This window comes from Hyperolius riggenbachi, chromosome 2, assembly GCF_040937935.1.
Source record: "Hyperolius riggenbachi isolate aHypRig1 chromosome 2, aHypRig1.pri, whole genome shotgun sequence".
Lineage (NCBI taxonomy): Eukaryota > Metazoa > Chordata > Amphibia > Anura > Hyperoliidae > Hyperolius > Hyperolius riggenbachi.
In genome coordinates, this window is record NC_090647.1 from 34276998 (window position 1) to 34565355 (window position 288358).

Consider the following 288358-nt stretch of genomic DNA (forward strand, 5'->3'; position numbering starts at 1 on the left):
GGAGAGGTAAGGCTCTGGATTATATACCGGTAGAGACTCCAACGGTCGTCTCTCCATCCCTTCGTTCCACCGCTGTTGGCGTTATTCGATCATGTGGTGGAAAACACCTTCAGGAGTCCTGGTGAAGGCTGCGAAAGTACACGTGCCTCGGAGTAATTCCAAAGACGAGCGGGTCTGGGCTCGCACATGTGCAGTACGGGTGCACCCGGGAACGCAAGTGCTTCTGAGGACTCCCGAAGGCACTGGGGGAGGGAGAAAGAGGATGGAGAGAACACTGATCCAGAGCCTTTCCTCTTCATATGTATGTTACTTTTTGTTCCAGGGTCACTTAACCTCCTTAGTGGTAACCCCGTGTGTGACACGGGGGTAAGCTGCCGGAGGGTGCCGCTCAGGCCCTGCTGGGCCGATTTTCATAATTTTTTTTTGCTGGACGCAGCTAGCACTTTGCTAGCTGCGCCAGCACTCTGATCGCCGCCGGCCCCCGCCCGATCGCCGCTATCTGATGCGGCGCGCGGCCCCCCAGACCCCGTGCGCTGCCTGGCCAATCAGTGCCAGGCAGCGCCGAGGGGTTCTTCGGGACTCCCAATGACGTCGGTGACGTCATCCCGCCCCGCCGCCATGGTGACGGGGGAAGCCCTCCAGGAAATCCCGTTCTTTGAACGGGATTTCCTGATCGCCTATGGCCGGAGGCGATCGGCGGGGCTGGGGGGATGCCGCTGAGCAGCGGCTATCATGTAGCGAGCCCTGGGCTCGCTACATGATTTAAAAAAATAAATAAAAAAAACTGCTGCACTGCCCCCTGGCGGAATTTTTTATACCGCCAAGGGGGTTAAAGTGATACTGAAGTGGGACTAAGAAAATAAACTGATACTCACCCGAGGAGAAGAAAGGTTCTGGGTCCTATAGAGCCTTCCATTCTCCTCCCGGTTCCCTCGCAGGCTCCTCCGTTTGAATCTCCCGCCGCGGGAGACTTTAGAAGCATTCAGGCTCCTGAAGACCAGTGACTGTTACTGCGCATGCGAGAGTGCGTGAAGACTTCAAAATGATGGTACAACATCCAGAATAATATATAGTTCATCCAACTAAGAGAAAAAGAGGTTTCTAGGAGCAGCTCATCACAACAGTAAAACTCAACTTTTTAATAAGTTTTCTTAAAAAGTACTTCCATGCAGCAATAAAAATTGTAGATACAAACGCAGAGATACTTATACATGTAATCAAATAGAGGTGCAGAGGATGCACCTTGAAGTGCTTGATAAGTATCTCTGTGTTTGTATGTACAATTTTTATTGCTGCATGGAAGTACTTTTTAAGAAAACTTATTAATTAAAAGTTGAGTTTTACGGTTGTAGACTGCTAAGGGGGGAGCCTGCGGGAGAACTCGGAGACTGGGAGGTGAACGGTAAGTCTCTATAGGACCAGGAGCCTTTCCTCTCCTTAGGTAAGTATTTTTTTTTTTCATGCTTCAGACTCCCTTTAAGTATTGCTTTAAAGAGAACCTGAACTGAAAATAAAAAGTCAAAATAACCATACACAGGTCATACTTACCTCCCATGTAGTCTACTCCTCAATCTCTTTCTCCTCTCCTGCGTCCCATTTGTCCACTGTGATCAATGGAATTCTCCGTCCTCCATTTTAAAAATGGCCATTACCCCATAACGGCTTCCTGGTCAGCACACTGTTAAACTGTCAAATCACCCACTTGAGCCATAGGGAAACATGGACATTACCTTGCACATTCAGTTGTAACTGACAGCAGCTGATATATAACTGACAGCAACTGTATATTTTTGTTCTGACAAAATATTGTCAGAACTGTAAGGGATCACTGTAAGAAGAAAATGGTGAGCTTCTGAGAGGAACTGACGGTGAGGTTAGTATGTAATATTCATTTGCAGGTATTTGTGTTTTATTTTAAATAATTTATACTCGCTTCAGGTTCCCTTAAAGTGGATCCGAGATGAAAAACTAACTATAACAAGTAACTTGTCTGTGTATCTTATCTAAAGTTTAGATGGTTTACACAGCAAATCTAGCTGCAACCAGCTTTAATAGAATATGATTATTTATTCCTGTGATAGAATGACAGCAGCCATGTTGTTTGTAAACATTACACAGAGGCAGGCTTATCTGTATCTTGAACATTCAGCCTGTGAGAAAAAAACGAATCCCCCCTCCTCACCTCTGCCTCTGAAATCAATGGCTAGTAATACCTCCTCCTGCCCAGACTGAGCTCCCATGAACCCTTGCTACTGCCAAGGCTCTCTGAAAACCTGTGGGCGTGGTTTATTTAGTTTATAGGGAATTAGAGTATTAAAACAAAAAAGTATTTGGCTTGAGGAATGCCCTATAAACAATAGGAAAGGAACACAATTATGCAATGAGTAAAAGTTCACCTCGGATCCACTTTAAGTGTACCATACACTTAATTACGCTGAGTGCATGTCAGGAAGTTTTTCCCCAACATATCCAAACGATCAAAAGTATTAATTGATTTTTGGTCAAAACTGATTGAAATGCAAGAAGACAAACCAGAAGATTTGCATCAGTCGGGGTCAGGGCAGTAGCAGTGGGAGATCGTAGCGTTGCATTGAGCAGAGAAAAGCTGCGATTTGATCTTCAATAGCTTTCCTGCGGGAATCTGTTGAAACTGGATGTGCTGTGTACGGCAGGAGTTGATCTCTGCCTGGTCAGATGTGGAGCAGAGAGGAACAAATCATTTTGCAACTTTGTATGGCAATTACAAAAGTCTGAATTGTTAAAGGGAACCTGAGGTGAGAGGGAAATGGAGGCTGCCATATTTATTTCCTTATAAACCATGCCTGTTGGCTGGCAGACCCATTGATCTTCTGGTAATTAATTAAGTAGTGTCTGAGTCAAAACCCTGCAATAAGCACATGGCTAATCCAGTAAAACATGAGTGAGCTTACCTGTTCTGCTGCAAGCTTGTTCAGGGTCTAGTGCTAAAAGTATCAGAGACACAGGATCAGGAGGACTGCCAGGCAACTGGTATTGTTTACAAGGAAATACATTTGGCAGCCTCCACATCCCTTTCAGCTTGGGTTTCCTTTAATAGCTGATTGACAAACTCTACAGGTATCCTATACAAAGAACTCTGTGTTTCCTTTATATGGCCAGTAGAGGGCACTGCTGTACTGAAATTGTCTTTGGCCTGTCATCCAGTTCATGATATTTCAGAAACAGACTGCATGTTGGGTTGCTGTAGCTCTGTAAAATGTATACGCTATAGCAGTGATGGCTAACCTTGGCACTCCAGCTGTGGTGGAACTACAAGTCCCATGAGGCAGAGCAATACTCTGACAGCTCTAAGCATAACTCGGGGAGGCAGAGGCATGATGGGATTTGTAGTTTTGTCACAGCTGGAGTGCCAAGGTTAGCCATCACTGCGCTATAGGCTCACTATATACCAGCGGTTCTGGATGCAAGGCTGGCTTTCATAAAGAGATGATTTGCATATTTGTGAGTGATGCATCATGGGAAACCACAGTTACTCAGTTACAGCTGAATTATCGCAACTACATTTTGTTTAAGACAAAATTACATCAAAGGTTCAATATCTCGAAATGTAAAATTTTAAATGTATGTGCATGCATATCTATAAAATGTAAATTTTTTTCCAGAATAAGATGTACTATAAGTTACTTTTATTCCGATGTTTCCGTCGCTAACAGTAGGTAGTAAAAATCTAACATGTTTTGGACTAGATCATCTCCTCATGGGGGATTATCAAGGTTTTCTTTATTTGCAAAAGCACTTAGTAGCTAAGTCAAGCTCCAACAATAGTGTACAAATGATTAGGGAGACTGGCTAGCATCGTAGTATAGATCGATTCCAGAGTGTTTTGCAAAGAATAAATATACTAAGAATCAACCATGAAGAGATGGACTAGTCCAGGGGTCCCCAAACTTTTTTGGTCAAGGGCCGGGTCAACATACGCCAGACTGCTGGGGGGCCTGAGTATACATAATATGATGTAGAAAACATTACATTGAACCTAGGCAGGGTAAACTATTACCTGTTAACACGTGCAGCCCTTATATCTCCCATTTAACCAAAGCAGATAGTATCACCTCCACCTGTTAACAACTTTTCTCAGCAGTCTTAAAAACAGTCCCCCACACACAAAGCAATCAATGTTCAAAATACAAATTTTAAAAGCCCCCCCTCCCCCCCAAACTACCCCCTTTCCCCAATAATCGCATCCACTACAAGTTATACACACACTCACACTCCCAGCAGCAGCCATTCATTCACTGGGCACCTGAAAAGCTATTCTGTGAGTGGAAGGGGCCAGTAAAAAAAAGCCTCGGGGCCGCATTTGGCCCGCGGGCCTTAGTTTGAGGACCACTGGACTAGTCCAAAATCTGTCAGAATTTCACTGCCTACTGTAAGCAACAGTAACATAGGAGAAAAGTTGTTTATTCTGCTTTATACCCAGGGAGAAATGTACTTCATATCAATACATATTTGAAATTTTCCTCAATAGTGATCCATTAAAGGGACTCTGAGCTCAGGATTTAGCTGGGGCTTCCTCCAGCCCCCTGTAGCCCACAAGGTCCTCCGGCGTCCTCCTGGCTTTTCTCCTGGTCCCGCTGGCGGCTCCATCAATCGGCCGTGTAAGTTTAGCCAGTTGGGGCCAGTCGGCGCAGTGTGCCCCGACTGGCCAAGCTATTGGGGTATCCAATGGGATGAGGAGGCGGAGGAAGAGGGCGTGGGAGCGATCCAGGCGGATGAGGCTGGAGGAAACCCCAGGTATGTATAAAACTTTTATTATTACTCATCTTAGGGTCACTTTAAATGACATCCGAGGTGAAAATAATCTAACGAGATAAACAATTGTAACCATCCTCCTTTTCCTAAAAAATGACTTTTTGAGCTATCCCACAGTTTTATTTTGTATTTAAATCTTCTTTTTAAGTTTTTAAATTTTCATGGCCTCTTCTCATTTATTGAAGTATGCCAGAGCTAAAATCTATGAACTATTGGTCCTTTTTATCTCTTTCCTGCTCTGTGAAGCCATTTTCTGTCAGCAAAGTGTTTTATGGCGGTAATTCCTTATTAGTGAGCGTTACACTGTAGTCTGACCCGGTCCCAACCCAGACAGATTCTGTAACTTTCCATACCTGACTTGTAACTCTTTCAGGCAGAGAAAGAAAAAAAGGAACACAGCACAGTTATTTGTGCGCTTGGCACTGTACATACACATGTCTATGTCACATGTCACCTCGGTTGTCCTTTAAAGAGAACCTGTACTGAGTAAAATTATTTAAAATAAACACATGAGGTAACTTCAGATGAACATTACATAGTTACCTTGCTATTAGTTCCTCTCAGAAGCTCACCATTTTCTTCTGACAGTGATCGCTTCGAGTTCTGACAACATTTTGTCAGAATTGAAATATATCAGTTGCTGTCAGTTATTTATCAGTTGCTGTCAGTTATAGCTGAGAGGACAACTGATGTGCAAAGTAATGTCTATGTTTTCCTATGGCTCAAGTGGGCGATGTTACAGTTTAACAATGTGCTGACCAGAAAGCGGTTATGAGGTAATGACCATTTTCAAAATGGAGGACAGAGAATTCCAGTGATCACAGTGGACAAACAGGACGCAGGAGAGGAAAAAAAAGAGATTGAGGAGTAGACTACACGGGAGGTAAGTATGACTTGTGTATGTTTATTTTGACTTAATTTTCAGTACAGGTTTTCTTTAAGCATTATGCTGTGAAGTGTTTCGACTCCAACACACTCTACAAGTGGACAAGTGACAACACATTACCATGGTTGTTTTCTGCAGATGGTTTTTTGTTTGTGCTTTGCACCCTGTTCTTCACTCTGCTGCATTGAAGACAACGGCGTTCCCCACTTTCAATGTGTCAAGCGCTGACTGGCGCTCTGTTTGGTCCACGCTGAGCAGAGATGCCGGGAGGAAGCTGCTTCTGCCTCGGCTGGAAAGGATTCCACCAAAGCTGAGTGTGCAGACAGGAAGCTGTGAAGTCAGTGTTGGGGAACACATCATTAGTGGTCAGTGGAGTCATTCATTCTGTTTCCAGATGTTTGTGTAACCCGGGAAAGGTCCCCAGGAGGAGGAGGCATGGAAGGTCACCGGGTCATTTTACCTCTTTATGGGGGACCTTTCCTGACCTACTGTAAAATAAACAGGCCTATAATTAGCAGTATGTTGTTACAGTAGACAGGTGATTCCGCCACACTAACAGCTGGTGGAACCATGGAAAATAATCATGTCTCACTTCATTTTGCAATGCCCAAGCAGCTCGGGGTGACCCAATACCACTAGGAAAGTGTAGGGGACTAAAATAGACTGAAAAGCCCTCTTACTAAAAAGCAGTGCTTAGTGATGTTTGCCGTCTTAAAACAGAAGGTACTTGCGATAATTCCGCTTTAAGTGAACTTCTGTGGATACCCACAATGCACCACTACGGAATATGCAAATGATCTCTTTATGCTCCTGAAGCCAGGCTTACAGCCAGAGCCGCTGGTGAATAGCAAGCCTATAGCTTATAGAATTTACAGAGCCACAGCATCCCAATATGCAGTCATGCAGCCATCGTATTTCGGACTATTGGTCCTCCTAAGTGCATGGCAGGGATTGATATGGGATTTCAGATGTTATTCAGAGAACAGACCTGCTGCCTGCCCAACTCTGATAACTTCGGCTAAACTTTGGAGTCCATTTTCAGGCCATGGATGATGATGATTATTATTACTGTTAGTGCTTCTACAGAACTTTCTAGACTACATCGTCATGTCCCTGTGTAACTATAGCCCTAGGTCCTCCCGCCTCCTCTGCATTGCAGCCAACCAGCTTGCAGCAGCATTCCTCTGAATGTATGTCACGTGACATAAAGAGAATCCAAGGTGGGTTTCTGACAATACTATCTGCACACAGAGTCTGGTCTGCCTATACAGCCCAGCCTCTGTTGCTATCCCAATCCCCCCTAAGCCCCCCCTGCGCTCTGCTATCCCCCATAAATCACAGCCGGGCTGTGTTTAACTCTATAGTGTCAGTCTGCTGCTCCCTCCGCCCCCTGCATAGCTCCATTCCCCGCCCGCGTCCATTCCCTCCCCGCTGATTGGAGGGAAGGGACACGGGCGGGGACCGGAGCTATGCAGGAGGCGGAGGGAGCAGCAGACTGACAGTACAGATGTAAACACAGCCCGCACAGCACGGCTGTGATTTATGGGGGATAGCAAAGCGCAGGGGGAACTTAGGGGGGATCTGGATAGCAACAGTGGCTGGGCAGTATAGGCAGACCCAGCCTCTGTGTGCAAATAGCATTGTCAGAACCCCACCTTGGGTTCTCTTTAACCACCCTGGCGTTCTGATTAAATCGCCAGGGTGGCTGCGGGAGGGTTTTTTTTAAATAAAAAAAAAACTATTTCATGCAGCCAACTGAAAGTTGGCTGCATGAAAGCCCACTAGAGGGCGCTCCGGAGGCGATCTTCCGATCGCCTCCGGCGCCCAGAATAAACAAGGAAGGCCGCAATGAGCGGCCTTCCTTGTTTTGCTTATATCGTCGCCATAGCGACGAGCGGAGTGACGTCATCGACGTCAGCCGACGTCGTGACGTCAGCCGCCTCCGATCCAGCCCTTAGCGCTGGCCGGAACTTTTTGTTCCGGCTGCGCAGGGCTCAGGCGGCTAGGGGGGCCCTCTTTCGCCGCTGCTCGCGGCGAATCGCCGCAGAGCGGCGGCGATCAGGCAGCACACGCGGCTGGCAAAGTGCCGGCTGCGTGTGCTGCTTTTTATTTCATCAAAATCGGCCCAGCAGGGCCTGAGCGGCAGCCGCTGGCGGTGTTGGACGAGCTGAGCTCGTCCAGACCGCTCAGCTGGTTAAGGAGCCTTACAGAGGAACATTGCTTACCGCTGCAATCTAATCACTCACTACCATAGACTAATGTCCTACCATATTAATATTATGTATTTATATAGCACTGACATCTTCTGCAGCACTTTACAGAGTACATAGCCAATAGCCATGTCACTGACTGTCCTCAGATGAGCTCACAATCTAATCCTACTGTCACAGGAGCCCTAGTGGCTGACCGCACTTAGCCTTCTTAACGGTGCCAGCGCACGGATCGTGCGAACTCTGGTCGCAGTCAATGCGCAGGAACCGTTAAGAATTAGCCGCAGACAACTCAGAAGGGAGCCTGTGAGACACGGGTAATTACAACGTACACACGATTCCACGGTATCTGCCACCACCACTGGTATGGGCCAGTGGACCCGATTTACTGACTGACTAGTCCTGCGAATAAAACGGTTAAACACACGGTATTCTGTCTAGCCAACAACAAACAAACAGTAGCGTATCTTCAGAGACCCGGGATCAGTTCTGTGTGTGCTGATAAGCAGGGTAGCGGAACAGTGAATGACTTGGAGGAAGTCTTTTATTCACAGCAATATAAATAATTAATATATACAGACAATTATTAAAATCAACAATTATTAAAACAGTAATAGCCAGTATAAAAAATAAAAGAAGGGAGAAAAATACTTAGTTCCTGGAAAGATGTCCTTTTTGTGGGAAAAATCAGAGTTCTGGGTTTCAATCAAAGTTCAGAGTTCAGACCAGGTGGATGCCAGCATATCCTCAAGCTGGCACCGATGAGTTCAAGATGTTTTCAGGGTGGAGGACACTGAGTTTGGGTCCTCTGCCATTCTTATGCCCCTGATTCAGTAGGAGGGAGTGAGGGCGGGGAGCCACACACCCCCTTAGAAGATGAGATGAGCCCTCCCCTTGTCCTGGGGACCAGAAATCATATCTACCCATATATGGGCTCTATCTCACAGAACCGTACAGGTCAGGGCAGATTTATTAACATTTTCAGGTCTGTCTCGATTTACCCAGCGCCCTGATACCAGACATGAGGGGTGGGACCCCTGTGGTATCATCAGGGCACTTTCAAACTGCCTAACTGGCAGTCCTTACCGCAGAATGTTCTGAAACTTCCTCAGAACCAGCATCGGGACTCGTGCTACACTTCCCCCACGTTTGGCGAAGCTGCCATCTCAGGAACCCCAGAAATATGACAGATCTGGGAAGTTATGGATTATGCTATGAGACTCAGGTTATTCAGGATGTGTTCTAGCTGCTAACAGCTGACTTCCCTTTGATCTTTACCAGAGAGCAAGGTGTCAAGACCTCCCGAGGATTCGTAGCCTGCCTGGCTGCACCTAGGCATCCTGATCACCCTTTGGTTAATTAACATCTACATGAGATCAGCTAGGTGTCACCTGGTTCCCAGAACAGAAAGGGGAATTGTGCCTTCCACAGGAATATGTCCAAGCTAATTAACACCTCCCCCCCAGGCTTTCACTTCAGCTAAGACAGATCCCCCAGCTGTTCCTAGGCAGAGGGATACTACACATCAAATCTTGGTTCTATTGATCTAAAGCGCAATCGATGCAGGGAATCGAGTGCGATCGTTCTTTTCTTCACGGGCGGTTCCAGGACGCGCCTGCGGCCCCGCAACCGTCCGTGACACCTACCATAGTCATAGTCTAATGGCCTACCATATTACTATTATGTATTTATATAGCATTCATATATACAAATAAGTAGTATCTTTCTTCCAAAGTAAAATGTGCTATAAATTACTTTTTCTCCTATGTTGGTGTTGCTTACAGTCATTAGTAGAAATCTGATGGAACTGACAGGTTTTTGACTAGTCCATTTCATTATGGGGGATTCTCAATATTAAATTTATTATTTTCAAAAGCGCTCCCTGGAAAGGATTGATACAAAGACGCAGGCTGCCCCCCACCTATTTGCGCACTATTCGGGAAGTTGGACTGAGCAACTGCCATTCACTACATGCTATTGAAAATAAGGAAAACCCAAGACTCCCCCCATGAGAAGATGAGCTAATCCAAGACCTGTCAGTTCCGTAAGCCTTCTACTACCTACTGTAAGTGACAGCAACATAGGGGAAAAGGTATTTATAGCACGTTTTACTCTGGGGAAAATGTACTTTTTATTTGTGTTTTCATGTACAAAAATTTTTCACGATAGTGGAGATGATTTGTATGAAGAATGGCTGCAGTTGGGACATTAGAGTGTGAGCTCTGGTGGCTAGGCTGTAGCACACTCTGCACACTGCTATACCCCAGAGATGCAGGGAGAAGGGTCAGTGAGTGGCGAGGGAGCGGAGTACACAGAGCTGCACTGTGGACGAGGCTGGCCTGCTGGAAGTCAGATGTGGAGCAGAGCCAAGAACAGATATAGAGCAATTACAGCAGCGGCAGCTTCCTGCATACTGAGGGCTTTATACTGCGCTAACCTATATTCTGATATTACATACCGTACATAACCCCAATCCACACATACCTCCGACTGCCTCTGCCAGAAATACCTGCCAACTGCACAATCATCAATGCCCTATGTTCTCTCTGATTCGCCAGCAATCTCCCTTATAACAGCGTTAGTGTACTTATACAGAACTCATATCATCATCAAAAAATGCTTTTCCTCCTAAAACATTAAACACAGTAAAAAAAATGAATATTAAACACTATGAGGCTGCTCTGAAGTCTTTTGATTGCATGTTTACACATCACTGAAGCTGACCGGTATCATTGCAGGCTGCAGGACAAATGATCAGATGTACTCCTAGAGAAGTAATCAGTGAGTAAATAAACAATCAGTGAACAATCCCTATTGGCATATCTCTATTAGACGTTAGTATCAGCTTGTGTAAATACATACAGTACATCTCATGTAAATATATTTTTGCATGAGCTGATACTAATGTCTAATACAGGAGGGGGGTGTCCAAACTTTTCAGGCCGAAGGCCATATCGCTGTTCTTAAAGGAATATGTAGGGGAGTCGAGGGAAATGAGTTGAACTTACCTGCGGATTCTAATGGTCCCCCACAGACATCCTGTGCCCGCGCAGCCACTCACCGATGCTCCGGCCCCGCCTCCGGTTCACTTCTGGAATTATCATCTTTAAAGTCTGAAAACCACTGCGCCTGCGTTGCCGTGTCCTCGCTCCCGCTGATGTCACCAGGAGCGCACGGCGCAGGCACAGACCATACTGGGCCTTCACAATATGCTCCTGGTGACATCAGCGGGAGCGAGGACACAGCAACGCAGGTGCAGTGGTTTTCAGACTGTAAAGTCTGAAATTCCAGAAGTGAACTGGAGGCGGGGCCGGAGCATTGGGGAGTGGCTGCGCAGGCACAGGATGTCTGCGGGGGACCATTAGAAGCCCCAGGTAAGTTCAACTCATTTTCCCCGACCCCCCTACAGTATCCCTTTAAGTAAAACTTTATTTGGCTGCAAGGCCAAATTTTTCCTGCAGCTGAGGAAGTGTGCCTGGCAGGCTCGGCAAGGTATGGGTGGCTGCAGGGTGCTCTCATACATACCTGTCCGGGTGGCTGGATTGGCTTCTTCTTCCTGCAATGTGGCGGGGACGACATACTCCCAGCAGGTCTTCTCAGCTCCAATCACATGATATGGCGTTACAGCTCCACCTGGTGGTGGAAGAAGGGTGATGGAAGAATCTCTTCCATCACCCCTCTACCACCAACGGGTAGCACTGTAATGCTGACACGGTCTCCTGTATCCCGAACACGTCATATCATGTGATTGGAAGCCGTCCGGAACAGGTAAATTTATATATCGGCATTAGGCAACCAAACGAGATATGCTGACAAAGGCACACAGCACACAAGCAGCTTTCAAACGAACCATAGGTGGATCACCGGAGCCCTGAATTACCCTTACGTGGCCCGTGTACTAAAAGCATTACTGTTACGGCGGCTCCTAGTTTCGGCACTGAGCGCCGTGCACCGAAACCACCTGCTTCAGATGTTTTTGCAAATGTTTTTTTTAGAAAAACTTTTAAAACTTAATGACGAAACCAGGCTTGATTATAGCTTTACTTAAAGAGAAACTGTTGTGAAAATCTTAAAATTTAAACACATACAAATAAGAAGTACATTTCTCCCAGAGTAAAATGAGCCATAAATTACTTTTCTCCTGTGTTGCTGTCATTTACAGTAAGAAGTAGAAATCGGTCATTACCGACAGATTTTGGACTAGCCCATCTTCTCATAGGGGGGTTCTCATGGTTTTCTTTATTTTTAAAAGCACTTAGTGAATGGCAGTTGCTCCGTCCAACTACCAAAATAGTGTACAGTGAGCAGGGAGACTGGCTATTATCTTTGTATAAATCTTTTATTTATAAATTGATTGCTGATTGCCCGGGTATGTGTTTGGCTGGTGTTGGCTCCGCCCACTTTTTCTAACCCTAACGCACAATTACTCAATGACCAAGTTTGTAAGCTTTGCCGTCTTAGCCAATCAGATTTTTTCATTTCAATGCAAATTATTGATGCCAGTTTGTGGCTCTGCCCCTTTTCTGAATTTGAACCCCAGTCACCCAATGACTAACTGTACCAGGTTGCAAGAATGGTAGCAATTAAATATTCCCCTTGAAAAGCAATAGGTGAAGTTTGATTCACTTTTGTAGGCTCCACCCACTTTTCTGAATATTGATCCTAGTCACCCACCCAGTGACCAACTGTGCAAAGTTTGAGACCCTTGCCATTAACAGTGTAAGAAGGGCTGCAATTTACATTTTTCATTTAAAATGAATGGCTGAAATTTGATTGGCTGTTTTATGCTCCACCCACTTTTCCTGGATTTGTAACCTCGGTCACCAAGTGACCAACTGTGGCAAGTGTGGGGACTTGATTACTGAGAGAATGGCAGCCTTTTCCTTTTTTTCTATTGACATGAATGGGTGAAATCTGATCTGCTGTTTGTAGCTCCGCCCAGGTGTGCAGGGGGGACGCGAGACCCCCAGGTAGTAAGGGATCTGTATACCAAGTTTCGTCAAAATTGGTCAAGGCGTTTTCGAGTGATCACGGCACATACACACACACACACCTTCTTATTTGTATGTGTTTTAAATTTTAAGATTTTCGCGACAGTTCCTCTTTAGAGTCTGAAGCCAATCAAATTACCTCTTTTTCTTGTACAGTTAACTTAAGTTAAAGCTGATTTGCTGCATCCCCACAGCAGAACAATGTATTAATCCTCCCAAAATCCCCGGGGCTATTGCCGAATTTTGCTTCCTGGTAAAGGCAGAGCTGTGCGCAGTAGCTCTTCCTCCAGTCCAGTCAATCTCCGCCGATCTCCGCCTCTTCCCACCCCTCTCAGTCTTCTTTCACTGAGAGGAGCGGGGAGAGGCGGAGATTGACTGTACTGGAGGCAGAGCTACTGTGCAAAACTCTGCCTCCCCGGGCAGCAAAGTCTACAGCCTGAGACGTCGTGGAATTTTGCACCGGAATTTTGGGGGGATAAATACCTCGTTGTGCCGCGGGGATGCTGCAAATCAACTTTGATCTTATTAATGCTAAAGTTAACTGTACAAGAAATAGAGGTAATTTAATCGGCTTCAGATTCTCTTTAAAGCAGGAATCCTCTTGCAGTGGAAGCTGAGTAATATTCATGTCTCCTCTTGGGCATCAGGTGGTTAATGATCAGTAGATGGGCCTTCACATCAGCCCCAGCCCCCCACTGGAGCTAAAGCAGACCTGGCGGGTCAATGCGTGACCCCCTCCTGCATCAGAACCCTCCCCTCCTGCTGCTCTGTACGGCAAGGACCCCCAGGCATAGCTGGAGAGGGGCTCCGGTCCTCCCGGTATCCTATGGGGATTGGAAGGCATTCTTCTTCTCTTCTGCTGCCGATAGATCACTTTCCTCCGCTGGCTGGAAAAATAAAGGCAGTCTGGAGCGGTGTGAGTCTGGCTCCACTACACAGAGGGATGGAGGTTATTATTACAGCCTCTGACAGGTCACAGCTCACTAATATACCCACAATGTCAGGAGAGGAGGAGGTAACCCTTCAAGGGAAGGGGCCGGAGCAACATACGAGGGTTATGTGAAAGAATCTGTGGAATAGACCGTGAGCTGTGCCCAACAGCAACTCCTGGCATCGCCCCCCCAACAACTAATGGCATCACATAGATCTCTGCTATCAGCTGAACTCTGGTCCCCTGCCTCTCGTGTCCCTACCTCTCCCTCTAGATTGTAAGCCTTCGGGCAGGGTCCTCCTCCTTGTGTCTCCTACCTGTTCATACACCTCCATTACCGTACACCCTTCCTATGGATCTGAGTAAATTCTTAAGTGAACTCGACTTGCCTAATCTCCATGCTCCCATCCAGTGACTGACTAAGCATTACCTTATGGTCATACTGTGCTGTGTGATCTGGTTTGCATGTATTTCTATATTGTCTTATTGCTGTATGTCACCCCTAAATATTGTCTGTAACCTTAACTAATGTCTAGCGCTGCGTAATATGTTGGCGCATTAAAAATACAATCCTATATAATAATTTGCAAGTGTCTCTGCGTCCCTCCTGTGTCCCTGTGTCCGTGCTTCTGGACCTGACAGTTTGCTGTCTGTGAATCTCATTGCATTGTGGGAAATAACAGCTTTTTCCAACTGCCAAGCAAGCAAAATCTCCCTGTGTGTATATACTTTGGACAGCGATGGGGGATGGACAATCGGGACGAGTCTCTGCACGCATTTCGGGGGGGATACCGCCCGTTTTTTAAGGGGCGGGCCTTTTTACTAGTAAATAAATAAAAGAATGTTCAAAATGCCTGGTACACACCTTCAACCTTTCAGCCCCTTTTACACTTGCCTTGCAAACCTGCGTTGCATCACTCTGTTTTACCGCCGAGTAGCGCAATGACAAAGCAAGGCAATGTTGCGTTGCGCGCGGAAGCGCCCAATGAGCTGCCGCAAAGTCAACAGTGCGTTACCATTGTACTTCCACAACGAGGCAGCAGCGGCGGAAGTAATGCAAGTCATTACTTTTAAACATGTGGGCAGCGGCGGCGCGCATGAGCGGAACAACAGGAATGCGACAGGGAAACCCGGGAATCTCATTGACGTGTTTCCTGTCCAGCAGGGGTTATGTAACTGAGCAAGCACCGGCGAGGGGCGTGCAGGGGGTGGCGCCATGCATATTACCCTGTTGGCGCACTCTGCCGCAGAGTCATATGATTGAGATTTTATGAGTTGCGATGCGATGGGGAGGGGCATCGCACCACAAACGCACAGGTCAGGTGTAAAACAGGCCTTCAAGGTTTCAAGTGAAAAAGTGAGAGTTTTTCAAAACACAAACGCTGTGCAAAATGCTGGCCAAAACTCTGCAAGTGGGTCTCAGGCTGCATGATCATTGTCTACATTGCTGCTAGTCCCATCCACAGCTGTGTGTGGAATCCGTCTGCACCAATGCAGAGAGTACAGCCTGGTACACACTTTCAATTATGATTGGCCAATCACTGACCAAATTTACCACCTCCATGTAGTATAAGGGTCAACAGATATTGCATACTATGAGCAGATAGTGTAGATAAACCCTCATCCTACATGGAGGTGGTAAAATTGGTCAGTGATTGGCCAAGTATTCAGCAATAGTTAAAGAGAAAAGCTGTTGTTGTTACTGCAGCTTGTGGTTGTGGGAGGGGGGCTACTGCATCAATTCAGGGACAGCAAGCTCACAAATGGAAGTATGGCGTGTTTTGACCATTGAAGCTGATCATATTACCAGATGAAGTCAGTTGGGCAGGACAAAGATAGCCTGACAGCCGTTTCAGCCTCCATAGAAGCGCTGGCGGCGCGAAACGGCTGTCAGGCTATCTTTGCTCTGCATCCACCCACCCACTGACTACCCATCAGGAACGGTGTGTGCATTCTACTTTATTTACAATTTGAGCTCACGATTGTTATATACTACAAACCTCATCTTATAAACATGGAAGACTGCAGTGCTGACCTTCATTTTCTTTCTTCCATCTGGAACAATTGAAAGTGTGTACCAGGTTTAAAGCAAGTGAGTAAATGCAAAACAACTCAGAACTGAAACATTGCACACAATTCATTACAAATGCAAAATGTTTATTTAAAGATCAATTACCTCGTAAGTTTAAAAACTAAAAATCAAATCCAAAAAAAAAAAAATAAAAAAAAAATGTGTCCCTGAGAATGGTCTTAACCTTTTGGCACAGGACAAGATTTTACTATTGACACATCCTGCAGAGCCTGGTTACCAGTACCCTTTAAGAAGTACATTTAAAAAACGCCTGCTAGAATTGAATCTGGGTTGGACAGGTCCTCTTCTCCTCCTGAGTCATGGTGTGTACATGTAAGAGGTTGGTCATTTGCCCAGACCAGCCAATAAGGCTTCTTGTTTCAATGAAAATCCTACAGTCAAGGGCTTGTGCTGCTGGTTGTCATGAGTACAGTTATGTCATCAAGGAACATTACTAATGTCACAGGAACCGGACCAGCCAATAAAGTCAGATGAACTCCCAAGAGTAGTTCTCAGATTTCCTGTATACAGGCAAATGTATCAGGCTCAGTGCAGGGAGAATTGGAGCAGGTGATTAATGCAAATAGTCAAGTTTCAGCTGTTCAAGGAAACCAGGGTTTTGATTGGTAGCTCTGGGCAGCTTGCGCTTTTCTTGATAATTGAGGCTCACAGTTGCTCAGTCAGCGGGCCCAATCACAATTTTTGATCTAGGAATCTTCTTCTCTTTTGCCTCAATTTATCTTGACAGATTTGCCTCTAAGAATACTAAACTGGAGGGGGAGTAAGTTGCCCTCTGGGGCGGATCCCTTCAATTCTCAAGGCACACTGCTTATTTTATTTCACGATAATTTGCTTCTCAACAGTTCACAAGATCCAAGTTGTATCTCTGGAGAAACCTGTCATTGGCTTTATCTAGAAATCACGAGTTCTCTACACCAACAACGCAGTGCTTTTTTCACTACGTTTGTATTTTAAGGGACCAGCCCGAAATAATATGGAAGTTTATTTCACAAGGCCAACTGTGCCTTATTTTGTGGAGCGAATTCCAGTTTTAAAGCTGGAATGGAGCTTGCCCAAATTCTGGAATAATGTGAGTGTGGTTGTTAAACTAGAAGCTGACTTTCGATATGCCGCTTCATTATTTCTAACGTAAAGCAAGTATCAATCATCTCAAACATTACACTGCTTAAAAAAACCCTTCACACACTTCTGTAGGATGTACCAATGTCTACAGAGCATTCTACACCATGTAATGTGACTGTTGTGTCCTGTGTTCTGGAGACCCTCATACATAAACCATCCCTCCTTTATCTGAGCAGTTTTTCCTTCATCGTGATCCATGAGGAAGAGCTCTCTGCCATTTTCTCCGGGTTGAGCTTCTAGTGACCCAAATAAATCACTTACGAAGACATGCCTGCTCCCAGAATCCTCTACTCCTTGATCATGTATCAGCAGACATCTGTAGACTTCTTTTTTCTCCATGTTCTTCAGTCTTCAGGGTTCAGAGAACAGGGTTCAGAGAACAGGGTCTGTTGAATTCCTGGCCATAGGCATGAATCCATTTATTGGCCACTGGAATAAAAAAACAAAAAAATAATGAAAACATATACGTTATATATACGTTAACTGTGGAACAGAGTTTGTTGCCTGGCTGAAATCCAACCAACCATCAGAACGTGTTTCCTTATAACCTGTAATAGTAGCTTGTTAACCAGTTACAGATTCCTGCTCTGTGCTGCTTGACCCCGATGACTCTTAGTATACCCTCTAAATGGAACAAGTCAGAGGAACTTTAGTTTCATATCTGACTGCACTATGTCCTTGGGGTGTGTTTACATAATTAACTTCTGAACAGAACTGATGAAAAGAAGTTGTAAGGAATGAGAACGGGAGGGGAAGACGTGGTGTATTTTACAGAATGAGGGAAAGGAGTTTATCTGTTCGAAACTCCTTCAGAAATGTTTGTTTTTTAAATCACGAAACACAATTGCAAACGCAACGCGACTCTACAATGCAATCTTTATATGATTTTTCTGCAATTGAATTTACCATTTTCACTGGATGCTACAAACCCCAAGGAGAAATAAAGAAGAATTGCAACATGCAGGACACTGATCAGGCAAAATTCGATCTCAGTCGCATCGCAATAGTAGAAAAGGCTTCCCGAGATTTTCACCGCTAAAGATGGGTAGCAGGCCCTTTGGCATCCATTAGCAGCAGAAGATTGGGTGCTGCAATAGGTGCCCATTGAAATAGCAGGTGCTAGGCACCCAATTTACCCCTCAATGCCTCTACATCAAAATTATGGTTTTTGGATTGGCAGCGTGGGAACGGTTAAAGGTTAAGCGTGGGGTGTGTGGTTAAGGTTAGGTATGTGTGTGGGGGGGATGCTTAAGGTTAGGCATGGGGGGGGGGGGGGTGAGTAAGGGTTAGGTTGTGGGGGTGTGGTTAAAGTTAGGCCTGGGAGGGTGGTTAAAGTTAGGCGTCATGTAGGGCGTTTGTGAGCGGGGGAAGGACAATTAGGACAAGATGTCAAGTAAGGTGTTTGTGCGCAGGGGACAGTTAGGGTTAAGCGTCAGGTAGGGTGTTTGTGCGAGGGGGGCGGTTAGGGTTAAGCGTCAGGTAGGGTGTTTGTGCGAGGGGGCGGTTAGGGTTAAGCGTCAGGTAGGGTGTTTGTGCGAGGGGGCGGTTAGGGTTAAGCGTCAGGTAGGGTGTTTGTGCGAGGGGGCGGTTAGGGTTAAGCGTCAGGTAGGGTGTTTGTGCGAGGGGGCGGTTAGGGTTAAGCGTCAGGTAGGGTGTTTGTGCGAGGGGGGCGGTTAGGGTTAAGCGTCAGGTAGGGTGTTTGTGCGAGGGGGGCGGTTAGGGTTAGGCATCAGGTAGTATGTTTGTGCGAGGGGGACAGTTAGGGTTAGGCATCAGGTAGTATGTTTGTGCGAGGGGGCGGTTAGGGTTAGGCATCAGGTAGTATGTTTGTGCGAGGGGGACAGTTAGGGTTAGGCATCAGGTAGTATGTTTGTGCGGGGGCACCAGGGGGAGAGTTCTGTGTGAGGGTAGGATACTGATATTGTCTAATCCTTCTTTATACTTTAATAATAGAATATCTGCAACTTTACCAATATTCTACTATCAGCTTTCCCGGGCAACCAAGTTTTCAGGTGCCCTTTTATTACGTATGCCTGAAGATGCCCTTGCATTTCAGATCGCAAAATGGCATAAAGTATAAAATAGACCTAAAAAATATTAAAAAAAGACAAAAACAGACCAATCAAAATACGTGTGGCCACATCTATTCTGACACTTCAGAAGCGATGAGAATTTGCAGCTGATGAGTGAACAGCTACAGACTGACAGGGAACGTGCCCATATTCTCCTAATAACAAGCTCTGCTAATAGACTGAATATACAGAAAATATTCGGCCTTCAGGGGAAATCATACAGTTTGTGCACAGCTGTCTCCTTGTCTGTAATATGAGAAAAGAACACTTCACTTATCACGTTTCTACAAAAACAATCTATGAGGGGCAGGCGATTTTCCTCAGTAGTGATGAGCAGAAATTACGCCTGTGCATAACTACGCATTGTAATTCGCAATTACGCATTGTAATTGTAATGCTAAATTTTGGGGAAAATCGCAATTGCGTATGTAATTGTAATCATTCGTAATTTCACGTAATGTTCAACTACTTTTGTGCTGACTTTAGCGGTTAATAGCCAGGCGCCCCATACATTGTATCGCCACCACATTCCTACGTAGGTTAAAGAGACTCTGTAACAAATAAAAGTTCCCCTGGGGGCAGTGGCGGCTCCAGGAAATTTTTTTAGGGGGTGCTATGCAGGTGCTGGACCAATTTCCGGGGGAGCTGATGCGCGCCGCGGCAAAAAATTCGCGCGCCGCGGCGAAAAAATGGGCGTGGTCATGACCGGATGAGGGCGGGGCTAACTGTAATTTAAAGTGAACCCAGGGTGAGAGTGATATGGTGGCTGCCATATTTATTTCCTTTTAAACAATACTAGTTGCCTGGCAGCCCTGCTGATCTATTTGGCTGTAGTAGTGAACTGAATTACACCAGAAACAAGCCATGCAGCTAATCTTGTCAGTTCTGACAATATTGTCAGAAACCCCTGACCTGCTGCATGCTTGTTCAGGGTCTATGGTTGAAAGAATAAGAGGCAGAGGACCAGCACGGCAGCCAGGCAACTGGTATTGCTTAAAGGGAGATAAATATGGCAGCCTCAATATTATTCTCACCTCGGGTTCCCTTTAAAAGTGCAACGCAAAGACAGAGGGCCCAAGTTTTGGTGACCCTTTTCCCAGAAAATTCACATAATTGTGCAGGTTTTCTCAAGAAAATACACGTAATGTGAGCAGATTTTAACAAAAAACGTCCAATGACCCCAATATGCACAATCGTTATCAGATATGGCTCCAATATGCACAATCGGTAGCAGATATGACCCCAATATGCACAATCGGTAGCAGATATGACCCCAATATGCACAATCGGTAGCAGATATGACCCCAATATGCACAATCGGTAGCAGATATGGTCCCAATATGCACAATCGGTAGCAGATATGGTCCCAATATGCACAATCGGTAGCAGATATGGTCCCAATATGCACAATCGGTAGCAGATATGGTCCCAATATGCACAATCGGTAGCAGATATGGTCCCAATATGCACAATCGGTAGCAGATATGGTCCCAATATGCACAATCGGTAGCAGATATGGTCCCAATATGCACAATCGGTAGCAGATATGGTCCCAATATGCACAATCGGTAGCAGATATGGTCCCAATATGCACAATCGGTAGCAGATATGGTCCCAATATGCACAATCGGTAGCAGATATGGTCCCAATATGCACAATCAGTAGCAGATATGGTCCCAATATGCACAATCGGTAGCAGATATGGTCCCAATATGCACAATCGGTAGCAGATATGGTCCCAATATGCACAATCGGTAGCAGATATGGTCGGTAGCAGATATGGCCCCAATATGCACAATCGGTAGCAGATATGGCCCCAATATGCACAATCGGTAGCAGATATGGCCCCAATATGCACAATCGGTAGCAGATATGGCCCCAATATGCACAATCGGTAGCAGATATGGCCCCAATATGCACAATCGGTAGCAGATATGGCCCCAATATGCACAATCGGTAGCAGATATGGCCCCAATATGCACAATCGGTAGCAGATATGGCCCCAATATGCACAATCGGTAGCAGATATGACCCCAATATGCACAATCGGTAGCAGATATGACCCCAATATGCACAATCGGTAGCAGATATGACCCCAATATGCACAATCGGTAGCAGAAATGACCCCAATATGCACAATCGGTAGCAGAAATGACCCCAATATGCACAATCGGTAGCAGAAATGACCCCAATATGCACAATCGGTAGCAGAAATGACCCCAATATGCACAATCGGTAGCAGAAATGACCCCAATATGCACAATCGGTAGCAGAAATGACCCCAATATGCACAATCCGTAGCAGATATGACCCCAATATGCACAATCCGTAGCAGATATGACCCCAATATGCACAATCCGTAGCAGATATGACCCCAATATGCACAATCCGTAGCAGATATGACCCCAATATGCACAATCCGTAGCAGATATGACCCCAATATGCACAATCAGCATCACCTGAAAAAGAAAAGAAAAACCCATTTACTCACCTACAGCCAGAAGACCTTCTTTCCCGACCTCCTGTCCCGAGTCCCGACCTCATTGTGGCGCGCAGCGCCCGCGCGCCCACGATCCTCTTCCTTCCCGACGTCACGACGAGACTTCCTGCCTGCATGCAGAGAGCAGGGCTACGGGAAAATGGCCGCCCGAAGCCATGCACTGCAGACTCGAAGTCTGCAGAACAGGGCTCCGGGCGGCCATCTTACCGTAGCCCTGCTCTGCTGCTTCGGGCTGCCGCTGTGAACTGACTTGGCGTCTTTTAGACGCCTGAAGTCAGTTCACTCCAGGGGGTGCTTTGGGGGTGCTTGGACAATTCTAGGGGGTGCTCGAGCACCCCCTTGCACCCCCCTGGCGCCGCCCCTGCCTGGGGGGCACTCACCTCGGTAGGGGGAAGCCTCTGGGTCCCAATGAGGCTTCCCCCTCCCCTGTAGCTGCAGTCATTCCAGCGCTGGCTCCCCCGAAGTCTCCTGCAATCCTGGCTCGACAAGCCTGACAAGGCTTGCTATATTTACCTTTCCTGGCTCCATCGGGGGCGCTGTTGCGGCTCTCAGCATGGAGATAGACGAAAATAGCTGATCTCCGTTGGGTCCACTCTACTACGCAGGCACAGGAGACTTGTGCCTGCGCAGTAGAGCGGGCCGACGGCGATCGGCTATTTCCGCCTATCTCCGAGTGGAGAGCCGATACTGCGCCTGTGCTGGAGCCGGGAAGGTAAATATTTACATCCCCGCTGTTCGGAGGGCCAGAGCGAGACCGCCGTGGGACACAAGAGGACAGGGGAAGCCTCGATAGGATCCAGAGGCTTCCCCCACCCGAGGTGAGTACCCCCCAGGGGAACTTTTAGTCGTTATAGGTTTTCTTTAAGTAGTTTCTAAGTAGAGTAGTGGGTACAAGTCAAAAATTTTTTTTTTCAAAAAGACCTTGTAGTTTTTGACAAAATCAATTTTAAAAATGCAAAGAAAAATGGTTTTTAAACTGTCATTGTTTTGAGTTTAAAAAGCTATTTTCTTCGCATTTTTATAACTGAGTTTCTCAAAAACTACAAGGTCTTTTTGAAAAAAATCTCCTTAACATATGTAGCAATTTTGGTGCCAGTAGCATCTATGGGGGTTTTGCTATTCACCGCCAAATTCAGCACGGAATTATACTAAAATTACGCAAAAATTCATGCAAAAATGTACGAATGATTATACAATATCAATCGAATTTATTTGTAATTATGTATAGGTGTAATTGCGAAAATGTATTCAAAATTTCGCGTAGACGTCATTAGCTGATTATGATCCTCTGTTTCTCAGTACTAGATAAGGTGTATAAGATCATATTTTTTTCCAACTTGCATGCAGATTTAATGCAAACTGACTGGGAGATTTATCAGTCATTCTGCTTCACTGGCAACTTTCACAGAAAATGATTAAAGTGTGAAAAAAAAGAAAAAACTTAAGCAATGCAAAAACAGATATAAAAACCTGGGAAAGATTATACCACCCCCTCCCCCCATTCTACCTCAAATTAGGAAAAAGCATTTTTGTCTGGGGTGCCCATTTACGCTGGGGCATACTGAGGCACTAGTGCTCCCCTGAGTGCCCCCCTACCATACCATTAACTGTTTCCAGGCTCCAGCAACCTACAGTGTTGCTTCTTGTAGAGTCATCAGACACAGGCTGGGGGCTGGAATGATTTGTCTGTGATCTGGCCACACAGGAGCAGCTTGCTAGCCAGTAAGGATAAAAGCATGCAAGCCAACTAGCCAAGTACATCTGTAAGTAACTTTTCTTCCATTATAGCACCATCATTTGGACAATCTGCTCTGCTCAAAAGCCTCTGAGTTCTGCTTGTGATGTTTACATTTGGTTCCTATCATTGCTGAACTAATTAGCCTTAATTTTATCACCTGAGTAAGGCAAAAAAATATCTAAAGCTCACCTAAATCGGCCCCACCAGCCAGCCATCGTGCCCCCCAAAATTTGAAGCTAGAGCTGCCACTGCTGGGAGCACTTGAAATCAACAAAACATGTTCAGTAGATATGTTCCCTCCGTACAGTATACTAGGGAGGACCATTTCTACGGAGCGAACCTCAGTGCTGGTGAATTGGTGGTAGTACAAAACGCTGCAGTCTATTTTGGAAGCTAAGATCCTCCATTTTTGCAACCGAAGACAAATATAACTTTGCAACCAAGTTTTTTTTTTTATTGCTATTAAAGTTTCAGCTTGCTGCAAGTGTGTGCTGAGTGCAGAGGGCTAATGCCATGTCCACTTATGTCAAATACTGATAGAACTGCTGGTTTCTAGCGATGATTCAGCCAATTAAGATTATGCAACATTTCCCGTACATGTTTGCAATGATGCCCATACGTAATTACGATTTATAAATGCAATTGATTTTGTGTAATCATTCATCATTTTTGCAAAAATTTCGCGTAATTTTGTGCCGACTTTGGCGGTGATTGGCAAAGCCCCCATACATGCGATTGTCACATACAGTATGTTGTGGAGAATAGTGGTTTACAAGTCAAAAAATAATTTTTTTAAAACGACCTTGTAGTTTTTGAGAAAATTGATTTTAAAAATGCAAAGAAAAATGTTTTTTAAACTAACAGTTTAAATAAAAAAAAAAATGTCCTTTGCAATTTTAAAAGTTTTCTTAAAAAGACCCTGTACTTAAAAACAAAGTCCCCGGGGGGCACTTACCTGGGGGGGGGGGGGGGGGAAGGGGTTAAGCCTCAGGGTCCCAATGAGGCTTCCTTCATCCCTTCAGCAAAACCTGTCGGGTCAGCTCTGCTACGCAGGTGCAGAAGACTTGCGCCTGCATAGTAGAGCGGACTGTCAGCGATCGGCTAGTTCCGTCTGTTTCTGTGCTGAGAGCTGCAACAGCGCCACCCGCTGGAGCCGGGAAGGTAAATATATCAAGCCTTCTCAGGCTTGTCGAGCCCGTATTGCGGGACACTTCGGGGGAACCAGCGCTGGATTGCCTGCAGCTACAGGGATAGAGGCAGCCTCATTGGGACCCTGAGGCTTCCCCCTCCTGAGGTAAGTACCCCCCAGGGGACTTTTACTTTTTAGTACAGGGTCTCTTTAAGAAAACTGATTTCCGCCCATCTCTGAGCGAGCGATACTGCGCCTGCGCTGGAGCCGGTAAGGTAAATATTTACATCCCTGCTGTTCGGAGGGGTACAGCGAGACCGCCGTGAGACACAGGAGGACGGAGGAAGCCTCGATAGGATCCGGAGGCTTCCCTCACCCGAGGTGAGTACCCCCAGGGGAACTTATTTTTGTTACAGGTTTTCTTTAAAAACTACAAGGTCTTTTTGAAAACCACTAAAGTCGGCACAAAATTATGTGAAAATTACGTGACATTACGAATGATTACAATTACAGATAAAATTATGTTTTTTCACAAAATTTCACATTACGATTTTGCATCGTAACTGCAATGCGAAATTACATCTATATGAAATTTTGCTCATCATTACAGTGGTTTCTGAGGGATCGATACTAAAGCAAAATGGCCGTCTATTTCATCAACTTGTCTGTGGTAAGAATTAAAGGAATGAAAAGCTCAGCAGAAAATCATCTCAGTTCCCAGCTCTCTGACAGGACGCTTCACAACTGAGAGGTTCTAAATGACTTTACTGCGGAGTGACATCAAAACATGCTAAATATTCACTGAGAGGCTAAATTCCTGCTGCATCAAACGTCCGCCATGGCGGGCTCTGACAATATGGCTGCTCATATCACCTGTCCCACAGGCCTGCCACTCACTCAGCACTGACATCAAAACGGGCTTTCTCAAATTTCTATTTCATTAGGGAAAGTAACAAAAGGTTGAATCTCCCCCCAAGCCTGGTTAATGAATATTTGGCAGCAGCATTCAGGTAGTTTGCTTCCAGGTGACTGGGCTGAAATCCAAGGGATTTATTAAGAGTTAATTTTAAAGCGGATCTGAACTCAGAACTTCTTCATCAGCTCTAAAAGATAAGCAACAGCATAATAACATTAAAAGAAAAACAACCGATACAAATCCTGCAATACAGCTGCAGTTTATTTACTTCCTACTTTGATGGAAGCAACATATTCTTAACATCCTATGTTTACAAATGAGCTCTCTGCCGTGGCAGTCAGCTGACACAGCTAAGGGATCAAATTACAACTTGTGACTAGACACAAATGAAGGGGATGGGCGCGGCCGCGGCGGCAGCCCCAGGACCGCCTAACGCCGATCGGCGTAAAGTCATGGGGCTCTGTTTTGCAGGAGATCGCCCGCAGGCTGCGCACGCATCTCCTGCTTGGTGGGCGGAGCAGAGCTCCGCCTTCAGTCTCTGAGCGACGATTGCCGCTCAGGAGACTGTTAGGCTCGGTTCACATTGGCTTACGTTCCACTCAGATGAGCGGAATGCAGCAGCGGAAGCAATGGTTTCCCGAGGGGAAAGTTCACATTGCTACGTTCTGCTACGTTCCGCTCCCTGCTTTCCGTTTGTCGGAGCGGACGTTCCCCACCTGCATGATTCTTCCGTTCCGCTCCGCTTCACGGAGCGGAACGCAGTGCAGGAGCGGATGCGCTCCAATGTGAACCCAGCCTGAGATGGCGATACTGCCGTCTAAGTACTGGTACAGCGCTGCAATCTGCAGCAGTGCTGTACTGGGGACAGCCGAGTGACACGGCTGTCCCCTCCAGAGGCACAGGGGTGATCAGCTGGCATAGGCTGAAGCCTATGACAGCTGATCACAGGGATTGGCTAGCGGGGGGAGGGAAGGAGGGGAGAGTACAAAAAAGTAATAGAAAAAAAACACATTTTTTTTATAAACAAAAACACAAACAAAAATAAACAAATAAACAAACATCTGGGGGGGAGGGGGGGGGGGATAAGACCCCACCAACAGAGAGCTCTGTTGGTGGGGAGAAAAGGGGGGAATCACTTGTGAGCTGAGTTGTGCGGCCCTGCAGCTTGGCCTTAAAGCTGCAGTGGCCAATTTAATTAAAAATGCCCTGGTCTTTAGGGGGGTTTAACACTGCGGTCCTCAAGTGGTTAAGTACATGCATTGTGCATTTCCTATATGTTTTCCTTCTGTCCAGTGCAAGAGTTCAGGTCCACTTTTATTATTTCCTGAAATTCTGATCTGCAGATTGATAAATGAAGGTCCTCTTTTCTCCTGCCTGACACCATTTCCTGCCTTTGCAGAGGGGGGCGGCTACTGTCACCTCTGAGTGTTATTTCTTTGTTATATGCAGATTTTTCTGCTGCTCATCTGCTATGCCTGTGATAGGTCATAGATTTCAGCATGAAATCTATTGAAAATGTATTGAACCGCAGTGTTTCAATGCTCGATGCAGATCTTCGAATGTACTACTTGATTGAGATCTTCCGTCCAATGATTCTGATCATTTTGATTGATTTTCACTGAATCCAAATTACGATCAAGCTCTCATGTTGGGGCATAGCCAGGCCCGGTCCGCCCATAATGCCAAGTGAGGCGACTTCCTCAGGCGGCAGAAGTCTGGGGGCAGCACCAGGCAGAAACAGGAAGTGAAGAGAGTGCCCGGCCAACCTATACTGGAGGCAACAGTACCTGGCTACCAACACTGGGGGTGCCTATACCTGGCTACCTACCTATACTGAGGGTGTTTTTTGGAGGGCTCACCACAGCTATAACATACGGTGCAAATTGTCGGGTGCTTTGCAATCATTCCAATTTGGGAAGTTCCAACCTCACAAGTTTGCCTCAGGCAGCAAAAAGTCTAGGACCGGCCCTGGGCATAGCTTCATGGCAGATTCGATCACAGTGATTAAATCTGCTGATAGTCGACAAGAAAAAAAACAACAAGTGTGTGATCCTCCAGTCCAGAGAGTTCCTGTGTCCTGCTTGCCCCACCGTTACCAAGTGCGGACCCCCCGACACCTCTCTGACAAGAGATTGCTGGATATGTTATCATGGCTCTGCTCTCTGCCATGTACAATAACTCCCAACTGTTCCTTTTTCAGAAGGACAGTCCCTCTTTGAGAACCAAATCCCTCTTTCTTTCTCATTTGTCCCTGTTTCAGGACTCATGTACGAGATCTATGTAAATACAGTATATGTATTTTTATACTGAAACGTGTTTAACTGGTTCTCGTTCCCCGGTTTTTACACCTTAAATTTCCTGACATTTTTGAAACTTTAGCTGTGTCGTTTTGATACAGCAGTAACTTTTTAATTATCTATGCCAGCTTAGTGATACATATCTTGTTTTTTTCAGTACAATCTAGGCTTTTTGTGGGTAATATTTTTTCTCCCAAAACTATTTAGTTTTATTGTGAATTTATAGGAAAAAAATTAGGTGTAAATGCAGAAAACACATTTTTTTTCATTTTTTACCCTTCCTAATTTTCACATCACACGTCCCACAGTTATAAAATATTTACAAATAAATTATTTAGCCCTTCCCGATTAAAATGATACCCCATATGCCCCATTTTACTTCTAGCTGAGCATGTGGCGCACCGTTATCCACAGCCTCCGTGTTTGTGGCGATCTAATGCGTTCGCTAGAGCCACAGTTCAGGGGGCATAGAGCTGTACAGATGCATCACTAGGCAACGGCAGAGCATTACATCAGAAGAGCATTGGGGCCTGAAACTTTCGCCCTACTGATTGCATTCGATCACTACTGCCGGCAGTCATTAAACGTTTATAAACAGGTTTAGGTATTGTAGGAGTTAATAATGGGTTAATAGGTTTGGGTTAAAAATTAATGGAGAATAAAAAAAAATACTTTTTATTTTATTGGGACTATGTCACTTTAATTTTTTTTTTTACTTTTACAACTTTTTTTCTTCTAACTTTATTGAATGATTGCTGCTATCTAACAGCAACAATCATTCACTTGACCGTTCACGTGACTGTGCACGAGCGTTCATGGTCACGCACATGCGCGCGCACGCGGGGCGGCGGCAGACAGCGGCAATTAATGCAGGATGTAGATTCTACGTCCTAGAACTCACGACCTGAAACTTTAATCAGTTAACTGACTCTAAACTTTATTCCCATCTTTTAAATGTATCTATTTCTTATTTACAAATGTTAAAATAAAGGAAAAGTACTGATGATAGATGGGACCAGTATTGTTTGATTCTGAATTCTTTGTGATATGCACGACAAGGGGTGTGGTGGGGGCGTGGTGAGGGGTGTGGCAGGGGTGTGTCTTTAAGTGTTCCTGTTTCTAATTTCAAACTGTTGGGAAGTATGCGTGTATGAGCGCTGCTGTAACATAACTCCCAATTGTCCCTTTTTTGGAGGGACGGTCCCTCTTTGGAAATCAAATCCCACCATCCCTCTTTCTTCCTTATTCTTCCCTCTTTCAGGACTGGTGTACAGATCTATGTACACATACGTATATTTGTACTGAAAAATGCAGCGGCGTAGCTAAGGAGCTGTGGGCCCCGATGCAAGTTTTACAACGGGGCCCCCCAAGCACTCTATACATAACAATTGATACGGCGCACCAAAACCTGCCAAGGATTTCCACAGTGTCAGAGGTGCAAGAGGGGGATGGGGAACAGTTTGTTAATGATTACAACTATTTAAAGCATCTATAGAAGTGATTATTATGAGCAGAGGACCAATAGAGAGCTAATACTGTAGTTGACGGAGGGCCCCATCTGGCCCAAGGGCCCCGATGCGGTCGCAACCTCTGCAACCCCTACTGCTACGCCCCTGGAAAAATGGGTTTAATTGCCACCAAACTCTATTCGTATATTTCCTTATTTAAAATCTGAAGATTAGTGATGATAGAAAGGAACAGTTTGCTTATGAATTTTTAGCGGTATGCGTGGCTAGGGGAGTGGTTGGGGTGTGATTAACCACTTGAGGACCTAGGGCTTTACCCCCCTTAAGGACCGGCCACTTTTTTTCCATTCAGACCACTGCAGCTTTCACGGTTTATTGCTCGCTCATACAACCTACCACCTAAATGAATTTTGGCTCCTTTTCTTGTCACTAATAAAGCTTTCTTTTGGTGCTATTTAATTGCTCCTGCGATTTTTACTTTTTATTATATTCAGCAAAAAAGACATGAATTTTGGCAAAAAAATGATTTTTTTAACTTTCTGTGCTGACAGTTTTCAAATAAAGTAAAATTTCTGTATACATGCAGCGCGAAAAATGTGGACAAACATGTTTTTGATTAAAAAAAACCCATTCAGCGTATATTTATTGGTTTGGGTAAAAGTTATAGCGTTTACAAACTATGGTGCAAAAAGTGAATTTTCCCATTTTCAAGCATCTCTGACTTTTCTGACCCCCTGTCATGTTTCATGAGGGGCTAGAATTCCAGGATAGTATAAATACCCCCCAAATTACCCCATTTTGGAAAGAAGACATCCCAAAGTATTCACTGAGAGGCATAGTGAGTTCATAGAAGATATTAATTTTTGTCACAAGTAAGCGGAAAATGACACTTTGTGACACGAAAAAAAAAAAAAAAAAAGTTTCCATTTCTTCTAACTTGCACCAAAAAAAAATGAAATCTGCCACGGACTCACCATGCCCCTCTCTGAATACCTTGAAGGGTCTACTTTCCAAAATGGGGTCATTTGTGGGGTGTGTTTACTGTCCTGACATTTTGGGGGGTGCTAAATTGTAAGCACCCCTGTAAAGCCTAAAGGTGCTCATTGGACTTTGGACCCCTTAGCGCAGTTAGGCTGCAAAAAAGTGCCACATATGTGGTATTGCCGTACTCAGGAGAAGTAGTATAATGTGTTTTGGGGTGTATTTTTACACATACCCATGCTGGGTGGGAGAAATATCTCTGTAAATGACAATTTGTTAATTTTTTTTACACACAATTGTCCATTTACAGAGTTATTTCTCCCACCCAGCATGGGTATGTGTAAAAATACACCCCAAAACACATTGTACTACTTCTCCTGAGTACGGCGATACCACATGTGTGGCACTTTTTTGCACCCTAACTGCGCTAAAGGGCCCAAAGTCCAATGAGTACCTTTAGGATTTCACAGGTCATTTTGCGGAATTTGATTTCCAGACTACTCCTCACGGTTTAGGGCCCCTAAAATGCCAGGGCAGTATAGGAACCCCACAAATGACCCCATTTTAGAAAGAAGACACCCCAAGGTATTCCGTTAGGAGTATGGTGAGTTCATAGAAGATTTTATTTTTTGTCAAAAGTTAGCGGAAAATTGATTTGTATTGTTTTTTTCACAAAGTGTCATTTTCCGCTAACTTGTGACAAAAAATAAAATCTTCTATGAACTCACCATACTCCTAACGGAATACCTTGGGGTGTCTTCTTTCTAAAATGGGGTCATTTGTGGGGTTCCTATACTGCCCTGGCATTTTAGGGGCCCTAAACCGTGAGGAGTAGTCTGGAAATCAAATTCCGCAAAATGACCTGTGAAAGCCTAAAGGTGCTCATTGGACTTTGGGCCCTTTAGCGCAGTTAGGGTGCAAAAAAGTGCCACACATGTGGTATTGCCGTACTCGGGAGAAGTAGTACAATGTGTTTTGGGGTGTATTTTTACACATACCCATGCTGGGTGGGAGAAATATCTCTGTAAATGGACAATTGTGTGTAAAAAAATCAAAAGATTGTCATTTGCAGAGGTATTTCTCCCACCCAGCATGGGTATGTGTAAAAATACACCCCAAAACACATTGTACTACTTCTCCCGAGTACGGCAATACCACATGTGTGGCACTTTTTTGCACCCTAACTGCGCTAAAGGGCCCAAAGTCCAATGAGCACCTTTAGGCTTTCACAGGTCATTTTGCGGAATTTGATTTCCAGACTACTCCTCACGGTTTAGGGCCCCTAAAATGCCAGGGCAGTATAGGAACCCCACAAATGACCCCATTTTAGAAAGAAGACACCCCAAGGTATTCCGTTAGGAGTATGGTGAGTTCATAGAAGATTTTATTTTTTGTCACAAGTTAGCGGAAAATGACACTGTGAAAAAAACAATACAAATCAATTTTCCGCTAACTTTTGACAAAAAATAAAATCTTCTATGAACTCACCATACTCCTAACGGAATACCTTGGGGTGTCTTCTTTCTAAAATGGGGTCATTTGTGGGGTTCCTATACTGCCCTGGCATTTTAGGGGCCCTAAACCGTGAGGAGGAGTCTGGAAATCAAATTCCGCAAAATGACCTGTGAAATCCTAAAGGTACTCATTGGACTTTGGGCCCTTTAGCGCAGTTAGGGTGCAAAAAAGTGCCACACATGTGGTATCGCCGTACTCGGGAGAAGTAGTACAATGTGTTTTGGGGTGTATTTTTACACATACCCATGCTGGGTGGGAGAAATAACTCTGTAAATGGACAATTGTGTGTAAAAAAATCAAAAGATTGTCATTTACAGAGGTATTTCTCCCACCCAGCATGGGTATGTGTAAAAATACACCCCAAAACACATTGTACTACTTCTCCCGAGTACGGCGATACCACATGTGTGGCACCTTTTTGCACCCTAACTGCGCTAAGGGGTCCAGAGTCCAATGAGTACCTTTAGGCTTTACAGGGGTGCTCAAAATTTAGCACCCCGCCCACTTGCCAGGACAGTTAACAAACCCCACAAATGACTCCATTTTGGAAAGAATACACAACAAGGTATTCCATGAGGGGAATGGTGAGGTCATTGAAAATTTTATTTTTTGTCACAAGTTAACGGAAAATGACACTTTGTTAAAAAAAAATAAAAAAAAAATTCTGCTAACTTGTGACAAAAACTAAAATCTTTTATGAACTCACTGTGCACCTCACATAATACTTTAGGGTGTCCTCTTTCCAAAATGGGGTCATTTGTGGAGTCTGTCCTGGCATTTTAGGGTCTCTGCAATCATTACATGTATGGCCAGTATTAGGAGTTTCTGCTATACTCCTTATATTGGGTATACAAGTAATGCACTCTGGGCTGAAAGGAAAAATGAACGGCAAACATACCTTGCTCCACATCAATGGCAGATCTTCCTCCACATCAATGGCAGTGATAACCTCAGGAGAGAGACACCCCGTGCCACCCTGCACTCAGGGTGAGCCACCAACTTATGTGACTGGGCCTCAGAACTTTAGTATACAGCATTATGCCTGTAGGATACAGCAATATGCCTGCCAATAGAGATGACTCTGTGTGGCATTAAAGCATCATCATAGGCCCAAATCACATATAAACCGGGGGTGTCCACACTCAAGGGAAATTCAAACATGCCGTCTTATATCGCCAACCCAGGACAGATCAGCAATATCAAGCATGGAAACCGATCCTTCTTCCCATTTTTATGCTTACCCGTTTGGTCTTCAAGCTTACCTCTCCTCTCCCTGCGACAATGTGCGAAAGACCACTGAGTGTGTGCCTACTCCTGTGTCTGGAGTTCCCTAGGTTCTAATAGTGTACCTGCTCGTGGTACCTCTCAAAACACGGCCCTACGCATAGACCAGGCTGGTCAGGACAGCGGGGACAATAATAAACGGTGTCACTCCTTGTTCCAGCCCTGCTGCAGACACGGCAACGTTTTCTTCGGATGCGTTGACCTGGGGCACATGGAAGCTGATAGGCGTAATGCCTTCCATGCAGTCGGCTAGTTGCATCTGGGGGGGGGGGGGGGGCCTGGCACCTCCTGGATACAGGATGTCCATAATGATCTCTTCCTGAAATTGGAGGAAAGATCCAGTTCTCCCAGCCTTACTGTAGAGAACAAAGCTGTTGTAAACTGCCAATTGAATCAGATAAAAAGACACTTTCTTATACCAGCGTCTTGTTTTCCGGGTAACTAAATAGGGCGCTAACCTCTGGTCATTGAAGTCCACCCCTCCCATGTTGACATTATATTCGTGGACGACAAGGGGCTTTTCAATGACCGCAGTTGCCCGTTGAATTTGGACTGTCGTGTCTGTGTGAATGGTGGACAGAAAGTAAACGTCCCTCTTGTCCCTCCATTTCACCGCGAGCAGGTCTTCAGTACGCAAGGCGACCCTCTGCCCCCGTAAAAGTCTGGTGGTAACGAGCCGTTGGGGGAAGCCCTGGCGACTAGGCCGCGCAGTGCCACAGCATCGGATTCCTTCTAACTTTAAGTGCTGAAAGAGGGCCACACTTGTGTAATAATTGTCCACAAAAAGATGGTACCCCTTCTGGAACAAGGGTGACACCAAGTCCCACACAACCTTTCCACTGCTCCCCAGGTAGTCAGGGCATCCGACCGGCTCCAATTTTGAGTCTTTTCCCTCATAGACCCTAAAACGACATGTATAGCCTGTGGCCCTTTCACAGAGCTTATACAGTTTCACCCCATACCGGGCGCGCTTGCTTGGGATGTACTGTTTGATGCCAAGGCGCCCGGTAAAGCGTAAGAGGGACTCGTCTACGCAGATGTTCTGTTCAGGGATATAAGCATCTGCAAATGTTGATGACAGGTGGTCTATGAGGGGCCGAATTTTGTGGAGCCGGTCATAAGCAGGGTGGCCCTTTTCATGACAGGTTTTGTCGTCGTTGAAGTGCAGGAAGCGCAGGATGGACTCAAATCGTGTCCTGGACATGGCAGCAGGGTACAAGGGAACATGATTTACTGGGTTCGTAGACCAATACGACCGCAGTACATTCTGTTTCATTAGTCCCAAGTGAAGGATAAGGGCCAAAAAGATTTTAATGTCGGAAACTTGGACTGGTTTCCACCCGAAAGGCTGGGCATACATGCTCTCCGGGTGCTCGGTGATGAATTGTGTGGCTTTACGGTTGGTCTCAACCACAATTAAGTCCAAGAGAACCTGGGTGATGAACAGCTGCAAAAAGTCTAGGGCCGTTCCTAGATGAGCTGTCGCCACCTGGACTCCAGACTGGGCGGTGAAAGGGGGCACTACGGGTGCAGCGGAATCAGGGGATTGCCAATCTGGTTGTGCCAGCACCTCTGGGAGTCTATGGGTACTACGGGCCCGTCTTCTTGTTGGTGGCTGCGACGGGGGTACTACTGCACTTGCCACCGTACCAGTTTCAACTTCCATGCTGACGCTCACCACTTCGCCAGGGTCTACGGAAGCACTGGCACTAAGTCCAGGAGATGCTGCGCTGCTGGTGCCTGCCTCACCAAGAAAACTATCAACAGCGCTAGCACCACCCTGCTGCCCTTGAGGCGGATCCTGCGCCACCTGCGGTCTAACGACTTGGGGTCTGGTACGCCTGGCTCTAGCCGGGACCATAGCCTCGTCATCAGTATCGGTCAGGGAACCACTGCTTTCTACAGGTTCAAAATCGGACCCGGAAGATTCGACGGATGATTCTTCCCAAAAGAACTCATCCGACTGGTCCATGTACCTGTATACCTCGTCATCGGAAAGCCCCCTTCTTGCCATTTTGGATTGCTAAATTTATGGGGTTTTCCTCCGAGACTACCCAGAAAAAAAGAGCACCTACCTAGCAAAAAGGGAGTATTTGAGAGGTATTGGGGTTGGTGGGAAGTGGGGTCTCAGAGGCAATCAAACAATCACGGGACAATCAAATCCAATTACAGCACAATCGACTCCAATCACAGCACAAGCAGATCTGATGCACTCGGAAGGTGATGGGGGGAGGGTGGGATTGGGTGTGGCGGGAAGTGGGGTCTCAGGCAATCAAACAATCACGGGGCAATCGAAGCCGATCACGGGACAATCAAATACAATTACAGCACAATCGACTCCAATCACAGCACAAGCAAATCTGATGCACTCGGAAGGTGGTGGTTGGAGGTGGTGGGGGGTGGGGGGGTGGGGTTGGGTGTGGTGGGGGGGAGGGTGGGGTTGGGTGTGGCGGGAAGTGGGGTCTCAGGCAATCAAACAATCACGGGGCAATCGAAGCCGATCACGGGACAATCAAATACAATTACAGCACAATCGACTCCAATCACAGCCCAATCAAATCTGATGCACTCGGAAGGTGATGGGGGAGGGTGGGATTGGGTGTGGCGGGAAGTGGGGTCTCAGGCAATCAAACAATCACGGGGCAATCGAAGTCGATCACGGGACAATCAAATACAATTACAGCACAATCGACTCCAATCACAGCCCAATCAAATCTGATGCACTCGGAAGGTGATGGGGGAGGGTGGGATTGGGTGTGGCGGGAAGTGGGGTCTCAGGCAATCAAACAATCACGGGGCAATCGAAGCCGATCACGGGACAATCAAATACAATTACAGCACAATCGACTCCAATCACAGCCCAATCAAATCTGATGCACTCGGAAGGTGATGGGGGAGGGTGGGATTGGGTGTGGCGGGAAGTGGGGTCTCAGGCAATCAAACAATCACGGGGCAATCGAAGTCGATCACGGGACAATCAAATACAATTACAGCACAATCGACTCCAATCACAGCACAAGCAAATCTGATGCACTCGGAAGGTGGTGGTTGGAGGTGGTGGTGGGGGGGGGGGGGGGGGGGGGTTGGGTGTGGTGGGGGGGGAGGGTGGGGTTGGGTGTGGCGGGAAGTGGGGTCTCAGGCAATCAAACAATCACGGGGCAATCGAAGCCGATCACGGGACAATCAAATACAATTACACCACAATTGAATACAAGCGCAGCACAATCGAATACAAGCGCAGCACAGTCAAATACAATGCACTTGGACGGTGATTAGGGGGGGGGTCTGAGGGCGATTTGAGGGGATGGGGGGTTGATCAGGAGCCTGCACGGGGCAGACTGAGTCCTGATCTGATGAGAGGCAGACACAGGGGGTTACTGATCAAAGATCAGTTAGTGATTGCTGGGGAGGACAGATGTAAACAAACAGCAGGGGATGTAATCAGAAGGGGGGTACGAGGGCAATCGAGGGCCTGGGCAGGTGATCGGTTACCCCCGCGGGGCAGTTAGGGTCTGCTCTGATGGGTGGGGGTGCTGAGGGCTGATGGACAGGTGATAGACAGGTGATCAGAGGGGGATCAGAGGGGGATCAGAGGGTAATGTAGCTGTATACAAATGTATACAGTATACAGGGGGGTAGTCTGGGATGGGGTGTGGGGGTGATCTAAAGGTAGGGAGGGGGGATCAGGGGTGACTAGGAGGCAGTTAGGGACCTAAACTAAGGGGCAGCGTCGCTAGTTAGTGGCAGGTGGGGGGGGGTGGGGGTTTTGCAGGGGTGCAAGGGTGCTGGGCAGGGGTCTGCTGGGGTGATCAGGGGGGGTATGAGGCCTGGGGTGGGTGATCAGGGAGGCTGTGGGCAAAATCAAGCTGCGTGCAGTGAGACTTACAAGTGCTTCCTCCTCGCTGGTGGTCTCTGGAACAATGAGACCACGAGGCGAGGAGGAAGCACGTATAAGGCACTTTGTTTACCTAACAAAGTGCCTTATACTCAGGGATTGGCTGATCCTGCGGATTCCTCCGCTCGCCGGCTCTGCTAAGTGGCCGGCGAGCGGAGACAAAATGCCCGTGCTTCGATCCCGGGCGGAGGATCGCGTCACGGATGACGCGATCGCTCCGCCCATGCCCTTAAATGGACTGCCGCCTCTGTGGGTGAGGCCGTCCTGCAGGGCTCCACTTCCCCGCCGCCCCTGTGTAGTGGGCGGTCGGGAAGTGGTTAAGGCATGTGGCAGGGATAAGTCCTAAAGTGTCAACTCAAAAAGTTGGGCGGTTTGGCTGTACTGCGCCTGTGTGAGTACGGCCACGCCTATGCAGTAACCCGGAGCCACGCCATGCTACTGTGTAGGTGTGGCCGTACTCACGCGGGTGCAGCATGGCTATGCTTGTCAGCGAGGAGCGCAGGTGCAAACTCCAAGAGCGTCTCTGGGCGGTGGTCTAAAGGAGTACATGGGAAGCCTTTAGAGGATCCAGAGGCTTACTTCTTCCTAGGTAACTATACGTTTTTGTATTTTACAATCTACCTCAGGTTTTCTTTAATAAAAGGATCTACTCACCCCATTTATTTCCCACCAGCACCGGACACCCAGCGTGGAGCGTGTCCTCATTGCCCTCACCATTCCTGTGCAGATTCCACCAAAATATCGCCGCATTCTGAGAAGAGACCAAGGAAACCGTGAGGGGAGATCTTCCAAGCAGTTCTGTGCCAGGCATGGAAAGACAACAGCAATCCCCTCACATCAAATCACTACATCCCTCAGCAATTCACCATAAACAGATCTGGATCACGTTTTTTGAAGGTCATCTCCAGGAAAATGTATTGCAGTATTACATAGTATGAGGAGTTAGAATTGTGTTCCTATCTACAAGAATTGTTATCACTTCCTGTCCAGGCAGGAAGTGCAGAAATGTATCCGAGAGTGACAGGCATAACACAAAAAAAAGAGGGAGGAGTTAGAATCCCTGAACTAGGTTTTGTTGCTGCTGTTCATTTCCCGGACTGCAAATATTTACTGTATATACAAACTTATTACTTATTTCACCCTATTCAGTCTGGTTTCCACTCCATCACTCTTCTGGCTCACTAAAGTCACCAATGACCTCCTGGTAACAAAATCCAGCAGGTCTCCATATTCACACTTCTTGACCTTTCTTCAAGCTTTGATATGGACAATCATGTTCTGCTTCTCCAGACTCTCTTGTCAACAGGAAGCAAGGGTCTACTGCATTCTTAAAACTCCTCTAACTTGTCTGGACATTCTTTAAACTAATTCCTTCCCGTTCTAGCCTTCTGTTGGTGTGCCACAAGGTTATTTTCCTGGACCCCTTCTCTTTTCCATGTACACTCAAGCTTATTGTGGTGGGTAAAACGATTTTCTCTTTCTGCTCCCCATACTTATTATAAAAACTATAACGATACATAACACCCCAATAACTCCAATGCTTAATGTTTTTTTGAATGGGGGTTTTATATTAATTCAACTCTGGGCTCTCATTTAAACCTCATATTACCGAATGAACTGCTTCCTGCCACTATATACTATATACAGCCCTGTGTGTGCTGCATTGGTCCTGTGAGGGTGTTAGAGACTCACCTAACACTATAAACTTACCTGAACCACAGGGGTGCTGAAGTTGGCATAGATGAATGCAGTTGATCCTCCCACCTCAACGGGACTGAGCTGAGAAAAGGCAGAAATGATCAATGAGAGACTCTGTAGGCAAGAATACTTCTAAAAGGCTCCCAATGGAATAAAGTATTGAAATTAAGTAATGAAAGCTCTTGAAAATGTATCGAATCGCAGAGTTTCTCTGTTTGGCCTCTTTCACATTAGACAACGCGTGCAGGAGCCGGTTCCTGCACGCGGTGAAAAGGCTACGGCGTGTCTCCGGGAATCTGCGATGCGACACTGAGTAGCGGCGGCGGTAGTAATTAATTAACCTGATGGGAAAATGACGATAAAATACTCCCGGGTGTGTCGTACCGCAAAGCATCGAAACGCAGCATCGGGTGTGAAAGGTAAAATGAAAGTCAATGGACTTTCATTTTACCTTGGTCAACGCAAAGTTTTGACTTTACGTTGAAACGCTGAAAAAGGGCTCCAGTGTGAAAGAGTCCATAGTAACAGTGCAAGACTAGGAGCCGTCGATCTACTGCCTGGTTCGATTGTAATTTCGAACAATTTTTAGGGAAAAAGGTCTTAAACGGAACCTGAGGAGATAGAAATATGGAGGCTGACATATTTCTGATTTGTGATTCAGACACTACTGATGCCAGAAAGATCAGCAGGGCTGCCAGGCAACGGGTATTGTTTAAAGGACCACTACTGAGAAAAAAAGTAGGCAGTTAAAATATGACAGAACCGACAGGTTTTGGGCCAGTCCATCTCCTCATGGGGGATTCTCAGGGTTTTCTTTGTTTTCAACAGCATTTCCTGAACAACAGTTTTACTGCCAAAATAGTAAGATACCAGCCGGCCTCCCTAACAGGGGTGTAACAATAGGGGTTGCAGAGGTTGCGATCTCATCTGGGCTCTTGGGCCAGAGGGGCCCCAAAGGGCCCTCCCTCAACTACAGTATTAGCTCTCTATTAGTCCTGTGCTTGTAATAATCACTTCTATAGATACTTTGAATAGTGGTAATCATTAACAAACTGTTCCCCATCCCCTTCTTGCACCTCTGACACTGTAGTTGCCATTGACGCCGTATCAATTGCTATGTATAGAGCGCTTGGGGGGTCCCATTGTAAAACTTGCATCGGGACTTATAGCTCCTTAGCTACGCCACTGCTCCCTACTCACTTGTGCACTATTTTGTCAGTTAGACTTTGCAACTTGCTGTTTAGGAAATGCTGTTGAATACAGAAAACCCTGAATATCCCCCATGAGGAGATGGATTGGCCCAAAACCAGTTGGTTCTATCAGATTTTAACTGCCTACTTTTTTCACGATAGTGGCCCTTTAAAAGGAAATACATAAAGCAGCTTCTGTGTGTCTCTCACTTCATGTTCCCTTTACATTCAGTGATTCAGAAATCTAGATTCAGTGAAGCCAGAGAGTTAGTATTCTCGGTATAGGATCAGGACTTACATAGATCATGAAGGTGGCCAGGCGGTTCCCGGTGTTGGTCCGGTATAAGGGGCTCTTCAGGGACTGAAACACAACAGACAGAATTACTAGGAATAATGTGCAGAGATGACAGCTTCCTACAGATGATTTTCAGGCAATAAGTCCAGTACTTGCCAAAATAAGTTTATAGGTGGCCATACATTTGCAGACGGGGCAGCAGATTCAATCATCAGATAAATCTCACTGCGGATCTGATCAGAGAGGGATCCCAAACCGGGACAAGGTCCTCCAGCACCCAAGGCTGCGCCCCTCCATCCCTCCCACCCCAGCTGTCACACACTAAATTGCTATTAGACTAAGAGGTGCCCCAGGGCCCCCAACACCTTAATCTCTAGTTATCTGGCTTGCAGTCACTGCCATGTATCCCCTTTTCTTATTTCTCTCTGCTTCAAACACAATAGGGGAATGATAGCTGAGTGAGTTGTGCACCCCCTCCTACACTGCACCCTGAGGCTGGAGCCTCTCTCGCCTCTGCCCGGCCCTGGAGGGATATACTGTATCTCTGTCACACATCTGCACACAATTTCCAATACATTTCAGCATCTGTATCTGCTTGCCTTCCTCCTCTCCCTACCCTCTATCCCCCCCCCCATGTGCGGATGTAATAACATGGCGCCCAGGAAAGCCGTTAGTAAAATATCAGTAAATTCACAGATCTTCTACTATTAAAGTGTAAAGAAGGATTGTGAAACATCAATATTGAGTACCGATATTTTACTGTAGCTAAACCTAACCCTAGTCACACACAGAACGCTCCCCATGATGCCCCCTGCACAAACACACTTCCTGATGTCTAGCCCTAAACATCCCACCCCCGCACAAATACCCCTCCTGGTGCCTAACCCTAACCACCCTCCCACCCACACACACACAAACACTCTACCTGACGCCTAACCCTTAACCGCCCCCCCCCCTGCACAAACTACCTGGCTGGTGGTCTGTCAGACATATCCAGCGTCGTTACCGTCGCACACCAGATTGAGCACTTTCAAGCGAGATCTTTCCAACATGTTTCGATCAATTTCCGCCAGAAATCAACCAAAATGACGATCGGGTACCACATTACAGCATTGAGCTCGATCATTATGATCAAATCCACCGGATATCGTCGACATAAATCAAGTAATGTATGGAATATTTATTTTGCCAAATGTCTGCTCATGGGTCATGTGCAGATCAACCTGATTCAGTTTCAACAACAGCTCAGAGCAAAGGAAAAGGTAAGCAATGTTTAGACATGCATGATTACATTTTAGCTTAAAAAAACGATGAAATATACATTTGTGAAAGGCATAAGACATCTACGTGAGACGATATTCCTCTGATTTACTGTACTCACCGTAGCGTGATCAAAGTGCGGTTCGTAATGCCCTCCAATGCCATAATTCACCACTTGGAGGTGCTCTGCGTACGGAGGCTGGACATTCAGCCCGGTGGCTGCAGCAATGCGCACGTCCAGCAGGGCCCTTTTACACTAGCATGGAAAATCTGCGTTGTGTTACCCTATTTTGCTGCAAGGGGCCACAAAAGCAATGGAAGTCTACTTTCACACTTATTGCCGTCCGTTGCAGTGCACCGGAAGTATCTGAGCCAATGCGGCGTTAGTTAGGTACTTTGTGTGAGTGGGGGGTTAGTTTTAGGGTTCAAGTAGGTAGTTTGTGTGGTGGTGATGGGGGGTTAGTTTTAGGCACTAGGTACTGTAGGTAGTTTGTGCGGGTGGGGTAGTTCTAGGCATGGGGGGGTGTTTAGGGTTAGGCCGGGTGGGGGGGGGGGGGGAGAGGTGAAGGGTTCTCTGTGGGAGTAGGGTTAGGTTTAGCAATAGTAAAATATCTCAATTTAATATCAATATTTTACGTTATTATAGTAAAATATCAGTATGTAGTAACAATATTTTACTAACAACGTTATTGTGCACCCTTATTTCCCCGTGCCTTTATGTGATTTACTTGTGTAAGGGAGTCTTGCCCAAGGACTTTTTACTGAATAGGTACTGGCTTACTGAATAGTACCAAGATCTGAAATAACCTCTGGTTTACCTATGAATGAATTATACAGTACTTAGCATAGACTTTTCAGTAAAGGAGTTTTTTTGGTTTTGGTTGATTTTGGCCAGCCACACAATTCTTACTTGGATCTCCATGAATTATCTTGCTATAGTGTTGATTGTAATGAATTGAATTCTACTTTTATGACATTTCACGTAATTTTCACAATTTTGCATGTAATCTCGACTTTGCATAACTAACAAAATTACACAAAATGATCTTCACGGAATTCGCTGATGTGTTTTGAACATATGTTTGCATAGATTATGGGCATGCATGCGAAAATGCATTTTCATCGAATGCATTGAAGTGAATTCAATTCAATTCACTTTATTGTCATTGTGTAACACAACGAAATTACTTTTCAGGACAACCCCACGGTGCATATAGGGAACATAGTAATAGTAACAAGGAAGAGAAGAAATTATACAAGTATACCTTTCCAGTTTCCTAACCCTAACCACCCCCCCCCCCCCCCCACACACACACACACACACTCAAACACTCTTCCTGCCACCTAACCATCCCCTCTGTACAGACACCCTAACTGATGCCTAACCCTAACTGCCTTCCCCCCATACCCTACCTACCTAGACATGGGGAGAACATACAAACTCCTTGCAGATGTTGACCTGGCTGGAATTCGACCCGGGGACCCAGCGATGCAAGGTGAGAGCGCTAATCACTACGCCACCGTGCTGCCCACCGGGTTGCCAGTACCCTTCACATGTACGAGATGCCAGTGCATGCGGCAGGAACATGGCGGCTGGCAAGACACAGGAGGAGAACACCACCAAAACTACACTGCACACTCAGCACAGGTTCAGGGAATACACATTAAATATGAAGGGGGGGGGGAGGACTGGCTGGTGGTCTGTCAGACATATCCAGCGTCGTTACCGTCGCACACCAGATTGAGCACTTTCAAGCGAGATCTTTCCAACATGTTTCGATCAATTTCCGCCAGAAATCAACCAAAATGACGATCGGGTACCACATTACAGCATTGAGCTCGATCATTATGATCAAATCCACCGGATATCGTCGACATAAATCAAGTAATGTATGGAATATTTATTTTGCCAAATGTCTGCTCATGGGTCATGTGCAGATCAACCTGATTCAGTTTCAACAACAGCTCAGAGCAAAGGAAAAGGTAAGCAATGTTTAGACATGCATGATTACATTTTAGCTTAAAAAAACGATGAAATATACATTTGTGAAAGGCATAAGACATCTACGTGAGACGATATTCCTCTGATTTACTGTACTCACCGTAGCGTGATCAAAGTGCGGTTCGTAATGCCCTCCAATGCCATAATTCACCACTTGGAGGTGCTCTGCGTACGGAGGCTGGACATTCAGCCCGGTGGCTGCAGCAATGCGCACGTCCATGCTTCTGATGACCGGATCCACCGTGTCTCTCAGCCAAGCGCTGAAACACATCATATGTGCAGAAATGACACAATCTGCCATCATATAGATATGATGCTACATGACAGGATATATCCCAGCATGCATCAGTGAACCTGACACCTCCTTCACCAACACAAATCAAAGCACTCCTAGGGTAAGTATCTAACTGTGGCCTTCACAAATCTCACAGGTTTCCTTTAGGGCCCTTTTACACTAGCATGGAAAATCTGCGTTGTGTTACCCTATTTTGCTGCAAGGGGCCACAAAAGCAATGGAAGTCTACTTTCACACTTATTGCCGTCCGTTGCAGTGCACCGGAAGTATCTGAGCCAATGCGGCGTTAGTTAGGTACTTTGTGTGAGTGGGGGGTTAGTTTTAGGGTTCAAGTAGGTAGTTTGTGTGGTGGTGATGGGGGGTTAGTTTTAGGCACTAGGTACTGTAGGTAGTTTGTGCGGGTGGGGTAGTTCTAGGCATGGGGGGGTGTTTAGGGTTAGGCCGGGTGGGGGGGGGGGGGGAGAGGTGAAGGGTTCTCTGTGGGAGTAGGGTTAGGTTTAGCAATAGTAAAATATCTCAATTTAATATCAATATTTTACGTTATTATAGTAAAATATCAGTATGTAGTAACAATATTTTACTAACAACGTTATTGTGCACCCTTATTTCCCCGTGCCTTTATGTGATTTACTTGTGTAAGGGAGTCTTGCCCAAGGACTTTTTACTGAATAGGTACTGGCTTACTGAATAGTACCAAGATCTGAAATAACCTCTGGTTTACCTATGAATGAATTATACAGTACTTAGCATAGACTTTTCAGTAAAGGAGTTTTTTTGGTTTTGGTTGATTTTGGCCAGCCACACAATTCTTACTTGGATCTCCATGAATTATCTTGCTATAGTGTTGATTGTAATGAATTGAATTCTACTTTTATGACATTTCACGTAATTTTCACAATTTTGCATGTAATCTCGACTTTGCATAACTAACAAAATTACACAAAATGATCTTCACGGAATTCGCTGATGTGTTTTGAACATATGTTTGCATAGATTATGGGCATGCATGCGAAAATGCATTTTCATCGAATGCATTGAAGTGAATTCAATTCAATTCACTTTATTGTCATTGTGTAACACAACGAAATTACTTTTCAGGACAACCCCACGGTGCATATAGGGAACATAGTAATAGTAACAAGGAAGAGAAGAAATTATACAAGTATACCAGGTATTACAGATGTTTAAACAATTTGTACACAGTGTTAATTATTTCAGAGAGGATTCAGAGTTTATGGCGGATAGGAAAAAGCTGTCTTTCAGTCTGTTTGTGTGTGTGCGGATCGATCTAAAACGTTTACCTGATGGAAGGAGCTCAAACAGGGCATTTCCAGGGTGAGTGTTGTCCTTGATAATGTTTTTGGCCCTTCTCAAGCTGCGAGTATTATACAAAAGTTCCAGTGATGGTAGTTCAGTGCCAATAATGGCTTCTGCTGTTTTAACAACTCGCTGCAGGGCTTCTCTAGTAGCCTTCGTGCAGCTGTTGTACCAGGCCGTCATGCAATTGGTCAGAATGCTTTCTATAGTGCATCTGTAGAAATTAACCAGCAGCTTCTGTGGGAGGTTAGCGCTCCTTAGTTTTCTCAGAAAGTAGAGGCGTCAGGGCCGGGCCGAGGCATAGGCTGGAGAGGCTCCAGCCTCAGGGCGCAGTGTAGGAGAGGGCACAGAATTCATTCAGCTGTCATTCCTAATTGTGTTTGAAGCAGAAAGAAATAATAAAAGGGGATACATGGCAGTGACTGCAAGCCAGATAACTAGATATTAAGGTGTTGGGGAGGTTGTGGGCCCCGTGGCGCCTCTTAGTCTAACAGCAATCAGTGTGTGACGGCTGGGGAGGCAGGGATGGAGGGGCGCACTTTGCTGTCTCAGCCTTGGGTGCTGGAGGACCTTGTCCCGGCTCTGAGAGGCGTTGTTGTGCTTTGCCAGTTAGAGCTAAAGCATTGTCAGCCCAGGACAGGTTCTCTGCGATGGTGACTCCCAAAAATTTGAAGCTGGAAACTCTCTCCACAGCCTCTGCATTGATCATTAGCGGTAGGTGAGTAGTCTTTTTAGTGGTCCTAAAGTCCAGAATAATTTCTTTGGTCTTCTTTGTATTTATTAACAGGTTGTTAATGTCGCACCATGCAGTCAGGTTCCCAGGGCCGGGCCGAGGCATAGGCTGGAGAGGCTCCAGCCTCAGGGCGCAGTGTAGGAGGGGGCGCAGAATTCATTCAGCTGTCATTCCTAATTGTGTTTGAAGCAGAAAGAAATAAGAAAAGGGGATACATAGCAGTGACTGCAAGCCAGATAACTAGATATTAAGGTGTTGGGGAGGTTGTGGGCCCTGTGGCGCCTCTTAATCTAATAGCAATCTGTGTGTGACGACTGGGGTGGGAGGGATAGAGGGGCGCACTTTGGTGTCTCAGCCTTGGGTGCTGGAGGACCTTGTCCCGGCTCTGCAGGTTCCTAACTTCTTCTCTGTATGCAGCTTCCTCATTGTCTGATATAAGCGCAATGACAGTCGTATCATCTGCAAACTTAACAATTACGTTTGAGGTATGGATAGGCTGGCAGTCATGGGTGAAACGTGCATAGAGGAGAGGGCTTAATACACAGCCCTGTGGCACGCCAGTGCTCAGGGTAAGGGTGGAGGATGTCTGTTTTCCTAGTCTGACAGTTTGAGGGCGATTAGTAAGGAAGTCCAATAACCAAGTACAAAAGGAGGGAGCCAGACCTAGTGCATGGAGTTTGTTGGTCAGCTGGCTAGGTACAATGGTGTTAAATGCTGAGCTGTAGTCAACAAAGAGCATCCTAACATAGGAGTTGGGCTTTTCCAGGTGTGAGAGGGCAGCATGGAGAGCTACACAGATGGCATCCTCAGTCGATCTATTTGTTCGGTAAGCAAACTGGTGTTTGGCCTTTATTACATAGGTGAATATTTTGTGAAATTACAAGTCAATGTGAAATGATGCATTTTAATTAGGTTATGTGTGAAATAAATTTTGCAATAGTTTGAAATTTCTTATGATTTTGCATGGTAAGGACTCAGATACACTATAAGGCCTGGCACTCACTACAAATCGCTAGCGTTTTTATTAGTGTTCAGTAAGCGATTTCATGAGCGTTTTCCGTCGATTTTGGTAGCGATTTTAAAAAGTGGAAGCTTTTTGTGATTAGCGATTTTAATTCTGATTGGTCCTTTCTAATTTATTATAATTTTTTTTACAGTTCGCAGTAATTTAAAATCGCACATAAATCGCTATGTGTAGCGATTCATGAGCGATTTGCCAGCACTTATATACTTTACATTGAAGCTCAAACGTTCCCAAAATACTGCATGTCCTGCGATTGCGATTTTGCTAATCGCATTTGCTACTGTGCAATTTGTTACATTGATTTACATTGGCAGAGCGTTCTGGGAATTCGCTAGTGATTTAAAGCGCTCCCTAAACGCTCAAAAAAGCTCTCTAGTGGGTTCCAGGCCTAACCGCTTTTCTGAGCGTTTTTTAGCTCAGAGCTTTCTGGGAGCTTTTTTAAAAAATTGATTTTACCGCGATTTTAATGTAAGTCAATGGGAGCTCTCAGAAAGCTCTGATGGCTAAAAAGCACTCAGAAAAGAGCTTGTAGTGTGTCTGAGCCCTAACTGTGAATTTCACTACAAAATTACCACCAAGTGGAATTCGACCTCAGTACTAATTTACTGCTAGTGCAATGTGGGGGGTGTGGCTTATACTGGCTGGGGTGAGCTCTAGAATCAGATCCATTTTTATTTCACCATTTAGAAAAGTCCTCATTCAGCGTATTAAAGAGAATCTGTATTGTTAAAATCGCACAAAAGTAAACATACCAGTGCGTTAGGGGACATCTCCTATTACCTTCTGTCACAATTTCGCCGCTCCCCGCCGCATTAAAAGTAGTCAAAAACAGTTTTAAAAAGTTTGTTTATAAACAAACAAAATGGCCACCAAAACAGGAAGTAGATTGATGTACAGTATGTCCACACATAGAAAATACATTCATACACAAGCAGGCTGTATACAGCCTTCCTTTTGAATCTCAAAAGATCATTTGTGTGTTTACCTTCTGTCCCCTTCTTCTCTCATGCACTGAACATTACAGGCTTCCTGCAGACAGCTCTGCCTGTGCCTGTGTTTGTAATTCCTCAGTATGTGTCAGCCAGCTACTTTCACAGCCTAACAGAGGAGGATTTTTATCCAGCTCTCTTCTATCACTGATAAGATAGCAGAGAAGCTGCTGGCTTATGTAAATAAAACACACACTGGAGTGTGCATAGAGGAACAGACCAGCACGGAAGAGTTGGCAGCCTTCCAGACACAGGCCGACAAGTCTGACAGGGGAAAGATACATTGATTTATTACAGAGACCATGATAGTACAAAGTGCTGCAGTGAGCCAGAACAGATTAGAATAGGTTTAGGTACTTGTAGGATGGTAGAAAAAACGTTGTAATTTTTGTTACAGAGTCACTTTAAGGGCTTGTGCGCTATATTGAAGCCATATGTTACTTTTCTATGTTTTTGTCATGATTTCTCTTTCTCACTCGCAGCATTTTCTATATTAGGGTTATGAGGAGACCCCGGAGTGTTGTGTTCTCAGCCCAGAGAGCGGCCGCGGCTGGAAAAAGGTTCAGCGCTGCCAGAATGTGTCCTAATACAGAGCAGACCCCCAGCGCCATATGGAACGCATTACTGTACCTTTTACTAATCCGATACTCCACCTCCGTCTGCTTCCCTCCAGAGGCCACCACTGACCGCTGCAACTGCAGGGAAAGGGACACAGTGACTATACAGTGACACATCCATCCATCCCATCCATCCATCCATTCCCCAACTGACCGCTGCAACTGCAGGGAAAGGGACACAGTGACTATACAGTGACACATCCATCCATCCCATCCATCCCCCAACTGACCGCTGCAACTGCGGGGGAAGGGACACAGTGACTATTTAGTGACACATCCATCCCATCCATCCCCCAACTGACCGCTGCAACTGCGGGGGAAGGGACACAGTGACAATACAGTGGCACATAGATTGATCCGTCCATCCATCCATTCCCCCTCCCACACCTTATGAAAATATATCACACCTTATCAAAGATATCACACCTTATCAAAGTTAACACGCCTTATCAGAGTAGCATAGTGAGCGCTACGAACCCGCAGGGGCTCAGGGCAGGATGAGTGCCATTGCTAATTAGCAGGCATAAGTTCGTAGCGCTCACTATGCTACTCTGATAAGGCGTGTTAACTTTGATAATGTGTGATATCTCTGATAAGGTGTGATATCTTTTCATAAGGTGTGATTTTGAGTTATCACGGTTTAGTGAATCAAGCCCTAGGAGCGCTTTGAGATTTTTTAAGTGCTGGCGATTTTAAAAAGTGCTTTAAAAGCGCTTGAGCAATGTATTTTAATGTGAGTGTTCTCACATGAGCGATGAGCTTTCTTTCCAATCCCAAACGCGGCTCCTACACCATTGTCAGAGCGTTTGCGCTTCATTGGAAGGTATTGGAAAATCGCTAAGCACTTTAAAAAGCACTTTGTATAAGCGATTTTGTGAGCGCTTTTCAACACAAAATACATTAACCCTCCTGGCAGTCTATTAAAAACCACCAGGGGGAAGCGCAGCAATTTTTTTTTTATTTTTATTTTTTTAAATCATGTAGCGAGCCTCTTCGATTGCCTCCGGCGATCAAGCCCGTCCGGAAATCCCGTTCTGAACGGGATTTCCATTAGGGTTTCCCCCGTCGCCATGGTGACGGGCGGGATGACGTCACCGACGTCGTGACGTCAAAGAGAGGCCCGATCCACCACTCAGCGCTGCCTGGCACTGGCAGGCGGGTAGCGGCGAATCGGCGGGTAGCGGCGGCGATCTGTTTGCACACGCAGCTAGCAAAGTGCTAGCTGCGTGTGGCATAAAAAAAAAATTATGCAAATCGGCCCAGCAGGGCCTGAGAAATCCTCCTGCGCGGCTTGGTTAAAGAGATTCAGTTCCAGGTCAAAGAGTTCACTTCCTGATTATCTAAAGGAAAAAAAAAAGCGCTAATTGCCAAACAAAATCTCTTACAAAAGCTATTTTTAAAAATCGCTAATCGATCAAAAAACGGCTGGAAAATCGCTTTAAAAAGTACTCAGCGCTTGCATTTGCGATCTATAATGTGAATTAGGCCTGAGTGAGATCTCTGTGTTTATGAGGATGTCACATTTCAGCGGGGCTGCTGAGCGGACTGATCTTGGCCAGCTGGGAAGACGTGCTGAGAACTTGGCGTTTTTTCTCCAGCACACGGTATTCCGCTCCCACTCTGGACGAGTCATCCGCCAGGAAAGGAACCAGACAATAAAAGCCAGCAGAAAAACCTGCCTCATTACCGCTGGCCGAGACTCAGCCTCCCGACTTCTAGGAACGGAGAGCTGAGACATTTACGATGGGATTTCAAACTCCATAAAAACGTTTTCGTGCTCCAGCTGGCGACACGTTTCTGCAGTTAGAGCTGCACCTGGGATAGGTGGGGGGCCTCCTGACCAATCGCATCATTGCAGGTATACTTCAAGCGCACAGAGACCATGTAACAGAAGCTAGTTGGAAGAGGACGAGAGAAAACAGTACACTCCCACATATGGCCTCAATTCACTAAGCAGTTTAGACTACTCTGCAGATGGTTTTTAGTTTACTGATGGTGTGGTGTAATGTTTTAGACCTGTTTTTAGACCTGGTCTAACATTCAGTAATTACACAATTCACAAAGGCAAACAAGGAGTAACCACGCCCACTTTTTCTGACAGAGATTAGACCAGCTGATCTCTGTCAGTAAAGTAATTCTGTGAGATATTTTAGATGTGAGGATAGAACCGTTTGAATTAATTATGCCGGGGTCTAATTGTATCCAGAGAACTCATCAAAGGAGAAGGAAGTCAGTCATAGCTACATGTTGGTGAATTGCATCTTTAGATCATTTTTCGCTGCTTCACCAACCTAATTACCAAATGTTTTAGACCAGGTCTAAAAACAGGTCTAAAGCATTTGGTAATAGTGAATTCCCCATTGGTGCAACTGACCAAACCATCAGTAGTCTAGAAACCATCTGTAGACTGCTTAGTGAATTGAGGCCATAGCAGTTTTCTGAATTCTGCTTGTATTGCTTGTATTGTTTTTCCTCCATGCGCAGATCATGTCCTCTAGTCCTTTGAGAAGGCCTAGGGACAAAAAGCTCATCCGCCAAGCTATTATATTGCCCTCTGATGTATTTATACATGTTAATTAGATCTCCTCTAAGGCGTCTTTTCTCTAGACTAAATAAACCCAGTTTATCTAACCTTTCTTGGTAAGTGAGACCTTCCCACGTATCAATTTTGTTGCTCGTCTCTGCACCTGCTCTAAAACTGCAATATCCACATTACAAAAAAGATATTGCAGTTTTAGAGCAGGTGCAGAGACGAGCAACAAAATTGATACGTGGGATGGAAGGTCTCACTTACCAAGAAAGGTTAGATAAACTGGGTTTATTTAGTCTAGAGAAAAGACGCCTTAGAGGAGATCTAATTAACATGTATAAATACATCAGAGGGCAATATAATAGCTTGGCGGATGAGCTTTTTGTCCCTAGGCCTTCTCAAAGGACTAGAGGACATGATCTGCGCATGGAGGAAAAACGTTTTAGCCATTTATTTAGGAAAGGGTTCTTTACAGTAAGAGTGATTAAGATGTGGAATGCATTGCCACAGGAAGTCGTTATGGCAAACTCTATACCTGCATTTAAAGGGGGCTTAGATGCTTTCCTTGAGTTGAATGACATCCATGGCTACAATTACTAGGTAAGGCAGAATGATGTTGATCCAGGGATTTTATCTGATTGCCATCTGGAGTCGGGAAGGAATTTTTCCCTTTTGGGGCTAATTGGACCGTGCCTTGTAAGGTTTTTTCGCCTTCCTCTGGATCACCAGGGATATGTGAGGGAGCAGGCTGGTGTTGTACTTTGTACTGGTTGATTTCGATGGACGTATGTCTTTTTTCAACCAAAATAACTATGTAACTATGTGCAACTGGGCATTTGGGGCACCTAAAAAAAGAGTTTAGATGAGACTTTTGAACTTCAGGTATACTATGGTATCTTCATGCAATGCTTTAAGTGATGTTTGCCTTCTTAAAACAGAAGAACTTTGTGATAATTCAGCTTCAAGCAGGGCCGGCGCCACCATAGAGGCAAAGGGGGAAATTACCGCAGGGCCCCAGAGCCTGTAGGGGCCCCCAAGGTGTTTCCCAACCAACTTAACAGTGCTCCCCTGACACATCTTTGGCAGAGTAGCATTTCACCTGTCCTAGCGGGCGTGGGTGACAGAGAGAGGAGCGTGCCCGCTGGGGCAGGTGAGTTGCTACTCTTTCGAAGACATTTTGGGGCCCTGAGGATCACAGTTAAGTTGGGGTGAGGAGGGAGGGGGCGCAGCCACTTCAGTGGCCCTGTGGGGATATATGGCTGCAACAAAGGGGCCCTAATGCTGCTTTATGGTCGGAAGGAAGGGTGGCGTCTGTCAGGGGGGCCCCTGGGTTCACTTTTCCCAGGGGCCCCATTGTTACAAGAACCGGCCCTGGCTTTAAGTGAACATCTGTGGTTACCCACAATTAGTGTTGGGCGAACAGTGTTCGCCACTGTTCGGGTTCTGCAGAACATCACCCTGTTCGGGTGATGTTCGAGTTCGGCCGAACACCTCATGGTGTTCGGCCTTTTAAGTTCGGGTTCGCCCCGAACTTCTGTATGCCCCCGAACAGGGCCGAACAGGGCCCCTGTTCGGGCGAACAGGGCCCTGTTCGGCCGAACAGGCCGCAATACGGCCCCCCTATGGGGTCGCAGGCATAAGGGGGGAGCATGCCCCGATCGCGGGGGGGGTCGGAAATTCCCCCCACCCCCTCCGCTAGCGCTCCCCCCTCTGCCCGCTTCCCCATTCAAAAGTTTCAAGAAGTACCTGTATAGCGGATGGCCTGGCAGTGGGCGGCACTGTGGAGTGAGGAGGAGGAGGAGTCCGGAGAGTGACGAGTTGAGGGAGGCCGGGCAGCGGGCGTGAGGTCAGAGAAAGGGCGGAAGTTCCGCCCTTTCTCTGACCTCACGCCCGCTGCCCGGCCTCCCTCAACTCGTCACTCTCCGGACTCCTCCTCCTCCTCACTCCACAGTGCTGCCCACTGCCAGGCCATCCGCTATACAGGTACTTCTTGAAACTTTTGAATGGGGAAGCGGGCAGAGGGGGGAGCGCTAGCGGAGGGGGTGGGGGGAATTTCCGACCCCCCCCGCGATCGGGGCATGCTCCCCCCTTATGCCTGCGACCCCATAGGGCCCCCAAAATAGGGATGTTCGGGAAGTTCGGGGTTCGGCCCGAACATGCCGAACATCTCGGCCATGTTCGGCGAACTTTCCCGAACCCGAACATCCAGGTGTTCGCCCATCACTACCCACAATGCACCACTACTGAATATGCAAATAATCTCTTTATGTCCCTGAAGCCAGGCTTACAGCCAGAGCCGCTGGTATCTAGCAAATCTATAGCTTTAAATTTTACAGAGCCACATTAACCCCACAAGGATCTGGGTCACCCGAGCTGCATGGTTACTGTGTATGTTAATGCAGTTAGGGAGGCAGACAGAAGTTTAGAGGCTCATACACACCAGACCACAGTCTTTGGAAAATGAAAGATCAGAGACCAATTTTACCCCCTTCCATGTAGTATGAGAGCCATACCTACACAGTCTACTCTATGGAGCTAAACTCCCCATCAGAAAAAAATCTTTGCAAGATGCTGCACACACAGATGCTGTACAGACATAAAAGATCAGTATCTGCAAAAGATCCGTTCCTGCCAAAGATCCGTCCCTGCAAAATGCATTCATAGTCTATGATATCTGCAGATCCTCATACACACCTTGTTTAACAGACATTCATCTGCAGATCAGATCCACCAGGATGGATTTTCAGATCTGCAGATGATTGTCAGATATGCAGATGAATGTCTGTTAAACAAGGTGTGTATGATGATGTGCAGATCTCATAAACTATGAATGCAATTTGCAGGAACGGATCTTTGGCAGGAACAGATCTTTTGCAGATACTGATCTTTTGTGTCTGTACAGCATCTGTGTGTGCAGCATCTTGCAAAGATTTTTATCTGATGTGGAGTTCAGCTCCATAGAATAGACTGTGTAGAGTATGGCTCTAATGCGGAAGCAGGAAATTTGGGCGCATGAGGCAGGTGGACAAAAAGGGCGCCGCCATTCACTCCCATAATAAATATCGTTTAAATCGGCGCCCAACAGGAAAAAAGGGCGCCGGAGAAAAATAACGTTTTAAAAGCGGCGCCCGGAGACTTTTCATGTTTTATAACTGTTTCTCATGATTACACATTATTTAATGATTTATAATTTTTAAAACATTATTTTTAAACGAAAAACAGTACAATATTTTTTAAAACATTACTTTTAAACGAAAAACCGTACAATATTTTTTTTTTTTTTTTCATTTTTAAACGAAAAACCGCACCATATTTTTTTAAAACGTTATTAATGCTTATCACAGGGGGGGTCTTAGGTTTAGGCACCACCAGGGGGGTCTTAGGTTTAGGCACCAACAGGGGGGTCTTAGGGTTAGGCACCAACAGGGGGGTCTTAGGGTTAGGCACCAACAGGGGGTCTTAGGGTTAGGCACCAACAGGGGGGTCTTAGGGTTAGGCACCACCAGGGGGGTCTTAGGGTTAGGCACCAACAGGGGGGTCTTAGGGTTAGGCACCAACAGGGGGGTCTTAGGTTTAGGCACCACCAGGGGGATCTTAGGGTTAGGCACCAACAGGGGGGTCTTAGGGTTAGGCACCAACAGGGGGGTCTAGGGGTTAGGGATAGGTACAGGGAGGGTTCTGTGTGAGAGTAGGGTTAGGTATAGCTTTAGTAAAATTCTTATTAATGTTTTATAAAACGTTATTATAAATTTCAATTTTTAAACAGGGAAGATTAACGTTTTTAAAATTGCCGATTTTATACACATTATTTAATGATTTATAACTTTATAAAACATTATTTTTAAACGAAATATAACAATTTTTTTTAAACGTTATTCATGATTATCTTTTAAAACCCTGCGCCCTTTTTTCCCGGCGCCCTTTTTTAACGTACGCCTCTCATACTACATGAAGGGTGGGAAGATTGGTCTGTGATCTTTCATTTTCCAAAGACTATAGTCTGATGTGTGTATGAGCCTTTAGAATCTACTCTTAGGCCTCGTTCACATTGCGTTTCGATCGCGTTGACGTTCGCGTTGGACGTTTTTTGAAGCAATTTTTTTTCCCTTCCCAGTGACTTCTGTTCGTCGGGCGTTTTTAGTAAGCGTTTTTGTAAGCGCTTTTGCAGAGCGATTACGTTTTTCCACTTCTTGACGTCAGTCAGGAAGTGAACTTTTAGATCCCGAAAAGAATAAATACAATGTATTTATTATTAAAAACGCAAACGCAATCGCTGCACAAAACCATTTTGTGAGCGTTTTGCGTTTTTTTCCCATACCTTCCAATGGGCTCTAATCACAATCACACATGCGGTAACAGTTTTTTTACCGCTATATTACCGTCAGTGATAATTTCCGCATTTTTTCCACATTCACTAAAAATGTTCCGCATGTTTCCCGCACGCGGGAACAATGCGTAAAAAAATTGGGAAACATGCTTAATTACATAGTAAACCATGTGTAAAAAAAGTGGCATAAAAAAACTTGTCCAAAAAATTAAAATAAAGTCCAGCAAACACAGCACTCAAGGCTCCAGACTCCATGTAAGTCAATGGGAAGCGAAATAGATCACCAAGTACTAGTAGGTGATAAAAAAATCGGTAGTTAAGTCAGAAATAAGGCGCCCCTTTTTTTGTGAATTTTGATTTTTTTTGCGGGAACTACCGACTTTTGCGGACTTTTACCACATTTTTACACATGCGGTTAAACAATGCGTACAATTTTACGCATGCGGTAAATAATCGTGTAAAAATTTGTGAATGTGAAGATGGTCTTTTTTTCAGTCAGGAATTTACCGCAAGTGCATTCCCACATGCGGAAAATGATTGTGAATAGAGCCCATTGAAGTAAAATCAGCCTGAAAATGGTCAATGCAGCGCTTCCCGGAGCGGAGAGCGGACGGATCACCCCTATCTGAACTAGCGCATAGGATAGCATGGTGTAAGCGCTTCTAGGGCGATTTTGAAAAATCGCAGGCACTTAAAAAATACCAAAAGCACGTCCAGTGTGAACGAGCCCTTACACTTTAAAGATTTTGGCTGGGGTCAGTAGCACTCACCCATGGACTGGCGATGTCCTTGATCCTCTGTGCCTCGTAGCTGCTGACAAAGTCATGGTAGAGAACCACATAAGGGAACAGACTTAGCACCTCTTTCTTCAAGGGCTGCAGGAGGAGGTGGGGGCTGTTGTTGGTCTCCAGGGAGCAGTGCATGCTGGGATCTTCATACAGCCATGGCTAAAAGGGGAAAAGAACCCATGGAATCACACAGGACGTTGGCAAACTGTAGTAGCCCCAGCGTGGAGAAGTTTAATGGACACCGGAACTGAGAGGGATATGGAGACTGCCATATTTATTTCCTTTTAAACTATACCAGTTGCCTGGCAGTCCTGCTGATCTATTTGGCTGCAGTAGTGTCTGAATCACACAGCAGAAACAAGCATGTAGCTAATCTTGTCAGTTCTGACAATAATGTCAGAAACGCCTGATCTGCTGCATGCTTGTTCAGGTTTTATGGCTAAAAGTATTAGAGGCAGAACATCAGCAACATAGCCAGGCAACTGGTATTTCTTAAAAGGAAATAAATATGGCAGCCTCCATCTCCCTCTCACTTCAGTTGCCCTTTAAAGGAATTCTGTAGGGGGGTCGGGAGAAAATGAGTTGAACTTACCCGGAGCTTCTAATGGTCCCCCGCAGACATCCTGTGCCCGCGCAGCCACTCACCGATGCTCCGCCCCCCGCAGACATCCTGTGCCCGCGCAGCCACTCACCGATGCTCCGGCCCCGCCTCCAGTTCACTTCTGGAATTTCTGACTTTAAAGTCTAAAAACCACTTTGCCTGCGTTGCCGAGCCCTTGCTCCCGCTGATGTCACCAGGAGCATACTGTGCAGGCCCAGACTGTACTGGGCTGCGGGAGCGAGGACACAGCAACGCGGGCGCAGTGGTTTTCAGACTTTAAAGGGAAGGTTCAGGGAGGGTGGGGAAAAAATAAAAATCAATTTCCACTTACCTGGGGCTTCCTCCAGCCCGTGGCAGGCAGGAGGTGCCCTCGCCGCCGCTCCGCAGGCTCCCGGTGGTCTCCGGTGGCCGACTCGACCTGGCCAGGCCGGCTGCCAGGTCGGGCTCTTCTGCGCTCCAAGTCCTTGTACTTCTGCGTCCCACGCCGGCGCTCTGACGTCATCGGACGTCCTCCGGGCTCTACTGCGCATGCGCAGAACTACTGCGCATGCGCAGTACAGCCCGGCGGACGTCCGATGACGTCAGAGCGCCGGCGTGGGACGCAGAAGTACAAGGACTTGGAGCGCAGAAGAGCCCGACCTGGCAGCTGGCCTGGCCAGGTCGGGTCGGCCACCGGAGACCACCGGGAGCCTGCGGAGCGGCGGCGAGGGCACCTCCTGCCTGCCACGGGCTGGAGGAAGCCCCAGGTAAGTGGAAATTGATTTTTATTTTTTCCCCACCCTCCCTGAACCTTCCCTTTAAAGTCTGAAATTCAAGAAGTGAACCGGAGGCGGGGCCGGAGCATCGGTGAGTGGCTGCGCGGGCACAGGATGTCTGTGGGGGACCATTAGAAGACCTGGGTAAGTCCAACTCATTTTCCCCCGACCCCCCCTACAGTATTCCTTTAAGGTGAAGTCTGATTACCTGTGATGGGTTACTGCACTTAGCATTGACTTCTTTCGTAAGCTTGCTGGGCTGACTGTACCCCATGACCTGGTCCGATGTACCTGGCGTCAGAATATGAGACTGGGTCATGGGGTACAGACGCCCCTGGTGATGGAGAGAAGACACGAGAGGAGGCGCGGCGGATAGAAGAGCTGCTTCCATGCTCATCATGGGCCCGGGGGGGAAGGAGGGGGGGGGGGGGGGCATTACATAGGGGGAGATCGGCCATGGGCCCTTCGGTCTATCGATCGTCAGAATATCAAATGCCCTCATTGGCCAAGCCCAGTTGAGTGAGATCTGTCCAGCTTACTGGATCGATCATTTTAATCGATTTGGCTGGAAATCAATCAAAATGATTGATTGGGCAGCTATGTTGTGGCAGTATAGTCATAGCTCCCAACTGTCCCTCTTTCGGAGGGACAGTCCCTCTTTGGGAGCCTCTTTCTTCCTCATTTGTCCCTCTTTCAGGACTTTGTCCCTTTTTCTATGTAAATATATATATTTCTCTAGTAAAAAATGTGTTTGTTTGATTCTAAACTTTATTTCCATCCTTTAAATTGATAGATTACTATTTGTAAAATGTTACTATGAAGGAAAATGAGCCAGGATAGAAAGGACCAGTGTGGTTAGAATTATAACACAACATGTTTTTCTTATGAAATCTTTATGGTATGTGTGGCTAGGGGTGTGCCGGGGTGTGGTCAGGGGCGTGGCAGGGCGTGGCTTAAGTGTCCCTCTTTCTCATTTTAAAAAGTTGGGAGGTATGGTATAGTTATTAGATCGAACGGATGTCAATGCCGCAGATCGAGTAACCTCACCCTCAACCCCCTTCCCCCAATTGCTCTCTGTGTGACCTGCAAGCCCAGCGTCTGGCAGAGACCCTCGTACAGGTCTCGGGTCCTCAGGTGGGTGACGTTGGGTCTCTGCAGGTGCTGATCCTCAGCTTCTCCTGCCTCCGGAGTGTCGTCCAGGATCTTCTCATACTTTGCCACGTTACGGGCCAGCCGTCTGTTGTCTGGATCTATGAAGAGTAAATTAGGAAAGATATGAGATATATTGTGCACAATTACATTTCAAGCTAAGAATCAAAACGTCTGATTCATCAAGACTAGAGACATGCTGATCATTCCGGTTTGTATGGAAATTCAATTCAATGCAGACTGCGTGCAACTTGAACTCTGGCAAATCAAATGCCCCTCCAAACTGCATACACTTTGCATTACATAGGCATACAACATAATATAGGGAACAGGTTAAGGTGGACGTGAACTCAGAACATCCCCTCTGCTCTGAAAGATAAGCAACAGCATAATACCCTTTAAGGAAAAACATTTCTTTGTTACAGCTGATACAAATTCTGCAATAAATCTGCATTGTGTCTACTTCCTACTTTCATGGAAGCAGACTTAGGCCACATACACACATCAGACCATAGTCTTTTGAAAATGAAAGATCACAGACCAATCTTACCACCCTTCATGTAGTATAAGAGCCATACTCTACACAGTCTTTTCTATGGAGCTGAACTCCCCATCAGACAGAAATCTTTGCAGGAAGCTGCACACACAGATGCTGTACAGACACAAAAGATCAGTATCTGCAAAAGATCTGTTCCTGCCAAAAATCCATTCCTGCAAATTGCAATGATAGTCTATGAGATCTGCAGATCATCATACACACATGATTTACCTGACATTCATCTGCAGATCAAGCAATCATCCGCAGATCTGAAAATCCATCCTGGTGGATCTGATCTGCAGATGAATGCCAGGTAAATCATGTGTGTATGATGATCTGCAGATCTCATAGACTATCATTGCAATTTGCAGGACTGGATTTTTGGCAGGAGCAGATCTTTTGCAGATACTGATCTTTTGTGTCTGTACAGCATCTGTGTGTGCAGCATCTTGCAAAGATGTCTGTCTGATGGGGAGTTCAGCTCCATAGAAAAGACTGTGTAGAGTATGGCTCTTATACTACATGAAGGGTGGTAAGATTGGTCTGTGATCTTTCATTTTCAAAAGACTATGGTCTGATGTGTGTATGAGCCTATAGGGTTGACATCCTGTGTACACAAATTAGCTCCTCTGCCAAGGCAGCCAGCTGATACAGCTGAGATATCAAATTACAGTTGTGATTAGTCACAGATAAGGGGGTATTAGAGAGGCGTATCTCTATAAACACATACAGGGTGCATTTCTCTGTTTTCCTTCTGTCCTGTGCAAGAGTTCAGGTCACTTTAAAGTCATCCTGGGTGCTCCGAGCATCAGGGGCCGAAATAAATCAGCTAAAGAATCTAAATCATTTCTGGTTATTCAAAAACAAATTTGCCCAGATGTGGATAATTAATGTAAAAAAAATCCATTAGGATATAAATTCCTATAACTCTGATTTCATTGCAGCCGAACCATGATCCTTCATTGGTTGCACTTTATGTACAGATTGTTTTTTTATTGGCACTAGTGCATGCATGTAAGTTTTTGGCTCAGGTTTTTTTCGGATGGAGCAGAGTGCTCTGTATACGCAGATAGGCACCCAGTATAACAAGTTAGAACTATGCAGGGATAAATCATACACAACCATCAAATAACGCAGCTTATTTAGACCAGAGAGGAACACAGGAAATAACAATGCCATAGAGATCATCATCACATTTTACAGACAGTGACATCTTGTGGTTGCTTTACTATGCTGCAGTTTAACTAATAATGTTGCCACTACCAATATTTTCAACTTGGATGTTTTGATATATGTTATGGACTACTGAGCAATTTATGAATATTCACTGCTTTATTATCACGATACACTTTACTATGCACTATCCTAGGGACATTAACATGAAGATTAACAATGATCGATTTATTGCATATCAGCCAGCGCACTGATTTTTATCAGTCTAAAGGTGGCCACACACCATACAATGTTTTAAATATCTGTTCAATTCAAGAATTGCAATCAATTTTTCTGACTGATTATAACATTTCAAAAATATGACCAATGTACCACACACCTATGTTCAATTTTTCCCCAATTATGATAAAAATGTTCGGAAACTCTGGGAAAATTGCTAGGGTGTGTACATTAATACATTGGCAATCTAATACACACCATACAATCTTAAGAAAGATTGAAAAAAAATTCCAGCATTCCGGATCGATAAAAATAGAAAAAAACGGGAAGTCCGATCACATTTTTAATTTTTGAATGAAAAAAAGCATTTGATTTTTTTCGGCAGATCCGATCATATTTATCGAATTGCTGTAAAATCGGATAATATTATTATATCTTTATTTGTTTTCTGCGTTTCTCCTTAATAAAATGTGTTACACTGTATTGATATCTTAATGGATTTTTTTTTTTACATTTATTATCCACATCTGGGCAACTTTGTTTTGAACAGCCCCACAGGAGGGATGCAGATTGAGATCGGTTTTATACCTGGCCAGAGCGTTGCGGTGTGATTCTTCACCCCCTCGTATCGCAACGGCAAAAAAAGAGTCATATGACCCTCCTGCAGAGTGCCGTTGCACGCTCCGCGCACAGGGCCGGGCCGAGGAATAGGCTGGAGAGGCTCCAGCCTCAGGGCGCAGTGTAGGAGGGGGAGCACAATTCATTCAGCTGTCATTCCCAATTGTGTTTGAAGCAGAAAGAAATAAGAAAAGGGGACACATGACAGTGACTGCAAGCCAGATAACTAGAGATTAAGGTGTTGGGGGCCTTGGGGCACCTATTAGTCTAATAGCAATTAGTGTGTGATGGCTGGGGTGGCAGGGATGAAGGGGCGCACTTTGGTGTCTCAGCCTTGGGTGCTGGAAGACCTTGTCCCGGCTTTGTCCGCGCATGCCCTTCGCCCGGTGATGTGCTTCCTGCTGGACTGGGAGCATGTTACTGGAAACAGTCCCATCCACTTGTATTGCCCATGGGAATTCGCATTCGGAATGCGCATGGGAATTCGCGATAGTGGAAACGAGCCCTTATAGTTGGAATTTCTTATCAGTGAGGGCCGCACTGTAGTCACTTCCTGTCCGAGTCAGGACTGAGTCAGCCACTTACATAACTAATATTTAACTCTTTCAGGCAGAGTAAGAAAAAAAAAAGAACACAACACAGTTATTTGTGTGGTAGGCACTGTATATACCCATGTCTATCTCATCATGTCACATGTCACCTCGGGTATCCTTTAAATTCAGAGTATTCCCAGCTATCTCATGAGTTGTCGGTCCACGCAGTACGGCAATAGTAGAGGCTGAAGTAATGTTTCTCTTGGTTACTTACCGTAAAGCAGACACTCTCTGGAGCGATCCAGGGCCTGAGATATATTCCCTGCCTAGAAAATAAATACATAGATATGAAGAACATGAGCTCAGGAGTGATGAGAGAAATGCATTGCCCACACACGGATAAATAAACCTGTCCTGAACTGCTAGAGCAGAGGAGTCAAATTCTAATACAAAGCGGGGCAAAATTGAACACTGGGACCATGTCGTGAGCCAACCTCAATGTCTAGTGGTCCTCACCTCCCTTCCTGGTGTTCCAGTTTTCTGGCCTCTAGGTGCCCTCCTCCCTCCCCTATACAGTTCCCTGGTGTCTTGTGGTCCTCACTCCCCTATACAGTTCCCTGGTGTCTAGTGGCTCCCTACTCCCTATACAGTTCTCTGGTGTTTAATGCTTCTTCTCTCTCCTATACAGTTTCCTGGTGTCTAGTGGCCCCCTCCCTCTCCTATACAGTTCCCTGGTGTCTAATGGTCCCCCCTCTCCTATACAGTTCCCTGGTGTCTAATGGTTACATAGTTACATAGTTATTTTGGTTGAAAAAAGACATACGTCCATCGAGTTCAACCAGTATAAAGTACAACACCAGCCTGCTCCCTCACATATCCCTGTTGATCCAGAGGAAGGCGAAAAAACCCTTACAAGGCATGGTCCAATTAGCCCCTAAAGGGAAAAATTCCTTCCCGACTCCAGATGGCAATCAGATAAAATCCCTGGATCAACATCATTAGGCATTACCTAGTAATTGTAGCCATGGATGTCTTTCAACGCAAGGAAAGCATCTAAGCCCCCTTTAAATGCAGGTATAGAGTTTGCCATAACGACTTCCTGTGGCAATGCATTCCACATCTTAATCACTCTTACTGTAAAGAACCCTTTCCTAAATAAATGGTTAAAACGTTTTTCCTCCATGCGCAGATCATGTCCTCTAGTCCTTTGAGAAGGCCTAGGGACAAAAAGCTCATCCGCCAAGGTATTATATTGCCCTCTGATGTATTTATACATGTTAATTAGATCCCCTCTAAGGCGTCTTTTCTCTAGACTAAATAAACCCAGTTTATCTAACCTTTCTCGATAAGTGAGACCTTCCATCCCACGCATCAATTTTGTTGCTCGTCTCTGCACCTGCTCTAAAACTGCAATATCTTTTTTGTAATGTGGTGCCCAGAACTGAATTCCATATTCCAGATGTGGCCTTACTAGAGAGTTAAACAGGGGCAATATTATGCTAGCATCTCGAGTTTTTATTTCCCTTTTAATGCATCCCAAAATTTTGTTAGCTTTATCTGCAGCTGCTTGGCATTGAGTACGATTATTTAACTTGTTGTCAATGAGTACTCCTAAGTCCTTCTCCAAGTTTGATGTCCCCAACTGTATCCCATTTATTTTGTATGGTGCTAGACCATTAGTACGTCCAAAATGCATGACCTTACATTTGTCAACATTGAATTTCATCTGCCATGTATGTGCCCATATAGCCATCCTATCCAGATCCTGTTGCAATATGACACTATCTTCCTGAGAGTTGATGATTCTGCACAATTTTGTATCATCTGCAAAAATAGCAACATTGCTCACTACTGCATCTACTAGGTCATTAATAAATAAATTGAAGAGCACTGGACCCAGAACAGACCCCTGTGGGACCCCACTGCTAACAGTCACCCATTTTGAGTACGATCCATTGACCACAACTCTTTGTTTTCTGTCCATTAGCCAGTTCCCTATCCATGAACACAGACTCTTCCCCAGTCCTTGCATCCTCAACTTTTGCACCAGACTTTTGTGGGGAACAGTGTCGAAGGCCTTTGCAAAGTCCAAGTATATCACATCTACAGCATTCCCACAGTTCCATGGTTTCTAGTGCTCCTCCCTCCCACATATGGCTTCCGTGGTGATATAGGGCTTCACCTACCTCATAGCTTCTCTGGTAGTCTAGAGTGGGCCAAATATTCTGCAAAGTGCTAGCTAGAGCATCAATGTTTATGCATTGTCATTGATAAGGGAAAACTGGCCTTTTATAAATTAACAGAAAAAGTTCTTAGAGTGAATATGGTCGTGTGACAAAACACACACACACACACACACACACACACACACACGCACGCACGCACGCACGCACGCACGCACGTGCACGCACACACACACACGCACACACACGCACACTTTTCCACAAATGCACAGTGGCCGATGCTGCGTTTTAAAGCCCAATTGTACAAGGTAAACTCTGAAAGCAATCGAGACAAGTAAATTGTAATTATTACCCTTGGACCTGAGGGGTTCAAAAATAGACTGTGACGCCGTGCACCTTTCCAGACAGGCTTATAAGGACACCTGAAGTGAGAGATATATGGAGGCTGACATATTCATTTCCTTTTAAACAATACAGATTGCCTGGCTGTCCTGCTGAGCCTCTGTCTCTAATACTCTTAAGGTGGTCATACATCTGTCAATTTGGCAGCTGATCGACCATCAGATTCGATAATAATTTTTGAACTTGATTAACCACTTTACCTCCCTTGCTACACTTATCTACTCCCCACAGAACTTTACCTGGGGCTCAGGGGAGTAGATAGGCGTACTTGTGGTAAACAGTGTGCTGTATGCCCAATAAGCTATCTGATTATGTATATAGGGTATAATTTTAACCGTGACAAGTGAGAGAATAGATTTTGTGTTGTTTGACTACTGAGGGCTAAGTCATGTGATTTTTTTTTTACCAGAAAACTGAATGAAAAGCAATAAAACTGATATTTTCATGTACTCTATACTCCTAAATAAATACTTGTAAAAAAACCCAAAAGTGACAGCATTGAAAAGAGAATACATAGTTACCCTAGGGACTTAGCTTTAAAAAAAGGGATGTCATGAGAGTGTATTACTGTTAATCATGAAGATAAGGGCTTTTAATTACTGATAGAGTACAATGAGAAAACAAAAAACACAAACCAGAAACTAATATATTATCGCCATACATTGTACTAGGAACATTATTTAAATGTTGAGATAACCAGGACAAATTAGCAAATACAATGTGTGGGTTTTACCTATGGTAACATTGTTTATTTGAAAAATATAGTGCATGGAAATGGAGAAATAGTGTATTTTTTCTTTTTTTTTCTCTTTTTTCCCTTTAAAATGCACAGATAATAACATAATTACTAAAAGCAAATATCACCCTCACAAAGCATAATTTGTGGCAAAAAAAACAAGATATAGATCATTTACATCTGATGAGTAGCAATAAAGTTATTGGTGAATGAATGGGAGGAGCGCTGAAATGTGAAAATTGCTCTGGTTTTTAAGCAAAAAACCCTGTGGTGCTGAAGTGGTTAAAATCAGTATTACCAAGAGAATGCACGATCAACAATTCGTCCAATTTTGAGTCGAAATTGATCACATGTATTGACTGGACATGCTAAAAGATCTCGGGCTGACATGCTCGATTGGGGGGTGTAACAGTACCGGCGTGTGATAATCTAACAACGATGTTATGGAAACCCCTGGCCGCTGCCTCCACCCATGTTTTATGTCCCCCCCCCCAGTGCCCATGCATTGATACTTTACCTGTCCGGGGTCAGCTGCCGTGTCTGTGACCTATTTACGCATTCGGCCCCATGTGACTTCGAGGATATAGCATGTGCGACGAATGCAGAAGTACGAGGACAATCAGCGCGTAAGTCTGCAGGTAAAGTATCGGAAATTGACCTGCGGTTTATGGCGGCCAACAGATCTCTCTACGATCAGGTTCGGTCAGAGAGAGATCTGCCTCTTGGTCGATCGGCCGCTATTATCACTATATTATATTAGCTATAGACCCTGAATAAGGATGCAGATCAGATGTTTGACTGAAGTCTGACTGGATTTTCCCCAGAAATCCTCAGTCCATCTGATTACTCTACCAGAAGCCCCCATGTGGCCCCTCCTCCTTCTCTCCCGCTGATACTGTAACTCACCACCAGCCCCCGTCCAGTTCTTATTCCTCAGCCGCTATTAAGCTGTCAGGAAGCGGAAAGCTCCGCAGTTTAATATGAGAGGTGTGAGAGATTGGAAGATACTCTCGGGACATTCCTGATGTATTGAATGATGACTTTTGCTTTTTCTTCTTGTAACCCGAGAAAAAGAACTGAGCTGTGAAAAGCGAGTCTCCGTCCAGAGCAGAGAGTGAAATGTATTCAGGACTGTACAATCCCTGCTTATGACCAGTATATACTGTGTGTGTCAAGGGGCCCCTCAACAAAGCTTTCATGGGGCCCCACAATGTTCCCACCCCTTCCTTTGCCTCCCTGTGGTGACCCTCACAGCCTGGGGGCCCCATCTTGCAAAGGTCATAAGGACAAGTGACCATCGTGATCTTCACCCCCATAAGAAGTGTGGCCACACCTGATCTGGAGGATGGACAGGGGTGTAACTAGAAGGGGGCAGTCCCAGCATTGAAGAACTCTTTGAATATTGACTGCAGAACCAAATCATCAAAGAGTTTCTGCAAGTGAACAGCTTTTGCCTTGATCAAAGCCAACCAAAAAAAAAAATGCTTTTTGGACAGATCTGGCATCAAGGATGAAATTTGGTTGCATCACTTCCATCCAGAGAGTAAACAAGAAAGCACACAGTGGACCTTAACAAATCAACCCCACCCTTAAAGTTCAAGTCATAACTGCATCAAAGGGAACAGTTATTTATTGTATTTATAAAGCGCCAACATATTACGCAGTGCTGGACATTAATTTAGGTTACAGACAATATTTAGGGGTGACATACAGCAATATGACAATACAGGAATACAAGAAAAACCAGATCCTGCAGAGCAGTATGAGTACCAGGTAATGCTTAGTCAGTCACTGGATGGGAGCAGGGGAGCCTCTAGGCATAGGCAGTAAAGGCCATTGCCTGGAGTGCCATTGGTCCAGGGGGCGCCATGTTGCTAGATTAAGCCACGCCCCTGGCTAAGCCCCACCCCCACAGGTGTTCTACTACTTGCTTCTAATGCATCTGCTTAGTGTAAGTTGCAGTCAGCTTCCACTGTGTCCCTCTGTGCCTTGTACATCTTCCCCCCCCCCCCCCTTTGTGCCTCCTTCTGTCTCCTCGTGCCTCCTTCAGTCCCACTGTGCCACCTCTGCCTCCTTCTGTCCCCTTGTGCCTTTCATTGTCCCCCTGTGCTACCTCTGCCCCCTATTCCTCCTTCAGTCCCACTCTGCCGCCTTCTGTCCTCATGTGCCTCCTTCTGTCTCCCTTTGTGCCTCATTCTGTCTCCATGTGCCTCTTCAGTCCCCATGTGCCACCTCTGTCCCCTGCGCCTTCCTCTGTACCTCCTTCTGTGCCCCTTTGTGTCTTCTTCTGTCTCCCTGTGGCTCTGTCTGTCCCCCTCTGCCTCCTTCTGTCTCCCTGTGCCTCCTTACATCCCCCTTTGCCTTCTTCTGTCACCCGCATTGTGTATTTTCTGGTGAAACGCTGCTGTATTGTGTATTTTCTGGTGAAATGCTGTCCGCATTGTGTATTTTCTGGTGAAACGCTGCTGCATTGTGTATTTTCTGGTGAACCGCTGCCAGCATTGTGTATTTTCTGGTGAAACGTCGCCGCAATGTGTATTTTCTGGTGAACCGCTGCCAGCATTGTGTATTTTCTGGTGAATTGCTGCCACAATAAGTGTAATTTCTGGTGAAACGGTGCCGCATTACGGTTATTTTCTTATGAAACGCTTCCGCAATACGTGTATTTTCTGGTGAAACGCTGCCGCATCACGATTATTTTCATGGGGTGGGGCCACAGGTTTTCTCGCCTGGAGTGACAAAATGGCTAGAGGCGCCCCTGGATGGGAGCATGGAGATTAGGCAAGTTAGGTTCACTCAAATGCATAGCATGGGTGCACAGTAATGAAGGTGCATGATCAGGTAGGACACAAAAGGAGGAGGACCCTGCCCAAAGGCTTACAATCTAGAGGGAGAAGTAAGGACACGAAAGGTAGGGGTCCAGAGTTCAGCTGCGGGTTTAGAGCACTTGTGTGTGTGTGTGTGTGTGTGGGGGGGGGGGGGGGTAGGCCAGAGTGAAAAGGTGAGTTTTGAGGGCCTTCTTGAAGATGTTGAAGGAGAGGGCTGCCCTAATGGGTGGAGGTAGGAAGTTCCATAGTGTTGGAGCAACTCTTGAGAAGTCCTGGAGGCGTGCATGGGACTGGGTGATGCGGGGGGCAGTCAGGTGAAGTTCATTGGAGGAGCGGACTAGTGACCTAATTACGATTTCGCGAAATTTCGCGTAATTAGTGTAATTACGATCATGGCCGTAAGTACATAATCGTAATGAAGAAGGATTTCGCGAAATTTCGCGTAAGCGTAATTTTCGCGTAATTTTCGCATTGCAGTGGGTTCATGCCGTAATTTCGCATTAAACGCTACCGTAATTTCGCGTTAAACCGTAACGCTCCGTATAATATAAAAAAGCCACCGACTTTAAGGGTTAATAGCAAAGCCCCCTTAAGTGCTAAGAGCCTCAAATTTGGAGAATATATTAAGGAGATCAGGAGGAATAAGAGGAAAATTTTTTTTTTCAAAAAGACCTTATAGTTTTTGAGAAAATCGATGTTAAAGTTTCAAAGGAAAAATGTAAACATTTAAAAACCCGCCGACTTTAACGGTTAATAGCAAAGCCTGCTTAAAGTTTAGGAACACCAAATTCCCAGGGTATATTAGGGGGATCAGTGGGAATAAGAGGAAACATTTTTTTTTCAAAAAGACCTTATAGTTTTTGAGAAAATCGATTTTTAAGTTTCAAGGGCGAAAATGTCTTTTAAATTCGGAAAATGTCAGTTTTTTTTGCACAGGTAACAATAGTGTATTATTTTCATAGATTCCCCCAAGTGGGAAGAGTTTTACTTACTTCGTTCTGAGTGTGGGAAATATAAAAAAAAAACGACGTGGGGTCCCCCCTCCCAGACCTCTTTAACCCCTTGTCCCCCATGCAGGCTGGGATAGCCAGAATGCGGAGCACCGGCCGCGTGGGGCTCCGCACCCTGACTATACCAGCCCGCATGGTCCATGGATTGGGGGGTCTCGGAAGTGGAGGGGCAGCCAAGCTTTCCCCTCCCCCTCCGAGCCCTTGTCCAATCCAAGGACAAGGGGCTCTTCTCCACCTCCGATGGGCGGTGGAGGTGGAGGCCGCGATTTCCTGGGGGGGGGGGGGGTTCATGGTGGAATCTGGGAGTCCCCTTTAAAAAGGGGTCCCCCAGATGCCCACCCCCCCCTCCCAGGAGAAATGAGTATAGAGGTACTTGTACCCCTTACCCATTTCCTTTAAGAGTTAAAAGTAAATAAACACACAGACACTTAGAAAAAGTATTTTAATTGAACAAAAAACATAACCACGAAAAAAGTCCTTTAATATTCTTAATTAACCATTAATACTTACCTGTCCCTTTAAAAGCCAGTTCCCACGCAATATCCTCGGAAATATACTAATCAGTTACAATATAACAAAGTTATTACAATGTAACAACTTTGTTACATTGTAACTACGCCGCACCCGACGCCACTCGCCGCTCAGCCGCCGCACCCGCACGCACCCGACAGAGCTCTGAGCTATATAGCTCAGAGCTCTGTAAGCATCTTTGTATTTGGGCTCCAAGGAGCTTCTGATTTAAAGGAACCCCATTGGTCTGCTAAGGACCAATGGGGCTCCTTGGAGCCCAAATACAAAGATGCTTACGGAGCTCTGAGCTATATAGCTCAGAGCTCTGTCGGGTGCGTGCGGGTGCGGCGGCTGAGCGGCGAGTGGCGTCGGGTGCGGCATAGTTACAATGTAACGAAGTTGTTACATTGTAATAACTTTGTTATATTGTAACTGATTAGTATATTTCCGAGGATATTGCGTGGGAACTGGCTTTTAAAGGGACAGGTAAGTATTAATGGTTAATTAAGAATATTAAAGGACTTTTTTCGTGGTTATGTTTTTTGTTCAATTAAAATACTTTTTCTAAGTGTCTGTGTGTTTATTTACTTTTAACTCTTAAAGGAAATGGGTAAGGGGTACAAGTACCTCTATACTCATTTCTCCTGGGAGGGGGGGTGGGCATCTGGGGGACCCCTTTTTAAAGGGGACTCCCAGATTCCACCATGAACCCCCCCCCCCCCAGGAAATCGCGGCCTCCACCTCCACCGCCCATCGGAGGTGGAGAAGAGCCCCTTGTCCTTGGATTGGACAAGGGCTCGGAGGGGGAGGGGAAAGCTTGGCTGCCCCTCCCCTTCCGAGACCCCCCAATCCATGGACCATGCGGGCTGGTATAGTCAGGGTGCGGAGCCCCACGCGGCCGGTGCTCCGCATTCTGGCTATCCCAGCCTGCATGGGGGACAAGGGGTTAAAGAGGTCTGGGAGGGGGGACCCCACGTCGTTTTTTTTTTATATTTCCCACACTCAGAACGAAGTAAGTAAAACTCTTCCCACTTGGGGGAATCTATGAAAATAATACACTATTGTTACCTGTGCAAAAAAAACTGACATTTTCCGAATTTAAAAGACATTTTCGCCCTTGAAACTTAAAAATCGATTTTCTCAAAAACTATAAGGTCTTTTTGAAAAATTTTTTTTTGCTCTTATTCCCACTGATCCCCCTAATATACCCTGGGAATTTGGTGTTCCTAAACTTTAAGCAGGCTTTGCTATTAACCGTTAAAGTCGGCGGGTTTTTAAATGTTTACATTTTTCCTTTGAAACTTTAACATCGATTTTCTCAAAAACTATAAGGTCTTTTTGAAAAAAAAAATTTTCCTCTTATTCCTCCTGATCTCCTTAATATATTCTCCAAATTTGAGGCTCTTAGCACTTAAGGGGGCTTTGCTATTAACCCTTAAAGTCGGCGGCTTTTTTATATTATACGGAGCGTTACGGTTTAACGCGAAATTACGGTAGCGTTTAATGCGAAATTACGGCATGAACGAAACGCGAAATTTCGCATTGAAAATTACGCTTACGGTATTTTCAATTACGATTTTAATGGCAATTACGCTACCGCAATTTCGCATCGTAATCGCGAATTTCGCATGCGTAATTATAGTAATGCGAAATTTCGAAAATTTCAGCTCAACTCTAGCGGCTAGGTATGTACCTCTGAGTGAGATGGGAAATGTAGGTTGGACAAGTTTTGTGGACAGATTTGTAGGTCAGACACCGTATCTTGAATCTGATTCTGGACTGTATAGGAAGCCAGTGAGGGGATTCACAGAGGGGGGCCGCCGTGGTGGAGCGATGGGAGCAGTGGATAATTCTGGCTGCCGCATTCATGATGGACTGCAATGGGGCTGTTCGGGTCATAGGGAGACCAGACAGAAGGGCATTGCAGTAGTCATGGCAGGAAATTATGTGGGCATGGATGAGGAGTTTGGTGGTGGCAGAGGTCAGGAAAGGGCGGATCTTGCAGATGTTATCTAGGTGGAAGTTGTAGGACTGTGTGAGATTTTGGATGTGGGGAGTGAAGAAGAATGCGGAGTCCAGGGTGACACCCAGACAGCGGGCTTGAGAGGTATGGCGAATGGTAGTGTGGTTAACAGTTACATGCACATCTGGGAGGTTCAGGGATGGCTGGGGTGGGAAGATCATAAATTCCTTTTTGTGTAGATTTAGTTTCAGGAACCTAGCGAACATCCAGGAGGAGATGGCTCATAGGCAGGAGGAGACCTTGTCCATGGTAGTGGTGGATATGTGAGGGGTGTGGAGGTAGATCTGGGTGTCATCTGCATACAGATGATAGTTAAAACCCATGCAGGAGATAACCTTGCCAATGGAGGATGTGTATAGGGAGAACAGTAGGGGGCCAAGGACCGAGCCTTGGGGAACTCCCACCGAGAGGTGGTTGGGGGTGGATGAGGACTTATTGAAGGAGGTCATGAAGGAGCGGTTGGAGAGGTAGGATGAAAGCCAGGTCAGGGTGAGGTCATGAATGCCCATGGACTGGAGGGACTGGAGGGACTGGAGGAGTAGGGGATGGTCTACTGTGTCAAAATTGCATCAGTTGTTTTGTCATGGTAACTGGATATTGATGTTGGATGATCTCTAGTATGGTTACACAACTGTAGGCACATATTATGCTGCTCTAATTCCAAAACTGAGGGAAACAGAAGGGCATGCAATAATACTAAAATATGTCCGCTAGACTAGTATTCTCTTTGTGGACCACTCACCCCACTCCACAGACCCAGTTCTCTGTAATAATTGTTTTTGACTTTTTAGTACATCTTCTCCCGTCAGTCAGTTGATTTTCTTAACAAAAAGCTCCTTCTCAATGCCCAATGATAACTTCAATCTTAACCTATCCCTGACACTTAACCCCGGCCTCACAAACAAAACACAAGACAGTAAGGCTGTGTTCTCACTAGACCGGAGAATGGACATATTTTGTATGTTCTCCTCTCATTGCTAAGCGGACAGTGAACTCCTATCTTATAAAAAGGAGCTGTTCACACTTGTCATGCTGCAGTGGATCCTTTGCGGTAAGTGGGTCGCACTTCTGTGCAGTCTGCGTTTATCCCGGGCCAGGCGGATGCATTCCCCATAAAGCCTATAGGAAAGCACATCTGCCCTGTGCTCCAGCGGGATAACTACAGTCCATCAGAGCGGACATTATTCTGTCCGCTCCTGCTGGCTGCAAGTGATTTGAAAACAAGTGGGAACACAATCTCAGATAATTTAACATCCTCTGTGTGCAAAAAAATACCTGCTTGAAGATTGAGATGGGGGAGGAGTTTGGACACCTGAGACACTACTGTTGTGCCAGCAAAATGGCATCTGTCTATGGCACAGGAAGGTGGTTTTCCAAACCCATTCAGCCAGGTCATATAACAACACTGAAATGTTTATGTGCAATATAAAAAAATGTTGCCTCCTTCAGTCATGATGAGATGGGTAATTTGTTGTCGGCAGAACATACCCAATTTGTGATACTCCCAGCCAAGCATAACCGCCCCCCCCCCCGCCCATTAGAGTGTGTCAGATAAAATAATTGAGGGCATCCCACAACTGCCTCAGGAGGGCGTACGACAACTGCCTCAGAAGTGTGTCCGACAACTTCCTCATGAGGGCATCCTATAACTTCCTCAGGAGGGCGCCTGACAACTTCCTCAGGAGGGTGGCTGATAACTGCCTTAGGAAGCCGTCCTACAACTTCCTCAGGAATGCATCCTATAACTTCCTCATGAGGGCATCCTATAACTTCCTCAGGACAGGAGGGCATTTGAAAACTTCCTCAGGAGGGCGTGTGACAATTGCCTCAGGGGGGCGCCTGACAACTGCCTCAGGAGGGTGTCTGACAACTTCCTCAGGAGGGAGTCCGCCAACTTCCTCAGGAGGGCGTCCGACAACTGCCTCAGGGGGGTGCCTGACAACTGCCTCAGGAGGGTATCCTACAACTTCCTCAGGAGAGCGTCTGACAACTTCCTCAGTAGGGCGTCCGACAACTGCCTCAGGAGGGAGAAGTTTTCCGAAGGTATGCCCAATCCATTGCTACTTTAAGAAGTTTACGTTTTACTATTCCACGTTTCCATTCGGAATGCTTTTGTAATGTAATACATCGTTTATTATCTGCATTGGCTGGTATGATAGTTCTCCCGCAAAGACAAAAAATATCTGAAAAATGTGATTCTTCTGCTGACAAAATAGAGGTTTTTTTTTTTGCAGCCAACATTCTTCTTGTGGCCTTTGTTTAATATCTAACATATGGCTGCCAGACCCCCGGCATTATGGGTAATTTCGATTTCTCCTCAATGATACAGACCCCTCTTCTGTGAATCCTGGGCCTGTACCATTGTCCATTGTGCAGAATAGGAACCCCAACCCCCCGAAATACAGAACTCTTGTCTAATGCTACGTACACACATGCGACAACGATCGTTCGTTAAGAACGACGAACGAACTTTTAATTGATGAAAGAACGACCTAAGTAAAGATAGTTTTAAAATGTGTGTAACGATCTGATCGTTAGAACGAACGTTACATCACAGAAAGCAACTATTGCGCCTGCGCATAAAAATGAGAAGTTCCATGGAGAAATAGTGAAATGCGCATGTCAAGCCTAGTACGAACGATCGTTTCCAACGATGTACTACTTTTGCAAACGATCGTCGTTGGTTAAAATCCGCCGAGACAGAACTTTCTTTTGTAGCGATTTGGCTCGTTCGTCGTTTGCCTTAATAGTCGGTGGTTCGTTTTTTGTAACGATCGTCGTTGGTAAAAAACGGGGAACGATCGTTACAAACGACTATAGTCGCATGTGTGTACGCACCTTAAGATAAGGAATAGATGAATGAAAGATACTCACTTTTTAAATGTGTGGATTTTTTTGAACTTTTTTTTGTGTGTGTAAAAAATGGCTTTAATATGAAAATCAACTAATTTAGGCAAACCCTTATTAAAGTGGACCTGGATTCTTGCACAGGACAGAAGGAAAACAGAACTGCACCCTGCATGTATTTAGAGAATTTAGTCTAATTCCCCCTCATCTGTGACTAATCACAAGTGTAATTTGATCTGCCAGCTGTGTCAGCTCATGAATCTCGGCAACCTTGGCAGAGCAGCTAATTTGTAAACACAGGATGTTAACCTTATGTCTGCTTCCATGAAAGCAGGAAGTAGACACTGCAGATTTATTGCAGGATTTGTATCAGCTGTAACAAAGAAATGTTTTTTTCTTGAAAGCTTATTATGCTGTTGCTTATCTTTTAGAGCAGAGAGGAAGTTCTGAGCAGAGAGTCCAGGTCCGCTTTAAAAGCAGGATAAGTAGTGAGGAGTTTGAAATTCGCTTAGTAATATTTTGCAGTACAATTCACAATTAGGAGGCAAAATCGTAACATGAAATTCTTTTAAAAAAATTTTTTCCACCTAATTGTAATTATGATGTGAAATTTCAAAAAGATTCCTCATTTCGTGAAATCGCAAAATTTGCATGGCAAGAACCGCCTCTTTGCTTCAGGGGCTGGGCTCAGATTTGGGGGTCAGATTCCGTTTTGATGCACACCTTCTCTCCTTTGGAAACTCTAGAAGCCATCTTTTAGACATTCTACTGTTGCTTGCCGAAATGCTTCACACTCGTCTTCTCACATTCTGCAGCGCTTTAGCGTAATCCAATCAGAATTTTAACGCTCACATCCCTCAAGTAAAAGTATGCTCAGTAGACAAGCTGCACATTTACCGCATATGTACTTTCTCAAGTAAGACTGTCACATGACTGCAGAACGCCAGTAACTGTTTGTCCAGCGGCATTAACATTAAGCCCCACCCCCTAAGTTCCTTCAACTCATATATAGGTGACGAGAGTGGCACTACTGCAACAAAGGGATTAATGACCTTGTAAAAACATTTTAAATAAAGGAGGTGATTATGTGAAGATACAGCGATCCAATTATTTATTTCTTCTAAGTTTTCCCTTTAAATAACATTAACAGTAAATAACATTTTTAAGCCACCAGTAAGAAAGTAAATACTCAGAATAATTTTTACAGTACTTTTTCACTTTCTTGTTGGTACTTTTTTAATTGCAAAAGTTATCTTAAAGGAATCATCAGGCAGTATTAAAGAAAATAAGTGCTACTTACCGGGGGCTTCCTCCAGCCCCAAGCTCCCAGCATGTCCCTCGCCACAGCTCTCCCCGCAGCTGTTCGCCACAGCTCCGTTCCGGTCCCCGGCGATGGCGTCAGAGGCAGAGCGACCTCCAGGTCGGCCTGTACTGCGCCTGCGCGAGCAGCGCTGTCAATCACCACCATGTTGGCTGGAGCGTACTGCACAGGCACGGCGAGGGACATGCTGGGAGCTTGGGGCTGGAGGAAGCCCCCGGTAAGTAGCACTTATTTTCTTTAATACTGCCTGATGACTCCTTTAAGGTTGTATAAAACTCGCAGTTCTTCTTTGCTGTAAAAAATTCTTTACAGCATAAAACCTACTACTAGAAAGAAAATTGGTAGCAGAATAGCATTCGGGGCTCGTTCCCACTAGAGCCGTTTTCGGTCTTTTTTCAGGCGCAGGCTATTTTAAAAATTGCCCCCAAAATGCTTGTGCAATGAATGTCTATGAGAAGGTTCATATCAGCGTGGTCCGTACGTTGTGCGTTCAGCAAAGCCTTGCCTTGAGCATTTTTGGGGCGATTTTGCTATAATGGAAGGTATAGAAAGAGCGTTAAACGCTCACAAAATCACTTTGCTGGGTGATTGCGGTCGAGTTTTAAAGAATAAATACATTGTATTTATTATTTTCCGGGTCAAAGAGTTCACTTCCTGACTTGCATCAGGGAGTGAATTAAAAAAAATGCTCGGGAAAAGCGCTTAGGAAAGCCCTTTTCACAAAAAAAACCGGAACGCCCACCGAAGCGCCCAGAATCGAAAAATTGCGACAAACACAATGTGAACGAGCCCTCAAACAGTTAAACACAGCACTTTCTTCTTCAGTGGAAAGCTTAGCAACGATGCTGATGCTGAAAAAGTACCATCAAAATTATTTTAAGTATTTTCTTGCTCACTGGAGGTTTAAAAGGCATTTTATGAAAAGGTGTGAAAGTAACAACAAGGACAAAAAGTGAATTGTATACGGGCCTATGAATAGAACACCGGGGCTTCGACATCTCAAAAAGTTTTCTCAGGCCTCTTTCTCAGTAGGACGTTGCGGTTTGATGCAAAAACCGCAACGTCAAAGTCGCAACGCAAATTACAACGCCACGCCCCCAAAAAGTCGCAACGCAACTTCATGCCCCGGTATCGTCGCATACAGTAGAGCATACAGGCAATGAAAAGTATGCGTCCAAGTCATTACTGAGCATGTGCAAACAGTCCAACGTACCTAATAACGTGTATAATGCACACAGGGCCGGATTTAGGGCTAGGCCCCCTAGGCCATGGCCTAGGGCACTGCAGGAGCAAGGGCATCAAAGGAGCAGGCTGAACTTATGCAGCATTTGCACACTTGCAAATGCTGCAATGCAGGGAGACCAGGCACGTGCTTGACTGCGGTACTCTGCAGTGAAAAGCCTGTGCCACGACCACCTTGCTCTTTGTGCACATTTGCATTGTGGCAGGCGGCTATGGACTTGGGCAGCATTGGAGAGAGAGGGGAAGAGGAAACTTCGGCACTGGAGATGAGCTGAGAAAGGAGTGACACTGATGGCTGCTGCGGTGTGAAGGTGAGCTGGCTACCTATACTAAAAGGTGGGGGTGTGGGAAAAGGAGGGAATAAGAGAGTCATCTGGCTACCTATACTGGGGGGAAAGGGGGAGGGGTCATCTGACTACCTATACTGGGGGGGTTATCAGGCTACCTATACTAGAGGGAAAAGGGGAGGAGTTATCTGGCTACCTATACTGGGGGGGGTATCAGGTTACCTATACTAGAGGGAAGGGGGAGAGGTCATCTGACTACCTATACTGGGGGGTCATCAGGCTACCTATACTAGAGGGAAAAGAGGAGGAGTTATCTGGCTACCTATACTGGGGGGGGGATATTAGGTTACCTATACTAGAGGGAAGGGGGAGGGGTCATCTGGCTACCTATACTGGGGGGGGGGGGATATTAGGTTACCTATACTAGAGGGAAGGGGGAGGGGTAATCTGGCTACCTATACTGAAGGAGGGCAGCTGGTGACAGCGGCCTTGGGTGGTAAAGAGTACAAATCCGTCCCTGAACGCACAGCATGCAGCACTCTCTAATAACGTTACATGTTACACACAAATGCAACGTGTGCACTGTGAATGTTGCACAGACTTACTATTGCGGTGCGTTAGTCTGCGTTGAAACATTGAAACATTTTCTAACGTGCGACTTTAACATTGAAAAAGGCCTAAAAGGTAAGAAAAAAAAAGGGAGGGGACACACAATGTGGAATCTGTATATAAACAGCCTGGTGGATTGCTGTGGAGAGTCATTATAGCACGTCCGCTGGTGTCTCCTCCCTGAGTCAGGCTGTGGGAGCGTTTGGGATCGGCTTTCTGGCAGGATAATCAGAAGAGCTGATGACTTATCCAAGGCAATTCCCAAGTCACCAATTACTTTTCAAACGTTCTAAACTTGTAAAGCAGAATTTGTTTTTCCAGGAAACAACGACAATATATTTTCAGCACGAGTATTGATCTAACTGCCTTTTACAGCAAGCCTGAACTGGAAATACACTCAAAGAGGTTCCGTATGTCTAGTAGCAATGTATGTCTCATATTCATATTGTAAGGAGATACATTGTGACTGTGGAATGTGCTCAGCAGCCATGTCAGTGTGACTAAAACCTGCTTCACTCAGCTCCCACCAAAAAGAAATAATTCCATTGGAGCCTGATAGTGCTCTTGCTATGTTTGTTCAGCAAGGTGAAAGAGATTTGTCCCTTTTCACTTTTTTAGGAGAGAATTTGACTTGCAGTTCGGCCGCCTCATTTGCATACAAAAAGTGAGGGTTTTTTTTTAACCCTTGCAATGCAAATACGATCTCTGCAGGGGAGAAAAGTCAGTAATGTGTTTTGAGCTCACTTATCTTCATCTCACCTTATAGTAGGAAAAGGCCAAATAATCCAGGGCATCTTCAAGGGACCCCTCATCTTCTGTGAACCAGCTGCCGTAGGACCCCCGAAACATGCTGACCGCTTCCTCCAGCCACGGTATAGAGTGGTAATAATCCTCCATCTCATAGGCCACCTAGGAAGCAGAGGATTCTGGGATTAACAGGATTCAACCAATCCAGGCGAACACCTACTTACTAGTGGAGGTAATATAACTGATGAAAGAAAAAGTTCAAAGCCCCATCTTTTTGACTCGTATTTGTACTTAATAGAAATATTGTTTTACATGAATATATGCAAAAAATGTATATTGATATGAGGTTGATGATATGAAATGCCATAACTCAGAGCGGGATCATTCACCAGGCAAGCCTAGGCAGGTGCTTGGGGCCTAGTGGGTGTAAAGGGGCCCGCCTGCCACCTTCTCTGACCTCTCTCCACTTCAGCTTACCAAAAGGACCACTAGGGGGCATCCAATTCTACTACCTTGCCTAGAGTCCCGTTACATCTTAATCCATCTCTGCCATAACTCTCTCTCAGCTTAGACCAGGCATGGGCAAACTTAGCCCTCCAGCTGTGGAGGAACTACAAGTCCTACAATGCATTGTAGGAGTCTGACAGCCACAGTCATGACTCATAAAGGCAAATGCATTGTGGGATTTGTAGTTCCGTATCAGCTGGAGGGCCAAGTTTGCCCATGCCTGGCCTAGACAAATATTGCATCCAATCTGCTTAAAGCTAAAACTTGTGAACCAAGAATTTACTCTGAACTTTAGTTCCAATTGTGTGAGGATTGAGTAAACAAGGGGTCTTATCTATTAGTCATAAATCAGCTAACATCCTCTCAAGACCCCATTTAGATGTTCTGTTTCATTTAAAGGACAGTAGAGAGTAGAATATGGATGCTGCCATATTTATTTCCTTTTAAACAATACCAGTTGCCTGGCAGCCAAGTGATATGTAGCCTACTCTGTTTAGCTATGTAGAATCCTCCTTCCAGAGCATTCTGGGACACCAGGCATTAGTTTCACTGGATTCTAGATTAGAACACTCAGAAAGAAAATATTCAGCAGAGCTGGACCTGACAGGATTAAAGATGTCATCACCACCTGTAAATAATTTCAGAATGTAAATCAGGAAGAGGAAGGATTTTACAATGGGCAAACACTGACTAAATAGTTTATACCTAAAAATTGTAAAAGAAAAGAAGCAATTGTATTCATTATGTTATTTTTTCACTGCAGTTCTTTAACCCGTTAGCAGTTTCAGACAAAATATTTAGTTTGAAACTGCTGTGCACTGTAAACCTGTGCCAGAAAATCTCGTTCAGCTGCCTAGTGCAGGGAGCAGTGCAGGGTGGCAGGCAGGGCCGGATTTGTACTTCTTACCGCCCAAGGCCAACTATACCGTCTGTATGGTTATCTCTGTGTGTCCCAATGAGAATTCTCCTTACTCTCCATCATTGGATGCCACAGACAATAACTGTTTTAGTAATATGCGTATAGATAAGTTATGTTTTCCTTAATAACTTTTATGTTATGTTTTCCATCTCTTTAATGATGGACCCATTGTGTCACCATGAGAGTTAGGCTGATGTGTACCTGCAGGACAGAGCTTACAGGTCTTGCAGGGACGACACAAGTACAGGACAGAGGGTTCAAAGGTTAAAGCTGTCCTTGTAGATAGGGATGGCTCCATAGAACAGCTTTACTGCCCCTCACTGAGCCGCCCCTAAATTTCTGGTGCCCTAGGCCATGGCCTAGGTGGCCTTGCCAGAAATCCGGCCCTGGTGGCAGGGAGCAGTGCAGGGTGGCAGGGAGCAGTGCAGGGTGGCAGGGAGCAGTGCAGGGAGCAGTGCAGGGTGGCAGGGAGCAGTTATAGTTACCTGTTTCGGACAGATTCTTCTCTTCCTCCACCAGCAGCTCTGAGTGTCTGGCAGGTCTTCTGGGTCACGATCACATCCGATCACATGATATGACGTGTGATCGGGATCCAGGAGACCGTGTCAGTGTTACAGCACCACCCGGTAGTGGAAGACGGTGATGGAAGAAATAGATGATACTCTTCTATCGCCCCTCTTCGACCACTGAGCAGGGCTGTAAGTAACGCTGACATGGTCTCCTGGATCCCGATCACATGTCATATCATGTGATCAGAACCTATAAGACATGCGGCTTACATCGCCGTCATAGTTACATGGCCACCATGGTGGAGAAAGAAGAAGCTGATCCAACTGTCCGGAAAGGTAACTATAAAAGCTCCCTGTCGCCCACTTTGTATAACCTGCTGAGCCTGCCAGGCACACTTCCCTAGTGGCAGGAAAAATTTGGCCCTGCTGCCAAATAAACTTTTACTTTATTTGGCTGCTAAAAGGTTAAGGGAGTGGAGTTGAGAAACGTTGGGAATGTGTCCATACCCTGTAACTGAAACCATAACAGAGGAATTGCATAGCATTAAACATCTCTTTTTTATCATCGTCTAACTGGTCCATAAATTCCGCCGCAGGAAGCTCTTATTTATATTGGTGTTCTGTGGCTGGACACGGCACAGTAAATGTCAGAACGTCCTTCTTCTTCTCACCGCCTGCGTTTAGTCTGCGATTCTATCTGCAGTTACCACAATTGGCGTAGCAGCAGAATTTTCTACCTCATAAACACCATCTGTAAACATCTGACATAGGAAACAATGTGAGATTCTGTCGCCCCCCCCCACAAGGAAAGACAGCGGGGACATGTGTTCTGTGTTCAGTAAGAGTACGATGAATGAGCTGCAGATACGGCTACTGAACATGTGTTCACATTTACTCCCAGATGCAAATTACGAGACCATCCTGAAGGTCATGGTGATAATTAAAGCAAATGTGAAACGACCTGCAAAAACACAAAAACGTTCGATGCTCAGCTATGGGATCCAGAACCTTCCCTCTCCATAGCACCTTCCCAGTCATCCCTCCATGCTCTTGGCCCACCCCTGTCTCCTGTTGAAATTCCGCAATGGGCGAGGGCATGAGACACTCTTCTTCTGAAGCACTCGAGGACACAAGTGCTTCCAAAGCCTTCTGAGGACTCCCGAAGGCGGTAACCCATTAGCAGCTTCAATAGAGTTATCTCGTTTGACATAAGTATACTGCTTTCGACCTCAATCAGTAGAACTCGTGATGCTGTAAATTCTTGGAATGCTTTGTTCTCACTCTGCTAGCAGAACATATAGAAACTGAAAACAGAAGTCCTCTGTTGTTGCCTCACACTTCCACCTAGTGACAGTGGCCATTAGGGATGCTCGTTCGGATTTAGCGGAAATGCATTTTCCACATCTCCGATCGGTAATTGAATTTCTGCATCCGAAGTTGGAAATCGGTAATACAAGTGCAGTAGACGGATTTTCGTGGAAATCATGGAAATTTTCGTGGAAATTTCCACCGCCTTTAACCACTTCACCACTGAGGGGTTTTACCCCCTGAGCACCAGAGCAATTTTCACCTTTCAGCGCTCCTTCCATTCATTCGTCTATAACTTTATTATTACTTATCGCAATGAAATGAACTATATCTTGTTTTTTTCGCCACCAATTAGGCTTTCTTTAGGTGGGACATTATGCCAAGAATTATTTTTTTCTAAATGTGTTTTAATGGGAAAATAGGAAAAATGTGGGGAAAAAAATAATTATTTTTCAGTTTTCGGCCATTATAGTTTTTAAATAATGCATGCTACTGTAATTAAAACCCATGAAACGTATTTGCCCTTTTGTCCCGGTTATAAAACCATTTAAATTATGTCCCTATCACAATGTTTGGCGCCAATATTTTATTTGGAAATAAAGGTGCATTTTTTTCAGTTTTGCGTCCATCCCTAATTACAAGCCCATAGTTTATAAAGTAACAGTGTTATATCCTCTTGACATAAATATTTAAAAAGTTCAGTCCCTAAGGTAACTATTTATGTATTTTTTTTTATTGTAAATTTTTTAATTTTTTTTTAATTACAAAAAAAAAAAAATGGGGAGTGTGGGAGGTAATGAGTTAATTTTATGTGTAAAAGTCATTTATTTGTATGTGAAAAATGTGTAGGGTGTAGTTTACTATTTGGCCACAAGATGGCCACAGTAACTTTTTGTTTTAATGCGACCTCCAAGCTTCCTTCCGGAAGCTTGGAGGAAGAATAAGGAGGCTGGACACGTGAGTTTTTTCTCACAATGATCGCGCTGCCCATAGGAGAGCAGCTGATCATTGCGGGGCTTAGATCAAAGAACGGGAATGGATTTTCCCGTTCATTGATCTCTGGGCGAGCGGGCGGCGGCGGTTTTACTAGTGGCGGGCGGCGTGTTTACGAGCGGGAGCGCGGGCAGCGTCGGGAACGCGGAAAGTATGTGTTTCTCCGTCCCTGGTTTTTAAAGGATGGAAAAAGGGGCGGAGAAATACGTACGCGCGGGGGTAAAGTGGTTAACATTGATTTTCTCAAAATGTACAAGGTCTTTTTGAAGGATTTTTTTCCTCTTGTTCCAACTCTTCTGTTTAACAAACCATGAACATTTGGTGTTTGTAGCACCTACGGGAGCTTTGCTATTAACTGCTAAAGTCGGCGGCCATTAACTGTGATGTAAAATGCAGAAAATCCGCATTACCGATATGTGGTATGCCAACGAATTTAGAGATTAATAGCAAAGCCCCTGTAGGTGCTAGAAACACCACATTTTCAGGGTATGATAAGCAGAGAACATCTTCAAATCCCTGGGGCTCTTACTCAGGGCCGGATTTCGGGCAAGGCCACATAGGCCATTGCCTAGGGCACCAGAAGTTTAGGGGTGGCTCAGTGAGTGGCAGTAATGCTGTTCTATGCAGCCATCCCTATCTACAAGGACAGCTTTAACATTTGAACTCTCTGTCCTGTACTTGTGCTGTCCCTGCAAGATATGTAAGCTCTATCCTGCAGGTACACATCAGCCTAACTCTCATGGTGACACATTGGGTGCATCGTCAACGAGATGGCAAGCATACCATAAAAGTTCAAAACATAACATATAATTTATACGCATATTACTAAAATAGTTATTGTCTGTGACACCAATGATGGAAAGTAAGTTGAATTCTCATTGGGGCACACAGACATAACAACCATACAGACGATATAGTTGGCCTTGGGCGGTAAAAAGTACAAATCCGGCCCTGCTCTTACTACTTCCGGGTCGCACTGACCTGGAGTAGTACGCCTGCGCTGCCCGGCGGAGCGCGTTCTAGAACGCGCTCCTGTTGCCGGGCACTTTCTGCGCGTGTGCGTGACATCATGAATGACGTCACGCTCATGCGCAGAGTGTGCCCGGCAGCAGGAGCGCGATCTAGGAGGCGCTCAGCCGGGCAGCGCAGGCATACTACTCCGGGTAGAGCAGGGACAAGGTCCTCCAGCACCCAAGGCTGAGACACCAAAGTGCGCCCCTCCATCCCTCCCACTCCATCCGTCACACACTGATTGCTACTAGACTAAGAGGGCCACAGGGCCCACAACCTCCCCAACACCTTAAAATCTAGTTATCTGGCTTGCAGTCACTGCTATGTATCCCCTTTTCTTATTTCTTTCTGCTTCATACACAATTAGGAATGACAGCTGAATGAATTGTGCGCCCCCTCCTACACTGCGCCCTGAGGCTGGAGCCTCTCCAGCCTATGCCTCGGCCCGGCCCTGACTCCGGGTCAGTGCGACCCGGAAGTAGTAAGAGCTCCAGAGATGTTCGCCGGGCGAACAGTTCGCCACATCTCTAATGATAAGCAGAAAAGTGGAAACAAGAGGAAAAAAATCTTTCCAAAAGACTTTGTAATTTTTGAGAAAATCAATGTTAAAGTCGGAAATGTAAAATGCAGAAATTCGCATTACAGATATGCGGTATGCTGCCGACTTTAGAGATTAAGTGGTCAGCGGTGGACAGAGAGCATGAAGAAAGGATCGGGAAAGTTCTATGGGATCCACAGTCTTCTTTCTTCATAGGTGAGTATCTAATTTTTTTTTTTTTTTTCAAAATGCTTCAGTTTTACTTTAACGAAAACCTATAACGACAAAAAGTTGCCGGGGGGTGCTCACCTTGATAGGGGGAAACCTCCGGATCCTATTGAGGCTGCCCCCGTCCTCCTGTGTCCCACGGCGGTTTCGCTCTGGCCCTCCGAACGGTAAATATTTACCTTCCCGGCTCCAGCGCAGGAGCAGTATCGGCTCTCTGCTCGGAGATAGGCAGAAATAGCCGATCGGTGTCGGGCTGCACTACTGCGCAGGCGCAAGTCTCCTGCGCCTGCATAGTAGAGCGGACCCGACGGAGATCGGCTATTTCTGCCTATCTCTGTGCTGAGAGCCGCAACAGCGCCACCCACTGGAGCCGGGAAGGTAAATAAATGTAGCTTGTCAGGCTTGTCAAGCCTGGATTGCCGGAGACTTCGGGGGAGCCAGCGCTGGATTGCCTGCATCTACAGGGGAGGGGGAAGCCTCATTGGGACCCTGAGGCTACCCCCTTCTGAGGTGAGTACCCCCCAGGGGAACTTTTTTTTTTGTTACAGGTCATCTTTAAGGGGCCTTGTGCAGGGCCGGCCCGCTCATGAGGCGGGGTGAAACATTTGCCTCAGGCGGCAGATCTGGGGGGGCGGCACCCGCCTGTCCTTGGATGCTGGGGGCCGCCCGCCCAGCTGGAGGGGTAGCTGGCAGAAAGGTGGTATTGGGCCTAGTGGTGGGGAGGGGGGTCGGACCCCCCCTCACTCGCCTGGGTCCCCCGATCTGCGCTGCTCCTCCAGCGTTAAACCAGCGTGCATATCATTAAGAGGCAACGGGTGGGGGAATCACTCACCTCTTCCGCGCTCCATCGTGTGCTCCACTGACGTCACTTCCGGCAACGCCGCCTACTGTATTGTAAGTGGACAGCCTTGCCGGAAGTGACGTCAGTGGAACGCACGATGGAACGCGGAAGAGGTGAGTGATTCCCCCGCCCGTTGCCTCTTAATGATATGCACGCTGGTTTAACGCTGGAGGAGCAGCGCAGATCGGGAGACCCAGCCGACCCCCCTCCCCACTGCTAGGCCAATACCAACTTTCTGCCCGCTACCCCTCCAACTCGGAGGGGGGGGGGGGGGCGGCGATTTTTTCTAATTTTGCCTCAGGCGGCATAAAGTCTAGGGCCGGCCCTGGCCTTGTGACTGACAGAGAAAACACGCAGTTAAACCTGATAGACAGGGTGTTTATTGGGCACACACTGTACATAAACTGGCCAGAAAGTATTAACTCAGCACACTAGTTACTGCGGATTAAGCAGCAGTTAGGATTAGTCTTTAGGAAAGTTTTGATTTGATTATTATTTGGAATGGTTAGGGTTAGGCATCAGGAAGGGTATAACATAAAGAGGGGGTTATGATTAGGAGGATAATGAGGTGGGAGGATGTTAGAGTTCTGCATCAGGTAGGGGTTCACAGAAAAAGAGGGCGGGAAAGGGGGGGAATAGGGTGAGATGCCAGGAAGGGGTTAATGTGAAAGCAATTAGAGTCTGGAATATGTAAGCGATTCGTATGGGGGTGAGGTGGGGTGGTGATGTTTTAGGGATAGGTGCCAGGAATAAATATGAGTGTGTGTGTGTGTTGGAGATGGCCCAAACGGTTCGCGATTGAACGCAAACTTTATGCAAGTTCGACCCGCCCCCTATACTTACTCATTAGGGTCAACTTTGACCCTCTACATCACAGTCAACAGGCACATTGTAGCCAATCAGGCTACACTCCCTCCTGGAGCCCCCCCCCCTTATAAAACACAGGCAGCGTCAGCCATTTCACTCACTCGTAAGGCTGCAGTAATTAGAGAAGGGAGAGAACCTGCTGCTGACATAGGGAAAGCTTAGTTAGGCTCTTGTGTTAGGCTAGTTAGGTTGCTCTTTCTTGCTGATCTTATTGCTAAAAAGCACTCCTCATCCTCAAGTTCAACATCTCTTTTGAGAATTAATGTTGTTCTTGTGATCTATTTTTTGTGTGTGTGTGTGTGTGTGCATATACAGCCTTGGTAATTCCTACTGTGCCACTGCAAGGCCCAGCACATTCAGTGACTACCTTTGTATGTGACAGGCAGCTGCACATTTGTAATACCAATTACTGCATACCCACCTGTTGTTCAGTGCACCTACCTACCTACGTGACCGCACGCAGTGTCACTGCACCTGTTCACGGTACCTGTGTGTGTGTGACAGCTGCACATTTGTAGTACTAGTCACTGCATACCTGTTCACTGCACTTGTGTGACCGCACACTGTTTTATATACCAATAGATGTACAGAGGCGCCAACAGGATAAAAGAATTACTAAAATGTTTAAAACATTCGGGTGGTGGCGGTGGACCAGCCACTCAAAAATGGGCTTGATGCTGTCACTTGAGAAACAAACAATTTATTCACATACTCCACGAACAATATCGCAACGCGTTTCACGGGCACAATCCCGCTTCATCAGGCATTCAACAATGGGAGTATTACACTAGAAATGACAGAGATATAGATATATCAGAGCGCTGCACAAGTGTGATAGTGTCCATGTAAACATTTCATAATAATATATATTATATTAAAGAATTAATCATAAAATGTTTTATATACCAGTCCGTGCATACGTGTTAACTGCACCTGTGTAACCTCACATTGTTGTACCAGCAGTAACTGCAACCTTTTCACTGCACCTGTGTAACCGTACATTGTATTAGTCAAGTCAGTGCATACCTTTCACTTCATCCCCCCAATATGGACAAAACAAAAGGCAGAGCCAGAGGCAGGCCACCTGGCAGGTCTGTTCAAGGTCACGCTGTCGTGATTTCATGCGGCCCTCGACCAAAGTACAGTGTTCAGAAGAAGGCACGTGCCATCAACCCCCAATATTGTCAAGACTATTTAACACAAAACACCTCATCTTCCTCAGCTTCCGCACAGAAGCGTGACATATCTTCCTCCTCCTGCTCTGATTCTGGCACCCCACTTAACACTCCGTCGGCAGCCATCACCAAAGTGCCATCATCACAGGGCTCAGCAGTGTGGAAATGTTTTTGTGTGTCTGCCTCAAATGAGAGCAATGCCATCTGTACTCTCTGCCACCGAAAATTGAGCCTTGGAAAGACCAAGACCCGCGTAGGGACAACTACCTTATGAAGGCACATGATTACAAAGCACAAACTGCAATGGGATGACCACCTGAGGAAAAGCAGCACACACAAGCAAAGCCACACACCGCAGTGGAAGATACCAGGCCGCAATTATTTCTCAAAAAAGGCGATACACCCAGATAATAAGGTTGTTGCTTCATTGTGGACAGACCAAATTTGATCAGCTGGACAGTCACTGTTATTCTGTTATTGAGCTACCTCAGCCCGGCGACCATATAGGCTTCAAAACCGCCATGGCCTGCACTCTCGCCAAGGTGCGCACCAGTCCAGCACGGCCGTCACTACACAAACAGCTGTTTGCGGTGCGTTACACAGTGAGTTTGTCTGTCAGTGTGAAGCAGTACTCTAATTTAGTGGTGCTCAAATACCCCTTTTTAAAATTCGAGTTTGGTCGAATTCGAATAGTAAATTATTCGAGGTCAGTCGAATATTCGAGTCGAATAATTTTTACTATTCGATTCGACCTCGGACTTCGAGCTGACTATTCGAGTCGGTATTCGAGCTCATTATTCGAGCTGACTATTCGAATTGGCCTTAAATAGCTTCCAACACTTGTTTTGAGGGTGAATGATGCAAGAAACGTCTTTTTTTCCAAGTAACAACAGCAAGTGATTATGTGGGGATGTTCCTTTAAAAAAAAAAAAGGTGGAAAGAGAAGTTGTGTCCAGAATTTTGTTCAGTACTGTATATACTTCTTCTTCTTCTTCTTCTTCTTCTTCTTCTTTATCTTCTATATCTTCTTCTTCTATGTCTTCTTCTATATCTTCTTCTTCTTCTTCTATATTGTCTTCTTCTTTTTCTTCTTCTTCATCTTCTTCTTCTTCATCTTCTAATCTTCATCTTCTTCTTCTTCTTCATCTTCTTCATCTTCTTCTTCATCTTCTTCATCTTCTTCTTCTTCTTCATCTTCTTCATCGTCTTCTTTATCTTCTTCTTCTTCTTCTTCATCTTCTTCATCTTCTTCTTCTTCTTCTTCATCTTCATCTTCTTCATCTTCTTCATCTTCTTCATCTTCTTCTTCTTCATCTTCTTCATCTTCTTCATCTTCTTCATCTTCTTCTTCTTCATCTTCTTCTTCTTCATCTTCTTCATCTTCTTCTTCTTCATCTTCTTCATCTTCTTCTTCTTCATCATCTTCTTCTTCTTCATCTTCTTCTTCATCTTCTTCTTCTTCTTCTTCTTCTTCTTCTTCTTCTTCTTCTTCATCTTCTTCTTCTTCATCTTCTTCTTCTTCATCATCTTCTTCTTCTTCTTCTTCTTCATCTTCTTCTTCATCTTCTTCTTCATCTTCTTCTTCATCTTCTTCTTCATCTTCATCTTCATCTTCTTCTTCATCTTCTTCTTCATCTTCTTCTTCATCTTCTTCTTCATCTTCTTCTTCATCTTCTTCTTCATCTTCTTCATCTTCTTCTCCTTCTCCTTTTTCTATATCGTCTTCTTCTTCTTCACTTATTTCTCTTTCCATTTTTTTTTTAAAGAAATGCAGCTATTTTTGAGCGTAACAAATAGCTGGTGGGCGCACGCATGTTGGAAGCGCCATTGTATGTGCTCCCTGGCAGTGGAAACACACAGACAGCAGGAGGTAAATTCAGCAGCAGGAGAAGGAGGATGAGTGTGTGGCAGCAGGCAGTCAATGAGGCAGGCAGCGTGACATAATAGCCCTGGTACCTAGCGGTGATACCAGGGCTGTAAATAAACACAACAGGAGGTCCCAGACAGCGGTCGTGCAGCCCACATCGTGTCCAATACACAACTGGGACAACACAGTTTTCAACCCGGGCACCTCAGAAAAATTAAACCTTTTTTTTTTAATGGTTTTTTGGTTTTGGTTTTACAACCAATTACACAGATATAGCTTAGCTATTATTTGACGTAATAGCTGGTGGCAGAGTGGCAGCAGAAGGTAATTCTGTGTACCCTGGCAGTGGGAAACACAGACAGACAGCAGCAGCAGCAGGAGGAATGGAGGAGTAATTATGTGAGCAGCTATTGTTTGACGTAATAGCTGGTGGCATAGTGGCAGCAGAAGGTAATTCTGTGTACCCTGGCAGTGGGAAACACAGACAGACAGCAGCAGCAGCAGGAGGAGGAATGGAGGAGGAGGAGCAGTGTGAGTGTGGCAGCAGGTAGGCAGCGTGACATGATAGCCCTGGTACCTAGCGGTGATACCAGGGCTGTAAATAAACACAACAGGAGGTCCCAGACAGTGGTCGTGCAGCCCACATCGTGTCCAATACACAACTGGGACAACACAGTTTTCAACCCGGGCACCTCAGAAAAATTAAACCTTTTTTTTTTTAATGGTTTTTTGGTTTTGGTTTTACAACCAGTTACACAGATATAGCTATTGTTTGACGTAATAGCTGGTGGCAGAGTGGCAGCAGAAGGTAAATCTGTGTACCCTGGCAGTGGGAAACACAGACAGACAGCAGCAGCAGCAGGAGGAATGGAGGAGTAATTATGTGAGCAGCTATTGTTTGACGTAATAGCTGGTGGCATAGTGGCAGCAGAAGGTAATTCTGTGTACCCTGGCAGTGGGAAACACAGACAGACAGCAGCAGCAGCAGGAGGAGGAATGGAGGAGGAGCAGTGTGAGTGTGGCAGCAGGTAGGCAGCGTGACATAATAGCCCTGGTACCTAGCGGTGATACCAGGGCTGTAAATAAACACAACAGGAGGTCCCAGACAGCGGTCGTGCAGCCCACATCGTGTCCAATACACAACTGGGACAACACAGTTTTCAACCCGGGCACCTCAGAAAAATTAAACCTTTTTTTTTTTAATGGTTTTTTGGTTTTGGTTTTACAACCAATTACACAGATATAGCTATTATTTGACGTAATAGCTGGTGGCAGAGTGGCAGCAGAAGGTAATTCTGTGTACCCTGGCAGTGGGAAACACAGACAGACAGCAGCAGCAGCAGGAGGAATGGAGGAGTAATTATGTGAGCAGCTATTGTTTGACGTAATAGCTGGTGGCATAGTGGCAGCAGAAGGTAATTCTGTGTACCCTGGCAGTGGGAAACACAGACAGACAGCAGCAGCAGCAGGAGGAGGAATGGAGGAGGAGCAGTGTGAGTGTGGCAGCAGGTAGGCAGCGTGACATAATAGCCCTGGTACCTAGCGGTGATACCAGGGCTGTAAATAAACACAACAGGAGGTCCCAGACAGCGGTCGTGCAGCCCACATCGTGTCCAATACACAACTGGGACAACACAGTTTTCAACCCGGGCACCTCAGAAAAATTAAACCTTTTTTTTTTTTAATGGTTTTTTTAGTTTTGGTTTTACAACCAATATAGCTATTGTTTGACGTAATAGCTGGTGGCAGAGTCGCAGCAGAAGGTAATTCTGTGTACCCTGGCAGTGGGAAACACAGACAGACAGCAGAAGGGCAGTACACAGCAGCCCACTGTAGGTGTAAAATGTGTGGCTGCAGGCGACGTAATAGTCAAAGTGAACCAGGCTGGCTTAGTGAGCAGGAGCCAGGAGGTGGTAAAGGGTGGTAAGGCACATTAACGATGGTTCTAAGTTCCGGCAGCCAGTTCATGTCCCCCTCTCGCCGACAACAGGGGCCAGGAACTCGCCTTCCACCCACGCCTGGTTCATCTTGAGAAACGTCAGTCTGTCCACAGACTTGTGAGACAGACGTGAGCGTTTCTCGGTGACCACGCCACCAGCTGCACTGAAGCAGCGCTCGGACAGCACGCTGGAAGGGGGGCAGGACAGCACTTCCAGGGCGTACTGCGCCAGCTCGCTTCCAGATCTCCAGGCGCTTGACCCAATACTCCATGGGATCAACAGGGGCATCGCTGTCAAGCCCGCTGTAGGACCCCATGTAGTCAGCCACCATGCGGGTCAGGCGCTGGCTGTGACCGGAGGAGGATGCTGCTGCATGCACCTCCTCTCTAGTCACTGCTGCCGGAGCCTCTACAGTCCTGTAGAGCTCGTGGCTGAGAGATAGCAGGTCTGTGGGGCGCTTGCTGCTGGATGCAGGCACCTGCTGCTGCCTCTGTGCTGGCTGCTGGACAGTGGGGGTGGAAGGCTGGGGGAAGGCTTCCTCCAAGCGCTCAACAAGGGCCTGCTGCAAGCTCCTTATTTGTTGCGCTGGGTCTCCTCCTGCAGGCGGCAGGAACTGGCTCAACTTCCCCTTGAGGCGTGGGTCCAACATCATGCTGATCCAGATGTCCTCCCTCTGCTTCATCTGGATCACCCTGGGGTCCCTGCGCAGGCACCTCAGCATGTGCGCTGCCATTGGGAAGAGGCGGGCCACGTCTGCTGGCACATCGACGGCAGTGCTGCTGTCCTCATCCTCCTCCTCCTCCTCTGCCTCGTCAGCCTCATCCTCTCTCCACCCCCGCACCAACTCAGCTGCACTGTGCTGCTCCCCCTCATCAGCAGCAAGGTCAGGGACCTCCACCAAGTCCTCCTCCTCCTCCTCCCCCTCAGAGGTGGACTGTGCAGCTGCTTGCCGCTCCTGCTGGTCCAAGGCTGCCGCTCCCTGTTCCAGCAAAGCATCGAGGGCCCTGTTCAGCAGACAAACCAGGGGCACCCACTCGCAGACCATAGCATGGTCCCTGCTCACCATGTTAGTGGCCTGCAGAAAGGGAGCCAGCACTAAGCACACCTGCTGCATGTGCCTCCAGTCATCATCGGGGACGATGGACGGGATGTTGCTGGTCTTGTCCCTTCTCTGAGCGGCGGAAACAGTGGCCAGGGCAAGGTACTGGTTGACAGCGTGCTTCTGTTCAACCAGACGCTCCAACATCGCCAGGGTGGAGTTCCAGCGAGTCGGAACGTCAAGGATCAGCCGATGGCGTGGCAGCTCCAGCTCCTTTTGCACGTCTTCCAGGCTCGCACAGGCTGCAGCCGAGCGCCGGAAGTGACGCACAATGTTCCTTGCCGTTTCCAGCAGTTCGCCCATCCCCTGGTAGGTGCGCAAGAACTTTTGCACCACCAGGTTCAGCACGTGGGCAAGACAGGGGATGTGGGTCAGGTTTCCCCTGTCTATTGTGGCAACCAGATTGGCCCCATTGTCGGCCACCACCTCTCCGACTCTGAGGCCTCTGGGGGTCAGCCAAATCCTCTCCTGCTCCTGGAGTTTGGCCAACACATGGGTTGCCGTCAGCTTGGTCTTCCCAAGGCTGACCAAGTGCAGCAGCGCTTGGCAGTGGCGGGCCTTCACGCTGCTGCTGAGGCGGGGGGTTTGGCCAGGTGTGCCGGAGGATTGCAGAGGATCGGAGGAACCTGCTGCAGTTCCCCTGACCCTGCGGGGTGGCACCACCCACTGTGTTGCTGCTGCTGCTGTGCCCGCTGCTGCTCTCCCATCCTCACCCCCTTCCACCAAGCTGACCCAGTGGACAGTGAAGGACAGGTAGCGGCCTGTCCCGAAGCGGCTGCTCCAGGAGTCCATGGTGACGTGGACCCTTTCACCAACCGCATGCTCCAGCCCTCACTCCACATTGGCCATCACAAAGCGGTGCAGTGCAGGAATGGCCTTGCGGGAGAAAAAGTGTCTGCTGGGGAGCTGCCAGTCTGGGGCTGCGCAAGCAAGCAGCGCACGAATGTCGCTCCCCTCCTGCACGAGCGTGTACGGCAGGAGTTGGGAGCACATGGCCCGTGCCAGAAAGCCGTTCAGCTGCCGCACGCGACGGCTGCTGGGAGGCAGAGCCCTAACCACCCCCTGGAAGGACTCGCTCAAAAGGCTCTGGCGTGGCCTTTTGCTGGCACGGGAATCAGCAGACACAGCGGAGGAGGCCACTGAGGACTGGCTGCCAGAACAGGCCTCAGTGTCGGCGGCAGGAGTTGCAGAGGGGGGAGGAGCAGTGCGTTTCTGCACTCCTGCTGGTGCTGCTGGAGGAGCAGGAGGGCGGGTGGCTGCTGTTGCTGCTGCTGCTGCTGCTGAAGGCTGTGCAGTGATGGGTGTGGTGCCACTGCCAGCACCAGATGCCTTCAGCCTCTGGAACTCCTCATGCTGGTGGAAATGTTTCGCAGCAAGGTGGTTGATGAGCGAGCTGGTGCTGAACTTTAAGGGGTCTGCACCTCTGCTCAACTTCCGCTGACAGTGGTTGCAAGTGGCGTACTTGCTGTACACAGTGGGCATGGTGAAATATCGCCAGATTGGTGACAGAAACATCCCCCTACGGCATGGAAGCGCTGCTGCCTGTCTCCCTGTGGTGGTTGGGGGGGGGGCTTGGGTGCGGCTGGTGGTGGTACTGGCAGATGCTGCTGCTGCTGCTGCTGAGCCTGAGACACCAGCAGGCTGTGGGACCTGCCTACTGCTGCCAATGCTTGCAATGATGCGCCTCCTTGCAAGGCCCACAAGAGCATCCTCCTCCTCCTCCTCAGAGCTGCTGAGGACGACATCCCCTGGAGGTGGTGGCACCCAGTCTCTGTCTGTCACCGGGTCATCATCATCCTCCCCCTCCTGAAACATGTCCTGCTGGGATGATGACCCCCCAAACTCCTCTCCTGATGCATGGATGGGCTGCTTGACTGTCGCCACAGTCTTGCTGTCCAATCCCTCATCCCCCAAAGTGCCCATCAGCATCTCCTCCTCAAAATCGCCAACAACAGCAGACAATACCCTGATGGTGCCTGGGGTAAAAAGACTGCTGAGTGACAGGTCGGCGACTGACGGTGAACTGGCCTCCTCCCCAGGCCCTGCTGGGCGGCTGCTGCGAACAGGGGTGGTGGTGGTGGTGGTGGTGAGGGTGGAGGCCTCGGATGCAGAGCTGATGGCGCGCTGCTCATCCTCCGTCATCAGTTGCACCACAGTGTCTGCATGCTTTTCCTCAATGGGACGTTTCCGACCCGGCTGGAGGAAAATCGGAGCAGGTGCTACACGCTGCTGCTGCTGTGTCTCTGCAGCGTGAGTTGCAGATGCTCCTGCTGGGCGGCGCCCAAGGCGTCCACGGCCAGCGGCTATGGGAGGAATGTTAGCCACTGACGCTGCTGCTGCGGAACTGTGCATGGTGGCGCGGCCGCGGCCTGCCACAATGCTGCTCCCTCTCCTCCTGATTCCCTTGCTGCCCTTCCCCTTGCCCAAACCGCGCTGGCTGCCACTTCCAGACATCTTCGATGTTTTGGGCGTATAGACAAAAGTTTTTTAAAAGGGCGGGTGAAAAGTGGGGTACTTTAATGGAGTGGGTTGGTGGGTGAGGTGACTGAGTGAGTGTCCCTAGTACAGTAAGTAAGTAGTAACAGTCAGGAAGTACAACTAGCAGTTACAATAATCAGTAGTAATCACAAGTAAATTTAGTGTGTGTACACTACAGACAGTGAGTGCACGCACGCGCAAACACGCGCAGGAGCTAGCCTATGAACAGTGACTGAGTGAGTGTCCCTAGTACAGTAAGTAAGTAGTAACAGTCAGTAAGTACAACTAACTAATTACAATAATCAATCAGTTATCAGAAGGAAATAGAGTGTGTGTAGTGTGTGTACACAGACAGTGAGTGCACACACGCAGGAGCTAGTAGCCTATGAACAGTGACTGAGTGTCCTAGACTCCTAGTACAGTAAGAGTAAGTAGTAACAGTAAGTACAACTAACTAATTACAATAATCAATCAGTTATCAGAAGGAAATAGAGTGTGTGTAGTGTGTGTACACAGACAGTGAGTGCACACACGCAGGAGCTAGTAGCCTATGAACAGTGACTGAGTGTCCTAGACTCCTAGTACAGTAAGAGTAAGTAGTAACAGTAAGTACAACTAACTAATTACAATAAGCAATCAGTTATCAGAAGGAAATAGAGTGTGTGTAGTGTGTGTACACAGACAGTGAGTGCACACACGCAGGAGCTAGTAGCCTATGAACAGTGACTGAGTGTCCTAGACTCCTAGTACAGTAAGAGTAAGTAGTAACAGTAAGTACAACTAACTAATTACAATAATCAATCAGTTATCAGAAGGAAATAGAGTGTGTGTAGTGTGTGTACACAGACAGTGAGTGCACACACGCAGGAGCTAGTAGCCTATGAACAGTGACTGAGTGTCCTAGACTCCTAGTACAGTAAGAGTAAGTAGTAACAGTAAGTACAACTAACTAATTACAATAAGCAATCAGTTATCAGAAGGAAATAGAGTGTGTGTAGTGTGTGTACACAGACAGTGAGTGCACACACGCAGGAGCTAGTAGCCTATGAACAGTGACTGAGTGTCCTAGACTCCTAGTACAGTAAGAGTAAGTAGTAACAGTAAGTACAACTAACTAATTACAATAAGCAATCAGTTATCAGAAGGAAATAGAGTGTGTGTAGTGTGTGTACACACTACACAGACAGTGAGTGCACACACGCAGGAGCTAGTAGCCTATGAACAGTGACTGAGTGTCCTAGACTCCTAGTACAGTAAGTAGTAACAGTAAGTACAACTAACTAATTACAATAAGCAATCAGTTATCAGAAGGAAATAGAGTGTGTGTAGTGTGTACACACTACACAGACAGTGAGTACACACACGCAGGAGCAGCTAGTAGCCTATGAACAGTGACAGTGAGTGTCCTAGTACAGTTACAGCAGTATATAACTACAATACTAATACAATCAGTAGTAAAGGACAGCAGAAATACTGGTATAGATGAGAGAAATAAACAGAGGACAGGAGAGAACAGCTGCCCACACAGGCAGGCCCTGAGGCCTAAAGCTGTAAGCGTGCAGCAGCTGTCTGAGTCTCTCTCTATGTAACACAAAAGCTACTAACTAAAATACAATGTCTAACTAACTAACAACAATATAGGTGTGTATAGGAGGTGTATGTGAGCAAAAACGCTAGGTAAATGACCACAATAGAGCTCTTGCTAAGCCAAAGCACAAAGGAGCAACTCTCTCTCTGTACAAGTCTCAGGCAAGCACGGAGAAACCTAACATGGCGGCCGCTATTTATAGGGTAGGGGCTGGCCAGGGTCCCCCTCTGTGATTGGCTGCCGTCAGAGGGCCTGGGAGCCCTCTGATTGGCTCTAAGGACATCAATCTGGGCTATGACGCTATTCGAGCTCGGTACCGAGCTCGAATAGCGCCGGTTTGCTCGAATAGCTCGAATAGTGAATGGGCTATTCGAGTGTACTCGAATAGCCCATTCGAATAGCTACAGCTATTCGGAGCTCGAATACCGAGCTCGAATAGCTGAAAAAGAGCTCGAATATTCGAGCTACTCGAATATTCGAGCTCTGCTGAGCACCACTGCTCTAATTACACTACCTGATTGATGTATACACATGCAAGATGTTTTAAAGCACTTTAGGCCTCCAATTTAGCATGCAATGTGATTTCTGCCCTTAAAACGCTGCTTTGCGTCAAATCCAGATTTTTACCTGGGACTTTTGGCGTGTATCCCACTCCTCCATGCAAAAACTCAGATGTTAGACTCCTTGAAACATCTTTTCCATCACTTTTCTGGCCAGCATAAATGTTTCTAGTTTTCAAAGTTTGCCTCCCTATTGAAGTCTATTGCGGTTCACGAAAGTTTGCGCGAACCGAACTTTTGGCGAAGGTTCACGTTCGAAGTTTGTGAACTGAAAATCGGAGGTTTGATCCATCTCTAGTGTGTGTGTGGTATGTGTGTGGGGGAAGTAGGCATCAGAAAAGGAGGAAAGGGGGGGTGGGGGGTTTGATGGTTAGGTGTAAAAAAAACAAAATGGAATATTGGGGGGGTTAAGTGTCAGTAAGGGAAAGTTAGAGTTAAGCCTAGTACACTACAATTTTTTATTGGCAAACAGTATGCCTCCATCATGTAGTGTGAGAGCTTGCCAGAAGGATCAGCACACTCAGTGATATGTTGCTAAACTTTACGTTTTTTTTAATACAAAAAAGTTTCCATAAATGCAAGGAGTGCACATTTATCAGCTTGAAGATGGGCTGCTGCCCGAAACAGCATTAGGCCAGTGTCTGTCGCCATGCTTCGAGACACATTTTTTTCTGGGAAGTGTGCATCTTGGACTCTATTCCCTCACAGGCTCTTCATACAAGTTGGCCAGCAGGCATTTGATGGACTTTAGGTGTCTTTGGCGCCTATCTACTGCAAGTTGCTGGTCCTTGTTGTACATAAAGTATATTTATGGAAACTTTTTTGATTTAAAAGAGCTTAAAGTTGTGCATCATATTACTGAATGTGCTGATCCTTCTGCTATACAAATTGTCGATTGCCACCTAGTGCTCTGGTGGCTGGATCCTTGCACCTTACATACGACTAGGGGAGTGCGGCCAGATACCACTACTTTACTGTGTGACAGCTTGCCTACACAATGGCCTCCATTCACTAAGCTTATCTCCTGTCTTTAATAACTCTTCTAGAGTTGTTACCATGGTGATAAGGCATGTGGTATTCAGGAAACATTTTACCTCAGGCAAACCTAAAGTTAACTCTTCTGTCTTTAAGTGAACTCTTTAATCCTTAAAATAACTCCAGAGTTAAAGACAGGCTGCTCATTAACTGCGTGTGAAAATAACTACAGAGGAGGTAACTTAACTACAGAGGAGGTAAATTAACTACAGAAGAGGTAATGTAAGGAATGAAGAGATAAGATAACTCTCTTAGGCCTCAATTCACTAAGATCATGCTGGAGATAATAAGGAAAGAGAAAACTTACCTCCACATAAGAGAGAGTTATCTTATCTCTTCATTCCTTAAGTTACCTCCTCTCTGTAGTTATTTTACCTCCTCTGTAGTTAATTTACCTCCTCTGTAGTTATTTTCACATGCAGTTAATGAGCAGCCTGTCTTTAACTCTGGAGTTATTTTAAGGATTGGAGAGTTAACTTAAAGACAGAAGAGTTAACTTTAGGTTTGCCTGAGGTAAAATGTTTCCAGAATACTACATGCCTTATCACCATGGTAACAACTCTAGAAGAGTTATTAAAGACAGGAGATAAGCTTAGTGAATTGAGGCCTTACTGTGTGGAGGTAAGTTTTCTCTTGCCTTATTATCTCCAGTGAATTGAGGCCAATCTGTTCATAGTACCCAAAGCGAGTCAGCCTTCACACTACTTGGAGGTGGTAAAACTGGTCAGTGACTTGCCAATCAAAATTGGATGTTTGGATGCACCTTTAGGCATCAGGAAGAAATAAATCACTATAATATTCTCAAAAAACGTATATGTGTTAACATGCTAAAATGGGGAGTGTAATGGATGGCGGAGACACCGCCGCGCGGTCTGACAGCGAGGCGGCTGAGGCCGCGTTCAGACCGGCGGTTTCTCCGCAGCAGCAGCGTGCGCCTGATTTGTCTGAGCCTAGTAGTGCACACAGATGGAGAGCTACGTGTGCGCGCGCTGGGAGGCAGGACCTTTATGCCAATAGGAGGGGGATCAGCTGATCTGGACGATCAGCTGATCCCAGCGCAGCAGGCGATTGGTTGAATGGGACTGGGCGGCGCTGAGGAGCGCTTTGCTATATATACTTCTTCCCTGTCAGTGATTACTGTGTTATTATTGTGTTATTCTACAGACTAGTTCCAGGGTGTTGAGACCACGGACCTCACACCCAAGACTAGGGATACTGTGTTATTATTGTGTTATTCTCCAGACTAGTTCCAGGGTGTTGAGACCACGGACCTCACACCCAAGACTAGGAATACTGTGTTATTATTGTGTTATAGTTCAGACTAGTTCCAGGGTGTTGAGACCACGGACCTCACACCCAAGACTAGGGATACTGTGTTATTATTGTGTTATAGTTCAGACTAGTTCCAGGGTGTTGAGACCACGGACCTCACACCCAAGACTAGGAATACTGAGTCATTACTGAGTTATTCTTAGACCAGTTCCTGGGTGTTGAGAACACGGACCTCACACTCTAGACTAGGCGTATGCTTGATATCTGTTATGACCTATTGCTATCCTGACTTTCCTTCTGCTCTCTGATTCGGTACTTATGCACATCTGATTACTTGTTGCCAACGCTGCCTGTCCCTGGTTACTGTATCAGCCTTCTGTCTCTGTACCTAATCTGCTCGTGTGTTGCCGACCCGACCTGGCCGACTTCTCTTACTGTCTGCAGAGACTCCCTGTCTCTTAAAGGGACCTCTGTGCAATCCAGGTGTCCTTTGACTGCCGTAGAGTCTGATTCCCAGCAGTCAGGGAATCACTGGCTCATATACTGTTACATCAAACACTTACACTTTGTCAGGTGTCCAGAGGTTAGTTATACTTGTATTATTGGTGATTCTGCAGATCATCAATAATCAGGTATACATCTGTATTGTTGGTGATACTGCAGATCATCAATAATCAGATTCTCTCTATGTGCCGACACCGCTCGTTACAGGGAGACTGATTAATATTTTCCTGAAATTCAACAAAAGTCAATATTTTTCTATCACATTTGAAACAAGTAAAATAATAAAGGCGAGCCCCACTGTTAGGTCACCACTAGAATAAGCAGTTTCCCTGCATGTGGCTCTGGTTCATGTCCTGTGGGCACAGCAGTAGCAGCAGGCACGGTGGGCGGGACCAGTGAAGGAGCAGGTGAGATTTGTGGGGCTCGGTATGTCCCTGCTCGTTTTTTTTTACAGATCAGGACTGCAACGTGAGCCCCGGGCTGCAGCAGCACGCCTTATATCTCATTATACTCTTTGGAATCAATTTGTCACAGGAAATACTTTGCTGAGAGGCGCGCTGTGTGAGCGTCACACCATCCTTATAAAGACATTATTAATGACTTTCGTAAAAGTATAAAAGTACATTAGAGTTCTGGGAAGCAGCTGTTATCATTTTCCTGGAGAATTTATAAAAAAAAATCCATTTAAAAAAAAACAAAAGACAAAAAACAAAACAAGAAAACTAAACCCCCAAAGCAAACAAAATAAAAAAGCCAAAAACCAACCAAAACAACTATTTAGTTCAGCTTTATATTTCTTTTGGGGGAACCTCCTCCCATTATACTTTCCTAACTGACTCCTAACTGGCTCTAAAGTCCCCCCTCCAGTGGCATAGCGATAGGAGATGCAGAGGTTGTGACCGCACTGGGGACAGCCCTCCTTCATCCATCTTATTAGCTTTGTATTGGGTCTATGCTGGCAACGAACACCTCTATATGTGCATTGCATAGTAATAGTCCTTAAAGTGGATGCGAGATAAACTTTTACTCATTGCATAGTTGTGTTCCTTTCATATAGTTTATAAGGCATTCCTCAAGCCAAATACTTTTTTGTTTTTGTTTTAATACTGTAATTCCCTATAAACTAAACAAGCCTCACCCACAGCTCCTTTTGTGCCTTGGCACTCTAAGAGCAATGTAGCAAGGGCTTATGGGAGCTCAGTCTGGGCAGGAGGAGGAGGTGTTACTAGCCATAGATTTCAGAGGCAGAGGGGAGGAGGGAGGTGGAGAGGGGAGTAAGCTGAGGGCTGGAGATGCTATCAGTGTGCCTGTGTAATGTGACATGCAGAACATGGCTGCTGTCATTGTATCACAGGAAGAAATAATCACATACAGTTGAAGCTGTTTGCAGCTAGATTTGCTGTGCAAACAATCTACATTTTAGATAAGATATATAGACAAGTTACTTGTTATAGTAGTTAGTTTTTCACCTCGGATCCGCTTTAAAGAGAAACCGTGACCAAGAATTGACCTTCATCCCAATCAGTAGCTGATACCCCCTTTTACATGAGAAATCTTTTCCTTTTCTCAAACGGATCATCGGGGGCTCTTTATGGCTGATATTGTGGTGAAACCCCTCCCACAGTGTGATGTCAGGACCATGATCCTGGCAGTTTCCTGTCTGTGAACCTTGTTGCATTGTGGGGAATAACAGCTGTTTACAGCTGTTTTCAACTGCCAAAAAAGCAAGCAGCAGCTACATCACCTGCCAGCAGTAAAAATGTCACCATGTGATAAATGTCAGAATGTAAATCAGGGAAAGGAAAGCTTTTACAATGAGCAAACACTGACTAAATTATCCTCTATAAAACCCAAGTGTCTCTGCATCCCATGTCCCTGTGTGTGTGTTTTGTTGTACTGCGCATCTGCAGGGAGGGACGCAGAGACAATGAAGGGGAGGAAGGGGCGGGCGCGAGTGTAGGCGAGTGCACTCGTGCGGCAGGCAGGTGTGCGCATGTGCACGGCAAGCGCGCGGTGACAGACCTAGCCCGTTTTTAAATGGGCTAAGGTCACTAGTTTATGCATAATTATTGTAAAAATGAAGTACTTTTTTATTACATTATTTTCATTATTTTTTTTTTAACAAACTGTTACCTTACTCTGATTACCCCTCTTTGATACTGCATTAGTAGAATGTAAAACTTACACCAGGGCCCCAAGCTCCTTAGTTACGCCACTGCCCCCCCTCAGTACTCCCGTCACACCTCAGATACCACAATGATTTATGCTAGGCGTACTGTCCAGAACTGCGCTGAGAGTTGGTGTTTCATCGAGTGTCACCACGACAAGGGCACTATGATTAGAGTGTAAGATTGGGGTCTCTGGGATGCACACAGGGGATTGTTGAGCGGGGGAGAAGCTGAAGCAGCGCCAATCAGAGATGATGCAATGATGTCGTTTTAAAGGGAACCTGAATATAGTAAAAAAAAAAAAAAAAAAAAAAATATTCACTTACCTGGTGCTTCTGTCAGCCCCCTGCAGCCGCCCTGCTGTGCCCACGCCGGTCCTCAACAATCCTCCTGCTGTGGCTCAGTTTCGCTTTCTCCAATCGCCGTCTACTGCTCCTGCACGGCCCTAGCCGCGCGCATCCTCGTTAGCGCTCCCGTCACCGAGATCGTCCTGCACAGGCACAGTAAAAATGTTCTCCTACTGCATCTGAATAGGACAGGCGCAGGTACCGGGAGTGTGAACGAGGACGCAGTGGCCGTTGACTTGCAAATCTGCGATACCGAAACTGCGCCATGGCAGGGGTCGGAGGATCGTTGAGGACCGGTGTAGGCACAGGGCGGCTGCAGGGGGCTGGCGGAAGCACCAGGTAAGTGAAACTCTTTTTTTTTTTTTTTACTACTTCAGGTTCCCTTAAATCATTGTTCAGACAGGTGGAGAGGTCACATGACCCGAAGATTAAATTTCTTTATGGTATGTGAGGACAAAGGTGGTAGTGATAAGAGGGAAGGAAAAGACAGGCCAATATGTGCCCGGGATATGTGTGTATGGTGCTGGTTACAGAAGTGAATGGCCAGTATGTGCGGGGTTAAGGGAGGGTAGAGGGATAACTGTCCACTACATGCGGGGGATGGGTAAAGAGGCGTACGTAATAAAAGGGCGCGCGGAAATTTGAGCGCCAAAGAAAGCCAATAGTAGAATATCTGTAAGTTTACAGATATTCTACAATTAAAGTGTAAAGAAATAATATAAAATATTGGTATTTTTCACAATATTTTACTATAGCTAAACCTAACCCTACTCCCACACAGAACACTCCCCCCGAAACCTAACCACCACCCCCACAAACACCCTACCTGACACCTAACCCTCCCCCCCGCACAAATACCTTTCCTGACACCTAACCAACCCCTCCCCCGCACAAATATCCTTATTGACATCTGAGCCTGACCACTCCCCCTCAAACACCCTACCTGATGCCTAACCACCAGCCAAACTCCTAGCCTTGACCGCCAAACCACCAATCGCCACCCCTCCACCGCCAATAGCCACTCCAGAAATCATAATGTTTCAGGTACTGCATATTGAAATAGCAGCATTGAGGGCTAATAAGGGCTCTCGCTATTTATATGGGGCGCCCACATTTTCTCTCATTACCGCTATTTCAATGGGAGCCTATGGTGATGCCAAAATTTACACCGATAGTGAGCGCCCAAATTGCCTGCTCTGGATAAAGAGATGACAATTCAACATGGAGCCAGTTATCCCAAATCCCACTTCATCCATCCATTCTGATCACCTTGCCTATATGGAAGCAGTCGTCAGCTGACATGGCACAGCCCTGGTTTGGCCTGTATTGGAAGCTGCGGTGAGACCGGGGTCCGCTCTGGAAGACGCCTCTGGCCAGATCCTTCACGTTCAGGGAATAGACATCCTGCAGCCTCATCAGAGCCTTGGCTGCCCCTTCCACGTCTTCAAATATGGGCAGGTGCTTCTCCACCTTGTCATAGCCGTCCTTCAAGGCTGGAAAGACAACAGAGGGATCAGCACTGCCTGGTGGCAGCATGTGACACTGACAACACAGAGATCAGCACTGCCTGGTGACAGCATGTGACACTGACAACACAGAGATCAGCACTGCCTGGAAAGACAACACAGAGATCAGCACTGCCTGGAAAGACAACACAGAGATCAGCACTGCCTGGAAAGACAACACAGAGATCAGCACTGCCTGGAAAGACAATACAGAGGTCAGCAGCACTACCTGGTGGCAGCATGTGACACTGACAACACAGAGATCAGCACTGCCTGGTGGCAGCATGTGACACTGACAGCAGAGACACTGGCAGTGTTGGACTGGGAGATGGTGAAGCTGAGGAAATCCACTTGCTGGCCAAGCAGCAGTAATCAGGTGTTGCTGCTCATAGTAAAGACTTGCTGCAGGTTTCTATTAGGAGTGATAACACAGGGTTACTGCTGCTTGGCCAGCAGGTGGATTTCCTCAGCCTTTTCACCTCCCAGTCCGACACTGGACACTGGCAACTAGCAACCTATACTAAGCGGAGAATCATGTGTACTTTGTAGGCACACACTGCATATAATGTGTATTTTTTAGGCAAATACTGCACATGCACAGTAGCGTACAGCTTAGCAAAAGAGACCTTTCAGAAATCCCCCCCTTGAAAATCATATTTCCCTAGCTTTGGCCATATAGAGTATGACCTCCCCCTGTAATTAGTGATGCTCTCCGGATCAAATACCGGATGAAATCCAAGTGGGTTTCATTTGGATTTCATTGTAATAATTAGTGTGCCTGAGTGTGTGTCAGGGGGGTTAAACTTGGTAACAGTAAAAAAGGGCGCAGGAGGCTAGTGGACAAATCGGGGCCATTCACTCCCATAATAAATATTGTTTAATGGGCGCCTGATAGGAAAAAAGGGCGCCGGAGAAAAATAACGTTTTAAAAGCGGCGCCCGGAGACTTAATGTTTTATTACTGCTTCTCATGATTACACATTATTTAATGATTTATACATTTTTTAATATTATTTTTAAACGAAAAACAGTACAATATTTTTTTCAAACATTATTTTTAAACGAAAAACAGTACAAATTTTTTTTTTACATTATTTTTAAACGAAAAAAACCGCACAATATGTTTTTGAAACGTTATTAATGCTTATCACAGGGGGGTCTTAGGTTTAGGCACCAACAGGGGGGTCTTAGGTTTAGGCACCAACAGGGGGGTCTTAGGTTTAGGCACCAACAGGGGGGTCTTAGGTTTAGGCACCAACAGGGGGGTCTTAGGTTTAGGCACCACCAGGGGGGTCTTAGGTTTAGGCACCAACAGGGGGTCTTAGGTTTAGGCACCAACAGGGGGGTCTTAGGTTTAGGCACCAACAGGGGGTCTTAGGTTTAGGCACCAACAGGGGGGTCTTAGGTTTAGGCACCAACAGGGGGTCTTAGGTTTAGGCACCAACAGGGGGGTCTTAGGTTTAGGCACTAACAGGGGGGTCTAGGGGTTAGGGGTAGGTACAGGGAGGGTTACTTAGGCACCAACAGGGGGGGTCTTAGGTTTAGGCATCAACAGGGGGGTCTAGGGGTTAGGGGTAGGTACAGGGAGGGTTACTTAGTAATTTTTTTTTAAACGTTATTATACGTTTCACTATTTAAACGAAAGATTAACGTTTTTACAATTGCCGATTTAATGCACATTATTTAATGATTTATAACTTTATAAAACATTAATTTTAAACGAAATACAGTACAATACATTTTTTAACGTTATCCATGCTTATCGTTTAAAACCCCGCGCCCTTTTTTCCCAGCGCCCCTTTTTAACGTACGCTTTAAACTTACCCAGAAGCCGTCTTCTTTAACCTGTCCCACACTGCATTCCAAGCCGCGTCACGTGACTACAACGTTTCCTCCTACAAACCAGAAGGAGGAAGCGTAGTAGTCACATGACGTGGCTTAAAACGCAGCGTGGGACACGTTAAAGAAGACGGCTTCTGGGTAAGTTTAACGCCCCTGACACACACACACACTCAGGTGCACTAATTATCCGGATGAAATCCAAATGAAACCCACTTGGACTTCACCTGGTGCTCATCACTGCCTGTAATGTCCAAATCATATGGCCACTGTGAACCCTCCGGTAGAAGCCTGGCCTCTCCTCCTCACCTCTGATGTTGTCGCTGGCCTCCAGACTGCTCACCACGTTCATCCATTCAGACTGCAGCCGCTTCAGCAAGGTGTAGGCAGAGATAGGATCTGACACTGGAGCATGAGCCTTTTCGTGGAATTCCCTCACTTTATCATGGAACCTAAAAAATGTAATAGCACAATGGGTTACACCACACATCCCATCATTTCAGAACACTTGTGCAGGCGTGGCTTTTCACTGCAACTGTGTAACAACAGTTCTATGAGAAACAACAGGTCACTTCCCCTGGCTGGTTTAACAGCAAAGAGGCCCTGCAGTCAATTATTCTGGATACCCACTTTTACGGTAATCGTCCTGGTTTCAGCATCAGAAACACTTCCTATACCTATATATTGCTGTGTATTGGTATGTAGGCCCGCCCTCCCAGTGATGTCACCGCCTAGGCTGATTAGCTATGTGGAATTCTCCTCCCAGAGCAGATTATTATTATTATTGATTTATAAAGCGCCAACATATTCCATGGCGCTGTACAAAGTAAGAAACAAACATGGGGTACATAATAATACAGACAATGGTGTACACCAATATACAAGATACATAATTAGTGACAAAATACAAAGAATGATACAAAATACAAATTATAGAATTGGTAATGTCAGTGATAAAATTAACATTATGAATAAAATGTATAATGGTTATCAAGACACAAAAGGGGGAGAGAACCCTGCCCTTGCGAGCTTACAATCTAAAGGAAATGGGGGGGGTGGGGGGGTGGGCAGGAGGAGGGTTAGTATGCAGCAAATATATAGAGGCTGTGTGTTTTAGGATACCTAGTATGAGTGCAATTTGGTCTTAGTACAAAGGGAAGTGGCCTAAGGTAGCGCATATGCTTGTCGGAACAAGTGTGTTTTTAGAGAGCGTTTAAAGGCAACAAAGGTTGGCGAGTGACGGATGTGTTGTAGGAGGGCATTCCAGAGGAGGGGTGAAGCGCGTGCGAAGTCTTGTAAACGTGAATGTGAGGAGTTGATTCTAGAGGAGGACAACAGAAGATCATGTGCCGATCTGAGATTGCGATTGGGTTTGTATCTGGAGATTAATGAGGATATGTACCGGGGGGAGAGATTGTGGAGAGCTTTGCAGGTTAGGGTTAGGAGTTTGAACTGGATCCTCTGGTTAATTGGCAGCCAGTGAAGAGCTTGACAAAGAGGGTCGGCAGAGAAAGATCGAGAAGAAAGATGAATGAGACGAGCAGCTGAGTTCAGTAGCGACTGGAGCGGGGCCAGTTTGTTAGAAGGTAGTCCACAGAGTAGTATGTTGCAGTAGTCCAGACGAGAAATTATAAGAGCATGTATTAACATTTTGGTTGTGTCTTGAGTGAGAAAAGGACGGATGCGAGATATGTTTTTGAGTTGGAGATGGCAGGAGCTGGTTATGGAGTGAACATGAGGAATAAAAGAGAGAGATGAGTCGAATATCACCCCCAAGCACCGAGCTTTGGGAACTGAAGTTATGGGAGTGTTATTAACATTTATTGTTACTTCAGGCAGGGAGGTGGAGAGAGACGGTGGAAAAATTATTAGTTCCGTTTTACTCATATTAAGTTTTAGGAAGCGAGAGGACATGACGGAGGATATAGCAGACAAGCAGTCAGGAACACGTTTAAGGAGGGAGTTAAGGTCTGGGGCAGAGAGGTACAGTTGTGTATCGTCTGCATAGAGGTGGTATTGAAACCCGAATGACTTGATTAAATCATCAAGACCATCCATGTAGATGGAAAAGAGGAGAGGACCAAGGACAGAGCCTTGGGGAACCCCGACAGACAAAGCATGAGGAGAAGAGATCTGATCTGAGTAGGAGACTGTGAAGGACCTTCCAGAGAGGTAGGAAGATAACCATGTGAGAGTAAGGCCCTTTATTCCGACATTTGAAAGTATTTGTAGGAGTAAGGTGTGGTCGACAGTATCAAATGCTGATGACAGGTCAAGAAGGATGAGTATGGAAAATTGACCTTTGGATCAGTGGCGTAGCTACAAACCTCTGGGCCCCGATGCGGAATCTGGATGTGGCCCCCCCCCCCACGGCAACAACAGCCCCCCCTCCCCCGGCAACACCCGACGCACACACATATCCGAATCCCTATAGCCAGCTATAGGTCCCCCCAGTATAGGTAGCCAGGCATAGGTACGCCAGTATAGTTGCCCCCGGTATAGGTTAGCCAGGTAGGTGCCTCCAGCATAGGTAGCCAGTATAGTTGCCCCCAGTATAGGTTAGATAGGCAGGCGCCGCCAGTACAGGTTAGCTAGGTGGGTGCCTCTAATATAGGTAGCCAGAATAGTTGCCCCCAGCATAGGTTAGATAGGTAGGTGCCCCCAGTATAGGTTAGTTAGGTAGGTGCCTCCAATATAGGTAGCCAGTATAGTTGCCACCTGTATAGGCTAGCTAGGTGCCCCGAATACAGGTTAGACAATTAAGTGCCCCCAGGTTAGATAGGTAGCTGCCCCCCAGTATAGGTTAGATGAGGTAGGTGCCCCCCAGGATAGGTTAGGTAGCTGCCCCCCAGGATAGATTAGGTAGCTTTCCCCCAGGATAGGTTAGAGTAGGTAGCTGCCCCCCGGATAGGTTAGAGTAGGTAGCTGCCCCCCAGGATAGGTTAGGTAGGTAGCTGGCCCCCCAGGATAGGTTAGGTAGGTAGCTGGCCCCCCCAGGATAGGTTAGGTAGGTAGCTGGCCCCCCAGGATAGGTTAAGTAGGTAGCTGCCCCCCCAGGATAGGTTAGGTAGCTGCCCCCCCAGGATAGGTTAGGTAGCTGCCCCCCCAGGATAGCTTAGGTAGGTAGCTGCCCCCCAGGATAGGTTAGGTAGGTAGCTGGCCCCCCAGGATAGGTTAGGTAGGTAGCTGGCCCCCCAGGATAGGTTAGGTAGGTAGCTGGCCCCCCAGGATAGGTTAGGTAGGTAGCTGGCCCCCCAGGATAGGTTAGGTAGGTAGCTGGCCCCCCAGGATAGGTTAGGTAGGTAGCTGGCCCCCCAGGATAGGTTAGGTAGGTAGCTGGCCCCCAGGATAGGTTAGGTAGGTAGCTGGCCCCCAGGATAGGTTAGGTAGGTAGCTGGCCCCCCAGGATAGGTTAGGTAGGTAGCTGGCCCCCCAGGATAGGTTAGGTAGGTAGCTGGCCCCCCAGGATAGGTTAGGTAGGTAGCTGGCCCCCCAGGATAGGTTAGGTAGGTAGCTGCCCCCCAGGATAGGTTAGGTAGGTAGCTGGCCCCCCAGGATAGGTTAGGTAGGTAGCTGGCCCCCCAGGATAGGTTAGGTAGGTAGCTGGCCCCCCAGGATAGGTTAGGTAGGTAGCTGGCCCCCCAGGATAGTTTAGGTAGGTAGCTGGCCCCCAGGATAGGTTAGGTAGGTAGCTGGCCCCCCAGGATAGGTTAGGTAGGTAGCTGGCCCCCCAGGATAGGTTAGGTAGGTAGCTGGCCCCCCAGGATAGGTTAGGTAGGTAGCTGGCCCCCAGGATAGGTTAGGTAGGTAGCTGGCCCCCCAGGATAGGTTAGGTAGGTAGCTGGCCCCCCAGGATAGGTTAGGTAGGTAGCTGGCCCCCCAGGATAGGTTAGGTAGGTAGCTGGCCCCCAGGATAGGTTAGGTAGGTAGCTGGCCCTCAGGATAGGTTAGGTAGGTAGCTGGCCCCCCAGGATAGGTTAGGTAGGTAGCTGGCCCCCCAGGATAGGTTAGGTAGGTAGCTGGCCCCCCAGGATAGGTTAGGTAGGTAGCTGGCCCCCCAGGATAGGTTAGGTAGGTAGCTGGCCCCCCAGGATAGGTTAGGTAGGTAGCTGGCCCCCAGGATAGGTTAGGTAGGTAGCTGGCCCCCCAGGATAGGTTAGGTAGGTAGCTGGCCCCCCAGGATAGGTTAGGTAGGTAGCTGGCCCCCCAGGATAGGTTAGGTAGGTAGCTGGCCCCCCAGGATAGGTTAGGTAGGTAGCTGGCCCCCCAGGATAGGTTAGGTAGGTAGCTGGCCCCCCAGGGTAGGTTAGGTAGGTAGCTGGCCCCCCAGGATAGGTTAGGTAGGTAGCTGGCCCCCCAGGATAGGTTAGGTAGGTAGCTGGCCCCCCAGGGTAGGTTAGGTAGGTAGGTAGGTCGCTAGCTGCCCTCTCCCTCCCTTCCTCTCCCCCTCAGATGCAGAGTGCGCAGCGCACGGAAGCGCTGTAGGCGGAACTCACCTCCGTCCCTGCGCTGCTGGTCTCCTCCCGCTCTGTATAGATGTTGTTACACACTGCTTCCTGTTTAGCCGGAAGCAGTGTGTAACAGCAGATCTATGCAGAGCGAGTGGAGACCAGCGGCGCTTGGAACGCAGGCAGGTGAGTTCTGCCTACAGCGCTTCCGTGCGCCGCGCACTCTGCATCTGAGGGGGGGGGGCCCGGGGAGAGGTCGGGCTGCCCTCCGCACGGCTGCAGCTCCCCCCTCCCAATAACGCACGCAGGGATCTCCGAGTCCAAACGGACATGGGCCCCCCGGGCCCCTCCCCCGCCTCTTCAGGAGACGGGCCCGGTCGCCGAGGCGACCGTTGCGACCACAGGCCCTACGCCCCTGCTTTGGATTTAGCTGTAAGAAGGTCATTGGCCACTTTAGTAAGGGCTATTTCCGTGGAGTGGTTAGAGCGAAAGCCAGACTGGAACTGATCAAGTAGGGAGTTAGCAGATAAATAATGGCTTAATTCTGCATGTATATGGCGTTCAAGTAGTTTGGATGCAAATGGGAGAAGTGACACTGGGCGGTAGTTGGCAAGTGTGGTAGGATCTAGAGAAGGTTTTTTAAGTAGTGGTGTCACAACAGCTTTTTTGAGTGGGGACGGAAAGATGCCAGTAGAGAGGGACAGGTTAAATAGCGTTGTTAGTGCAGGAAAGAGAGATGAGGATAGCTGCGGAATGAAATGGGAGGGAATAGGATCCAAAGAACAAGTGGTTAGATTAGCTTTGGCAATTACAGAGGAGAGAGAGTGTTCAGAGAGTGGAGAGAAGGCAGTTAGATTACAGTCAATGAGAGGTGTGGAGGTGGGATTTGAGGGCTGCGTGGAGAATTCACTTCTGATTTTGTCAATTTTATCAGTGAAGTATGTTGCAAATTCTTCAGCTGATAAGCAAGATGAAGGAGGAGGAGGAGGGGGATGGAGAACGGAGTTGAAGGTGCTGAACAAGCGTTTTGGATTGTGTAAATGGGCGGATATTAGGGAAGAAAAATAGGACTTTTTTGCCACAGAGAGTGCATTTCTGAAGTTGTTCAAGGCAATTTTATATGAGATGAAGTCCTCACTTGTTTTACTTTTGCTCCAACGCCGTTCAGCTACTCTAGAGCATCTTTTTAACTGTTTAGTGGTTTTGGTCATCCAGGGTTGGCGACAGACACGGTGAGGGCGGGCATTGACGAGGGGGGCGAAGTCATCCATGACTTTTGTAATGGAGCTGTTGTAGTGTATAGCAGCCGAGTCTGGGTCAGTGAAGGATTGTGTGAGGAGAGGTGCCAGGGCATCAGAGACAGATTGCATGTCTAGATTGCGATAGTTTCTGTGAATATGTGAGCGTGTTTGTGCCAGGGTGGTAGGAAAAGAGGAGGAGAGAGAGAAGCTAAGTGGGTTATGGTCAGAGATTCAGGGCTGATGCATACCAAGAGCGCTTCTGAGCGCCTTTAAAAACGCTAGCGCTTAGAAAAGCCCTTGGCTAGTGTATTTGAATGGAATGGATCACACCAGAGCGATGTGATTTTGAGGCGATTCAGCCTAAATGTTAAGTATAGGAAAAGTGGAAAACCGCTCTAAAAATGCTATAGCAGAGCGATTTTCCATTTTGCAAAAGCTGCACAAAAAATAAAAAATCTCCAAGCCCAAATGCTCCAAAAATCGCTAGGCATAACTAGAAAATTACTAGGCACATGCCTGGAATCGCTTAGAAAAATCACTTCTAAAAACACTTAGCATTTGGGATTACGCTAGCGATTGTTGGTGTGCACTGGCCCTCAGGTTGCAGAGCTGGGACAAGGTCCTCCAGTACCCAAGGCTGAGACACCAAAGTGCGCCCCTCCATCCATCCCACCCCATCCGTCACACACTGATTGCTACTAGACTGTTAGTTATCTGGCTTGTAGTCACTGCCATGTATCCCTTTTCTTATTTATCTCTGCTTCAAACACAATAGGGGAATGATAGCTGAGTGAGTTGTGCGCCCCCTACTACACTGCGCCCGGAGGTTGGAGCCTCTCTCGCCTCTGCCTTGGTCAGGTTGTGATTACTCCTGCATACCAATGTAGTCAATTTACATGAAATTGTATGTAAGTAACTTATAAATTGCATGCAGTTTTTTTTTTTTTTTGCAAACAAAAATGAAATTTCTGTGCATTTACACTGACTTAGATTAAATGCAGTTCACACGTGCAGCATGATTAAAAAACGCAGAGAAACCGGACCGGAAAATAAAGTAAATAATTAAATTACCAAAAAAATTTGCACAACAATGTACGTCAAATGCGGTGCCATTGACTTGCATTAGATGGGCTGGGGGAGATCGTTCCAAAGGAGAGGTGCTGCTTTTGAGAAGTCCTGATTTCGGGAGTAAGAGGAGGTGACTAAGCTAGAGGACAAGAGGATCTCCTGGGAGGAGCGAAGGCTCTGAGTGGGATTGGGAGATAAATGAGGAAACGTAAGGAGGTGACAACGTACGTAGAGCTTTGTATGATACGGTGAGATGTTTGAACTGGATGCTTTGGGTAATTGGTAACCAATGGTGAGATTGGCAGAGAGGGGCAGCATCAGAGGAGTGGGAGGAGAGGTGGATGATGCGGGCAGCAGAGTTCAGTACGGACTAGAGAGGTACTCCCCATTGGCAGCCTCATCTTCCTATACATGAATTCTTCCTCCATATCCTACCACCCCCCTAGACAGTAGCCGCCCAAGGCCCGAGCCTGTGTGCCCTTTGCAGAAATCTGACCCTTATTACAGTCATATCAGTGCAAAGCAGCTTGTTAAACTACTTGGGCTTCTATGGGTGAGCAAAGATACAGCTGAAATCTCAGGCTAAGCTGAAAATACATTTTGCATCATTATCATGAATGCAGGAATGATCTTCGAGGCGTTCCCTGTAAATTGCTTGCAGTTGTGATTCTTAGCTGATAGATGTTTTCTCATTCTTGGCCTCCCTGACATCAGATATGTGGAATCTGAGACTTTGGGGGTGACTCATTGCTGCCTGCCTGATCTGCGGCGTGAATAATAAGCTGCTCAGCAGATGGACTCGCATGCGGCTCCGAACCGAGTTGTGACTAATGATGATGACGCATCTGTAGTCCGCAAACCGTCTAGCGTTTTACTTTTGAAGGATCCCAGAGCTGCAGAAGGTGCTGCGATACTTGTCAGGACTCTGCGGATCACAACCGCCCACGTGTACCGCTGGAGAGTGGTCCCTAGGGATGGTCAGTAGTGCCCATTTCTGATTCCCTGGAGATTCCAATCTCCACCAATGGCACTTTCCACTTTCCGTTTTTCTGATTTTGCAATTTTTCAATTTCCAAGAGTATTTTATTTGTCTTTTTTTTTGCAGCAGAGAATGAAAAAATGGCAAAAAATAAATAAAAAAATTAAAAAATGAGAATCTTATGATTGGTCTAAAAGTGCTGCGGTACTCCGATCTTGCAGAAAAAAAAAATCAGCATTCTCTGATTGGTTTCGAATGCTTCCGAGTTCTGTGATTTGGCTAAAATCACCAAGTTGCGGTAAATTGGATTTCTGTGGAATAACGATTTCCGAAATGCAGATATTCGATTCCGCAGAATTTGAATGAGCATCCCAACATGTAATCCATACATGTAAAATGTAACCCATACATGTAAAATGTAACCCATACATGTAACATGTAACCCGTACATGTAGCATGTAACCCGTACATGTAGCATGTAACCCGTACATGTAACATGTAACCCGTACATGTAGCATGTAACCCGTACATGTAGCATGTAACCCATACATGTAACATGTAACCCGTACATGTAGCATGTAACCCGTACATGTAGAATGTAACCCGTACATGTAATATGTAACCCGTACATGTAGCATGTAACCCGTACATGTAATATGTAACCCGTACATGTAACATGTAACCCGTACATGTAGCATGTAACCCGTACATGTAATATGTAACCCGTACATGTAGCATGTAACCCGTACATGTAATATGTAACCCGTACATGTAACATGTAACCCGTACATGTAGCATGTAACCCGTACATGTAGCATGTAACCCGTACAAAACAACTGGGTTCAATCGTAGTGAGATATCACAATTCATTTGTACTCTTCTTTTATATTATATACGTCTTAGATTAAATGCAGTTCACACGTGCAGCATGATTAAAAAACGCAGAGAAACCGGACCGGAAAATAAAGTAAATAATTAAATTACCAAAAAAATTTGCACAACAATGTACGTCAAATGCGGTGCCATTGACTTGCATTAGATGGGCTGGGGGAGATCGTTCCAAAGGAGAGGTGCTGCTTTTGAGAAGTCCTGATTTCGGGAGTAAGAGGAGGTGACTAAGCTAGAGGACAAGAGGATCTCCTGGGAGGAGCGAAGGCTCTGAGTGGGATTGGGAGATAAATGAGGAAACGTAAGGAGGTGACAACGTACGTAGAGCTTTGTATGATACGGTGAGATGTTTGAACTGGATGCTTTGGGTAATTGGTAACCAATGGTGAGATTGGCAGAGAGGGGCAGCATCAGAGGAGTGGGAGGAGAGGTGGATGATGCGGGCAGCAGAGTTCAGTACGGACTAGAGAGGTACTCCCCATTGGCAGCCTCATCTTCCTATACATGAATTCTTCCTCCATATCCTACCACCCCCCTAGACAGTAGCCGCCCAAGGCCCGAGCCTGTGTGCCCTTTGCAGAAATCTGACCCTTATTACAGTCATATCAGTGCAAAGCAGCTTGTTAAACTACTTGGGCTTCTATGGGTGAGCAAAGATACAGCTGAAATCTCAGGCTAAGCTGAAAATACATTTTGCATCATTATCATGAATGCAGGAATGATCTTCGAGGCGTTCCCTGTAAATTGCTTGCAGTTGTGATTCTTAGCTGATAGATGTTTTCTCATTCTTGGCCTCCCTGACATCAGATATGTGGAATCTGAGACTTTGGGGGTGACTCATTGCTGCCTGCCTGATCTGCGGCGTGAATAATAAGCTGCTCAGCAGATGGACTCGCATGCGGCTCCGAACCGAGTTGTGACTAATGATGATGACGCATCTGTAGTCCGCAAACCGTCTAGCGTTTTACTTTTGAAGGATCCCAGAGCTGCAGAAGGTGCTGCGATACTTGTCAGGACTCTGCGGATCACAACCGCCCACGTGTACCGCTGGAGAGTGGTCCCTAGGGATGGTCAGTAGTGCCCATTTCTGATTCCCTGGAGATTCCAATCTCCACCAATGGCACTTTCCGCTTTCCGTTTTTCTGATTTTGCAATTTTTCAATTTCCAAGAGTATTTTATTTGTCTTTTTTTTTGCAGCAGAGAATGAAAAAATGGCAAAAAATAAATAAAAAAATTAAAAAATGAGAATCTTATGATTGGTCTAAAAGTGCTGCGGTACTCCGATCTTGCAGAAAAAAAAAATCAGCATTCTCTGATTGGTTTCGAATGCTTCCGAGTTCTGTGATTTGGCTAAAATCACCAAGTTGCGGTAAATTGGATTTCTGTGGAATAACGATTTCCGAAATGCAGATATTCGATTCCGCAGAATTTGAATGAGCATCCCAACATGTAACCCATACATGTAACATGTAACCCATACATGTAAAATGTAACCCATACATGTAGCATGTAACCCATACATGTAACATGTAACCCATACATGTAACATGTAACCCATACATGTAACGTGTAACCCATACATGTAACGTGTAACCCATACATGTAAAATGTAACCCATACATGTAGCATGTAACCCATACATGTAACATGTAACCCATACATGTAACATGTAACCCGTACATGTAACATGTAACCCGTACATGTAACATGTAACCTGTACATGTAACATGTAACCCGTACATGTAGCATGTAACCCGTACATGTAACATGTAACCCGTACATGTAACATGTAACCCGTACATGTAACATGTAACCCGTACATGTAAAATGTAACCCGTACATGTAGCATGTAACCCATACATGTAACATGTAACCCGTACATGTAACATGTAACCCGTACATGTAGCATGTAACCCGTACATGTAACATGTAATCCGTACATGTAGCATGTAACCCGTACATGTAGCATGTAACCCATACATGTAACATGTAACCCGTACATGTAGCATGTAACCCGTACATGTAGCATGTAACCCGTACATGTAGCATGTAACCCGTACATGTAATATGTAACCCGTACATGTAGCATGTAACCCGTACATGTAATATGTAACCCGTACATGTAACATGTAACCCGTACATGTAGCATGTAACCCGTACATGTAATATGTAACCCGTACATGTAGCATGTAACCCGTACATGTAACATGTAACCCGTACATGTAGCATGTAACCCGTACATGTAGCATGTAACCCGTACATGTAACATGTAACCCGTACATGTAGCATGTAACCCTTACATGTAACATGTAACCCGTACAAAACAACTGGGTTCAATAGTAGTGAGATATCACAATTCATTTGTACTCTTCTTTTATATTATATACGTCTTATATTAGCAATAAATGTAAATACATTTAGGTATACAGATCAGGTCAGGATTAGCCCTCCAATATGAGGATAGATTGGTTTCGAATGCTTCCGAGTTCTGTGATTTGGCTAAAATCACCAAGTTGCGGTAAATTGGATTTCTGTGGAATAACGATTTCCGAAATGCAGATATTCGATTCCGCAGAATTTGAATGAGCATCCCAACATGTAATCCATACATGTAAAATGTAACCCATACATGTAAAATGTAACCCATACATGTAACATGTAACCCGTACATGTAGCATGTAACCCGTACATGTAGCATGTAACCCGTACATGTAATATGTAACCCGTACATGTAGCATGTAACCCGTACATGTAGCATGTAACCCATACATGTAACATGTAACCCGTACATGTAGCATGTAACCCGTACATGTAGCATGTAACCCATACATGTAATATGTAACCCGTACATGTAGCATGTAACCCGTACATGTAATATGTAACCCGTACATGTAACATGTAACCCGTACATGTAGCATGTAACCCGTACATGTAATATGTAACCCGTACATGTAGCATGTAACCCGTACATGTAATATGTAACCCGTACATGTAACATGTAACCCGTACATGTAGCATGTAACCCGTACATGTAGCATGTAACCCGTACATGTAGCATGTAACCCGTACATGTAACATGTAACCCGTACATGTAACATGTAACCCGTACATGTAGCATGTAACCCGTACATGTAGCATGTAACCCGTACATGTAATATATAACCCGTACATGTAGCATGTAACCCGTACATGTAATATGTAACCCGTACATGTAGCATGTAACCCGTACATGTAACATGTAACCCGTACATGTAGCATGTAACCCGTACATGTAACCCGTACATGTAGCATGTAACCCGTACATGTAGCATGTAACCCGTACATGTAGCATGTAACCCGTACATGTAACATGTAACCCGTACATGTAGCATGTAACCCTTACATGTAACATGTAACCCGTACAAAACAACTGGGTTCAATAGTAGTGAGATATCACAATTCATTTGTACTCTTCTTTTATATTATATACGTCTTATATTAGCAATAAATGTAAATACATTTAGGTATACAGATCAGGTCAGGATTAGCCCTCCAATATGAGGATAGTTATGAGCTATGTGATTTCTCCTGCATGCAGCAAGCTAGGAGTCTGTGGGCAGTCTGTGCTCCAAACAGAGGCCTGTTTCCATGGCTGCAGAGAAGCGCAACAGTAAACATTTTTTTTATAGCATTCATTTACAAAACGACTTTTTTTTTTGCAGCCCCCATCTGTGTTTGTAGCAATTGTATGAAGGAATGTGAATTTTTCCTTTCAGCAGCCAATATCTCAAAGACAGACCTGGCAGCCACATGGAGGGGATCGCACAGAAGCTCCACAAGTCAATATTTGCCTCCCCTCGGCCCCTCGCAGACACCTGTCATCATCTCTCAAATCTCCGATGGGATCTGCAGAGTTTGGGAATGGGGGAGGGGTGACATTCCCACATCTATACTACTTAAAGGGCCTCATCTTCCAAAGCCTTCCGCCATATCTCCCAAGTTCTTCAAATGCCAAAGAGGGACACATTTTAGGGGAAAATATTTAGGAAAAGTTCTGAATCATATCCGACTCGACTACGAATCCCATGAAGAATTAATTAGCAAAAGTCAATTTTTCAGAGCAGCAGAAAACACCCCGCACTTTACATGCAGACTTTGAGGGCTCAGTCACATTAGGGGCATTTTTCAGCCTCTTTTCAAGCACAGGCGATTTTCAAAATCGCTCACAAAAATGCCTGTGCAATAAATCTCTATGAGAAGGTTTATATCAGCGCGTTTCATCCACTTTGGGCTTCGCAAAGCGGTGCCTGGACCATTTTTGGGGAGGATTTTGGTCTAATGGAAGGTATAGGAAGAGTGCTAAACACTCACAAAATCGCTTTGTGCGGCGTTTAAGTTTGCAATTTTAAGAATAAATACATTGTATTTATTATTTTCCAGGTCAAGGAGTTCACTTCCTGACTTGCGTCAGGCAGTGAATTAAAAAAATGCAGCGCGCAGGCAAGCGCTGGGAGGCGCTAAAATAAAAACACGCACAAAACCGCAAAACGCTTGTTTTTTTTATGTAAACAATGCCTTAGGCTGGGTGCACACATAAAATAACATGAAAGGTCGCGTTTTAAGTCATGTGCGTTTTTTGTGTGTGCGTTTTTGCTGCGTTTTACTGCATTTTTGAGGTTAGTGGTTTTTTTTTTTTTTTACCACAGATGCGTTTTTCAAGCATTTTGTGTGCATTTTAATGCGTTTGCGCACATACAAATTTTATGCAAATAACTAGGAAAACAACAGGAAGTGGAAATACATCACAATACATTTTTTCGCATGGAAAACGCATACCATTGCGTTTCCATTGACTTTCACTATGTGCGTTTTTGATGCGTTTTTGCATATTAGAAAACACATATGCGTTTTTTATATGCTTTTTTTTTTCATGCGGCAAAAATGCAGCGGTTTCCGCAACGCTCACGTTTCTGCTTTGTGTGCACCCGGCCTCAAGAGCAACTGTAGTGAAATAACATAATGAATAACATTTTTTTTTAACATTATTCATTTTTAAATGATTTAGGGCCTGTTTCCACTACACGCAGATTCTGCATGCAGAAAACTGACTCCAATGAATGCATATGGGAAATCTGCATCAGAAAAATCGCGTTCAGTGGAAACAGGCTCATAGGCATTCATTGGAGTCAGTTTTCTGCATGCAGAATCTGCGTGTAGTGGAAACAGGCCCTAAGTCAGTGTTTGCCCACTGCAAAATCTTTCCTCTCCCTGATTTACATTCTGACATTTATCACAAGTGGCAAAATTTTTAGTCCTGTCAGGGGCATCTCTGCGGAATGTGTGTTTACTGATAGTTCTGAAGCCAGTGAAAATAATGCCTGGCCTCCCAGAATGCTTTGGGAGGAGAATTCCACATAGCTAACCACCTAGGATAAAAATCACTGGGAGGCCGGGGCTACAGGTCACTTTACAGCAATATACAGTACAGATATAGGAAGTGTTTCTGATGCTGGAACCAGGATAATTACTGTCAAAGTATCCAGAATGTAAGTACTGGCTAAATGTATAAATGAATATTGTAAAAAAAGAAAAAAAAAACAGTTTAATCTGTCTTATCTGTGTGGAGATTCCTGAACTGACACAGCGGAGAGATCAAATTACAGTGGTGATTAGTCACAGATGAGGGGGAATTAGACAGTCTAAACTCTCTAAATACATACAGGGTGCATTTCTCTGTTTTCCTTCTGTCCTGTGCAAAAGTTCAGGTCCATTTTCTAGAAGGAGTTAACAGGCAGGCAAACTAATGTTAACTAGCATGATTCATGATGGATCATCTGCAGAAGATAAATCATATTACTACACCCCCTCCCTCCTCCCCAAAAAATGGTTCTGCCCAAATTTGGCCAGAGCTGTCAATGCCTGTGGGATGGATTGGAACGCTGTGATGGAATAATGGATGGAATAATGGAATAGACTCACAAGCTGTACCGCACAGAGCGGTTTTGCAAGAGCGGCTTGGCACTGCCTGTCTTTGCATGAAAACGTTTTGACTTTCGAAGCAATTATTTTATTTGGAAAAAAAAAATCTCTAATCCCAGAATTTGAAGCCATTTTCTTGTTGGCAGTTAATACAAAATGCTGACTACATATTGTTTTTTGGTTTTGGATAGAGTGAGGAAAGATGACAGCATCTCTCGGATTACTGCAGCGGGTTGTGGAGAAATCCCAAGCTTCTCATTCTAGAAACACAACTGCAGCCCAGAGGAACTATTCCCAAATATTCTCAGAGGTATTCCCATCCCTGACAGCTGTCTCTAAGCATACGTTACTAAGGGCGCGAGGAAAGAAGGGCGCGGGTGAAGCTGAAATCTCAAAATATTGGCTAAATGAATGAATATTGTAACAAAAAAAAGGCTGTTTAATCTGTGTTATGGGGGCTTTTAGGACCATTGTAGTTCCTTACACACTCCAATGAGTTCTGGGTCACCATGAGCTTGCTGGTTAGTCTGTACCTCTCGGTGTTACAAGCCCTACTGCATACAGCCAAATTAATCCATGCCATGCACTGATGAGGATCAAACAATCCGAAACAGTCTGTATGCATGTTGGATTATTATGGTTCTGTACAAATTAACAAGCTGACACATCATTGCAATCCAGCGGTTCTGGAGGTGTGTTTAGCTTCTAAGGGTACAATGGTTAATTTGCATATATTCAGCAGTGGTGCATTGTGGGAGATATCTCAAGCTCACTCCAACCTGAATTATCACAAATGCTTTCTGTTTTAGGAAAGCAAACTTTTGTTTATTTTGACAACAGTTCCCCTTTAACCACTTGCCGACCGCCTACTTCATATTGGCGGCGGCAAAGTGGCAGCCCCAGGACCACGTAACGCAGATTGGCGTCAGGTCCTGGGGCACTCTCTGGCCGGGGATCGCGCGCTGGGATGCGCGCGCATCCACCGGCAATAGGCTCCGCCCACCCGCGACGTCAACCCGCCGGCCAATCGGAAGCGCCGGCGGGTTGTTAACCCCGTGATCGCCGCTACAAAGTGTATAATACACTTTGTAATGTATACAAAGTGTATTATACAGGCTGCCTCCTGCCCTGGTGGTCCCAGTGTCCGAGGGACCACCAGGGCAGGCTGCAGCCACCCTAGTCTGCACCCAAACACACTGATCTGCCCCCCCTGCCCCCTGATCGCCCACAGTACCCCTCAGACCCCCCCCTGCCCACCCCCCAGACCACCATTTGCACACAATCACCCCCCTAATCACCCATCAATCACTCCCTGTCACTATCTGTCAACGCTATTTTTTTTTTAGTCCCTAAACTGCCCCCTGCTCCCTCCTGATCACCCCCCCACCCCTCAGATTCTCCCCAGACCCCCCCAGACCCTCCCCCCCCCTGCGTACTGTATGCATCTATCCCCCCTGATCAACTGTCAATCACCTGTCAATCACCTGTCAATCACCCGTCAATCACCCCCTGTCACTGCCACCCATCAATCAGCCCCTAACCTGCCCCTTGCGGGCAATCTGATCACCCACCCACACCAATAGATCGCCCGCAGATCCGACATCAGATCACCTCCCAAATCCATCGTTTACATCTATTCTCTCCTCTAAACACCCACTAATTACCCATCAATCACCCATCAATCACCCCCTATCACCACCTGTCACTGTTACCCATCAGATTAGACCCTTGCGGGCACCCAATCGCCCGCCCACACACTCAGATTGCCCTCAACCCCCCCCCCTTATCGATTCGCCAGTGCATTATTTACATCCGTTCTTCCCTGTAATAACCCACTGATCACCTGTCAATCACCCCCTGTCACTGCCACCCATCAATCACCCCCTGTCACTGCCACCCATCAATCAGCCCCTAACCTGCCCCTTGCGGGCAATCTGATCACCCACCCACACCAATAGATCGCCCGCAGATCCGACATCAGATCACCTCCCAAATCCATCGTTTACATCTATTCTCTCCTCTAAACACCCACTAATTACCCATCAATCACCCATCAATCACCCCCTATCACCACCTGTCACTGTTACCCATCAGATTAGACCCTTGCGGGCACCCAATCGCCCGCCCACACACTCAGATTGCCCTCAACCCCCCCCCCCCTTATCGATTCGCCAGTGCATTATTTACATCCGTTCTTCCCTGTAATAACCCACTGATCACCTGTCAATCACCCCCTGTCACTGCCACCCATCAATCACCCCCTGTCACTTCCACCCATCAATCAGCCCCTAACCTGCCCTTTGCGGGCAATCTGATCACCCACCCACACCAATAGATCGCCCGCAGATCCGACATCAGATCACCTCCCAAATCCATCGTTTACATCTATTCTCTCCTCTAAACACCCACTAATTACCCATCAATCACCCCCTATCACCACCTGTCACTGTTACCCATCAGATTAGACCCTAATCTGCCCCTTGCGGGCACCCAATCACCCGCCCACACGCTCAGATTGCCCTCAGACCCCCCCTTATCAATTCGCCAGTGCAATATTTACATCTGTTATTCCCTGTAATAACCCACTGATCACCTGTCAATCACCCATCAATCACCCCCTGTCACTGCCACCCATCAATCACCCCCTGTCACTGCCACCCATCAATCAGCCCCTAACCTGCCCCTTGCGGGCAATCTGATCACCCACCCACACCAATAGATCGCCCGCAGATCCGACATCAGATCACCTCCCAAGTGCAGTGTTTACATCTCTTCTCTCCTCTAAACACCCACTAATTACCCATCAATCACCCCCTATCACCACCTGTCACTGTTACCCATCAGATTAGACCCTAATCTGCCCCTTGCGGGCACCCAATCACCCGCCCACACCTCAGAACGCCCTCAGACCCCAGCCCTGATCACCTCGCTAGTGCATTGCTTGCATCTATTTCCCCCCTCTAATCACACCTTGAGACACCCATAAATCACCTCCTGTCACCCCCTAGCACACCTACCCATCAGATCAGGCCCTAATTTGCCCCGTGTGGGCTCCTGATCACTCGGCCAAACCCTCAGATCCCCCTCAGACCCCCTTCCGATCACCTCCCCAGTGCATTGATTGCATCTATTTTCCCCTCTAACCGCCCCCTGAGACACCCATCAATCACCTCCTGTCACCCCCCTAGCACTCCTATCCATCAGATCAGGCCCAATACATCCTGTCATCTAAGAGGCCACCCTGCTTATGACCGTTTCCACAAAATTTGCCCTCTCATAGACCACCTGTCATCAAAATTTGCAGATGCTTATACCCCTGAACAGTCATTTTGAGAAATTTGGTTTCCAGACTACTCACAGTTTTGGGCCTGTAAAATGCCAGGGCAGTATAGGAACCCCACAAGTGACCCCATTTTAGAAAGAAGACACCCCAAGGTATTCTGTTAGGTGTATGATGAGTTCATAGAAGATTTTATTTTTTGTCAAAAGTTAGCGGAAATTGGATTTTTATTGTTTTTTTTCACAAAGTGTCATTTTTCACTAACTTGTGACAAAAAATAAAATCTTCTATGAACTCACCATACCCCTAACGGAATACCTTGGGGTGTCGTCTTTCTAAAATGGGGTCACTTGTGGGGTTCCTATACTGCCCTGGCATTTTAGGGGCCCTAAACCGTGGGGAGTAGTCTAGAAAACAAATGCCTCAAAATGACCTGTGAATAGGACGTTGGGCCCCTTAGCGCACCTAGGCTGCAAAAAAGTGTCACACATGTAGTATCGCCATACTCAGGAGAAGTAGTATAATGTGTTTTGTGGTGTATTTTTACACATACCCATGCTGGGTGGGAGAAATCTCTCTGTAAATGGACAATTGTGTGTAAAAAAAAATCAAAAATGTGTCATTTACAGAGATATTTCTCCCACCCAGCATGGTTATATGTAAAAATACACCACAAAACCCATTATACTACTTCTTCTGAGTACGGCGATACCACATGTGTGACACTTTTTTGCAGCCTAACTGTGCTAAGGGGCCCAAAGTCCAATGAGTACCTTTAGGATTTCACAGGTCATTTTGAGACATTTGGGTTCAAGACGACTACTCACGGTTTAGGGCCCCTAAAATGCCAGGGCAGTATTGGAACCCCACAAATGACCCCATTCTACAAAGAAGACACCCCAAGGTATTCCGTTAGGAGTATGGTGAGTTCATAGAAGATTTTATTTTTTGTCACAAGTTAGCGGAAATTGATATGTATTGTTTTTTTTTTCACAAAGTGTCATTTTCCGCTAACTTGTGACAAAAAAAAAATCTTCTATGAACTCACCATACCCCTAACGGAATACCTTGGGGTGTCTTCATTCTAAAATGGGGTCACTTGTGGGGTTCCTATACTGCCCTGGCATTTTAGGGGCCCTAAACCGTGAGGAGTAGTCTAGAATCCAAATGCCTCAAAATGACCTGTGAATAGGACGTTAGGCCCCTTAGCGCACCTAGGTTGCAAAAAAGTGTCACACATGTGGTATCGCCGTACTCAGAAGAAGTAGTATAATGTGTTTTGAGGTGTATTTTTATACATACCCATGCTGGGTGGGAGAAATCTCTCTGTAAATGGACAATTGTGTGTAAAAAAAATCAAATAATTGTCATTTACAGAGATATTTCTCCCACCTAGCATCTGTATGTGTAAAAATACACCCCAAAACACATTATACTACTTCTCCTGAGTACGGCGGTACCACATGTGTGGCACTTTCTTGCACCCTAAGTGCGCTAAGGGGCCCAAAGTCCAATGAGTACCTTTAGGATTTCACAGGTCATTTTGCGACATTTGGTTTCAAGACTACTCCTCACGGTTTAGGGCCCCTAAAATGCCAGGGCAGTATAGGAACCCCACAAATGACCCCATTTTAGAAAGAAGACACCCCAAGGTATTCCGTTAGGAGTATGGTGAGTTCATAGAAGATTTTATTTTTGTCACAAGTTAGCAGAAAATGACACTTTGTGAAAAAAAACAATTAAAATCAATTTCCGCTAACTTGTGACAAAAAAAAAAAATCTTCTATGAACTCACCATCCTCCTAATGGAATACCTTGGGGTGTCTTCCTTCTAAAATGGGGTAATTTGTGGGATTCCTATACTGTCCTGGCATTTTAGGGGCCCTAAACCGTGAGGAGCAGTCTTGAAACGAAATTTCTCAAAATGACCTGTGAAATCCTAAAGGTACTCATTGGACTTTGGGCCCCTTAGCGCAGTTAGGGTGCAAAAAAGTGCCACACATGTGGTATCGCCGTACTCAGGAGAAGTAGTATAATGTGTTTTGGGGTGTATTTTTCCACATACCCATGCTGAGTGGGAGAAATATCTCTATAAATTGACAATTGTGTGTTAAAAAAAGAAAACAATTGTCATTTACGGAGATATTTCTCCCACCCAGCATGGGTATGTGTAAAAATACACCCCAAAACACATTATACTACTTCTCCTGAGTACGGCAATACCACATGTGTGGCACTTTTTTGCAGCCTAACTGTGCTAAGGGGCCCAAAGTCCAATGAGCATCTTTAGGCTTTACAGGGGTGCTTACAATTAGGCACCCCCCAAAATGCCAGGACAGTGAACACACCCCACAAATGACCCCATTTTGGAAAGTAGACACTTCAAGGTATTCAGAGAGGAACATAGTGAGTCCGTGGCAGATTTCATTTTTTTTTGTCGCAAGTTAGAAGAAATGGAAACTTTTTTTTTTTTTTTTTTGTTACAAAGTGTCATTTTCCGCTAACTTGTGACAAAAAATAAAATCTTCTATGAACTCACCATGCCTCTCACTGAATACTTTGGGATGTCTTCTTTCCAAAATGGGGTCATTTGGGGGGTATTTGTACTATCCTGGAATTTTAGCCCCTCATGAAACCTGACAGGTGCGCAGAAAAGTCAGAGATGCTTGAAAATGGGAAAATTCACTTTTTGCACCATAGTTTGTAAACGCTATAACTTTTACCCAATCCAATAAATATACACTGAATGGGTTTTTTTTTATCAAAGACATGTAGCAGAATAACTTTCGCGCTCAAATGTATAGGAAATTTTACTTTATTTGAAAACTGTCAGCACAGAAAGTTAAAAAAGTCATTTTTTTGACAAAATTCATGTCTTTTTTGATGAATATAATAAAAACTAAAACTCGCAGCAGCAATCAAATAGCACCGAAAGAAAGCTGTATTAGTGACAAGAAAAGGAGGTAGAATTCATTTAGGTGGTAGGTTGTATGACTGAGCAATAAACCGTGAAAGCTGCAGTGGTCCGAATGGAAAAAAAGGCTCTGGTCCTTAAGGGGTTTTATGACTGCAGTCCTTAAGTGGTTAAAGAGGAACTGTCGCGTAAATCTTAAAATGTAAGTTTTTCCGTCAGGACCCGACAGGCTGGGGACGCGAGTGATTCTTCACGTTCCCAGCCACAATAGCTCCCTCTATGCTGCTATAGCAGCCTTCCTTGCCGCAATAGCAGTATAGGGGGCGATATTGTGACTGGGAACGCGAAGAAGAATCACTCGCGTTCCCAGCCTGTCGGCTCCTGACGGCGAAACCGGAAGTAGCCGCCGGCGGGGATGGCAGGATCGGAGAGACACGGCGAGGGCACCGATCAGCTACAGGGGGCTGAGGGAAGCCCCAGGTAAGTAAAACTCTTTTTTTTTTTTGGTGACTTAAGTGCCTCTTTAAAGCGGACCTGAACTCAGAACTTCCTCTCTGCTCTAAAAGATAAGCAACATCATAATAACCTTTGAAGAAAAACATTTCTGTGTTGCAGCTGATACAAATCCTGCAATAATTCTGCAGTGTGTCTACTTCCTGCTTTCATGGAAGCAGACATATTGTTAACATCGTGGCCCATATGCAATTCACTTTTTCTGGAGTTTTCTTCTAGGAGATAATTTTTTATCTTCGATTTAAAATAACTTTTCAGCAATTGCCATGAAAAAAGTACCAGAAGTGCAGCCAAAGTTATTGTGAGTGTTTGTTTGCTTGTTGGTGGTTTAAAAACCATTTAATCGACCAGTTGTAAAAATATCGCCTAGGAGAAAACTCAGGAGAAAAAGTGAATTGCATATGGGCCCTTGTGTTTACAAATTAGCTGCTCTGCCGAGGCAGAGGAGAGACGATGCCTGAGCTGACACAGCTGAGAGATCAAATTACAGTTGTGATTAGTCACAGATGAGGGGGAATTAGACAGGCTTAACTCTCTAAATACAGTATATACAGGGTGTATTTCTCTGTGTTTTCCTTCTGTCCTGTGCGAGAGTTCCACTTTAAACTTTCTAGGAGTTAACAGTCAGGCAAACTAATGTTTAACCCTCTGGGCGATACAATTATATCGCCCAGGAGGTGGCGCAGCACTATTTTTTACATTTTTTTATTTTTTAAATCATGTAGCGAGCCCAGGGCCTTCGGCGATCAGAGTAAGCAGGAAATCCCGTTCAGAACGAGATTTCCTGCTGGGCTTCCCTGGTCGCCATGGCGACGGGGCGGGATGACGTCACCGACGTCATGGACGTCGTGACGTCATAGGGAGTTCCGATCCACCCCTCAGCGCTGCCTGGCACTGATTGGCCAGGCTGCGCAAGGGGTTGGGGAGGGGGGGGGCTGCGCGGAACGGCGGGTAGCGGCGGATCGGCGGCGAGCGGCGGCGATTGGAAGTTACATGCAGCTAGCAAAGTGCTAGCTGCGTGTAACAAAAAAAAATTATGCAAATCGGCCCAGCGGGGCCTGAGAAATCCTCCTGCGCGACATACCCCGAGCTCAGCTCGGGATTATCGCTCAGGAGGTTAACTAGCATGATTCATGATAGCTGGATCATCTGCAGAAGAGAAATCATTCTACTACACCCCCCCCCCCTTCCCCCTCCAAAAAAATAGTTCTGCCCAAATTTGGCCAGAGCTACCAATGCCTGTGGGATGGATTGGAACGCTGTGATGGAATAATGGATGGAATAATGAAATATACCCACGCTGTACCGCACAGAGCGGTTTTGTAAGAGCGGCTTGGTTGGCACTGTCTGTCTTTGCATGAAAATGTTTTGACTATTGAAACAATTATTTTATTTGGGAAAAAAAATCTCTAATCCCAGAATTTGAAGCCATTTTCTTGTTTGCAGATAGGCCACATACACACATCAGAGCATAGTCTTTTGAAAATGAAAGATATCAGACCAATTTTACCCCCTTCATGTAGTATGAGAGTTATACCTACACAGTCTGTTCTATGGAGCTGAACTCCCCATCAGACAGAAATCTTTGCAAGATGCTGCACACACAGATGCTGTACAGACACAAAAGATCAGTATCTGCAAAAGATCTGTTCCTGCAAAATGCATTCATAGTCTATGATATCTGCAGATCATCATACACACCTTGTTTAACAGACATTCATCTGCAGATCAGATCCACCAGGATGGATTTTCAGATCTGCAGATGATCGTCTGATCTGCAGATGAATGTCTGTTAACCTCCCTGGCGGTTTATTTATTTTGCCAGGGAGGCTGAAATGGGGTTTTTTTTAAATTAAAAAAAAAATATTTCATGCAGCCAACTGAAAGTTGGCTGCATGAAAGCCCACTAGAGGGCGCTCCGGAAGCGTACTTTCGATCGCCTCCGGCAATCGAAAGTAACAAGATAGGCCGCAATGAGCGGCCTATCTTGTTTCGCTTTCCTCGTCGCCATGGCGACGAGCGGAGTGACGTCATGGACGTCAGTCGACGTCCTGACGTCAGAGCCGCCCGATCCAGCCCCTAGCGCCGGCCGGAACTGTTTGTTCCGGCTGCGCTGGGCTCGGGCGGCTGGGGGGACCCTCTTTCGCCGCTGCACGCGGCGGCGATCGGGCAGCACACGCGGCTGGCAAAGTGCCGGCTGCGTGTGCTGCTTTTTTCAGATTGCAAATCGGCCCAGCAGGGCCTGAGCGGCGACCTCCGGCGACATACCCCGAGCTCAGCTCGGGATTACCGCCAAGGAGGTTAAACACGGTGTGTATGATGATCTGCAGATATCATAGACTATGAATGCAATTTGCAGGAACGGATCTTTGGCAGGAACAGATCTTTTGCAGATACTGATCTTTTGTGTCTGTACAGCATCTGTGTGTGCAGCATCTTGCAAAAATTTTAGCTGATGGGGAGTTCAGCTCCATAGAAAAGACTGTGAAGGTATGGCTCTCATACTACATGAAGGGTGGTAAGATTGGTCTGTGATCTTTCATTTTCCAAAGACTATGGTCTGATGTGTGTATGAGCCTTTAGAGTGCTGACTACTTTTTTTTTTTGAGGAGGGGAGGGGGTATGGATAGAGTGAGGAAAGACGACAGCATCTCTCGGATTACTGCAGCGGGTTGTGGAAAAATCCCAAGCTTCTCATTCTAGAAACACAATTGCAGCCCAGAGGAACTATTCCCAAATATTCTCAAAGGTATTCCCATCCCTGACAGCTGTCTCTAGGCCTTGTCGGACTGGGAGGTGGAACAACTGAGGAAATCCACCTGCTGGCCAAGCAGCAGAAAAAATATATTTAAAACATGGTATTAAAAGGGCACGCGGTGAAGCTGAAATTTCGAAATATCATATAGCAATGTTTTTTTCATGAATATCTCTGTGAGACTAATAAATCTGGTAAAATAACGGTATTAAAGGGCACATTTTACTACAACTAAACCTAACACTAACTCTCACACAGAATCCTTTCCCCTTTAATGCCTAACCCTAAACCCCCCTTCTTCCTGCCGCCTAACCCCAAGACCCCTTTTCCCCTTCTCTCACTAGTACAGCAGCACACAGAGTGAGAAAATGGCCAACACTGCTGCTTTATATAAGTGAGGGGGGGAGGGGGGGGGCTCCAGGAGGGAGTGCAGCCTGATTGGCTGCCATGTGTCTACTGACTGTGATGTAGAGGGTCAAAGTTTAGCCCAATGAAGTAGTATAGGGGGCGGGTCGAACTCGCATAAAGTTTGCATTTCGACGCGAACGCAAACCTGCTTTGTTCGTGCGAACAAGTTTGCATGCGAACCGTTCGGGCCATCTCTAACAAATAATAATAATAATAACCCCCCTTCCTGATGCAGAATTTTGTGGAATTTTTACTGCACCCCGCTGCCAGGCAATGAAATTCTATGGAGACTTTCATACTGCCACGGTACGGCGCGCTGCGACAGAAGTGACATTTTCGATGCATCCCTGACGCTAGGACAAAACTACATTAACGCGCGTATTTGCGTCGCTCTGCGTCAGACCGGAAGTCATGTCACTCTATGGCGATGTGGGGATTTAAAAAATTGTGGCGTTGCAACGTTGCGGCGCACATGCGCGGAAATGTATTTTAACAATACCTTTCCGTGCACTGCCACATTCCTGAAGCAGGAAGTGACCGCAAGCATGCGTCACTTCCTGCTTGGCCAGATGCCAGATGGGAAATACCGTGTAGTAACGCGACATTCCCCGGAGGCCTGATTTTGGCGGTGCGGTGCGCCAGGCGCACTGCTCTGCTGAAGGCTGTTTGCAGCGTGAAACCTGCCTTAAGCTACGTACACACACTAGATAAATATCAGTGTATTACTTTATTAAAACGACTGATTAACGAGCTTTTGACCAATTGTTGGTAATTAATTGTCGTGATCCATTGGATTTTATCTACCGATGGTCATTCATCTAAGGGAGTGTGTACAGTTATTTAAATAACGTATGATGACCTCATTGGTATTGTGTACAGCGCACGTGCCACAGTCGTTCATAATCGCTCATGTTTGTACAGATATCAATTGTTTCAATTAATTGCAACTCAGACGTCACTTCTGCATTATCTTCCAATTTCTTCTTTCATGGATCGTTCATCTGTGTATACAGGTCAGTTGTTTAAAAACGTTAACCTTCGCCGATCAATCATTGGTCAATTTATTTAGACCAATTTTTGTCTGAAATGTGTATGTACCTTAAGGCTAAGGTCACACTTGTCTATGCAGAAAACTATCAGTTTTCTGCCATGGGCGTTTGTGGAGTTTTTTTTTCCTGCGTTTGCGTTTTTCTATGTGCGTTTTTATGCGTTTCTGTTTGCATCTTTCCATTAATATTCATATTTAACAAGTTAAAATAAATAATTTAAAAATTAGTTTATACTTTATTTGTGCAAAAAACACACCAAAGAAACCACATGTAAAACTGATGCGTTTTTTATTTTTCCCCATAGGAAAGCATTTCATGCAGAACACATGCGTTCTGCATACAGTATGCAGAAAGAATGAACTTGTTGAGCGTTTTAAAATCGTATCTAAAAACGCATAAAAAAACGCAAACCAATGCGGACATAGATTATCATTTTGGCTAGGGTTATAGAAAACGCATGAAAAAACGCACATAATGATAGTCTACGGGCTGCACAAAAAATGCATTGGTTTGCGTTTTTTAAATGCGTTTTAGATGTATTCACTCACTACAGGCAAAGGGGGGTGTTAGCTTCAGTAATTTTCAGATTAATTTGCAAAGTTAATTTTCAGGTTAATTTGCGGAGAACATAAAATATTTTAAATGTGTTGCTATTGTTTTCAGGACAGGCATACACACAGATTGACTCCCAATGTAGATCACAATCGACTGGAATTTGCATGAAATAGATTGATAATTGATTGAACGGCAATGTTGTGCTGCTCGATGAACTGAGTTTTTCTGTCCATTCCAATTGATCTTTTTGATCAATTTTAGCCGGAAATTAATGAAAATCACTATTGTTCAGGTTCCCTGCACACTGCAAATCTGATTTGCGATTCCGATTTTGATTCCAATTTTCCCTGAATGCTATCAACAGAAAAATACAGAAAAAGCGCAGTACGCAGTAACGCTAAAAAATCGGAATCGCATGTAAAAAACGATTACAAATCGGAATCGCATGCAGTGTGCAGGGAGCCTTAGGGCCCGTTTCCACTGCTGCGGGGCGATTTCGTTGCAAAAATCGCGCTAACGAATCCGCATATGGTTGCGGTTTCTTTAGCGTTTGTATGCACTTTTTTATGGGGAATCGATTGCGGTTTTTAAATGAAAACGCATGTGAAAACGCACGGAAAACCGCAAGACTAAAAAGCTTGCGGTTTTCCTATTTAGTTACATTACCAACGAATCGCGTGCGGGTGTGCGGCATGCGAATTCTGATGGGTCTGCCGCACAGAATCCCGCACAAGTGGAAACAGCCCCATCCACTTCTATTGCTTGTGCGAATCTGCATGCAGGAAACGCATGCAGATTCGCTGTAGTGGAAACGGGCTCTTAAACATGTTGTTCAGTAGATTTCTGGCAGATTCGCTGATTGAATCTGCCAGGCATCGGACAGGAAAATCGATGGCCTGCTTTAAAGTGAATGTTTACCGGATTAAAAAAGAAAAAGTCAGATACTCGCCTAAGGAGAGGGAAGGCTCGGTCCTAATGAGCCTTCCCTCTCCTCTCCCGGTGCCCGGTCCCGCGCAGGATCCCCCGTGGCAGTATTCGACCAGTTCGGTCAAATACTGCCACTTCCGCATGCCTTCGGGAGCTTTCGTAAGCCTTCAGGAGCACTCGGGCTCCCGATGACGCGGCCGCTCCATACTACGCATGCGCAAGCGCCCTCTATGACGCACTCGCGCGTACGTAGTATGGAGCGGCCCGTCTTCGGAAGCCTGAGTGCTCCCGAAGACCTCCGAAGTCCCTGCGGCGGCGGACGCGAACGGGGGAGCCAGCGCAGCACCGAGGACATCGGGAGAGGAGAGGGAAGGCTCATTAGGACCGAGCCTTCCCTCTCCTTAGCTGAGTATCTGACTTTTTCTTTTTTAATCCGGTACCCATTGGCTTTAAGTTTTCTTCCTCCACCTTCCGTTTCAGGATGCCCCATGTTGTCTCATGAAAAGATACAACAATTTTGCAAAAATGTGAAATTAATTATCTGTCCCTCTATCTGTTCTCTCCATCCACCACCCTCCTCTGTATATTAGCCTCCCCTCTCCCTGTCTCATCCGTCTGGTGTAGGTTATACTTGCAGTGAATAAATATATCAGCACAGATCGGACTACATGCCGGGATACAGACAATCGCTCTCTTCTCCCGTCCTGTAGAGCCCTCCAGGGATTGGGGGTCTGCTCTGCTTCACTTTATAAATGAAGTGTTTGTGCTTGTCTAGTTTATAGCCCAAATCCTCACTTTCTGCCAAAAGCTACTGTACTGACAGCTCGCTATCCGCGCCGTGCGTGTGCGCTACCGTGCATATATTATCACAGCTCCACAACATCCGCACACATCTCCTGCCCATTTATAATGATATACAAGGACCACAGAGCAGGCTTCCGCTAATCTCCTCTGCATCCTGACACCAGAAATATCAACCAGAGAGTCTAAACATCCAACTTAAAGTGGACCCACATTAAGAATACAGAAGTAAAATCTATTTTCTAAATTATAATAACTAGCCGACCCGCGTCGTAGCATACGCCGCATCTTCAATCTATCTAATAGAGTACGTGCCTCAACCTTGAAGCAAGAAGAATAAAGGTGGGTACACACATCAGATAAAAGTCCTGCCCGCCGGTATCGAGCGCAGAATCGATCCGGCAGGGTATCGGACACGGCTCGATTACATGGTAAAAAACATACCGTGTATGCCCAGCATGAGATCTGTAGATATCATAGACTATAAATGCATTTTGCAGAAACTGATTTTTTTGCAGGAACAGATCTTTTGCAGATACTGATCTGTTGAATGTGTACAGCATCTGTGTGTGCAGCATCTTGCAAAGATTTCTATCTGATGGGGAGTTCAGCTCCATAGAAAAGACTGTGTAGAGTATGGCTCTCATACTACATGGAAGGGGATAACATTGGTCTGTGATCTTTCATTTTCCAAAGACTTTTATCTGATGTGTGTACCCACCTTTAGGCTTTCCATTAGAAAATGTATGCGTGCTCAAACACCAAGTTTAACCCTAGCAAGTCTGGCTTTCCAAATCTGGCCTAATTGGCTGTTCATGAGGCAATGCTCATGCAAATATGCATTTGCTTTCGCATGCCAAACTATGCAGGGTCAAAAAACTAATACCACAAAGCGGTCCCCCTGCGGGAATTAATTCATGCTACATTAGCACTATCCAGGAGCGCCCTGGGAGGCTTTCCAATGCCCCCTTTTTATACAACCCGGGGGAACCACGGCGTCCCAGGCTCTCTCACTGCCTGACAACCACAGCGGCATCCCCCGGAGGGGAAGGCTAGGTGCCGCAGGCGCCCCCCCCCCCAAGCATGGCCAGTGCCGGGGAGAGCCGTCCGCACCCACCTCCCAATATTAAAAACAGGCACTTACTTTAATGTCCATTGCATTCTGCTTCATGCACACTAACTTGGGCCCCCCTCATGAGAAAGGAGTGAAGCATGGGTCACCCCGAGCTTTAGAGCTCAGGGCTGGCTCACGTACAACACTCCAGGGGGGGGGGGGGGGGGGACAGGCGCAGACAACTCACTGCAGGGCTCACACCACCGGAGCAAGCCATTCACAACCTGCCTCCAAAGGATACAACTGCAAAAATGCTTCACTCCTTTCTCATGTGGTGCCCCCAAGTTAATGCGCATGTAGCAGGATGCAATGGACGTTAAGGTAAGTGCCTGTTTTTAATATTGGGAGGTGGGTGCGGACGGCTCTCCCCGGCGCTGACCACGCTTGGGGGGGGGGGGGGGGTTCGCCTGCGCCACCCAGCTTCCCCCTCCGGGGTGCTGCTGTGGTTCCCAGGCAGTGAGAGGGTTGTATAAAAAGGGGGAATCCTCCCTGTGGCGCTCCTGGATAGTGCTAATGTAGCATGTAGCAATGTTGCTTGCGAATTTTCACCTAAGTCATTTTCGCATCGAAAATTCTGTTTTCGTTTTTGGCGAATTTTCACGCAAATCTTCAGAAATGTTTTCGAAAATTCATTGTATGCGGATGCTTATGCCCTTGTGCAGAAAAATGTCCACAATAATCCGCATGGAAATTCAGTCTATGCGGACGTTTATACGGAAAAATGTCCGCAATAATGCGCAAGAAACTTCTCTGAATGCAGACGCTAATGCCCTTATGCGGAAAATGTCCGCAATAATACGCAAGTAACGCGAAAATGACTGGCATTAGGCGAAAATTAACGCGAAAAAATTAGATGGAAAATTTGCCTGTCAAAACGAAATTAGGCGAAAATTCTGTAAAAATTTTTGCTCATCACTGGCATGCAGCAGGGCGACCGCTTTATTGTTTTTTTGACCCTGCATAGTTTGGCATGCAAAAGCAAATTTGCGTGAGCATTGCCTCATGAATAGCCAATTAGGCCAGATTTGCAAAGCCAGACTTGCTAGGGTAGGCCTCTTTTCCACGGACAGTTGATAGGCAGTAAAATGCCTCTCAAACTCTTACAACTGCTTGCTGCTGCCTGGTAACTGCTTGCTGCTGCCTGGTAACTGCTTGCTGCTGCCTGGTAACTGCTTGCTGCTGCCTGGTAACTGCTTGCTGCTGCCTGGTAACTGCTTGCTGCTGCCTAGTAACTGCTTACTGCTGCCTGGTAACTGCTTGTTCAGCACACAGCTCAACAGTCCGTGGAAAAGAGGCCTTAAACTTGGTGTTTGAGCACGCATAAATTTTCTCATGCAAAGTACTTCTTCTTCTTGCTCGAAGGTTGAGGCACTTACTCTATTATATATATAGATAAATAGCAGCCTTTTTTCAGCTGCATGATGTCAAATATAAAATATTTTACATTTATTGGAGGAACCACTCCCTTCCTTTCATATTGGAGGGACAGAACCCGGCAGACTGGTGGAGGAGATTAAAAACAAAAACAAAACACAGAGGCGCTCCGTGTGGTTTTGATGCTGATAAGCTGTATGCTCCTTTTTGATTGGCATGATGAAGCGGGATTGAGCCCGTGAAACGCGTTGCCTATTTTTACTGTGGAGTATAAATAAATTGTTGTTTGACTGTTGATGCCACAGTTCTTCCTTTGTTTGCTTTGTCTACATGGATGGGATAGGCCCACCACTGCCCCATCGGTTTTAAGCTCGTTTAAGTGACTTTTATTCTATTGGTGCCTCTGGAAAGCTTCTACATAAAAACAAAACACCGGCTGCTACTGATGATGTCACAGGGGAGGTGATCTCAGCTTGTGTGAGATTTCACATAGACGACGCCCCTGTGAGGGAGGGTAGCTGATGACAAACACACCCATGATCTAAAACCTCCTACTAAGCTCAGAAGTAATGGCTGCCACCTGTATAACCCTAGTTATGAAAAGAGAAAAGTGAAAAGCTGGCACTGAAATGCTCATAGGCTTGAAGGAGTGTTACTTTGATCTTTGTATGTGTCAGAGTCAGGGGCGTAGCAATTGGGGGTGCAGAGGTAGCGACCGCATCAGGGCCCTTGGGCCACAGGGGCCCTGAAGGGCCCTCCCTCAACTACAGTATTAGCTCTCTATTGGTCCTGTGCTCATAATTATCACTTCTATAGATACTTTGAATAGTGGTAATCATTAACAAACTGTTTCCCATCCCCTTCTTGCCCCTCTGACACTGTAGTTGCCATTGGCAGGATTTGGTGCGCTGTATCAATTGTTATGTATAGAGTGGTTGGGGGGCCCCATTGTAAAACTTGCATCAGGGCCCACAGCTCTTTAGCTACGCCACTGAGGTGCAACTAAATATTTTGAATTAAAAAAAAATGTTTAGTTTGTGGCCGCTTTAACAGATCAGCCAAATGCTCTTGCTATGCAATGCAAAAGTTTGCCTTCTTAACAAACTTCTGTTTTGCATAGCATTTCAGCAAAGAGGCTTTTTGATCTCTTTCAGCCCCTTACACACACCTAGGAATTCAGGTATCACCATGAGCTTGCTGAGCAATCTATTATTTTAACATGTGATCTCTTATCTCTCAGCCCGCCCTTCTGCTTCCACCGCCCAAGGCCATAGCCTTTGTGGCCATCCTAAAAACCCAGCCCTTTGTGTACAGAGTATATACTCTTGTCACTTAAAGGACATCTGAGGTGACATGTGACATGATGAGATAGACATTTGTATGTACAGTGCCTAGCACACAAATAACTAGACTGTGTTCCTTTTTTAATTTTTCTGCCTGAAAGAGTTAAAAATCAGGAATGCAAGTGACAATTTCTGTCTGTGTCGGGACTGGGTTGGGCTATTGTGTAACCCTCAGTTAAACGGAATTGCAGCAATAAAACACTTTCTTGCAGCTTAAAGTGAACCAAGCATCATTTTTAACACCCAGGCCAGCTCTATAGCAAATTAAAAATGCATTCTAAAAATGTGGTTTATTATTTTTACCTCATGTTTCTACATCTAAGGGTTAAAATAGCCACTTTGTCCGTGTCCATAAAGGACCTGCGGTCCCTGAGCAGGAGATGGTGGAAGGCAGATAAGAAATCACCTCATTAGACTTAATTGACCACAAACAAACCCCCATTGTACTTCAAACAGAAAACATCAGTTACAATTGAAGAATTTCACACCTAGCCTGGATAATGCCAGTTGTAAAATAGCAGGGGGTTGAGCTTCTGAACAATGGCAGCCCTTGCAGCTATTTGAAGCCAGGAGCTGCTTAGTTCCCTTTAAAGCGGATCTCCAACCTAAAGTAAAAATCTAGCAGGCTACATGTAAAAGAAAGTTATAGTTGCCTGCACAAAGCCATCCCGAAGACCCTGCATCACCCGAGATCCGGTGTGTGGCCCCGCCTCCCCTCTCACCCCTCTCACCTTACTAAGTACTCACAAAACACTGATCAAATCAAGCGTGTAAAAAACAAGGATGTCTCCTCCAGTGCGCATCCACTGGTTGCTTCCTGGCCATTTTTTACACCCTTGATTTTATTGGTGTTTTGTGATTAGTACTACCAACTTTACTATAATAAAGTGGTCCGTTTCACACTGTGGCAGTTTGATTTTAGTTAGGCAGATAGGAGTTGGAATAGTCCGCTCACCAAAAAAAGAGTTTTTGGAAGGCGGCTGGAAGGTGGAAATCCCTATCAGGGAGGCTGGGTTCACACATGGCCTTCGTGAAAGGCTGCGTTTCATGTCAAATTATATGTTAATGTTGTGCTTGTTTTGTGTGTTTTTACTGCTTTTTTGGTGCGTTTGCGATGCGTTTTTTCATGCCTTTTAATGCGTTTGCAGTTGGCATATACAAAATGCATATGCATTTTGTTTGCGGTTTTCATGCGTTTTTATATTTCCATTTATGCAAATCACTTGGAAGACAACAGGAAGCGTAAATACAGCAAAAAAAAAAAAATATTTGGGGGAAAAACCGCATGGAGAACGCATGAAAAATGCATACCATTGCGTTCCCATTGACTTTCATTATGTGCATTTTGTCAGTGTTCCTGCATAATATACAACAAAAACGCATGTTTGAAAACACATAGAAAATGCATATGCGTTTTTTATATGCGTTTTTTCCTGTGGCCCATAGAATTCCATTAGCAGCAAAGACGCAGCGTTTTCCGCAACGCTAGCGTTTCTGCTATGTGGGCACCCAGCCGGAGAGAGCTGCTTGTGTTTATGGTGCTGTCTGTTGGTCGGGACAGCTACCAAACAAGATGAGTGCCTTTCCTGTTGGTGATGGGCACAGGAAAGTGGTGTTTCTGGTTTCTGCAAACAAAGCACGGGGATGGTGAAGGGGTCTGTGTCTGACCAGTGGTGGGAGCTTCGGAATCGTAAGAAGCAGCCTACACATTGAGAATTTGTTCCTTTTTTTCATGGTTGGGAGGGGTATACAGTCAGGACCATGCAGAAGAACTGCTGGGAGCAGAGTGCCAGTGGGATCCGAAATATATTTGTGGTGCTGTTCGTGGGTCTGGGCAGCTACCACGTAAGATGGGCACATTTCCTGTTGGTGGCGGCTCACAGTCTGATCAATGTGGAGACCCCATCAATACAGGGGCGTAGCAATAGGGGGTGCAGAGGTTGCTACTGCATCGGGGCCATTGGGGCCCCGAGGGACCTTCCCTCAACTACAGTATTAGCTCTCTATTGGTCCTGCGCTCATAATAATCACTTCTATAGATACTTTGAATAGTGGTAATCATTAACAAACTGTTCCCAATTACCTTCTTGCACCTCTGGCACTGTAGTAGGTTTTGGTGCGTCATATCAATTGTTATATATAGAGTGCTTGGGGGGCCCCAATGTAAAACTTGAATCGGGAGCCCACAGCTCCTTAGCTACGCCACTGCATAAACAACACAGGAATTTTTGTCCATTGCGGTGGTGTACCCTGGATTATGCTCATACAGTCTAAGCTATGATGGTTTCTTTTTTTTCCCCTTGAGGTGATATACAGCTGGCGGCACAATCTGGAAGATCAGATGCAGTTGTCCAACTTGGTTTGGAGAACTGTTGCCTGATTTTATCAGGACAAATTGGCTTGGCCTATACAAAGTATTTTGTGGCAGAGTTTTTTTTTAGTTTGGCGTTGCACTTTTAGGCCTTCTTCACATTATAAATCACCAGCGCTATCGCAAGTGCTGAGCGATTTATGGAGCGATTTTGAAAGCGCTTTTCTAAGCACTTTCAGAGCGTTTTTCTTTTTTTTGCTTTCCTAAGCGCTTTTGTGTAGTGTCAGTCAGGAAGTGAACTCTTTGCCCCGGAAATGATTAAATACAATGTATTTATTCATTAAAGTGCTCAGGAAATTGCTTTTCAAGCGTTTAGCAATTTCCCTATTCTTTTTATTGAATCGCAAATGCTTTGAAAATTTTGCAAGAGCCGCGTTTGTGATTGGATAGAAAGCTCATCGCTCACATAAGCTCACCGCTCACACACTCGCATTAGCTAACATTGCACAAGCACTTTTAAGGCGATTTTTAAAATCGCCAGCACTGAAAAAAAAAAAAAAACGAAATTGCCCCTCATGTGAACAAGCCCTTAATCCTGTTGAATTGATGTGAATTTGGGATATCATGTGACGCTTACAAAGGTGCAGCAAGCCCACACCTGTTGTGTTAGCTAATAGAGGGAGGATTGGGGAGCGCACCAACACACCAAAGTACCGGTAATATTTTATAATCTGACTAGTAGACCTAAGCCCGTTTAAAAACGGCTCTAGGTGTATCTCACCAGCGCCACTGCCACATGTCAGCGTGTGCACGCGCGCACCCGTCCGTCCGCCCGCCCCTCCCCCGGCCCCATCCTCCTCCTGTCCCAACGGCTACACCTGCGCAGTAGTCAAAACACACAGACACAGCGACAGGAGGATGACAGGAGGATGACGCAGGGACAGGTAGGATTTTATTATATAGGATAGTGTTGCCCTGACTTCCCTGTAAAACTTCATCTGACAGACATGAGCAGAGCCGGGACAAGGTCCTTCAGCACCCAAGGCTGAGACACCAAAGTGCGCCCCTCCATCCCTCCCACCCCAGCCGTCACACACTGATTGCTATTAGACTAAGAGGCCCCTCCTCCATCCCTCCCACCCCAGCCGTCACACACTGATTGCTATTAGACTAAGAGGCCCCTCCCCCATCCCTCCCACCCCAGCCGTCACACACTGATTGCTATTAGACTAGGAGGGCCACAGGGCCCACAACCTCCCCAACACCTCAATCTCTAGTTATCTGGCTTGCAGTCACTGCTATGTATCCCCTTTTCTTATTTCTTTCTGCTTCATACACAATTAGGAATGACAGCTGAATGAATTGTGCGCCCCCTCCTACACTGCGCCCTGAGGCTGGAGCCTCTCCAGCCTATGCCTCGGCCCGGCCCTGGACATGAGTGAGATGTCGCCCGGGTGATCCAGTCCTGGGAAGTTTGTGCCTATGTACTGTATGGCCTAGTGCACACCAAAAACCGCTAGCAGATCCGCAAAACGCTAGCGGTTTTTGAAGCGTTTTTTCTTATTATTATGAAGCGTTTTGCTAGCGTTTTGCGTGGCGTTTTTTTTACTTAAAGTGAAGCGTTTTTGGTAGCGTTTTTGTGTAGCAGATTAGATATTGTTACAGTAAAGCTGTTACTGAACAGCTACTGTAACAAAAATGCCTTGAAAACCACTCTGATCTGGCGTTTTATCAAGCGTCTTGCGCGTTTCCTATACTTAACATTGGAGGCAGAAACGCCTCAGAAATCCAAAAAATGCTGCAGCCCGGGAGTTTGCGTTTCAGCTAAAACCGACCCGCTCTGGTGTGCACCAGCCCATTGAAATACATTACCCAAGCTATCCTCAGCTGCAAGCGTTCCTAAAAACGCAACCGAACCGCTCTGGTGGGCACTAGGCCTATGTCATTATATATTGCTCTGTGCTGGGAGTGCTGGAGGCTGTTAGGTAAATGCTCAGTTATTGGCACTCAGTGCAGAGTTTCGTGGACTGGCTCATATTACTGTGAACACACAAAGCCTTCTGCTGTGCAGATCCTGTGTTATAAAATGTTTACTTTCAGAGGAAGGCTCCCCTTACATCAAAATCAGCCCGTGAATCGGAAGAATCTAAAGGATTCCTGATGTATTCCTTAAAGTGCCCCTGAAAGTGGACCTGAACTCTTGCACAGGACAGAAGCAATACATAGAGAAATGCACCCTGTATGTATTTAGAGAGTTTAGCCTGTCTAATTCTCCCTCATCTATGACTAATCACCTGTGTAATTTGATCTCTCCGCAGTGTCACCTGACTGCCATGGCAGAACTGCTAATTTGTAAACACAGGATGTTAACCCTATGTCTGCTTCAATGAAAGCAGAAAGTAGACACACGCAGATTTATTGCAGGGTTTGTATCAGCTGTAATAACAAAGCAACATGTTTTTCTGTAAAGGACATTATGCTGTTGCTTATCTTATAGAGCAGACAGGAAGTTCTGAGTTAAAAAGAAAGGTTTTGATTAAAGTTCCGCTTTAACTGATACACGTAGCACACATCTACACTAAGCAATTTTTTTTTAAACAAAATTGGAATTTGACTTCAAGGGGAAAAAAAGTTCCAATTCGCTTTGAAGATGTTGCAGTTGTCATATCTGAGGAGGGGGATATTTTGCAATAGGCAGAAGCATTCTTTCCCTGCAAGGATTCAATAAGCACAAGAAGCCACACCGGAGGGTTGTTTAAGTTTAAAGTAATATGAGACAATCCACAGATGAGTGCCAAAAGCTCAGCGAGTCCCCACCAGCCCCCCTCCCCTCCTCCGCAGCACTTCCATGCTATAGAATGTCACTGACCTCCGACTCTGTATCTTCTGCATCTTCTATCAACTGATCTATGGTCCTCATAACACATTCATGGGACAACATGTGCAGAAATATTTTTTTTAATTACCAAAAGATCAAATATCACAGTCTAAAAAAAATGCGATCTTCCATTGTAAATAGAAAAAGGATTTAAGTCCATGCTAGAATACCTTCCCCTAAACACTGCCCCTGCGCACACCGCCCCTGCAAACACCGCCCCTGCACACACCGCCCCTGCACACACCGCCCCTGCAAACACCGCCCCTGCGCACACCGCCCCTGCGCACACCGCCCCTGCGCACACCGCCCCTGCGCACACCGCCCCTGCAAACACCGCCCCTGCAAACACCGCCCCTGCACACACCGCCCCTGCAAACACCGCCCCTGCACACACCGCCCCTGCAAACACCGCCCCTGCACACACCGCCCCTGCACACACCGCCCCTGCAAACACCGCCCCTGCACACACCGCCCCTGCAAACACCGCCCCTGCACACACCGCCCCTGCACACACCGCCCCTGCAAACACCGCCCCTGCGCACACCGCCCCTGCGCACACCGCCCCTGCACACACCGCCCCTGCAAACACCGCCCCTGCAAACACCGCCCCTGCACACACCGCCCCTGCAAACACCGCCCCTGCACACACCGCCCCTGCAAACACCGCCCCTGCACACACCGCCCCTGCACACACCGCCCCTGCAAACACCGCCCCTGCACACACCGCCCCTGCAAACACCGCCCCTGCACACACCGCCCCTGCACACACCGCCCCTGCACACACCGCCCCTGCACACACCGCCCCTGCAAACACCGCCCCTGCACACACCGCCCCTGCAAACACCGCCCCTGCAAACACCGCCCCTGCGCACACCGCCCCTGCGCACACCGCCCCTGCGCACACCGCCCCTGCACACACCGCCCCTGCACACACCGCCCCTGCACACACCGCCACTGCAAACACCGCCCCTGCAAACACCGCCCCTGCACACACCGCCCCTGCACACACCGCCCCTGCACACACCGCCCCTGCACACACCGCCCCTGCAAACACCGCCCCTGCAAACACCGCCCCTGCACACACCGCCCCTGCACACACCGCCCCTGCACACACCGCCCCTGCACACACCGCCCCTGCAAACACCGCCCCTGCAAACACCGCCCCTGCACACACCGCCCCTGCACACACCGCCCCTGCACACACCGCCCCTGCACACACCGCCCCTGCACACACCGCCCTTGCAAACACCGCCCCTGCAAACACCGCCCCTGCGCACACCGCCCCTGCGCACACCGCCCCTGCGCACACCGCCCCTGCGCACACCGCCCCTGCGCACACCGCCCCTGCAAACACCGCCCCTGCACACACCGCCCCTGCACACACCGCCCCTGCAAACACCGCCCCTGCAAACACCGCCCCTGCACACACCGCCCCTGCAAACACCGCCCCTGCACACACCGCCCCTGCACACACCGCCACTGCAAACACCGCCCCTGCAAACACCGCCCCTGCACACACCGCCCCTGCACACACCGCCCCTGCAAACACCGCCCCTGCAAACACCGCCCCTGCACACACCGCCCCTGCACACACCGCCCCTGCAAACACCGCCCCTGCAAACACCGCCCCTGCACACACCGCCCCTGCATACACCGCCCCTGCACACACCGCCTCTGCACACACCGCCCCTACACCCACCTCCCCTGCAAACACCGCCCCTGCACACACCGCCCCTGCACACACCGCCCCTGCACACACGCGCCCACGTTTTGGCGGCAACCACGTGGAGCCCGTGGATGAAGGCACATCCGGCAGCAGACACGGACAGGTAAAGTATACTGCGCTGGGCACCGGGGGGGGTGTCACATTTTAAATTGGGGGTTGGGGGGACAGGGACGGAGGTTCCGTCACATTCGTCGCTCATTCCGATATCGCATGCCGTTCCCGCTGTGCTGATCGAGCGAGACAGCCCTACATCTTGCAGCATGTCCGACCAATACCTGCAACCAATTTTAGCCCGAAATCGGTCGCATTGTTGATTGGGCATGCTTTTTTTCATCTGATTCAATAATAGTTGTCGAATTGGATAGTGGTTTGGCCGCTAAGTCACCTGATGTATGGCCACCGTTAATCCTCTTCCGTTCCTAATCCAACAGCACTTCACGGAGTTCTGCCTTAATGTGCACCAGTATAGAGGATGCATAGACCTCAAGTAAGTACAAGATATTGTCCCCAAAATGGAAGGGCTGTTGTGGTAATGATGTCATCACAAGGCGACCCTGTGTACTCCTTCTACCACCACATATGGTGACAAAAAAGGGGAGCTAGACTTGGATTTTAAAGGAAAAAGCAGGTGCTGAGGGGAGTTGTCAACTAACATACAATCATTGAAGGGACCCCGAGCAGTAAAAATAAACAAAATCGGTACTTTTGGAAGCTAAAGTCCTATTTCTGCAACTGAATACAATTTGCAACCCACAGTAGTTCTTGTTGCTGGCTGCTGGTGTTCCAGCTTGCTGTGAATGCCTGGAGTGGAGAGTCTTAAAGGGACCCTGAGTAGTAAAAATAAACAAAATTGGTACTTACCTGGGGCTTTCTCCAGCCCACCATAGGTCGGGAGGTCCCCCGGCGTCCTCCTGGCTCCTCTCCGTTGGGCTGACACTACCTTATCGGTGATGCTACGCGTCATCACGGTGGCTGGAGTGACAGTACTGCGCATGCGTGGTTTAGAGTTAGAAAACTGTCACGCCGGCCGCTGTGATGACGCAGCAACAAGAACTACTGTGGGTTGCAAATTGTATTCAGTTGCAGAATAGCACAGTAGCTTCCAAAATGGTATGCATGCAAAAGCATTCTGTACTAGAACCCTCTTAACAGCATTGATATTTCCTCTTGTGGAAAGGGTCCGTACTCTATACCAGTCTGCAAGCAAGCAGGGCCCCTTTCTAGAAGAGGAAACCTCAACGCTGGTGAAAGGGGCTAGTACAGAATTCTTTTGCATGCAATCCTTTTTGGAAGGAGTTTTTATGGCTTCTAGTGTTCCGGTGTGCTGTGAGTATCTTGAGTGCAGAGGGTTAAAGATTGTTTGTATATATGGGGCAAGTGGGGGAATCCCTGCCTATCCTTTACACAGGCAAATTAATATCCCTCTGAGAAGTGATCACCAAATGGATAACAATAGCGATTTTAATTTTCATTATTCCAGACTGTCAAATCGTGTTTAGATACCATAGGCAAGTACCTTCAGATAGGGACGGATAGGATTTCTGGACAGGCCACAAAGGCCCGGCCATGGATGGCTTCAGGCCAAGGGGCACCGGGACATGAAAGAGGAGATGCTACATATGAAAGAAAAGGCTGAAAATGGGGAGCAATACATGAAAAAGGAATCTGATGCTCAAGGGAGCTGGTCATGAAAGATAGGGGCTGCGGTACATGGATGTTATACATGGAAGAGGGGGCTGCACATGGAATGGGAGGGGCTGCTGTACATGGATGTTACACATGGGAGAGGGGGCTGCACACAGAATGGGAGGGGCTGCTGTACATGGATAATATACATTGGAGAGGGGGCTGCACATGGAATAGGAGGAGCTGCTGTACATGGATGATACACATGGAAGAGGGGGCTGCACATGGAATGGGAGGGGGAAGAAGGTGTTGAGCATGGAATGGGAGGGGCTGCTGTACATGGATATTACGCATGGAAGAGGGGGCTGCACATGGAATAGAAGGGGCTGCTGTACATGGATGATACACATGGAAGGGGGGGCTGCACATGGAATGGGAGGGGCTGTTGTACATGAATATTACGCATGGAAGAGGGGGCTGCACATGGAATAGAAGGGGCTGCTGTACATGGATGATACACATGGAAGGGGGGGCTGCACATGGAATAGAAGGGGCTGCTGTACATGGATGATACACATGGAAGAGGGGGCTGCACATGGAATGGGAGGGGCTGCTGTACATGGATAATACACATGGAAGAGGGGGCTGCACATGGAATAGAAGGGGCTGCTGTTCATGGATGATACACACGGAAGAGGGGGCTGCACATGGAATGGGAGAGGCTGCTGTACATGGATGATACACATGGAAGAGGGGGCTGCACATGGAATGGGAGGGAGCTGCTGTACATGGATGATACACATGGAAGAGGAGGCTGCACCTGGAATGGGAGGGGCTGCTGTACATGGATAATACACATGGAAGAGGGGGCTGCACATGGAATGGGAGGGGCTGCTGTACATGGATGATACACATGGAAGAGGGGGCTGCACATGGAATGGGAGGGACTGCTGTACATGGATGATACACATGGAAGAGGGGGATGCACATGGAATGGGAGGGGCTGCTGTACATGGATGATACACATGGAAGAGGGGGCTGCATATGGAATGGGCGGGGGCTGCTGCACAAGAAAGGGGAGCCGCAACATACTTGGCCTAGGGGCACAAAAAGTATAAGTCTGGCCTTGCCTAAAGACCCCACTGCATGCAAGTGATGGTAAGGAGGGAGGAGGAGGCGAAAGGTAGAAACACAGGCACTGGTGTCGCACAAATTCTGTATGTGTGGGGGGAGTGACACTTATTGGGGGGTGATAGGTGGTCCATTGTACAGAACCAGTCCTGTTGCTTTGATCACCTGTAGTAAAGTGGTGAATAGTGATTTGCACTTCCAGTCACATGTACTGATCCTCAGGATGCATTTGGCCAATGGTCATTCCTTCGCCAATGAAAAAAGTTCACACTGACTTTACTGCAGCCCTAGATTGCCTCTTTGTAAAGTGGGGATCTGGGGGGAAATGGCAAAAGGGGTGTTTGAGAAAGACACACTGAAGAAGACAGCCTGCTCCGAGAATGTATCGTGAATGTATCTGACAATTTATAAAGCAGCAATCACACGCTGGTCTCCCTTTAACCACTTCACCACTAAGGGGTTTTTCCCCATATAGACCAGAGCATTTTTCACCATTCAGCACTCCTCCCTCTCATTCACCAATAACTTTATTACTACTTATCACAACAAAATTATCTATATCTTGTTTTTTTGCCACCGATAAGGCTTTCTTTGGGTGGTACATTCTGCTAAAAATTATTTATTGTAAATGCATTTTAAACGTGAATAATAAGACAAAAAAATTGAAAAAAAATATTTCTCCGTTTTTGACCATTATAATTTTAAAATAAAATGTGTTGCTGTGGATAAAACCCACACATTTTATTTTCCAATTCATCCTGGTTATTACGACATTTAAAATATGTCCCTAGTACAATGTATGGCGACAATATTTTATTTGGGAATAAAGGTTTATTTTTTCAGTTTTGCATCTGTCACTAATTGCAAGCGACTTATTTGCAAAAATAACAGTAATATACCCTCATGTCATACATATTAAAAAAGTTGAGTCCCTAATGTTAACTATTTATGTATTTTTTCTAAATGTCATTTTTTTCATATACAAATATTTTAACTATGAGAGGGGGGGGGAGGTAAGGGGTTAATTTTAAGGGAGTATTTTTTATTTTATTTAATTTAATGTAATAGGGTGTATTTTTACTATTTGGCCACTAGATGTCCCCCCACTTTTTGTTCCTGTGTACTGTGAATAGTGCACAGGAAACAGTGTGTGTGTGTTTTCACTTTAATTTTCTCAGTGACCACTGACATCTCATTGATGCTGGTGATCTTTGATCACAGGCACTTTGATTGGTGAATGGGATGTGTGCGCACGGCGGGCAATTGCAGTGAGGTACGTATTTCTACACTCTTGGAGCCATTATTATCCACCAATGGGACATAGATATACTGCTTCTGTTGAGGTAACTGGTTAAAAATATGGCAATCATCACCTACTACTGATAATAATCAGCCAAATTGAAGATCACGGGAAACTGCCGTATCTGCCCGACGGAGTACCTAATATTAATCGGCGCTAGTCTAGTTTTGGGGACCCAGCAGGAAACCTCATAGGGAAATTCTACTAATGTGATTGGGTGGACACAACACCCTCTCGTACTGCTAGGTTTCAGATAGGTTGTAATAAAATACACTCACACTATTTGACCAATCACTACACTCCGTGCTGTGGAGGGTGCTGTGATTGGAGAATTGTTTCCTATGTGGTTTCCTACTGGGTCCCCTAAACCCTAGGCTCTCAACGTGTGGTACGCTTACCCCAGGGGGTACTGCTGATGGTTCCAGGGGGTACTCGGGCTTGATATACTTAACCAAGAATAACAAATTTACAGTTTTAGAAATTGATAAATCTTATTTAAACTAAGTCAAATTATTATTTTAGCTAATTAAAAGCAATAGTAAATGCTTGGAAATGGTTTACAGGCATGGGCAAACTTGGCCCTCCAGCTGTTAAAGGGAAGGTTCAGGGAGGGGATTAAAAAAATAAAAATAAATTTCCACTTACCTGGGGCTTCCTCCAGCCCGTGGCAGGCAGGAGGTGCCCTCGCCGCCGCTCCGCAGGCTCCCGGTGGTCTCCGGTGCCCGACCCGACCTGGCCAGGCCGGCTGCCAGGTCGGGCTCTTCTGCGCTCCATTTCCTGGGACTTCTGCGTCCCACGCCGGCGCGCTGACGTCATCGGCCGTCCGCCGCGCTGTACTGCGCATGCGCAGTAGTTCTGCGCATGCGCAGTAGAGCCCGGAGGACGTCCGATGACGTCAGAGCGCCGGCGTGGGACGCAGAAGTTCCAGGAAATGGAGCGCAGAAGAGCCCGACCTGGCAGCCGGCCTGGCCAGGTCGGGTCGGGCACCGGAGACCACCGGGAGCCTGCGGAGCGGCGGCGAGGGCACCTCCTGCCTGCCACGGGCTGGAGGAAGCCCCAGGTAAGTGGAAATTTATTTTTATTTTTTTAATCCCCTCCCTGAACCTTCCCTTTAAAGAACTACAAGTCCCACAATGCATTGCAGGAGTCTGACAGCCACAGTCATGACTCATAAAGGCAAATGCATTGTGGGACTTGTAGTTTCGTAACAGCTGGAGGGCCGAGTTTGCCCATGCCTGGTTTAGAATCAATTATCATGTAAAACAATTAAATATATATTTGTCAAGGGGTATTTGTGATAATATTTACTATGCTAGGGGGTACTTGGTGAGTACAGGGTTTCCAAAGGGGTACACACCAATAAAATGTTGAGAAACACTGCCCTAAACTAGACCAGCACCCATTCACCAGTATATATAGTACTGTGTTAGTTGAGGTCGAGATAATTCTGTAGGGGGAAAACAATATATTAAAAATTATAACTTTTCATGGATACCTGAAATAAACTTTCATTATTGCAATGTTTCTAGCAGCTAGATACCTTCTTCAGGCATACGTTCACATGAAAGTTCAAAAAACGCCTGAAAGTTTGCATTAAAAAAACTTTTTTTTTTTCTATGACTATGGTAGGGATTAGATTGTGAGTTCCTCTGATGACAGTCAGTGACATGCCTATGTACTCTGTAAAGTGCTGCAGATGTCAGTGCTATAGTAATATAGCAGAACATTAGAATATGACCATGGCTATGGTAGGATTAGATTGTGGGAGAGGGGGGAATAGTAAAATAAAAAAAGGGGGGGGGGACATGGGCAGCCAGTACCAGCCCCCCCCCCCCCCCCTTGACTACGGGCCCCATAGCAGCTGCTATTGCTGCTACAGTGATCCCTTTGCCACTGTTTTTTCCGTATTTCGCTTATCCTACCTACAGCTGCACTACGAAGCCTAAAGCACAATAACACAGATGCAGCAATGACCACACGGTTGGTTGCCCCAGTGCATCCCGCCCCCATCTTACCTGCGCAGGTCATTGAGTCGGTGGGTCTCCTCCTCTAGGTAGGTCCCCAGATGCTGTATTAATATCTTCTCCGTGTCCAGAGCTTGCTGGATGTTCATCATAGAACTGTACATATCCGCTGAAGCACAATGCAGGACCCCCCAGCACAGAATCCACACCAAAATCCCCCATCCATGGTGACAGATCCTGGTGATGAGAGAGTTGCAGGTCTCCATCCCTGGCCAGCAGGTAGCAATGTCCTTCAGAGGACAGGCTGGCCCCAGAAGTTTTACAAGAAGTTCCCAGCAGGTAGCGAATGTCCTTCAGAGGACAGGCTGACCCCAGAAGTTCTCAGCAGGTAGTGATGTCCTTCAGAGGACAGGCTGGCCCCAGAAGTTCTCTCAGAAGTTTCTCTGCAGGTAGCGATGTCCTTCAGAGGACAGGCTGGACCCAGAAGATCTATCAGAAGTTCCCAGCAGGTAGCAATGTCCTTCAGAGGGCAGGCTGGACCCAGAAGTTCTCCCAGAAGTTCCCAGCAGGTAGGGATGTCCTTCAGAGGACAGGCTGGACCCAGAAGTTCTCCCAGAAGTTCTCAGCAGGTAGCGATGTCCTTCAGAGGACAGGCTGGACCCAGAAGTTCTATCAGAAGTTCCCAGCAGGTAGCAGTGTCCTTCAGAGGACAGGCTGGACCCAGAAGTTCTCCCAGAAGTTCCCAGCAGGTAGCGATGTCCTTCAGAGGACAGGCTGGACCCAGAAGTTCTCTTAGAAGTTCTCCTGCTGCCTTGCAGCAGAGTGTGAGCAGCTCAGTGACTGGGAGAGGCTCTGCATGTGCTGGATGGAGGTGTCAGCACTCAGCAGGCTATGGCTAGGCTGAGCGCTGGCTTAGTGACTCTATGTGTGAGCAGCTCAGTGATGGGAGAAAGGAGGCTCTGCATGTGCTGGATGGAGGTGTCAGCAGGCTATGGCTAGGCTGTGTGCTGGCTTAGTGACTCTATGTGTGAGCAGCTCAGTGATGGGAGAAAGGAGGCTCTGCATGTGCTGGATGGAGGTGTCAGCTGGCTATGGCTAGGCTGTCTGCTGACAGGCTGACTCTATCTGCACTCTCAGATTTGGCAGCCTGTCTGTGCTGCGGTCTAATAATTGTGGGATTGCCCAGAATGAGAGTTTGGGGGAGTTGCTGATTGAGAATGGAGCATTCTTATTGCAGACAAATGTTCTCTCCATTCATCCCCCTTCCTCCTCTGTCAGTCACTCTCACTCCAGCAATGACAAAAAGTCCTTTGAGCCTCTGAAATGTCTCTGACTTCTTTATAGCCTCCCAGGGGTCAGGGGTCACTCATTGAGGAATAGAGATGAGCAAGAAATTCTTCTAAAGCTACATACTCACTTTGCGGCCCAGGAAGAAGGATCCCAGCGATGTCTCGCGATGAGCACATCTTCCTGCCAACAGGTATACGCGAAAGCAAATGACGCACGCAAACGGGAGTTCAATCGATGACTGTACTCTGCGCAGTGGTCATCGGGTATCTAAAGTGGCCCATTCACTGTACAATTTTTTCACTAAATGCGATCTTTCACTACAATTTTAATGATCGAATGGATGATGATGATGATGATGATGATAATGATCGCTGTTTGTTTTTGAAGGCAATCAATAAGGAACAATTCTTTAGTCGATTGCTAAATAGGATAAAATTGATCTGAAAACTGGATTTTATGATCGAATTTGAAGAAAGAATCGTTCAGTAAATGTGAACAAGCGATAATTGCCTTCCAATTAGTTACGATCGTTCAAATTGCATCGAAAGATCATATCTGATGAAAATTTTTACTGTTAATGAGCACCTTTAAAGATCCAATCCGCTGTGATGGTAGTTATCGGCCAGCATTGCTAAGCATCGTTCGCATAATCACGCGTCTGTACCCACGTTGGAAGATTGCGGAAAGGATTGCTCGTCATTCAAAAAAATCGCAGATCGTCTGAAAATTAATGTAGTGAGTACGGGCCTTAACCACCCTGGCGTTCTGATTAAATCGCCAGGGTGGCTGCGGGAGGGTTTTTTTTAAATAAAAAAAAAACTATTTCATGCAGCCAACTGAAAGTTGGCTGCATGAAAGCCCACTAGAGGGCGCTCCGGAGGCGTTCTTCCGATCGCCTCCGGCGGCCAGAAGTAACACGGAAGGCCGCAATAAGCGGCCTTCCGTGTTTCGCTTACCTCGTCGCCATGGCGACGAGCGGAGTGACGTCATGGACGTCAGCCGACGTCCTGACGTCAGCCGCCTCCGATCCAGCCCTTAGTGCTGGCCGGAACTGTTTGTTCCGGCTACGCTGGGCTCGGGCGGCTGGGGGGACCCTCTTTCGCCGCTGCACGCGGCGGATCGCCGCGCTGCAGTGGCGATCAGGCAGCACACGCGGCTGGCAAAGTGCCGGCTGCGTGTGCTGCTTTTTATTTCATTAAAATCGGCCCAGCAGGGCCTGAGCGGAAGGCTCTGGCGGTGTTGGACGAGCTGAGCTCGTCCAGACCGCTCAGCGGGTTAAAGGGACTCCAAGTGCTAAAAAAATGAAACTGGTACTTTACCTTGGGCTTCCTCCAGCCCACCATAGGCCGAGAGGTCCCCTGGCGTCCTCCTGCCTCCTCTCCCGTTCCCGCTGGCGCCTCCGTTACCGGCGACTTTTGGGACGGTTCTCCACGTCATCGCACCGGCCGGCATGACAGCATGCATGGTTCAGAGTTATAAAACGGTGTGGTCTGTTTCCATGGCAACCAATGATGAGCGTACAGAGCAGAGGCGTATCTAGAGGGGTGCAGGCATGGCTTGTGTCACGGGCGCCACAGCACCATGGGCGCCATGCCTGCCCCTGTACTGCACCAGCCTGCCTTCCTCCATGCCTCCCTGTCATTTAGACCTCAGATCAGATTAATGCTGTTATCTGGGGAACATGGCTACTTAACTTATGCATGTAGCGCGCACTTGGCTTAGTGTAAGAACAGAGGACCGAGAGTGAACAACAAGAGCTATTTCCAAAAAAGTAACCTCAGCAATATCCTGAGCCAAAACACAAAAGCAACCATAACACATGTACACGAGAAATGATGCTATTTTTAGAGGGGAAGGGGGCTCTGACTGTGGAGGGGGGCGCAATGTCATTGTTTGCTATAGGCACTATATTACCCAGATACGCCCCTGGTACAGAGAATGGAGCATCTGTACGCCAGGTTGATCGCAGGGTAAGGCGCTCGGAGGTCATGGGGAGCTGCTGTACACATGTTAAATTCTCGTAAATAGCTGCATCACCTGAGTGTTAACGAACGCGCGTGTACTCGGCTTTATATATTTATGTATCAATGAGGCGTTAAGACGTTTCATAAAAATTAGTCAATTAGTAACTTGGACATTACACTCTGGCACCTAGTGGGTTAACTCATCAGGGAAAATGGCCTACAAATCTATACGCCTGCCTGATGTACATCTCTGACTTGGTCAGCAGATACACACCTGGCCGCCCACTTCGCTCCTCCAGCAACCTTCTCCTAACCACCCTACGCATCTCAAACTCCCTTGCACGAGTACAGGACTTCACTAGAGCTGCCCTCATCCTGTGGAACTTTCTCCCACTGCCCATCAGGCTTGCCCCCTCCTTCGAAACCTTTAAAAAAGCACTCAAAACTCACCTCCTCAAAGAGGCTTACCTCACCTTGACGCTGCCTAACTCTCTCTGCTGAGAACCTCCTGATGCACTCCCCTCCTTTCGTGTCACTATCCCTCCCTCTAGATCAGGCATGGGCAAACTTGGCCCTCCAGCTGTTAAGGAACTACAAGTCCCACAATGCATTTGCCTTTATGAGTCATGACTGTGGTTGTAAGACTCCTGCAATGCATTGTGGGACTTGTAGTTCCTTAACAGTTGGAGGGCCAAGTTTGCCCATGCCTGCTCTAGATTGTAAGCCTTTAGCAGGGCCCTCTCCCCTTGTGTATCATACTTGATTGTACACCCTACCCAAAATAAGTGAACTTGTATCATCAGCACTACCACTCCAACGTATGATCTGGCATTGTATTACTACCTGTATGGAGTTTTGTATCTTATTGCTTATTACTTGTATTGTTGTATCTATTGCCTATTACCTGTATTGTGCTGTCACCCCTGTTATCATTGTCTGCAATTCTATGTATTATACAGCATTGCGTAATATGTTGGTGCTAGATAAATCTAATAAATCCTACCTAATAAAAGCAAGTGTCCCTGCGTCCTTTCCCTGTGTCAGTGCTTTTGCACTACTGCGCATGTCCTGCACTGACAGCCGTTGGGACAGGATGCAGGACGGACCAGGGGGCGGACCGGCCGGCCGGCCAGGCGGGCGAGTGCACGCGTGTGCACGGACCTAGAGGCTGTTTTTAAACGGGCTTAGGTCACTGGTAATAATAATGAAATGAGCAGGAGACCCTTTTCCCAGCCTGTCCTAAAAAAAAGAATCATTTTGTTTGCCTTGTAAGCTGTGACCTGGAGCTGGACATGACCTCTTCATAGGCGCTCAGGAAAGGTCACACACAGAATCTTTCCACACCTATTGCTCTTGAGCCAGGAGAGGAATGAGGAAAGAGCATTACCACCACCTGCTGGACAAATACAGTAATGCCAGTGTAGTTTTAATGCAGTACTATTTATTGCTAGTTATGTTAGGAGATTGTGCAGTCAACGTATTTTCTATTCCTGAGTACCTCTCTTAGGCCTTGTTCACATTGCGTTCCGATCACGTTACCGTTCGCGGTTGGCTTTTTTTGACGCAACTTTTTTTGCGATTCCCAGCACTTGGGTGGGCGGTGCGTTTTTGTTAAAAGCGCTTTACTGAGCGCTTTTCCAGAGCGGTTTTTTAATTCACTCCCTGACGCAAGTCAGGAGGTTAACTATTTGACCCGGAAAAAGAATAAATACAATGTATTTATTCTTAAAAGCACGAACGCAATCGCTGCACAAAACGATTTTGTGGGCGTTTTGCGTTTTTCCTATACTTTCCATTGGAATCACCTCAAAAAAGGTACAGGCAGCGCTTTGCTGAGTGGATCGGAAATGAACCGCTCAGATGTGAACTCTCTCATAGGGAATCATTGCACAAGCGCTTTTTAGAATGATTTTGAAAATCGCCTGCGCGTGAAAAAGGGCAAAAACACCCCTAGTGTAAACGAGCCCTCACTGACACTCACCTCATTATCCTCTCTGAGTTCTCTGTTCTGCCCTTCTCTACATGGTACAACTTTTCATTTTTTTTTTTCAATTTTTATAAAGATTTTTCCAGCATGTCCGATCTGATTTTTCTCTAAAAAACCGGGATAATCGTTCGAATTTCTTGATCGGAAAAAAAAATATTTTCAACTTTTATTCGATTCGATCATTTAGATAGAATAAACGGGAAAATCGAACGTTTTTATTGTATCGTGTATAGGCACCATTAGGGCCTGTTCAGACTATGCACGTTCCTAGCCGTTTTCAGGGAACACGTACGGGTACCAAAAACGCATAGAAACGCCTCCTAATGCTTTTGAATGGGCTAGTTCACATGTAGGCGTATGAGACGCATACGTTTCTTATTCGCATTGCTGCATGCAGTTCTGTATCAAAAACGCGTACTATTGCGTTTTTAGCGTACGTTTTCCTCTGCGGTTCCCATAATTCTTTTTTTTCCCCTGGATCACGTGTATGTGCAAAACACAATAGAATACGCATTAGAACGCAAGAAAAACGCATGCGTTTTTCAACTTGCGTTTCTTTGATTTTATACGCGTTCTTTATACGCAGACAGTCTGAACAGGCCCTAAGGGTGGCCACACACCATACAATTTTTTAAATATCTGTTCAATTCAAGAATAGCGATCAATTTTTCTGACCGATTATAACAATTCAAAAATCTGACCAACGTACCACACACCTATGTTCAATTTTTCCCCAATCATGAATAAAATAATTGAAGGCTTAGAAACAATGGATTGAATCTGATTGAATCTGTACATCAAGTGATTGACAATCCATCACACGCCATACAATTCTTGATAAAGTCGGTCTGAAATTTCCAACATGCCCAACCTCCCCCCAAAAAAATCGAAACCCAAAAATCCCGGGAAATTTGATTGGATTTATCAACCGAAAACAAAGAAAACTGTCGATTTTTTGGGGGACAACCGGGGCAAGATAAACATAAAAAGAAAAAATCCTCACAGAACCGCGCCACACTTCAAATGTCCAAGAATAATCAATGAGTTTTATTAACCCTTTCAGGACTGGCCGCCTAACTCCCCTTAAGGATCAGACACTTTTTCATTGTGGGGGGCATGCATTTGGGGGGTCAGGCAGCCGGATCCTGTTAGGGCTTGCTGGTGTGTGCCCCCCCTGTGTGGCCAGGTGTCCCCCCTTTCAGCAGCAGCCATCACCCACCTTCCAGGCTCCAGCGATGAGCCACTGCGGACACCACCATTCTCTCCGACATCCCCACTCGTTCTGACGCTAAGTCCTCGGCCGCGGCTTGACGACGTCATCAAGCCGCGGCCGAGAACTTACGTCACAACGAGCAGAGATGCCGGCCAGAGCGGTGGAGAGCGCTGATCGTCGCAGGAATGGCAGGGAGGTGAGTGGATCCTCTTCTTTCCCTCCTGCCGCCGCAGCTGTCAAAGTGATCACTACGATCCGCCGGCGATCAAAGTGATCACGTGATCAGCAGCCATACGCGATGGCTGCTGATCACTCAGGGGAGATGTCAGCTGTCAAATGACAAATTAGTCTCCCCCTCCGGGTGCGCACGATCACGTCGGGAGCGGAAACGGCGGGCCGGCGTAGATTCAGGCTAGAACAGCCACAAGTGCGGCGTAGAATCTAATGCATGCGGTCCTCTCGGGCCGGCCGCTCATGAGGCGGGGTGAAACTTTTGCCTCAGGCGGCAAAGTTCTAGGGGCGGCATCCGCCCGTCCGTGAGTGCTGGGGGGCCGGCTGCCGAGCTGGAGGGGTAGCTGGCAGGACAGGGGTATTGGGCCTAGCGGTGGGGAGGGGGGTCGGACCCCCCCTCCCTCACCTGAGTCCCCCGATCTGCGCTCCCCTCCAGCTTTAAATGTAGCGTAAGCAGCCGACAGTAAGAGGCAACGGGCGGGGAGGACTCACCTCTTCCTCGTTCCAGCGTGCGCTCCACTGACGTCACTTCCTGCAACGCCGGCCACTGTATTGTACGTGGCCGGCGTTGCAGGAAGTGACGTCAGTGGAGCGCACGTTGGAACGAGGAAGGTGAGTGATCCCCCGCCCGTGCCTCTTACTGTCTGTCGGCTGCTTACGCTACATTTAAAGCTGGAGGGGAGTGCAGATCGGGGGACCCAGGCGAGGGAGGGGGGGGTCCGACCCCCCTCCCCACCGCTAGGCCCAATACCCCCATCCTGCCAGCTACCCCTCTAGCTCAGGCGGCAAAAAGTCTAGGGCCGCCAGGTTAAAGTTTAGTTTCTCCTCTGCCTCCCTCGTCTTCGGTCCTTTTGGATCCTTTCCACCCTCCACTTACCCCATCTGGGGAATCACTTGTTGCACTTCCATTGTGGTTTCACCTTCCATCTACTTTTTGCACTATATGCACTTTATGTTTGTCACCTTACATTGGCCTGTCCTGGTATAGGATTGCTATACACTGTGATCAGCACTTGTCACTTTACTCATCCCACGCTCCTCTATATGTCATATAGCCTTGGAGTAGAGGGAAGGGTTTGAGCTTATAAATCAGTATTTATTCATTGCATTATTTATTATATATATATATATGTGTGTGTTACCTGGAACCTTTGGTTTTAATTGTTTTTATACATTCTTGTGCAATCATAAACTTTAATAAAACGCATTGATTATTCTTGGACATTTGAAGTGTGGTGCGGTTCTGTGAGGATTTTTTTCTTTTTTTGTTTATCTTGCCTAGGATTTAGATCCTTTTCTGCACACACTGTCCTGTTTATTATTTATTATTGATAACTATATAAGTTTGATTGATTCATGTGTGACTGGTGCTGCCCCTTTCTTTGGCCTGGGGCACACCAGAGGAGTTTTTCTGAGCGTTTTGAGTTTTTGAAACCTCCTGCTAATGTTATCCTATGTGTCTGTGCACACTGGAGCGATGAGGTTTTGTAAAAAAAAAAAAACCATAGCATTACATTGGGAAGAGCTTTTGAAACCTCGAGTGTTTGAGGAGCTTTTCTGGTGTGTCTCAGCCCTTTGTGTTTACTTTTTGGGACAACCGGTCGAAATTATCGAATTGTTGAAAAATTGGATCTCTTAATTGTATGGTTTGTGGCCACCTTAAAAGGGACACTTAAGTCAAAAAAAAAAATGAGTTTTACTCACCTAGGGCTTCCAATAGCCCCCTGCAGCTGTCCGGTGCCCTCGCCGTCTCCCTCCGATCCTCCTGGCCCCGCCGGCAGCCACTTCCTGTTTCGGTGACATGAGCTGACAGGCTGGGGACGCGAGTGATTCTTCGCGTTCCCAGACACATTAGCACCCTCTATGCTGCTATATGGTATATGATATATGCTATAGCAGCATAGATGGCGCTATTGTGGCCAGGAACGCGAAGAATTACTCACGTCCCCAGCCTGTCAGCTCCTGTCACCGAAACAGGAAGTGGCTGCCGGTGGGGCCAGGAGGATCGGAGGGAGACGGCGAGGGCACCGGACAGCTGCAGGGGGCTATTGGAAGCCCCAGGTGAGTAAAACTCATTTTTTTTTTTTTACTTAAGTGTCCCTTTAAGGCCTGGAACCCACTAGCAGCCTTTTCTAAGCACCAGTGATTTGAAAAGCTCTTGCTATAGCAATGCTATAGCAAGAGCTTTTCAAATCACTGGTGCTTAGAAAAGGCTGCTAGTGGGTTCCAGGCCTTAAAGGGACACTTAAGTAAAAAAAAAAAAATGAGTTTTACTCACCTGGGGCTTCCAATAGCCCCCTGCAGCTGTCCGGTGCCCTCGCCGTCTCCCTCCGATCCTCCTGGCCCCGCCGGCAGCCACTTCCTGTTTCGGTGACATGAGCTGACAGGCTGGGGACGCGAGTGATTCTTCGCGTTCCCAGACACATTAGCACCCTCTATGCTGCTATATGGTATATGATATATGCTATAGCAGCATAGATGGCGCTATTGTGGCCAGGAACGCGAAGAATTACTCACGTCCCCAGCCTGTCAGCTCCTGTCACCGAAACAGGAAGTGGCTGCCGGTGGGGCCAGGAGGATCGGAGGGAGACGGCGAGGGCACCGGACAGCTGCAGGGGGCTATTGGAAGCCCCAGGTGAGTAAAACTCATTTTTTTTTTTTTACTTAAGTGTCCCTTTAAGGCCTGGAACCCACTAGCAGCCTTTTCTAAGCACCAGTGATTTGAAAAGCTCTTGCTATAGCAATGCTATGGAGGATTTTTTTTTAAATCACATCCCTGAAGTGGGATCACACCCATAGCAATACATTAGCAAGAGCTTTTCTAATCACAAGCACGCAGAAAAGGCTCAAAAAAGTGCTGCTAGTGGGTTCCAGGCCTAACAAACATATGGAGAGAGGCGAGCTATTACAATGTAGCCAAACATTGTGCAGGGGCCCTGGGGTGCAGACAAGGAGAGTTGGGAAGGGAGGGAGGCAGTAACATGCCTGGGTGGGAATAATCAAAACAAACACACAAATAAGCGAACGAACAACTCATAAACTTTACTGAATTTGCTTTTTATACTTGAACTTTATCACTTGCTTCATATACGAGCTTAGAGCTTCATCTCGTAACCCAAAGATGAAGGGACTCAGGAACCGAGGCAAACACATGAAGAAGATGAAATTGGCCAACCTTATATAGCCTTCAAAATCACTATTGGCTTCTGTGGCGGAAGACAGAAATGACATCATGCAAAGCAAGAACTGAAATGCGTGAAGAACAACGGTTTTAACTGCCTTGGAGGCTACAGTATTGGCAGATCCAATCTTTCGAGCAACCAACAATACCTTGACATAGGTAAATATGATGATGAGTCCCACCAGACTAAAGTTTATAATGAGGAATGCCGTTTTTATCATATTTTGAAGTTTGTTGATCAAGTTTGCTCCACGATTGCAAACCACCGGAGCCGATCGGTTTTTCAGGTAGTCTTTTATGACGGCTAGTTCAGCAAAGTTGGGAAGAATCCCGATCACCCACATTGCCCCAATCGAAATCTTAATTCTTCTGGAGGTACAAAGCATGGCGTATCTCAGAGGGAAGCACACGGCTACATAGCGCTCCAAGGACATGATGCCCAAGTTGTATGGAGTGATACGGAAGGTGACCACGCCCAACATCTGTAGGGCATAACACAGTATCATAGGCATGTACAAGAAATAAAGGGTAACTATGTACAACAAGAAGGCAATGAGAAGGTACATGGTGTCGTTGATCAGCATGTGGGTAAACAGGATATATCGAGCTGTGTCCTGGACCCGAGAGGTAGAGAAGAAGATCTTCAGGATGATGATCATGAAGTAGACAAAGAAGCAGAACAAGATGAAGACCACAGTCAAGATCGTTGTCATGGTTATCACTGCTCCCTGGCTCCAGATGACAGAATTCGGAATTACAGTGACTCCTGGAGATGACGCATTGTCCATGGTGAATTATTGCAAAACGCTTAGCTAAAACATTCACCAGCTGGAAGTAAAACACAGACAGAAGTATGAATTAAGGCCATACTGTACATCTAGCGATTTTGCCACCCCATCAACCATCCGATCAGTAATTTTATTGTGTCGGATGAAAATGGAAGACCCAACATGTCCTGACTCTCGCCTACAAAGCTCTCCACAACATAGCTCCTTCCTATCTAAATCAACTTATTTCCCGATACCATCCTACACACAATCTCCATTTTGCTAACAAAACGTCTTCTTCCCTGGTCACCTCTTATCACTCCCACTTACAAGACTTCTCTCAATCCTCTCCCCTCCTCTAGAACACTCTTCCTCAACACATCTGCCACTCACCCACACTTACTCTTTTTAGGTGGAATCTGAAAACTCACCTCTTCAGGCAAGCATACTCTCCTACCTAGGACACCAGAGCCAGGACAAGGTCCTCCAGCACCCAAGGCTGGGACACCAAAGTGCGCCCCCCCCCCATCCTCTCTAACCCCTGCTGTCACACATTGATTGCTATTAGACTAAAAGGCACCCCAGGGCCCCAACAACTTAATCTCTAGTTACAGTGGGATGCAAAGGTTTGGGCAACCTTGTTAATTGAATGGTTAATCGCACAGGCATACACCGCCTCTGCCAGACTAAAAAATGCATGCCCTGCATCCAAGACAAGTGCTAACATTTATTAAACTAGGAGGAACTTTAGCTTCCAATATGGTTTCCATGCAAAGTATATTATACTAGACACTTGCGCCACGGTGAGGCAAACCTCCGGGCAAGTGACCTAACCTAAATTTAAAACCTTGGGAGCAGCTAAGCAAAACAAATGTGTAACTTACATTTGGTTGAACAGCGAGGAGAACGCCAGCGCATACCGCTAAGGCTGCATCTGAAATGACCACCAGCTTAGTGTGCAGCACCTAAATAGATTTTCTGCACACTTTACATTCAATTCAGATGCAAATCATATGCAAATCTGCTACTACTTGTTATGCAAACAGGAAACTCAGTTTGCATAACAAGTAGTAGCAGATTTGCATATGATTTGCATCTGAATTGAATGCAAAGTGTGCAGAAAATCTATTTAGGTGCTGCACACTGAGCTGGTGGTCATTTCAGATGCAGCCTTAGCGGTATGCGCTGGCGTTCTCCTCGCTGTTCAACCAAATGTAAGTTACACATTTTTTTTTGCTTAGCTGCTCCCAAGGTTTTAAATTTAGATTAGGTCACTTGCCCGGAGGTTTGCCTCACCGTGGCGCAAGTGTCTAGTATAATATACTTTGCATGCAAACCTTATTGGAAGCTAAAGTTCCTCCTAGTTTAATAAATGTTAGCACTTGTCTTGGATGCAGGGCATGCATTTTTCAGTCTGGCAGAGGCGGTGTAGGCCTGTGCGATTAACCATTCAATTGCAACATGTGTTTAGGGATGCGCAGCCTTTCCCCCCACCTTTCCTTAACTTTGTAACTATGTAACTGTCAGGTTAGCTGCTCCCAGCCCCTCCTCCTGAGTTTCCTGTTTGCATAACAAGTAGTAGCAGATTTGCATATGATTTGCATCTGAATTGAATGCGAAGTGTGCAGAAAATCTATTTAGGTGCTGCACACTGAGCTGGTGGTCATTTCAGATGCAGCCTTAGCGGTATGCGCTGGCGTTCTCCTCGCTGTTCAACCAAATGTTAGTTACACATTTTTTTTGCTTAGCTACTCCCAAGGTTTTAAATTTAGGTTAGGTCACTTGCCCGGAGGTTTGCCTCACCGTGGCGCAAGTGTCTAGTATAATATACTTTGCATGCAAACCATATTGGAAGCTAAAGTTCCTCCTAGTTTAATAAATGTTAGCACTTGTCTTGGATGCAGGGCATGCATTTTTCAGTCTGGCAGAGGCGGTGTATGCCTGTGCGATTAACCATTCAATTGCAACATGTTTTTAGGGATGCGCAGCCTTTCCCCCCACCTTTCCTTAACCTTGTTAATTGCTATGATTTTCCTGTATAAATCGTTGGCTGTTATGATAAAAAATGTCAGTTAAATATCATATAGGAGACACACACAGTGATATTTGAGAAGCGATATGAAGATTTACAGAAAGTTTGCGATAATTGTTTAACTACCTCACGACCACCCCACGCCAATGGGCGTGGCCGCAGTGGCAGCCCCAGGACCACCTAACGGCAATTGGCGTCAAGTCCTGGGGCTCTAATTTGCATGCGAACGCGTGCACGCTGCGTGCGCATCTCATGCTTGGGGGTGGAGCTCCGCACCCTCTTCAGTCTCCGAGCGGCTATTGCCGCTCGGGAGACTGTTAGCGAGATCGCCGTCTATTTACATGTACAGAACTGCGATCAGCAGCAGCGCTGCACTGGGGACAGCCGTGTGACACGGCTGTCCCCCTGGGGGATAAGAGAGCGATCGGCAGTGATAGGCTGAAGCTGAAGCCTATCACAGCCAATCGCTGTGATAGGCTGGCTGGGGGAGGCTGGCTGGGGGAGTCAGAGGAAAGGGTTTTCTTTTTTAAAAAGAGCGAACATAAATATTTAAAAAAAATAAACAACTGGGGGGCGATCAGACACCACCAACAGAGAGCTCTGTTGGTGGGGGGAAAAGGGGGGGGGGGGGAAATCACTCGTGTTCTGTGTTGTGCGGCTCTGCAGCTGTGCCTTAAAGCTGCAGTGGCCATTTTAGCTAAAATGTACCTGGTCTTTAGGGGGGTTTACCACTGTGGTCCTCAAGTGGTTAAAGGGAATGAAAACTGTACTCACCCGGGGCTTTCTCCAGCCCAATGGGACCTCCCGACCAGCACTGGGCTGGAGAAAGCCCCGGGTGAGTACAATTTTCATTTTTAAGATGAGCTCGGAGTTCCTTTAAACAAAATTAGGCAGGGGCAATTGATTGCAAAAGAAATGAAATCAATATTTAGTAGATCCTCCTTTTGCAGAAATTACAGCCTCTAAACGCTTCCTGTAGGTTCCAATGAGAGTATGGTGTAACAATCTATAATATGGCGGCTGCGGAGGTGCGGAGTGTAGCCGCAGCCGCCTTTGTTTCCTGTTCCCTGTCCTCATCCGTTCCGTCGGCGTCTAGCACGCCGGGAACGATATTGTCATCTGCTCATAGGGTCGCTGTCTCGCGCGGGCGCGCACGGTGACAGGACCTTTATGCTGGGAGAAGGCGCGTCAGCTGACCGGCCGGTCGGCTGACGTCAGGGGTGACTCTCGCCGCTCGGATTGGCTGTTCCGAGATGGGCGCGGCTGAGAGTCTTCCTTGGCTTCATAAAACCTTCGTTCACCATTCGCAAACTGTCTGCTGTTGTGAATACTTTGTGTTAGTGCTCAGACCTTAGACTAGTTCCAAGATGTTGAAACCAAGGACTTCACACCAGACTAGGAATTGTGATATTGTTATTGATTACTTGTGTATGATTCTGGCTATACTCTGACCTCACATTTGCTTACTGATTCTGTACTTCCGCCTATCTGATCCCTGTTGCTGAACTTCTGCCTGATTACCTACTATTCTCTTGCCTATCGCTCTGTACTGATATTACCTCTCTGTTGCCAAACCTTGCCTGTCTGACCACTCCTCCCACCAGTGGGCCCTTGCCACTGGTGAGGTGTTTATATAGTTCCTTGCCAGCTTCTCTGGTAAGGGTTTGTTAACCTATACAGTTACCATGTCGAATAGGACTTTGCCAGCTCCTCTGGTAAAGTCTTGTTAACCAGCCTGGCGGTATGGAAGAGCTCAGCTCGTCCATTACCGCCGGAGGCTGCCGCTCAGGCCCTGCTGGGCCGATTTTTATCAAATAAAAAGGTGCACACGCAGCCGGCACTTTGTCAGCCGCGTGTGCTACCTGATCGCCGCCGCAGAGCAGCGATCCGCTGCGTGCAGCGGTGAAAGAGGGTCCCCCCAGCCGCCCGAGCCCAGCGCAGCCGGACCAAACAGTTCCGGCCAGCGCTAAGGGCAGGTTCGGAGGCGGCTGACGTCCATGACGCGGCTCATCGCGGCCTTTCTTGTTACTTCTGATCGCCAGAGGCGATCAGAAGTACGCGACAGGAGCGCCCTCTAGTGGGCTTTCATGCAGCCAACTTTTAGTTGGCTGCATGCGATAGTTTTTTTTTTAATAAAAAAAAAAAAACGTATGGCCGCCAGCCTGGCGATCTTAATAGAACGCCAGGCTGGTTAATTAATACTGTCTTATCACTGATAGTACCTTGCCAGCTCCACTGGTAAGGTGTTGCCAAACTATCTCGTTCTGTTGTAGCTAGTACCCACTAGCTACTCTGGTGAGGTTCAGAGTTAGTAGATAGCTCCAGTGACTGATAGTACCTTGCCAGCTCCTCTGGTAAGGGCTGGATAAACTACTCAGTCACTTGTGCTGTTAGTACCTTACCAGCTCCTCTGGTAAGGTTTAGCCAAACTGCTTTGACTCTCTCTTCTGCTTATACTTTACCAGCTCCTCTGGTAAAGGTCAATTGCTGGAGAAGTCTATACTGTTGCACCAAACACCACACCTTACTCTCTGCTAGCTATACTTGTATTATTAGTGATACTGCAGATCACCACATAATCAGGTATAGCGTCTGTATTATTTGTGGTTCTGCAGAGCACAAATAATCAGACGTCTGAGTTGCAGCACCCAATCGTTACATATGGATTCTGGTTGAATGTACTTTGGACTATTCCTCTTTACAAAACATCTCTAGTTAGTTCATTCAGGTTTGATGGCTTCCGAGCACGGACAGCACTCTTTAACTTACACCACTAGAGTAGGGCCGAACCTCCGATTTTAGGTTCGCGAACTTCCGCGGAAGGTTCGGTTCGCGTTAAAGTTCGCGAACCGCAAAAGACTTCAATGGGGATGCGAACTTTGGAAAAAAAAATTATGCTGGCCACAAAAGTGATGGAAAAGATGTTTCAAGGGGTCTAACACCTGGAGGGGGGCATGGCGGAGTGGGATACACGCCAAAAGTCCTGGGGAAAAATCTGGATTTGACGCAAAGCAGCGTTTTAAGGGCAGAAATAACATTGAATGCTAAATGACAGGCCTAAAGTGCTTTAAAACATCTTGCATGTGTATACATCAATCAGGTAGTGTAATTAAGGTACTGCTTCACACTGACACACCAAACTCACCGTGTAACGCACCGCAAACAGCTGTTTGTGTAGTGACGGCAGTGGCGGGTTCACTGAACAGGAATACAGTGGCGGGTTCACTGAACAGAACAGGTATGCAGTGGTGGGTTCACAGAACAGGTATGCAGTGGCAGGTTCACTGAACAGGTATACAGTGGTGGGTTCACTGAACAGAACAGGTATACAGTGGTGGGTTCACTGAACAGAACAGGTATACAGTGGCGGGTTCACTGAACAGAACAGGTATACAGTGGTGGGTTCACTGAACAGAACAGGTATACAGTGGTGGGTTCACTGAACAGAACAGGTATGCAGTGGCGGGTTCACTGAACAGAACAGGTATGCAGTGGCGGGTTCAATGAACAGAACAGGTATGCAGTGGCGGGTTCACTGAACAGAACAGGTATGCAGTGGCGGGTTCACTGAACAGAACAGGTATGCAGTGGCGGGTTCACTGAACTGTACAGGTATGCAGTGGCGGGTTCACTGAACAGGTATGCAGTGGTGGGTTCACTGAACAGGTATGCAGTGGTGGGTTCACTGAACAGGTATGCAGTGGTGGGTTCACAGAACAGGTATGCAGTGGTGGGTGCACAGTACAGGTATGCAGTGGTGGGTTCACTGAACAGGTATGCAGTGGTGGGTTCACTGAACAGGTATGCAGTGGTGGGTTCACTGAACAGGTATGCAGTGGTGGGTTCACTGAACAGGTATGCAGTGGTGGGTTCACAGAACAGGTATGCAGTGGTGGGTTCACTGAACAGGTATGCAGTGGTGGGTTCACTGAACAGGTATGCAGTGGTGGGTTCACAGAACAGGTATGCAGTGGTGGGTTCACTGAACAGGTATGCAGTGGTGGGTTCACTGAACAGGTATGCAGTGGTGGGTTCACTGAACAGGTATGCAGTGGTGGGTTCACAGAACAGGTATGCAGTGGTGGGTTCACTGAACAGGTATGCAGTGGGGGGTTCACTGAACAGGTATGCAGTGGTGGGTTCACTGAACAGGTATGCAGTGGTGGGTTCACAGAACAGGTATGCAGTGGTGGGTTCACTGAACAGGTATGCAGTGGTGCGTTCACTGAACAGGTATGCAGTGGTGGGTTCACAGAACAGGTATGCAGTGGTGGGTTCACAGTACAGGTATGCAGTGGTGGGTTCACTGAACAGGTATGCAGTGGTGGGTTCACTGAACAGGTATGCAGTGGTGGGTTCACAGTACAGGTATGCAGTGGTGGGTTCACTGAACAGGTATGCAGTGGCAGGTTCACTGAATAGGTATGCAGGTATGGTGGGCTCACTGAACAGAACAGGTATGCAGCCAGGAACAAGCTAAGCCTAACTAATCTTTCCCTATGAGAGACAGTATGCAGCAGCTCGCCCTACTCTCACTAACGCAGGCACACGAGTGAGCGTAATGGCCGCCGCTGCCTCCCTTGTATTAGGGGGGGAGTGGCTCCAGGGGCTAGTGTAGCCTAATTGGCTACACTGGGCCTGCTGACTGTGATGTAGAGGGTCAAAGTTGACCCTCATGGTGCATTATGGGGCGAACCGAACTTCAGCAAAAGTTCGCCTGCGGGACGCGAACGCGAACCACTGAAGTTCGCATGGAACCGTTCGCAGGCGAACCGTTCGGCCCAACTCTATACACCACAGATTTTCAATTATATTCAGGTCTGGGGATTGAGATGGCCATTCCAGAACATTGTACTTGTTACTCTGTATGAATGCCTTAGTGGATTTTGAGCAGTGTTTAGGGTAGTTGTCTTGTTGAAAGATCCAGCCCCAGTGCAGCTTCAGCTTTGTCACTGATTCCTGGACATTAGTCTCCAGAATGCTGATACTGAGTGGAATCCATGTGTCCCTCAACTTTGACAAGATTCCCAGTCCCTGCACTGGTCACTCAGCCCCACAGCATGATGGAACCACCACCATATTTTACTGTAGGTAGCAGGTATTTTTCTTGTAATGCTGTGTTCTTTTTCCTCCATGCATAATGCCCCTTGTTATGCCCAAATATCTAAATTTTAGTTTCATCAGTCCACAGCACCTTATTCCAAAATGAAGCAGGCTTGTCCAAATGTGCTTTAGCATACCTCAGGTGGCTCTGTTTGTCCTGTGGGCGGAGAAAAGGCTTCCTCTGCATCACTCTCGCATACAGCATCTCCTTGTGTAAAGTGCGCCGAATGGTTGAACGATTCACAGTGACTCCTTCTACAGCAAGATGATGTAGGTCTTTGGTGCTGGTCTGTGGATTGACTCTGACTGTCATCACCATTCATCACTTCTGTTTATAGGAGATTTTTCTTGGTCTGCCACTTCGAGCCTTAAAGAGGAACTTCAGCCTAAACAAACATACTGTCATTAAGTTACATTAGTTATGTTAATTAAAATAGATAGGTAAGATAATCTCTTACCCACCCTTTTTAAAAGAACAGGCAAATGTTTGATTTCATGGGGGCAGACATCTTTTTCATGGGGCAGACATCTTTTTGGTTGAAAGGAGATGGCAGGGAGCATGAGACACAGTTTAAACTGTCCTGTGTCCTGATCACCCCTCCCAACTGTACGCTCTAGGCTTCAAATCTCAAATTAAAAAAAAAAACAAAAAACAAATTTGCGGCAAAACAGCAGAACAAGAACAACATCAGAAATCCCATCATGCTTTGCACAGCATCAGGGGAAAAATGCCCGGGCAGTTTTCTTCTGTGCGGCTTAAAATGAGGCTTGGGTAAGAAAAACAAAGTTCCGATGCTGTGAAACTGTTAAAGAAACACCAAGCCTTTTCAGTGCTGCTGAGTAGATTTTTAGTCTGGAGGTTGACTTTAACTTGAACTGAACCTGTGGTCTTCCATTTCCTCAATATGTTCCTAACTGTGGAAAAAGACAGCTGAAATCTCTGAAACAGCTTTCTGTATCCTTCCCCTATACCATGATGGTGAACAATCTTTGTCTTCAGGTCATTTGAGAGTTGTTTTGAGACCCCCATGTTGCTACTTTTCAGAGAAAATTAAAAGAGGAGGGAAATTTACAATTGACCCCCTTAAATACTCTTTCTTATAATTGGATTCACCTGTGTATGTAGGTCAGTCACTGGGCTTACTAAGCCAATTTGAGTTCCAGTAATTAGTTCTAAAGGTTTTGACCCCAGTGGCCAACTGTGCAAAGTTTAAGAGCCCTGCCACTAACAGTGTAAGAATGGCTGCAGTTTAAATTTTCCAGTGAAATTTGTATTTGTCTCCACCCACTGATGACCCGGCGTTGCCTGTGTAGGTATTTGACTGGTGTTGGCTTCACCCACTGTTTCTAACCCTAACACACAAACACTCAATGACCAAGTTTGTGAGCTTTGGGGTCCTTGGCATCAATAATTTGCATATTCCCATAGAAATTAAACAAATCAGGTTGTTTGTGGCCGCAGCCCTCTCCAGCATTTGAACTCCAGTCACCCAATGACCAACTGTAGCAGGTTTGGGGGATCTGCTATTAACAGTGTAAAAATGGCAACAATTTAAATATTCCCCTTGAAAATCAACAGGTGAGTTTTGATAGGCTATTATAGGCTCCACCCACCTTCCTGAATATTAATCTCAGTCACCCAGTGACCATCTGGGCAAAGTTTGGGAACCCTGCCATTAACAGTGTAAGAATGGCTGCAGTGTTCCTAGTGAAATTTGTTTTAGGCTCCGCCCACTTTTTGTAACCTGGACACACAGTCACTCAATGACCAAGTTTGTGAGCTTTGGGGTCCTTGGCAACAATAATTTGTATTTTCCCATGAAATGAAACAAATCTGATTCACTGTTTGCGGCTCTGTCCCCTTTTCTGAATTTAACCCAGTTACCCAATTACCAACTGTACCAGGTTCGAGGCTTGTGCCATTAATGGTGCAATAATGGCAGCAATTTTAATATTCTCCTTGAAAAGCGACATGTGATTTTTGATTGACATTTTTAGGCTCCACCCACTTTCCTGAATATTAATCCCAGTCACCCAGTAACCAGCTGTGCAAAGTGTGAGAACCCTGTCATTAACAGTGAAGAAAGGCTGCAGTTTACAATTTCCCAGAAAAATCTGTTTTTAACTCCACCCACTTTTTGTAACCTGGTCACACAGTCACTCAATGACCAAGTTTGTGAGCTTTTGGGTTCCTGGCATCAAAATTGTGCTAATGGAAGCAGTTTATCCAGCAAAGAAATCTGGCTGTTTTTGGCTCCGCCCCTTTACTGAATTTGAACCCCAGACACTTAAAGTGAACCTCCGGACTAAAAATCTACTCAGCAGAACTGAAAAGGCTTGGTGTTTCTTTAACAGTTTCACAGCATCAGAACTTTGTTTTTCTTACCAAAGCATCATTTTTAGCTGCATTTTTAGCTAAGCTCCAGTCACCAAAGAAAACTGCCTGGGCTTTTTTTCCCTGATGCTGTGCAAAGCATGATGGGATTTCCTATGTTGTTATTCACGTTGCCTAGCAACTGGGAGGGGTGATCAGCACACAAGACAGTTGGAACTGTGTCTCATGCTCCCTGTCACCTCCGTTCAACCAAAAAGATGGCTGCCCTCATGAAATCAAACATTTGCGTGCTCTTTTAAAACAGGGTGGGTAAGAGATTATATTACCTATTTATTTTAATTAACATTAGTTATGTAACTTAATGACAGTATGTTTGTTTAGGCTGAAGTTCCTCCGACTGTAGCAGGTTTGAGGCCTCTGCCGTTAACAGTGTGAGAATGGCTGCAGTTTATATTTTCCCAGTGAAATTTCTTTTTGGCTCCGCCCACTTATTGTAACCTTGACACACAGTTACTCAATGACCAAGTTTGTGAGCTTTCACTTTCCTGGCATCAAAAATGTGTGAATGGAAGCAGTTTAGCCACCAAGTAAATCTGATTGGCTGTTTTTGGCCCCACCCTTTAGTGAATTTGGACCCCAGTCACCCAATGACCGACTGTAGCAAGTCTGAAGCCTCTGCAGTGTAAGAATAGCAGCAGTTTAAATATTCACCTTGAAAATGAATAGGTGAATTTTTATTGGCTATTGTAGGCTCCACCCACTTTCTTGAATCTTAATCACATTCACCCAGTGACCAAGTGTGCCAAGTTTGAGAACCCTGCGATTAACAGTCTAAGAATGGCTGCAGTTTACATTATCCCATTTAAAATGAATGGCTGAAATTTGATTGGCTGTTTTATGCTACACACACACACACACACACACACACACACACACGCACGCGCACACACACACACACTTTTATATATATATATATATAGATGTGATGTATGCGCAGTCACCCATCAATTCCTGCTCCCTTCGCTGCAGTTTACCAGAAAGCCTCAGACCCTGAGGGAATCCTGAAGGCAGTCAGCACTGCAGGCAAAGTAACCTTTTGGATTGGTTGGTGAGTCCACACACAGTCCAATTTCGAATTGTATATACAATCGATACAATCTGTGCTCTCATATAGAGGCCAGGTCGCTGCCACCAATCCGCAATAAAGCGTGCAAATGCGCTAATTCTAACTCTAGCTAGATCCTGTAGAAAAAAGGGTTAATTTGACAACCTTTCTAGAGATAGAAAAATAACAATATTAATATTAACACTGTTATGGTAACGAGTCTCTCTTTGACAATGTGAATTCTTTTTGCAGAGGTTTTTTAGAACAGCACTTAGACAAACGATTTTTAATCGTTTATTTAAAGAAATAATGCAGCACTAAATATAGCCATCGAGACAAATCGATACAGAAATAATAAGGGTTAAATAAGAAAATAATACAGTCTGAGCAGTTTGTCAAGTTACCATGTCCTTTGCGATAAAAGGTCCAACAAAAGATATGAAGTCCAATTCTGGAAAGTTCTGTGGAATGGATACAAGTCCTTTGATAGAATGTAATGCCAATCCTTTTGATGATATATGGATGGCTGGACAACAGACTCTCTCCTGTGTCCAGCAGTGTTTTTTTTAACTCTTCCTCTGCCAGAGGGCAAAGTTGTAAAAGGAGATGGGTGGTGTATGCCTTCTCCCGCCCTTTGTCACGACAAGCAGAAAGAATATGCAATAACTGGAATGGTCATAGCTAGTGTTGGGCGAACAGTGTTCGCCACTGTTCGGGTTCTGCAGAACATCACCCTGTTCGGGTGATGTTCGAGTTCGGCCGAACACCTGACGGTGCTCGGCCAAACCGTTCGGCCATATGGCCGAACTAAGAGCGCATGGCCGAACGTTCCCCGAACGTTCGGCTAGCGCTGTGATTGGCCGAACGGGTCACGTGGTTCGGACCCGAACGCGCTCTGATTGGCCGAACGGTCACGTGGTTCGGGTAAATAAATACCCGAACCACGTCATATCTCCGCCATTTGTCTGTGGGTTTAGCTTTGGGTAGGCAGGCAGGGTAGTTCGCGCTCCAGCCACGCTAGCCAGGGTCCCCCCTGTCATTGTGTCACTGCTGGGAACAGTAGTACACCGCTTGCTCAGCCACACTATATAGCATTCTGTTTACTGCCACTCTGTGTACCTCGCTCAGCCACACTATATAGCATTCTGTTTACTGCCACTCTGTGTCTGCTGGGAATAGTAGTACACCGCTTGCTCAGCCACACTATATAGCATTCTGTTTACTGCCACTCTGTGTACCTCGCTCAGCCACACTATATAGCATTCTGTTTACTGCCACTCTGTGTCTGCTGGGAATAGTGGTACACCGCTCGCTCAGCCACACTATATAGCATTCTGTTCACTGTTCTGTGTCTGCTTGGAATAGTGGTACACCGCTCGCTCAGCCACACTATATAGCATTCTGTTTACTGTTCTGTGTCTGCTGGGAATAGTGGTACACCGCTCGCTCAGCCACACTATATAGCATTCTGTTTACTGTTCTGTGTCTGCTGGGAATAGTGGTACACCGCTCGCTCAGCCACACTATATAGCATTCTGTGCACTGTTCTGTGTCTGCTGGGAATAGTGGTACACCGCTCGCTCAGCCACACTATATAGCATTCTGTTCACTGTTCTGTGTCTGCTGGGAATAGTGGTACACCGCTCGCTCAGCCACACTATATAGCATTCTGTTTACTGTTCTGTGTCTGCTGGGAATAGTGGTACACCGCTCGCTCATCCACACTATATAGCATTCTGTTCACTGTTCTGTGTCTGCTGGGAATAGTGGTACACCGCCCGCTCAGCCACACTATATAGCATTCTGTTCACTGTTCTGTGTCTGCTGGGAATAGTGGTACACCGCTCGCTCAGCCACACTATATAGCATTCTGTTCACTGTTCTGTGTCTGCTGGGAACAGTAGTACACCGCTCGCTCAGCCAGAGTATATAGCATTGTGTTTACTGCCACTCTGTGTACACCGCTCAGCCAGACTATATACCATTGTTTACTGACACTCTGTGTACACCGCTCAGCCAGACTATATACCATTGTTTACTGACACTCTGTGTACACCGCTCAGCCAGACTATATACCATTGTTTACTGCCACTCTGATTCTGCTGGGAACAGTAGTACACCGCTCGCTCAGCCAGACTATATAGCATTGTGTTTACTGCCACTCTGTGTACACCGCTCAGCCAGACTATATACCATTGTTTACTGACACTCTGTGTACACCGCTCAGCCAGACTATATACCATTGTTTACTGAAACTCTGTGTACACCGCTCAGCCAGACTATATACCATTGTTTACTGCCACTCTGATTCTGCTGGGAACAGTAGTACACCGCTCGCTCAGCCAGACTATATACCATTGTTTACTGACACTATATAGCAGACTATATAGCATTGTGTGTACACCGCTCAGCCAGACTATATACCATTGTTTACTGACACTCTGTGTACACCGCTCAGCCAGACTATATACCATTGTTTACTGCCACTCTGATTCTGCTGGGAACAGTAGTACACCGCTCGCTCAGCCAGACTATATACCATTGTTTACTGACACTCTGTGTACACCGCTCAGCCAGACTATATACCATTGTTTACTGCCACTCTGATTCTGCTGGGAACAGTAGTACACCGCTCGCTCAGCCAGACTATATACCATTGTTTACTGACACTCTGTGTACACCGCTCAGCCAGACTATATACCATTGTTTACTGCCACTCTGATTCTGCTGGGAACAGTAGTACACCGCTCGCTCAGCCAGACTATATACCATTGTTTACTGACACTATATAGCAGACTATATAGCATTGTGTGTACACCGCTCAGCCAGACTATATACCATTGTTTACTGACACTCTGTGTACACCGCTCAGCCAGACTATATACCATTGTTTACTGCCACTCTGATTCTGCTGGGAACAGTAGTACACCGCTCGCTCAGCCAGACTATATACCATTGTTTACTGACACTCTGTGTACACCGCTCAGCCAGACTATATACCATTGTTTACTGCCACTCTGATTCTGCTGGGAACAGTAGTACACCGCTCGCTCAGCCAGACTATATAGCATTGTGTTTACTGCCACTCTGTGTACACCGCTCAGCCACACTATATAGCATTGCGTACTCTGCCAGTCAGTGTGTATATTGCTGGGATCAGTAATACTCCACTCACCGTCAACCACTATATGAGCTCAACATGAGTTCCCCAGAGACCTCCGCTGTGAGCAGCACTCCCAACAACAGCAACAGCCAACGCCCCACGCAAGCTATAACATCCACCCCAGCAGCCAGTGGTCAGCAGCAGCCCTCCCCGGAGGAGAACGTTGTGTCCATCAGTCCGTCGCCAGAGCGATTAATGAGGGCTGCCATTGAGGAGATGATGGGGCCTGATGTGGAGGAGGAGGTCTGGCTCAGGCCAGCATCCCAAGTTAATGTTGAGGACGATGAGGGGTCTGTGTCTGGGGATGTTGGGGTGGCAGAGGTGGTGGGTGGGTCAGACTCAGGAGAAGAGTTGTATGATGAGGATGATGATCGGGACCATCTGTATGTGCCTCAGAGTCCGACCCCGGAAAACATGTTGTATCGTGTGTTTAGGTACTAAAATCTGCGTTCCCTCCCAGTAGTGTTGGGCGAACAGTGTTTGCCACTGTTCGGGTTCTGCAGAACATCACCCTGTTCGGGGTGACTATATAGCAGACTATATAGCATTGTGTTTAATGCCACTCTGTGTACACGGCTCAGCCACACTATATAGCATTGTGTTTACTTCCACTCTGTGTCTGCTGGGAACAGTAGTACACCGCTCACCCGCCACTGTATAGCATTGTGCTCTGTGTCACTGCTGACAATAGTGGTACACCGCTCACCCACCACTGTATAGCATTTCTGTACTGCCACTGTACTGCTGCCAGTCAGCGTGTACTTTAAGGATAAGTGAAATGAGGAAGAAATCCGGTGAAAGAGGGAGGGGCAAGGGAAGAGGTGTTTCCCCTGACGGTTCACGTACAGGCCACAGGGGAGCACCCAAGAAAACCCACTCAATACTGCCCATGTTGTCCAGGACAACAACCCTCACAGATCCAAAAGAACAGGACCAGATAATTACTTGGATGACCTCTCAAGCGTCCAGCAGTGGGTGAAGCAGCACCAGCACATCACGCACGAGGTCCGAGTCCTCAGCCAGTTAAAGTCTGGGCTTTCTTTGAAGACTGCACTGAGGATGTTACCATGGCGATTTGCAAGGTGTGCAAGACCCGCCTGAGCAGGGGGAAAAGTATTAACAACCTCTCCACCACCAGCATGAGCCGCCACATTCTATCCAAACATCCCACTCTGTGGGCAAACGCGGCAGGACAGGGTACCACCAGCAACACTGCCTCCCTTGGGTTCACCAGACTCACCACCAGACCCGCCTCAGCAGCAGCAGTAGCCCAGCCATTGCGTGGTTCACAACATTCACAAACATCAGACGATGCTGACACTGTCACTTTCCGGACTAGTGCTCTTGAGGTCTCCCAGTGTTCATCAAACACAACAACCAACAGCCCTTCGGTGTGCAGCGCTACGGTTGAGTTGTCTGTCTCTGAGATGTTTGAGCACAAGAGGAAATTGCCAGCAAATGACCCCCGGGCCGTGGCAGTAACAGCCAGCCAGCATAGCCAAGCTTCTGGCCTGCGAAATGCTGCCATATCGAGTGGTGGAGACAAACAGCTTCAAGGGCATGATGTCAGTGGCCATCCCACGTTACGTTGTTCCCAGCCGCTACCACTTTGCGCGCTCTGCAGTGCCTGAGTTGCATGAGCACGTGGTCAGCTAAATAACCCGAAGCTTGAAGAATGCCGTTGCCTGCAAGGTTCACCTCACCACTGACACCTGGACGAGTGCGTTCGGCCAGGGTCGATACATCTCCCTTACCGCGCACTGGGTGAACCTTGTGGAGCCTGGCAGCGATTCCTCACCTGCTACGGCGCGGGTGTTGCCCACGCCGCAAACAGCTGGATAACAACAGCAGCACCTACCTCTCTGACTCCTTCTCCTCCAACGCATCTCAAAGCTGTACCTCATCCGGAAATGCTAACCCAGCACCAGCAGCAGTAGGATCGTGGAAGCAGTGCAGCACAGCTGTTGGCATGCGTCAGCAAGCGTTGCTGAAGCTGATCTGCCTTGGGGATAAGCAGCACACAGGGGAGGAAATTTGGAGGGGAATAAAGGAACAGACGGATTTGTGGCTGGCACCGCTGGACCTGAAACCGGGCATGAAGCTAGACACCTGGCACGAACTGGCAATGTACGCAATAGAGGTGCTGGCTTGCCCGGCAGCCAGCGTTATGTCGGAACGCTGTTTCAGTGCTGCCGGAGGCATCATCACAGATCGGCGTATCCGCCTCTCCACAGAAAATGCAGACCGTCTGACTCAAATTAAAATGAATCAATCCTGGATTGGAAACGACTACGCAACACTCCTGGACCCCAACCAAGTAACATGACCGATGAACATCTGGGATGGTTTAGCGTTTCCGGTCCCTGTTTATTGAACCTCTCATCTGTATTACATTTATGACTGCATGGCGGCAAAAAGCATTGCTGCTATATCCGCACGCTTTTTGTCCTCATGCAAGGCCTGGGTTGTTGTGTCTCACAAAGCGTGGCCTTCTCCTCCTGCGCCTCCTCCTGTTCCATCACGTGTGCTGCTGCTGCTGCTGCTGCTGCTGCTGCTGGGTTACCGTTGCCGGTCCCTGTTTATGGAACCTCTTATCTTTATTACATTTATGACTACATGGCGGTACAAAGCATGCTATCCGCACGCTTTTTGTCCTCATGCAAGGCCTGGGTTGTTGTGTCTCACAAAGCGTGGCCTTCTCCTCCTGCGCCTCCTCCTGTTCCATCACGTGTGCTGCTGCTGCTGCTGCTGCTGCTGGGTTACCGTTGCCGCGTGGTCCCTGTTTATGGAACCTCTTATCTTTATTACATTTATGACTACATGGCGGTACAAAGCATGCTATCCGCACGCTTTTTGTCCTCATGCAAGGCCTGGGTTGTTGTGTCTCACAAAGCGTGGCCTTCTCCTCCTGCGCCTCCTCCTGTTCCATCACGTGTGCTGCTGCTGCTGCTGCTGCTGCTGGGTTACCGTTGCCGCGTGGTCCCTGTTTATTGAACCTCTTATCTTTATTACATTTATGACTACATGGCGGTACAAAGCATGCTATCCGCACGCTTTTTGTCCTCATGCAAGGCCTGGGTTGTTGTGTCTCACAAAGCGTGGCCTTCTCCTCCTGCGCCTCCTCCTGTTCCATCACGTGTGCTGCTGCTGCTGCTGCTGCTGGGTTAGCGTTGCCGCGTGGTCCCTGTTTATTGAACCTCTTATCTTTATTACATTTATGACTACATGGCGGTACAAAGCATGCTATCCGCACGCTTTTTGTCCTCATGCAAGGCCTGGGTTGTTGTGTCTCACAAAGCGTGGCCTTCTCCTCCTGCGCCTCCTCCTGTTCCATCACGTGTGCTGCTGCTGGGTTAGCGTTGCCGCGTGGTCCCTGTTTATTGAACCACTTATCTTTATTACATTTATGACTGCATGGTGGTACAAAGCATGCTATCCGCACGCTTCTTGTCCTCATGCAAGGCCTGGGTTGTTGTGTCTCAAAGCGTGGCCTTCTCCTCCTGCGCCACCCTCCTCCTGTTCCATCACGTGTGCTGCTGCTGGGTTAGCATTACCGGTCCCTTTTCCTGGAACCTCTTATATGTATTACATTTATGACTGCATGCCGACAAAAAGCATGTTACCTGTGCAAAGAAAACAGACATTTCCCGCATTTAAAAGACAGTTTTCCCTTTGAAACTTTAAAATCGATTTTCTCAAAAACTATAAGCTCTTTTTGCTAATTTTTTTTTTCCTCTTGTACCCACTCCCAAGGTGCACATACCCTGTAAATTTGGGGTATGTAGCATGTAAGGAGGCTTTACAAACCACAAAAGTTCGGGTCCCCATTGACTTCCATTATGTTCGGAGTTCGGGTCGAACACCCGAACATCGCGGCCATGTTCGGCCTGTTCGGCCCGAACCCGAACATCTAGATGTTCGCCCAACACTAGTCATAGCTTGGCGACAGCCGACCAAAACCTGCAGCGAGTGACGCGGGCGCGCTTCTAGCGTTCTCTGTGTCACACAAATACCAAACATGTGCATCTTGGGGTATCCCAAGGCAGATCACACTGCTGCTTGCTTTCGGATAATGTGAAGTCTGTGTGAACACCGCTCGACCCACCAATCGCTGGACCGTGCACGACCAGGTCAGCAAGGCCCACAGTACACAGCAAGAAGGTCCGCACTTGTCCAGGATTCAAAGTCTTTATTTAGGACGTATCCAGTATAGCAATACACACATGCATCAATAAGCTAACATGTTTCGAGCTACCTCAGCTCTTAATCATAGCTGCTTTCGGATAATGGTAGGAACATGCTGAGTGGTTCCACCACACACAAATCATTACTAATAATTGTCTGCTAATTTTGTAATGGCTAGCATCGACAGAGAACTGATTAATTTAGTAAAATGTCTGAATGACTTATTGTTTCATATCGAGGTGAATTAAAAGTCATCCTCTCTAACTCTCTAAAGGCTCGTACACATGCTCTACTTTAGGGAGCGACGGGTCCGTCAGACCCTCCCGCTGGGCGGGCGTTCCAGCGACAGTAGAGCGTGTCTACAGTCTGTCAGGCAGACTGATCAGGCTGTTTCTGAACGATCCGCTCAGCAGATCGTTCAGAAACAGCCTTATCAGTCTGCAGACAGACTGTACACACGCACTACTGTCGGGAGAAAATGACCGCCCAGCGGGAGGGTCCGACGGACCCGTCGTTCTCTTTAGTAGTGCGTGTGTACGCACCTTTACTCTGCACACTATGTGCAGGAGTGTGAATGGGTCCTAATGAGGGGTCTGTTCTGGCCTAGCTAGTCATCTTTGAAGTAGTAACCAGTGACCCTGCCATCATGGTATATGGTCCCCACTGCTAGGGCAGAATAAACACCACACCATTTCCTCTAGTGTGTGGCTGGCTTGGACATGCAGAATATTTTCTTGTCCATATATCTTTTTATCAAAACCTTTGAAGTAAATCTTGAGCTATGTGCATGGCTCTGGTTTTAGGGTTCATTGCTGCTCTCAGGAAGCATAAACAAACATTCACATCCCCCCAGTGCAGGGTTTGTGAGATGGAGGAACGCTGATTTTTTCTAAAAGCCAGGCTAATGAATCAAAGGAGTGCTCCAGGTGATATTTTGTGCGCATGTTTGTATGATTGCGCATACAGATTGCGCGGTTCTGCTGGTGACCCCGACCATCATTATATATATATATATATATATATATATATATATATATATATATATAAATAAAATATATATATATATATATAAATAAAATATATATATATATATATATATATATATATATATATATATATATATATATATATATATTTTATTTATATATATATATATATATATTTTATTTATATATATATATATATATATTTTATTTATATATATATATATATATATATACACATACAGGGTCAATACTGAAACTTTTACTGCATCCAGGAGCTAATTAATCAGGTTGCTGCTGCCATGTAAGGCTTGGCGGCATAATTCTAGGAGTGAACGTGTATGTCCCAGGCTATGGGTCTCCCTCTTCACCTAGCTGTCCCTGCCTGGCACACCACTAACTGACACCTACACTGTCCCTACCTGGCACACCACTAGCTGGCCCTAATTAGGACTAAGGCAAGTAGGGCATACAAGCTGACAGAGAAGGCAGCTATATCACCAGGAGCCTCTACTGAGGCTATTAACACAGTTCAGCAGTATCACATTTGAGTAAGTAATTTGATCAGAGTTGTGAAACAGTTCAAGCAGACTTGCATGCAGTGTTTAGCAACAGGTGATATATGATGCAAGTATGATACAGTTCATTTTAGTCTGCATGCAAAGTTATGCAACAGATAGCAGAAGTCCCAGATGATATATGACAGGTTTATGCGAGATTACATGCACACTGCTACTTAACTGATAAGGAAAGTAGACTTCTACTTCTAGTCCAGTTCAAGGGGCATACAAGGAATATCCGGTAACAGTCCAGAGTTGGTCCAGGCGGCAAGCAAAGGATGTCCAGTAACTTAGCAGAGGTCGGTCCAGGCAGCAAGCAAGGGATGTCCAGTAACTAGCAGAGGTCGGTCTAGGCGGCAAGTGAAGGATTTCCAGTAATCAAGCAGAGGTTAAACACAACAGAGTAGTCAAATACAAGCCAAGGTCAAAGTCCAGAATATCAATAACGATCAGAGTGCTCACCCAGCAACTAGCCAAAGGTATGCTTATCACGGGCGATGACTGGGAGCACTCTGCAGGTTTAAATACAGACCAACATCCAATCAGTGGCCGGCCACACTCCATACAACCAATCACACTGCAAGGCCCTGCCTAGGTGTCAGCTGAATGATCAGCTGACACCGCTCTGTCAGCTGACCGCTCTGTCAGCTGATCACTGTTTACCTTTGTTTACTGGGAACGCGCCCTCCGCCTATCGGGAAGTGCAGCCTGTGAGCAACCGGCAGCGTCATCAGCGGGGGAACAAACGCAGAGACCCGGAAGTGGCAACCTCAGCCCGGGTCTCGGTGGAATCAGGTATATTCCTTATATGCCATACTTAAATTATCAGATTGACTTGAGCGATAATACTGAGGCCTCTTTTCCACGGACTGTTGATAGGCAGTGAAATGCCTCTCAAACTCTCACAACTGCTTGCTGCAGCCTGGCAACTGCTTGCTGAGCACACAGTTCAACAGTCCATGGAAAAGAAGCGGTGTAAACAGGGTAGAATAGGGAGGCAGAAAACTTTCTCTACTTTGCACATAAATTACCTTATTACACGACAATTTGTCCTGCAACTGGCAATGTTATTAGTTAGCCTCTTGCATGTTTTTTTTTGTGCGTAATCATTAAAGAGAAAAAAAAAATATTTTTGACTTTCATACCACTTTAAAGTGACATTTGTCCAAGTCCCCAAGACACAATAATTGTATTTCAGTGCTCACAGTGTGAATGTGTAAAATAACGGTTGCAATTGCAGCGTGTTTGTGATTGTAATTTTAAGTAGCAAAGGGCCCTAAGTTAGCGTACTCATGTTAATGAGTGCATAAAATAATAAATACATCCCTAGTCAATACCACATTTACAAACTTCATTGCTGATTTTACCTTGTGAAAATTCAAGCTTGCCACCACCACCATTTTTTTTTTACAAGCGTCAGGCAGAGCCGGGACAAGGTCCTCCGGCACCCAAGGCTGAGACACCAAAGTGCGCCCCTCCTATCCCTCCCACCCCAGCCGTCACACACTGATTGCTATTAGACTAAGAGGCCCCTCCTATCCCTCCCACCCCAGCCGTCACACACTGATTGTTATTAGACTAAGAGGCCCCTCCATCCCTCCCACCCCAGCCGTCACACACTGATTGTTATTAGACTAAGAGGCCCCTCCATCCCTCCCACCCCAGCCGTCACACACTGATTGTTATTAGACTAAGAGGCCCCTCCTATCCCTCCCACCCCAGCCGTCACACACTGATTGTTATTAGACTAAGAGGCCCCTCCTATCCCTCCCACCCCAGCCGTCACACACTGATTGTTATTAGACTAAGAGGCCCCTCCTATCCCTCCCAACCCAGCCGTCACACACTGATTGCTATTAGACTAAGAGGCCCCTCCATCCCTCCCACCCCAGCCGTCACACACTGATTGTTATTAGACTAAGAGGCCCCTCCATGCCTCCCACCCTAGCCGTCACCCACTGATTGCTGTTAGACTAATGGTGGCCATACATGGTACAATAAAAATGTTTGATTATCCCGTTTATTCGATCTAAATGATCGAATCAAATGAAAGTTGAAAATATTTTTTTTTTCGATTAAGAAATTTAAACGATTATCCCATTTTTTTTTGAGAAAAATCAGATCGGACATACTGGAAAAATCTTTATATTCGATCTAACGGAATAATCGAACTAAATTATCTAATCGAAAAATTGTACCATGTACAAATGTACAATTGTACCCCCCAAAAAAACATCAAAATCTCTAGTTACCTGGCTTGCAGTCACTGCCATGTATCCCCTTTTCTTCTTTCTTTCAATAGGGGAATAATAGCTGAGTAAGTTGTACGCCCCATCCTACACTGCGCCCTGAGGCTGGAGGCTCTCTCGTCTCTGCCTCGGCCCAGCCCTGGCGTCAGGCATCATCAGGCAACCAGTACTACATATCAGGACCAAATAACAGAAACGTATGCATTTAACATTAGGGGGTGCAGTTTCATCTGTCTTCTACAGTAGGTAGGGGGAAATTTACATCAAAGGAGCCTAGGGGCACAGAAGTCCTGGCAACCTAGACTTCACCCTCCTTGAACCTACAAACCCCCACCAAACTACACCGCTAGTGTGCTGGCTGTACCAGCTGTCACTTCACCCTTACTTCCCTTGCCCGTCATAGGTAGCTACTGGTGCCCCTTAGTATTAGGGAGCCAGAGGTACACTCAATATTAAAGAGGAACTCCAGTGAACATTTTACTGTTGGCAGGTGATGTAGCTGCTGCATGGTTTTTGGCAGTTGGAAACAGCTGTAAACAGCTATTTCCCACAAAAGTTTGAACTTTACTTGTGGGAGGGGTTACTTGTGGTATGGGTTTCACCACAATATCAGCCATACAGCGCCCCCTGATGGTCTGTATGTGAAAAGGAATAGATTTCTCATGTAAAAGGGGGTATCAGCTACTGATTGGGATAAAGTTCAATTTTTGGTCGGAGTTTTTTTTTAAGTAGCTAGGGGTGCCCCTGACTGAAGGGAGATCTCATCAGTGGAATGCCGAGAGCCTGGTGAGTAACCTCCCATTTACACTCTGCTCTGGACTCTGGGAAGGAGGGAGGCACTTGTTGCGGTGTGATCCTTAAAGGGAACCCGAGATGAGAGGGATATGGAGGCTGCCATATTTATTTCCTAGTAAATAATTACAGTTTTCTGGCAGCCCTGTTAATCTTCTGGCATAAGTGGTGTCTGAGTCAAAACCCTGGAACAAGCATATGGCTAATCCAGCAAAATCTGAGTCATCTGAGTCAGAGTACCTGATCTGCTGCATGCTGGTTCAGGGTCTATGGCTTAGGGCCCGTTTCCACTAACACGAATGTGCATGCATTTTCTGCACGACAATACAAGTCAATGGGCCTGTTTCAACTACAAACACAATCTGTGTGCAGGGCTGTACAGAAAACAATCTGCACAGCAGAGCCATCAGAATCCGCACACCGCATGCATAGTGTGCCATTCGCATGTCTTGTAATTCATAGGAAAATCGCTTGTCTTTTCGCCATGTGAATTTTCCACGTGAATTTGCATATGTTTTTGCAGAAATTTTAATTAAATAAAATCACACAGGCACTGACAAGGTTGAAAACGCTGGCGAATTCGTTTACACATTTTCTGCGACAAAATCGCAACGCACTAGTGGAAATGTAGCCTAAAAGTATTAGAGACGTAGGATCAGGAGAACTGCCCCGGAACTGGTATTGTTTAAAAGGAAATAAAATGGCAGCCTCCTTATCCCTCTCACCTCGGGTTCCCTTTAATGATCGGACTGCTCCCAACAAGTCGCACCGCACATTATAGCTTCAGTGGGACCAAATCAGTGAAGCATAATTTCCATTGATAGCATGCCTCACTTCTGCGGTTACCTTGCACGACTGAAATGAAAATCTTTGTTGCACAGGGCTATCACTACTTCTGCAATGGGAAGTGACGGTTTATGCGACAGGCCGTCTATAGTGTAAAAGTGGCTTAATGTTTTATTGTCTCCGATCAGTTAAAGAGGAACTCCAGCCTAAACAAACATACTGTCATTAAGTTACATTAGTTATGTTAATTAAAATAGATAGGTAATATAATCTCTTACCCACACTGTTTTAAAAGAACCGGCAAATGTTTGATTTCATAAGGGCAGCCATCTTTTTGGTTGAAAGGAGGTGACAGGGAGCATGAGACACAGTTCCAACTGTCCTGTTTCCTGAGCACCTCTCCCAGTTGCTAGGCAACGTGAATAACAACATAGGAAATCCCATCATGCTCTGCACAGCATCAGGGAGAAAAAGCCCAGGCTTTTTTTCTTTGATGGGTGGAGCTTAGCTAAATATGCAGCTAAAAATGATGCTTTGGTAAGAAAAACAAAGTTCTAATGCTGTGAAACTGTTAAAGAAACACCAAGCTTTTTCAGTGCTGCTGAGTAGATTTTTAGTCCAGAGGTTCACTTTAAGGGTTATGCTATAATCTGACAAGGGTCCGACAAGTGAGAAACTGTCACTTGCATGCCTGAACGTTAACGCTTTCAGGCACAAAAAGAAGAAAAAGAAAACACAGCCTAGTTATAAATAGGTTTTGTACTGTACATACACGTGTTTATTTGATCATGTCACATGTCACCCTTGGTACACTTTAATACATTTTCCCTCAGTGTTTGCAGATGCTAGCAGCAATTAGATAGCATTGAGGCTTTGTTCACTTTGCGCTCCGTCCGCGTGTCCGTCTCCGTTGGCTGGTTTTTGAAGCATTTTTTTGTCGATTTCTATGCGTTGGACGGTTTTGTTAAGTGCTTTTCTAAGCGCTTTTTGCAGAGCTATTGCATTTTTTCACTTCCTGACGCCAGTCAGGAAGCAAACTCTTTGATCAGGAAAAAGAATGAATACAATGGGCTTGATTCACAAAGCGGCGCTAAGTGTTAGCGCCGCCGTGAAAAGCTTTTAGTGACCCTTAAGTAGTCTGCGCGCACTAACGGCCGCTCAGAGCTACTTCGCGCACAGGACCACCCACATCACGCGCAGCACGGCGGGACAGTCATAGTGCGCAGTGCGACTTTAACGGCGCATCGGGTGCACCCGAAATAGGGCGTTTCAGGGGCACCCGATGCACCCTTTTCGTTGCATCGGGTTGTGACGTTTACAAAGCAGCGGGTGCGACGATAACGTCGCACTGTGCACTATGACTGTCCCGCCGCACTGCGGTGATGTGGGTGGTCCTGTGCGCGAAGTAGCTCTACACGGCCGTTAAAGTGGCCCAAGCACTGCTTATCTGAGCGGATCGGAAACAAACCACTCAGATGTGAACTCTCTCATAGGGAATCATGGCACAAGCGCTTTCAGGGTGATTTTGAAAATCGCCAGCTCTTAAAAATTGTCAAAAACGGCCCTAGTGTGAACGAGCCCTGGGAGTCAGTTTATAAATGTGAGGCCAGTTTCACACTGCAAGCTAGTAGTGCAGCAGTCGTGCCACACCACCAAAAAACAGCTTTTGGGGAATACCGCATTACTACATGTCACTGCGGTGGTCGGCAGGCGTCATCAAATCGGCCGGTGTGAGAGTCCTGCGCATGCGCGGTTCAGAATTAGAGCATGCGTGTTCAGGAAATAGACTGGCAACTTTCAGGAGGAAGTCCCTGATTACTGGAGCTGCCAGCGGGGCCGGGAAAGGAGCCAGGAGGACGTCGGGGAACCTTGCGGCATATGGTGGGCTGGAGGAAACCCAGATTGGTGGAAATTGTCATTTTTAAACCTGTTCAGGGTCCCTTTACTAAAGCGGAGTCGCTCCTTATGCTCTCTGTCCTATTCTAGCCCTGGAAAACCTTAGTACAGCAAAGTTCCCACCGGTATCCGGCACTGGTGGGGATTGTCTGATGCCGAATACATGCTTGCCAGTTGATTTAGCATCTGGCCAGGCCCGGATTTACATCCACAGGAGCCTATAGGCACTGATGTCCTAGCAACCTAGACTTCACCCTCCATGAACCTACAAATCCCAGCTGAACCGCACAGCAACTGCGCTGGCTGTCCCAGGTGTCACCTTTCTGTTAGTTCTTTTACCCATTACAGGTAGCTACATGTGACCCTTAGCATTAGGTAGCTGGAGGTACCCTCAGTATTAAAGAGAAACTCCAACCAAGAATTGAACGTTATCCCAATCAGTAGCTGATACCCCCTTTTACACGAGATATCTATTCCTTTTCACAAACAGACCACCAGGGGGCGCTGTATGGCTGATATTGTGGTGAAACCCCTCCCACAAGAAACTCTGAGTATGTACTCTTGGTAGTTTCCTGTCTGTGAACCTTGCTGCATTGTGGGGAATAGCTGTTTACAGCTGTTTCCAACTGCCAAAACAGCATGCAGCAGCTATATCACCTGCCAACAGTAAAAATGTTGCCATGTAATAAATGTCAGAATGTAAATCAGGAATTTAAAAGATTTTACAATGGGCAAACACTGACTAAATGTATACATAATTATTGTAAAAATGAAGCATTACATTATTTTCACTGGAGTTCCTCTTTAAAGGAGTCATCAGGGAAAATTAATAAAATAAGTGCAACTTACCTCGGGCTTCCTACAGTCCCAAGCTCCCAGCATGTCCCTCGCCGCAGCTGTTCCCGTAGCCGTTCACCACAGCTCGCTCCCGGTCCCCGGCGATGACGTCAGGGCGACCTCCAGGTTGGTCTGTACTGCGCCTGCGCGAGTGGCGCTGTCAACACCGCCACGTGGGCCGGAGCGGAATGCGCAGGCCGTGATTGACAGCGCAGGCGCAGTACAGGCCAACCTGTGGCGAGGGACATGCTGGGAGCTTGGGGCTGGAGGAAGCCCCCGGTAAGTAGCATGTATTTTATTAATTTTCCCTGATGACTCCTTTAAGTAGCTAGTAGTGCCCCCAACTGCAGGGAGATCTCATCAGTGAAATGCCAAGAGCTGGGTGAGTAACCTCTCATTTACACTCTGCTCTGGACTCTGCATAGGAAAGGAGGGAGGGAGGCACTAGGGGTGAGTGAGCCGCCTTTCCACTATCAGGCGCAAGTAGGCACGTGCCTACAGCACCTTATGGTAAATCCAGCCCTGCACCCGGCCGAAATAGCACAAACATTCCCCCCCCCCCCCTTGTGCAGCATAAAATACTCACTGAGCCTCCAGAGTCGTTTGCCAGCCTTCCTGTAGCTCCTGGCTGCCATATACGGCTCCCGGTGTGTCACCTGACAGGCGTGGGGTCTGCTAGGAACTACAGGAGGGTTGAAAGACAGAGCAGGAGGCTCAGTGAGTATTTTATAGCCTCCAACCCCCCCCTCCCTCTCCCCCCCCAAAAAAAAACACACAGTCCCTATTATCCCCTCAGGCATTCAGGTTAGTTGAGACTAAGGACCCATTTACACTTAGGGCCCTTTTCCACTACCTGCGTTTTGCCAAAAACGCATGCGTTTGCTGATTGTTAAAGGACAACTGTAGTGAGAGGTATATGGAGGCTGCCATATTAATTTCCTTTTAAGCAATACTAGTTGCCTGGCTGTCCTGCTGATCCTCTGTCTCTAATAGTATTAGCCACAAACCCTGAACAAGCATGCAGCAGATCAGGTGTTTCTGACATTTTTGTCAGATCTGACAAGATTAGCTGCATGCATGCTTCTGGTGTGATTCACACTACTGCAGTAGTAACACAGCAGGGTTGCCAGGCAACTAATATTGCTTAAAAGGAAATCAACATGGCAGCCTCTATATACCTCTCACTACAGTTCTCCTTTAAGTGCAACCTGTTTAAAATAAGAACCTTGGATGGCCTTTTCCACTGCTGCATTCCGATTTTTAAAAAAACGCAAACGCATGTCTGTGCGACTATGATGCGTTTTGCGTGTCAATGTAAAGTATAGGAACGCATGAAAAATGCATAGAAATGATGCACCGTTTGCATTTTGCGTTTTGTTTTGATTTAACCACTAGCATCACACACTGATTGTTATTAGACTAAGAGGCCCCTCCATCCCTCCCACCCCAGCCGTCACACACTGATTGTTATTAGACTAAGAGGCCCCTCCTATCCCTCCCACCCCAGCCGTCACACACTGATTGTTATTAGACTAAGAGGCCCCTCCTATCCCTCCCACCCCAGCCGTCACACACTGATTGTTATTAGACTAAGAGGCCCCTCCTATCCCTCCCAACCCAGCCGTCACACACTGATTGCTATTAGACTAAGAGGCCCCTCCATCCCTCCCACCCCAGCCGTCACACACTGATTGTTATTAGACTAAGAGGCCCCTCCATGCCTCCCACCCTAGCCGTCACCCACTGATTGCTGTTAGACTAATGGTGGCCATACATGGTACAATAAAAATGTTTGATTATCCCGTTTATTCGATCTAAATGATCGAATCAAATGAAAGTTGAAAATATTTTTTTTTTCGATTAAGAAATTTAAACGATTATCCCATTTTTTTTTGAGAAAAATCAGATCGGACATACTGGAAAAATCTTTATATTCGATCTAACGGAATAATCGAACTAAATTATCTAATCGAAAAATTGTACCATGTACAAATGTACAATTGTACCCCCCAAAAAAACATCAAAATCTCTAGTTACCTGGCTTGCAGTCACTGCCATGTATCCCCTTTTCTTCTTTCTTTCAATAGGGGAATAATAGCTGAGTAAGTTGTACGCCCCATCCTACACTGCGCCCTGAGGCTGGAGGCTCTCTCGTCTCTGCCTCGGCCCAGCCCTGGCGTCAGGCATCATCAGGCAACCAGTACTACATATCAGGACCAAATAACAGAAACGTATGCATTTAACATTAGGGGGTGCAGTTTCATCTGTCTTCTACAGTAGGTAGGGGGAAATTTACATCAAAGGAGCCTAGGGGCACAGAAGTCCTGGCAACCTAGACTTCACCCTCCTTGAACCTACAAACCCCCACCAAACTACACCGCTAGTGTGCTGGCTGTACCAGCTGTCACTTCACCCTTACTTCCCTTGCCCGTCATAGGTAGCTACTGGTGCCCCTTAGTATTAGGGAGCCAGAGGTACACTCAATATTAAAGAGGAACTCCAGTGAACATTTTACTGTTGGCAGGTGATGTAGCTGCTGCATGGTTTTTGGCAGTTGGAAACAGCTGTAAACAGCTATTTCCCACAAAAGTTTGAACTTTACTTGTGGGAGGGGTTACTTGTGGTATGGGTTTCACCACAATATCAGCCATACAGCGCCCCCTGATGGTCTGTATGTGAAAAGGAATAGATTTCTCATGTAAAAGGGGGTATCAGCTACTGATTGGGATAAAGTTCAATTTTTGGTCGGAGTTTTTTTTTAAGTAGCTAGGGGTGCCCCTGACTGAAGGGAGATCTCATCAGTGGAATGCCGAGAGCCTGGTGAGTAACCTCCCATTTACACTCTGCTCTGGACTCTGGGAAGGAGGGAGGCACTTGTTGCGGTGTGATCCTTAAAGGGAACCCGAGATGAGAGGGATATGGAGGCTGCCATATTTATTTCCTAGTAAATAATTACAGTTTTCTGGCAGCCCTGTTAATCTTCTGGCATAAGTGGTGTCTGAGTCAAAACCCTGGAACAAGCATATGGCTAATCCAGCAAAATCTGAGTCATCTGAGTCAGAGTACCTGATCTGCTGCATGCTGGTTCAGGGTCTATGGCTTAGGGCCCGTTTCCACTAACACGAATGTGCATGCATTTTCTGCACGACAATACAAGTCAATGGGCCTGTTTCAACTACAAACACAATCTGTGTGCAGGGCTGTACAGAAAACAATCTGCACAGCAGAGCCATCAGAATCCGCACACCGCATGCATAGTGTGCCATTCGCATGTCTTGTAATTCATAGGAAAATCGCTTGTCTTTTCGCCATGTGAATTTTCCACGTGAATTTGCATATGTTTTTGCAGAAATTTTAATTAAATAAAATCACACAGGCACTGACAAGGTTGAAAACGCTGGCGAATTCGTTTACACATTTTCTGCGACAAAATCGCAACGCACTAGTGGAAATGTAGCCTAAAAGTATTAGAGACGTAGGATCAGGAGAACTGCCCCGGAACTGGTATTGTTTAAAAGGAAATAAAATGGCAGCCTCCTTATCCCTCTCACCTCGGGTTCCCTTTAATGATCGGACTGCTCCCAACAAGTCGCACCGCACATTATAGCTTCAGTGGGACCAAATCAGTGAAGCATAATTTCCATTGATAGCATGCCTCACTTCTGCGGTTACCTTGCACGACTGAAATGAAAATCTTTGTTGCACAGGGCTATCACTACTTCTGCAATGGGAAGTGACGGTTTATGCGACAGGCCGTCTATAGTGTAAAAGTGGCTTAATGTTTTATTGTCTCCGATCAGTTAAAGAGGAACTCCAGCCTAAACAAACATACTGTCATTAAGTTACATTAGTTATGTTAATTAAAATAGATAGGTAATATAATCTCTTACCCACACTGTTTTAAAAGAACCGGCAAATGTTTGATTTCATAAGGGCAGCCATCTTTTTGGTTGAAAGGAGGTGACAGGGAGCATGAGACACAGTTCCAACTGTCCTGTTTCCTGAGCACCTCTCCCAGTTGCTAGGCAACGTGAATAACAACATAGGAAATCCCATCATGCTCTGCACAGCATCAGGGAGAAAAAGCCCAGGCTTTTTTTCTTTGATGGGTGGAGCTTAGCTAAATATGCAGCTAAAAATGATGCTTTGGTAAGAAAAACAAAGTTCTAATGCTGTGAAACTGTTAAAGAAACACCAAGCTTTTTCAGTGCTGCTGAGTAGATTTTTAGTCCAGAGGTTCACTTTAAGGGTTATGCTATAATCTGACAAGGGTCCGACAAGTGAGAAACTGTCACTTGCATGCCTGAACGTTAACGCTTTCAGGCACAAAAAGAAGAAAAAGAAAACACAGCCTAGTTATAAATAGGTTTTGTACTGTACATACACGTGTTTATTTGATCATGTCACATGTCACCCTTGGTACACTTTAATACATTTTCCCTCAGTGTTTGCAGATGCTAGCAGCAATTAGATAGCATTGAGGCTTTGTTCACTTTGCGCTCCGTCCGCGTGTCCGTCTCCGTTGGCTGGTTTTTGAAGCATTTTTTTGTCGATTTCTATGCGTTGGACGGTTTTGTTAAGTGCTTTTCTAAGCGCTTTTTGCAGAGCTATTGCATTTTTTCACTTCCTGACGCCAGTCAGGAAGCAAACTCTTTGATCAGGAAAAAGAATGAATACAATGGGCTTGATTCACAAAGCGGCGCTAAGTGTTAGCGCCGCCGTGAAAAGCTTTTAGTGACCCTTAAGTAGTCTGCGCGCACTAACGGCCGCTCAGAGCTACTTCGCGCACAGGACCACCCACATCACGCGCAGCACGGCGGGACAGTCATAGTGCGCAGTGCGACTTTAACGGCGCATCGGGTGCACCCGAAATAGGGCGTTTCAGGGGCACCCGATGCACCCTTTTCGTTGCATCGGGTTGTGACGTTTACAAAGCAGCGGGTGCGACGATAACGTCGCACTGTGCACTATGACTGTCCCGCCGCACTGCGGTGATGTGGGTGGTCCTGTGCGCGAAGTAGCTCTACACGGCCGTTAAAGTGGCCCAAGCACTGCTTATCTGAGCGGATCGGAAACAAACCACTCAGATGTGAACTCTCTCATAGGGAATCATGGCACAAGCGCTTTCAGGGTGATTTTGAAAATCGCCAGCTCTTAAAAATTGTCAAAAACGGCCCTAGTGTGAACGAGCCCTGGGAGTCAGTTTATAAATGTGAGGCCAGTTTCACACTGCAAGCTAGTAGTGCAGCAGTCGTGCCACACCACCAAAAAACAGCTTTTGGGGAATACCGCATTACTACATGTCACTGCGGTGGTCGGCAGGCGTCATCAAATCGGCCGGTGTGAGAGTCCTGCGCATGCGCGGTTCAGAATTAGAGCATGCGTGTTCAGGAAATAGACTGGCAACTTTCAGGAGGAAGTCCCTGATTACTGGAGCTGCCAGCGGGGCCGGGAAAGGAGCCAGGAGGACGTCGGGGAACCTTGCGGCATATGGTGGGCTGGAGGAAACCCAGATTGGTGGAAATTGTCATTTTTAAACCTGTTCAGGGTCCCTTTACTAAAGCGGAGTCGCTCCTTATGCTCTCTGTCCTATTCTAGCCCTGGAAAACCTTAGTACAGCAAAGTTCCCACCGGTATCCGGCACTGGTGGGGATTGTCTGATGCCGAATACATGCTTGCCAGTTGATTTAGCATCTGGCCAGGCCCGGATTTACATCCACAGGAGCCTATAGGCACTGATGTCCTAGCAACCTAGACTTCACCCTCCATGAACCTACAAATCCCAGCTGAACCGCACAGCAACTGCGCTGGCTGTCCCAGGTGTCACCTTTCTGTTAGTTCTTTTACCCATTACAGGTAGCTACATGTGACCCTTAGCATTAGGTAGCTGGAGGTACCCTCAGTATTAAAGAGAAACTCCAACCAAGAATTGAACGTTATCCCAATCAGTAGCTGATACCCCCTTTTACACGAGATATCTATTCCTTTTCACAAACAGACCACCAGGGGGCGCTGTATGGCTGATATTGTGGTGAAACCCCTCCCACAAGAAACTCTGAGTATGTACTCTTGGTAGTTTCCTGTCTGTGAACCTTGCTGCATTGTGGGGAATAGCTGTTTACAGCTGTTTCCAACTGCCAAAACAGCATGCAGCAGCTATATCACCTGCCAACAGTAAAAATGTTGCCATGTAATAAATGTCAGAATGTAAATCAGGAATTTAAAAGATTTTACAATGGGCAAACACTGACTAAATGTATACATAATTATTGTAAAAATGAAGCATTACATTATTTTCACTGGAGTTCCTCTTTAAAGGAGTCATCAGGGAAAATTAATAAAATAAGTGCAACTTACCTCGGGCTTCCTACAGTCCCAAGCTCCCAGCATGTCCCTCGCCGCAGCTGTTCCCGTAGCCGTTCACCACAGCTCGCTCCCGGTCCCCGGCGATGACGTCAGGGCGACCTCCAGGTTGGTCTGTACTGCGCCTGCGCGAGTGGCGCTGTCAACACCGCCACGTGGGCCGGAGCGGAATGCGCAGGCCGTGATTGACAGCGCAGGCGCAGTACAGGCCAACCTGTGGCGAGGGACATGCTGGGAGCTTGGGGCTGGAGGAAGCCCCCGGTAAGTAGCATGTATTTTATTAATTTTCCCTGATGACTCCTTTAAGTAGCTAGTAGTGCCCCCAACTGCAGGGAGATCTCATCAGTGAAATGCCAAGAGCTGGGTGAGTAACCTCTCATTTACACTCTGCTCTGGACTCTGCATAGGAAAGGAGGGAGGGAGGCACTAGGGGTGAGTGAGCCGCCTTTCCACTATCAGGCGCAAGTAGGCACGTGCCTACAGCACCTTATGGTAAATCCAGCCCTGCACCCGGCCGAAATAGCACAAACATTCCCCCCCCCCCCTTGTGCAGCATAAAATACTCACTGAGCCTCCAGAGTCGTTTGCCAGCCTTCCTGTAGCTCCTGGCTGCCATATACGGCTCCCGGTGTGTCACCTGACAGGCGTGGGGTCTGCTAGGAACTACAGGAGGGTTGAAAGACAGAGCAGGAGGCTCAGTGAGTATTTTATAGCCTCCAACCCCCCCCTCCCTCTCCCCCCCCCAAAAAAAACACACAGTCCCTATTATCCCCTCAGGCATTCAGGTTAGTTGAGACTAAGGACCCATTTACACTTAGGGCCCTTTTCCACTACCTGCGTTTTGCCAAAAACGCATGCGTTTGCTGATTGTTAAAGGACAACTGTAGTGAGAGGTATATGGAGGCTGCCATATTAATTTCCTTTTAAGCAATACTAGTTGCCTGGCTGTCCTGCTGATCCTCTGTCTCTAATAGTATTAGCCACAAACCCTGAACAAGCATGCAGCAGATCAGGTGTTTCTGACATTTTTGTCAGATCTGACAAGATTAGCTGCATGCATGCTTCTGGTGTGATTCACACTACTGCAGTAGTAACACAGCAGGGTTGCCAGGCAACTAATATTGCTTAAAAGGAAATCAACATGGCAGCCTCTATATACCTCTCACTACAGTTCTCCTTTAAGTGCAACCTGTTTAAAATAAGAACCTTGGATGGCCTTTTCCACTGCTGCATTCCGATTTTTAAAAAAACGCAAACGCATGTCTGTGCGACTATGATGCGTTTTGCGTGTCAATGTAAAGTATAGGAACGCATGAAAAATGCATAGAAATGATGCACCGTTTGCATTTTGCGTTTTGTTTTGATTTAACCACTAGCATCTATTTTAAAAAATCAAGACAACACTTGCCAATCAGAAAAAACGGAAACGCAAACGCATAAGAAACGCACAAAAAATGCACATCAAAATAGGTCAAATACATTTGCGTTTTGCAGTGGAAAAGGGCCCTCAATCAGTTGCTCTCAGTTATAACTGAAAGGACCACTGATTTTCAAAGTAATGTCCATGGTTCACAATGGCTCAGTTCACACTATACAGGTTTTAACTGAAAGATTTTTCATAATGCACTGCTATGGAGAAGAAGAAAAAAAAAACCGTGTACCAACTGATTAAGTGTAAATGTCAATAAAATGCAAATGTAAATTACGTTTGCTATCCCGATAACGGGGACCTTGCAGTAAATCGGCTGAATGTGTCAGTCACCTGCTCTGTAGACATGCAGCGCTGTTCAGTATGGTATCTGGTCACAAGTTGCCATGAAGCATTTATATATATGATCTGCCACCCTGTAGAATTGCGCTAATTAATGCACTAATGAACGCACTGTAAAGCACGGGTTAGCAGCCCTTTAGGAGTGTTGGCTCAGTGGTGATGCTTTCTCTCCGATGGGAAATCCTATTTTTAACAGAATCCTTAGACAGCAGAGGACAGGGGGAGGAATTCCGATGGAAGAACAGTTTCCGCAGTGTAATAATGTAATGTGCTTGATGTCTCTTGTGTGCTGCTACCTTCAGATTTACAGATGGTGCAGAAAATCATTGAACTCCTGTGACAACATGGCTATAATAATACACTGAGTGGGCCAAAAAATGAGAGACACCCTAAGCAGTTGGTCCTAGAGATGGCCCCGACAGTTCGCCGTCGGACAGTTCCCGGCGAATTTCAGCTGTTCGGGTTCTCGGCGAACTGCGATTATTTGGCGTGTTTGACCCGCCCCCTTTACATCATCATTGAGCTAAACTTTGAGCCCTTATCTCACAGTCAACAGACACGTGGCAGCCAATCAGCTCACATCCCCTCCTGGGCCCCCCCACTCCCCTATTAAAAAGCAGTTGCGGTAGCCATATTGGATTAATTCACTGCTGGCTGCTGATTGTTAGTGAGAGCAGGGTCAGACTTGCTGGAGATAGGTAGGGAAAGCATTAGCTAGGCCTGTGTTCTTGAGCATTATTTTTCACTGTATTCTTATAGTACTATTGCATTTAACGTCAAATATTCATTCCCAACAACTAATATATATATATATATTTTTTTTTTTTTAATATATATAAAGCAGCCATGACCGACCATTCTCCACTACACTCACAACTAAATGAATACTAGAGACTCCATAACGTCATTTGGAGTGACACTTTAATAATTGGCAAACCTCTTCCCACCCTGGATCAACTTTTTAACTCCAGACTGCGCTACAGAGCTCTGAGGATCATCAAGGACCGATCTCACCCCGGGTTCCGCTTCTTCAGTCAACTTCCCTCGGGCCGGAGATTCCGGTCCATCTACACCAGGACCACAAGACACAGGAACAGCTTCTTCCCTTCAGCTGTCAACTCTTTGAACTCTATGGACTCTCCTCACACTTGATATGTTTCTGTTATGCTATCTGCTGCTGTATTCTTCTTTATAAATTGGCTGTATTATTCAAAAAGGAAAAGGTATACCATGCACAGGTAGGGCTATTCCGTACTGGGAGTGCAATCTTGCCAATGAGAGAGTAATTCCAGAATTGAAGGTAGAGCGGCCATGCACATCCCATATAAAACTTGGCTTTATTCAAAAATTGTTTAAAAAGGCATACGTTACATCACATCAGACACATGGAGAGAGGTGTACAAGCAGTGCAGGGAGGTCTACAGCCGTTTCGCGCCGTCTGTGCTGTGGCGCATCATCAGGACTACCCACCCCCTCAAAAGTTACCCCTTAAATAGGTTCTTACCACAAACAGACTCGTGTGGCCAGTTCCCTCCTCCAGTCATGGCCGCATCGCCGGCAAAGTGTATGGAACGCACGCCAGCGGTGAAGTGTGGATTACTTCCTCTATGCGGAACGCATATCCGGGAACGTCGTCTGCGTCACATCCGGTCGACGCTGCGTAAAAACATAGATGTACCACGCTGCGCTCCACTTCAAAACGTGAAAATTTAGCCGCGTCGCATCCCTAAACCAAAATGCTCCATATTGCCATCTTGTGGCCAAAAAGGAGTATAGCGATCTACAAGCTCACTATAGCAATGGAGCCAGCTGGAGAGAGGGTACAGAACACTTAAAAATACATTCCTTATTCAATTAGACAATAGAGCATATATATTAACCTTGCTTCGAATGGCCCAAATTCCAAGAGGAGGGGAGGAAACCGGAGATAAATTCTCTCCAATCTCATCACATAAATATCTAAATTCCAATTAATATTTTATGTATATTATTACTCACCACCCCCTAGAGGAAAGGGCCAGCAAAGCAAGGCCAAAAGAGTCTGTAAGAAGAAGAATAGGGAGAAAACAAATGATTAAAAGAGGGTACAACTTAGTTGCATTATTAAAAACTTCTATCTGAAAGATAAATATTACTATAGACAAGCATCAATCACATTAAATGAATACTGAAAGATTATTCTTCTCATTTAAGCCTAAAGGTCCTACTGCATCAAAATATGAGATCCAGAAACTTTCCCTCTGCAAAAGTTTGCGCTGCCAGTCTCCACCCCTTCTGTCCCGTCTAACTAGTTCAAGGCCTAAAAATCTTAATTTAGTTACATCACTGTTGTGAGCCTGACGAACATGCTCAATCACCCTAGGGCAACCCTCACCACTATGGACAGATCTGCAGTGTGCCTGGTAACGGTCCTTAAGCATGTTGGTGGTCTCACCAACATATATCCTTTGGCAAGGACAAACCAGAGCATATACCAAACCTTTGGTTCTGCAATTAATAAACTGTCTAATTCTGCACATCTGTCCAAAGCGGTAAAAGGTGTCCCCTTGCACCAGAAAGTTGCAACATGAGCATTGTTGGCATCTGAAATTACCCTTTGGGCGATTTGACCCTAACCAAGTCTGTGTTAGAGGACTAATAAACTCACTGTGAGATAATTTATCTTTCAGGTTCGGGACACGTTTATATGAAACGCAAGGGGGAAAAGTGCTTTTTTCTTTTAACAATCTGTCCTGTTGTATAATCCACCAGTTTCTATTAATGGACTGCTTGATGGTCTCATACATTGGTGAGAAAGAAAAATGCATATAAAACCTCTCTGCTGTTTTTTGATAACCCTTTGGTTTTAACAAAGAAGCTCTCTCTCTCCCTGCTGCTTTTGAGAAGGCCTGTTCTATTACTTGTGATCGATAACCTCTGCTGGCCAGTCTGGCTTTTAAATCCTCTGACTGCATAATAAAGTCCTCCCATGAGCTAGCATTCCTCCGTAAACGGAGGAATTGCCCATAGGGGACTCCCTTGATAGTAGAGGGGGGATGATAACTTGATGCACTCAACAGAGAGTTGACTGCTGTCTTTTTCCTGAAGGTTTTAGTTAGAATAACCCCTTCTCTAATCTCAATATCCAAATCCAAAAAGTGCAATTGCTGATCCCCCCAATCATAGGTGAAAATCATATTTACATCATTTGAATTGACATAACTCATGAATTCGATGAATTCACTTTCTTGCCCCTCCCAGACAATTAAAATGTCATCAATATAGCGGATCCAGAGTTTAATCCGCTCCAGGAACCCATTCCTTGAGGTGTAGATGTTATTGGCCTCCCAATGGCCCATGAAGAGGCCGGCATACGTGGGGGCCACCGGGCTCCCCATTGCAGTGCCGACCTCCTGATGGTACCACTGGCGGTCAAAGAGGAACGAGTTCCTGGTGAGGACAAACTCCAGACCCGCCTGGACAAACCACTGTAATGCCTCATCCTGTATTGCCTCAGGCATGAAAGTTTTGATAGCCTCCAAGCCATCTGTATGACAAATCCTATTATATAGCGAGACCACATCAATTGATGCTAGATGATAGTTAGGCTGCCATTCAAAGTCTCCAAGAATGTTAAGGACTTCAGTTGTATCGCCTACATATGAGGGTAAAGATCTCAAAAGCGGTCTCAAATGGAAGTCCAGAAACTGGGACAGGGGTTCAGTCAGAGATCCGATAGCTGAAACAATAGGGCGGCCCGGCGGGTCTACCAAAGATTTGTGTATTTTTGGGATACAATACCACACCGGGCTACGTGGATGTTGTGGTAGCAATTTGTTCGCCTCAGATCTATCTATGGCCCCATGTGCTACTCCCCTTGTCAATAATCTTTTCAACTCCCCTATATAACCTATAGTGGGATCCGATGATAATTGCGAATACGTGGATCTGTCCTCCAATTGTCTAAGACATTCTCGTTGATAGTCGGCTGTCGAGAGGACCACCACCCCTCCCCCCTTATCTGCTTCCTTTATCGTTAACTCAGGCCGACACTGAAGCCATCTCAAAGCCTCTTTCTCAGTGTCCATCAGATTAGGAGGGGCCTTAGGATAAATCAGTGATCTACAGTCCTCTAAGACCTTAAGTTGGAACAATTCAACAGATCCACCTGGTATTGCTAGGGGGTTAAAGGTTGATTTATTACCTATATTATGGGGCAGTTTGCGTTGAGTGTCCACCATATTTGGAGTATATGCTTCAGAGAGCTCACAAAGTGTTCTCAACGTTTCTCTATCCCAATAATCCTCAGAGGGCCCCACCAGAAGGGAAATGGGCTTCTTTACCCCTTCCACTGGGCATTCAGAACTTTTCTCCCTGTTAGCAAAAAATCTATGTAGTGAGAGCTTTCTCATGTTCAAAAATAGTTCTTGTTCAAATTTAACAAAATCAAAAGAAACAGATGGACAAAAATTCAAACCCTTTCTCAGTAAGGAAAAAACAGCTTCCGGCAACTCATTTCCTGATAGATTATAGACTTTTAATTCCTCTTGTTTCTCTCGGATCGTCTCGGATGTGCTTTGGTCCAGGAAACTTGTTTCAAGATGCTTTTTTGATTTCCATTTGCCTCTCCTGACTTTCTTCTTTCTAAAGGGAGCTCTTCCTCCGATGATGATCCAGTGCCTCTCATTGAGCCCTGTGATTCATTAACCTTCCCAGCGTTCAATTTCCCCAGGATTTCTGTGCAAACAGTGATAACATTTATTTTTAAAACTTTTTTTTCCTGTAACTTGCCAAAATGTGTCAAGCAAGGGTCTAGTATACAGTGCAGGAGAGTATTGATGTGTATGCATGTTTATACTGTTCACAGCATGTTTTTTTGAACGGACATTTCTGTCCATACCGCTAGGGAGGTTAAAGGAGTTTGAGGGAGACCCCATTCCTGAACCGCTACCAGAGGGATTACGCCTTCTCCTCTTCTTGTTTCTCTTATTTGGAGTGCGATAAGGTTTATCCTGTCTCCACGAGAACACCTTCTGTTGCTCATAATCTGAACGATCCCGAACAAATTTAGCATTTTTATCTTTTTTAATTTGATCCTGAATTGGAGTTAATCTCAATTCAAACTTTGCAATACTTAATTTAAGATGATCTTCATCAGCAAGAGCGATTATCTGTTTTTTAACAGCCTCAATCTCTTCCATAATTTCCTGATAGTCAATTTCATTCTCTTCTATGACAAGGTCCAAGTACATCAGCACACACTTTTCAAATAAGGCATCACATTTAACTTTTGCAGACGGACGGACCTTCGACTGAATGAGATGCTTGTAAAAACGTACCCCCCTAGGGGCTCTCCCAACTGCTTTGTACTTTTTTAAGGTAGCAATTGTCCAGTACTTTCTTACCTCTCTCTCCATTAAGTTATACAGTCTGGCCACACGAGTCTGTTTGTGGTAAGAACCTATTTAAGGGGTAACTTTTGAGGGGGTGGGTAGTCCTGATGATGCGCCACAGCACAGACGGCGCGAAACGGCTGTAGACCTCCCTGCACTGCTTGTACACCTCTCTCCATGTGTCTGATGTGATGTAACGTATGCCTTTTTAAACAATTTTTGAATAAAGCCAAGTTTTATATGGGATGTGCATGGCCGCTCTACCTTCAATTCCTAAATTGGCTGTATTATATGTCTTGTTTTTCACATTAGCCCTGTACCTGCCAAAACCAATTCCGGGTTAGGGATGGTCGGAAATGCCAATTTCCGATTCCGTGGTAAATCCGCATTCCGCCATTGCCAAATACCGATTCCGCCTTCCGCTACCAATTTCCGCATTCCGATGCGGAATTTCCGCCGGAAATCGCGGAAATTCCGCCCGACTTTAACATCGATTTTCTCAAAAACTATAAGGTCTTTTTGAAAACTTTTTTTGCATGTTGTTCAGGAGATTCTGTTTAACAAACCCTGGAAATCTGGTGTTTCTAGGTCTTACGGGGGCTTTGCTATTAACTGCTAAAGTCGGCGGATTTTTACTGTAATGTAAATACAGAAAATAGGCAGATGCAGATTTTCTGCATTTTACATTACAGTAAAAATCCGCCGACTTTAGCGGTTAATAGCAAAGCTCCCGTAAGTCCTAGAAACACCAAGTTTTCAGGGTTTATTAAACAGAATCTTCTGAACAAGATGCAAAAAAAAGTTTTCAAAAAGAACTTATAGTTTTTGAGAAAATCGATGTTAAAGTCGGGCGGAAATTCCGCGATTTCCGGCGGAAATCCGCCTAATGCACTTGCATTACCGATTTCTGCATTCAGATGCGGAAATGCAATTTCTGATCGGAATTTCGGAAATTGCATTTCCGCAAAATCCGAATGAGCATCCCTATTCTGGGTATGACCCAGTCGTGCTTGGCAAAATAAAAGATTCTGATTCTGATCTGTGTGTGACACTCCCCGGCCCACTGACACCCAGAGCTGTGCACATGACCCAGCAGCCTTATACACTCACGCACCCACTAAATATCTTACACTACCAAAACCCCTCCTCCCCCAAATATTCATTCCCAACAACTAATATTTTTATATATATATATATATATATATATATATATATATATATATAAAGCAGCCATGACCGACCATTCTCCACTACACAACTAAATGAATACTAGAGACTCCATAACGTCATTTGGAGTGACACTTTAATAGTCGGCCACAGCTGAACACAGCAACAAATAACATTAACCAATGAACAGGTTAAATACAATTTAAATAACAATAATCAAACAAAACGCTTGAAGAATCCAATCTTCATCCCCCACTGCTACTTGGTGGCGACCGAGGGGCCCCCCAAAATTGTGACCGTCCACTCGAGCATGCAACCAAACTCCCAGCCGTGTTACCTGGCCCGGGAGTTCCGTGGGCTTACATGCCATGCTCCTCCTTTAAATCTCCAAATAACCCAGTACCTTAATTTTCAAAATTGTCCATTTATTTAGTTCAGAACCCCAATTAGCACGCAGACCCCTCAGTCTTACTTGCCACCCTTCCCAGCAGAAGGGGACCGCCGGCGTAGCTGTGACATCTGAAAGAAAAGAGAATAATTACTAAAAGCTCTGACCCCAATGGCCTACCCCCGGGAAAACATACCCCCTACCTAATGGCCCGTACTCACGGGCTGCAAAAGTGGCCTGTCGCCAGCACACGTGAGCGTGTGCGCGACAGACCGGTGACAGCTCGTCGCCAGGTCCCTCCGCGTACACACGCGGAAGAGGGACCAGCGGCGCGACGGAAGCTGTCGCCGACGTTCCTCCCCCGCCGCCGGAAGCGCTGTATTGTTGTAAGAGGTTGCTACCGCTAGTCCGCATACTCACGCGGACTAGCGACAGCTGCGGCGGAGTTGACCGAGCCAATCGCCCGGCGACAGCAGCGACGAGCGACGGTTCGGGGTGCGCGCCCGGGCAATGGCCCATACTCACGGGCGACCAGTTGCCGCAACACGCGCGCGCCGCGTGTTGCGTCGACAGGTCGCCCGTGAGTATGGGCCATAACAAACGCTTGTCTCCCACCACCCGGAAAAGCGCCAAACTTTTGGCTCCAACTTAAAAACAAAAAACCACCAACCCCTACCCAACCTTACTAAAATTAAACTAAAGGACAGGTGGGTGGGACGCTTGCTCAGACTGCCATCCACGGAGGTTGTAACCAACCCCCCAGAAGCCCCTCCTAACTTCCTGCACTGAGCTAGCGCCAGCCCCCATAGCCCTGTCACTCGGCTATCTCTCCCGCCCCTAATCTTAACCGTTCATCTACCCCACTATACTTGGGAGTTCGTGAGAACTCGCCTGGGGTCATGATGCTGCTCGGCTAAAGGCTCAGCGCATCGCTCTACTGCTATTGTGGCCACGTTAAGTTGCAGACACAGAGTACCACTCCAGTGCATTATTTGGAGGAATGTAATGTGATTTCTGCCCTTTAGCGAAACCCGACTCTGCGTCAACTCCGTAATTTTTGGTGGGACTTTTGGCATGGATCCCCCTCAGGCAGGGCCGGTTCAAGTAACAATGGGGCCCTAGGGCAAGATTAGCCTGGGGGCCCCTCAACAGACCACCCCGACCAAAAAGCGTCAGCAGAGGCCCTTTGTTGCAGCCAAATTTCCCTCCTGGGCCCCTGAGCTGGCTGCTGTCATTCCCCCATTCATCCCCCAACTTAACAGACTCTGCAGTGTCCCTGGGGAGCAACAGTTCAGATGGGGGAGGGACAACTTGGGGGCCCCTACAGGCTCTGGGGCCCTGGGGCAACTGCCTATTTTTTCCTATGGTAACTCCGCCCTTGCCCTCAGGCATGCCACAGTCCAGGTTTTAGACCCCTTGAACCAACTTTTTCCATCACATTTGTGGCCAGAAACAGTCGTTGTAGGTTTTAAAATTCGCCTGCCCACTGAAGTCTATGGCCATTTGCCTGTACGCGAACATTTGTGGAAGTTTGCGTTTGCTGATCGCGAATGGATAATTCTATGTTCGCTACATCTCTAGTTGGTCCACCATTAGTACTGATCACAGCCGATATCCTTCTTGGCATGGACTCAACAAGATGCCTGATTCATGGTAGACTGGGAGTTCAAGTGACTGATGGCAGATTGGATGTCTTTGTGACTGCTAGTAGATGTCAGGGTCCTCCTACCACTAGATGGCACTGCACTGTAGATGAAAGTTGTCCTCTAATAATTTCATTATTTCAAGAGATAGTCTTCTAAGCAGAATCATAAATCATCTAGAGGGGAGTTAAAATTACAAGCAAACAAGCATCATCCTAGCTACTGTGACCAACTGTCACGATCAGTACTGGCAGTAAGCAAATGACCACTTTTGCAGTAAAATACTAAAGACACCAGAGAAATTAAACCTAATAAGTTGCAAAGATATATGAAATCACACATAATAAAGTTGCACTATCTCCCTCCCCAGGGTCCATATACCATATATGGTCTTGAAATACCCGCCCCCGTCTGAAATTGGGCCCGGCATTTTTTTTCTTTCCTAAAGATAGGTGCAAAGGATGCTGGGGGATTGATGTCATGACTCCACCCCCTATGTCCTGCTCCCAGCCCACAACCACTGTCAAAAGAGATGTAATCTAATCCAGGAAGGCAGACAAGACATCTGAAATAAGAATTTTAACAAACAGACATGATAAAACAGGCTGCAGCTATTCTGCTGTCTTTCCCCTCTCCTACACTCTGTGAAAAGAGATGTAATTTGATCCGGGCAGGGAAAAGCACCAGGCTGGAGGGGAGGACATGGAAGGGGGGATGGAGTTATGACATCAATCCCCCAGCATCCTTTGCAACTATCTTTAGGGAAGAAAAAAAATGCCTGGGCCCAATATTTGTATGACAATTTAATCTATTATTAAACATACAGTGGCTTGCATAAGTATTCGGCCCCCTTGAAGTTTTCCACATTTTGTCACATTACTGTCACAAACATGAATCAATTTTATTGAAATTCCACATGAAAGACCAATACAAAGTGGTGTACACGTGAGAAGTGGTATGAAAATCATACATGATTCCAAATATTTTTTACAAATCAATAACTGCAAAGTGGGGTGTGCGTAATTATTCAGCCCCCTGAGTCAATACTTTGTAGAACCACCTTTTGCTGCAATTACAGCTGCCAGTCTTGTAGGGTATGTCTCTACCAGCTTTGCACATCTAGAGACTGAAATCCTTGCCCATTCTTCTTTGCAAAACAGCTCCAGCTCAGTCAGATTAGATGGACAGTGTTTGTGAACAGCAGTTTTCAGATCTTGCCACAGATTCTCGATTGGATTTAGATCTGGACTTTGACTGGGCCATTCTAACACATGGATATGTTTTGTTTTAAACCATTCCATTGTTGCCCTGGCTTTATGTTTAGGGTCGTTGTCCTGCTGGAAGGTGAACCTCCACCCCAGTCTCAAGTCTTTTGCAGACTCCAAGAGGTTTTCTTCCAAGATTGCCCTGTATATGGCTCCATCCATCTTTCAATCAAATCTGACCAGCTTTCCTGTCCCTGCTGAAGAGAAGCACCCCCAGAGCATGATGGTGCCACCACCATATTTGACAGTGGGGATGGTGTGTTCTGAGTGATGTGCAGTGTTAGTTTTCTGCCACACAGCGTTTTGCATTTTGGCTAAAAGCTCCATTTTGGTCTCATCTGACCAGAGCACCTTCTTCCACATGTTTGCTGTGTCCCCCATATGGCTTGTGACAAACTGCAAACAGGACGACTTATGCTTTCTGTTAACAATGCCTTTCTTCTTGTCACTATTCCATAAAGGCCAACTTTGTGCAGTGCATGACTAATAGTTGTCCTATGGACAGATTCCCCAACCTGAGCTGTAGATCTCTGCAGCTCGTCCAGAGTCACTATGGGCCTCTTGACTGCATTTCTGATTAGCGCTCTCCTTGTTCGGCCTGTGAGTTTAGGTGGACGGCCTTGTTTTGGTAGGTTCACAGTTGTGCCATACTCCTTCCATTTCTGAATGATGGCTTGAACAGTGCTTCTTGGGATCTTCAAGGCTTTGGAAATCTTTTTGTAGCCTAAGCCTGCTTTAAATTTCTCAATAACTTTATCTATAGCCCCCAACCGTCCTGGATTGGTCGGCATTCTCCCGATTTGGGGGGGCTCTCCCGCTATCCCGGGCCCCCCCTCTTGAATCCCGGCCGGCTGGGCAGAGAAGAGGTGGAAAACTGATCGAGGCTCCAGCCGCGGTAATGAGGGATGCGGGAGCTTCACTACTTCCTCCCTCCCTCTCTCTGAATACCCCCCTATGTATTCCTGTGTCCCCCCTCCCTCCCTGTAGGCAGAGTGAGCGCAGCGGAGCGGGCAGTCGAGTCCTCTTACTATGACGTTTACTATGACGTCACAGGAAGCACATGGAAGTCCGATGCCAGAGACAGTACGCGTGCATCAGCGGTAAGAGGACTCGACTGCCCGCTCCGCTGCACTCAGTCTGCCTACAGGGAGGGGGGGGACAGACATACATAGGGGGGTATTCAGAGAGAGGGAGGGAGGAAGTAGTGAAGCTCCCGCATCCCTCATTACCGTGGCTGGATCAGTTCTTCACCTCTTCTCTGCCCAGGCAACCTTTCCCCCCCAACCTAAAAGTGGCACCCTCCTCCGCACCCACGGGCATTCCCCCCTACCACCCTCCTCCCCAGGTGTCAGTGCACCTTGGCCCCTGCACCCTTCCCAGGCACCCTGCCCCCTGTCTCAGGCATCCAGTCCCTGCCCCCTGTCCCTGCACCATGCACCCTGCACCCAGGCACCTGCACCTGGCACCCTGTAACCTTCCCCAGGCACCCAATCCCTGCCCCCTGTCCCTGCACCAGGCACCCTGCACCCATCCCCAGGCACCTGGCCCCTGCACCTGGCACCCTGTACCCTTCCCCAGGCACCCAGTCCCTGCCCCCCTGTCCCTGCACCAGGCACCCTGCACCCATCACCTGGCACCCTGTACCCTTCCCCAGGCACCCAGTTCCTGCACCCCGCACCCTTTCCCAGGCACCCTACCCCTGGCCCCTTCCCCAGGCCCCCTGCACCCTTCCCTAGACACCCTGCCCCCTGTACCAGTCACCCTGCTCCAGGCACCCTGCACCCTTCCCCAGGCACCTGGCCCCTGCACCAGGCACCCTGCCCCAAGCACCCTGTATCCTTCCCCACGAACCCTGCACCCTTCCCCAGGCACCCTGGCCTCTGCACCCTTCCCCAGGCACCCTGTCCCAGGCACCCATTCCCTGCCCCCTGTCCCAGGCACCAAGTCCTTGCCCCCTGTCCCAGGCACCCAGTCCCTGCCCCCTTTCCCAGGCACACTGTCCCTGCAACCTGCTCCAGGCACCCTACCCCTGGCCCCTGCACCCTTCCCCAGGCACCCTACCCCTGGCCCCCTGCCCTAGGCACCCTGCACCCTCTCCCAGACACCCTGCCCACTGTCCCAGTCACCCTGCTCCAGGCACCCTGCACCCTTCCCCAGGCACCCTGTCCCAGGCACCCAGTCCCTGATCCCTGTCCCAGGCACCCAGTCCCTGTCCCAGGCACCGAGTCCCTGCCCCCTGAGCGTCACCCTCCCTGCATCTGAGTGTCACCCTCCTCTCTGCCCACTGGCACTCTCCTCTCTGCCCACTCGCAACCGCCTCCTCTCCACTCACACCCTCCTCCTTCCCACTGGCACTTTCCACCCCCACCCACTGGCACCCTCCTTTCCACCCAGTGTCACCCTCTCCCTCCCACTGGCACCCTCCACTGCACACTCCCTCCCATTGTCACCCTCTTACAAAAGCAGGGGTGTGGCTTAAGGCTGCACAGGGGGCGTGCTTAAGTGTCCCTCTTTCACATCTTCAAATGTTGGGAGTTATGACTTTATCCCTGACCTGTCTTGTGTGTTCTTTGGACTTCATGGTGTTGTTTCTCCCAATATTCTCTTAGACAACCTCTGAGGCCATCACAGAGCAGCCGTATTTGTACTGACATTAGATTACACACAGGTGCACTCTATTTAGTCTTTAGCACTCATCAGGCAATGTCTATAGGCAACTGACTGCACTCAGATCAAAGGGGGCCGAATAATTATGCACACACCACTTTGCAGTTATTTATTTGTAAAAAATGTTTGGAATCATGTATGATTTTCATTCCACTTCTCACGTGTACACCACTTTGTATTGGTCTTTCACGTGGAATTCCAATAAAATTGATTCATGTTTGTGACAGTAATGTGACAAAATGTGGAAAACTGCAAGAGGGCCGAATACTTTTGCAAGCCATTGTACTAACAGCACAGTCCAGCCAGGGGCATAAGACGGATGCGGCCCCTGTGATCATGAAGGGGGGGGGGGGGCAGAGCTGCTAGGGCCCCACCTACTAACCTTCCCTTCCTCTGATACAGGGGACTTTAATCAGGGCCAATTCTAGTAACATGGGGCCCCCGGGCAAAATTAACCCCGGGCCCACAATCAAAAATCAGCAGTAGGAACCCTTTGTTGCAGCCAAATTTCCACCCAAGGCAACTAAGGCAGGGGCTGACACCACCTGGCTCACCAGAAGACTCTGCAGGGACACTGGAGAACAACAGTTAAGTTGGGGGGAGAGACCTTGGGGGCCCCTACAGGCTCTGGGGCCCTAGGGCAATTGCCCCCTTTGCCTTTATGGTAGTGCCGGCCCTGACTATAATTCAAATCAGGTGTTGTTGTGGCTACACTTGTTATGGGTGTGAAGATTATGATGGCCACAATTTTTTTATGACCCTTGTGAGATGGACCCCAATTCTGTGAAGGGCACCAAGGGGAGGCAAGGGAAGGGGTGGGAGCATTGTGGGCCCCCTTCAAAGTGTTGCTGGGGGGGGGGGGGCATGAATTGTATTTATGTCACTGAGCCCAGCTCTCCTTTTCGTTTTCATGATACTTGTGCAGTTCAGGAGTAAAACTGCTTCTGGATCTGCCTCTGATTTAAGCTTCCCTTGCAGAACACTTCTGACCCTTTTTTTATTCACAAGTAAAGAATTAAACAGTAAAAAAGGCAAAAATAAATCTTTCCTGATATCTGAAGTAACACATTTTGATTTATTATTGTAATACTTCAGCAATCCTGAGTGCATGCAACTACAATTGACCCTTTCCCCGAAAGTTTACCACCACTGGCAATAAAAAAACTAAGGCTTCCCAGACAGTAAGAGGTACACCCCTCAAAGCATGTCACAAAATGTTTGGTAAATAAAGGCCGTGACCTCATGGTTATTGTAAAAATTAAGCACTTTTTTATTACATTATTTTCACTGGAGTTCCGCTTTAAAGACCATTGGCAGTGAGTGTAGCAGACAGTATGTGGGTTGGGGTTACAGTTGGTTATGTGGAAAGAGAGGCTAGTCAGAAAAAAATTATAGAATTAGCGTTAAAAAGTCATCTTTTAATGGTGCAAATGGTAATATCTGATACATATTTAGCTTTTTAATATCCAAGATGATCATTTCCAAGTTACTGGAATTTTTGAACAATTAAAGTTTTTCAGGACTTCTTGTTTCATATATTTGCTCAAGACTTCATCTCGGAGACCGTAGATGAGAGGGCTAAGGAATCTGGGCAGACAGATGTAGATAAAGAAATTGACTATGGCGATGAAATAATTGGTGTCATAGTTGGTTTTGTCTGCATCAGCGGGCAGTAAAGAAAACAGACAAAGGCAAAGCTGGAAAGCATGGAGAATTATGGTTTTACTGGCTTTGGACGCCAAAGATGACCGAGAACGAATTTTATGGGTAACAATGACAATCTGGATGTATGTAAATAAGATTATCAGTCCCACTCCTGGAATTCCAAGGTAAAGGCTTAGCTGCTGTGTAACGTTTTGAAAAGCATGCACAATGACTCTTTTCTGAGAGCACACTACGTGAAGAGCAGAGAGTTTTTTGCTCAAGGAAGGCATGATAATAATTTCACACATGTACGGGAAGAAGGCCAATATCCATGTGACCAGGATGGCAATTTTGGCCCTCTTGGTGGAGCAGAGCATGCAGTGATGAAGTGGGAAGCAGATAGCCACATAACGTTCCAGAGCCATGGTGGCCAAGTTGTAAGGAGATGTTCTGAGGGTCACCATACTCATCATGACCATTATGTAGCAGACAGGTCCAGGCATAGATAAGAAATAAATTGCAGCCACCAACAGAACTAGTCCAAAAACAATAAACAATGAGTCACTGATGAGCAAGTGGACAAAGAGGACATAGCGAGCATTCTCCCGGATCTGAGAGGAGGTGAAGTAGATGCTAAGCATCATGGTCATGAAGTAAGCAAATAAGCAAAAGCAGACTATGAAAACTACCGCTATGACCATTTTTATTTCTGTGACGTTTAAACCCCCGAAGGGCCCCTGAGAGCTGTTGGTGGGAGGCAAAGATGATTTCCACATTTAAAGAATATCAATTTTCAGCTGTGGAAAAACATAAGCTAGCACAAAAGAGGGAAAAAGCTAAACAATTTGTATTACTGCTGAAAAGAACTTTAGTGTCTGTTAAAGAGAGTCTGAAGCCATAATAAAAATGGCTTTTTAGCATATATTCAGCATGGGCATGTTTGCCCCTGCTAAAATGCCACTTACCCGCGGCATAACGAGGGGTCTTTACCCTCCAAATCCCCCCTGCTACCTCCGGGCAGCGCTTCCGTGTGAGGCAGGACTATGGGCTGCAGTCCTGCCTCACATGCGTCTGTCAGTAGCGGATCTCCGCCTCTCCCCCGCCCCTCTCAGTCTTCCTTCGCTGAGAGGGGCGGGGGAGAGGCAGAGATACGCGCTGACAGACGCGTGGGAGGCAGGGCTGCAGCTCATAGCCCTGCCTCACACGGAAGCGCACAGGGGCAGCAAAATCTACGACCAAGTTGGTCATGGATTTTGCAGGGGTGATTTGGGGGGTACAGACCCCTCGTTATGCCATAGGTAGCAGCGTTTTAGCTGGGGCAAACATGCCCCTGCTGAATATAAGGTAAAAAGCCATTTTTATTATGGCTTCAGACTCTCTTTAAGTTACTGGAGATTTACACAAAAAAGTAACACATTTTCAGAAATGTAGTTTATGATGGGAAATGTATACACACACACTCCTACATGGGCATACATGCACAAACACTGCTGCAAGTTAGAGTGCTACCTTAAAGAGACTCCGTAACAAAAATTGCATCCTGTTTTTTATCATCCTACAAGTTCCAAAAGCTATTCTAATGTGTTCTGGCTTACTGCAGCACGTTCTACTATCACCATCTCTGTAATAAATCAACTTCTCTCTCTCTTGTCAGACTTGTCAGCCTGTGTCTGGAAGGCTGCCAAGTTCTTCAGTGTTGTGGTTCTGTGATGCATCTCCCCCCTCCAGGCCCCTCTCTGCACACTGCCTGTGTATTATTTAGATTAGGGAAGCTTCTCTCTTATCTTTTACAAGCTGGATAAATCCTCCTCTGGGCTGGCTGGGCTTTCACATACTGAGGAATTACATACAGGCAGAGCTGTCTGCACTCTGCAGGAAGAAACAGCCTGACACTTCAGTGGAAGATAGCTGCAGGGGGAAAGAAACACACAAATGATCTCTTGAGATTCAAAAGGAAGGGTGTATACAGCCTGCTTGTGTATGGATGTATTTTCTATGTGTGGACATACTGTACATCAACCTACTTCCTGTTTTGGTGGCCATTTTGTTTGTTTATAAACAAACTTTTTAAAACTGTTTTTAACCACTTTTAATGTGGCGAGGAGCGGCGAAATTGTGACAGAGGGGAATAGGAGATTTCCCCTAACGCACTGGTATGTTTACTTTTGTGCGATTTTAACAATACAGATTCTCTTTAACTTCACTTATGGACACATAGGCCCTTATTCAATTAACTTTTTTCTCCTAAGTTTTCCCCTAGTAGATATCTTTTCACCTTCTCTTTTAAATGACTTTTCACCTCTTTGCAATTGAAAAAGTACCAAAAAGTTGGTTAAAAAGTACTGTTAAAACTGAGTATTTTCTTGATTGTGCGAAAATATCACCTAGGAGAAAAAAAAAGTGAATTGCCTATGGGCCATACCCTACATACAATAATGATCCTAAATGATAGTACACACAGTTCGAAAAGCAAATCTGATGAACTCTTGTTTCTGCTCAGCAAGATGGCATGGACAGCAGAAAGACCTACTCTTTTTCTAGTCTACTCCCTGCCATAGTTGGTCATTGTCTTATGCTCCTATTGTAATCCTAAACACACTTTTGGACACTTTCAGAGGGAAACAAAAAGAAAAAAAGAACTAAGAGGCCTCTATTAGGGATGCTCACTGCATTCCGCGGAATTCATTTTTCCGTGATTCCGGACGGAATTTGGTGGTTCCGTTCCGTCGCATCGAAACAGAATTGCCATAGCGCTATAGCGGAAATTCCGCGGAACGGTGCGTAATTCCAATCAATCCAATCAATCCTATGTTAGCAACCAGCTCCCTAGCTATCTCAGCTATCCCACCCATTTTGTATAGGTCCCATAGCCTACGCGACACCTCCTGCGCCGCCAAAACCACCGCCATGGAACCACCGCCAGGTCCCATACCTTACACGACACCTGCGGCGCAAAAACCACCGCCATGGAACCACCGCCAGGTCCCAAAGCTTACGCGACACCTCCTGCGGCGCCAAAACCACCACCATGTAACCACCGCCGGGTCCCATAGCTTACGTGACACCTCCTGCGGCGCAAAAACCACCGCCAGGTCCCAAAGCTTACGCGACACCTCCTGCAGTGCCAAAACCACCGCCATGGAACCACCGCTAGGTCCCATGGCATAAGCGACACCTCCTGCGGTACCAAAATGTCCACCATGGGACTACCGCTAGGTCCCATGGCGTAAGCGACACCTCCTGCGGTGCCAAAATGACCGCCATGGGACCACCGCTAGGTCCCATGGCGTAAGCGACACCTCCTGCGGTGCCAAAATGACCGCCATGGGACCACCGCTAGGTCCCATGGCATAAGCGACACCTCCTGCGGTGCCAAAATGTCCACCATGGGACCACCGCTAGGCCCCATGGCGTAAGCGACACCTCCTGCGGTGCCAAAATGTCCACCATGGGACCACCGCTAGGCCCCATGGCGTAAGCGACACCTCCTGCGGTGCCAAAATGACCGCCATGGGACCACCGCTAGGCCCCATGCCGTAAGCGACACCTCCTGCAGTGCCAAAATGACCACCATGGGACCACCGCTAGGTCCCATGGCTTAAGCGACACCTCCTGCGGTGCCAAAATGACCGCCATGGGACCACCGCTAGGTCCCATGGCATAAGCGACACCTACTGCGGTGCCAAAATGTCCACCATGGGACCACCGCTAGGCCCCATGGCGTAAGCGACACCTGCGGTGCCAAAATGACCGCCATGGGACCACCGCTAGGCCCCATGGCGTAAGCGACACCTCCTGCAGTGCCAAAATGACCGCCATGGGACCACCACTAGGTCCCATGGCTTAAGCGACACCTCCTGCCGTGCCAAAATGACCACCATGGGACCACCGCTAGGTCCCATGGCTTAAGCGACACCTCCTGCTGCAAAATAAATAAATAAAAAAATAAGTCGGAGAAAAAAAAAAAAAATGACCGGGGGAACAGCCACTAGGTCCCATGGGCTACCATTTAGCATAAACGAGGTTTCATTTGCGATTACTTTAATTTTTCCGCCGGAATGCGGAATTTCGTGGAAATCCGCACAATTCCGTGGAAATGTAATGGCGACGGAATTTAGCGCTGGCGGAATTCCACAATTCCGGCAGAACGGAATTTGCTCTTTCTGATCATCCCTAGCCTCTATAGTGTAGTATGTAAATGTTTAAAAGGTTCTCTACAAGTGCGAAGAATGGAATAACACTAACAAATATGGGTCACCCCAATGAAACAACTGTAGGGGCTGGTGGGGAGAACAAAGGTGGCCCCACACGGGTTAAGAAGTCACTCACTGTAGTACAGGAAACACCCCTTCACCGAGGGTGGATAATATATATTGGTAAAATCAACATGGGTGAAGCTACACTGGGGCACTCTGTGGCACTAGCCACTGTAATTATCAAGAAGTAGCTTGAGACACTGCAACAGAGAAGACTGGACCTCCTTCACATGGAACGCAGAAGAGTCAGCGATTCCTGCCTGCTTGCCACTGCAGTCATTTCTAGACAGGGAAGCGCTAAATAGGGAGCCCGAGGTGAGGGAAAGGGGGAGTTGGGCCTTCCTCCCCGCGGCTGTGTGTGCCCGCTGCTCCACTTTCATGCTAATACTGGGACACCTATAACTGGCTACCTTCACTGCGGGGCACCTAAACCTGGCTATACTGGGGGCACCTATGCCTGGCTACACTGGGGGCACCTGTGCCTGGCTACACTGGGGGCACCTATGCCTGACTACACTGGGGGCACCTATACCTGGCTATACTGGGGGCACCTATATAGCTGGCCATCCTATATTCGGTGCCCGGCCTGGATTTACATCACAGGAGCCATTAGGCATCAGTATAAAATAGCTAGATGTGAACCTGACTGAAAGGAGATCTTGTCAGTGGAATGCTGAGAGCTTGGTCAGTAATCTCTCATTTACACTCTCTTCAGAACTCTACATAGGGAAGGAGGGAGGGAAGCACTCTGGGAGGAAAGTAAGCCCCTTTCCCATCATCAGGCACCTGTAGGCGTGTGCCTGCAGTGCCTTATGGTAAATCCAGCCCTGTTTGGTGCACCTATACCTGGCTACCTATACTGGGGGCACCTATACATGTCTATCTATACTGGGGGCACCTATGCCTGGTTACCTATACCGGGGGCACCTATACATGTCTATCTATACCAAGGGCACCTATACCTGGCTGTCCTGGAGGCATCTATACCTGGCTATCTATACTAGGGGTACCTATATGATCTAAAATGTCTTCCTGATAGAAGGAGCTAAGACAAGGCATTTCCAGGTTGAGTTATGTTAAGTCTTATTCAGGAGTTCCAGTGATAGTAGTTCAGTGCCGCTAATGACTTCTGCTGTTTTAAAGGACATCCGAGGTGAAAATAAACTGATGAGAAAAGCAATTGTGTCTATCCTCCTTCACCTAAAAATGACTTATTTAGCTATCCCACAGTTTTATTTTATATTTAAATCTAGTTTTAAAGTTTTTACTATTTAATTGTTTCTGCTCAATGACACCTTCATTGGCGTACGTACAAAAAGGGCGCCCGGACAAAAAGGGCGCGGGGTGTAAACGCTAATTAACAATTAATCATTAATAGCGTTTATAAAAATAGTGTGCTATATTTCGTTTACAAATAAAGTTTAACAAATTTATAAATCATTAAATAATGTTTATGAAATCGGCAATTGTGAAAACTTTAATCTTCCCTGTTTCAAAAGTGAAACTTATAATTACGTTTATTAAAAGAACGATAATATATGATTAATTTTTATAATTGTATATTATTGTGAATAATCTTCATTTATGGTTTGTTCTTATAATAAAATCTGAAAATATTCTTTATAACGATGATATAAATATAACTACGTTCGTAATACGTTTTAATGGGAATATGGGCATTTTAATGGGAATATCAAGAAAAAAAAATCGAAAAAAATTAATTATTTCTCAGGTTACGGCCATTATAGCTTTAAAATAATACATGCTACCATAATTAAAACCCACATAATTTACTTGCTCATTTGTCCCGATTATTATACCATTTAAATTATGTCCCTATCACAATGTATGGCGCCAATATTTTATTTGGAAATAAAGGTGCATTTTTTCAATTGCGTCCATCACAATTTACAAGCTTATGATTTAAAAAATAATAGTAATTTACTCTCTTGACATGCATATTAAAAAAAAAGTTCAGACCCTTAGGTGGCTATTTATGTTGTTGTTTTTTTAATTGTAATTATTTTTTTATTTAATTAACAATTTTATTTTGTTTTTTTGGGGGAGTGTGGAGGTAAACAGATAATTTTAAATGTAATTGATTGTGTATAGTTAAAAAAAATGTATGTAGATGTAGTTTTACTATTTGGCCACAAGATAGCCTTAGATTTTTTTGTTTTTCATCCTGTAAGCGAGCACTGTCCTTTACAGGAAGTGAAGGGAGGACGTGAAACTTCATGGCTTTTCAGAAAAGCCGTCGGTCTTTCATACAGGGACTTAGATCAATGAATGTGAACTGCATTCCCATTCATTGATCTCTAGGGTAATGGAAGGTGGCAGGAGCGCGCGGGGCCAGCGGCAGTTAGTGCAGCCTATCTGGACGAGTATATCCGTCCAGATAGGCTGAAGTGGTTAAAAGATTTTCTCAAATGTGTAAGGTCTTGTATAAAAACAAAACAAACCAAAACAAAAAAAAACCCTGACATGTTCCATGGGTTGCCCTTGATATACATACCAAATCTGAAGTTGATATCATGTATGGGTGCTGTACAATCCACTATGAAATTTTGTCCCGCAGACTTAAGGGCAAATTTATGAAATGGCGAACGTTTGTAAAAATTGTTGAAGTGGTTTGGGCAATTTCGCACAGGAAATGTTGGAAATACAAATGTGGACAAAAAGCAACAAAATCAGAGAAGTTTAAACCCGTTTCCAAACTATCTGAAGTGAAGATACACACTTTTTCCTACAAGAAGACTTTTATAAAATGAGCCCTGACACGTTGGCCACCTGTTGAGAAGATACGCAGTGTACTCCGTGTTGCAGATCTCACGGCTAGTGTCTTGCAATCAGAGATAACAGATCATTTATGCATTATTCTCCCTCTATGATAGGCCTGCATGCAATGACTTAGCTGTTTACGCTGTTGTACACTAGCTATATATGTTCTATGTTTACCAGATTTCCTGGCAGGGATGAACATGCAGAGGAGTCTGTGGGGGGCTGGAGTTTATGGTGTGATGATAGCTTTAGATGTAATACATTTAATGATGTCCCTCTCGTCTGCTGCATCCCTCAGCTCTGTGGATGACGGTGAAAACATTAACTGGAACATGAAAGAAGAGACACAGAAAAACAGCCTATGGAGGAAAATAGTCTTATCTTGGCAGTCACAGTATATCAGCAGTCACAGTGCGGTCAGAATCTTTCTCAGGGGGCACAGCGGCTCCTGAATGATCAAAAAAGCCTGTCATCCCATCATCATCATCCTGCCATCTAATAGGTCACTCTGACCTGGTGACCCCGGTGACCTATAGACGTGTTACTGTTATTAAACAGCAGTAAAATACGTCATCCCTAATACTATCAAGAGTAACAGATGTTGATGTTAAGCCTAATTTTTCAGCACACAAGTTGTGCTGAAAATTAACCCTCTAGGCTTATATGCGAGTCAGTGGAGCAGAACAGATGATGGAGCAGATTTTGTTACTGGCAGAGGAGCGTAAGGATCATGCACTAGTAATCCTGCTCTTGCCAGTAGAGATGGCCCGAACGGTTCACCGGCGAACGGTTCCCGGCGAACTTCCATGGTTCGAGATCGTGGCAAACCGGGAACTTTTCCGGAAGTTCGGTTCGCCCCCATAGTGCATCATGAGGGTCAACTTTGACCCTCTACCTCACAGTCAACAGACACATTGTAGCCAATTAGGCTACACTCCCTCCTCGAGCCCCACCCCCCCTTATAAAATGCCGTCAGTGTCAGGCAGTGGACTTACTCTTGTGCCTGCAGTAATTAGTGAAAGGATAGCTGCTGCAGACTCTCATAGTGAAAGCTTAGTTAGGCTCTTGTAGGCTTGTTAGCTTGCTCCTGGCTGATTGTTATTGCTAAAAAAAAGCACACCTCAACAGCTCTTTTGAGAGCTAATCTTGTTCTTGTGATCTATTTTTTGTGTGTGTCCCACTTGCATTATATACAGCCCTGTCAGTCACTGTCACTGTGCCTGTCTGTTTGTGACAGGTGCACATGTAATACCCATCACTGCATATACCTACTACCTGTTGTTCACTTCAGTGCACCCACCTACCTATGTGAGCGTTCATTGTATTAGTCAAGTCAGTGCATACCTTTCACTTCATCCCCCCAATATGGACAAAACAAAAGGCAGAGGCAGGCCACCTAGCAGGTCTGTTCGAGGTCTCGCTGTCGTGGTTTCGTGCAGCCCGCGACCAAAGTACAGTGTTCAGAAGAAGGCACGTGCCCCAATCCCCAATATTGTCAGGACGTAGTTGACTATTAACACAGAACACCTCATCTTTCTCAGCTTACGCACGGAAGCGTGACATATCTTCCTCCTCCTGCTCTGATTCTGGCACCCCACTTAACACTCAGTCGGCCGCCACCACCAAAGTGCCATCACCCCAGGGCTCAGCGGTGTGGACATTTTTTTGTGTGTCTGCCTCAGATGAGAGCAATGCCATCTGTACTCTCTGCCACCGAAAATTGAGCCGTGGAAAGACCAAGACCCGCGTAGGGACAACTACCTTACGAAGGCACATGATTACAAAGCACAAACTGCAATGGGATGACCACCTGAGGGAAAGCAGCACACAAAAGCAAATCCACACACCGCAGTGGAAGATATGCAATTATTTCTCAAAAAAGGCGATACCCAAACTGTGCCGTGATGTTGAATGGCAAGTGGTGTCATCTCTGGCACACAGCGTTGGGTTAAGGGACCATCTGACCACGTGGTCTGCAAAGCACGGTCAGGCCTGCCCGAAGACTAAGTCAGTCCCCACACACAGCATCTCTGCCTGCACGCCGTGTGACAGCCTGTCCCAAGACTAAGTCGCTCTCCACACAGCATCTCTGCCTGCAGGCTGCTTGACTGCCTTCTCCGCCACCACCAACACAGTCCAGGACTCCAGGCGGATTCCTGAATTTTTAAGGCTGCTGCTAGCAGTGGCCGCTATAATAATTTTTCTGGTGTATGTACAGGCCTGCCTAATTTTTCTGGCTGCACTGCTGCTGCAACAACAAAACAAAAGACATGTACATGTGCCAATTCCCCTTCGTGATCATTACCTTGCCGCGGTGAAGGGGCTTGCATATCACAATGAAGCAATGACCACCGGCTATATGAGTGTCTTGGGGGGGGGGCGAGGGGGCACACCCAAGATAATAAGGTCTTTGCTTCATTGTGGTCAGACCAAATTTGATCAGTTGGACAGTCACTGTTCTGTCATTCAGCTACCTCCGCCCGGCGACCATATGGGCTTAAAAACCGCCACGGCCTGCACTCTGCCCATGGTGCGCACCAGTCCAGCATGGCCATCACTACACAAACAGCTGTTTGCGGTACACAGTGAGATTGGTGTGTCAGTGTGAAGCAGTACTGTAATTACACTCCCTGATTGATGTACACCCATGCAAGATGTTTTAAAGAGGAGCTGTTAGGTATAAGGTCTCAGAGAAAATAAACACATATATCAGTAGCTAAAGATTGGCTGTACTTACATTACATATGCATTTCACTGTCCACATTTGTACTTCACAGAATTTTTATATAGTATATGCAGAGATTGATGCTCCTGACAGCTCATGGCAGGTTCCATGATTGTCTGTCTCCTATGAAGCCAAATGTGTCGTCATGTTCTGCCTGCTTCCTGATCACAGAAAAGCTCGTACTGAATAACACAGTGTGCAGTGAATATTAATGAGCCATGTGGCTAGGAACAATAGCGGACTCCTGCAGTGTACTCTGCCCGGAGATTTATCAGTGCTATGCGCTGGACTGATTACAAGCTGCTGAAACTCGATCCTGTAGTCTCATTAGCAGCCGAGGGGAGGGCCCCAGAATGCTTTGCAGTATGGTATGCGGCTTGCGTCCTGCTTGGGTCTAACAGCTTTGCTGATAAGCACACATCAAAGGTAAGAGAGATTTTTATCTTCAGTAATGCCTTTTTGGCTTCCTTCTAAACTGTTTAACACAGGAGAATAGAGGTTTAAATTAGCTTCTGCAGCCTGACAGTTACTCTTTAAAGCACTTTCGTCCTGCAATTTAGCATTCAATGTGATTTCTGCCCTTAAAATGCTGCTTTGCGTCAAATCCGGATTTTTCCCCGGGACTTTTGCCGTCTATCCCACTCCGCCATGCCCCCCTCCAGGTGTTAGACCCCTTGAAACATCTTTTCCATTACTTTTGTGGCCAGCATACATTTTTCTAGTTTTCCAAGTTTGCCTCCCCATTGAAGTCTATTGCGGTTCGCGAAAGTTCGCGAACCTAAAAACGGAGGTTCGGGCCATCTCTACTTGCCAGCTGCCTCCCTGCTGTGCGCTGTGTCCCCCATTTCTGCAATATGGTGAGCAGTGTGCGTTGCTCAAGACTACCTGTGTCTATTCAGCAGTCCTCTGCATCCAACCACAATGATGCATCCATGAACGCTCCTCATAAAGCTAAGCACAGCAGCAGAAACTGTGAACTCTTGAGGATCTTTGAACATCAAGCGGACCTCAAAATATGTTGCAAAAATGTCTGACCGAGCGTCCCTGATTAACTAAGGACCAGTAGTGAGCCAAAGTGGCTTCAGCTATTCAGCTGGCTGGTTTGTTCCCTGAAGTAAAGAACCCTTTCAAGGGAGTAAAGAAGTTGGAGGGTTCAGGTTACCATGGAGGGTTAAAGTGTACCTGTAAGAAAAAAAGAAGTTAGATACTTATCTCAGTAGAGGAAAGCCTGTGGATAATACAGAGGCTTTTCCCATCCTCCCTGGCCCCACTGATCCAGCACTGAGATCCTACGAACATACTTCACAATGGCTAGTTGAAGATGTTTGCGTGGCCGGGCTCCCATCTGTGTACGAGCACAGCCGCTCTGCTCAGGCACAATGATAGCCCACGCCTGCACAGTAGCTGTTGCTGCATTGCTTTTTTTTTTCTCTGTGCATGAGTGGCTCTGTGCTGCTACTGCACAGGAGCGGGCAACCATTGCACCTGCACAGTGTGGCGGTGTTTGTATTTGTATGAGAGTGCAAGAAGAAGAAAAGGGTCCCGGCAAGAAGCGGTGGGCCGCACGAGGATTGGAGAAGCCTCTGGATCATTCAGAGACTTTCCTCTACAAGTGGGCAGCACGGTGGTGTAGTGGATAGTACTCTCCCTTGTACTATCCGCACAGAGTTTGTATGTTCTCTCTGTGGGTTTCCTTTGGGCACTCTGGTTTCCTCCCACATCCCAAAAACATACAGATAAGTTAATTTGAATCCCCCTAAAAAATTGACCTGAAACTATGATATTCATGATGTGACTATGGAAGGGATTAGATTGTGAGCTTCTCTGAGGGACAGTTAAGTGACAAGACTATTTACTTTGTGCAGTGCTGCAGAAGATGTTGGTGCCACTGGCGTAACAATAGGGGAAGCCCGCAGTAGGATTAGGCGATGCACCCATCCCTACTTAAGAACTCGCCAGAGCTTCGTGCTTGCGAGTTCTGCAATAGGATATGGCCCAAAGTGTTTTATGACTGTTTTACTGCTGTTTAATAATGCATTTCATCAACAATGTTACTTTAGATTCACCTCTGGTGAAGTCCAAATGTCACCCGATTAAGAAGCTGACTAGAGAAATTGACCTATTAGATGGCAGGATGATGAAGATGGAATGACAGGCCCTTTTTTTGTAATTCCAGGGTGGGTTTGTTTGATCCTTTAGGCTCTCTTGTTCTCTAGGCTTTATACTGTACATCTGAGCCACTGTGTCCCCTGAGAAAGACTCCGACTGCACTGTGGTCATCAGGGGTGTCTCTAGCCATTTTGTCACTCCAGGCGAGAAAACCTGTGGCGCCTCCCATGAGAATAATCGTAATGCGGCAGCATTTCACCAGAAAACAATCGTAATGCAGCAACGTTTCACCAGAAAATACACTGTACATACAAACACTATACATACACACCCACTGTACATACACACACACACACACAAAGAACATTTATATTGCGCTTTTCTCCTGGCAGCCTCAAAGCGCCAGAGCTGCAGCCACTAGGACGTGCTCTATAGGCAGTAGCAGTGTTAGGGAGTCTTGCCCAAGGTCTCCTACTGAATAGGTGCTGGCTTACTGAACAGGCAGAGCCTAGATTCGAACCCTGGTCACTTGTGTCAGAGGCAGCACCCTTAACCATTACACCATCCAGCCACTACATACACTATACATACATGCATGCACACACTGTACACACACACACACTGTACATACACGAATGCACACACACACACACACACTGTACATACACACATGCACACACTGTACATACATGCATGCACACTGTACATACACACATGCATACACTATACACACACTGTACATACACACACTGTACATACACGCATGAACACACTACACACTGTACATACACACATGCACACTGTACATACACACATGCACACACTACAGTACACACACACACACGCACACACTGTACATACACGCATGCACAGAGCACACACTATACACACTGTACATACACGCATGCACACATGGTACATACACACATGCATAAATACACATTGTACACATACATAAAGACTGTACATACGCTGTATATAAACACACACTGACTGTACACACGCACAGACGCACACACACTCACTCAATCACACTATACTCGCCACACACCTAAGAGGGAAGGGGAAAAAACATGTGTTCACCACCCTTTGTAGCTGCAGAACCACAAGACTGGAGGGGGAGGGTGGATCTGTGCAGTGTAGCGCAGCCGGCGGTGGCACTGGTCCCTGGTGCCTCACACAAGCATGTGTGACAGGCGGAGGGGCACTGGGCAGAGTTAAGGGCGGCGGCTGCGCACGTATAAACAAACTAGTGTGCGGCCGCTCGCTCTGCATGGAGAAGGAGAAGGGGCGGACCAGTAGGCGGCGGCACCGCATGTACAGCTAACTAGCGTGCGGCTGCTCGCTCTGCACGGAGGAGAGGGGGCGGACCAGTAGGCGGCGGCAGCGCACGCATAGCTAACTAGCGTGTGGCTGCTCACTCTGAAGGGAGAGGGAGGGAGGGAGCGGAGCGGACCAGTAGGCGGCACAGGCTGAGCTGCCTGTCACAGCCGGCCCGGCGCCGACCTTATAATTAAAATAAATAAACACACACACTGCGGCGATAGAGCGCCCATGCCCATCCACGGCGCTCCAGGCCAAAATTTATAGTCGCCTGGTGACAGAGACGGCTGTGGTGGTCATGGTCACTGATGTAGACTAGGATCACACTATGGCTTCCAGTATAAGACTTATCATTTTTGTTCTCCCTAGGCCAACTTTTGGTGTATTCCCTTCCATGTACAGCAGCCACCTCCTAATCCATGTCTAGCCACTTCTTCCATGAGTAACATCCACGTACAGCAGCCCCACCTATTCCATGTGCAGCCCCGTCTTCCATGAGTAAAATCCATGTAAATAAGATCCCCTCTTTCATGCATTGCTCCCTATTTGCAGCCTCCCTTTTCTATTTGGTGCCTCCTTTTTCCTGTCCAGACAACCTCTGGAGCAGCAGCAGCAACAGCTGTAGGCTTGTGCCTGTGTGGCCTTTCCCGAAACCTGGCCCTTTGGCCTCTGAGGAAGAGGGACACTGCAGTTTGATGGCTAAAGATCTAAGATTAGCACAACCAAAAGGGGACACTGAGGGGACCTCTGTAGGAAATTGCAATAAATTAATTTTAGGAAAGCAAACATCAGATGATGTAAATTGTAAACGCATTTAATTTACTCTAGTCTGTATGGAAGAAAGATTTCTCAACAAGGTATGATGTGATTTCATTCGAGTCAAAAACAAAGTTCACTCAAATTAGGCAGGCACTAAGTTTGGTGAACTGGGATAATGTACTACAAGGGGAAGACACTGAAGGGAAATGGCAAGCTTTTAAACTTATACTCAATCAATACTGTAGTATGTATATCCCATATGGAAACAAAATGTCTAGGAATAAAAAAAGGCCTCTATGGATGAATAGAAAGGTTAAAGATAAAATGAAGAGGAAAAAGAATGCCTATAAGGTCTTAAAACAGGAGGGGACCGAGGCTGCACTAAGCAATTATAAGGAGTGCAATAAAAATTGTAAAAAAGAAATTAGGCAGGCAAAGATTGAAGCTGAAAAACAAATCGCTAAGGATATCAAATCTAACCCAAAAAAGTTTTACAAGTACATTAACTCTAAAAAAAGAAAGGTTGACTGTATAGGACTCCTAAAGGATGAGGATGGGAACTCAATGGTGGATGACCAAGGTAAGGCAGAGTTATTAAATGCTTTCTTTGCTTCTGTCTTCACAAAAGAAACAGCACTGTTGCAAACTACAGAGGCAGAAGAGTCTCAATCTTCTAACTGTAATATTAAATACTTAACGCAGGAAGAAGTGAAGGCAAGACTAAATAAATTAAAAATAGACAAGGCACCTGGCCCGGATGGCATGCATCCTCGGGTCCTAAGGGAATTAAGTTCAGTTATAGATAAACCCCTTTATCTTATCTTTTGTGACTCTCTTGCAACTGGCAGAGTCCCAGTGGATTGGCGTACAGCCCACGTTTTCCCATTATTTAAGAAGGGCAAAAAATCTGATCCAGGAAATTATAGACCTGTAAGTTTAACATCAGTTGTATGCAAACTATTTGAGGGGTTACTAAGAGATACTATACATGACTTCATAGTAGAAAATAATCTTATGTCTCAGCATCAACATGGGTTTACTAAAGACAGGTCCTGTTTGACTAACATGCTCAGCTTTTATGAGGTAGTGAATGCTAATATGGATATTGGGAATGCTGTAGATGTGATATACTTGGACTTTGCAAAGGCCTTCGACACTGTTCCCCACAAAAGTCTGGTGCAAAAGTTGAGGATGCAAGGACTGGGGAAGAGTCTGTGTTCATGGATAGGGAACTGGCTAATGGACAGAAAACAAAGAGTTGTGGTCAATGGATCGTACTCAAAATGGGAGACTGTTAGCAGTGGGGTCCCACAGGGGTCTGTTCTGGGTCCAGTGCTCTTCAATTTATTTATTAATGACCTAGTAGATGCAGTAGTGAGCAATGTTGCTATTTTTGCAGATGATACAAAATTGTGCAGAATCATCAACTCTCAGGAAGATAGTGTCATATTGCAACAGGATCTGGATAGGATGGCTATATGGTCACATACATGGCAGATGAAATTCAATGTTGACAAATGTAAGGTCATGCATTTTGGACGTACTAATGGTCTAGCACCATACAAAATAAATGGGATACAGTTGGGGACATCAAACTTGGAGAAGGACTTAGGAGTACTCATTGACAACAAGTTAAATAATCGTACTCAATGCCAAGCAGCTGCAGCTAAAGCTAACAAAATTTTGGGATGCATTAAAAGGGAAATAAAAACTCGAGATGCTAGCATAATATTGCCCCTGTTTAACTCTCTAGTAAGGCCACATCTGGAATATGGAATTCAGTTCTGGGCACCACATTACAAAAAAGATATTGCAGTTTTAGAGCAGATGCAGAGACGAGCAACAAAATTGATGCGTGGGATGGAAGGTCTCACTTATCGAGAAAGGTTAGATAAACTGGGTTTATTTAGTCTAGAGAAAAGACGCCTTAGAGGGGATCTAATTAACATGTATAAATACATCAGAGGGCAATATAATACCTTGGCGGATGAGCTTTTTGTCCCTAGGCCTTCTCAAAGGACTAGAGGACATGATCTGCGCATGGAGGAAAAACGTTTTAACCATTTATTTAGGAAAGGGTTCTTTACAGTAAGAGTGATTAAGATGTGGAATGCATTGCCACAGGAAGTCGTTATGGCAAACTCTATACCTGCATTTAAAGGGGGCTTAGATGCTTTCCTTGCATTGAAAGACATCCATGGCTACAATTACTAGGTAATGCCCAGTGATGTTGATCCAGGGATTTTATCTGATTGCCATCTGGAGTCAGGAAGGAATTTTTCCCTTTTGGGGCTAATTGGACCATGCCTTGTGGGGGTTTTTTCGCCTTCCTCTGGATCAACAGGGATATGTGAGGGAGCAGGCTGGTGTTGTACTTTATACTGGTTGAACTCGATGGACGTATGTCTTTTTTCAACCAAAATAACTATGTAACTATGTAACATTTTTCTTTCGCCATCATTCACAGAGCTGAGGGATGCAGCAGACGAGAGGGACATCATTAAGTTTATCACATCACAAGATAGCATCACTCCGTAAACTCAAGTCCCCCACAGACACCTCTGCATGTTCACCACTGCCAGGAATTCTGGTAAATATAGAACATTGGCTCGAGTACAACAGCGTAAACACCTAAGTCATTGCATATCTACGGCTGCTAAGGTGTTGTGGTAATAGCATGCAATCCTACCCTCGAGGGTGAATAATACATAAATACTCTGTTTCACTGATTGCTAGACACAAGGCTGGAGAACTACAACGCGGAGTACATTGCATGTCTTCTCAACAGGTGGCCAACATGACAGGGCTCATTTAATAAAGTCTTCTTGTAGGAAGAATGTGCATCTTAGCTTTAGATATTTTAGAAACTTAAACGTCTTCAATTTTGTTGCGCCCACATTTCTATTTCTATTATTTCCTGTGCAGACAGAAATAGGGATGAGTGAATATGCCCAAAACATTACAACAATGTTCAAAAAATGTTTAGCTGTTTTGTGAAATGGCATAATTGGCCACATTTTTGCAGGGGATTGCAAAACCCTTGTTAATGATATCAACTCCAGATCTGGTCTGTATATCAGGGGTAAGGCATGGAACACAAAAAGTACATCAAAAAGTACTTACAAAATATATATATTTTTTTAAAAATAGACTTTAAACTTTAGAGGGGGTAAACATGTTTATACACCAGTGCAGAGGGCATTTTAAGGTTGATTGTGACTCATTGTAAAGCTCCCCACCTGCTATTCCTTGTTTTAAAAAATACCTCTTTGCTTTTTTCTTTTACAAATCAATTTTAAAGGGACACCGAGCAGTGCAGAAACTATGCAAAGATGCATATCATTTTAAAGCTCTCTTTCTCCTCTTTCCAATGATATATAAACCGACGCCCTATGCCTTTTATTCGCTATTTTCGCGAATGAAATTGCCGCGGCCGCGATTTCGTTAATAGAGAAAACTAAAAGGCGTAGGGCGATGATTTAGGTGTCGTCAGAAAGAGAGCTTTAAAATGATATCCATCTTTCCATAGTTACATTGTATTACACAGGGCGACTTTTTCTGCTGAATGGAGCTGTTGACTTTGTGAAAAAGTCGCCCTGTGTAATACAATGTAACTATGGAAAGATGGATATCATTTTAAAGCTCTCTTTCTCCTCTTTCTGACGACACCAAATCATCGCCCTACGCCTTTTAGTTTTCTCTATTTTCGCAATCTTAATCGCGGCCACGGCAATTTCAATCGCGAAAATAGCGAATAAAAGGCATAGGGCGGCGGTTTATATATCATTGGAAAGAGGAGAAAGAGAGCTTTAAAATGATATGCATCTTCCCATAGTTTCTGCACTGCTCGGAGTCCTTTTAAAGATTTTGTGGGAAAAATTGCGGTGTAAACCAAGTGCAGGGTTGGATTGCTGCAGCTTTTAAAGGGGAACTGAAGTAAGAGGTATACGGAGGCTGCCACATTTATTTCCTTTTAATCAATACCAGTTGCCTGGCAGCCCTGCTGGTCTATTTCTCTGCAGTAGTATCTGAATAACACCAGAAACAAGCATGCAGCTAATCTCGTCAGATCTGACTTTAAAGTCTGAAACACCTGATCTGCTGCATGCTTGTTCAGGGGCTATGGCTAATAGTATTAGAGGCAGAGGATCAGCAGGGCTGCCAGGCAACTGGTATTGATGAGAAGGAAATTAACATGGCAGCCTCCATATACCCTCTCACTACAGTTCCCCTTTAAGCTCGCCATGCTTTGAGCTATAAGGCTTTGTTGACATTGCGTTCCGTTCGCGTGCCTGTCCGCGTTGGCCAGTTTTTGAAGCTTTTTTATCTTTAGTTTTCTCTGCGTTGGACAGTTTTCTTAAGCGCTTATCTAAGCGCTTTTGCAGAGCAATTTATTTTCACTTCCTGACATCAGTCAGGAAGTGAACTCTTTGATCCGGAAAATAATAAATACAATGGGCTTGATTCCTAAAGCCGTGATATCTCTTATCACGGTCGCGCTAGCGTTATAGCTAGTGTAACTTTTTTGCGAGCAGATGCCAATTTGCGCTCAAAATCATGGCCGCTTTCACACGGAAACGCAAATTTTCATGCAGAAACGGCCAAGATCTTGTGTGCAAATTCCCCTGTGTGCACAAAAAAGTTACGCGCATTGTAGCATGCGCAAAACGCTAGCGCGACCGCAATAAGAGTTATTACGGCTTTGTGAATCAAGCCCATTGTATTTATTATTTTCCGGATCAAAGAGTTCACTTCCTGACTGATGTCAGGAAGTGAAAAAAAAATCGCTCTGCAAAAGCGCTTAGGCCCCGTTCACACTTGCGTTTTGGCATGCAAACGGACAGGATCCAGATCGTATCAGGACCTGATCCGGATTGGAACCGTACGGTTCCGATCCGGATCCGATCCGGATCCGGTCCGTTTGCATCCGGATCCGGATCGTAAAAAAAATAACAAAATACCTTAAAAGTTGTTGGGGTCAGGGAGGTCAGCAGAAGGTGCACCTGGTGCACCTGTAGAACCAGGTCCTCCGCTGTAGGCCTCACCTCCACCTCCGACATACTGCCAAAACAGCTCCAGCACGTGTGTCACTGCTGCTCCACTCCAGATATGCTGGGCCCATATGTCCCCATCCAAAATGGCAGCTATGATACGCATAGGAAGTGGGGTAGAACGTCAGGTGTTTGTCTCCAGTGTGTTCTGTGCTTTCCGTTCCCCATTGGTTTCTATATCCGGATGGTGCAGTCAGGATCCGGTCCGGGTGCGTGGGCCGGATGATCCGGACCCAAAAAATAGCGCATGTTGGAAAAGCCTCCGGAGTCCGGATCCGATCCGGCTCCGTTCTGTACGGAACGTACGCATGTGAACGTCCGCATAGCCTTTGCATTGCTATGCGGAACGTACGTTCCGTTTGTACAGTATACGGTCCGGATCTGATCAGGCGGATCCGGACAGGGAACACTAATGTGAACCGGGCCTTAGATAAGCGCTTAAAAAACTGTCCAACGCAGAGAAACCTAACAAGCCCAATGTATTTATTCTTAAAAACGTGAACGCAATCAGTACATAATGTGATTTTGTGAGTGTTTTCTTACACCTTCCATTGATGCGGAATCGCCTCAAAAATGGTCCAGGCACCGCATATCTGAGCGGATGGGAAACTAACCGCTCAGATGTGAACTCTCTCATAGGGAATGATGGCACAAGCGCTTTCAGGGCGATTTTGAAAATCGCCAGCGCTTAAAAATTGTCAAAAATGCCCCGAGTGTGAACGAGCCCTAAAAGATTTTTTTAGTCAGTTGGTGAAACTTAAATTTTAAAGTGCCAATAACAATTGCTTACAGGGGAGTGCCTTATGCTGTCCATTGTTTTTCAATTGTTAGGCTGGATATACATTTGAACTTGCAAAGTTCCAGACATTTTACTTTTCTTGCGGCAAGAAAAGAAAGTCTTGTTTTGGAAAGAAAGCAAGTCTTGAAAATGGGTGTTTATTCTTTATTTATGCAAAAAATAAATGTTAACAAACAAAGAACAATTGTGGGGGCTTGTGCGGCCCATAGAAACACACAATAAGGGAGTGGTGATGATTGTTACCTGCTCATTATGATTACGTGAAATTTTTGCAACCATGCTTAGTTACCTCATTTACCTCAGCGGCAATGTCATAACATACATGAGTTGCAACTCGCTGCCGCTGAGTGCAGTCTCCTCTTGAAACTTCAGATTGCGGTGTAACCTTACGTAAACCTACGGAGGTTTATATACGATGTACCTCTGAGGAAGCGGCTGTTGGCCGCGAAACACGTGTCAGGCAGTCTTTGTATGTGAAGTGGAAGTTCGGTCTTTGTACCGATGTGCCTTGTCCGTGATTTGGAGAGACTGTAAAGAAAGAATAAAAGAACTCTGGTTAAAAAAAAACCCCATTGTTTTGTTTGTTTGAAATTGCTATAGTTTGATATATTGAGGTGAACCACACTACGATTTTTTATCCTGTCTATGAGATAACCACATTGGTATGCAAAGAAAAAATGCAGTATGATATTTGCAGGCCTGGATTTACCTCACAGGAGAGTATAGGCATACTGTAGATGTCCTGGCACCTTGGACTTTGCCCTCTAGGAATCTACAAATCCCCCCTGAACCTCACTGCAAGTGTGCTGGCTGCCCCAGTTGTCACTTCTCCTTTACTTCCCTTGCCCATCATAGGTAGCTACAGGTGCCCCCTAGTATTAGGTAGCCAGACGTACGTACATCAAAGAAGGGCGTCGGGAAAAAAGGGCGCGTGGTGTAAACGATAAGCAGTATTATCGTTTATAAAAATATTGTGTAGAATTTCGTTTACAAATAGTGTTTTAAGAATTTATAAATCATTAAATAATGTGTATGAGATCGGCAATTCTTAAAACGTTAATCTTCCCTGTTTCTAAAAGGAAACTTATATTTTCGTTTGTTAAAAACCCTCCCTGTACCTATCCCTAACCCCTAGACCCCCTGGTGGTGCCTAAACCTAAGACCCCCCTGGGGGTGCCTAAACCTAAGACCCCCCTGATGGTGCCTAAACCTAAGACCCCCCAGTTGGTGCCTAAACCTAAGACCCCCCTGGTGGTGCCTAAACCTAAGACCCCCCTGGTGGTGCCTAAACCTAAGACCCCCCTGTTGGTGCCTAAACCTAAGACCCCCCAGTTTGTGCCTAAACCTAAGACCCCCCTGGTGGTGCCTAAACCTAAGACCCCCCTGTTGGTGCCTAAACCTAAGACCCCCCTGGTGGTGCCTGAACCTAAGACCCCCCTGGTGGTGCCTAAACCTAAGACCCCCTATGGATAATACTGTTTTACAAACATTAATAAATAAAAAATGTAAATAAAAAAATGTAAATAATTTTTTGGGGTGGATAATAATGTTTTAGAATTGTTTTAGAAATAGTGATTTAGTATCTTTATAAACGTTATTCATCACGGGCTCATTTTGTAAAGTTAAATCATCACAAGCAGTTATAAAACCTTAAAAATCTCCGGGCGCCGTTTGTAAAACGTTAATAATCTCCGGCGCCTTTTTTTCCCTGTTCGGCGCCCATTAAACGATATTTGCAATGGGAGTGAATGGGGCGCCCTTTTTGTCCACTTGTCTCATGCGCCCAAATCTCCTGCTTGCGCCAGACGTACCCATAACATTAAGTAGCTAGAGTTGCCCCCAAGTATTAAGTAGCTAAAGGAACCTCAATATTAAGTAGCTAGAGGTGTTCCCAAGTATTACGTAGCTAGAGGTTCCCCTGACTGAAGGGAGATCTGGTCAGTTGAATGCCGAGACCTGGGGGAGTAATCTGTTACTTACACTCTCATCCGGACTCTGCCTAGGGAAGGAGGGAGGGAGGCACTCAGGGAGGGGAGTGGGCTGCCTTTTCAATCATCAGCCTGTGTAGGCACGTGCCTACAGTGCCATATGGTAAATCCGGTCCTGAATATTTACATGCTGGGATACACAAAAGTTGCAAAACAAAGGGAAATTCCTGAAAAGTCGCAAAAAGCAGATTCATACATGTGAAAAAATGTGGCAAATCGCATGTGGCATTCAGCAGGATAAAATGTGAAAGCTGGCTAAGGGCCTGAACACAGCAGTGCCCTGAAAAGTGAACAGAAGCATGCTAGTGTGTTTAGGCCCTTACAGCTTAAAGCATAGGAAATATAAAGACTGCAGCTGCTGTAATCCAGCATTGCACGGATGATTTTAAAGTGAACCCGACATGACAGTGATATGGAGGCTTCCATATTTATTTCCTTTTAAAAAATACATGATCCCTGGCAGTCCGTTTGATCTATTTGGCTGAAGTAGTGTCTGAATAACACCTGAAACGAGCATGCAGCTAATCTTGTCAGATCTGACATTAATGATAGAAACACCTGATCTGCTGCATGCTTGTTCAGGGGCTGTGGCTAAAAGTACTAGAGGCAGAGGATCAGCGAGACAGCCAGGCAACTAGTATTGTTTAATAGGAAATTAATATGGGCAGTCTCCATATAACTCTCACCTCTGGTTCACTTTAAATGCATTTGCCCTTCCAATTTTAAAATCCATATTCTCAATAAAATATAAGGTCTTTTTGAAAAAAAAAAAAAAAAACACGTTCCCTGGGTTAACAGATTATTCCCGGTGTTAAATCAATGAATTCCCTGCAGGTGATGGCAATGTAACAGATGAAGCCGCCTCTTTGGCTCTGCCTCCTCTCCTCCCCCTGCCCTCTTCTATGCACCTGGGGCAGCCGGGGACACACGCAGTGCAGCCAGAGTGGTTCGTAGCGGAAGGGAAGCAGAGCAGGGAGGCTGGAGACATTACTTCTGCCGGCACCCACTCTGCAGGAACGAACGGCAGGATTGCCTGCCGCAACGAATGACCCTGGGGGACAAGCGTGTTCCCGGCTGCCAAAGCTGCATAGGAGAGGGAGGAGAGGGGCAGGGAAGGAGGCAGAGCGAAAGAGGTGGCTTAATCTGCTACATTGCCACCTAGGGGGAAGTCATTCATTTAACGCCGCCGGGAGCCGGGAATCCTTTTCATTTCTAACATTGGCCACAGGTGCACGGCCACTTCGCGTTTTGACTGGCCAGAACCCGAAGTGGCCAGAGGGGTTTACAATCAATGCGAGAAAATGGCAAATAGTTCAGGAATATTGCTTAATCATCCTTAGACAGGAAGAAGGGAAATTTCTCCAAGGGATGGAAACTTATTGACACATTTTTTTTCTAGAATGGGGAGGAGTTTAGATTTTTTTTTTCTGTGACCTGTCTCATATTTTCTATCTAGGAGATTACTAGTATTCTTGTTAAAGCCCCCACAAAGTGGATGTGCCAGACAGGGCTGAACTAAGCAGCAGAGGGACCATCCTATCCAGGTGAAAGCTTGCGGCAGTATGTATGAGGGGAGCGTCTAGTCCATGAGTTTGTCAGGTCCAGGTACTTCATATGCTGGTAAAGTGCCTTTTGGTATCACCATGTGCTCTGACACCGAACATGAATTTTCACCCCACCCCTTCCCTCACTGCTCTGCATGTTGTGATGCTTTCACAACGAATGGCAATCAACAGGGGCAGTAATGAGATGAGGTCCTCCCATTAACTGTATCAGGTGACCATCTCATACAGAGTTGCTGAGCAGGAAGCTTCATCTCATGGTATTCCCAGCTGACAGGAAGTAAGAGAGCAATGTGGCATATGCACTAAATAGTGGAAAAACTGTCATGGGCCAGATATTTTACTGTCAGGCTCGAAGCCCAAAAAAGGGCTTGTAATTAGCATTATATTATAAAGAAACACAAAACAAAAAAATACACCTTTATTTCCAAATAAAATATTGTCATCATAAATTGTACTAGGGACATCATTTAAACGTTGTATTAACTGGGATAAATGGGCAAATAAAATGTGTGGTTTTTTTAAACAGTAGCAGGTTTTATTTTACTTTATAACTATAATGGCTGAAAACTGAGAAATATTTTTTTTCCAATTATTCCCATTAAAAAGCATATAAAATAAAATAATTCTAAGCAAAAAGTACCATCCAAAGAAAGCCCAATTTGTGGCTGTAACGATCGGTGTAACACAGAGAGGGTCTGATTACCGGTGATCTGCAGTATCACCGAGAATGCAGATATATACCCGATTATTGATGATCTGCAGTATCACCGATAATCAGATATATCTCTAACCTCTGGACACCTGAGAGAGAAGTGAGTGTTTGGAGTAACAGTAACACTTTGAGGACTGAACCTCAGGAATAGGTACAGAAGCAGTAGGAATACTGCACAGGAGGATGTTCCTTCCGCTAGCCTAGATTCTCCCGGGGGAGGAGCTAGGCAGGACGTGGGAAGGACAGAGCGTGAGTGACCCCAGGGAGAAGGTGTCACTAACAGGTCTGGGAACTGCCTCTAACAGTAAGGCCAGTTCTCGAGGTCGGGCAAGCCAGGTCGTAAACACACAGACAGATAAGGTACAGATTCAGGAGACAGATACGGAATCCAATGAACAGGCAGGGTTAGGCAACGGAGTATCAGAATAGCAAGGTACAGAATCAGGAGGCCGAGTCCAGGAACGAGCAGAGTTTGGCAACAGGATATCAGAAATAGCAAGGTACAGAATCAGAGTTCAGGAGGATAGTCAGGCAAGTAGAAGATCATAACAAATAATACTGTTCAATATTCCTAACACTAAGGTGTGAGCTCCGTGATCATCAACACCTTTGGAAACTATGCTAGAACACAGATACTGACAAGGTCTGAGTGCTACCACGTAGTGATCGCAACGCCAGACACTAGTGAAATGACCAGCACCCAGTATATATACTACAGCGCTCTCCAGCGCCACCCCTAAGTGCTGGACCAATGGAAGGTGGTGAAAATGTCAGCTGACCAGCTTGGCCAGCTGACTCTTCTCTGGCTGTCATATAAGCTCTGCCTCTCAACAGTGGTGCTCATCAGAGCTAGGATATCCGAGGTACCAGGATAATCCTAGCTCTTCTTCACTATTCGAGCTCGAATACCGAACTCGAATAGTATTAGCTATCCGGGCTGTGCTATCCGAGCGCACTCGGATAGCAAGCAGCTATCAGGAGATATTCTAGCTATCCGAGCTCGGATAGCGTCATGACCGACGTCACTTCGAGTCCTCACAAGCGAATCAGAGGGCTCCCAGCCCTCTGACTGCAGCCAATCACAGAGGGGGAGCCTGGCCAAGCCCCCCTCTATAAATAGCGGACGCCATCTTGCCTCACTCGTCCTGCTTGCGACTTACTGACTGTACTGAAAGACTGCTCCAGTGCTTTTTGTCTGTGTGCAAGTGCATTTCCATTGCTCTAACCTAGCGTTTTTACACTCCAACACTTGATCTTCAACTGTATTGCTTTGTATTGTAGATAGATTGTATTTTAGGCAGTTTAGTTAGTGTGATTAGGGACTAGGGAGGGAGACTGTCACTGGTGCTGCTGCAGGCCTGCAGCCAGCAGCTAGGCCCTGTGCCTGCCCTGCTCTGTGCTCTAGTCTCTACCTTACCTGTGCTCTCACCTGTCCTACTCTACTCCTGTACTACTACTTCTGTGTTAGATAGAATGTTGTACTAATGTAAAAAAAGGAACATGCGCTTCTAAAATATCAACTACTTTTTAATCAGATAATTGTATGAGTCAACAAATCAATATAATTTAAAAAGGATCCTATACTTATAAAAGCAATCCACAATCACCCCACCATCACATTCACACAATCATACACTATGCGTGACCTGCCGCATATAGCCTTCCAGCACCAAGAAAAATTTGTTTAGTTTCCAGGATGCAGTTCACTTTTGCAAAAAAAGGAAGCTCAGGTTGCAGCGTTACAACGAATAAAACTTGCGAGTCCTTCAAAAAAAGACCCAGTGTGTCCACAATGGCAGGTAGAAAAATTTCATATACTCTCCACCGTTATAGAAAAACTCCAGGATTAATCCTCCCAAGGTTGTGATGTGGTCTATAAAGCAAGGCCTGGAGGAGCGCAGCTTAGGAGGGCCACCCATGATAGGGCTAGACATATGTCCAGGGAATAGAGGGTTAAGGTTGGCCGGGGGAGGGCTTATCCCCTTGGCAACAGGTTGGAAGAGGGAGGTTCAGGAGGAATTGGTTCCCGGGCTATAGGACAGGAAGTAGGACCTGGTTTCAGTACAGGAAGAAGGTGGGAGGAGCAGAGACAGCGGGGAAGAAGGTTTAGAAAAGTGCAGCCTGTTTTGCTCGTTTCTAGAGAGAGAATGGAGGACGTGGAGAACCTGATCCAGTTGGTGAGGAGTGAGGCTGCAGCACGAGGATCGCGGTGGGTGGCTGATCAGATGTCACGGATGGCAGGAGGCAGCGGCGGAGACTCCACAAGTCGCACCAGCGCACGTGTCTCCAGACCGCCGGAGCGACTGAGCCCTGCATCTTCCCCCAGGAGGCGCAGGAGAAGCGGCAGCCCTCTACAGACCCCTCCGGCTCCCCCCAACAAAAAAGGTACAGGGCAGAGCTCAAAGGGTGGAGGAGGCAGGCAGACAAAAGACAAGGCAGCGACAGCAGGCCACAGTGAATCGGGGGCAACACGGGGAGGCCAGTCAGCGGGGAAAAAACAGCAGCAACAGCAGCAGCAAGCGGCAACTCCGGAAGTGCCTGACATACCTGAGGCAGGCCCGTCGGGGCAGGACAGGGAGGGTGCCGGTGAGCGCAATCGAGTGGTGGTTACAGCGCAGGTGCACAAGCCGGCACTGCAGGCCTCAAAAGGGAAAGCTTCTGCAAAGAAACAGTCGACCTCCAAGACGGGTGCACGGAAAGACAATCGTGGTGCTAAGGCTGCGGCTGGCAGGAGCGGCAGACAGCCTTCCCCGCCCCCCCCTCCACGTCAGAATAGAAGCAAGGAATCAGCGGGGACCAGCGATTCCCGCCAGGGCCGGCCAGCCAGGGGCAAACAACCTGATGTGAGGCAACAGCATGGGAGTCGAGACGGTCACAGGAGTGGAGAGGATAGTCGATCTGTATCCCCTGTGGATGTGGCATCCGAGAGGTCAGAGGAAGAAGGAGAGCTGGTCGAGTCACCGAGTCCAGATGTGTCGGCTGATCGGGGCCAACGTCCGGTGCAGCCTGGTGAGGCAATCTCTGTTTGTATGTCTAATGTTCATTCATGCACGGGAGGTTGTTGTGGTAATAGGGTAGAGAGGCATAGCGGGGCTACGGGGGGTCAAGGGGTAATAATTAACGATACGACCCAGGTGAGGGCTCCTGCGCATGCGAATGTCACTGGTACCACAGGTACAGAGCCTAATGTCGTAGCTCTCATGTCATCCTTAATACAAAGTATTAGGGATGCTTTACAGGCACCCCGCCAGAACACGGTGCAACTAGGATCACCGGTTCAGGCTTGGACGGGATCTGGGGAACAGGGAACCACGCAATCGGTGGGTCCCGCATCTGCTCAGGTAGACACCAGCAGCAACGCTGCGGTTGTGAGCACAGTGGCAGGGTCCGCGCAGGCCGACTCAAGGGAGAAGGAGACCGAGTTGGTGCGGTTAGCGGATACAGCAAAAGGGGATGCATACTTATGTGTCAGCGGACCGCTGGGCGTGCATCTGAAACCAGAGGATTTGGAAGGGTGAGTATGTGGAGATATTCTCACTCCTCCCATTGGGTAAGTTTAACTTAGATCGGGGTAAGCCGGATGAAAGTAAGAAGGAGGAAGAGGAACGTAGAAGGTATAGATTGATACCGAGAACGTTCGAGAACTGGAGGCAAGCGTTTTCGATACTGGCAAGCATTTTGGGTGAAAGACATCCGGAGTGCTGTTCAGCACTGTTTTGTTACCTGGAGACCATAGGTGAGGCCCACAGGATGTACGGGGGAAATGCGTGGCTACGCTATGACGAGCAGTTTAGGCAGTCAAAAGCGTTTCACCCTGCGATAAAATGGAATCACAAGGACATCAACCTATGGATGAGTCTGATGATTCCGGGTACCAAGTCGAACCAGCCCTTTCAAGGGGGGGCCGGCGGTGCGGGAGCTCCCGGGCAGTTGGCCAATAGAAGACCAGGAGTATGCTGGAAATATAATGAGGGAGCGTGTAAGTTTGGAAGTTCATGCCGCTTCAAACATGAATGCTCTTCCTGTGGGGGGAGCCATATCGTCACTAAGTGCTACAGAAATGGGAAGGGGCGCTCATCGGATTCCGCTGGAAAAAGGGAGGAGTCCAGTGAAAGTGGTAAGGATGGATCGCTTCCTAAATAAGTACCCAGATGCAGACGCAGCTGATTTTCTTCGTAAAGGGTTTACCGACGGTTTTGTTATACCTAGTTTTGGAGTGGTGGGCTCTCACCCTCCACACCGTAATTTAAAGTCAGTTGCCATGCATCCTGGGGTGGTGTCAGCAAAACTGGAAAAAGAGGTGAGTCTGGGTCGTATGGCGGGCCCGTTTGTAGAGCCACCAGTTGTTGACCTAGTGGTATCACCTTTGGGTTTAGTACCAAAGAAGGAGCCGAATTCGTTTCGGCTTATTCACAATCTGTCATATCCGAAGGGTACATCGGTAAATGATGGCATTGACCCGGAAGCAGCCTCAGTGTTATATACTTCTTTCGATTCAGCAGTTAGAATAGTGAAACGGGCTGGGCAGGGGGCGTTAATGGCAAAGACGGACGTCGAAGCCGCTTTTAGACTTTTACCGGTTCACCCGAATAGTTTTCGTTTGTTATTTTGTTTTTGGGAGGATCGGTATTATGTGGATTGCTGCTTGCCAATGGGATGTTCCATTTCATGCTCGTATTTCGAACGTTTTAGTTCTTTTATAGAATGGGTGGTCAAGGAGGTGTCTGGTGTACAGTCAGTCGTACATTATTTGGACGATTTTCTGTTTATCAGCAGCGGGGAATCATCGGAGTGCTCATATTTGTTAGCAACCATGAGGCAGGTCTGTGCCAACTTCGGCATCCCTTTGGCAGAGGAGAAGACTGAGGACCCTCAGTCGGTTATTAAGTTCCTGGGCGTTGTAATAGACTCCGTGACTATGGAGTGTAGGCTGCCAAAGGATAAAGTGGAGGACTTGCGGTCGCATATTGAAACGGTGCTGGCAAAGAAAAAGGTTTTCCTTCGGGATCTTCAATCCCTCTTGGGAAAATTGAATTTTGCTTGCCGGATTATGCCTATGGGCCGCATTTTTTGCAGACGGTTGGCAATGGCCACGGCAGGAGCAAAGTTACCACATCATCGGATTCGACTGGTGGGGGAACACAAGGAGGACCTGCGTATGTGGCTGGTTTTCTTGGCTGAGTTCAATGGGCGTTCAATGTGGATGGAGGAAAGTGTACAGAACCATGACCTGGAATTGTTTACAGATGCTGCAGGGTCATGTGGTTTCGGCGCATATTTTGCAGGAAAATGGTGCGCAGAACGGTGGCCAGACAGGTGGGAACAATTGGGTTTTACGAAGAATCTGTTACTATTGGAATTGTTTCCAATATTGGTAGCAGTCGAACTTTGGGGTCCATTATTAAGAAACAAACGCATTCGTTTCAATTGCGACAATTTAGGAGTGGTAACGGCAGTAAACAGGTTATCGGCCTCATCCCCGCCAGTGGTGAGGGTGTTACGGCAATTAGTGCTTAGCTGCCTGAGTTTTAATATGTTCATTTTTGCTGTTCACTTACCTGGGGTTGAGAATGAGGTGGCTGATGCTCTTTCTCGCTTCCAATGGCAGAGATTTCGGAGCAGCGCGCCAGAGGCGGAGCGGCAGGGGGCTCGTTGCCCCCAGGCCTTGTGGGACATACCCCTGAATGCATAGAAGATTGGATATATAATTCATTATCGGCTTCTTCATGGTCTGCTTATGCGGCTGTTTGGGGACAATGGAACAAGCTGTCCCAACAGGCAGGAGGCTGTAAATCAGACGAGGAACGTTTGTATCTTTTATTTCAGTTCATGGCAAGGAAGGGAGCGAACGGGGTATCAGCAGCAGTGTTGGCAAAGAGCTTAGCCGCGCTAGCGTTTTGTTTTAAGCTTCAGGGTATTACAGATGTTACGAAAGACTTCCGGGTTAAGATGGCCATGAAGGGGTTTAGAGCACAAAACAGGGTCAAGCGGGATTCTAGGCGTCCAGTCACTTTCCAATTGTTAGTGGCAATTATCGGCAGTCTGGGTGGGTTATGTGCTTCTCAGTATGAGGTGTTGCTGTTTAGCGCTGCGTTTGCCATGGCTTTCTTTGGGGCGTTTAGGGTGAGCGAGTTAGTCAGTCAGAATAAAAAGCATGAAGGGGGACTGAGGCGCAGTGAAGTGAGACTTACCAGGGGCGGTCTACAGGTTTATTTGCGCAGATCAAAGACGGACCGTATGGGGGAGGGTCGAACCATAGTGCTTTTTCCGCTAGAAGATTCTTTAGCTTGCCCAGTACGGACGGTGAGAAGTTTTATGGAAGTTCGTGGGGAATCAGGGGAGTCCTTTTTGTGCCATGCAGATGGCTCTTCCCTCTCCAAGTACCAGTTTGTAGCGATATTTAGAAAAGCACTGGGGCATTTGGGCTATACTCCCTTGGAATATGCATCCCACTCCTTCAGGATTGGAGCTGCGACGGAGGCGGCACGGTGGGGTTTGGGCAATGAGCAGATCAGACGCATAGGTAGATGGGAATCTTCTAGATTCTTGCTATACGTCAGGCCAAACTTAGTGAGATAGGACAGATGCTGTCCACGTTTTGGTTTTAATGTATCGGCTGCTGTTTTTTCGTGTTTTGGTTCCTTTTTCTTTCTTATTTTAGGGGCAAGAGTTTCTCCATTGCTGGTCTGGATCCTAGGGCACTCTTACGTGGCTAGAGGCGCTCGGAGAGCTGCAGTAAGGCCTGACGGACGACAATTGGGCATATCCAGGGCAACCGCTATTCTGAGATGGATTGGTATTCCCGGGATGATGTGGGAAAAGGTATTATCAGAGTTGCAGCGGTTCGTGGCTTTAGACAGAGCTCCGGACGTGCTTGTTCTACACGTTGGGGGAAACGATCTGGCCTCTAGGACGACGAGGCAGATCATACAGGAGATGAAGTGTGATATGATGAGGATTCGCTCTACGTTTCAGAACACAATTCTCGTCTGGTCGGAGATCGTCAGCCGTAACTCATGGAGAATGGCACGGTCTGTTGAAAAAATCAACAGGGCTCGTAAGAAGCTTAATCGTGATGTTTCAAAATTTGTAGTTAACATTGGGGGCGTGGCAGTGAGGCACATAGAGCTAGAGGAGGACACGAATATGTTTTTGAGTAGGGATGGTGTCCATTTGAATGCCATAGGCACAGATTTATGGACTCTGGCACTTGAGGAGGGGATCCAGAGGGCCTTTTTGTTGCGGGCGGCGCAAGGGTGAGGTTTCTCCCTTGCTCGCGGGTGGCGGGGCAAGGATGCCGGAGGATACAGGTTTAAACAGTTTAGAGGATTTTCACAAGTCTGATTTCCTCAAAAGGTGTTGAATAAATACATGGTTCATCAAGGGCATGCAGCTGTCCCCGAATCGGTGGTCGCGGTTGGGGGCCAGAGTATGGCTGCATGTCCAAAAAGGTATTGAAGATTTTGGTGATTGATTTACAAGCTCCGTTTTTTTCTCCTTGCCTTGCAACGGTTAAATAAATGGTTAAATTGTTTTATATTAAAATGTTGTAAGTTTAATAAACTTTGGGCTGCACTGGCCTATTCATCCATCGTCAGTTGTAGTCCCGGTGTGCTTTTATATAGAGTTAAGGTTAAGAAATATTTTAGTGGGGTTATTAGTGGTTAACAAGGACAATATTGGTTATGCACCTATCAAGCAAGGCCTGGAGGAGCGCAGCTTAGGAGGGCCACCCATGATAGGGCTAGACATATGTCCAGGGAATAGAGGGTTAAGGTTGGCCGGGGGAGGGCTTATCCCCTTGGCAACAGGTTGGAAGAGGGAGGTTCAGGAGGAATTGGTTCCCGGGCTATAGGACAGGAAGTAGGACCTGGTTTCAGTACAGGAAGAAGGTGGGAGGAGCAGAGACAGCGGGGGAGAAGGTTTAGAAAAGTGCCCACCCACCCGCCCTTAATTAGGTAAGAAAGTACGTCACTGCAGTCGGCGGGGCAAGGATGCCGGAGGATACAGGTTTAAACAGTTTAGAGGATTTTCACAAGTCTGATTTCCTCAAAAGGTGTTGAATAAATACATGGTTCATCAAGGGCATGCAGCTGTCCCCGAATCGGTGGTCGCGGTTGGGGGCCAGAGTATGGCTGCATGTCCAAAAAGGTATTGAAGATTTTGGTGATTGATTTACAAGCTCCGGTTTTTTCTCCTTGCCTTGCAACGGTTAAATAAATGGTTAAATTGTTTTATATTAAAATGTTGTAAGTTTAATAAACTTTGGGCTGCACTGGCCTATTCATCCATCGTCAGTTGTAGTCCCGGTGTGCTTTTATATAGAGTTAAGGTTAAGAAATATTTTAGTGGGGTTATTAGTGGTTAACAAGGACAATATTGGTTATGCACCTATCATGCGCTTCTTAGTTATATATAAAATTGCTCATATCATTGATCCACTCAAGGTACCTTAAGTTAGATGATGAGGTCCTGCGTAGCTAAGAACTCCACAACTCTCCGTCTAGATTGCGGGGATACCCGGCGGCCTACGTCACTTCCTTCTGGCAATCCCAGTGGTGACGCTCGCTCTTCCGGGATCTTCGCTTGTAGTGTCTTTGTAGTCGGTGACGTCACCTTAAAGATATAGGAGCTCTTTTTCGAAGAAGGCTAACGTTATTTAGCTGAAACGCGTAGAGGTGAAGATATTGACTCTGTCTTCTATGTGTCAAGATATCTAAGAGCTGTGAGCCGTAGAAGCGCTTAGCGGCTGCACTTCGAAAAAGAGCTCCTATATCTTTAAGGTGACGTCACCGACTACAAAGACACTACAAGCGAAGATCCCGGAAGAGCGAGCGTCACCACTGGGATTGCCAGAAGGAAGTGACGTAGGCCGCCGGGTATCCCCGCAATCTAGACGGAGAGTTGTGGAGTTCTTAGCTACGCAGGACCTGATCATCTAACTTAAGGTACCTTGAGTGGATCAATGATATGAGCAATTTTATATATAACTAAGAAGCGCATTATAGACCACATCACAACCTTGGGAGGATTAATCCTGGAGTTTTTCTATAACGGTGGAGAGTATATGAAATTTTTCTACCTGCCATTGTGGACACACTGGGTCTTTTTTTGAAGGACTCGCAAGTTTTATTCGTTGTAACGCTGCAACCTGAGCTTCCTTTTTTTGCAAAAGTGAACTGCATCCTGGAAACTAAACAAATTTTTCTTGGTGCTGGAAGGCTATATGCGGCAGGTCACGCATAGTGTATGATTGTGTGAATGTGATGGTGGGGTGATTGTGGATTGCTTTTATAAGTATAGGATCCTTTTTAAATTATATTGATTTGTTGACTCATACAATTATCTGATTAAAAAGTAGTTGATATTTTAGAAGCGCATGTTCCTTTTTTTACATTTATTCAATTGAAAGGTTTGTGGAATCCCCTTTTGGAATAGTGCAGCTGAGAAAGCCCACTAGCGCCGCTTCCCACTGAGTTTTTGGAGAATGTTGTACTATTTTGTAGTTAGCAAGGCCCAGCTTTACTGCTATACCTGTCCGGCTGTATCTGCCTCTATCTGCCTGTATCTGCCCCTCTGTAATCTAGTCACACCTGTTGTACTATTTAGCTCGATTCTTCTATTGTTTAGTTAGTACTAGTAGTACTGTGTGTACTCACTCACTGTACTCTAGTCTGTGTTTAGGGACCGTCAGTCAGCGTCAGCTAGGGTCTTAGTGTGCGTGCGCACGCACCCTCCAGTTAGTGCTACACCCGTCCTCCTATTGTTTATATATATATATATACTACTTCTATTGTGTCTTAGCTGAATTGTACTGTAGTCTGACACTGTCAGTCAGCGACGCGTCAGCTAGGGTCTTTGTGTGCGCAGTGCACATCTGCGCTGTCAGCACCCTCCAGTTAGTGCTACACCCGTCCTCCTATTGTTTATATATCACTACTTCTATTGTGTCTTAGCTGAATTGTACTGTAGTCTGACACCGTCAGTCAGCGTCAGCTAGGGTCTTTGTGTGCGCAGTGCACATCTGCGCTGTCAGCACCCTCCAGTTAGTGCTACACCCGTCCTCCTATTGTTTATATATATACTACTTCTATTGTGTCTTAGCTGAATTGTACTGTAGTCTGACACCGTCAGTCAGCGTCAGCTAGGGCCTTTGTGTGCGCAGTGCACATCTGCGCTGTCAGCACCCTCCAGTTAGTTCTACACCCGTCCTCCTATTGTTTATATATCACTACTTCTATTGTGTCTTAGCTGAATTGTACTGTAGTCTGACACCGTCAGTCAGCGCCAGCTAGGGTCTTTGTGTGCGCAGTGCGCACTCTCTCGTTAGCGCTACACCGATCTCTGCTGAGTACACTTGTCCGTCACCTCACACACCCACCACCACCAGTCCCACCCCATTAAAGTACCCCACTTGTCCCACCCGCCTTTACATACATACGTTTTTTTCTTCATTTGTATAATGTTAAAAATATACAATGTCTGGCACTGGCAGCCGCGGTCTGGGCAGGGGCAGCAAGGGCATCGCCAAGAGAGGAGGTCATGGGCGTGGCAGCCGCGCCACCACCACCATGTGCAGTTCTGCGTCTGCACCAGTGGCTATTCCGCCATTAGCCACTGGCCGTGGACGCCTTGGCCGCCCAACAGCTGGGAGTCACACTGCAGAGACACAGCAGCAGCAGCAGCAGCAGCAGCGTGTGGCCCAGATGTTCCTCCCACCGCCAGGTCGTAGCCGTCCTATTGAGGAGAAGGACGCAGGCGCTGTGGTGGAACTGATGGTGGATGAGCAGGCCACCATTAGCTCTGGAACAGAGTCCTCCACCCCCGCCACCACTCCTGTTCGCAAGAGCAGCAGCAGCCGCTCAGTACTGCCTGGGGAGCAGGAGGAGGAGGAGTGCAGTTCTCCAGCCCCAGCGGGCGACATCAGCACCCTGTCACTCAGCACCTTCTTATGGACCCCAAGCACAGAGAAGGTATGGAGTGCTGTTGCGGAAGAATTGGCAGAGGAAGGAATGCTCATGGGCACTTTGGGGGATGATGCTTTGGACAGTCAGACAGCGGTGACTTTCCATCCGCCCATGCATGCAGAAGGGGAGTTTGGGGGATCCCAGCAGGACATGTTTGTGGAGGGGGAGGATGATGATTACATTGTGAAGGACAAAGACTGGTTGCCACCAGGTCCTAGGAGTGGGGATGTCATCAGCTCTGAGGAGGAGGAGGAGGATGCGTCTGCGAGCCTTGCTAGAAGGATCAGCATCGCAGGCATGGGCAGGATCACAAGTGGGCGTGGTATGCAGGCCACACAGCGTGCTGATCAGGAGACGAGTTCTGCCAGTGCCACCACCAGCCGCACCAAGAACCCCCCCCCCCCCAACCCCCACAGGGAGACCAGTGGCAGCAGCACCTTCCAGCCGAAGGGGCAACTTCACCTCCCCAATATGGAATTTTTTCACCCTTCCATATTTGGAGTGCAAGTATGCAACCTGCAACCAGTGCCGCAAGCAGCTCAGCAGAGGGAAGGAGCCCTCTGCGTTTGGCACCACCTCTCTGGTCAACCACCTTGCAGGGAAACACTTTCACGAGCATGAGGAGTTCGTGAAGTTGAAGAAAGCTGGCAGTGGCAGTGGCAGACCCGCCACCACTGCGAAGCCGTCGGCAGCAGGAGTGCGTCAGCAGCGCACTGCTCCTCCTCCCTCTGCAACTCCTGCCGCCGACACTGAGGCCTGTTCTGGCAGCCAGTCCTCAGTGGCCTCCTCTGCTCCCTCCACTGCTTCCCGTGCCAGCAAAAGACCTCGCCAGACCCTGCTCAGCGACACCTTCCAGGGGGTGGTCAGGGTTCTGCCTCCCAGCAGCGTGCGTCAGCTGAACGGCTTGCTGGCACGGGCCATGTGCTCCCAACTCCTGCCTTATTCCCTTGTGCAGGAGGGGAGCGACATGCGTGCGCTCCTGATGTGTGCAGCCCCCGATTGGCCAATCCCCAGCCGACATTATTTTGCACACACGGCCATCCCTGAACTTCACCGTTCTGTGATGGCCAATGTCGGGAGAGGGCTGGAGCACGCGGTGGGTCAACGGGTCCACGTCACCATGGACTCGTGGAGCAGCCGGTTTGGGACAGGCCGCTATCTGTCCTTCACCGCGCATTGGGTCAGCTTGGTGGAAGGGGGTGAGGAGGGGGGAGTAGCATCGGCCGGCACTGCCAGAGCAGCAGCAGCACCAACAACGCAGTGGGTGGTGCCACCATGCAGGGTCAGCGGAACAGCAGCAGGTTCCTCTGATCCGCTTCCATCCTCCACCACACCAGCCCAAACCCCCCTGCCTCAGCAGCAGCGTGAAGCCCCGCCACTGCCAAGCGCTGCTGGAATTGGTCAGCCTGGGGAAGACCAAACTGACGGCGAACCACGTCCTGGCCAAACTCTGAGAGCAGGAGAGGAATTGGCTGACCCCCAGAGGCCTCAGAGTCGGAGAGGTGGTGTCCGACAATGGGGCAAACCTGGTCGCTGCCATCAGCAGGGGAGACCTGACCCACATCCCCTGCCTGGCGCACGTCCTGAACCTGGTAGTCCAAAAGTTCCTGCGGACCTACCAGGGGATGGACCGACTCCTTGAGGCGGCAAGGAAGGTTGTGCGTCACTTCCGGCACTCGCCTGCAGCCGTGGCGAGCCTGGAAGAGGTGCAGAAGGAGCTGCACCTGCCACAGCACTGGCTCATGCTCGATGTTCCAACTCGCTGGAACTCCACCCTGGCGATGTTGGAGCGTCTGGTTGAACAGAGGCAGGCTGTCAGCCAGTACGTTGCACGAGCAACAGTTGCCTCCCTCACTGCAACTGGGCGTGCCGCCACCAACCTCCCGTCCATCATCTCCACGGAGGACTGGGGGCTCATGCAGCAGGTGTGCTCAGTCCTGGCACCCTTCCTGCAGGCCACCAACATGGTGAGCAGGGACCATGCAATGATGTGCAAGTGGGTCCCCTTGGTGTGTGTGCTGGACAGGGCCCTGTATGCACTGGTGGAAGAGGGAGCGGCAGCCTTGGACCAGCAGGAGCTGCAGGCAGCTTCACAGGCCACCTCTGAGGAGGAGGGCTCGGAGTTGGTGGAGGTCCCTGACCTTGCTGCTGATGAGGGGGAGCAGCAGAGCGCAGCTGGACTGGTGCGGGGGTGGAGAGAGGATGAGGTGGAGGAGGCAGAGGAGGACAGCAATGTCGGCTCTGGGGCTGCCGATGATGTGCCAACAGACGTGGCCAGACTGTTCCCAATGGCAGCGCACATGCTGAGGTGCCTGCGCAAGGACCCAAGGGTGATCCAGATGAAGCAGAGGGAGGACATCTGGATCTGCATGATGCTGGGCCCACGTCTGAAGGGGAAGCTCAGCCAGTTCCTGCCTGCAGGAGGAGACCGTGCGCAACAAATGAGGGATTTGCAGCTGTCCCTTGTTGAGCGCTTGCAGGAAGCCTTCCCTGAGCCATCCACCCCCACTGTCCAGCCAGCACAGAGGCAGCAGCAGGTGCCTGCATCCACCAGCAGCAAGCGCTCGCGCACCACAGACCTGCTGTCTCTGACCCAAGAGCTCTACATGAGTGTAGAGCTGCCAAGGACTAGAGAGGAGGTGCCTGCAGCAGCATCCTTCTCCAGTCACAGGCAGCGCTTGACCCGCATGGTGGCTGACTACATGGGGTCCTTCAGCGGGCTTGACAGCGTGGCCCCTGTTGATCCCATGGAGTATTGGGTCAAGCACCTGCCGATCTGGAGCGAGCTTGCGCAGTACGCCCTGGAAGTGCTCTCCTGCCCCCCTTCCAGCGTACTGTCAGAGCGTTGCTTCAGTGCAGCCGGTGGAGTCGTCACTGAGAAGCGATCTCGTCTGTCTCACAAGTCTGTGGACAGACTGACGTTTCTCAAAATGAACCAGGCTTGGGTGGAAGGCAAATTCATGGCCCCTGTTGTCGGCGAGAGGGGTACATGAAGTGACGACTGCCACACACACATACACCTGCTGCTGCTGCTGCTGTTATATTTCATCCTGCTGTCTGTGTCTCCACTGCCAGGGAACACATTACAAGGTGCTGCTGCCCAAGCGCCACCAGCTATTACGCTCAAAAATAGCTGCATTAATTTGAAAAAAAAAATTGTAATTATTTTAGAGGTGTCCGGGTTGAAAACTGTGCTGTCCCAATTGTGTATTGGACACAATGTGGGCTTCACGACCGCTGTCTGGAACCTCATGATGTTCATTTACGGCCCTGGGACCACCGCTAGGACCCAGGGCCTACTATGTCTCGCTGCCTGCTGCCAAATGCCAGTCTGCCACACACACTTATCCTCCTCACGCTGCCTGCTGTTATATTTCCTCCTGCTGTCTGTGTCTCCTCTCCGCTGTCAGGAAACAACACATTACAAGCTGCTGCTGCCCAAGCGCCACCAGCTATTACGCTCAAAAATAGCTGCATTAATTTGAAAAAAAAAATAAAAAAAATTGTAATTATTTTAGAGGTGTCCGGGTTAAAAACTGTGCTGTCCCAATTGTGTATTGGACACAATGTGGGCTTCACGACCGCTGTCTGGAACCTCATGATGTTCATTTACGGCCCTGGGACCACCGCTAGGACCCAGGGCCTACTATGTCTCGCTGCCTGCCCTCCTGCCTGCTGCCAAATGCCAGTCTGCCACACACACTTATCCTCCTCACGCTGCCTGCTGTTATATTTCCTCCTGCTGTCTGTGTGTTTCCACTGCCAAGGAACACATTACAAGGTGCTGCTGCCCAAGCGCCACCAGCTATTACGCTCAAAAATAGCTGCATTAATTTGAAAAAAAAATTGTAATTATTTTAGAGGTGTCCGGGTTGAAAACTGTGCTGTCCCAATTGTGTATTGGACACAATGTGGGCTTCACGATCCCTGTCTGGAACCTCATGCTGTTAATTTACGGCCCTGGGACCACCGCTAGGACCCAGGGCCTACTATGTCTCGCTGCCTGCCCTCCTGCCTGCTGCCAAATGCCAGTCTGCCACACACACTTATCCTTCTCACGCTGCCTGCTGTTATATTTCCTCCTGCTGTCTGTGTCTTCTCTCCGCTGCCAGGGAACACATTACAAGGTGCTGCTGCCCAAGCGCCACCAGCTATTACGCTCAACAATAGCTGCAATAATTAAAAAAAAAATTGTAATTATTTTAGAGGTGTCCGGGTTGAAAACTGTGCTGTCCCAATTGTGTATTGGACACAATGTGGGCTTCACGACCGCTGTCTGGAACCTCATGATGTTCATTTATGGCCCTGGTACCACCGCTAGGTACCAGGGCCTATTATGTCAGTCACATCACACTGCCTGACACACATTACTCCTCCTCCTGTAGCTGCATTAAGCTTCTGCTGTCTGTGTGCTGCTACCACTGCCAGGGAGAACAGAAGAAGAACTATTTTCTACTGCCACCTGCCCACCCACTCTCCTACCGAGTACCAAACGACTATTACCACACACTACAAATAGCTGCAAGCCTGCAACTACTACTTCCTCCTCCTGCTGATGTCTGTGTTTTACCACCGCCAGGGTACACAGAAAAAGGCGCTGTGGCTTGCAATGTGCCACTACCTACCTATTATGCCATCAACACAAATATAACTATGGTGTTATTACAATAAAATATTTCCACAAATGAAGTAAAAAAAACATATAACACAAGATATAGAAGAAGAAGATATAGAAGAAGAAGATATAGAAGAAGAAGATGTAGAAGAAGAAGATATAGAAGAAGATGAAGAAGATATAGAAGAAGATGAAGAAGATATAGAAGAAGAAGATATAGAAGAAGAAAAAGAAGAAGAAGAAGATGAAGAAGAAGAAGAAGATGAAGAAGAAGAAGAAGAAGAAGATATAGAAGAAGAAGAAGAAGAAGATATAGAAGAAGAAGATATAGAAAAAGAAGATGAAGAAGATGAAGAAGATGAAGAAGAAGAAGAAGGAGGAGGAGGAGGAGGAGGAGGAGGAGGAGGAGGAGGAAGAGGAGGAGGAAGAGGAAGAGGAAGAGGAAGAGGAAGAGGAAGAGGAAGAGGAAGAAGAAGAAGAAGAAGAAGAAGAAGAAGAAGAAGAAGAAGAAGATGAAGAAGATGAAGAAGAAGGAGGAGGAGGAGGAGGAGGAGGAGGAGGAGGAGGAGGAGGAAGAGGAGGAGGAAGAGGAAGAGGAAGAGGAAGAGGAAGAGGAAGAGGAAGAGGAAGAGGAAGAGGAAGAGGAAGAGGAAGAGGAAGAGGAAGAGGAAGAGGAAGAGGAAGAGGAAGAAGAAGAAGAAGAAGAAGAAGAAGAAGAAGAAGAAGAAGAAGAAGAAGAAGAAGAAGAAGAAGAAGATATAGAAGAAGAAGAAGAAGAAGAAGAAGAAGATATAGAAGAAATAGAAGAAGAAGATATAGAAGATATAGAAGAAGAAGATATAGAAGATATAGAAGAAGAAGATATAGAAGATATAGAAGAAGAAGATATAGAAGATATAGAAGAAGAAGATATAGAAGATATAGAAGAAGAAGATATAGAAGATATAGAAGAAGAAGATATAGAAGATATAGAAGAAGAAGATATAGAAGATATAGAAGAAGAAGATATAGAAGATATAGAAGAAGAAGATATAGAAGATATAGAAGAAGAAGATGAAGACGACGTAAATGAAGACTTCCATCAACCATTTTGGACACACCTTCTCATGCAAACACTTTTCATGAAGTTAATTTACTATTTTTGATACCTTTTTTATAACTACTACATCACCACATAATCACTTGATGTTTTTCTTCATAAAAAAGGTGGTTTCATGCATCATTGACCTCCTATACAAGTTTTACAAGCTATTTAAGGCCAGCTCGAATATTTTACTCGAATACAGACTCGGATAGTGACGTCGGATATCCCAGGTCAAATCGGATATTCGATTACATCAGATATCCGACTTCGAGTGAATTCGGATAGTTTACTATCCGAATTTGACCAAACTCGAATAGGATAATGAGGTATCCGAGCAACACTGCCTCTCAACGCGCGCGCGCGTCCTTCTGAACCTGTGTGGACTAGCAGTCCCAGCCACACCAGACATGTTTTGCAATGTATCCGCTGATTCTAGCGCGGGAGCCGCCGCACCGCTCTCCAAGCTAGCGGCGGCTTCCCCGCGTCCAACCACAGTGTCAGTAGCATTGCTATGCGCGCAATCCGCCGCATCCAACGCGGACTCCACCGCTCTGCCCATGCGGCGGTTTCTTCGCGTTGTGCCACCATGTTGGACGCGGAAACAGCCGCCTCACTCTGAGCACTTGCGGTGGCTTTTTTCCGCGTTTCCTCACAGTGGCAAAAAAACCCCCAATGTATAGACCATTTAGGTGGGATAAGTAGTGATAAAGTTATAGGCGAATGAATGGGAGGAGTGCTGAAATGTGAAAATTGCTCTGGTTCATGAGGGGAAAAACCCCTTGATGGTAAAGTGGTTAAAGTGTCCCCCCAATTTGCAGCAGTATGTGTATGTGTGAATGTATACCCATGTAGGTGTGTGGAGGAAGCATTACCCATCACACACTGAAACTCTGAAAGTTTATCTGCTTTTTTTGTAAATCCCCAGTAATGTAACTGACAAAGTTGTTTTTTGCTGTTATAATTGGCTACATTTTTCCCTCTTTTTTGTGCCAGCTCATGTTTTTCCAGATTGAAGCATTAATGTTCTTGAAATGTGGAAATCATCTTTTCCTCCCACCAACAGCTCTCAGGAGTCCTCCGTGAGCCTAAACATCACCGGAATAAGGATGGCTGTAGCACTAGTTATTGTAATCTTCTTTTGCTTTTTGGCCTACTTCATGACCATGATGCTCAACATCTACTTTACCTCATCACAGATCCAGGAGAATGCTCGCTATGTTCTCTTTGTCCACTTGCTTATCAGCGACTCATTGTTTATTATGTTTGGGGTATTTCTGTTGGTGGCTTCAATACACTATTTATCTATCCCAGGACCAGTCTGCTACATATTGGTCATGATGGGTATGGTGACCTTCAAGACATCTCCTTACAACTTGGCCACCATGGCTCTGGAACGTTATGTGGCTATCTGCTTCCCACTTCATCACTGCATGCTCTGCTCCACCAAGAGGGCCAAAATTGCCATCTTAGTCACATGGATGTTGGCCTTCTTCCCACACATTTGTGAAATAGTTGTCCTGCCTTCCTTGAGCAAAAAACTATCTGCCCTTCACATAATGTGCACCCAGACAAACGTCACGGTGCATCCTTTTCAGAATCTCATACAGCTGTTAAACCTTGTTTTAGGATTCGCCGGAGTGGGACTTATTATCTTAATTACATATGTCCAGATTGTCATTGTTACTCATAAAATCAGTTCTCAGTCATCGTTGACTTCCAAAGGCAGTAGAACCATAATACTCCATGCTTTCCAGCTGTGCCTCTGCATGGCTTCCTTGTTGTCTGCTTATGAATACAAATACCCCTACAATATACTGAATTTCTTTATCTTCACCTGTCTGCCCAGATTCCTTAGTCCTCTCATCTATGGTCTTCGAGATGAAGTCTTGAGAAAATATATCAAACAAACAGTTCTGAAAAACATTCACTTTTTGAAAATACCAGTTGGTGGTAAATGATCTCCACTGGCATGTGGCATCTTTCCCCCCACACTTAAAAAGGCTGTAGCATCTGACCTTTTCTCACTCCGGAAAAACAACTGAAATGTTAATACATGCTCTAATAATATCTCCTCTGGACTATTGTAATATAATACTTTGTGGACTACCAACTAACAGACTGGCACTCTTTCAATCTGTACTGAACTTGACTGTTTGACTCATCTTTCTCGATCTTCCTCTGCTGCCCCTCTCTGCCAAGCTCTTCATTGGCTGCCAATTAATCAGAGGATCCATTTCAAGCTCTTAACCCTAACCTACAAAGCTCTCCACTAGGTCTGTCCCCTGTATATCTCCTCACTATTTTCCAGATAGCAACCCAACCGCAATCTCAGATCTGTACATGAGCTTCTTTTGTCCTTCTCTAGAATAGGGCTTTTCAACCCTGTCCTCAAGGCCCACCAACAGTACATGTTTTGTGGAAATCCATGGAGGTAGTTAATCAGCTCTGCTGATACACTAATTACCTCACCTGTGAATGTTTGTGGTTTTTTATAAAACATGCACTGTTGGTGGTACTTGAGGACAGGGTTGAAGAGCCCTGCTCTAGAATCACCTCCCCACATTCAAGTATTCAAGATTTCTCCCGCGCCTCATCCCTCTTCTGGAATTCCCTTCCAAAAAACATCTGTCAGTCTTCAACGTATAAAATCTTTAAGTGCTCCCTCAAAACATACTTTTTCCGACAAGCGTGCACTCTAATTTAGACTATTCCCCTTTAGCCTATGGCCAAATTGTGTTCCTTACTAATTTTAACCTAAAACACTCTGGCTTTAGATATACTGTACATATTGCGTACTCTCTCTCTCTCCCCCCCATTCCTTTAGATTGTAAGCTTGCAAGAGCAAGGCTCTATTACCCTTTTGTGTCTTGGAATTTTTTAATTTTCTGTTCTGAAATTTGTAATACATTTTATTAATCATGTTACATTTGCCACTGTAATTACTATGTCTACCAATTCTGTATTTTGTACAAATGTCTATATTAACCACCCTGGCGTTCTATTAAGATCGCCAGGGCGGCTGCGGGAGGGTTTTTTTTAAATTAAAAAAAAACTATTTCATGCAGCCAACTGAAAGTTGGCTGCATGAAAGCCCACTAGAGGGCGCTCCGGAGGCGTTCTTCCGATCGCCTCCGGCGCCCAGAATAAACAAGGAAGGCCGCAATGAGCGGCCTTCCTTGTTTTGCTTAGATCGTCGCCATAGCGACGAGCGGAGTGACGTCATGGACGTCAGCCGACGTCCTGACGTCAGCCGCCTCCGATCCAGCCCTTAGCGCTGGCCGGAACTTTTTGTTCCGGCTACGCTGGGCTCAGGCGGCTGGGGGGACCCTCTTTCGCCGCTGCTCGCGGCGAATCGCCGCAGAGCGGCGGCGATCGGGCAGCACACGCGGCTGGCAAAGTGCCGGCTGCGTGTGCTGCTCTTTATTTGAACAAAATCGGCCCAGCAGGGCCTGAGCGGCAGCCATCGGCGGTGATGGACGAGCTGAGCTCGTCCATACCGCTAAGATGGTTAAGGGGCATAGCAATAGGGGTTGCAGAGGTAGCGACCGCATCGGGGCCCTAGGGCCAGAGGGGCCCCATGGGGCCCTTCCTAAACCAAACTAATTTGTCCTGTGGTGGTAATAATCACTTCTATAGATGCTTTGAATGGTAGTAATAATTAAAGGGGAACTGAAGTAAGAGGTATACGGAGGCTGCCATATTTATTTCCTTTTAATCAATACCAGTTGCCTGGCTGTCCTGCTGGTCTATTTCTCTGCAGTAGTATCTGAATAACACCAGAAACATGCATTCAGCTAGTCTTGTCAGATCTTACATTAAAGTCTAAAACACCTGATCTGCTGCATGCTTGTTCAGGGGCTATGGCTATTAGTATTAGAGGCAGAGGATCAGCAGTATAGCCAGGCAACCGGTATTGTTTAATAGGAAATAAACATGGCAGCCTCCATATACCTCTCTCTTCAGTTCCCCTTTAACAAACTGTTCCCCATCCCCTTCTTGCACCTCTAATACTGTAGATGACCTTGGCAGGTTTAGTTGTGCCGTATCAAGTGTTACGTATTAGAGTGAATGGGGGCCCCAATGTAAAACTCGCAACGGGGCCCATAGCTCCATAGCTACGCCACTGTCTATATTTCATATATACTATTGTCTGGGCAGGAACTGATGTCCTGCAGGACGTAGATAATCCATCTGAAACCACATACGTGGATAATAAAGGTCGTCTTGTAGGAAGAATGTGCATCTTAGCTTTAGATAGTTGAGAAATTTGAACCTCTCCAATCTTGTTGCCTTGTGTCCACATTGGTGTTTCCAACACTTCCTGTGCAGACAGGAAGAGGGATGATAGCGATATTGCCCAAACCATTACAACAATTTTCATAAAAATGCTGCCATTTTTTGAATTTGTTATGCATATCAAAAGTAAGGCATGGAATATATCAATTTTTTTAAAGATCTTTTAGCTTTTAAAAAAAAATCAACCTTAAACTCTAGATGGGGAAAAAAACCTTTTTAATCCCCCTGGTGGCATGATTACTTCTGGATTTCAGGGTCTAAAAGAGGTGAGATCTGCAGCAGCCAAGCACATTACTCACCTTCCCTGGATCCAGCGCTGCAATTCTCCCTCCATCCTCCGGGTGGCAGTGTTCCCCCACTAGTGAGAACGCCATCTATTGTCATAACTACAGAAGGTGATCTCACAAAAGGGATCGAGCGTCTCCAAGGACCGGAAGAAGAATGGCTGCCGGCATCTGAATCCAGGGGGTGGTGAGTTGAAATGCTGCCACGCTGCGCTGTGCATCCGTACCTCCTGGCGGCTTCCTGACTCAGGGTTACCACTAAGGAGGTTAACCGGTGCAGTGTCATATTGAAGTGGATTTTGGCTCACGGTAAGGCTCCCATACATGCTATTGCTTTTTTGAAAAATACCTGGTAGCTTTAAAAAAAAAAATTGTTTAAAATGTTTGTGGAAAAAATAGCATGTTAGACCAAGAGCAATGTTGGATTGCAGTAGCGTCAATCTTATTAAAGGGGCACTATTGAACAAAATTTAAAATATGTGCAAACATAGACAAATAAGAAGTAAGTTTTTTCCAGACTAAAATGAGCCATAAATTATTTTTTTCCTATGTTGCTTTCTACTACAGTAGGTAGTTTGTTGTGTTCTTAAAGTAGAGTGGTGTCTCCTGTGACAACTGCCATTGTCAGGAGGCCTGGAAGGGCCCAGGAGTGATAGCTGGGGGGGTCGCAGTCCTGCATAGTGGTAGTGGAGCAGAGCACTATATGTTACCTGCTCCTGGTGGCGATACAGGTCCTCTTCACTTCCTGTTCAGTTTACAAGTGCTGTGCAGTCAGCCAATCCCCATGCAGCTGCCATCCCTGTCACATCACTTTCAAACTGAAGAGGAAGTAAAGAGGGGTATCGCATGGTGGTTTGGAGCCCCAGCCAGAGTGAGAGACTGGGGCCCCCGGCTGTCGTGTTTGTGATTTTTAATTTATTTTTGCAGCTTCCAGGATGCGGTTCACAGGTAAAGTGGTTAGGGAGTTGACCGTGTGGGAGATGCGCCTACTCAGTCGGGGCGCCCATCTAAAAGATGTAATCTACGATTGCGTCCAACCGAAGCCTCCCACCTGAATGCTACCTAATTTATGGAATTCCTGCTAGATCTGGTACGGCAGGCAAAGGGTTTATGACAGTGCACCTGATTGGCTGACTGGCGCCTGCTGACCAAATAAAGGTAGGAAATTGCTTTAGCTGGAGGTGAGCAAATTGTTTGTTTTGTTTTGCTTTGCTGATCTAACCAACCCCCAACAATGCAGAAGACCATAGGCAAGTGTAGTGAATTGAAAGCACTTTCTCCTGCTCTGCATTCTTTGCGGCTGTTTTGGTCTTCATATCTGATCTTCCCCTTGGCATGATGATTGTGGTTCTTCTGATGTTACATTACTTGATGAACACCACGTGAGGACTGGATGTAACAGCTAAACCACCACAGTGGCGTCACTAGGGGGGTGCGGTAGCTGCGGACCGCACCAGGTGTTACCAGCAGATGGGGTGACACCAAGCTCCAGGCTAAGGGAGAGTGAAGTAAGGCTATGTAAATATACAAAAAAAAGTATTGGTTTTGTTTAGCCTGGTGGGGTTGGAGGTTCATGGGGTGACAGCATTAGTTTCTGCACCGAGTGACACCAACTCTAGTGACGCCTCTGAACCACCATAACAGATCCATATCATGTTCAGGTAACTGCCCAATTCATCAGGGGCCCGATTTCTGGAAAGGACAAAAAGGCCCTGGCCTTGGGCCGGTGGTCATGATGACAAAGAGGTTGATACATATGAAAGAAGAGGCTGCAAATGAGCAGAGACACAGGAAAAAGGGAAGCTTATGCCCACATGATGGGGGGCTGCACATGGAATGGGAGGGGCTGCGGTACATGGATGATATACATGGAGGAGGGGGCTGCACATGGAATGGGAGGGGCTGCGGTACATGAATGATATACATGGAAGAGGGGGGTGCACATGGAATGGGAGGGGCTGCTGTACATGAATGAAATACATGGAAGAGGGGGCTGCACATGGAATGGGAGGGGCGCTGGTGCACAAGGAAGGGGTTCCACAACACACTTGGCCTAGGGGTGAAAACAATTATAAATCCGGCCTTGCAATTCATTATTATGTGAAGGGTTGGCAGACTTTTTTATATGAGGGACATGGCATGATGGCTGCAGTTGTTATGTAGGGAAATATTATGTCTGTACCAAATGCCGTGGTTGGTGGAAGCATTTTGGCTGCACAAGTTATAAAGAGAACATTATAGCTGTACTTGTAATCACAAATAATTCCTGACGAGTCGGTACAGGGAAATGTAACATGCAGCACATTTCCCTCAAGGGGAAGGACCTTACAGTACCTAGGGGCCCATTTCCACTAGTGCGGTGTGATTTCTTTGCGGAAAACGCATACATGAATTTGCATGCAGATGCAAATTCGTATGTGTTTGTATGCAAATTTTCATGTGAATTCGCATGCGTTTTCGTGTATTTTTGTAAGTATGCGATTTTTACCATGTCAGTGCCTGTGTGCTTTTACATTACGAAAACGCATGCAAATTTCCTATTAAATACATTATATGCGAATCGCACACTAGCCTTGCGGTGTGCAAATTCTGATAGCTCTGCTGTGCAGATTTTTTCTGCACAGTCCACCGCACAGATTTCCTGACAAGTGGAAACCGGCCCATTGACTATTATTGGCTATGCGAATCTGCATGCAGAAAACGCCTGCAGATTCGCTCTAGTGGAAACGGGCCCTAAAAAGTAACCTTTATTGGGTATGCACTAAAATATACAGTATATGTATGGAAAAATACCAACATATAACAATTCGAGTTAGTGTAGTGTAACTGGTGGGCGCAGCAGGGATTAGTGTAGTTTAGATAGAGTATCTAATGCTGGGCATTCACGGGTCGATCCGGCGGCCGATTAGCCGTCGGATCGACTCCCACTGCGTCCCCGCTCGTCCGTGCGTGTGCGCGGATCGATTCCCGCTCGTCCCTACCGGCGCTTCCTTATCAGCCGCTCGATTCCCTGCCATTGTCCGCCGGCGGGAATCGAGCAGCATCATCGGACCTGCTGAATATTATCAGCTGGCCGCATCAGCTGCTCGATACACGGTACAGAAACGTACCGTGTATCCCCAGCATTAGAGGCAGCTTTGGGGGTAAAGGTCCATATAGGTCCACTATAGGCGCACCTGGTTCAGTATTTCCCCCCCCCCCCCCCCCCCCCCGATTTTAGCTCTCTAAACCTAGGCGTGTCTTAAAGGACACCCACGGTGAAGATAAACTAATGTAATAAACAATTGTATCTATCCTCCTTCTCCTAAAAATTACTTTTAAAGATATTCCAGTTTTAAGGGATTACAAATTTCACAGGTATGCTTTAATAAATGTGTAGAATCGCTGTTTCATATGCTTTTGCAAACAATAGTTGCCATTAATCATTGAAGTATTTATTTTGATGCAAAATGAAAGCATTGAGTTTTTCTCAGCATAAATAAAATCTTTAACAATTGAAAAGATGGGGTGCTTCTGGGGGACAAAGTCAATGAAGCTTGAACTCTCCTTTGGAATCTTAGATATAAGTCTTTGGGGGTGCAGATCAATGAATGGGTTGCAATGATCTCCTCCTACTCCTAGTAATGCCACCAGCGGGTGGACTTCTTACATGATCCTGTTTCCTCCAGATAACTTTATACACCCACCACCATATCCTGCCCACAATGCAGCATGGAGGGGCGCAAGGAAGGCAGCAGTGAAGGTGTGGAGGTGTCTGATCGGGTCACACAGGGCATAAAAGGAGATCAGCCCGGCCTCGTAATCCACATATACCCTGATACCATCAACTAAAAGATTGTTGGGTAATTTAATCATTTTCCTGTCATGTCTCGCTGAATAATGATTGTCATCCCTCTCCAAACACCAAGACTTGTTGTTATTGCCAATCACCATCTCTTCTCCTCTTCTGTCTATATTGGGATAGCACATCCCAACCCTCCAGTTCTGTGACCCCTGGACATCTACCTCCCAGTAATGTCTTCCTGAGGAGAAGGAATTGCTGCTTAACACCTGAGGACACAGAAATCTTTCTGGTGTTGCTGGGCGATTCTGGCTTTTACTTACCCAGGTTGCGGTTTTGTTGTTTTGTGATATGTGCATTCTATTTCCAGCTGTGCTTACATCTAATAATATATCTGCATACACTGGCAGCCCTGATGATTCCTGTGCAGGCCCAACATCCGATCTCCCACCCTGGTGTTGTGTGTGTTGAATTTTTGGGGAAGGTTGAGGGTGTGGCCTGACTAGTCCATGACTGCTATAAAGTTTACGTTGTGTACAAATATGCGAGCAGGTCTGTGTGTCTGAACACGTTTGAATATGTATCCCAGACATGACATCTGAAAACTGAGTGTGTAACATGAGTGAAATGCCAGCTACATCTATATCCCCTCCTTTATGGACCTGTTTATCACACCTTGATGTGTCCACATTATCTCCCACCTCAGTGTCACACAAGTCACCCGTGTCTGATTCCTGTAAGACAGTCAGTGGATCCTCCATGTTACACAGCTCCTCAATGTGACGCATCTTCCTGGACAGCTCATCCTTCTTCATTACCAGATCTTGGATCATACCATTATAAGATAGTGATATCCCCTCTGTGTTCCTGGAGATCTCCATGAGGACTCTCCCCTCCAGGTCTTTCAGTCTTCGTCTAATATCTCTCAACAGGGCAGTGACTTTCTTTGATAATCCATCAGATGCTTCTAAAACCTTTCTCTGACGTTCTTGCAGACCTTGAACTTTCTTCTCAGTCTCGTCTGTCACTTCCACAAATTTTTGAAGAATATTTTTTAGTTTCTTCTTCATGTCAGATACATCATCTGGTATCTTCACATGTTGTCCCAGGTGTTCTTTCTTGCAGCATAGACAACCACAAGCCCCATCCTCAGTGCAGTCATCTTTTGATAACTCCTTGTTGAAAGAGAGTTTCCCGTCCCCCAAGGAAGTTCCAGGGTCAGATAAGACTTGTTCTGATAACGTTTTCTGGACTGCCAAGCGAGCGTTGTCTACAAAGACTTCACACAAAAGACAGGATATAACAGCAGCTGCAGGAAAGTGAGCGGAGAGCGGGTGTAAGGAGTTCTCTTCTTGGTCTGGATCAGCAGACAAGAAATGCTCTGCTATTTTTCTCAAGGCAATGTTCCTGTGCAGGACAGGCCGCTCTGTGAACCTCTCCCTACATTCCGGACAGGAATAAACTCTACAGATGACCTGTGTGTCCAGAAAACGGTCAATACAGACACGGCAGAAGTTGTGTCCACATATCAGCATGACAGGATCCGTGTAAATGTTCAGACAGACGGAACAGTCCAGTTCTCTCTTCAGATTAGCAATTTCCATCGTCGTCAACAGAGAAGGGAACTGAGAGTCTTGGTTTTTCAGAATGTAGAAAAGCTAGTTATCTAAGAAGGTGAGGCTAAGATAAGCTGCTATGTTACATGTAGCAACCTTTGTACCCAGGAAAAAAAGTCTAAGTGACCAAACTTCCTGAAACATCATACTTTTACAACAATTTCTGTCTTAAAAATAAATAGGAAAAAATGTATATTGTGCACAAAGTACACAAGTATGATTTGCACTTTTTTATGAGTATCATGCCAGCTAGTAAGTCTATTTATGTACCAGGAAAGAAATAAGAAAAGGAATATACAAAGCATTGAGATGTGTTAATCCAGGGGGAGTATACCTCTTTACGTAATTTAGGCCTCATTCACATGAGGCTGTGCAGATGACCAAGCACTAGGGATGCTGGTACGGATTTCACGGAAATGTAATTTCCGCATTTCTGATCGGAAATTGCATTTCTGCATCGGAATGCAGAAATTGGTAATACAAGTGTGGTAGGCGAATTTCCGCCGGAAATCGTGGAAATTTCTGCCGAATTTAACATCGATTTTCTCAAAAACTATAAAGTCGTTTTGAAAACTTTTATTTTCATCTTTTTCACAAGATTCTGTTTAATAAACCCTGCAAATTTAGTGTTTCTAGGACTTAAGGGGGCTTTGCTATTAACCGCTAAAGTCAGTGAATTTTTACTGTAATGTAAAATTCAGAAATTCTGCATTATCCGATATGCGGTAATTTTAAGCCAATCATAAGACTCAGAATGAATAAACCAATCAGAGAATGGGGATTTAGGCAGAAATTTCCACACTCTGATTGGCTTATCCATTCTCTACACCAGAAACTCCAGGCACATTACCCTGTAATAACGCAAGGTGTGAGACCTGCCCTTATATCTTGTGCACAAGCCAAATACAAATACCAAACTCACAGAAATATCATCAAATATCAGACCAATTTTCCTATGAATCATCCAATGTTGTATACATGATACGCTGCAGGAAATGCCCCTCAAGAGGAATCTATATAGGAGAAACAGGACAAAAACTGCGCACAAGAATGAACCATCACCGCTTTAAAATTAATGAGGGTAAAATGGACACACCAGTGGGCCAACACTTCTGTGAACCAGGACACAGCATGCAAGATCTAAAAGTATTTATTCTTATGGGTAACTTCAAAAATGAACAAGCAAGAAAGATTTCTGAGTACAAATTTATGAAAATGTTCAAGACATTAACAGAAGGTTTAAATTGTGGAATGGGATTCATGACTCCTTATGTAACATGATTGACTTGGCTTCACTATCTTCAGAAACCTGCTAGATTTCATGTTTGCTTGCATAAGCTCACTGGCTCCAACCTGCTGATCACCTGACATCTAACTGCTAAACAGCAACCAGTACAACTGCCATCTTCATGCAGCTTCCCTGCATCAGTGTTTTACTACAGCTAACATCTAGAAATATGCCTGAAGAAGGGGACTAGATCCCAGAAAGCTTGCATTATTTAACTTTATCAGTTAGCCATTAAAAGGTATTACTTTTACAAGACTTTGTTTTTTTCTACCTGTTTTATTCCTTCTGTTTTAGGAAAGCAAACTTTTGTTTTTCTTAACATCTTAGTAAGGGGGCTTTTAGGACCATTGTAGTCCCTTACACACCCCAATGAGTTCTGGGTCACCATGAGCTTGCTGGTTAGTCTGTGCCTCTCGGATTTACAAGCCCTACTCCATAGAGCCAAATTAATCCATGCCATGCACTGATGAGGATCAAACAATCCGAAACAGCCTGTATGCATGTTGGATTATTATGGCTCTGTACACATTAACAAGCTGACACATCATTGCATTCCAGCGGTTCTGGAGGTGTGTTTAGCTTCTAAGGGTACAATGGTTAATTTGCATATATTCAGCAGTGGTGCCTGGGAGACATCTCGAGCTCACTCCAACCTGAATTATCGCAAATTCTTTCTGTTTTAGGAAAGCAAACTTTTGTTTTTTTCTACCTACATACATTACAGTAAAAATCTGCCAAATTTAGTGGTTAATAGCAAAGCCCCCGTAAGACCTAGACACACCAAATTTGCAGGGTTTATTAAACAGAATCTTGTGAACAAGATGAAAAAAAAAGTTTTCAAAACGACTTTATAGTTTTTGAGAAAATCGATGTTAAAGTCGGCGGAAATTTCCACGATTTCCGGCGGAAAACCACATCGGAATGCGGAAATTGGTATCGGAAAGCGGAATCGGTAGCAGTAGCGGTAATTGGCAATGGCGGAATGCGCATTTTCCGCGGAATCAGAAATTGGCATTTACGACCATCTGTACCAAGCACTCGGAACGCAATGCATTGCATGCCATCTGCAAATCGGTGCAGTGAGTTGCTGATCCCATTCACTACAGTGAATGGGATCAGCGATGCGCTTTGCCAAAATTGCGTGCAGCAGTGCGAAAGCGTATCTGCCACACAATGCATATATGCACTTCTGACCAGTGTTGTTTTTGGAATTTCACCAAAGGCATTTTCACTTAGATAATATTTTTGTTGATTTCAAGGAAATAGCTTGTATGTTTGCATTTTCCATTTTTTCGTGAAAACGCAAAACATCGTTATTTTATTGGTTTTTTGAATGGAAGTTGTGTACTCTTCCCGTGTTTAGGCTCTGCGCATGGGCGTCACTAGAAATCACTGGGCCCCCCTGCAAAACTTTGAATGGGGCTCCTCCCACCCTCGCTTTCTGCAAGTTTTCCCCATGCAGGTAATAACAGACAGCAGTGAAGCACCGGGAGCATTTTCTCTATCAATTACATTGGATTCTGTAATAAATGTGCATGTTTTCACACATACAGACTCACATGGGGCTTGATTCACTAAACCGTGATAACTCAAATACTGTATCACACCTTATCAAAGATATCACACGTTATCAAAGTTAACATGCGTGTCCTGCCCTGAGCCCCTGCGGGTTCATAGCGCTCGCAATGCTACTCTGATAAGGCGTGTTAACTTTGATAAGGTGTGATATCTTTGATAATGTGTGATATTTGAGTTATCATGGTTTGGTGAATCAAGCCCATGGTGTGCAGAAAATGCATATAGAAAACCAACAGACGAGTGTACTCCCAGCCTCGGCTTATTACACTCACGCTGTCCATCTCTGATGGAGCAGAACTGGCTTGGCAGACTTCTCCAGCATCACTACAGTCCACAGCACTTGGGGAGGGATAGAGAGGTTGGGGCTGGGCGATCTACACAAGAACCTGCTGCTAATTGAATAGGGAAAGTCTACAAATTTTTGTTTGCAAAACTTTGCATGATTCCTTATCAGTGGCTGAGCAGATGCAGTCATTAAAACAATTGTGCAGAGAATAGAAAGCTTTTTCTCTCCGTGTCCTTAGTTATCAGTGTCTCAGTACAGGGAAAATGGGGCCCCCTGACTGTGGCCTCTGGCACCCCTGCAGCTGCATCCCTTGCAGGGGCTATTGCTATGCCCCTGGCTCTGCACATCTATGCAGCTGGTCAATAGAGATGTGGCGAGCGGTTCCCGAACCGTTCGCCGGCGAACATCTCCAAATCCCTGGGGCTCTTACTACTTCCGGGTCGCACTGACCCGGAGTAGTACGCCTGCGCTGCCCGCCGGAGCGCGTTCTAGATCGCACTCCTGTTGCCGGGAACTTTCTGCGCGTGTGCATGACGTCATGAACGACGTCACGCTCATGCGCAGAGAGTGCCCGGCAACGGGAGCGCGATCTAGGACACGCTCCGCCGGGCAGCGCAGGCGTACTACTCCAGGTCAGTGCGAATCGGAAGTAGTAAGAGCTCCAGAGATGTTCGCTGGGCGAACAGTTCGCCACATCTCTACTGGTCAACAGTGGTCGCACTACTCTGTTGGTTTTATTTCAGTTGCAGCCTGATTGAGTGCTTCCAATTTTTTGCTGATTGTAATTTTACTGCAAAAAGCATGAAAACGTGGAAAAAGCTTGGGCCAGGAAGTGATCGGCAGAGACAGGAGGAGACGTCATCTGGATTTTTAAACTTATGAGCGCTTTTTACTAGATGTTTGTGAGTGTACAAACCTTTTATTGGGCAAATAAAGTGTCTGGTTTTACACTATTAGAAGCTTTTAGTCCATACATTGACCTGTTGGTGGATGCAGAGGTGGTCCAGGGAGAGTTGCAAATACCGAGAAGGTTACCACACACACTCAGGCGAATACAGCTGTCTGTGAGGATGGGCAGCAGCTCAACAGGGTGAGCAAGGAGGCCTGTGTGTAGTGTGGGTGCTGTGTAGTGATGGGCGAACATCCAGATGTTTGGGTTCGGGGGGGGGGGGGGGGGGGGGGTTTCGGCCGAACATGCCCCCGATATTCGGCATGTTCGGGCCGAACCCCGAACCCAACCCGAACATGTCCCTTTGGGGCCCCCTATAGGGCCCCAGCATAAAGGGATAGCATGCCCCGAGCGTGGGGGGGGTGTCAGAAATGCCCCCCACCCCTCCCCGCTAAGCTCTCCCTTCTGCTGGACCCTATAAAATTAAATAGAAGTCCCCCAAAGTACCTGTAGCAGGCTGGCAGGAAGAGGACAGGAAGCGGGCAGCTGGCGATCACAGGCGCTAGTACCATCTGGTACTTCCGCCCTCTCTCTGACGCACTTCCTGTTTACATTTGTAAGTCGCGTCAAGAGAGAACAGAAGTACCGCGATGACGCGTATGAGGGTACGCGTCATCTACATGATGACACGCACCCTCATACGCGTCATCGCGGTACTTCTGTTCTCTCTTGACGCGACTTACAAATGTAAACAGGAAGTGCGTCAGAGAGAGGGCGGAAGTACCAGATGGTACTAGCGCCTGTCATCGCCGGCTGCCCGCTTCCTGTCCTCTTCCTGCCAGCCTGCTACAGGTACTTTGGGGGACTTCTATTTAATTTTATAGGGTCCAGCAGAAGGGAGAGCTTAGCGGGGAGGGGTGGGGGGCATTTCCGACCCTCCCCCCCCCTGCGCTCGGGGCATGCTCTCCCTTTATGCTGGGACTCTATAGGGGGCTTTGTTCGGCCGGACACGGCTGTGTTCGGCCGAACACAGAAGGCCTGATCGGGTTCGGGCAGCATGCCCGAGCACCCTCCCGAACACCATGAGGTGTTCGGGGGGTGCCGAACCGAACAGGCCAAAATCCGGGCGAACCCGAACAGTGTCGAACACTGTACGCCCATCACTAGTGCTGTGCTTTAAAACCCAGGTGTAATAGGAACCTCTGCACTATGATATGTTGTTTTATTTCTTTCTGAGATATTGAAACATTGAGAAGATTGTCTGTGGGGCAAGGCAGCCTTGCCAGGAGGTGAGCGTGCCAACTATAAGGAGGAGCACCAGGTGGCGGAGTTAGCCCAACAGTACTAATTTCGTCTCCCACTGATAATCCCATAGGGTGGTGGTTATCCTAGCAAAGAATCTAATCAGTCTATAGGGAAAGATGTCTGTGTTCTGTACAGTACCCTGAGGTGCTTGACACAGTTCAATAGTTATTCAGTTCCAACACGTGCATCCGAAGGATTATCCACGTTGTTCTGAAGTCACAATCCTCAGAAATGAGATAAACATACAAATATAGGCGTAATGGGATCAGTGAATAATGGCGCCCAGCGCCTATGCATAAAAATGGCGCCACATTAAAAAGATACGCTTATCGCTATTTATCGTTAGTACTGCATAATAATGGCGCGCAGGGAAAAAAAGAAGAAAAACGGCACACACTAAAGTTATTTATCAATAGTGGCACACACTAACGTTATTTCTCAATAATGGCACACTAACGTTTTTTATCAATAGTGGCACACACTAACGTTATTTATCAATAGTGCCGTCCATTTGCCAAACAGCAGACATTATCAAGGTTAGGGTTAGGCACCACCAGGGTGGTCTTCGGGTTAGGCACCACCAAAGGGGTGGTTAGGGTTAGGTACAGGGAGGGTTCTGTGTGAGAGTAGGATTAGGTATAGTTACAGTACAATATACACCACCAGGGGGTCTTAGGGTTAGGAACCACCAGGGGGGTGGTTAGGGTTAGGCACCACCGGGGAGTCTTAGGGTTAGGGAAAGGTACAGAGAGGGTTCTGTATGTTGACGCTAAATAACGATAAGGCTTTAACGTTAAATAGCGATAAGCGGCAAATGGATTAGCGGCAACACCGTGCGCCATTATTCACAGGCGCCATTTTCAGATGGATGCAGGCGTAATAGTGTAGTATCCTCTAATTTTTTATGCACCTCCACCTTTATGTTTGTGAACACCCGCATATAAATTAACGCTAAGCGCTCACCAGATGGTTGTGCTGCTCAATCACAAACAGCAAATAGGGCATATCAGGTATCATCCACTTTGGACCTCTCAGTTGTCAGTCATCAGTTCCTTGAGTAAAAGATAACAGCAATCCATAGTGCAGTATCATTAATCTATATATATAATAGAGTAAGTGCCTCAACCTTCAAACAAGAAGAAGTAGTGCCCTGCCCCCAGGGCCGGTCCAAGCAAGAAGAAGGGGCTGGTCCAAGCAAGAAGAAGAATTAGTGGCATATCAAACCAAGGGCAAAGAGGGATTATTTGCATATTCAGTAGTAGTGCATTGTGGGTAACCACAAATGTTCACTTATAGCGGAATTATTGCAGATTTGCTTCTGTTTTAAGAAGGAAAATTACACCAAGCTTTGCTTTTTTTAGTAGGAGGGATTTTTTGGTCTCTTTTATCCCCCTATACATTCTTAGTAGTTTGGGTCACCCTGAGCTGCTTGGTCACTCTGTTGTACTGGTCCAAGCCCTATCTCATACAGCCTTATCAATCACTGTTATGGCTATCATTCATGAAAGTGCTGTCGGTATGGAGAATCAGTGCGGGAAAACACCACTGATGGTGTTTTTGACTTCTGGCTGCTGATTCATAAAAAAGTATCCAGGTGCGGTAGAGATTCCTAGGCAGGTGGTAGGCTTGTGGAGACACGGAAGCTGCCAAGTTGATACGTTTCTCCGTGTTCTGCTCTACTGCAGCTGCCTGGGCGGTCTCTGTGTCTCCATTCACTTAACATTGTTATCGCCACATCAGAGGGAGCGGTACTTCCCGACCTCACACTGCTTGCGGTGATCTTTATTAATTAACATTTTGCTACATTTTTTACAACAATCACCGCACAAGGCGGTGATTTATCGCTCTGCTCGGTAATGTCAGCTTTTGATGCGGAAGGAGCCTTTATGAATGCAGATTTTGCTACGTGTGCGGGAAAGTCAGCTGTTTTAAGCATTTCCGCATGCAGAAATGCTTTATGAATGATAGCCTATGTAGTGATGAGAACCAAAGGTCTGAAATAGGCTGTCACATCACATGTGGGTTTGATATGACTGTGTAAAACTTAAAGCTATAGGCTTGCTTGGCTTACTAAGGGTGAAAAGGAAAAATTTGCATATTTAGTAGCGGTGCATTGTGGGTAATCACAAATGTTCACTTATAGTTGAGTAATTGCATATTTCTTTCTGTTTTAGGAAGGCAAATTACACCAAGCTTTGATTTTTTTAGTAGGAGGTCTTTTTGGTCCCTTTTATCCCCCTATACATTATGAGTAGTTTGGGTCACCCTGAGCTGCTTGGTTACTCTGTTGTACTGGACCAAGCCCTATCTCATACATCTGTATCAATCTCTGCCATGTACTGATGAGGAACAAAAGTCTGAAACAGGTTGTCGCATGTGGGTTTGATATGACTGTGTAAAATTTAAAGCTATATGCTTGCTTGGCTTACCAAGGGGGAAAAGGAATTATTTGCATATTTAGTAGCAGTGCATTGTGGGTAACCACAAATGTTCACTTATAGCTGAATTATTGCATATTCCCTTCTGTTTTAGGAAGGCAAATTGCACCAAGCTTTGCTTTATTTAGTAGGAGGTCTTTTTGGTCCCTTTCATCCCCCTATACATTACGAGTGGTTTGGGTCACCCTCAGCTGCTTGGTTACTCTGTTGTACTGGTCCAAGCCCTATCTCATACAGCCGTATCAATCCCTGCCATGTACTGATGAGGACCAAAAGTCTGAAACTGGCTGTCTACATGTGGGTTTGATATGACTGTGTAAAATTTAAAGCTATATGCTTGCTATACACCAGCGGCTCTGGATGCTTGCTTGGCTTACCAAGGGGGGAAAGGGGTAATTTTCATAATTAGTAGCAGTGCATTGTGGATAACCACAAATGTTCACTTATAGCTGAATTATTGCAGATTTCCTTCTGTTTTAAAAAGGCAAATTACACTAATACAGTGTGCGGCATTGCAGGAAGTGACGACAGTGGAACGCACGATGGAACACGGAAGAGGTGAGTCATCCCCGCCCGCTGCCTCTTACTAATAGTGGTGGCTGCTATTGTGCTTAAGCAGGAGGGGGAGTGCACATGGGGGACCAAGGTGAGGGGGGGGTTCCTGCTGAGCTTAAGCTGAAGGTAGAGCACACATGGGGGACCAATTTGAGGGAGGGTCCAACCCCACTCCCCACCGCTGTGCCCAATACCCCCTTCCTGCCCTCTACCCTCGTATGCGGCGTATGCTACGCCGCGGGTCGGCTAGTGTAGTTATATTCCTCCACCATCAACTCAACCGTGATCATAACACTTCACTATAGCCAGAAAGTGTCACCGCACTTGTGCAGCATAAGACCCACAGCCAGTGAATGTCAATCACAGATTATACCGTCAGTGTGAGACAGGGTCGGACTGGGACACTGAGGGCCCACCAAAGAAATTTCAACCTAGGGCCCATACATCCCATGATGCACCAGAAGGTGGGCGTGGTCAGGATGTATTATGGACAGGGCCAAATGTACATGATCTTAGCAGCATTGTAATTCAGAGACACTGCTGCCCAGCAAAACTTTGCATAGAGTCCCCTCCTTCAATATAAAGTAATGTCCTACTTTGCAGAGGTTGCGACCGCAGAGGTTGCAGAGGTTGCAACCACATCGGGGCCCTTGGGCCAAAGGGGCCCCGAAGGGCCCTCCCTCAACTACAGTATTACCTCTCTATTGGTCCTGGGCTCATAATAATCACTTCTATAGATACTTTGAACAGTGGTAATCATTAACAAGCTATTTCCCATCCCTTCTTGCACCTCTGACACTGTAGTTGCCATTGGCAGGTTTTGGTGCGCCGTATCAATTGTTATGTATAGAGTGGTTGGGGGGCCCCATTGTAAAATCTGCATCGGGGCCTACAGCTCCTTAGCTACGCCACTGCTCTCAGCATGAGTAATTACAGCACTGAGAAGAGAATTTTTGTGCTGCAGGTAGCAATTGGAGCTCTGTCAGACAAGGAGGGGGGAGGGGGCACCAGAGACCTGGAGGCGGGGCCCACCGAGGGAAAAAACTGTACTACTGTGGCCCAGTCCGACCCTGGTGTGGGCCCACACCTGAATCACACAAATGCGCCGCTCACCAGAGTTTAATGCTGCTCAGTCACAACCAGCCATAAACGTTTTAGTACAACAAAGGATCCTCCTTGATAAAAGTGCCTTCTGCTCCTATAAAAGTGCATTTAGCATATTCAATAGGAGTGCTGCAGACCCGAATTGGATAGGATTGGTGTTGGTTTCAGGGGGGGGGGGGGGGGGAGCGCAATTGAGTGTTGTTTTGAATATCAAGAGATTATTAATATTCACCATGTAATTTGTTCGTATCGTTTGATCCACAATTGGCCTGCACGTCATCATCTTTACTGCTGGCAGACATGAAAAAAAACTAAACAGTACCAACTGCCAGTACCAACTGCCAATGTGATTGGCTAAAAGGTTTTTTTTATAGATACTAGTTGCTTGGCCGTTGGAAACAGCCATCATTTCCCACAATGCAACAAGGCTCAACAGACAGGAAACTGTCAAGACCTAGCTCCTGACATCACAATGTGGGAGGGGTTTCACCACAATATCAGCCATACAGAGCCCCCTGATGATCTATTCCAGAAAAGGAAAAGATTTCTCATGGGAAAGGGGGCATCAGCTACTGATTGGGATGAACGTCAATCAGAGTGAAAATGTAAGGCTCTCTATTACTGCTGTATGGATCAGTGGGTGGTAGGGTGAATAACCCAACCGCTCTCCCATAATTAATTCATGTCAGAACCTCCACCCCTCCTTGATTGGTGGTATTTGTCAAAACCGCTGTGGTAGTTTGTTTCTGAAGTCTTCCAGAGCACTGTGACCACCCCCACCTGCTTGCTGGTGGTCATCTCCATCTGAATAGCAAAACGTGGAGTGCAGCACAAATGTCGACTCCAGTGCAAGGTCCTCTCCTCTTCTTTATGGCAGCCTATCCATGTGCAGCTGCATCTCTCTGTAGGCTCCCAATGTCACATGAAAGGCATCAGGAGCATAGGGAGCGATGCTTCTGCATGGTGATAGGCTTCAGTGAAGGAGATGGGTGGACTCGGTGCTGGAGTAGGTATTTGTGTTTTGCTGCATGCTCTGATATTGAGATGGGTGGAGTCACCCAATGAGCATAAAATAATGAGGAAGGGAGGTAGTGGTGGACTTACCCCCCCAAAGTAGACTCAAAATTCTCACCTCTTTTCATACTCACCTCTTTTCCCTAGCCTTTGAGGCTGCATAATGCAGGGTCACAGCGCTTTGAGTCCCCAGGGAGAAAAGCGCTATATAAATATTATTGTTATTGTTAAACTTGAATGATCCAGCTTTTACTTGCTGAAACTTTAGCCAGCTCCTTGTATTGCCCTGATGAAGCCGGTTGTAGCCTGTGAAACGCGTTGCAAATTTTTTTGGAGTTATCTAATTAAAGAGACCAGTGTAGTGGATCATTCACTGTTGGGTCTACTTTGGGGAGATAAGTCCACCACAACCTCCCTTTCTTAACCTGTTTTTAACTCATTTGGCGCCTTCATTAAAATGACTGTGGATTGTGTGCATAAAGCACATAATTACATTTTCCCGCTCCATTGTTTGTAATAGGTCATGAGGCACGGCTGTAGCCATGCAAATGTAACTTTCTTAATTTATGGACCCAAGCGTTTTTTTTAGGGTTTCCAATATTTTTTTTTTATATTTGGAGAAAAAAATGAACACATGCGTGTGATACTTTGGTAAGATTTTTCAAACATCACCTGAGATCCCATTACTGGAGCCCTGAAAGGAAGTGAGTGACGCAGGGCCGGATTTACCATTAAACAAAGTAGGCACGTGCCTACAGGCGGAGCATTTGTGAGAGGCGGGTAGCAAAGTAGCAAGTGGTCTGTCCATTTCTCCCTCCCTTAACACTAGTGGCAGCGGCGGAGGAGACCCACATTTAGAAGAGCGGCGGCGGCAGGCTGTCGTAGTTACTATTAGCAGCATGCTTCAGTCCTTCTTCAGCAGCGAGCGGCTCCATGACGTCACTCTGCAGCGCCCCCTGCTCCTCTCCATGGTTACTGCGTCCGACTCTGCGTGTTACCATAGAGAGGAGCAGGGGGCGCTGCTGGGTGACGTCATGGAGCCGCTCGCTGCTGAAGAAGGACTGGAGGTTGCCGCTAATAGTAACTAAGACAGCCTGCTGCCGCCGCTCTTCTAGATGTGGGTTTCCTCCGCCGCTGTCACTGGTATGAAGGGAGGGAGGGTCGCTGCTATCAGAGTCTTTCTTCTGCCTCCCCAGAGTCCCCCACATCCCAGCCGCTCTGGATATTTGGGAGAAGGACTTAAAACTTGCTCAAAGTCCGCCCCCTCCCCCAGAGCCCTGCCCACACTCACACCTGGGAAGCCACTAAGTGGACCTGAACTCACAGGACAGAATGAAACATAGGGAACGCACCCTGTATGTACTTAGGGAGTTAGCCTAATTGCCCCTCACTTGTGTCTAATCACAAGTTGTAATGTGATCTCCCCCTGTGTCACCTGATTGTCACAGCAGATAAGCTCATTTGAAAGCACAGGAAGTTAACAATAAGTCTGCTTCCATGAAAGCAGGGAGTAGACACACTGCAGATTTATTAAAGGATTTGTATCAGCTGTTACAAAGAAATGTTTTTCTTTATAGGTTATTATGCCGTTGCTTACCATTCATTTTTTAAATTATTTTTTAGTATTTATGTAGCGCCGGCATCTTCCGCAGCGCCGTACAGAGTATATTGTCTTGTCACTTACAGTAAATGTCCCTCAGGTCCGCTCTAACCCTTTGCTGAATGCCTTTCTTTACCTGCTCTACCCTCTAACCCACCAACCTAGACTTACTGCTCTCTATACCTACCTGCTGCTCTCTCCCACCTACCTACCCCCACTGACTGCTCTCTGTGCTCTCTATACCTACCTGCTACGCTCTCCCACCTACCTACTTACAGTGATCATTCTCTGCTCTCTATACCTACCTACTGCGCTTTCACACCTACCAACCCCACTGACTGCTCTCTGTGCTGTCTATACCTACCTGCTGCACTCTCCCACCTACCAACCGATCCCCACTTACTGCTCGCTGTACTCTCTATATCTACCTTCTATGCTCTCCCACCTACCCACCCCCACTGATTTCTCTGTGCTCTCTATTCCTACCTGCTGAGCTCTCACACCTACCTACCCCCACTGACCCCTCTCTGTGCTCTCTATACTTACCTGCTGCACTCTCTGACCTACCTACCCCCACTGACTCCTCTCAGTGCTCTCTACAACTACCTACCACCAACTGACTACTCTCTACATTCTTTATACCATACCTAGGGAAAGGGGTGTGTTATTAGGGGGTGTGGCCTGTTATGGGGCGGAGCTTAGGGCGCCAGAGCTTATGTGCCTATAGGCTCCTGAGCTGTAAATCCGGCCCTGGAGTGACGCACACCTAGGGAGGGGGAGAGCGTGAGGAGGGGAACTATTGGGGAGAGGAGCCGCCTCTTGCCACCCTCTAATTGTTAGCGCCCTGAAGCTAGTGTTGGGCGAACATCTAGATGTTCGGGTTCGGGCCGAACAGGCCGAACATGGCCGCGATGTTCGGGTGTTCGACCCGAACTCCGAACATAATGGAAGTCAATGGGGACCCGAACTTTTGTGGTTTGTAAAGCCTCCTTACATGCTACATACCCCAAATTTGCAGGGTATGTGCACCTTGGGAGTGGGTACAAGAGGAAAAAAAAATTAGCAAAAAGAGCTTATAGTTTTTGAGAAAATCGATTTTAAAGTTTCAAAGGGAAAACTGTCTTTTAAATGCGGGAAATGTCTGTTTTCTTTGCACAGGTAACATGTTTTTTGTCGGCATGCAGTCATAAATGTAATACATATAAGAGGTTCCAGGAAAAGGGACCGGTAACGCTAACCCAGCAGCAGCACACGTGATGGAACAGGAGGAGGGTGGCGCAGGAGGAGAAGAAGGCCACGCTTTGTGAGACACAACAACCCCGGCCTTGCATGAGGGCAAGAAGCGTGCGGATAGCAGGCTTTGTACCGCCATGCAGTCATAAATGTAATAAAGATAAGTGGTTCAATAAACAGGGACCACGCGGCAACGCTAACCCAGCAGCAGCAGACGTGATGGAACAGGAGCAGGCGCAGGAGGAGAAGGCCACGCTTTGTGAGACACAACAACCCAGGCCTTGCATGAGGGCAAGAAGCGTGCGGATAGCAGGCTTTGTACCGCCATGCAGTCATAAATGTAATAAAGATAAGTGGTTCAATAAACAGGGACCACGCGGCAACGCTAACCCAGCAGCAGCAGACGTGATGGAACAGGAGCAGGCGCAGGAGGAGAAGGCCACGCTTTGTGAGACACAACAACCCAGGCCTTGCATGAGGGCAAGAAGCGTGCGGATAGCAGGCTTTGTACGGCCATGCAGTCATAAATGTAATAAAGATAAGTGGTTCAATAAACAGGGACCACGCGGCAACGCTAACCCAGCAGCAGCAGACGTGATGGAACAGGAGGAGGCGCAGGAGGAGAAGGCCACGCTTTGTGAGACACAACAACCCAGGCCTTGCATGAGGGCAAGAAGCGTGCGGATAGCATGCTTTGTACCGCCATGCAGTCATAAATGTAATAAAGATAAGTGGTTCAATAAACAGGGACCACGCGGCAACGCTAACCCAGCAGCAGCAGACGTGATGGAACAGGAGCAGGCGCAGGAGGAGAAGGCCACGCTTTGTGAGACACAACAACCCAGGCCTTGCATGTGGACAAAAAGCGTGCGGATATAGCAGCAATGCTTTTTGCCGCCATGCAGTCATAAATGTAATACAGATGAGAGGTTCAATAAACAGGGCCCGGAAACGCAACACCATCCCAGATGTTCATTGGTCATGTTACTTGGTTGGGGTCCTGGAGTGTTGCGTAGTCATTTCCAATCCAGGATTGATTCATTTTAATTTGAGTCAGACGGTCTGCATTGTCTGTAGAGAGGCGGATACGCCGATCTGTGACGATGCCTCCGGCAGCACTGAAACAGCGTTCCGACATAACGCTGGCTGCCGGGCAAGCCAGCACCTCTATTGCGTACATTGCCAGTTCGTGCCAGGTGTCTAGCTTCGATACCCAATAGTTGAAGGGTGCAGATGGATGGTTCGACACAGCTACGCCATCTGACATGTAGTCCTTGACCATCTTCTCCAGGCGATCGGTGTTGGAGGTGGATCTGCACGCTTGCTGTTCAGTGGGCTGCGGCTGCATGGGTGTCAGAAAATTTTCCCACTCCAAGGACACTGCCGATACCATTCCCTTTTGGGTACTAGCTGCGGCTTGCGTTGTTTGCTGCCCTCCTGGTCGTCCTGGGTTTGCGGAAGTCAGTCTGTCTGCGTACAACTGGCTAGAGGAGGGGGAGGATGTCAATCTCCTCTCTAAAGTCTCCACAAGGGCCTGCTGGTATTCTTCCATTTTGACCTGTCTGACTCTTTCTTCAAGCAGTTTTGGAACATTGTGTTTGTACCGTGGATCCAGAAGGGTATAAACCCAGTAATTGGTGTTGTCCAGAATGCGCACAATGCGTGGGTCACGTTCAATGCAGTCTAGCATGAATTGAGCCATGTGTGCCAGAGTCCTACCAGAATCCTCATCATCCTCTTGTGAGCGTTGTGATAGTTGTTGTGATGCATCATAGTCGTCACCTTCCTCCTGGTCTGCTTCTGCTGACCATTCGCGTTGAATTGTGGAAGTCCAACGTGCACCGCTCTGGCCCTCGTCAGTGGTGGCATGAAATTCCTGCTCCAACTCCAGCTGTTCCTCCTCCTCTTCTTCGTCATAGCTGCTGGGGCCAGCGTTCCCTGAGGCGGATGGCCTGATGTTGGTACCATCACGCTGATCGTTTTCTCCTTCAGATTCCCCCAGTTGCATCATGACAGCTGTTTCCTTGATTTTTAACATCGACCTCTTCAGTAAACACAGCAGTGGTATGGTAATGCTGACTGAAGAGTTGTCACTGCTCACAAGCAACGTGGATTGCTCAAAATTTTGGAGGACTTGGCAGAGGTCCAACATGTTGGCCCAATCGGATCCACAGAAGCTTGGCAGCTGGCCGGATGCGCCTCGGTACTGCGCCGTCATGTACTGGACCACTGCACTCTTCTGCTCGCAAAAGCGGGCTAGCATGTGCAGCGTAGAATTCCAGCGCGTAGGGACATCACACAGCAAGCGATGGTGGGGGAGATTGAAGCGCTCCTGCATCTTGGCGAGTGCCCCCGAAGCAGTACTGGAATTTCTACAATGTTTGGACACTCGACGCACCTTCAACAGCAGATCGGGCACGCCTGGGTATGTCCTCAGGAACCGCTGAACTACTAGGTTCATCACGTGCGCCAGGCAAGGGATGTGTGTCAGCTTAGCCAACCTTAAAGCGCGAATGAGATTACTCCCATTATCACACACAACCATGCCCGGTTTCAGGTCCAGCGGTGCCAGCCACAAATCCGTCTGTTCCTTTATTCCCCTCCAAATTTCCTCCCCTGTGTGCTGCTTATCCCCAAGGCAGATTAGCTTCAGCAACGCTTGCTGACGCATGCCAACAGCTGTGCTGCACTGCTTCCACGATCCTACTGCTGCTGGGTTAGCGTTTCCGGATGAGGTACAGCTTTGAGATGCGTTGGAGGAGAAGGAGTCAGAGAGGTAGGTGCTGCTGTTATCCAGTGGGAGGGACGGCGGTGCAGCTGTTTGTGGCGTGGGCAACACCCGTGCCGTAGCAGGTGAGGAATCGCTGCCAGGCTCCACAAGGTTCACCCAGTGCGCGGTAAGGGAGATGTATCGACCCTGGCCGAACGCACTCGTCCAGGTGTCAGTGGTGAGGTGAACCTTGCAGGCAACGGCATTCTTCAAGCTTCGGGTTATTTTGCTGACCACGTGCTCATGCAACTCAGGCACTGCAGAGCGTGCAAAGTGGTAGCGGCTGGGAACCACGTAACGTGGGATGGCCACTGACATCATGCCCTTGAAGCTGTTTGTCTCCACCAATCGATATGGCAGCATTTCGCAGGCCAGAAGCTTGGCTATGCTGGCTGTTACTGCCACGGCCCGGGGGTCATTTGCTGGCAATTTCCTCTTGCGCTCAAACATCTCCGACACAGACAACTGAACCGTAACGCTGCACACGGAAGGGCTGTTGGTTGTTGTGTTTGATGAACACTGGGAGACCTCAAGAGCACTACTCCGGAAAGTGACAGTGTCAGCGTCGTCTGATGTTTGTGAATGTTGTGAACCACGCAATGGCTGGGCTACTGCTGCTGCTGAGGCGGGTCTGGTGAACCCAAGGGAGGCAGTGTTGTTTCTGGTACCCTGTCCTGACGCGTTTGCCCAAAGAGTGGGATGTTTGGATAGCATGTGACGGCTCATGCTGGTGGTGGAGAGGTTGTTAATATTTTTCCCCCTGCTCAGGCGGGTCTTGCACACCTTGCAAATCGCCATGGTAACATCCTCAGTGCAGTCTTCAAAGAAAGCCCAGACTTTGGAGCACCTGCCTCCTTGCTGGCGATTTCTGTTTGCTCCTCTTTTGCCTCTCACTTGAACTTCCACGCTTGTGGTGCCTGAAATTGCGCGCCGCCTACCTTGTGGCACAAGGCGAACTCGTGCAGCAGTGTGTTCTTCAACAGACTCATCTGTGCTGCTGCTACGACGGCGATGTTCTCGTTCACAAACAAAATCTGGGTCTCTGTCCACATTGTCCATACCCTCCTCTTCCATCTCCTCAAACTCGTCATATGTCATTGTGGGCCACCGCCGTGGAGTAGAGCTCCCCACAACAACCTCTGCGCAGCACACTCCAACGTCGTCTTCCAGATCTTGTCGGCCGACCTCCTGCAATTGCAACCCCTCCTGCCCAAATTGCTCTGGGATTTGGGTTTCCGAGTCCTCTTCGGACTCGCCTCGTATTTCAGTGCGCGGTACATTTCCCACAGTTAACGGTTGTGAATCCAGGCACAACATTTCTGGCTGTTCCTCCATTGACCTTTGAAAGGTGGAAGTTTGTTGGGCTGGGAATAGCTCCTGCGAATACCCCATTGTGTCCTGAGGTAATTCATCGGACTGGTTATCTGGCAGTTGTGTGCGTGGTGTCGCTGCCGGTTGTGTCAGCTTTGTGCCCACTGGCTCCTTGTAACTGGCTGAGGACTCGGACCTCGTGCGTGATGTGCTGGTGCTGCTTAACCCACTGCTGGACGCTTGAGAGGTCATCCAAGTAATTATCTGGTCCTGTTCTTTTGGATTTGTGAGGGTTGTTGTCCTGGACAACATGGGTGGTATTGAGTGGGTTTTCTTGGGTGCTCCCCTGTGGCCTGTACGTGAACCGTCAGGGGAAACACCTCTTCCCTTGCCCCTCCCTCTTTCACCGGATTTCTTCCTCATTTCACTTATCCTTACAGTACACGCTGACTGGCAGCAGTACAGTGGCAGTACAGAAATGCTATACAGTACCACTATTCCCAGCAGCGACACAGAGCACAATGCTATACAGTGACGGGTGAGCGGTGTACCACTATTCCCAGCAGACACAGAACAGTGAACAGAATGCTATATAGTGTGGCTGAGCGAGCGGTGTACCACTATTCCCAGCAGACACAGAACAGTGAACAGAATGCTATATAGTGTGGCTGAACGAGCGGTGTACTACTGTTCCCAGCAGACACAGAACAGTACACAGAATGCTATATAGTGTGGCTGAACGAGCGGTGTACTACTGTTCCCAGCAGACACAGAACAGTACACAGAATGCTATATAGTGTGGCTGAACGAGCGGTGTACTACTGTTCCCAGCAGACACAGAACAGTGAACAGAATGCTATATAGTGTGGCTGAGCGAGCGGTGTACCACTATTCCCAGCAGACACAGAACAGTGAACAGAATGCTATATAGTGTGGCTGAGCGAGCGGTGTACCACTATTCCCAGCAGACACAGAACAGTAAACAGAATGCTATATAGTGTGGCTGAGCGAGCGGTGTACCACTATTCCCAGCAGACACAGAACAGTGAACAGAATGCTATATAGTGTGGCTGAGCGAGCGGTGTACCACTATTCCCAGCAGACACAGAACAGTGAACAGAATGCTATATAGTGTGGCTGAGCGAGCGGTGTACCACTATTCCCAGCAGACACAGAACAGTGAACAGAATGCTATATAGTGTGGCTGAGCGAGCGGTGTACCACTATTCCCAGCAGACACAGAACAGTGAACAGAATGCTATATAGTGTGGCTGAGCGAGCGGTGTACTACTGTTCCCAGCAGACACAGAACAGTACACAGAATGCTATATAGTGTGGCTGAACGAGCGGTGTACTACTGTTCCCAGCAGACACAGAACAGTACACAGAATGCTATATAGTGTGGCTGAACGAGCGGTGTACCACTATTCCAAGCAGACACAGAACAGTGAACAGAATGCTATATAGTGTGGCTGAGCGAGCGGTGTACCACTATTCCCAGCAGACACAGAGTGGCAGTAAACAGAATGCTATATAGTGTGGCTGAGCGAGGTACACAGAGTGGCAGTAAACAGAATGCTATATAGTGTGGCTGTGCAAGCGGTGTACTACTATTCCCAGCAGACACAGAGTGGCAGTAAACAGAATGCTATATAGTGTGGCTGAGCGAGGTACACAGAGTGGCAGTAAACAGAATGCTGAGCGAGCGGTGTACTACTATTCCCAGCAGCGACACACAATGACTGGGGGGGACCCTGGCTAGCGTGGCTGGAGCGCGAACTACCCTGCCTGCCTACCCAAAGCTAAACCCACAGACAAATGGCGGAGATATGACGTGGTTCGGGTATTTATTTACCCGAACCACGTGACAGTTCGGCCAATCAGAGCGCGTTCGGGTCCGAACCACGTGACCCGTTCGGCCAATCACAGCGCTAGCCGAACGTTCGGGGAACGTTCGGCCATGCGCTCTTAGTTCGGCCATATGGCCGAACGGTTTGGCCGAGCACCGTCAGGTGTTCGGCCGAACTCGAACATCACCCGAACAGGGTGATGTTCTGCAGAACCCGAACAGTGGCGAACACTGTTCGCCCAACACTACCTGAAGCATGTGATTCATGTTGCTTCACGGAAGAACCACCCCTGTCTGAGAGCAGGAAAGAGATAAACATGGTCATCAATAGTTCATAGATTTTAGCTCTGGCATACTTCAATGAATGTGTCATTGAGCAAAGACAATGAAACATCAAAAACTTAAAGAGACTCTGAAGCCTCTTAAAAATCCTTTTTTTATTAAACAATCCTGTGTAATACATTTGTCCTACCTAAACCGCCGCATTCCCGCGGCTGTAATCTATCTAAATCCCCCCTAAATCCCCGGGGGGGCGATCCGTGCAGCGCTTCCGTGTGAGGCAGAGCTATGAGCCGCAGCTCTGCCTCACACGCGTCTGTCAGGCCGGATCTCCACCTCTCCCCCACCACTCTCAGTCTTCCTTTGCTGAGAGGGGCGGGGGAGAGGCGGAGATCCGCCGCTGACAGGCACGTGTGAGGCAGAGCTGCAGCTCATAGCTCTGCCTCACACGGAAGCGCTTAGGGCAGTAAAATCCCGATCAAGAAAGTCGTGGGTTTTGCTAGGGAGAGGGAGGGTGAGTTAGGGGGGTTTAGATAGTTTGCAGCCGCAGGGATACGGCGGTTTAGGTAGGATTAAGTAGGATCATGACCGTAATACATCATACTCAAGTATGTAGATGCACAAATACACACAGATGCACAATACATTTAGCGTCAGTAAGCATTTACAGAAGCAGAAAAAACATTGCTGAAGTCCTTGTTGAAGTCTACCAAGGGTGCGGGAAAAGCTAAGCAATTTAAATGTGGTGACTGGTGGCTGGTTGTTTGACAAGGAAATGTGTTATTTTGCAGCCCACTACTTTGCCGGTGGTAGGGCTTTGATAGAGAGTGGAAGAATGTTAAGGGAGTTCAGGAGACTAACGGCCGAAGGGAGAAAGAGTTCTTGTGTCTGGTGGTTTTGGTGGGGATGGCCCGAAGTCTACAGCCCAATGGTAGTGGGGTTAAAAAACAGTGGCCTGGGTGTGAGGGGTCACTTGCGATCTTAAGTGCCCTGGCACACAGCCTTGTGTTATACAGGAAGTCAAGTGGAGGCAGAGGTCTCCCAATGATCCTCTCCGCCGACCTGATGATCCTCTGTAGTTTGTGCCTGTCGCTGGCGGTGGCTCCCGCATACCAGACCAAGATGGAGGAGCAGAGGATCGATTCAATGGTGGCGGAATAGAAACAAGTTAGAATCTCCTGTGCCATGCTGAACTTCCGCAGTTGGCGGAGGAAGAGGAGTCTCTGTTGGGCTTTCCGCTGGGTTGCCGTAATGATGGCCCTCCAACAGAGATCGCGGAAGATGGTGGTGCCCAGAAGGCGAGCGCAGGGTACTCTGGCCACCTCAGTGCTGTTGATGTAGATGGGAAATTTGGGCATCTGGGGGGCCCGATAAAATAATGGGCACTGAGGCTTCCCGCTATACAAATTGCGGCTTTACATAAATGACCTTTATAATGAGCGCTTGTGGTGGCGCCCTTCTTTCCAAGGTGCACCCTTTTTTACGGCTTCGACCTCGGAGTTCTCAGTGCTCTAGAATTTGCTCAGAATGGTGTAAAAATGATACATACTAAGTGGGCAGCAGTTCTGAAGATGGAAGTGTCTTGTTGATGAGAGAGGCCTGTGGAAGAACGTTTGCTGATGAGCTATGATGGGCTATGACCCGGAAACTTTTAGCCACCCTGTTGCGTAGTGTCTTATGACCAATAGCTACCAACACAACAGATCCATCAGGAAACCATTGTTTAGGCTTAGTCAAAATGCTTTCTTTTATGTCTCCTTGATGCCACATCTCATATTCCGTAGATCAGAGGGCTCAGGAACCCAGCAAATAGGCAATAAGAATAAGATGAAATGGGAAACAATTCAACAAATCCAATTTATACACATATCCTTTTTTTGAGGTGTGTGGGCAGATGTTTTCTTATGTGTTTGCTCAATGCAGCATCTCGTATTCCATAGATCAAAGGGCTCAAGAACCTCGGCAGATAGGTAAAAACAATAAAATTACATACCGGCAAAAAATCAACAACTTTTCCAAGCCCTACTTCAGCCAAGTTGGAAAGCAGGGAACACATGCAAAGGAACAGTTGGACACCATGGATCAGAACTGTCTTCCCAGCTTTGGAGGCAGAAGATGTTTGTTGTGAGTTCTTACTAAAAGCCACTGACATGATTTTAATGTAGGAAAAGAGTATGGTTAGTCCTACAAAGGTGAAGCATAAAACAAGATTCAGGAGCCGTATGATGGTTTGGATAGTGTTCACCAACAAATATGTCGTAAAGCAAACCATTTGCGTATGTAAAGGGTCTTTGAGGGTGATCCCTATGATCACTGACTCTACTACATAAGGGATTGTTGAAACAACCCATACGGCAACCACCACTTGCATGGCTCTTTGAGGTGTACAAATGACACAGTGCCTAAAAGGTAGGCAGATGGCAATATAGCACTCGAAGGACATGGCTGCCAGGTAGTACAGTGTTCCAATAAATGTAGCCACCGTCACCGTGTATAACACAAAACACAAAGGCATCGGTATAGGTATTGCCTGCACGGCAGGCATGTACAAGCAAAAGCAAAGAATGAGATATAAGCTGTCATTGATGAGCATGAAGGCCAGGAGGATGTATCGGGTGTTGAAGCGCAGGTCTTGAGCCGTGAAAATGATATAAAGCATAGTCACGGTGAGGCAGAAGAAGATAAAGGCACCAGCTACCATCACCATCAGAAAGGACAACCGTATGAGATCAGATGTTTTGATGCTCATGATGGACTCTTTCGTCATGTTGCCGTTAAATACTGAAGCATTGACCATTTCTATGGGATTTGTATCGTTTTCTTTCTTTCTTTGGTGGAAAAAGAAAAAAGTTTAGCTAGAGATACAAAAAAGGCATCCGTCCCCCATGTTACCTAACAGAACATTCTGATTATGGTGCTCTTTTGTCGAATGATCCAAAGGGTATTCCTGGAAATCTTGAAATGGTCCCGGTGATTAAAGTCAATGTAGAGGGCTGAGGGTGCCCCCAAAATACATATCTCTTAGATCTCAAAGTAAAATATGATAAAATAAAGTGTATGAGAACATCTAACCTCTCCAGATGATCCAAACCAGACAACGAGGATTTAGATCAGGTAAGGTTTATTCAAGACATTTGGAGAGGTAAGATACCACTTATACTTTATTCTACAATATTTTACTTTGAGAGATACATATTTTGGGTGCCTCCATAGTGGCGTACCTACAATAGGGCTGCAGGTGCTCACAGCACCGGGTGTAGCCATGGCTAGGGGTGCCGCTGTGGTGCTCAGTCACTGTGTTCTTCCACCTGGGACCTTTTCTCATAGATTGGGCAATATTTAGGAAAATAGCAGCAGGCAGTGCAGGGGACTGTACTACTTCCTGCACTAGATGTAGCACCCCTCCCCCTTCCTGTCCCGTGGCCAATGTATCTCCTTGCTTGCTACACAGCCTGCAGTGAGTGAATGTGCAAAGTAGCAGGGTGAGTAGAGAGAAAGATTGCTGTGCTGCAGCTGGGACATTAGCAGGGAGAGGTGGCAGGATGTGCTTAATGCTTCAGAAGTTGCCTGTCATTAGTAGCCATGAGCACTGGCTGCTGTAATACCAGAGTGCCCTGGACTATTGATTATTTACCCTGATCAGAGTAATTTATCAATAATGCAGGGCAGTCTGCTGTTGCAGACGCCAGTGATATACAGTAGGTGCTGACAGCTGACTTATGTAGTGAGCAGAGAAGCAAGCTCCAGGCAATTTAGATTAGCTTGATTAATTTGCAGCTTTTCCCAGCTCCCCCCTCCCACCCTGTTGTCTTCCCTGAGGACCCTTTCCTCTCTACAGATTTTAGTGGCTTCTTTTAACAGCATGTCCCTGCCAAACAGCACTGGTGATGTCTGCAGTCCTGGCGAGATATCTTCCTGCCATTTCTCCTCTCCCACCAGGCTCTCTGTCTTGTGTCTTTACCTCTTTATCCCTCCTTCCTCCTATGACTGTCCTCAGTGGAGCTCACAGTCTAATCGTACCATAGACATAGTCTAATGTTTACCATATTTAGTATTGTGTATTTATATAGCATTGATATCTTCTGCAGCACTGTATAGAGTACTGAGTTTGATAATGGTTAGCTCCGTCCACATCCTGACGACTCCCTTTCCCCAAGAGACCCCCCAAAATTTGCAGCGATACATTTGGCGCCCCAACCCATCAACCCTCCCATCAAAAAAATATTTTTTTTTGGGGGGGGGGGGGGGGGGGGGGGTGTCTGTAAATAATCAGCACCGGGTGTAAAATTCCCTAGGTACGCCACTGTGCCTCCACCCCTCTTCACTGCCTACTACACCTCCATTGGAGGTGTCCTTACAGTAGCATAGCTAAAGATTATGGGGCCCCATAGCAAATCTTTCATGGGGCCATCAGATGTAGGCATTCTTGAGCAATGTTACCTGCCCCTACCCTATGGATATGAGTTAATTGGGAAATTTAAATTCACATTCGAATTACACTACATACAGTGCATGGGACAAAATCATAGGGTAGAGGAACACAGGAAAGTTAATTGTGAATACATCAAGTACCACCTGGGCCCCCTCTGCTCCAGGGCCCCATAGCAGCTGCTATGGCTGCTATGGCTATTGCTACACCCTTGTGTCCTACCCACTATTGTGGTTCTATCCACAGCTAGTAAAGACCCCAGGACCACTCAGCTCCGGCAGGACCTGGAGTACTGAGCGGGGACGGTGTTTTCCCTGTAGGTGATATACAGTTGTTGGAGGTTCTACAACCCACCTGTGTGAGTATAATTACTCTTGTACTATTGAGCTATCCCTATATCTTATGATACTGCACCATTTGGCTCCTGGTCTCATCTCTGTCAACACAGGTTACCGTGGTTCCCCCACAGTGACCGTCCCTAAGTCTACCGGTGATTAGAGGGCTTTTAAAGGACACCTGAAGTGAGTGGGATTTGGAGGCTGCCATATTATTATTATTTTTTATTATTATTATTTAGTATTTATATAGCGCCGACATATTACGCAGCGCTGTACAGTGTATATATATATAGCTTGTCACTAACTGTCCCTCAAAGGAGCTCACAATCTAATCCCTACCATTGCCATATGTCTATATTATGAAGTGTAAGTACTGTAGTCTAGGGCCAATTTTAGAGGGAGCCAATTAACTTATCTGTATGTTTTTGGAATGTGGGAGGAAACCGGAGTGCCCGGAGGAAACCCACACAGACACAGAGAGAACGTACAAACTCTTTGCAGATAGTGCCCTGGCTGGGATTCGAACCAGGGACCCAGCGCTGCAAGGCGAGAGAGCTAAGCACTACGCCACCGTGCTGCCATATTTATTTCCTTTCAAAGAACACCAGTTGCCTGGCTGTCCTGATGATCTTTCTGAAATCAGTAGTGTCTGAATCACACACCTGAAACAAGCATGTGGGAACATTATTATTATTTTGCATGTATATAGAGCCAACATCTTATGTAGTGCTGTAACAAATAGTGGGGAGCATAGATACAGTGGGATGCAAAAGTTTGGGCAACCTTGTTAATTGTCATGTTTTTTTCTGTATAAATCGTTGGTTATTACGATAAGAAAATGTCAGTTAAATATATCATATAGGAGACACACACAGTGATATTTGAGAAGTGAAATTAAGTTTATTGGATTTACAGAAAGTGTGCAATAATGTTTTAAACAAAATTAGGCCGGTGCATACATTTGGGCACTGTTGTCATTTTATTGATTCCAAAACCTTTAGAATGAATTATTGGAACTCAAATTGGCTTGGTAAGCTCAGTGACCCCTGACCTACATACACAGGTGAATCCAATTATGAGAAAGAATATTTAAGAGGGTCAATTGTAAGTTTCCCTCCTCTTTTAATTTTCTCTGAAGAGCAGCAACATGGAGGTCTCAAAACAACTCTCAAATGACCTGAAGGCAAAGATTGTTCACCATCATGGTTTAGGGGAAGGATACAGAAAGCTGTCTCAGAGATTTCAGCTGTCTGTTTCCAAAGTTAGGATCATATTGAGGAAATGGAAGACCACAGGCTCAGTTCAAGTTAAGGCTCGAAGTGGAAGACCAAGAAAAATCTCAGATAAACAGAAGCAACGAATGGTGAGAACAGTCATAGTCAATCCACAGACCAGCACCAAAGACCTACAACCAGTGGTGCTCATCCGGATTCCGGATATCCGACTTCCCAGATAATCCGAACTTTTTCCGCTATCCGAACTCGGATTCAGATTCCGGATATCTGTGTAAATCCGAATAGCACTATCCAAGTTAACTCGGATATCTATCTGAAATCCGGAATCCAGTTGGATACTTAGTACGGATATCCGAATCCAGATACTGTAACCATGGAGATGACTCCATGACGTCATTGAGCCAATGAAAGGGCTCCCAGCCTAAGCCCTAGCAACCAATCACAGAAGGGAACCCTGGCCAGCCCCTCCTGACCTCATTGAGCCAATCAGAGGGCTCCCAGCCTAAGCCCTAGCAACCAATCACATAAGGGAACCCTGGCCAGCCCCTCCTGTATATAAGAAGGGGTGCCATGATGAGAAATCTTGTCCTTGCTTGTGTGACTGCTCACTGAGAGACATGCTCCAGTGCTGCTGGCCTAGCAAGCAGGCATGGTCGGAATAGCCGATTTCCGTTACAATTCCGCACTCCGACATATAGAAATTCCGTTACCGTTCCATTCCGACGGTATACCGGGTCAGTTCCGTGGAATTCCGTCGGAAAAATTTTACTCTCTCTCTCTCCCTCTCTCCCTCTCTCCCTCTCTCCCTCTCTCCCTCTCTCCCCCTCTCCCTCTCTCCATCCATCCAATGCAGTAGGGAATTGCAGATTTTCAAAACAGCTTATATACCATAGCTGGGATTTGAACCCAGAACCTAGTGTGTAGTAGGTATCTGTCTTACCCTCTAGACCATGACCCACACTACATGCTAAAGCTGCCGGTAGCATAAACCATACTTCCATTATGATCAATTCGATAGAAAAAGTAGCATGATTAAGGATTTGTACTTTTTGAAAAGCATGCTTATATACCATAGCTGGGATTTGAACCCAGGACCTAGTGTGTAGTAGGTATCTGTCTTACCCTCTAGACCATGAACCACACTGCATGGAAGTAGGTATCTGTCTTACCCACTAGTAAGGCTGAGGCTGGAGAGGCTGCAGCCTCAGGGCGCAGTGTAGGAGGGGGTGCACAATTCATTCAGCTGTCATTCCCAATTGTGTTTGAAGCAGAAAGAAATAAGAAAAGGTGATACATGGCAGCGACAGCAAGCCAGATAAGTAGAGATTAAGGTGTTGGGGGTGGGGGGGGCCTGGGGCACCTCTTAGTGTAATAGCAATCAGTGTGTGACAGCTGGGGTGGGAGGGATGGGGGGGCGCACTTTGCTGTCTCAGCCTTGGGTGCTGAAGGACCTTGTCCCACCTCTGACCACACTACATGCTAAAGCCTGGCCCTGAGTGTGGTTGATGGTCTAGAGCAGTGGTCCTCAAACTAAGGCCCGCGGGCCGAATGTGGCCCCCTAAGGCTTTCTTACCGGCCCCCCACACAGAAAATGTATTGCTTATAAATGCAGTCAGCTACATCTTTAAATATTGGTGGTCCACATATGGAATAGCAGTGCAGCACCCCCCATCCACATGGAAGCCAGAAAGCAGAAATTTTGCTGGTTTCCAATCAAATTCCACATCAGGTGACACTGCTGTCCAATTGGCTTGCAGATTGTCACCTGGGTATGCTTCACTGTCTGGTCCGCAAAGACTTCTACATCATTTTATGTTTACTCCGGCCCACCAGCGGTCTGAAGTATGTTGACCCGGCCCTCAACCCAAAATGTTTGGGGACCCCTGGTCTAGAGGGTAAGACAGATACCTACTACACACTAGGTTCTGGGTTCAAATCCCAGCTATGGTATATAAATAAGCATGCTTTTCAAAAAGTACAAATCCTTAATCATGCTACTTTTTCTATCGAATTGATCATAATGGAAGTATGGTTTATGCTACCGGCAGCTTTAGCATGTAGTGTGGGTCATGGTCTAGAGGGTAAGACAGATACCTACTACACACTAGGTTCTGGGTTCAAATCCCAGCTATGGTATATAAATAAGCATGCTTTTCAAAAAGTACAAATCCTTAATCATGCTACTTTTTCTATCGAATTGATCATAATGGAAGTATGGTTTATGCTACCGGCAGCTTTAGCATGTAGTGTGGGTCATGGTCTAGAGGGTAAGACAGATACCTACTACACACTAGGTTCTGGGTTCAAATCCCAGCTATGGTATATAAATAAGCATGCTTTTCAAAAAGTACAAATCCTTAATCATGCTACTTTTTCTATCGAATTGATCATAATGGAAGTATGGTTTATGCTACCGGCAGCTTTAGCATGTAGTGTGGGTCATGGTCTAGAGGGTAAGACAGATACCTACTACACACTAGGTTCTGGGTTCAAATCCCAGCTATGGTATATAAATAAGCATGCTTTTCAAAAAGTACAAATCGTTAATCATGCTACTTTTTCTATCGAATTGATCATAATGGAAGTATGGTTTATGCTACCGGCAGCTTTAGCATGTAGTGTGGGTCATGGTCTAGAGGGTAAGACAGATACCTACTACACACTAGGTTCTGGGTTCAAATCCCAGCTATGGTATATAAATAAGCATGCTTTTCAAAAAGTACAAATCCTTAATCATGCTACTTTTTCTATCGAATTGATCATAATGGAAGTATGGTTTATGCTACCGGCAGCTTTAGCATGTAGTGTGGGTCATGGTCTAGAGGGTAAGACAGATACCTACTACACACTAGGTTCTGGGTTCAAATCCCAGCTATGGTATATAAATAAGCATGCTTTTCACAAAGTACAAATCCTTAATCATGCTACTTTTTCTATCGAATTGATCATAATGGAAGTATGGTTTATGCTACCGGCAGCTTTAGCATGTAGTGTGGGTCATGGTCTAGAGGGTAAGACAGATACCTACTACACACTAGGTTCTGGGTTCAAATCCCAGCTATGGTATATAAATAAGCATGCTTTTCAAAAAGTACAAATCCTTAATCATGCTACTTTTTCTATCGAATTGATCATAATGGAAGTATGGTTTATGCTACCGGCAGCTTTAGCATGTAGTGTGGGTCATGGTCTAGAGGGTAAGACAGATACCTACTACACACTAGGTTCTGGGTTCAAATCCCAGCTATGGTATATAAGCTGTTTTGAAAATCTGCAATTCCCTACTGCATGAGATGGATGGATGGATGGATGGATGGATGGATGGAGGAGGAGGAGGAGGAGGAGG

General features: G+C 46.6%; 5 protein-coding genes across 5 annotated transcripts; 1 reads left to right on the forward strand and 4 right to left on the reverse strand.

The window, feature by feature from the left end:
* Window positions 1-15989: 15989 nt before the first annotated feature.
* On the reverse strand, window positions 15990-150968 carry P4HA3 (prolyl 4-hydroxylase subunit alpha 3). Its single transcript, XM_068264688.1, has 13 exons — window positions 149913-150968; window positions 105619-105761; window positions 103236-103459; window positions 78225-78374; window positions 61742-61793; window positions 58321-58487; window positions 55864-56040; window positions 48250-48314; window positions 43362-43521; window positions 40003-40065; window positions 38527-38595; window positions 37471-37567; window positions 15990-17452 (listed from the first exon to the last, which is right to left on the reverse strand). The coding sequence occupies exons 1-13, from the start codon at window positions 150125-150127 to the stop codon at window positions 17382-17384; spliced, it is 1653 nt and encodes a 550-aa protein (XP_068120789.1). The 5' UTR covers window positions 150128-150968; the 3' UTR covers window positions 15990-17381.
* An 8620-nt stretch (window positions 150969-159588) lies between these two features.
* LOC137544751 (odorant receptor 131-2-like) lies at window positions 159589-167977 on the reverse strand. Its single transcript, XM_068265842.1, has 3 exons — window positions 167767-167977; window positions 160292-160555; window positions 159589-160209 (listed from the first exon to the last, which is right to left on the reverse strand). The coding sequence occupies exons 1-3, from the start codon at window positions 167950-167952 to the stop codon at window positions 159589-159591; spliced, it is 1071 nt and encodes a 356-aa protein (XP_068121943.1). The 5' UTR covers window positions 167953-167977.
* Window positions 167978-208631: 40654 nt separating this feature from the next.
* Window positions 208632-209450, reverse strand: LOC137544752 (odorant receptor 131-2-like). Its single transcript, XM_068265843.1, has one exon. The coding sequence runs from the start codon at window positions 209448-209450 to the stop codon at window positions 208632-208634; it is 819 nt and encodes a 272-aa protein (XP_068121944.1).
* A 41115-nt stretch (window positions 209451-250565) lies between these two features.
* Window positions 250566-251492, forward strand: LOC137544754 (odorant receptor 131-2-like). The gene has a single exon (XM_068265844.1). The coding sequence runs from the start codon at window positions 250566-250568 to the stop codon at window positions 251490-251492; it is 927 nt and encodes a 308-aa protein (XP_068121945.1).
* A 6267-nt stretch (window positions 251493-257759) lies between these two features.
* LOC137544755 (E3 ubiquitin/ISG15 ligase TRIM25-like) lies at window positions 257760-259499 on the reverse strand. The gene has a single exon (XM_068265845.1). It carries the CDS (start codon window positions 259497-259499, stop codon window positions 257760-257762), a length of 1740 nt encoding a protein of 579 aa, XP_068121946.1.
* Between the last annotated feature and the right edge of the window lie 28859 nt (window positions 259500-288358).

Coding starts and splice junctions, on each gene's coding strand:
- LOC137544751 (XM_068265842.1), bottom strand. CDS start 167,952: ATGAATGGTGATGACAGTCAGAGTCAATCCACAGACCAGCACCAAAGA. Junction 160,556..167,766: donor GACAAACAGAGCCACCTGAG/GTATGCTAAAGC, acceptor TTTTACTTCCAG/CTGGTGAATGTTTTAGCTAA. Junction 160,210..160,291: donor ATGCTGATCAACGACACCAT/GTACCTTCTCAT, acceptor TATGCCCTACAG/ATGTTGGGCGTGGTCACCTT.
- LOC137544752 (XM_068265843.1), bottom strand. CDS start 209,450: ATGACCATGATGCTTAGCATCTACTTCACCTCCTCTCAGATCCGGGAG.
- LOC137544755 (XM_068265845.1), bottom strand. CDS start 259,499: ATGGAAATTGCTAATCTGAAGAGAGAACTGGACTGTTCCGTCTGTCTG.
- LOC137544754 (XM_068265844.1), top strand. CDS start 250,566: ATGTGGAAATCATCTTTTCCTCCCACCAACAGCTCTCAGGAGTCCTCC.
- P4HA3 (XM_068264688.1), bottom strand. CDS start 150,127: ATGGAGACCTGCAACTCTCTCATCACCAGGATCTGTCACCATGGATGG. Junction 48,315..55,863: donor AGGACATCGCCAGTCCATGG/GTGAGTGCTACT, acceptor CTTTCCCTGCAG/TTGCAGCGGTCAGTGGTGGC. Junction 38,596..40,002: donor TGGCCACCTTCATGATCTAT/GTAAGTCCTGAT, acceptor GCCTTTTCTCAG/CTCAGTCCCGTTGAGGTGGG.